Source organism: Acomys minous, assembly GCF_964271855.1.
Source record: "Acomys minous genome assembly, chromosome: 19".
NCBI classification, from domain to species: Eukaryota; Metazoa; Chordata; class Mammalia; order Rodentia; family Muridae; genus Acomys; species Acomys minous.
Window position 1 is genome coordinate 40,899,482 of NC_140499.1, and position 280,900 is coordinate 41,180,381.

Below are 280,900 nucleotides of genomic sequence, written 5' to 3' on the forward strand. Positions count from 1 at the left end.
TGCCTCCTAAGAAGAACTTCTAAACAGACGTTTTATAAACAGCTGCATGTTCTTTTAGAGAGAAAATCGGAGGGACGGCCTGGATGAAAGGAAGGGCAGCATGGAGTGTCTGAATGACTTTTCTTCTGCTAAATTGTGGGCAGAGTTGGAGGAGCAGGAGAGACAGTGATCCTTTTATTATCTGCAAACTGAGCCCAAGGCACGTGGGAAGACCCAGACTCAGCACCTGAAGTGAACATTTCTTAACTCTGGTTTAAACAACAAAATATATGAAAATTAAAACAGGCTTAATTCACTGTAAGAAGGCCAGTCATAAGCTGGGTGTGGTGGCGCACATGCCTGTAATCCCAACACTCTGGGAGGCAGAGGCAGGCAGATCTCTATGAGTTAAGGCCAGCCGGGTCTAAAAAGTGAGCTGAGGCTACACAGAGAAACCATGTCTACAAAAACAAAAACAAAAACAAAACAAAAAAACCCGAATAAATGACAAATATGGTTGAAAATGCCATAGAAAAATCATTACTTTAAATGCTAACTTAAAGCTATAGAAAAATGTTTTTTTTTATTATAGTTTGTTTCATTTGTTTTTGTTTTGTGACAGGTTCTTTTGTAACTTGGGCTAGCTTTGAACTCCTTATATGCCAAAGGAAGACCTTGAACTCCTTCCTGCTCCTGTCTCCCAAGTGCTGGGATTATAGGTGGGCAGCATCACTCTGAGTTACCGTTATTTTCACCATTGAAGGTGAAATGCAAAATGACTCATACCTCCAGAGGTAGTTAGGCTGTGCTGCTGGCTCTTGAACTCAGGAAAGCCAAAGGTCAACTTGAACTAAAATGTGTAAGGCTCTGGGAATTCAGGAAGGAATTTGGATGTCTTCTAATCAATTGATGGATGAGGACAGAGGGCCAGGAAGACTTCATTTGTCACCTCACAACATTCACCACCCCTCACCCCCTCATTTAGGTAGCCGGCAGTTCTATAGCTATTTGAAACTATGGAACTCAGAAAACACTACGGGAAATAAAACAGCCTGGACATCTCTAACTACAAAATAAAGGCCAATTAAGAAGACAACATGCAAGCCAGGTGTGGTGGCGCACACCTTTAGTCCCAGCACTCAAGAGGCAGAAGCAGGCAGATCACTGTGAGTTCAAGGTCAGCCTGGTCTACAAAGTGAGTTGAGGACAACCAGGGCTACACAGAGAAGCCCTGTCTTGAAAAACAAAACAAAACAACAACAACAACAAAAAGAAAAATTGTCACAAATATGTTTTGTTTGTTTGTTTGTTTTTGTTCCAAACACCAAGACATTCCTGTGCTTCTCAGAAGTTTCCAAATAAAAACACAGAAAAGAACTGGTTTGGTTCAATGAGTATGATTCAAGTTTTGATTTTTATCTCTCGGATCCTCTGTTCCTCAGCCTGATTATACACATTCCTAAGCCATGCTTCGTTCTGGCCTCTCTGTGTACTCAGAGAGAAGCTGGAGACAGTGACAGCTCGCTTTGGCATGTAGACCTGAGAGATATGGTCATTGGCACTGTGATTTTTTACGTTATTAAGGTAATAGTTCAGGTTATGTAATTGCCTTCTAAAAATATTATGACCCCACCCCCCAATAAATCATTCTGAGGACTTAGGTCCTCCATCACTGACAACAAACTAAGAAAAACAAATATTCTCTTTTTGTTTTTAATTTTACACTTAGTCATACTTAGCTTTTTTTGAAGAATAAGAAAAATAACTCCCTTTATAAGAAAATAAGCTATTTGAAAAACAAATGATCTCTTATATTAGTTAGAATAAGGAAAGCTAGAAGATATCTTAGTAGCCAATAAAAGTTATGGAAACCCAGGCTGAGCTGTAGTGGCACATGCCTTTAATCCCAGCACTTGGGAGGCAGAGGCAGGTGGATCTCCATGAGTTCGAGGCCAGCCTGGACTACAGAGCGAGTTCCAGGACAGCCAGAACTGTCTCAAAAAAACAAAACAAAACAAAAAAACAAAAAACAAACAAACAAACAAAAGTTATGGAAACCTACTATTTTGTAGACTAACTAAAAAATAGAATAGAAAAGATAGAGAAGTAGTAGTTTGAACTCAGATAACCTGCATGACTGAAAAATGCTTCTTCTTAAAGAAGACATGGGCTATTAAATTAAAATCTCACTATCAGGCATAGTCTACTTCCCCACATGTTAGTGGTCAGTGAGGCGCTAGACACCCCCAAAATAGCACACCATAACGAGGTGGGAAAACCCAGTTGCTGAAGGCAACACACTTTGGTTGCAGCACATAGAGAAAATCAAGCTGGAATTGACCTGGAAACTTCCTCCCTGTTGGGGTATGTAGGCCACTGGGGAAGAAAAGTTATTATTAGACTTGCCCAGTGGCAGACTATAAATTTTGCAATACCAATCTGCCAGGCAAAATCTGCCCAGGGGTACAGTAGTGGCATGACTGTTCTAGGGGGTCACCAACTGTCCCCTGCTGGGATGTGAGGCCTACTTGGAAGAAGGAATTCATGCCTGCTACTGTCAGTCTGACCAAAGGCTATGGCTTGGGAGGTCATAGGTCCTCAAGGAGAATCTGCTACTGCTGTTTTGCTGAACGGGCATGTTGTTAAAACTTGCTTCTACTCTCACACTGGATAAAAAGAAGTTTCTTTTTGTACGGGCAGCAGTCAGTATAGAGACTCACAGCTTGTCAAAGAACTGAAAATAAGTGACTGTTGAGTGTTCAGCCCTAAATGAGACATCTGTATTAATCTCCCTCAACCGGGCTCAGGACATACATTGGAAAAAAGGAGAGGAAAGAAAGTTAGGAGGGGAGGAGGGGTGGAGGACAGGAGGGGAGGAGGGGAGGAGGGAAGGAGGGAGGAGGGGTGGAGGGAGGAGGGGAGGAGGGAGGAGGGAGGAGGGGTGGAGGGAGGAGGGGTGGAGGGGAGGAGGGAGGGTGGAGGAGGGGTGGAGGACAGGAGGGGAGGAGGGGAGGAGGGGAGGAAGGAGGGGGGTGGAGGACAGGAGGGGTGGAGGACAGGAGGGGAGGAGGGGTGGAGGACAGGAGGGGAGGAGGGGTGGAGGACAGGAGGGGAGGAGGGGTGGAGGACAGGAGGGGAGGAGGGGAGGGGTGCTGTTTTCTAAACACAGCGTGGTGGTTGCACTGCTGGACTCCCTGTAGCCATGGTTGCTGGTTTGGAGACCAAGCCAGTCAATAATCCCAATCATGCAATTCCATCTTGAGCTAAAGAGATATTGACAGCTGATGGCTGCTGGGGGGTGGGGATGGGGGGGGTCACTTTTCTTTGTGGGTATGGCAGCTGGTAAGTTACCCATATTCACACAGGCTGCACAGACTGGACTCAGTGGCTTTATAAACAAAAGAATTATGAATGAGAAGTAAACAATTGCATGAATGAAGACGGAGGGAGGCACGTGCTGAGGGGGGATCTTAGGGGAGGAAGAAGGAGGATTCGGGTGGGGCATGATCAATTCCTGCTGCACATACTATGAAATTATCAAAGAACAAATAAAATTTTAAATCGTGGCATGCAAACCACATAAGGTGGCGTGCAAAGATCAACAGTGTAAAGTACAGAAGTAGTAGCAACCTGGAGGTGCTTGTTTAGTAAGTGTGCACTGGCATCCACTGTGCGTAGGATCCCTGTGGAGAATGGAAACGAAGGAGCAGCTACAGGCAGTGCAGAGCTCAGATAAGAGTAAATGGTTCATGAACAACAATGAGGAAGCTGGGGCGGTGGTGGCGCACACCTTTAATCCTAGCACTCTGGAGGCAGAGGCAGGTTGATTGCTATGAGTTCAAAGCCAGCCTGGTCTACAAAGCCCAGGACATCCTAGGCTCCACAGAGAAACCCAGTCTTGAAAAACCAAAATAATAATAATAATAATAATAATAATAATAATAATAATAATAAAGAAAAGAAAAGAAAGAAAGATGGGGAAAAATAAGTGTTTAGTAAGAGCTTTAAGCCACTGAAGGGAAATGGATGGATGCACAAAGGCATTCAGGGGCCACATTAACGGAGCCCTGGGGGTTCTTCCATAAGGAGGCGCCATCGTAAGCTTTAGAGACCAAAATATACAACCGTTACCGAATATATGCACAGTAAGGTTTTCCATAGCCGTGTATTACTCAGTCCATCTTAAAATCCAAGGGTCACTGGTGGAATGTGTACTGATCACTATGACTGTGACAGGTGCTATAAAGATAAATAAAGTACGAACTCCGCCTCTGAGAGGGTAACAGTATGGTCAAATACTCATCTCAGGAAATGATAGGTTGTGCTACACACTTCAAAGGAGCCCTGTACAAGGTGCTACTGAAGCTGGAAAACAAATGCTTTGGCTGACTGGGGAGAGGCCAGATAGTTTAAACAAAGGGCAGAGATCCGTCAGCAAAACAACACCACTTAAGAAAGAATTTCAACCAAGTTTAGTATAAGGCCCTGGTTAGCCAGGCGCCTTGGTAAGTCTGAGTTTCGGGAAGAGCCCAGGCCCGGGTAAACAAAGGGCAGAGAGTGAGGGGGTCAGAATTTAGCAATCTGAAAGGATACTGCAAAGAAACACAACTCAGACCTCAGAGGAGGACAGTTAGCCAGATGGCTCCCAAAGTTTCACAGTATGGTCGGAAATAGGCAGAAGGCAGACAGGAAGACAGACACATTTCAGACCGGAGGGACTGTAAGCGCACAGACATGATGCTCTTCAGCCAAGTGGCCGGTGCTCTTGGGAATTCTAAGCAGGGAGATCAATAGGAGCTAGAACTCAGAATGCAATTGGGAAACTGTGGAGAAAGGCAGCTGGGCTGTCAGGAAGCGCTTGATTCAGTGGTAAGCTATAGGGAAGCAGGGTTAAGGTTTTCAGATCTTTCCTTTTTAGGAATTCAGACTTTTTTTTTTTTCACTTTGTCAGCATTAGGCATAGACTGAACCTAAGGCGTTTGTCTTACAGAAGCAATGTCTGCTGCCCATAGAACAAAGAGGTCATTGCTTGGGTTTTTTGAATTTCAAAATAGTTGTTTAAATCCTTGGGAGGAACGAAGCAGCCTGAAGGCAAGCTCTCTCGGATTTTTCAAAAGCCTGGTTCTGTTTTTGTTTTTGTTTTTGTTTTGAGAAAGAAAAAGATTGACCCAAAGCTCCGAGAGCTGAGTGAGGAGACATTAAGAAGCCATGGAGTAGGAAAGTGGTGCAGGTTCCAGTCTCACGGGGACAGAGAAAAAAGCCTCAGCGGTTGACCGGGGTTCCGACCAGAACGGCAGACTCCATGGTTCCAAGCGGATGTACTTCTCCGTTCATCTCTGAATCCCATCTGGAGGTGGGGTGGGGTGTGGTGGGGTGTGGTGTGGTGGGGTGGGGTGGGGTGTGGTGGGGTGTGGTGTGGTGGGGTGGGGTGGGGTGGGGTGGGGTGGGGTGGGGTGGCATGGAGGGTTGTGTGTGCCTGTGAGGACTTTCTGAGAAGTTTGCCATGAAGTCTCCAAATGAAAAGCTCAGCTCCCCCAACTGCAGCACGTAGAAACTGTTCCCAAAAGGCTCCGCACGTCACGATGGTCCCTTAAGATGGGTCTGAGACAGTGTATTCCTAAATGACACGTTAAGCAGTTTCCTTGTTTGGGATGGGCATAAGTTTTGCTCTTGTGCCATGTGCATGGGCCTTGTTTTGCTTTGTTTGACTTGGGTTTTTTGTTTTGTTTGTTAACTATACTGTTGCACACAGCTGCATCTCATTCTTGTATGCTTAGTACATTGTAGAATATCATAATTTTTTTTCAAGGACTGATGATTTATTTGTTCCTCTTAAAGATTTAGAAGCAGACTGTCCCGGTGAGGACAGCCTACGTCTTGTAATCTGTTCCTGGTGTTTTTCTTTGGCTTCCTTTGGCTTCTCTTTACTAAAACTTAAGCATCTCCTACAGCCTCCTCCTTAAAAAAAAAAAAAAAATCTTAGTACGTTGTTTCTTCAGAGCAATATGTCAGCATTTGTGCTGCAGCAGATGCGGAGCAACAGACGCTGACTCGTGGGTGCTTTGGTCCCAGGCTTCTTACCTTCTTTGTTGAAGGGCTTTCTGACAACATGTTGAAAGACAGCATCTTCTTTAGAGAAACAGAAACACTTTCAGTTCCTTCTAGCTCTTTTGGGCCCTAACCTACAAGGCATAGTAGTATCTGTCAGTCTAGGAATATCTTTCTCTCCTTTGTTTGTTTGTGTATTGTTTTTGTTTTCTTACAATAACCAACTTTGGAAGCCTCAGATTGGCATTCGCAGCGCATTCGCGAACAGACTTGCACCTCCTCTGTCCTGTTCTCTTCAGGAGAGAGAACTCCCCTTACTCAAGAGCACTCTGCCATGGGGCAAGGCATCTCGCTTCATGAGCCCACTACTTGAGAGGCAGATTCCTGTGCGTTTCAGGCCAGTTTGGTTCATATTAGCAAATTCCAGACCATCCAGGCCTACATAGTGAGATGTTTTCTCAGAACGAGGGAAAGTGTAACAACTGGCCCTACCCTTTTACATTCTCAGTCCTTGTGGGACTGGTATTTATGAATGCTGAGGAGTGCAAGGTGTATTGGGGCACACGTTTGATCCCCAGCACTGGGGAGGCAGAGGCAGGTGGATCTCTGTGAGTTCAAGGCCAGCCTATTCTACAGAGTGAGTCCAGGACAGCCAGGGCTACATAGAGAAACCCTGTCTCAAAAAACAAAAACAAACAAACAAACAAACGAAAAGAATGCAACTTAGGCTTTCCATGTCAAAACCAATCACGCCATCTAGATTTGTTCTCTGGCCACACACCCACATCTCATTACTACTGTAGCTTATTATAGCTTGATATTGGAAATGAAATACTGTTTGGCCATTTCTTTTCTTTTTTTAATCTTTTGATCTTCAATGCATATTTAAGAGTCATCTTATAAAGGAATAACTTATTTGTATTTTTACTGGAGTTACAACAAATCCATTGAGTTTCAACCAACTCTATTCTGCCTTCAACTGCCAGAATACCACTGCAATCAATCATGCTTAAGTCACCAAAACCTAGATGTTATCAAACCCGTTGGCTTTCCCTTTGTTCTCTGTCCTCACTGACCTGATAACAGTGTGCAGCTCAGAAGAGAGCACTGGCCTTCCTTACTCAGCCTGTGCTCTGTGCTTCGGTGACATCATGCTGTTCTTGTTTCCCTCCTAACCTAGGAAGAGAACCCCTTGGTTTTTACAGGTGCCATTTCACCTCTCATTGACTTCTGAAAACAGGGGTGCCTATGACCAGCTACTCTTTTCTCTCCTCCAGTTCACTCTCCGGGTTGGGGTTTTCTAGCCCATGGCTTCCAATATTACTGTGCGTTATTGAGCTCCTAAATTTAGAGATACATTTATACAGCTGCTCTGACCTTCAGACTGAAATATCCAATGGTATCCCTGAAGTACTCAACTTCAAGCAAACATGAACAAAATTAATATACATTGAAAAGAGTTCTACCCTAGATATGATCCTTTATGTGGTAGATTGAATGATAATGCCCCTCATAGGCTCATATATTTGACTGTTTGGTCCCTACTTGGTAGAACTCTTTTGGGAAGGATTAAGAGGTATAGCCTTCTTGGAGAAAAGTGTGTCATAGTGGGTGGGCTAAAGGTTTCACAAACCCGTGAGAAGCCCAGTCTCTCTGCCTACTGCTTGTGGACCAGAGGAAAGCTTGCCACTGCTTCTCTAGCACCATGGTATCCTGCCTGCTGCCACGCTTCCTGCCATGATGCTCATGAACTCACCCTCTGAAACTGTAAACAACGCTCCAATTAAGTGCTTTCTTTTATAAGTTGCCTTGGTCATGGTGTCTCTTCACAGCAACAGAACAGTAACTGAGACACTTTCTCAAACTAAATAAATAACACCATCATCTACCTACCTTCCTAACCAAAAGAATGAATGAACAACAGTAAAAAACAGACAATTACAACCTAAGTCATTCTTGTCTGTATTCTCTCATGCTGGGCACTTAATTCACTAACAGCTTGTAGATGCTCCTTCAAAACTTATCTTAAACCCTCTTATTTATGCCTGTTTCATCCAGCATTTTCCTCTTTGAAGCCATGACTCTTTTTTTATTTGATATCAGAAATATCTTCCTAAGCAGTGTCTCTCATGTGATTGTGCATCCCTGTGATTCACTCTTCCTTAGGTGATGAAAGCAACCTAAGAGTTAGGACAGAGCCTGGGCTATTTTCTCTTCCGAAGATCTCTCGCTGTAATTAGAATAAAACAAAGTCCAGGCAGGCCTACCAAGCTGACCCTTGCCTACTTCTTAGCCCTTTGCTCACCAAGTCCATCCCCAGCAGCCTTCCTTTGCTTCCTCAAACTAAGCTCCTTCCTACTTGGAGCCATTGTATACACTGACCCTGATGCCCTCAACTCCCTGCGTGGCTTTTGTTCCATAATCTGCTATCAGCTCAAATGTCCCTAGAGAAGGGACCTTCCCTGACCTTCTAGGAGTGCCACCCACCATAAAACGTCTGAAATTATTCCCACTTACTGGCTTAGATATTTATTCTTGACTAGAAAAAAAAAAGGTCTTTGAAGGCTGGGGCCTTGACTGTCTTGATAATCATTGTTCAAGCGCCCACAGTAGTGCCTGTCACCTAAGAATCCCTTGACAAACATTTACCAACTAGATGGAGCTTCTTTCAGAAGGATGTGTATGTAGTCTGGTAAGGAAGGAGTCAGATGGCGGTGCTCTAACAACATCTTAAACTTTTAGACTACAATTCAAATATGGTCATGCACGTAGCCTCGGTACAGAAGCAATGGGAAGAAATGGAGCTAGCGTGCGAGGCTATGAGCATTAGTGGCGTGGCCTCCCTTACACTGTTGTTGCTTTGCTACTGCTGTAGGAAGTCAAATGAAAGAAACCCGGAGCTCGTGCACGCTCAAAACGAAATACAGCACAGTCAACTTGTGAAAAGGGTTTGTACTTATGACTTGAAAGAAGAAATGAAACTTCACATGGGCGTGTTCTTTTCTCTCTTCCGTAACGACCCAATGCATGCTCCAAATACTCAACTCACGTTTGTTTTGTTATGTTCTTTTCATTGGGAGGTTGCTGAGGACTGAGCCCAGGGGCTTGTGTGTGCAGCCTACGCCAGCCAGAGCTGCATCTGCCCCTCCCTCCAGGTTTATTTTAAAGCTGAAAAGAATGTCTCATCTTTATCGCCATCACTATGTAGTTCACATATTGTATGCCTAGCCTGTTTTCAGTACCTATCTGATATTTGTCTTGGTTTTAAATACTATTTGTTTTTGGTTGGCTGTATAAATGAAAACCAATTGCAACCAATGCAATGTCCTGCATTACAGAGAATGTTGGAATGGTTAGTGAGTGACAAATAGGTGAGCATTGGGTAGCTTGCGTATCCATGCCCCTCCAGATTCAAACACTGAATCTGACTCTGTTAGCGTTTGCAGGCAAGGCCTCCCAGAGGTGACTGGGGTCATTCACAAGTGCCTGACCTCCATTTCTCTTAACAATGTATGTCAGTGATGTCTCCCTATGGACAGTGTCATTTTTCTAGTGTCGTACAACTTCATCTCATGGATGTATTAGATTTATTTGTAGATGTTAGGATTAATTATTTATAGATAATATATGTAGCCAGGTTCCTATTGATGAGTGAGGATTGTTTCTGCCATTACAGACAGATTGATATCTAATACAAGGGGTAATCTCATTCAAGCATCCCTTTGCACTTAGGCAAATGTATCCAATGCATACCTAAATGTGGTGTTACAGGGCCAAAGGTAAATATGTAGGTAATGCTTTACTCTCAAGTTCTCAGCCTTAACTTCAATTTAGGCAGGCACTGAATGAAGTTTTGCCCTCAGCTTTATTATATTCATGCCTTCAAACAATTCTTCCATCTCTTAAGTTACTCCTTTGTCTAAATCCAGACCGTTTCTATATTCTGGCAGCTTGCCAGATTCCAGCTTCGTTCAACTCTTAGCTGTGAATCACTATGAAAGTATAACACATCGAGATAAAGAAGGAGCTTTATTTAAATCTAGTGAGAAATTGGTAACTAACACTGGTTCTGGTTTCTGTGCTCTTCTGCTTCTGTCTGCAGGTCTGCTTAAAACACAGAGCCAACAGGCTGGAGAGGTGGCTCAGTGGTTAAGAACACTGGCAGCTCTCCCTGAGACCCAAGTTAAATTCCCAGCACCTACATAGTGACTCACAATTGTCTGTTACCCCAGTTCCAGGGGCTCTGACACCCTCACACATACATATATGCTAAACAAAATGAAACAAAAAACAAATAAATAAAAGTAAATAAATCATTAAACAATAACAACAAAACACCACAGTGCCAATGACAGAGTTAGCCATCAGTTTAATAACATACCTTCATGACTGAATTCAGGTAAACTTAATGATTGATCTTTAAGGAATACCACTCAAATATGAAGGGGACATAGTAGGAAAAAGCAAGAGCTTATCAAGTAACTCTGGGTTTGGATTTCTGAATACCAGTGCTAACAATATCTGCTTTCCCTGAAGGGAACTATTAGGTGCTAGTGTGTCTACTGCCCAACTAGTGTTCAGTAAATGCACGGAGCCTTTGAAAGGATTAGAGCTTCCTTTTCCTCTCAGTGGAAAGTTACAGAGGTGAGAAGGGTAAGTCTTGAAACTTCTACTTCCACTAAGAATGCTCATATGGTCCAGTGTGGTGGCACATGCACTTAATCCCAGCACACAGAAGGCAGAGGCAGAGGCAGGCAGATCTCTGGGTTCAAGCTGTCCTGGTCTATTTAGCAAGTGCCAAGCTAGCAAAGGCTACAGAGTGAGACCTTGCCTCAAAACAAAAACAAACCACAACTCACTTTGGGAAAAGGAACTTAATTTTATTCTTCTTGGCATAAATCAAAATACTGTGTGAAGTTTGATTGACCTTAACAGTTGAAGTGAGTTGTAGTCTTAATTGAGATTGAAGAAATTATCTGAATTGTGGCCTGTATAGATTTACAATCTCCATGCACTTCCCCACCCATTAGTCACTGAACTTTGAAAACTGGTGTTACAACATTACACCAATATTTTACACCAATTTTATAATCTTCTAAATTGTGATACATATTATTTTTCTGAGACAATGGAAAAGTGTATTTCTCATGGTTGTGGCTGCCTTCCTTAGCAGCAGCCAATGGAGAGAATCTTGTATGTATTTGTAACAGATAACAACTCTAGTTTGTGTGTCTGTGTGTGTGTGCAGGTGTGAGTGGTTGCGTGTGCAGATGTGTGGAGGACTGCAAACGACCTTGGCTGCTGTTTATCCAGACCTGCCCATTTTGGTTTTGGAGGCTGAGGTTCTCCCTGGGATGTGAGGCTTGCTAATCAAGTCAGGCTAGCTGTCTAGGGAGCTCCAGAGTTCCGCCTGGCACTTCATTCCCAGTGTTGGCTTTGCCAACACCCAATACCACCTCTAGGTCTTTCCTGTTTTGTTTTGTTTTTTAATGTGGGTTCTTGCAGTCAAACTCATGACAGAAGCATTTAGCAACTGAATTATCCTTCCACCTCAAGTCTCTTCCTCTCTTTTACAAAACATAAACTAGATGCTAAGTCTCTGATGAAAATTGCACTGGATAAGTTAATCTTATCACTTTCTATTAACCTGTAGAAGTATATTTCTTATGCACAGTAACATTGAAATCAAATTTTTAAGGGGCCCAGAGGTTAAGACACTGGCTGTTCTTCCAGAAGTCCTGGGTACATTTCTCAGCACCCACGTGGCAGTGCACAACCATCTGTAACTGTAATACTATGAGATCTAATGCCCTCTTTGGATGTGCATACTTATATGCAGACAAAACACCCATATACATACTAAATAAGTAAACGAATCTTTAGTGTTAAAGAGATAAAGTCTGTAAAAGAAACAAATAAGAATCTTTTCTTTTGTGGTCTATTTGTACAACTCCTAGGCATGTAACTGAAGCGGGGGAAATGTCTCATAATAGATGTACTTACACATTCATGTCCGGTAGTTACACTTGCATACTCCTATTTAATAGGCATATGTATATACCCATACTTCATAGATAAACTTACATATCCATGTTTGATAGACATTCTTATATATCTATGTTTAATAGATCTACTTATAAGGTACCAATGCCATAGCCTTAGTCCACGCCTGGAGGCATGGAAGCCCCTGAAGAGTCACTGGTGCAGTCAATAGTCAGGTACCATGGGTGACAAAAGCAGCAAATAAATGCAGCTGAGGTCAGCGATATTCCTAAGGCTGGGGAGGGCTTGCGTGTGCTCACAGGCCTCTGGCTGTCCAAGATGAGGAAGACAGGCAGGCCTTGATGCCATGCAGGACTCATACCTCCTCCCCCAGCACAACACAATATGAACCTGGTCCTAGGAGCTTCAGGCCATGATCATCATCGGGCTCCATTCCTTGACACGAGGCAGAATATTATGGTGGCAGAAACAAAGCAGAGTGTGGGCCATAAGCAGAGATAGTAATGGTTGTTATTTATAAGCCACTCAAAGTATAGTGTTTTGCTATAGTAACCTGAACTGACTGGGACAGCCTGCTTTATTTTAATATATTTTTTAAATTATTTATTTATTTATTTATTTATTTATTTATTTATTTATTATACATTGCTCTTCCTACATGTACACCTGCACAACAGAAGAAGGCACACAGATCTCATTATAGATGGTTGTGAGCCACATGTGGTTGCTGGGAATTGAACTCAGGGCCTTTGCAAGAACAGACAGTACTCTTAACCTCTGAGCCATCTCTGCACCCTATTTTAATATTTTTTAAAGATATTTATTTATTATGCATCCAATGCAGAAGAGGGCACCAGATCTCATGACAGACAGTCGTGAGCCACCATGTGGTTGCTGGGAATTGAACCCAGGACTTTTGGGAGAACAGTCAAGTGCTCTTAACCTCTGAGCCATCTCTCTAGCCTTATTTTAATTTTTTAATGTATTAACATAACAAATTTGATGTAAGTAGTACTTATGATGTGTCAGGTACTGCCTCTAGGCACTTTAAAGCACGACACATTTCATTAAATTGCTATCAGTACTCTTGGTGAGGTGCTATTGTCCTCATTTTTTTTTTTTGGATGCGGAAACTGTTACACACAGTGGGTCATAGCATTCTCAGTGTTCCCTTATCAAAGCTGACATTTAGATCCCAGATAGTTCTTGCTACAGATGTTGACTTTAACTGGATGTGATGGTAGTTGGAAACTAAGTAAACAAAAGCACTCTTTCTATATACATAGAGATAATACTTGTATCTGTTTCATATTGTAGCTAGTGCACTGTTCTGAAATATATAAGCTCCAGGACCATGGCAGCCTTCTGAGGCGGATGATGCTCTGAAGGACACTATTAATACTCTTTTGCTCAGAGCTACTGAGGAACAGTTGGCAGCTTGTGCACTCCACCCCTCCAGAGAGCCCTGCCTATGCAGACTCAGAATGGCATCCCATGAAGCTGTTAGAATCTCTCTATCTACAGTGGACTTTTGTGTGGCCTACGGGTTTGCTGGCTGTCTAAGAGCATGACTTTCAACTCAGACACCCTCCTCTGTATATATATATATATATAATAGTAGTCCCTTTTCAGTCACACTGCCATCAGAGTGTAAATCTAAGAGAACCTAATAAAAAGCCACTCAGTATACTTTTTGATTATTGTTGTTACCTTTTTGTTTTTGGCCCCATTTAAAAAAAAATGTTTGAATGTTTAGATGTCTCTATACACCATGGAGTTTTTTGTATTTTAATTTCTATGTGGGATATTATGGTTTTAAATGACTCTCTAGGGGCTTTGGGACAAATATCTGGCAACAAAAGGTAATGATAAAATGGGAAGAAATCTAATCCAAGACTCTGTGAATGACAAGATTCATTCCTTAATCTGTTTGCCTTTAGATAGGTTTGATAACAGTCTATTAAACTATTATGTGTGTTCTAGTATACATGTGTGCTTGTGCAATAGTGTGTCTGTGAGTGTGCAAGTCAGAGGACAAGCTTTACACCTTATTTTGAGACATATCTCCCATCGGCCCGGAGCTTGCTCATTAGCTCTGGAATTACAAACACACACCCCCACACCTGGCTGGGCTTTGTTGTTGTTGTTGTTGTTGTTGTTGTTGTTGTTTTGTATTGTTTTGTTTTACTCGAGAACCAATGTAGGTTCTCAGGCTTTCAAAGCAAGCATGTTAGTGATTGGGCCATTTTCCCAATGCTATTAATTCCTAATGCAGTTGAATAGTACTCAGCCAAGCTGGTCCTCACGGATTACTAAACTTGATCCTAAAAGACAATCCTAGAAAGACCAGGCTAGAAGAAAGAGCACACATGCGTGGGACCTACATAGCTCTCTGGTCTCTCTTTTTTTCAGATCGTTGAACGCCTGAAGCCAAGAGAGTTGATAAGCAGACACAGCTGGTTAGTGAGAAGGAGGCGATGGAATCTCAGACATGGTTTCCCGTTCTGTATCTTACTCCACCTCTATAGATCACACAAGGAGCTCTGTTTTGTGTGGCTACTCTGGTTTTTCTGTCCCAGTTTTGCGATGTTTTGTTTGACGGTGTTTACTGACAACCAGTAGAGTTCTCTAAGCAAGAATTCTGTCTCCAGCCCAGTGTGTGGGTGGTGCACGCCTTTAATCCCAGCACTTGGGAGGCAGAGGCTGGCGGATCGCTGTGAGTTCGAGGCCAGCCTGGTCTACAAAGTGAGTCCAGGACACCCAGGGCTACACAGAGAAACTCTGTCTTGAAAAAAACCAAATAAATATAAAAAGAATTCTGTCTCCTGTATCTTTAGGCATAAAAAAATAAATTATAAAATTATAAAAGTATGACTGGTGATATTTGTCATCACCTACAAGTCTGGCCTCTTTCACTACTTATGCAAACGAACTAATTGGTCAGTTCCGCTTGGTGGACCTTTTTTCAATATGAACTGAAAGCTGAGAATATGTGGCCCACTATGTACTTTCCAGCACTTGTGTTCATCCTTCTGTGAACCACCATTGTTTGCCAGATCATCTTATTCTTAAGTACACTTGGAGGACATGACAATCTTTCCAGTTCTTGATAAATGAGGTCATGTTTTCAGTGGCTTAGTCAGCTTTGCTGCCTTGTTTCTCTCGTGGGCTGTTGTTAGCACTTGGCGTTCCAACTCTCTCGTGCCCCGTTCTCTGTTTCTAAATCACACTGAGTGTACTGTATGCTGACCTGTCATTCTGTTCTGACTAGTCTGGGTTTACATTTGGTGTTTTGTTTTTCAGGGAGGAGACGTAGCTGCTGAAAAGGATAAGCTCCCAGGTGGAGTATTTGAAGTTTCAGGGGTCTTTCAAGGGTTACGCATCTATGGTTGTGGCTAAGCCAGGAATTAGCCTGATTCAAAGGTCCCATGAACAATCGCAGGTGATCTGGCTTGGGAACTTAGCCCCAGACAGATGCTCCCATCTGGGGAGGCTAAAATGCATCATCTTTCTTGGAGCTTTTAAATAGATTTACGAAAAAAAAAAAAAAGAGGGGGGCACTATAGGCAGAGAGCATCAGAGCCAGAGACATACTGTGCAAAACCTTAAGACAAAAGCAATGCTACCATGAATTCGGGGAATGTTGAAGAGGAAGGAAAATAAATGGAGCTCAAGAGCAGCTGGGCCGAAATAATAACAGAGTAGATTCATTGAAGCAAGGTTAAATCAACAAGTCTGAGGTGATGGCCAGATGACCAGACAAGCAGAGCTCCTGTCATCGGGGCTGCAGAAGCTGGTGCAGCCTCCTGCCTCTTCTAGCACTCTCTGACACTGAGCCAGCCACAAACAACGTCTCAGAGCCCCATAGCTTCCCATCATGCTTTCAAACTTTTCCATCCCCTACAGTAACCTATGTATCTGTGCCTTGCTGACTGAAAAAGCCAAAATAACACAGCATCTTGGTTGGATACATGCCCAACGCACTTGAAATGCTGAAATGTTTCATGGTGGCCAGGATTCAGCATTTGGTAAAGTTTGCTGAAAGTAAGGGGAATGGTTCAGGCTGTGTCAGGGCAATTAGAGAGTAGATTCTTTGTTTGTTTGTTTGTTTGTTTGTTTCTCAAGACAGGGTTCCTCTGTGCAGCCTTGACTGTTCTGGACTTGCTTTGTAGACCAGACTGGCCTCGAACTCACAGCGATCCGCCTGCCTCTGTCTCCCGAGTGCTGGGATTAAAGGCATGCGCCACCACCGCCTGGCTTCTTGTGTAGATGAAGGTGAAGCCAAAGTTTCCTGAAAACTTGAAGAATGGAGCTGGGTGAGGCCTAGACTTGAGCACATGCAGGCAGTCAGTCAGTCACTTGGCCTAAGCCACATCTACTGGCGGCTCTGGCAGCACAGCCAGTTTTCCATAACCTCATGGATCCCAAAGAAAGGATCTGGTAGGCTGGCAGGTAGAGAAAGGAGTTCTGAGAAATGGATGAGGAGGAGGCCACTAACCAAAGGCCACTGTCACTCATTACTGGCAGAGGCAAATGCGGGTAGACTTCGCCACTTGAAAACGAGAGGACATGCCGTTTAAACCCAGTCCCGTGTGTCTGTCTAATGTGACAGAAACGGACTTTTACCGATCGACATGAGGTGCAATGATTAGCCTGTGAATTGGGTGATTTTTCTGAGGCACTGCATTCTCTATCCCAGTGCTCTCATGAGGGGAGCTGCTTTGTTTATGAGTTGAGCCTTTTCAACATGCTCTAAATTGAAACAGAAAAATCTATTCTTTTTCTTTTTCTTTTCTTTTTTTTCTTTTTCTGCTTCTAGTGTAAAATCGAATAAGCAACAGCACGCTGCAGGAAGTCAGTCTAGCCACAGCGAATCTGTACTTGTGTTTGTGAGAGAGGAGGAAGAGAATGAATGTTTGCCCTGTGGCATCAATTTCCTGTGTAATGTTCTTCAAGAGGCATTTGGAAAATGCCCAGCCACACAGCTGTACAGAAATACCATGCATAACTTGTTTTTGTCCATGAAAAGAGGAGTCTGTAAAGTATGACAAAGCTGGTTTACCATCACCTCCTGGTAGCTGGTGAGTCACACCACATTTAGCAGTGACTTAGAAGGTGGATTATTTCAGAGCTTGACGCTGGAAGGACAAACAGGGAGAACAGTGTGACATTTGGCTTCTTTGCCCCTGTTATTCATTCAAGACTACTTTTATTTAAAAGCTTGCACGTTCCTTCCTCCTAGAGATTGCCAGAAACAGCATTTCCCCAATAAGAGCCAATCTATAGTACTTACAGATACAAACATTTGTTTTCATATGACAGAAAAAAAACGTATGTATACATTACATAGCATTTCTTCAAGAGCGGGCAGGTGTGTCTGCAGTTCTTAGAATCTTATTATTCCAGACGCTTCGAACATCATCATTGGCCATCTTGTTCGAAAGGTGATGGCTTGATTGAAGAACCAAACCGCTGTTTTTTTATTTAGCCAGCCACTGGTAGAGCTGGGACAGAGTTTAAGGACTTGACACACAAGGAGAAATTCAGCTGCTGTAGAGGCTCAGTCTTCCAGCTCAGCTTTGCTGTTTTCGCTTTTAATGCTTGGGATTTACCCCTGGGCTTTGTGCAACATGCACATCTATTCGGCAAGAACTCTAGCAACTGAGTGACAGCCCCAGCTCCAAGCTCACCTTCCTCCTAACAAAAGGCAAGAGAAGAAATGACATCTGGGACCTATTATTTATTGCGTATGAGGAGCCTCTCCATGTAAAAAATGGTATCCACATAACTTCTGTCTTTGTTCATATCGCCTTGTTTTATAGATGAGAAAAATGTGAACACAGAGAGTATAAACAACATCTCAGGTGACCACATAGCTGTTCGTACTAGAATACAAGCCCGTATCTGTCTGGTCTTAAAGCCTGAGGTCTTTTCTCGGATTGTTGACCTGAGATTGTTAATTGTTTGTCACTAATTTTTAATTGGTAATCTAGGGTCCCTCAGATGGCCTCAGAAGATGCTCAAAAGCGTGCATTTCCCTCTTTTCTTTTCAGACAGGGTCTCGGGTAGTCCAGGCTGGCTTTGAACTTGCTATGCAGAAGATTATCTTGCTCTTCCAATCCTTCTGCCTCCACTTCTGGAGTGCTGGGATTATTCCTGTCAGACCCTGCTTTACGTGCTGCTGAGGCTTAGTGTTCACTGGGTAACCTAACATTACAAATCTGCCATTGTGTGTACATATGCTGGGAAGAGACCAAAACGTCTCAGATTTCTCAACTGTATTCCTACAGCCTAGCGGACTTGTATTTTATTTTCTCTCTGCTGTTGCCATCCACACTGTTCCCCTGCCAGCCTCTGGTAATCAGCATTCGGTTCTCTATTACAACATATTCAACTCTTTAAGATTTCGTACCTAAAGTGAGCTCACACAGAACTTGTCTCTCTGTGCCTGGTTTATTTCACTTAACAGTATCCCTCCCATGCTGTTCCAAATAATAGAATTTCCTGTTTGTTAGTTTGTTTGTTTTTAGCAGCTTACTAGTATTCCACTGTGTATGTATACCATAGTGAAAAAGTATAAATTCATTTTGTTTCTGTGAACAAAGCTACCAAGAAGGAGTGCTGACATCTCTTAGGCATGCTGATTCCAGCTCCATGGGGTAGATGCCCCATGCTGGGATTGCTGACTCATGTGATTGCTCTACTTCTAGCATGTGCCTTTGAGAAAGCTTTGCAGTATTTTCCAGAATGCCCATGCTAATCTGCAATATGACCAGGGCGTTCCAGGTACTCTTTTTGCTCCAGCCTTGCCAACAGGTGTTATCTTTCATCTTTTTTTTATAACAGCCAGTCTAACATGTGATGTGCTGGCTCTTGGTGGCTTTGATTTGCATTTCTCTGAAAATTACTGATATGAGCGGTTTTCATATAGTTTTTGCTCATTTGTATGTCTTCTTTTGAGAAATGTCTGTTAAAGCTCTAATGCCCAGTTGTCAATAGGGTAATTTTCCTCATTACTGAGTCTTTTGAATATAATTCCTTATCTGATGTATGATTTGCAATTATTTTCTTACAGTTGTAGGTTCTCTCTTCACTGGATTGTTCCTTTTGCAGAGCAGGTGCCCATTAGTTTGACATAATCTCTTAGTCTACTTATTAAAATGTATCATCTCATCTTACTATCAATCTATTATTCATAGATATAAAAACTCATACAGTCCTTAAAAGTCAATCTGAAGATCAATAGACAGAAAAGATGAAGAAGAAGAAGAAGAAGAAGAAGAAGAAGAAGAAGAAGAAGAAGAAGAAGAAGAAGAAGGAGAAGAAAAGAGACAAAACAGCTATAGGTACAAATGCATGGTCAATAAAACTCAAAAGAGGGAGCCTAAGATAAGAGGCACACTCCCAAGTGGTAGGTCAGCCTGGCTATAGAGATTCAGCATTATAAAACAAAACAACAAAAGGATGCCTTCAATTACAGCATTCAGAAGGCAGAGGCAGGTAGATCTGGTCTAAAGAGCAACTTCTGAGACAGCCAGGGCTACACAGAGAAACCCTGTCTTGAAAAAAAGAAAGAAAGAAAAAGAAAGACAGGAAGGAAGGAAGAAAAACCAGTACAGTGGCTGTAATCAGCCTTTGGGAGGCAGATGCAGGAGGACAGGAGAAGTTGAAGGTCATTCTCTGCTATATAGTGAGTTGATGGTTAGCCTAAGCTACAGGTGACCTCACGAAGAAAAAATTTTAAAAACAATAAAAGAGAAGAAAACTTGCAACTACCCACCCCCAGCCCACTCAGGGTAAGCTCAAACAGAAAAAATTCACTGCAGGGATGTGGTCCTGAGGAGACCCTCCTCAAGGCCTGCTTTGTTGACTGCCACGCCATCTCCATCTTGGCATGCAGATGTTGACGCAAAGAGTGAGTCTCTGGAAGGCTTCCAGCCTTGTGGGGAAGTTGGCCTATCCAGGAAAGACCAAGGGGGCTCCAGGCCCAGGTCGTTGGGGGGGGGGGGTGGCTTATCAGGTCCAGTCCTCAGGGCTGCAGAATCAGCGCGTGTGCTCCTGGCTCCTGGAGGACTGTGGGGTTGGCGGAAAGGCACCTGGACCTCCAGTGCTGAGATTGCCAGCAGTGGGCCATGTGGTGAGCTGGGAGACCATGCTGCTGAGGAGAGAAAAACAGTGGATAACTGGAGGCTACTGCCCCGTTGCAGCACACATCTGCCGAAGCACATCACAACTTGTTCCTTTTTTTGGCATGACTCTGGACGCCAGCGCCTTTACAAACCTCCTAACCACAGTCGGGGTTCACCTTGAAAGGTTTCACTAGCTCCCCTCATTGCCTTCTACTGTACTCCTGGACACAGGGACTCAGGGTTCTTCCATCTTGGGTGAAGCTCCCATTGGGTTAAGATTTGGTTCCTGTTCACAAGCCTTGAGAAGACCTAGGCGCTGGGGTCCTTTGGAAGATCAGCAAGTGTTTTGAACTGTTCAGCTATCTGCCAGTCTTTTGTCTTTTGGGGTCCTAGGCAAGAATTGTTGCTCCAAACAACGTTGTTGTACAGCTTTCTCTCCTTTTTTAGCGGGATGGGCCAGGATGAGCTGTGGAGACAGGCCTCTCTACGTAACCTCAGCTGGCCCCACACTCAGAAATCCTCCTGCGTCAGCTTTCCAAATGCTGAGATAAACTGTCTGTGCCTTATGCCTAGCATCACGGTATTCAGTTTTAACGTTTTTATCATTTCAAGTCCAGTATGGTGGTGCCCAGTACTCAGAAGATAGAGGCAGGCAAACCTCTGTGTGTTCTAGGCCAGCCAGGGCTACAGAGTGAGACCTTGTTTCAAAAAAAAATAAAGTAAAAATAAAAATAAAAATAAAGAAAAAGAAAGAAAAAGAAAAAGAAGAAAGTTTTAAAATCAATTTTGAAATAAATGAAATGAAAAAAATAAAAATAAAAGTTTTGAAGTGTCAGGTTTCCATTGGACATATCTGTCCAATAACGGCTACAAACCCATGGTAAGGAGGAGTTCAGGACCCATTGCTTTTACTGTGTAGCTTTGTGTCACTCCATCTCTTCCCTTTATCTCTGTTGTGGTTTCACAGATACATTTCTAGCACAACTGGCTTTCCTTTGCATTCAGTCATTCTTTGAAGGGAAAAAAAAGTCTTTAAATGGCAGAAAATCTGATAGAACATGTGAAACCATTTGATATGCCTATGAAAAGGTGATATTACATAAGGTTACATAAGGATTTTTTTTCCAGCAAGCCACACTCCTTGGGCAAAAGAATGCAAACTATTTAGACCAGCACAAGAAGAGAAATACAATATGAATTTCAAATGTAAACCGTGTTTGTCATTTTTTTTTTTTTGAGACATGGTTTTTCTGTGTAGCCTTGGCTGTCCTGGACTCCCTATATAGACCAGGCTGGCCTCGAATTCACAGAGATCTGCCTGCCTCTGCCTCCCAGAGCGCTGGGATTTCAGGAGTGCCACCCAGCTCTTGTTTGTGACCTTAAGCTTTCAGATAGCCACACTATAAAAAGCAAAAACATATAGGTAAAGCTAATTTTAATATCTTTTAGTTAATTTATTACATCCAAAATATTACCAAAATATTTCTGGGTTGAGTTTTCAGATGATGGTATGGAAATGTGATGTGTATTTTTAGGGCAGGAAACGCAGCTCAGTGGTAGATAGAATGTTTGCATGCCCATGGGTCCTACATTTGATTCCCAATACTGGAAAAGGAAAACTCTACTGATGTATATTTAACGTTCAGTGCAGAATCCCCTCCCCCCTTTTTCATGTTCAGCTGCCACCATGGCTTATGGCTGTCGAGCTAGATGGTGCACGTGCAGATTTAAGAGTTTGGAACATATGGGCAAGTCTGACAAAGTCTGGAGGGAAGTAGAAAGAGAACGCAGCAGGTTTGGGCATGCCGGGAATTCTTTGATGATCCAGGAAGCAGTGATGTTAACAGGACACCAGCTCTCCATGCCAAATTTGCAGCCATGGGGGTGATTGTAAAGATGCAACCCCTCCCCCTCCCCCCTGCAAAAAAAAAAAAATAGGGGGAAAAAAAAGAAAGAAAAAGAAAGAAAGACCCAACCCAGCACTTCAGCCAGTGTGTCTTCTTATTCCTAGTCATGCTTTTTAAATCAGGGGGACAATCCAAGGTGCACAGGGAGGAAAGGCTGTGATGCAAGGTGAGTAAAGTTTATACCCAATCATTATAATCATCCCAGAGCAGAGGATCTGGGGATTTTGTGGTGCGGAACTGAAGCAGCCTCCGGCCCCTGGAGGGAGACACACAAATCAGAGGTTTCTGGGGTGCATTCCTCTCTTTTACAGATGGAGGAGGGGGCTGCCGAGAGAGCTGGAGGGCAGAAACCACCAGGACTGACCATGCTATACGCAAGAGCTCAGGAAGTACTGTTCGGACACTGCCCAGGGTCCCACACGGTCCCTGGATGTCCCTCTGAGACGCTCTGAGGGCTCTTCCACAGGGTTTGGTCCTACCTCTACCTGTAATCTGCCCCTCTAAGTCTTTTTTTGTTTTTCTTTTCTTTTCTTTAGTTTTTCAAGACTGCTTTTCTCTGTGTTATCTTGGCTGTCCTAGGCTCACTTTGAAGATCAGGCTGGCCTCTGACTCACAGTGATCCGCCTGACTCTGCCTCCCAAGAGCTGGGATCAAAGGCGTGTGCCACCACGTCTGGCCCCTCTAAGTCTTAGATCAAGCATATCTTTAACTAAATGAATCTGTTGGTTGGGTGTGTTGGTGCACATCTTTGATCCCAGCACTCAGGATTTAGAGGCAGGAGAATCCGGAGATAAAGCCTGATACTACTAATCCTTCCTCAAAAACAAACCTCAACCCAACTACCACCACCACCACCACCACCACCACCACCACAACTAAATGCCTTCAGCCACTGTCAAGGCCCATTTGTGATCCAGAAATGTGTACATGTAAAGGCTTTTTCAGAACAGCATCTTTGCTTCTGAAGTTTTTACTTAACAAAATAAGCCAAACATTGGCTTCCATACGATGCTTATAATCTCCTTGTAGACATGCAACTGGGTGAGCTCCAGTGCCCCGCATAGAACTCCCAAATGGAGGAAACATTATCCGATTCTGTAAGTTAAAAGCATTTGTTTGAGACCTAATGCTAAACGTTAAATAGGATAAAAAGTTAAAGAGACTTATGGTGATTGTTTTAAATTTTAAAGGAAAACAAAGCATATAAAGACCTCTGCCACCGGATGAAAAACAGAGATGCTGTTTATTTCAGAATCTCATAGTATCATAGTAGATTTTAAATCATTGAGAACATGAACTCCAATTGTTAGAGGTTAGAAGGAAATTCTACATGGCTGCAGTACAAGTCCACAACTTCTATGCCATCCACTTCACTAAAGTGTCACCACACTGCCACCGCAGCCATCACCTGCATGGCTGCTACCTTCACCACCTCCACTACCAGCATGCCTCTCCTGCCATTCATCTGCTCTGGGAAGAGAGCCAGGGAGAATAAATAACGCGTTCTGGGGCACTTCCTGTGCACTCGGGTTTCTGTCTTCCCAGCAGGTTGTAGAGTCCTGGGGTGGTATAAATTGGGAAACGCAGCGTTTGTAAACCGATCCACAATTTAAACAATTTCTCGCTCTTTTGAAATGATGCAGCATGACTTGCTGAGCTAGAATGGAAGAACCCGAGGAAGCAATTAACCTAGGAGGGCGAAAAATGCGAGTCAAAGACGACTGTAGCTGAAAGCCCCCAGGGAGTAACTCGATTAAGCCGCTTAGGACGTAATTCATAACGAGAGCAGCATCGGAGTGCGGAGGAGTGATGGGGCGGGCGATGACTCATGTTCCCTGCACAGGGTACAACCTCAAAATAGTGAGGCCGCTCCTGCAGGCTAACGGGAGCTGCAGCCACCAGCTAGGATGCTCTTCTACCCATGGGGAGCTGTCTGAGTCGACCACTGCTTCTTGTGATAGCTGAGCTCTGCTTGTGGCCGGTTTACACGTAGAAGTACACAAGGAGGAGTGTCCACCGACGTGTGTGTGATCCAGAGCAAGGTTTCTAACTCTCTGAGCCTGTGTTTACAGAGGGAAAAGACAGATCTCTGTGAGTTCGAGGCCAGCCTGGTCTACACAAAAGGAGTCCAGGACAGCCACGGTTACACAGAGAAACCCTGTCTCAAAAAGCAAACAAAAACAAACAAACAAACCAACAAAAAAGTGCATAATTCATGAGATCTTCAGTATATGTGAGGAAGGCAGGTTTTAAAAAATATTTATTTATTTATTATGTATACAGATCTCATTATAGATGGTTATGAGCCAACATGGGGTTGCTGGGAATTGAACTCATGACCTTGGGAACAGCAGTCATTAATTACTCTTTACCTCTGAGCCATCTCTCCAACCTGAGAAAGGCAAATGTTGAGGAGACTCTCATTTCCTGATAGAAAGCTGTTATCGCTATCCATCCTCTCTCCTTCTCTAGCAAATGCTCACAATTAGTTTCTCCAGGTTAGGAATGAAAACACGGAGGCTCATTGAGGTTAAAATCGCACAGCCTGTGGAGAATTTTCTAGTGTACAGCCAGACTTCTTTAATGTGTAAACTGTGGCTTGCAATAGCTTAACATCAATAGAAGATCAAAGCGGTTCAATCCAAACTACTAGCACATGGGTCAACTCACAAACCTGGAATAACTGGGCCATTTCAGGGCAATGTAGTCATATAAGGACGTACAGTAAGCAGAAAAATGAGTAACAAGGCCTGGCAGTTCAGGCCCAGATTTAGTCAACAGATAAAAAATGATTAATTAGCATATCTAAAAGGTTCTCGGCTTGCCTACACATTGAATAGATGTTTTATAAATAAAAGAAACCTCCAGTATTGAAAAACAAATTATTTTCTCTGCTGAGTAAATGCTCCCTTTCAAACATTATTTGTTATTCATCTACTTACTAAGCCATCTCCTTCGGAGAATGCCCATGAATGCACTTCAGCTCAGACTCGGTACAAATGATTTTTTTTTTTTTAAGTAGCGATTAAAACTGCCCAAATTAAAAGGTTTTGTTGTAAAGGTCGAAGTTTCTAATCAGCTTAATTTATTTATCTTTTAATTCTTCCGCATATAATGTTTTGAATAACTGTAAATTCCTAAATATTTTCCAAATTCTAGTCACCCAGCTTGACACAAAAGATCTATTCTGGTATTTACCAAGAGCTGCGAAGTGTCAGCTCCGTCCTTTGTTACTCTGCAGAGGCCTTGAGAAATGCAGGCCTTTTTAAATATTTACACCATTTGGGAGTAGTCTTTCGAATAGAGAGTGGCTGGCAGCAAATAGAGTGTTCAGGCTATAGGCTTTGACGGGCCTGGTGTGGAGTCAGCTCCCCTTGCGGACCTGTGGCTCCCGTTTACTTGGGTGGACCAGACTCAGCTCAGCTCAAGCGTGGAATCTTTTAGCTATTGCTGCTAAGCCTCGGAAAATACTTTAGCGTAATGGGTTCTCTTTTAAAGTTAATGAGTTATTGCCAAAAAAATAAAAAACAAAAAAGAACAATGGGATTTATTCAATATGGTGGCCCTGCACCATGCCAAATATTTTGTGGTTTTCTGGGAACACAACAAGGTAGTTATTGGTATCGTAATAAATGAGGGGCTTAGCGTTGCCCAGCTGCTGACCACATGATCAGTACTTGGGAGGACAAATAGCAGGATTTTCTGTCCCTGAAGTATTGTCTGCTCTAGATCTCCCTGCATAACTACAGTGGACAACTGATGGGGTTTGTTTAAAAAAAAAAACTATATTTCATTTCTCTTGCCCAAATCAACTCCGTTGAGCTAATGTCTGTTCAGAGTCAGACTCTCCATGGCCGGCAAGGTCTGCTGCAAGACTTCAGCTCCACTTCGGTAGCTGTCTTCCTTTATAGAAGTTAACTGAGCAGCTGACATCAAATTTTTATTGGGTAGTAGTTGGTTTTTACTGCAAGTTTATGGATATAACTAGATGTAATATTCAATAAACAAATTAATCACTTGCTCTATGCACAGTGAAGGAAGAACGCCAGATTATGTTTTTCCTAAAACTCTCAGTTGGAGTAGAATAAAGTGTTTATCCAGAAGCATAGATAAGAAGAGTTGGAAAGGCCAGGCGTGGTGGCGCACGCCTTTAATCCCAGCACTCAGGAGGCAGAGGCAGGCGGATCGCTGAGTTCGAGGCCAGCCTGGTCTACAAAGTGAGTCCAGGATGGCCAAGGCTACACAGAGAAACCCTGTCTCAAAAAACCAAAAAGAAAAAAAAAAAAAAAAGAGAGAGAATTGGAAGGAAATACAGAAGTTCCTGTCTTGGGTTCAATGTTTTACTCCGATAGAGGTAACACAACCACCATATAGTCAGTTGGCTAACGTATCTCGTAAATACCCATAGCCTATGCTAGAGCACAGCTGCTTTATTTCTCTGTGAAATACCTGCCACACGCGAAATGCAGGTCTTTTGTTGTGTAATATTCTGATTATTTTTCTCTCAGAGACATTAGGATTCCAATTTTTCCAAAATCTTCTAATATTTTTTTTTTCCGAGACAGGGTTTCTCTATGTAGCCTTGGCTGTCCTGGACTTGCTTTGTAAGCAGGCTGACCTCGAACTCACAGAGATCCGACTGGTCTACCTCCCAGAGGGCTGGGGTTATAGGCATGTGCCACCGTGCCCAGCTAAAATTTTCTGATTTTGAAACTATTGTTAGCTAATTTGAGTCTTACTAAGAACTACTGAGGTATATTAGTGGGCTTTACAATATAGACCACCCCACATCTGGGTCTGTTACCCAGGACTTTAAAGCTTCAGTATGTAACACTGTCTTTCCTTAATGAGAACAAGGACAGGTTTTCTGGTGAGGGGAGCCTTTGGACAGTCACTGCAGGGACAGTTCAAGGAAACTTCTGCAGAGAGCCTTTGAGTAGCCCTTGAAGGGAGAGCTTGGATCAAATCCACAAACGGTTGCATCAAAGAAAACTGGTTGCAAGGAAATAAAAAGAAGAAAACACGGGCCGGGCGTGGTGGCGCACGCCTTTAATCCCAGCACTCGGGAGGCAGAGGCAGGCGGATCGCTGTGAGTTCGAGGCCAGCCTGGTCTACAAAGTGAGTTCAGTAGCCAAGTCTACACAGAGAGACCCTGTCTTGAAAAACAGAAAAAGAAAAAAAAAAGAAGAAGAAGAAAACACGGGGCTAGGCGATATGCAAAACTGCATAGAGCAGTGGCTCTCAACCTTCCTGATGCTGCAACCTTTTAATATAGTTAGTTCCCCACATTGTGGTGACCCCCAACTATAAAATTATTTCGTTGCTAATTTCTGAACTTCACTTTTGCTGCTGTTACGAATCGTAGTCTACACATCTGATCTGTGGGCTATCTGCTTTGCGACTTCTGTTGGGGGTCGCAAGCCACAGGCTGAAAACCACTGGCGCAGAGACTGGCTTGGCTTGACTGGGGAGTGAAAACTATGTCATTGTGAAGCTAGCAAAGTGACTCAGCAGATAAAAGCAGGTGAGGGCCAGAGTTCACATCCCACACCACCACACCCGGGAACTCTGAGTCCTGGAGCAAGTTGGCTAACTACACTAGCCTTCTGGTTCCAGTCAGATGCCCTGCTTCAATATGTAAGGAAAAGCAATGGAAGAAGACCTGTTCGCCAGAGATATTTGCACAGTACTTGCATACATGTGTGCCCACATACATATATGCACAGACACACACACACACACACACACACACACACACACACACACATATACACAGCACAGAACAAATGTGAAAGAAAGGAAAAATAAAAATGTTTGGATTTGGTATAATTGCATGAGCCTTTAATTCCAGTACTCAGGAGGCAGAGGCAAGCAGCTTTCTATAAGTTCAAGGCCAGCCTGGTCTACATAGTGAGCTCTAGGCTAGCCAGAGCTATTAGGCATGCTAGGCTACAGGTATGCAGAAGCGAATAAGAACGCCAAGTTTCAGGTTTCTATGGGTTATTTATACAGGTGATACAGAGAGAGATAACAACCAAGCAAGACTTGACATACAGTACCATGATCTAGAATCAAACCAAGAAGAGTAACCACACAGCTGTGGTTATACAACATCAGGTGGCATGGTGACAGAACACATCTCTGAGGACATGGCATTTACACTGAATCCCAGCTGATGAGAGGGACCTGGTCCTGTAATGAACTGAGCAGCAAGCTTCCAAGACAGCAGGAAGGAAGAAAGGCTAGTCCAAGGACCTTTGGTGAGTAGGAACAGCAGAGCAAGCATGGCTTCCGTCCCAGTAAGCTGCTGCTACAAAGACAGGCGGATGCATCTCAGGTCTTGGTAAGAAGGAGGCTGGGTATGAATATGTGCAGAGCTCCCAACCAGGAGGCAGAGCCCTCAGGTGTTTGACAAGAAAAGGAGATGGGTTATGAAGGTTCTTGGGATTGAAGCTGATGAAAAACAGCTGATTTCTGATGACAGCATAGACTTTCATGGGCACAGGTGCGATTGATATGCTAAAGGCAAGTCACTTCAGGCCGAGTGCAGATCAGATAGGGCTGAGGATCTCTGCCTGATTGTGTGTGTGTGTGTGTGTGTGTGTGTGTGTGTGTGTGTGTGTGTGTGTGTGTGTTGGGTGAAATGACTATTGCTTTTGTAGAGTGTTCATTATCGATCGGCATTCACCAACAAGGAAGTGGTACAGGAAGGAATACAAGCACCTCACTTGACTCTCTGTGCATTGTCATGATTAGCAGTCGAAGAGCATCATCCAGACAGAACACGCAGGAAGAAGGGCTACAGCGCAGCAGAGAGGGCGAGAGATGCTGCTGTGCTGTTTTATTTTGTGCTGATGAAAATGGAACACAGTCTTGTGCATGCTAAGGCACGTGGACTAACATAGAGCCATCTCCCCATCCCCAAGCAAGTCTTTTAGTGCTGTTAATATTTTATATTGCATTTAAGACCTGAGTTTCAATAGAGAAGAAGGAAAAAGCAAACCCACAAAGTTCAGGTTAAAAAAAACAAACAACAAAAAACGATGGAAGCCATCGGGCTGCGGCTTCTATTGCTGTGACCTACATGTACTAATCTTTCTGATTTAGTAGACATTTATTGGCTTTTTGTATGTTATGTTAAAGTACGTGTTTAACACTTCATTTTGATGTATTACCTCATTAACCTTTCATGGGTGAATCAATTTGTTTATAATATACGAGACAGCTTTGTATGAGAGCAGTTTCCACTGACGCAGGCTAGATGCTATGAAAGGTACCATCATGTGATGGTTAGCATTAATTATCAACTCAACAGGGTCTAGGATCACTTAGAACATGAGCCAGCAAGGAAGGTTCTAGATTGGATCAGTCAGTGTGGAATGACCCACCCTAAGGGTGGGCAGGACCATTCTGGGAGCTGGGGTCCTGGGCTGCCTGAAAAGGAGAAAGTGAACAAGAGTACCAGCGTTCATCACTCTTGGCTTCCTGCAGATGCCATGTGACCAGCCGCTCCCAGAGCCCAAGTCCATGGCATCCCATCTGACGGGCTGTACCTTCCAACTGTGATCATTTCTCAAACTGCTTTTATCAGGTGTTTAGCCACAGCAGCTAAAAGAGTGACTAATACTTATGTTATGGGAAGCTCTCTCTGCAAGAGTCTGGGATGTGTGAATTTCAGTTCCACATTTCGTTTTCTATTTTTTGGTGTTTTTGTTTGCTTTTTTTTCTTTTTCTTTTTCTTTTTCTTTTGGGGCGGGGGTTTCTCTGTGTGGTCCTGGCTGTTCCAGAGCTCCATCTATAGACCAGGCTGGCCTCAAACTCAGAGCGCCTCCTGCCTCTGCTTTCAGAGTGATGGAATTAAAGGCAGTGCCCCACCACCGCCCCTCTTTATTTCCACGTTTTAACTAAATAGCCAATAACAGGGGTAAGGTTTCAGTTGCCATGGTTGTTGACTCTGAGTGCACTACAGACTACAACCTTCCCTGTGGAGTCTTCACCATGACTTACGCAAATAACAGGTGCACATGGGATCTAGGACCATCCTGGTTACTTGCGTTGGAGACAGTCAGTGGTTAGTCACCATGCGTCTGTCACTCAGCTGGCACTCAGGGAGCTGAGTGTACAGTTGTGTTACCTCCTGTCTCTCAGTGGTCAGCCCCTGTGGTGATTTAAAAGCAGAGCAATAAAAAAAAAATCAACCGACCTACAGTGGAATGCAGAAACAATGAAAAGAGATTGTGCTGGAGGGGGGAAATTATAAATGCAGTTACGGAACAGAGCTGAGTGTGGTCACGCTTGACGCGGCTGGGGCTTGGGAGACTATCTGGGTGTGCAGCCTGGGGAACTCATCCACACAGAAAGGAAAGGATGGAGATGTTCCCAAGGAAGTGACTTGGAGAAACATGTCACGTTAAAGAAACCCTTGGAGGTCACTCATGGCATTAGAAGTACAAAGGATAAAATGCTGGCAGTTTAATAAACTTAGAAAGGCTGTGACAAGCTGTCAAACCATGGAAAAGAGGCACAGTAAGATGCTGCCTGGGAAAAGGGTGACTCAGTAAGTTTTGTGGGGAGCAACAGGGAAGTTTTCAGTATTATTGGTATTTGACGTTGGAATGCATTAACTGAGTGTTAGTTTTCAGCATTTTCTTCACTTTCCTTAATTGACTCTAGTAGAGGTTTTAAGTCCATACCTCCCTCCACCCCACCCCACCCCCCACACCATCAGTACTCACCAGGCACAGTTCTGTTTGCATGGTCATTTATATTGTCCTCAACTCTTATCTCCTGTGCAAAGTGAGGCCTGCCTTTAATTAATTCTGTAGTGCAAACTAGCACATAAACACATCTTGTTCCCACTTCACATAATTTGAGTCCCTAGTTGGATTGAAAGTGTCTTAACTGCAGGAAGAAGGCACCTGCTAACTCCTTCTAGACGGCCACCCCACCTACCCTAGTACTGAGTGTTTGGTAAGTGCTTAACTTAATTAGTACTTTTGATGACTAGTTCTTATTTTGAGTGGAAGGGCATTGATAAAGGGTTATCATAATCAATATTGTTTTCTTTATTAGATGAGAAGCTTTACTAGTTTTAATTTTCTTGGTTAGGGCTATCAAGTATGGTCCTTAGATTGTGTCCCTCTCTCCCAAAGGAACACCTCTGGGAGGGTGGTACTTGCTACGTGTGCATTCTGTGTTTACTCAGAGTAGTCTCCAAAATGGCTTTGTTGTTGTTGTGTTTTCTTTTTTGTTTGTTTAATCAAAAGATGCAGTTAGAGGCAGTCAATGAAGAGACAGATAACTGGGTGCTCAACCCTAACGGAACATGAATATCACTCCTCCTACCTCGAGCCACCCTCCCTCAAGGCTCTGAGAGCATCTCAGAAGAGAAGGTAGGATGGATGTAAGGAGGCAGGATGGAGAGGAATTCTGTGAGGTGTCTTCTGAACAAGACATGGCTGTCACAAAATAAACTCATAGTAGCCAGGCATGGTGGCACATGCCTGTAATCTGAGTACTCAGGGAGGCAGAGGCAACTGGATCTCTGTGAGTTCAAGGCCAGCCTGCTCTACAAAGCGAGTCCGGGACAGCAAAACCCTGTCTTGGAGAGGGGAGGTCGTTCTAGCAATTGTGGTTTACACCACAAGAACCGCCCTGTCCCTTCCTGGGGCACTACTGTCAGCTGATAGTTTCTGGGGGAGGAGGATCATTCTTTTTTAGAATGTGGCCACGAAAAGGATTCCCACAATCCAGTGCGTGGCCCCACACCCTTGCACTTATGGGCAGCACTAAACTGGCTTAGTGGGTTACTAAAAATAAAAATTAAAAAGACATGAAGTTAGGAAGGGACATGTTGGGGAGACATGGGGGCAATTGGATGGGGAAAATGAGGAGTATGAATAAGCACCTATAAACCATCATACACATGTATGAAATTATCAGTGATGAAAAACATTTCTTAAATCAAAAACATATTTCTTTCAAAACTATCTTGAAAGAGAGTCATATTATCATTGTTTATGAGAGTTTGTTTCGGAACAGTCATAGGGGAGGGGAATAAGGGGAAAATGGGAGGGAGGGAAGAATGGGAGGATACAAGGGATGGGATAACCATTGAGATGTAATATGAATAAATTAATAAAGGAGGGGAAAAAATTTAAAAAAAGAGTTTGTTTCTTGTTCTTTCATGGGTTTGTTTGTTTTTATTTGACAAGGTCTCACTGTGTAACCCTGGCAGCCTTGAACCTGCTGGCTTCCAGCGTCAGCCTCTGCAATGCTGGGATTACACATGTTCGTTCCCCATCACACCTGGATCGGTCTCTGTATTAAAAGGCCACTTTTATAAAAACCCTTCTACTGTATAAAGGGGTGTATTTGTAATACTTCTTACAAACAAACTGTTCAGTCTTGAAAAAGTAATGTGTTACTCCACGTTGGTGTTTACCATATACAAATACTCTATAGGTGCTTCTGGCCTATGAGGCTTCTGATTGTAGGAAGCATTGCCATCATAGCACCATATAACTGATGCCTGTTTGTTTTCGTTTCCCTTCCTTCCTTCCTTCCTTTCTTTTGACAGGGTTTCTCTATGTAGCCCTGGTTGTCATAGAACTCACTATGTAGACCAGGTTGTACCTAAGACTCACAGAGATCCACCTGCCTCTGTTTCAGAGTGCTAGGATTAAAGGTTTGCACCACCACACCTGGCTTTGTTTTAATTTCTTACCTGCTAGCATGATAGCCCATCAGTTACAAAAGGCTTTTCAAGGAAATGTCCTATCACACGTGAAACCTAGCAAGGTCATCATTAGCCACTAGAGGCTATGATGGATAAGGCAAGCAGCCTATTTCCATGGAAGGGTTGTTGTCACTCTCAAGATAGCAAATGTCATTGCTTTATAATTGTTCTCTTTGTATATAATAAAATGTGCTTTTGAGAACTCATTTCCCCAACAAATATATGTATATGTGTTATTCAGTGGGAGATTTCATTTGAATGCACGGCTGACCAGAAGGTATCTTACTGTCTATTGTGTCTCTTTGTGCTTATTTGTCCCTCCCTCCCTCCTTATTTCTCTCCCTCCCTTTCCCTAGATATCCTGAGAATTATATATATATATATAATTATATATAATTATATATATAATTATATATAAAAACTGCATTTCAAAATGTCATAGCTGGATGATGAGGATAAGGGGTGTGAAACCCTGCCTTCAAGGCACAGCACAGCCACTGTAGCCCCGAACTCACAACAGCTACAGTTTTCTGCACTGGGCCTGCACCAGACTGAACCTGAGAACAGTCAGTCACGGGCAGGGCAGGGCAGGGCAGGGCAGGGCAGGGCAGGGGCGCATATGGCCCTACCCTTCCCTGGTGAACTATTGGCAACGGATGGATGCCTTAGAGGAGAGACAGTCATGTACTCACTGGTGAGGTCATCAGTGGATAACCCCTTACTTTCCTGTTGCTGTGATAAAATTCCACAGCCAAGGGAGCCTGCTAACAGTTGGCTACATGTCCACCACCATGGGGCGGGGCACGGCAGCACTTACAAAACAGGGAGTAGACTAGAAACGGAGGCAAGGCTGTACATTTCCAAAGCCACCCCTAGTGATGGATTTCCTTCAGCAAAGGCAAAACTCCTGAGCCTGTGGGGGTGGGGGGCATTGCTTATTCAAACCACAGTGACTCGCAGTCACACCAATGTCCTTGCGGGGAAACTTACTGAGTCACAAGCCAGAACAAAAGACATGAATAAATACCGGAAAAGGAGATGTAGGGAGGAGATGTTGAGGTCAATGGAGAGGGAAAGGAGATAGGAGTGATCAGAATGCATTATATAGAGATATGCATTTGTCTAAGAATAAATACTTTTAAAGATAAAAAGAAGGGAGGAGGTCCCCCTCGGTCTTAGACCTAGGAGAGGGTGAAAGCGGGAGGGAGGGAGGGAGGGAAGAACGGGAGGATACAAGTGATGCGATAACAATTCAGTTGTAATCTGAATAAATTGAAAAACTTAAAATTAAAAAAGAGTTTTTAAAAGCTTTTTTTTTTAAAAAAAAAAAAAAAGAAGAAGATAAAAAGGAGAAGAACTTTAAACATAAATAATGCCAGGCACAGATTTTAGTCCCAACACCAGGAGAAGGGGTGGGTAAATCTCGTGTGAGTTCGAGGCCACATTGGAATTTCAGGCTAGCCTTGCCTCAACCTCGCCTCAAAACCAAAAACTAACAAACAAACAAAAACCCCCGAAGAGGACAGCTCTGGTGGTGCACACCTTTATCTCAGCACTCGGGGGCGGCGAGGCAGTGTGATCTCTGTGAGTTCTGGGACATCACAGTCGACGGAATGAGTTCTAGGCTGCTTGGCCTATATAAGCAGACTCTGTCTCCAATACCAATCAGTCGTGCTACCTAATTTAAGTTTTTGATACGTGTTCTTATTTTAGATTTCTTTCTGTGTGCCAGTCACAATGCTCCGGTTCTTCACTCCGCCTTTTGTCAAATCTTTATACTTGTCCTCTTTCTCTTTAAAGTAAGATCAATTTATTTAGAAGAACAACTGTACCCTGTTACTCAGGTAACAGAGCACCTGAAACAAATGTGCGTGGGACCCGAGATGGACAGTTCTGTTCATAAATGGGCCTTTGTTGGTATTAGGTCTCCCAGAGATGTCCTTCTCCCGGGAGCTTAACCACACGGTGTGGGTTCAGTCATTTAACAAATATTTATCGAGTGAGTACCTGCTACGTGTGAGAGCTGTAGATATGGTGGCGAACAAGACAAATAATCCTCCTGTTTTCATTGAGGTTACATTTTACTTGGAACAATAAACAGAACAGTAAGCAAAGTTATAAGAAATATGAGCCAGGCATGATGGCTCACACGTGTAAGCCCAACATTCTGGAGACAAAGGCAGGGGAAGCGTGAGCTCCTGGCCAGCTCTTTGTTTAAAAAAAAAAAAAAAAGGAAAGAAAAAATCTAAATTCTGATGAGCATTATTTCAGAGCCTCAAAGAGAAGGCAAAGTCTTTCCCCACTATTCTTTTATATTCTACATGTTATACTTGAGAATTAACTTGACAAAAAAGAAGAGGAAGAGAGGAGGAGAAGGAAGAAGATGATTAACAGGAAAAAAAGCATATTATTTTATGTTAATATATTTACATGACATGTGGGGCTCTTGTTTGTTCATTTATTTATTATTTCTTTGTGTGTGTGTGTGTGTGTGTGTGTGTGTGTGTGTGTGTGTGTGTGTTGGGTAAGTTTCCTCTGAGATCAAAACATCTTACTGAGATAGCTCCTTACACAGGGAGGTAAACAACTAAAAAATAACTTCAGGAAGTCCCTGAAATTGACCAGATTCACTAGGCCCCTCCCTGCCAGAGTAAACAATAAAAGCTGAGAGTCCTGCTCAGTTAAAAAAAAAAAAGCTGATCTGAACTTTAGACTCAGAGACACCCTGAGCTACAAAGACTCTAAGATCAGACTTTCTTCCTGGAAGAAGCAGAAAGCAGTAGAGAACATTCTGGAAGGGGTGTAGACCAGCTGAGGCACCTGGGAGAAGACTCTCCAACCCACTGAGCAGCCTGCAGGCTGAGCAGTGGGCTCCAGGTGGCCAGCTTTGTGAGCCATTTATCTGTGCTGAGGTGGGCTTTGGTGTGCAGCAATCTTTGAGTCATTTCTGCTCCTGTGTGTAAACCCTCACCCAAATCCCTGTAGTCATTTCAGTAAAAGCCACTGGTCCCCTAAGTTGGACCTTGGTGTATCTATACTTTGGTCTGCTGCTGAACCCCTTTGTGAAATGAATAGATTTGTGTGTTGTGCCTCTCCAGGAAGTTCTCTCACACAACTGTGTGTGTGTGTGTGTGTGTGTGTGTGTGTGTGTGTGTGTGTGTGTGTGTCCACAGTTCACTTGTGGAGATCAAAGAACAACTTTTGGAAATGTGTTTCCTCCTTCCACGTGAGGAAGGAAGGAATCATCTATCCCCAGGGGTAGAACTCAGATCACCAGGCCAGTCTTGGCACCAGGCGCCTGGTATACCTGTCACATTATATCTGAGCGGAGATGTGGGGAGTAACAGATGCATGCATGCTAGTGCCCAGCTTGCTGCTTTGCCATTTTATACTGTCCTCAACCACCTGCCTAAGGAATGGTCCCATGATTAAGATGAGTGTCCCTTGTTAATTAACATAGTTAAGAGAATCCCCCACAGGGGTGCCCAAGGACCCTTTTCCTAGGAGATCCTAGGAGTTGACAGTTAACACTGTCAAACCCCGTAGTCAATATGCAAAACAACATGATTGAGGTACCAGCTTTTGAATCCTCTCACTATAAAGGCATCAGGGCCCTACAATGGGAAATGAAAGCACAGTGACTATGGAGGCTGTTTTCTTAGGGAATGACATTTGCTTTGAGAACAGAACCTAAATATCTTTGGCAGTAAGCGGACGTTCCCAAGGGGGAAAAAATGCAAACAGAGGAATAGTTGTTCTAAACCTTCCAGGCAGCAAGAACAGAAGGGCTGTAGAGGGCTATGTATGGGTGGACTTGGAAAAAAAAATTATGGTCGGGAAGAGCTGGGGCTGGATCAAACTTGGGTTTACACCAAATGTGGTGCTGACCCCTGGAAGACAAGAAGAAGAGTGACACAAGCCAATCTGTTTCATCCTAAGGTACCTTCTCATATGAGCAGAAAATGGATCTGAGAGGGTAAGATGATAAATATAAAAATGTGTTGGGAGGCAAGTGCCGGTTTTGAGTGTGATGGTGAGCATTATATTTAGAGGATGAAAAACTTGAGTCAGACTGGCGAATCACTGAAGGACCCCAGACCTGTAAACAGCAGCAAGTGACAGATGGAGGACAGTGGGTAGATACAAAATGTGTTGCCAGGCAGTAGCGGCGCACGCCTTTAATCCCAGCACTCGGGAGGCAGAGGGTGGAGGACCGCTGTGAGTTCGAGTCCAGCCTACAAAGCGAGTCCAGGACAGCCAAGGCTACACAGAGAAAGCCTGTGTTGAAAAACAAAAACAAAAACAAAAACCCAAAACAAAACTAATTAACTGGGCGCTGGAGATGTGACTTAATGCTTAAGGGCACTTCCTGCTCTTCTGGAGGACCCAGCACACATGGCTCACAATCATCTGTAACTCGAGCTTTAGGAGGCTCTGATGCCTTTGGCTTTCATAGGCACTGACAGTCGCATATACAAACTGACACACAGACATACACATAATGTGAAACTATAAATACATATGAATGACTATGTCTTGTTGGTGAGGTGGGTACAGAAGAAGAGAGAAGAAGAAAAATGCTTGTCAAGATTTTGGCTTGGCTGCTGGGGTCTGATCACTAAGATAGGGAGGATTAGGTGAGAACCAGGTCCAGGTCTGTCTGAACGCATTCCATGAGACACAATGGGTAGATGTCCTCAGGTGGTGGATAGACTAGAGCTTGGAGTTCTCAAGGTGTTGGTGGTTTTTTTTTTTTTTTTTTTTTTTTTTTGATTTCTAGTTTGGGGAGAAAGTTAAAATGTGATCAGACTAAGAGAACAAAATATCTTTATCTTGACACTAGAACTATACTTTCATTTGCTTATCTTTGGGTCAACTGTCTCATTTAGAAAAAACAATGTAACTGATGAGCAAAGGGTTATACATGGTGGCAATTAACAATCATGGTAGACAGTGCTTTTCAGAGCAGCACTTTAGAAGCATGGGCCCAGGAATGTAACAATTTCCTGTGGGTTCTGAAGCAGGCCTGATGGGATTTAATTAAAATCTCATCCCTGTAGGGCTTGGTGGCACAGGCTTTTAATTTCAGCAGAGGCAGGCAGATCTCTGTAAATTCGAGGCTAGCCTGGTCTACAAAAGTGAGTCCAGGACAGCCAAGGCTAAACAGGGAAACCCTATCTTGAACCCCCCCCCAAAAAAAAAAATAAAATAAAAAATAAAATCCCATCCTTTACTTTGTGATTATAGAAATTGTGGTTATTGATTCTACAAGTCTCGGTTTCCTTCTGGATAAAATGGAGGTAATCTTGATCTTGCAGTGTAGTTTTCATCATAGACCCCTTATATTCTGGAAGAGAATTACATGAAGGGAGAAGACCAGAGAGCTGAGAAGGGCACATTGTCTATGGTGTCTCGGTGGTCAGGACCCAGACCTAGCTTGACTGGCGGAGGAGGAGATAATTAGTGTTTTCAATCCAGCTCCATAGGAGAGGCTGAGCCCTTTCTGTGGCTCTTCTATCTGGAGGTGTTCTAAAAAGACAGTGAAGCCCAGCTAGCAGCCTGGGATGGGATGATTGAGCTCAGACGAGCATTTAGTGCCTTGAGCTACTGAGACCTGCCTTGCATGTTCCACTATGGCTGCCAATCCCTTGGTAACGGTGGTTTTTGACACTGAACTGGCCCATTGGCCTTCTATCTCATTGTGTCAAAATCCGCTTTACCCCTTCTCACTCTGAAATATGTTTATTATTATTTCCCTTCGCCTTTCTGGAATGTGTGGCTGTCAAACTATTTTGCAATAACAAGCAACTCTGATTGTAGGATAAAAGCTCGCTTCCAGCTTTGAAAATCCACCAAACCCCACCAAGCCCTGGGCTGGTCCCAAGTTCAGGAATTGAAATCCCACCAATCCCTACCCTGGAAAATCTCCACACCAGAAAATTCCTGCCCCAAAAAACCCTATCTAAACTTGTGTCCTGCTCAGTTCCCTACTGTTTCTCTCCCGAGGCGAGGTAGCCACCGCCTTGTATCTTTCTGAATAAATCTGTGTGAGGTTTGTTGCATGTGTGGTGTGACTTTGTGGTATTCCTTGACTCTGAATTGCCAGGATATTGTTCCCTTTGGGGCTGAACATGTGCACAAAGGGAGGTGTAACACGTGCATTGGAGGTATAATGCGTGCATTAAGGAAACCTTTTCCCTCAGAGCTTTAACATTCACACTGATAGTTCAGTGCTTTATGATATGTTATGCTTTCATTTATGTTAATTTCCCATTCATGATAATCGCGGGTCAGCTTCAGTTCTGTTCTAGTATACCCATTTCCCCCTTGGCATACAAGCCCGGAAACCATCCTACACTGAGAGATTGCCAAAGGAAAGAAAGAAGGAAGGGCCATTAAAACCAATGTCTTCACATAGATATCAACTAAACTATGTTTCTGAGGAAGGGTTCATCCATCCTGCCTGGCACAGACAAATATCATTACCAGTCATTGCTGGCCATTTCAGTCACTAGTCATGTTCACTATGACGGTGCATCGATTTGGAGACATATGGACATTTAGCTCCCTGTATGCAGAAAGCATTAAGGCGGTAAATAAGAGTTTTAGCAAGAGGATGCGTATGGCTGTGACGGAAACAAAAGTGGGGAGAGAACACCCATTTCAAAATGAAGAGGAAATGATGAGAGCTGCCTGTGTATACAGGATGAATTGTTTCGCCGAAGGAACAGTTTTCAGGGACAAAGAGAATCAGGCAGCAGTTGAAGAGCTGGGCTTTTGCAATCAAGAGCAATCAGCCAGCAATGATGAGACAAAGTGATTAGCAAAGTGGGAAGCCTGGCCCAGGGAGTGAGCTGATCAGAATCAACTCAGATGTCCTTTAGCCCACGTTAATGCAGGGGGGTTGGCCATGGAGAGTTTGTTTGTGGACTTAAAGGCTAAGTATGTTTGTGGTAGACCAAGGCCCGGCCTGTCTGCAAAATAAGAGGAAACCTCCTACATGATCTGCCCAGGTGTAGATAAGGAAGTGTTGCCGCAGCCTGGGCACTGAAGGCATTTCAAGGCCCAGAACCTGGATATTAGCCTGAATGAAGCTGCTGGCTGAGTAAATGTTTTGCCTTATATGGTATTGTAAATTGTTTCTAGCTGTTAACGTGGCCGGTGTGTGAGGAAAGGAGCCCACATTTCTGGACAACCCTGACCTCCCAAGATAGCTCACCCTTCAGGCTTCCAACGTGGCCCAATTTATGGTCACTCCATGGAAAACAGAGGGGGCAATGGGCAGCTGTAGCTCCCTTAATTCGTGACTCTTTTTTTGGCCTACTTTAGTGTGGCTTTGGAAGTAAAGCAAAGTAAAGCACCATGGAGCTGTGAACTCAAAAGCATCCCCCTTGCCCCTTCTCTCCTCTGGACTAGATTCTGTGGTCTCACCATGTTGGGTGAAAGTGCTGCCAGGGAGGCGCATCTGTTCAAAGCCATGAGTAGTCCATCAGTGACAGACCTGGCCTCATGTAACCTGCCAAATGCATAGCAGGGTGTCCTATCTGCTGAAGGCCAATGTAGGGTTTTCCGTGATCTATTAGGGAGGAGAAAAAGCTCACCTGCATATTTATCAGTATTTATATCTGCTTTGAAAGTTTTCAGAGCTATCTAATGCCTATTAGGCAAAAGTGAGTTCATTTAGTATAAATTTAAGCTTGTGTGTTTGTGTGTGTGTGTGTGTGTGTGTGTGTGTGTCACACTATACAATGAGGCCAAAATCCCATCTCCTTCTGCGTGTCTCTCCCTAGGCATGTTTATAAAAAGCCTAGGGTTCCTTACAGAACTGCTCCATCTATGAGATGTTAGTAAACTGCCATCTAACCAACCCACTTTTGAGTGTGAAAGGAAGTGCTACTTACTAGTAACGAAGCCACACACACAGTAGGGACCATCCAGAATGAAGTGGCTATCTTCATAGATACGCAAATCCAAGGATCTGCCTGACCTTGCCACCTTCCAGAGCAAGCCCGGTCGGCTGGAGCCTGCTAGAGAGGTTAGTTCATCAAGCTAAACCTGAGCCAGCAGTCTGTAATCTATCCAGCACGTGACTTACATGATAATAACCCTGGGGTAGTGACACTAGAGACCCTGAGGAAGCAGGACATGACCTGACAAGCCTGGCCAAACAGTTCTCTTTTTGCCAGAAATAAGAGAGTGGCAGTGGAGCTAGTGGCTCTTTTTTTTTCTTTCTTTCTTTTTTTTTCTTCCTGCCTGTATTCTTTACCTGTGTGAAACATGGTCCTATCACCAATGTCATATGCCATTACAATCTAATAGTTCTCTACCCCTAGAAAATGAGGCAGGAAAGCAGAAATTTGCAAATCTCCAGCCACGTCTACTAAGCCACAGACATACACACCCTCACCAAGTAGTTTGGAGTCTATTTTACAGATGTACTTGCACTCTTGTAAAGTGATGCGTGCAGATGTCATTGATTACAGTAATGTTTCATTCACAAGCGAGTCCACAAAGAGCAGCAGTAGCAGGAGGAGAGGAAAAAAAAAAATCTACATGTTGACCAACAAGGGGCCGAGTAAGTACATTACTTAATACGGCATGTCCGTGGAATGTAAAAAGTAGATGTAGTGGATGCTGTGACCATCAAGATAGAGTAGGTGACAAAAGCAAGACTCCAGAGAATGTGTATGGCGTGTGAAAGGTGGGGCCCAGGAGCTGGCCATTCTGTTTATACATGCCGGAAACATTCCTGGAAGCGAATCAAGTGTTTTCAACCTTTGAATTGTTTTACACTTGTGCACATTAAGCTGTGTTCCTTCAGAATCTATTTTGAAAATAAACAAATCAAATTAAAGCTATGAGACATATGACAGCCCTTAGGACATACCAAGATAAAGGGGCTAGGAGCTGAGACCTTTGGTAAAGTGTTAGTACAGGAGGACAGAGTCAACTGCCCCATCCTCCCCACTGGAGGAAGCAGCAACAGGAGGCTTCCTGTCTAAAAGCCAGAAAGGCAGCCACTGCTAGATGCCAAGCCTGCCGGAAACTTAAAGGACTCCCTGCCTCCAGAAATCTGAGAAATAAATATGTGTTTATAAGCTAGCCCCGTTTATGGTCTTTTGCTATAGTCATCTGATGGAATAAGACAGATGGTAAACTCCCCACCTGTCAGCAAACATCTGCTGGGTACTATGAGGATTCCAAATGTTAATGAAATAATTTACAGTTGCACAACAAAGTGGCTATACTTAACACCGCCAAGCTGTGCTCTTTTAAGGTGGTAAATTTTATGTCTTTTACCACAACTTTCCTTTGCTGTGGTTTGCTGAGGACCAAACATTGACCTACATCAGCCCTACCACAGTTTCATTTAAGCAATAAAACGAAGCAAAGAGGAAACAATTGCCGAGCCACTTACAGCCCCCCCCCAACACCTTACCTACAGGAAGTGCTAGCAGCCCACCTGTGAAAGGAAGACAGCCAGTGGAAGAGGAGAATGAAAAGAATACATTCAGGGGGTTGGGGATTTAGCTCAGTGGTAGAGTGCTTGCCTAGCAAGTGCAAGGCCCTGGGTTCGGTCCTTAGCTGTGGAGAAGAAAAAAAAAAAAGACAAACGAATACATTCAGAGTCAAAGGAAATCACTGCTGGTTTTTGTTTGTTTGTTTGTTTTTGTTGTTGTTGTTGTTTCTTTGTTTTTTAAGGGGGTGATGGGAGTACAGTACAATGTGAGCTCTGGCTTTCAGCCCTTACAAGTAATAAGCATGCATGGTCAGTAAAAAGCACACATGGTAAGCACATACACACTGTCTCTGTCTGTCTGTCTGTCTGTCTGTCTGTCTGTCTGTCTGTCTGTCTCTCTCTCTCTCTCTCTCTCTCTCACACACACACACACACACACACACTCATGTTGAGGCAAATGTTAAAAGACAAAGGATATCACAGTGATGTGTGTGCATCCTGTGTGATAGGAAGGAACAAATTTACTTCGGATCCTCAGTGCTGGGTTCCATTCCTGGCTTGACTCTTTTTCTAGTTATGTGATATGATTCTTTCTCGCATGATCATACAGAGGAGTTGACCATCTCCATTTTCCAGGGTTGATGACCATTGAAATAAAGGCAGTGCAGCAGAGCACTTAGTAAAATGGTGGGCTCGCATTGTTTTTACATGTGTTAGCTCAACAGGGGCATTTAAGTGGAACCTTGAAAAATGGGTAGAAAGTTGGTACCCTAGGAAAGAAAGCCTAAAATAGGGAATTTCAGTTTTAAAAAACTATTACAGTTGGGTGAGGTGTGCATAGGAAGCCTTGGGATTAGTTAGGCTTGTCATGGAAATGATTTGGGGGAATCTTTAACAAGCCCTTTAATATAGCTAAGGGGCAGTTTAAAGACCCAGGTTTCCTCTGTTTGATTCATCTCTTTTAACTTCTTATAGCTTTTGATAATAATCCTCCTCCTCCTCCTCCTCTCCCTCCTCCTCTCCTCCCTCCTCCCCTTTTATGGGACAGAGATCTAGCAGAGATCTAACAAGAGCCTCAGGCATAGTGGTAAGGGATCTACAGGTGACCTCTATCCCAGTCCCTTTTTTTTTTTTTTTTTTAGTATTTTAGTCTTAAAAGATAGATTCCACTATGAGGACCATGATTATTTTTCCAAGGTGGTCTTAGACTATAGATGGCTTAATGGATAAGAGCATTTGTAGCACAAGCATTAAGACCTGAATTTGGACCCTAGACCCCATGTTTTTTTAAAAAAAGCCTGGCATAGTCTTATCTGTAGCTATAACTCCAGTGCTGGGTGAGCAGATGGCAGAAGAGGATCAATGGGGTTTGGCGGCCACAGCCTAGCTCCAAGTTCTTTGAGATCCTATCTCAGAGGAGTAAGGCTGAGAATAGTAGAGTAGGGCACAAGATGACCTTTCCTAGCCTCATGAGCACATGTATGCAACATACATACATACACACACACACACACACACACACATACACATCCCAGAACAATTGCACATGTTTATTTTTACATGCGTATGTGATATACAAGACCGCCTGGCTGTTCACACACACGAAGTTGATATGTCTGTCTACCTGAGTTGCTCTCCACTTTGGTGTTTGAGGCAGTGACTCTTGCTAAATCCGGAGCTGTTTTGCTGCCTACTTTTATATCAACTTGGCACAAGCTAGGCTCATCTGAGAAGAGGGAGCCCCAACTGAGAAAATGCTTCCGTAAGATAGGGCTGCAGGCAAACCTGTAGAGCACTTTCCTAATTGGTGATTGATGTGAGAGGGCCCAGCCCACTGTGGGTGGTGCCATTCTCTGGGCACTTGGCCCCGAGTCTCTAAGATTGCAGGCTAAGCAAGTCCTGAGAAGCAAGCCATTAAGCAGCTCCCTTCATGGCTTCCGAATCAGCTCCAGCCAACAGATTCCCACCCGTTCTGACTTCCTTCAGTGAGAGATATGGATGTGGAAGCAGAAGCCAAATAAAACCTTTTCTTCCCAAAGTGCTTTTCTTCATGAAGTTTTATCAAACTAAGACCTCTGTGGGTTACCTTCTCTGCCAAAGTCGCTTGATTTTCTCTTTTCATCTTTAGTCTTATGGGCACTGTTGGCAGTGGTTCTGTTGAGGGAGCATGTCTTAGTCAGCGTTCTATGGCTGCGAAGAGACACCATAGCCATGGCAGCTCTTATGAAGAAAAGCATTCACTTGGGGCTGGCTTACAGTTTCAGAGGTTTAGTCTGTTATCAGTATGGCAGGAAGCACGGTGCTGGAAGAATTGAGAGGTCTATGTCTGGATCTACAGGCAACAGGAAGAGAGAGAGACACTGGTGGAAGATGTTTTTAGGTCTAGACAGATGATTTTAGGCTGACAGAGATGAGATGTGGCAGAGATTGATTTAGGTTCAGAATTTTAGACTCGCCAAGATAGAATAGAATAAACACTATTTTCTTCAAAGTTGCCAGATGCCTTCTGACTAGACATTATGTATGTAAATCTTGTCTGTTGGTTTTTATAATTTTTCATAATTGCTCTTACTGTGTATTACTTTAAAATGGCCTTATTATTTAGACAGAAAAGGGGAATTGTTGGGGATTGGTCTGGCTGCTGCCCAAGTGAGCATACTCCGTTTGACCAATAAAACGTGAACACATCCAGGCACGGCAAAGGGGATAGGCATGGCTAAGGTTCCCCAGGCTGGTGGGACAGAGAGGCTCTTGGGAAAAGAAGGAGTAAGAGACTGGAAGAGGGGGAGAGCGAGGAAGAGGAGAAGGAAGGTGGCCACCATGGGTTAGGTGGAGGAAGAAGCACATGGCCGGTGTGGATGGAGGATTTGGCCCAGATGAGGAAGATTAGCAAGCATTTGGGATTATGGATGGGAGGTAGCTTGGTAGAAGTTATGAGAAGCAGATGATATGGGATTAGAGCAGGGAAATACGGGAGGGGTTTAGGGGATTCATATCTGCCCTGGCCCAGGTGAACGAAGGCCATTTTAAAAATATAACAGGTGTCTGTGTTTTTATTGATTGATATAGCGGGTTAGAAAATACCGCCATAGTAATTATAGGGCTAATAATAAACAATCATTAGACTCAACCTTTACATTAACAGCAACACACTGGGCCTGGCTTGAGCATTTGAAACCAACACTCCCATTAACACACTTCCTCCAACAAGGCCAAGTCAAGTAGGACCACTCACTAATGACTAAGCATTCAAATGTGACAGTGTGAAATTTCTTATTGCTGTTCATTTTATGGAAATGTTCTCTCTGGTCTGTGATCTCTTGTTGCTGTTGTCCACACATACGTCCACCACTGCTGTTACTATTATTGCTGGTTCTAGGGCACTTAACCATGGGTATATATTTCAGTGGTTTGTAAAATTAGACGTGTTAGAAGAGAAAGACCCAAGCACCTCTGCTAGAGTTTTAGGATATTTATAGAAATAAATTTAGAGAGCATTTATCCAGACTTTGTTTTATAGCTAAAGAAACCAAGACCCAGAGAAACAGTTCAGTTGCCAAGGGCACACAGCTGGTGGCTGCAGAAGCAGCATTGAACTCACTTCTCTTAATCCTCAGGCTGAGTTGTAGTTAACTCATTAGAGCATGAAAGGCTTAAAATAAACCACAGAGGAGATGTCAGTTTAACAAGTTGCTCTTCACCTTCTGCCCCTCACTTTCTTGCTACTTTTTGTTGAAGCTTATAGCTTAGACTATAGCTTGCCTGCCTTTAGAGCAGTGGTTCTCAACGCTGCCGGCCTGTGATACACTTCCTCATGCTGTGGTGACCCCTAACCAGACAATTATTTTTCTTGCTACTTCATGACTAATTTTGCTACTGTTATGAACTATAATGTAAATGTCTGTGTTTTCCGATGGTCTGAGGTGGCTCCTGTGAAAGAATCATTCAACCCGTCTTATTTACGGTTTCTTTTATTTTGTTTCATTTTGTTTATTTTGAGACAGGGTTTCTCTATGTAGCCTTGGCTGTCCTAGACTTGCCCTGTAGACCAGGCTGGCCTCAAACTCACAGGGATCCACCTGCCTCTGCCTCCTGAGTGCTGGGATTAAAGGAGTGCGCTACCAGCCCGGCTTATTTAAGGTTTCTGTTGCTGCAACGAAACAGCATGACCAAAACACAAGTTGGAGAGGAAAGGGCTTATTAGACTTACATTTCTATAGCACTGTTCATCCCTGAAGGAAGTCAGGACAGGAACTCTTAACAGCACAGGATCCTGGAGGTAGGAACTGATGCAAAGGCCACAGAGTAGAGGCTGTTTACTGGCTTGCTTTCCATGGCTTGTGCAGCCCATTTTATTATAGAACCCAGGACCTGGTACCAGCCCAGGAAGAGCACAACCCACAATGCACTAAGCCCTCCATCACTGATCAATAAAAAGAAATACCTTACAGCTGGATCTCATAAAGGCATTTTTTTTCTTGTTTCCTTTTTTATTATTTATTTATTTATTTTTGTTTTTTGAGTAGGGTTTCTCTGTGTAGCCCTGGCTGTCCTAGAACTCACTCTGTAGACCAGACCGGCCATGAACTCACAGAGATCCACCTGCCTCTGCCTCCTAAGTGCTAGGATTAAAGGCCTGTGCCTGGTTTGGAGGCATTTTTTTCTACCGAGGCCCCTCCCTCTCCGATGACAATGACTAGCCTTGTCAAGTTAACACAAAGCTCAGACAGTACCACTCCCAAGTGGGTCGGAACTCACAGGTTGAGAATGTCTGCTTTAGCATTTCTTCATCCTTTCCCAGATCCAGATGTTCAACATCTTAATGCTGCTTCCTGGTAGCAAAGTATTTTATGAACCTGCTGAAAGGTAAAAGGAAGTTATCAGGAGAGGGATTCCTTAATGAAAAACATTGCCAACAACAATGGAAAAGAGGTTTTAAAAATATAAGTAGTGTTGGGGTCCCGGCAAGATGGCTTAGCTGGTAAAACCATTTCCTATGAAGCCTGAAAACCTGTGTTCAATTCTCTGATTCCACATAACAGGAGAGAACTTTATTCTGTAAGTTGACCTCTGACCTCCATATGTGTCATGTGTGCACCCACATCCACACATGCACATAAAATAAATGTAACCTTTTCTTTTTTTTAAAGTAATGTTGTCGGCAGGAGAGCTTAGTGGGCAGAGTGAGTCTCAGCCTTTAAGCAGGAAACATGTAGCCACTAACTCTTCAGCTATCCAGGCATAAAGTCAACCTGGAGAGTTCCAGTAAAACTGAGAACTATCCTTGGAGGATTTCCCTTTAACCTGTAAAGCAGGGGCTGAACAGATGGCTCAGCAGTTAAGGCTGATTGCTGCCTGTCTTAGATACTTTTCTATTACCCTGAAGAGACATAACAACCAAGGCAACTTATAAAGGAACTACTTCGATTGGGCTTACAGTTCCGGGGGTAGGGGGTTTGGGGGGCGGGGTGAGTTTGTGATCATCATCGTGGGGAGCATGGCAGCAGGCAGGCAAGCATGGAGTAGTAGCTGAGAGCTTACTTTGTATTTGCAAATTCAAGAGTTAAAATAAAGGTGTGGTAACGCAGGCCTTTAATCCCAGCACTGGGAGACAGAGGCAGATGGATTGTAGCGATTTTGAGGCCACCCTGGTCTACAAAGAGAGTTCCAGGACAGCCAGGGCTACACAGAGAAACCTTGTCTCAAACCCCTCGGAAAAAAACAAAACAAAACAAAACAAAAGGTAAGTTAGGATTAACTGGAATCCCCAAAGCCCACCCTCTGTGTCATACCTCCCCCAACAAGGCCACGCCTCCTACTTCTTTCCAACCTTTCTATAAACTGGGACCCATGCATTCAAGTACATGAGCCTAGGGGGCCGTTCTCATTCAAACCACCACACAGCTCTAGCAGAGGATCTGGGTTTGTTTCCTGGTTCCCACAAGGCAGTCCACAACCACCAATAACCTACAGTGTCCGGGACTCTCTTTTGACCTCAAGGACACCAGGCACACATGTGGTGTGCAGACAGACAAACAGACAAAAGAGTTATACATACACAAAACCAATTAAACCCATTAAAAAAGTTGTTATATTTGTCTGTCTGTGTGTGTGTGTGTGTGTGTGTGTGTAGACGTCAGAGGGCAACTTGTAGGTGTAAATTCTCTCCTTCTCCATGTAGGTCCACAGAATAAAATTTGGTCATCAGGTTTAGCTCCAGATGCCTTTATCCAGTGAGGTACCACACTGGGTCATGTAGTTGCATATAGTCACTAGTCCTCAGACAGCCACGTGATCTTAGTAAAGCAATGTAGAGTGCTGAGAAAAACAAACAAATAAACAAACAAACCAGAGGTTCAAATTTTTGAGGAGATGGTGTTGAGACAGGGTTTCTCTGTGTAGCCCTAGCTGTCTTGGACTAACTTTGTAGATCAGGCTGGCCTCGAATTCAGAGATCCACCTGCCTCCGCCTCCCTCTGGGAATAACTGAGGCTAAACATTTTAAAGACTTACTCAGAATGGACTCAAATCTAGGTTTCCCAATCCCATAAATTCAATGTGATTTTCATTTCACCACTTGTCTCCCCCAAAATCCCATTGGCTGGCTATTATAGTTTTATAAATTATGGGAACTGAGCCAAAGCTATAAAGGTTATGTCAATGTTATCATAAGACACTGTTTCCTAGGTGATATGACAGGTGGATCTACATGTGAGGCCCCGCCATGCATTCTGGAGAGAACGTGACTGGTTTGATAGTATACAATTGTTCCTTTTATTTTTATCAATAATTTCTCTCTTATGGGAGTACACACAGTCCCTGGTTGATTAATGAGAAAGCTGATATCCATGAGAAAATAGGCTTCCTAATTGTAAAGCCTAGTAGTATACTCAACTACCCAACCCACAATGCCTGAAGAGGCCTCCTCCTGCTCCTGGGGCCTGGAAGTGTAGAGCTGAGCAAAATGCCCTCTGCTAAAAGCTTAGGTCCATTCACACTGTTTTCCCCAAAACAAAAGAAGGGAGAAGGGAAGGGGCTGGATTACAAATACAATTCTTTCCAGACAGAGAAGTCACTTTCCCTTTGGGCAGAGAAAATGAGGCAGCTGAGAGAGCCAGGAGACTCCAGGAGAGGGAAAGCATGGCTAGCCAGTTATAACATAGGGCTGAGCATATGGCTTAATGCAGGTGAGACACTTAAAGCCTGATAGAGTTAGGTTTTGATAGATGGAAGCTGTTTTGATTAGAACTCTGCCGGCTCTTGTCTAGTTCCAGCTCCTCTGTTAATTGTGTGATTAGGGCAAGACAACACAGCTGTCTCGTTCATTGCTGAATCTTCAGACCAAGATTAGTGCCTTGCAAATTACCCGTGCTACGCTCTCGGAGGTAATGGTCTAATCCTAAACTTTCAGTGACCACTAAGTGTCTTCTGTGTTCCAGTGCTCCAAATCTACTACATCTCTGAGAGTTTGTTTTTGGTTCTAGAATAAGACCATTTGCAGCCATTTAGTGTTACATATTGAATTCCAATATTCATAAAGGTCAGATTACTTAGAACAGTAGCATGTGTGTAATTCTCCAATAATGTTTGTGCTAATTCATTTTTCACTTTCTTCACATATGCTGGTCAATTTTATTAAGAGTGGCAGTACTCTTTCCCTTCCTTGTATGTTGTTTTTTTAGAAGTTTCCTTTGAAGTGACAAAAAGCCTGTGTCTGTGGACTAAGTGTCCAAGCAACACTACACTCTTTTACTCTTTTACTTTTAGGGGAAAAGGTTAGTGTTGCCACACATCTCTGTTGTTTTGTAAAACAAGCTCTTTTTCACCTAAAAGTAAAAGTTTTCTTTTTTGCAGTTCTTACTACATCAGGGAAGAGAAAATAGTCTCAGATTGTCATATGGGCAGGACACAAAGCTAATAAGTTGCATATTTGATGGTGCCTTTGAACGGCACCTTGTAAGGCATCAATATATTAAGGAGTTGGTACAAATAACCCTAGCATCTACCATTCCATATACAGCCAGCAGGCTAATGCACTCCAGAAGACAGCCTGCACAGAACAGTAGACTGTAGAAGATTTTCAGTAGAAAACATAAAAAAAAAAAATTACATTGGATGAGAAGAAAAAATAGTATAAAGACACGCAAATATTTCTAAAACCAAGTAAGTAAAAAAAATAAAAAATTAAAAAAAATTTAAAAAATCCAAAGTTGCAAAGTCACAGTGAAAATTTCATTTGGGGAATGACTTCAGCAACTCTCAAAAGATTTCTTCGAGACTCAGAAGTTCATTGTGTCTCGCTGTTTCAGTCTGGAATCTAAAAGACTCTCTACTTAGTTTCTGACTTATTTTCCGGCTAAACAGGAACTGGAATTTGAACTTTGCTCTCCAAGAGCCAAAGGCCAACTAATTTAGGAGACCACTCTCAAAATCAATGATGGCTTCTTCTACTTTCATTAGCTCTTGTCTCCAGTGATTAAAGGATCTGATTTCCAGATAAGCACGGATCCTGATGGGTATTTTTACAAACCGCATTAATTTCAATACTCAGATCTGAGCCTGGCAGCATTCCTGAGGCAAGTCTGGATTCATGCAGCATTCCAACCTTGAATGCTTTTCAAGTTTCCAACAGAATCCTGTCCAGTTGAGTGATGATACCTTTATTGTAGTAGCCTCAAGGTGTGGAAGTTGCTTCCTATGGCTTAGGTACAGCCCAGCCCCTCCGCTTGTTGAAACATCTGCAAATACTTTGTTCATTTGGAAGACATCTGACCACAGAGAGGTTGCCATCTGGGCTACTTCCTTTTCCCTTATTGTTCACTTACAGCATGAATGATCTGGGCAGGCACTCAGCAAGAAAGAAACGGGGAAGGCCTGGAGAATATAGCCCAGGAGTTAGTTAGTTCCGAATGATTTTTCTCTCTCATTTATTAATTGAGTCACTGAAGCCATTATCACTCACTGGGTGGTGCTGGGAAAGCAAACATCAGTTACAGTCTCTGTCGTCAAACAAGGAACAATCTATTGCAGGTTGTATTTGTCTCAGTGTGATGAATTATGTTTATTTGCTCATGGTAATAAATCATATTTAGAAGCATTTTCATGCATGTAGTTCTACAATTGTTTCAATTCCTCCATATCTCTTATTTTTGGTAGCCACAGGGTTTATGGGATATTTCATTCAAACTCTTCTATTTCATATTTTTAAACTACATAACATTGAAAGAAACATTCTACAAAGGCTTTTGTATATAATAATCATTAACTTTTAAAGTTCCATAGGAAATGAGGAGTAGTGGCTTATACTTGTAATATCAACCCTGAGGAGGCTGAGGCAGAGGGATTGCCAAGAATTCAAGGCTTGAATTGTGTAGAAAGACCAAGTTCAAAAGGTAGGAGTGGGAGGAGAGTTCTGGAGAGACAGCTTAGTGGTTAGGTGCGTTTGTTGCGGAGGACCAGGGTTTGGTTCCTAGCACTGTCATTGTGGTCCAGATGGATCCGATGGCCTCTTCCGGTCTTTGTGGGTACCCCACATGCACATTGTACATATGCATACAAGCAGACACACTCATAATGCATATAAAATAAATCTTAAAAAATGAAAATAGACTTTTAAAAAGTCTCTTGGGAATCTTCGCTTGATAAGCAAATGGTGAGCTGTGCATTGCAGTAATCAGATCCCTTCATGTGCTTTATTTGCTCTAGGCCTAAATGTTAAATTACAAAACTGACTACTTAATTACCACTGGGAACCATTTTGTTAAAGATGTTAATTCAGTTGGATAATTTTATGCTCTTACGTGACATTAATTCCACATATTTTATATATTTATATTATGCACATAATTTAAGAAGATACATACAAACCTCCTTTTTTAAAAAATGATGATTAAATCATACAAAAATCAAATTAACTCTGTTCCTGGAGTTGCTAAGCAATACATTAACTTTCAAAGAAGTAGGAGATTTAAGGTGCATCCAGGGTGTGGCCTATTCAGGGAAGACTGTAATCCCACAAGGGGCTCATTTATTGGCATGCCTCTCCTGCAGAAGTTTAGACTAATCAGGTCACTGCATCCTGACACAATCGTCTCTGCCACTCATTGTTTGGGCTATGATGCAATGTCAATAGACTTCAGTGATGCTAGCAACAGGAAAAAGAAAACACTTTAAGCCCAAGGCTATCCCAAGGGTTCAGCAGGATGTGTATCATGTGTAGATAGACTCATCAGATAGTACGTCCTACCAAGTTTCTGCGGAGAGATTGAGCCACAGCGACTATACCACATTCCCCAGCAATGCAATGCAAGCCTGAGACAGTGGATTGGGAGCTAAGGACCTTCTAGTTTGCCCTGTCATCGCTTTCTTGTTGTTGAACGCTCTACACACATGGTCTTGCCTTGACCGCTCATCATAAGGAGACCTTGGAAGGTGAAACGGCTCGGCGCCCAGCTCCATCAGCCTGGGCCTCTGCACATTTCGAGCTCCACCGTCTTCGACACTCACTACAGAGCAATGCTATTAAATGCAATTGGGAACTAAATATTTGCTAACAGGCAGAAGCAGCAGATTCCTTCCTGAGGACACATAGTACTACTGTAGGCTGCGAGGTGCCTTTGTTCACATTAGAGGAGAGCATCTCTTTTGAAGGATGCAGAAGCACATGCCTTGTCAGATTAAGATAAGGTTGGAGTTCAGTGCCTACTTCCCCCCTCTCCAGGTGTCAGCATGCAATCAGTAAAGAGAGCAACAATGTAGGTTCCTTGCAAAAAGGGTCAATCAGCCTTAGTGATGTCCGAGGACATTAAGAAAAATGAGGGTGGCTGTGATGAGGAGAAAGACAGAGTATTGTGTGTGTCTCTGCCTTAAATATTTTAGATTTGAGGTTGCACTCAATTCCCAGCCCCCCACCCCCACCCGCCCCATACCAGGCAAGTATTCTACCAATGAGCCAAATCCTATCTCTGCCTTACTAGTCTCTACATGGAAGAGACTGATTAAAGCCTGGTATCTGCTCTCTGATTCCAGTTTAAATTGGCTGGCTGAATTATTTGGCGCTTCCGTTCCCTTTCAGAAAGCCCCTCTGTGTTGACCGTCATTTTCTTCTCAAGGGTCCGCTACCAAAAGCTTCAAACGAGACAAGGTTTTTACATTTACACAAAGATGTGTGCAAGGCATTAGCATTCCTAACGTGATTTGCATTTAAACAGAGACCATTTAAACATTAAGCCATCGGTTTTGTCTGTTGACTGCACTAGGCCCAACTTTAACAATGCCTCATGAACCAGTCAGTCTCAATGGGTCCCCTACATTTCTAATCCTAGATGTTCAGGCATCCAGCAGGAGAAAATTTTATAAAGAAGTTCTCTTGCCTTCAAGATTCTATGCATCAAGAAAAGACTGACCAAAAAATAGTTTCCTACTAGGTACTTCATAGGCCAAAAGTCTCAACTCTTTCAGAAAATAGAATAAATACTATTAAATATTAGTGCTCAAAGACATAATTACTAATCATATATAACTATGTTATTAATGTATAAGTATGGCAATACTGGTGATTTCAAACCTCCGTGGCACACAATGAAATCTTTGTTGAGTATTTATTATGAAGCTTCTAGAAGTCAAATATTTTATGTAATGATACGTACAGTTCCTTATACCATACGTCAGTGTTTGATGAACCCTATACAAATAAAATTGGGAACACGGTTTTAAACATTTTACTATCGTAGGTTTTTGTACATTTTGTACAAAATTGAATATATGCCCTCTTCCTACAAACACCTCAAAGCACCTGTGGTAAGAGTTGCCTGCCCCACAGGATGGAATGCTGGGAGACTTCTTTACACTTCAGCAGAGTCAGGGAAGGGGAGGCACCACTCACTTTAGTACATTGCTTGAAGCATCAGAGCGAAACAGCATCCCCTACAATTCATTCATTCATTCATTCATTCATTCAAAGTTTTCATTCAAGATTTTAGTTTGATCCTGTGTGCTAGGGACTTTAGTTCGTCCTTATTGAGCACTCATCAACGCGAACATTCCACCTGCAGAAGAGTCTTAGGAAATTCAAGGTCGCGATTTTTCATGGTGTTTAATCGTACTTCATAACCGACAGGCAGACGTTCCAGTGAACTGCTTGCATACTAAGAAAATTACTGAAAAACAGGACGTTCACAGACACACTGCTTACTCTCTTCTATGTGTAGAAGGTAGTCACATGTCTATAACATAAGGCATCCTTGACGTTTTCCTGGCGTAAATGCTAGCGTTTTTAAATGCCTAATTAGAAGTTTCCGCCTCGTATTATTGTTGAGCCCGCACAAGATGTTCAAGACCGTGAAAAGCTGAATGTAATGGCCTTGTTAGAAGCTGGAATTTTTTTTTCCAGTTCATTGTTCTTTAAAGTAATCCGTTTGTACCCATACTCTTAACTGAATTCATAATTATTTCCCTTGCTAAACCAGGACTCCAGACGAGTGCATAAATTAAATTTCACGCACACATACAAAGATTGCTAAGCAAAATAATATAAACAAATTAAAGGCTCCTTCTAATGACCTTTTATTTCCATGATAGTGGTCTTTGAGGTCTACTAGGCACAGTGGTTTTCATTGTGACTAGAAAGCTGCCTAATAGAATCCAGCCTGCTAACCCTGCAGGTTGCGTTTTATGTGGTTTGCTTCCCCACTGCCCCTCTACTCCCTTGAAACAGTTCAGACGCTCCAGCAGGCCCAGGCCTGGAAGGGCAGGGCAGGACCCACCCTCACCCCCCTCCACCCCCCAGCTCCTGCCACCCGAATCAGTGGGGCAGCCACTGCCACCCGGGCAGAGCCTGCGCCGGGTCGGGCGGCGGCTGCGTGACTGGCTGCACTCCCCACCCCGACGCTGTGGTTATGCAAACGGATCTCATTGCTGCTGCTCACGACACGCGCTTCCCGTCGCCTGCACGCGGCGTAACGAGGCGCCCGCCCCTAGGTTTCGGGGCAGCAAGCCAGAGATAAGCCTGACCCGGTTGCCACGACACCACTCGATTCCCTTTGTCATTCTTCAAGTTACCTCCATCCCGCCCAAACGTCACAGGGACAGAAACTTCTCCAGCCTGGTCATTGTGCACAGGAGTCCCCAGCCCATCTCCCCAAGCCCTCTCCCGCAGCCCCCTGCGCGCGCACAGCGGCCACTCTGTCCCAAGTCCCCAGGAGCTCCTCCGGGTTTCGTGATCAGTCCCCGACCCCAAGCCCACCCGGCCTGTCCTGCCCGCCCGGTCCTTGTCGCCGCCCAATGTGTGCCTTGCAACTTCCTAGCCGGAAACTTCCCGGCCGGCCGGCGTCAGGAGCAGGGCACCCCCTCCGGCTAGAGACGGCGTCGGGAATGGGATTCCTCAATGGATTACGCGGCGCCGTCGTCCGCACGCAAGGCCGGCCTGGGCGGCCAGGAAGCCCCGGGAGCGCACGCGAGCGGCGGCGGGAGGGCTGGGCTTGCGTGACCCGCAGGCTCCGGGCCGCACGCACTTCGTGCTGGGGGCACAGGTGCTGCAGGGCGGAGCCTACGGTCCACTTTACAACCCCCGGACCGCAGTCACGCTATGCTTTGTGGGTGGGGGAAGCCAGTTCACCGTGACCCGGTGTTATCGGAACACCGGTAACCTGGGCAGTAAAACCTGCTCCGACCGATTGCATTGAGCCAATCCGGAGCCGGAGCTGCTCTGTCAATAGCAATAAGCCGCAGAAACTTTCTAAGGAATGAGTTAGGCGCGGAGGCACAGCTTCACTGGTGCTGAGTTCTGAGCAGAACAAGGCAGAGGCGTCGGGACGCAAGTTTTGCTAGTGCTACTCAAAACCTCGTTTCAGAAAACAGTCGTGATCCTTGGCTCTCATCCCTCCCAGACGCATTTTTTTTCCAGTGCACTAACTAAAGAGACCTCTTTATTGTGATGACTCAAACGCTCAAAGAAATCAAAAAGGGAACACACAGGTTTTAAGACTACTCAAAGATTTCCCCCACCCCCACCCCTAAGGGTTTCTTTGCCTAGCCTTGGCTGTCCCAGACTCGCTTTGTAGACTAAATTCAGAGATCTGCCTGCCTCTGCCTCCGCCTCCCGAGTGCTGGGATTAAAGGCGTGGCCACCACTCCCGCCTGAACAAGCTTATTCTATAGTTCAGTATTTCCAGTTTTCTCCCTTGCTCTTACTGTTGTAAAAGGGTCTCATGCAGCTGAAGCAGCTTCTAATTTGCTATGCCCTTCAACTTCTCATCTTTCTGCGCTGACGTGGATGACTCAAATAACAGGCTTGTGCCGCCATGCCCAGTTTCATGTGTTGTTGGGGATCGCTCGATCCCGGTAGTATTCCCAGCTCTTAAACTTTGTAAGTAAGACTCTGATGGACACTGAATACATGTGCTAAGTACTTTCCCAACCCCTGCAAGAACCTCTTTCATCAGAATTGGGTCGTAGGTCCCTTGCTGATCTCATAGAAGGGGCTTCTAGAAAAGAGCTGATACGAACCCACTCCTGGACATGGGACAAGTGCTTGAGTCAGGGTAAAGAGGTCTCGGTTATGAAACAAAAGGAAGATGGCAGATCAAATGTCTACTTTGATAGTTTTGAACATTCAAGAATTTATATCCCTTATGCCTTTAGTCCCAGCACTCGGGAGGCAGAGGCAGACGGATCGCTGTGAGTTCGAGGCCAGCCTGCTCCATAGGGTCCAGGACAGCAAAGGCTACACATAGAAACTCTGTCTTGAAAAACAAAATAAAACAAAAACAACAACAATAAAAACAACAAAGTAATAAATGTGGTACATGCCTGTAATCCCAGCACTCAGGGAGGCAGAGACAGGCAGATCTCTGTGAGTTTGAACTCAGCCTGGTCTACAAAGGGAGTCCAAGATAGCTAAGGCTACACAGAAAAACTCTGTCTCAAAACAAACAAACATTATTAATTCTTTAACAGCAATGTTTAGAATGCTAGTTGCTCTATACCCTGATGAATCAGGCTACTACAACTATTTTAATATCATCTGTTTGATAGGCTGATAATAACGCTTGATATTTTCTATTAATAATTCCTTCCATATGCTTATGGTGATATAACCATTTTCCTTTATGAGTCAAGGTCTTATATAGCCCAGGCTGGCTTTGAACTAACAGTTTAGCTGAGAATGGTACTGAATCCTGATCCTCCTGCCCCTACTTTCCCAAGTGCTGCTATTACAGGTATGAGCTGCCGCACCGCTGTGTGTGATACTGGAAGTTGAACTCTGGGCCTCAGACATACTAGGCAAGGACTCTTATAACTGAGCTACAACCCTAGCCCACAACTTAGTTAATGGTATTAAGTCCTTAGCAGAGACATACGATGTTAGGAAAATGACTATACTTCATTTCCTACAAATTCAGTAGCTACCTAAAGTCAAATGTACAGACAAGCTTCACCATAACAAGGGAAAATAGAATCACTTCTGTCAGGTACTCAGCTCAAGAAAATATGAATGAAGGCACCTGTGGAAATCTCAGAACTGAAAGGTTTTTTGTTTGTTTGTTTGTTTTTTAGATGCATCTTACTATGTAGTCCAGGGTAGTTTACCATTCATGATCATCCTGCCTCATGATCCCAAGTGTCAGAACCGCAGGCTGTGCTACCACTGCCGACGACAGAAGCAGGCTGAAGGAGATACATGTATAATTACCAAACAGTTTGCTGTGGTATCTTCTTAAAAAATGATTTACTTATTTTTATTTTATATGCATTTGCGTTTGTCTATGTGAGAGTGTCAAATACCCTTGAGCTGTAGTTTACAAAAAGCTGAGAACTGTCTTGTGGGTTCTGGGTATTGAAACAGGCATCCTCTGGAAGAACAGACATTGCTCATAACGGCTGAGCCATCTCTCCGGCCCCTGTAGTGAGTGTCTTAATTTTCCTATTTGGGAGTAGATATTTATCATTTAAGGATCTAACTTGCCTCACTGGAAATTTGTTCAATAATTACAGTCTAAGGCTCAAACAAATTCAAATTAGTTACATACTTTCTCTTTGCACAAATGACAGAGCAATGGACATTCTAGAGAGATGCCATTTACACTCCATGACCTTTATTTTATCACATACTCAAGTTTATATCGCATCTATAGGATACAATGTAAGTAGTGTTTTGTGGCCTAACTCATTTCTAGACCACAGCATCTTGGGGTTCAGTATGCAAAGCAGCTTTATAAGGCCATCTACAGCTTTAAATATAATGGCACGGTAGAAGTCCAGAAAGGAACAATCCCCCCATCTTGGTGAGAAGAAAGTGTGCTGGGGCATGTAAAACAAAGCGAACTGTTCTTTGCAGCTAACCTCTTTTGAAAGGAAGAAGCTGTATGGGAAACGTCCCGAAGAAACTGACTTTAAGACATGTGTCTCTAATCCACAGTAGGCTAATGTCCCAGGAGGCCTGGCTGTCTGGCAGAGACAACTAAAGCAACATGTGAGGCCCAGGTGCTTCCACTTAAACTCCCACTGGATCCAGAGCACTTGTGTGTTCACATGACGGGCCATGCCCTTGGCCACTTCTATCATTTGAGTGAAAGTAAACAGTAAGTAGGACCTGACAGAGTTATGTTTGGAAGGATTCTCAACTAAACGAGGCATTGTGTACGAAGTGCCTGGCAAACAGAAAGAACCCAATACATGTTAGCTTTTTTTTAAAAAAAAATTCTGCACTTGCATTGGACAAAGCCCAGAAATAGCAATGAAAGCAGCAGTTGTTTCCAACCTGGGAGGCCTGATCGCACAGCCATCTTACTCAAACTTATAAGAGGACAGAGTCGTATTGTAGTGTTTTGCAGGATGAAATACTGTTGGACTTAACTGTAATTTTATAATGCTACCTTTGTACCACCCTTCATTGACTTTAAAATCAGCTCTCTTGGGTGGACTTCCTGTTGTTTTTAGAAGACTTATAAACAAAGTACCTATTTTCCTATACTGCTTTTCATAGGTGCACAGGAAAGGAGAGGAGAGTGTATGAAACAAGTGGCCAAAATGAATGGGACGAACGACTGTCCTGTGTGATAAGCATGTTAGGGAAATCCCTACCGTAACAAACACACGGGAGTTCTTAGAAATTATAAGAAGTCTGCAGGCCATGTGGAAAGCTGAATTCATTCATAGGCAGATGGTCTGTAAACTAAGAGGACATCTTTTTTTTTCTTCCAGGGGTCACTAACCCACAGGGAAAATAACAACGAAGGGTCACAAAGTAGTTAAAATAACAATTTTTTTTTAAATGGTGAATTATCTTTAAAAGACACAGTAAAAGTGAAATAGCTGACTTACAGTAAGCTGACTTACCAGCATAGCTCAAGAGTAAAGCACTTGCCTCACACACGTAGGCCTCTGGAAACACACACACACACACACACACACACACACACACACACACACACTCACCAAACAACAAAAGAATAGCACAAAATAGCATTCAATACACCCTACAATGGGAATATTTAAGCTGCATTTAATTATAGAATGGGCAGTGACAGAATGAGGAAAGAAGGAGAAAAGAGGGGGAGAACCTGAAATCAACAGATAACCAAGAAAAAATACCAACAGGGCAGTCTTTTTTTTTTTTTTTCTTAAACCTTTTGGAGTATTCACCAGTCATATTTTGACACGTGCTAACTTGCATTTTTAGAAACTACACTTATTTTTATTTTAAGGGCTTTAATTTTTTTTTTTGAGATTGCATTTTAATTACAACATATCTATGTTTGCACCTTCCTTCAAATTCATGGCCTTTCCCCCCTTTATTCTTCTCTCATACAATACATCCCGACTGAACCCTACCCTCCCTCCACTTCTCCCAGGCCCGCCCCCAACCCCCCCCCCCCCCCAGATCCACTGATTCTCCATTCCTCTTCAGGAAAGAGCAGCTTCCCAATGCTGTCCACCAAACAAGGCGTAACATGATGCAGTAAGACTAGGAACAAACCCTCTTTTAAAAATTGTTACTGCGTCCAGACATGTATTTATTTGTATATACACATGTATTTCTAAATACAACCTGTTGAGTCGACACACTGTTACTTGTATGTATGGCTTCAGGGCTGACCATGTGACATAGAGCAGCCAATTGCAAATTCGTATTCCTGTTCTTTCCCAAGTGCTACTCTTTATTCCTTCCTTTTGAAAGTCTTCCTGGGTCTACCACTGTCTGATTAGATTTTCTATGAGGCAGGACACATGGCACCCAGACAGATCGTTTGGCTTGTGGCTGGTTCATTCGAAGTGATTGCTAAATTTATTTCCTATCATCTAAGGCTAATGTATTGGACACTGAAGGGCCAAGGGGCATTGAGAGCAGCAAGGAAAATGGACTCAAGATGATGTGGAGAGGAAAGCGAGTTATAGCCTTTCCAAAGGATTTCACCCCCGCCCCCTTCAGAGGGCTGCCTTCTGTTTTAGATACAAGGGTTCAGTAAATAATATCATTGCGAAAACAGTAGCTATCTGCCCTATAGCAACACTCTGGTCAACAATTAAGCAGTATAGTGGTGAAAGTGCTTGAATGTTATAAGGAACTGAACATTTCTATCACCCAGTAATGTTAGTTATGATAACGTTTTGTGCAATGCATAACTCAAGTGTCTGTGGGGATGCTGGTGGAAACCGTCTGTTCTTAGCCCTCTAAATCACATACAGTACATAATTCTGGTTAACTCAGTAATAAATAGCTGTTGCAGGCTTGTGTATTAACTATATCCTTCATGACTTAGGGAAGTCTTCACTGCTCTCATGCTGTCCTTTTCACACTAGATAGCTATCAACCAGTACCTCGAAGCGTTCTGGCACTATTTCAAGTCATATGTTTACCTTTCTCTCTTAAGTGTTATTTTTCCTTATACTCAAGCAAACTATTCTTCAACAGCAATTACTGTCTTTACTGGTAGGGAACCGGTGTTTCTTTAGTTCCTGGAGGGTCCGCACTTTGGGCCTCAGATAATCCTGAAAAAGGGGACATCTGGACAACGAAGGAGACACTAATCATACTAGTGGCCTGGGTTAGTTACAAAGCATCATCTCATCCTGCTTGCTTGTCGCATAGAGGTCACCAACATTTGTTCTATGAATGAAATAATAAACTAAGGGATGTCGTCTGTGTGTAAAAACCAGAGACCTTCCATAACTTGAGTGTGGAGCAGCACGTCTCAATATACATCATGAACTAAAGCCCTTCATCATGATTACTTCTGGAACAAGATGGAATTCAAAACAAGCTTTTTCCTAGTCAGTCTGCACTGGCTGAGAACGTGCTTCCCTGCATACCAAGCCATCTAAGAGCAACTCTTTCCTCTGTTCGAGAGCAATGATTGTCCTTGTTGTGCACCCCTCCCCCTCCTTCCTGCCTCATCAGCCTCGGCTGTCTGCGGTCCCCGAGTCTTCCAGAGCCCCATCCACGCCCCGTCACAGAACTGCGCGTAAGTACGCCCTCTCCACGACCCCCGCCACCCGCGCCAGCTTCCGCCTAGCCCGCCTTTGGGACAAGTGATGCAAAGGAGCTCCGCTTCCGCGTCGGCGACGGCGTGGGCAGTGACGTCACCGCGCCCTGACGTCAGGCCAACGTGCAGCGCGGTCGCCCGGGAGACCGGGGAAGCCGTTTCGCACCCTGCGGGGTCCCGGGCTAGGTGAGGGTCACGGACTTTCTCAGCACTCTGAGGACTGGCTGGCAGGGACGCAGTTCCGGTGCGGAGGCTCCGGCCGGGGCAAGGGGGGGGGGGGGCGGCGGCGGGGGCGATGGGGTTGGGGGAGGAAGGCGGGGCAGCCTCTCGGGCGCCCCGGGCGAGGCCTGGGCAAACCGGGTGACCTCCTGCTCTGCTGCCCCTGAGCTGCCCTCATGTGATTCACGCCCCCGGAATGGTGCTTGAGGAAGGGCCAGGAAGCAGAACCCGACTTAATGACCGGGCGTGACACCGGTGTAAGAATCGGAAGTGAACCACCAAGGACGTTTTCTGCACTTAAAAACACATGTCTTTCTCGTGACCTGTGTCGCAGAGGAGGTTCAAAAACGTGTAGCTGCAGCCAAGTACCATCCATTGTACTTTTGTCAAGGGCAGTTTACACATGTATAGTGGGGCCGACCAAAAGGAACTTGTTTGTTAAAACAGGAAAAATAATGGATGGGTAAATTGAAAACTACAAGTTTCTCCTGCTCAAAAAAGCAAAAAGAGCTCCACACTTACTGGAAAACTAAATGATCTCTGAATTCTTCTATTCTTTTCATGGGTACTCAAATCTTTATAAAGTCCCAGTGGGCTTTTCTTAAAGGCATAGAAGCTATTTCCTTAAAATATAAGCATAACAAAAATATTAAAGAAAGTACTGCCCTTGCCCTCACCTTGTGAATTTAGGTGGCTACCTGTTAGTTGTAAGCATCTGCATGCCCTGCTTAGCAGAAAAGCAACTAGCTATCCCAGATTGCGATCACAGTTTACATGGGTTCACAATAAAATAATGTATAAACAATGTTAGAGACCTCTCTATATGAGGACAAGATATTAATGTTCTTGGGACGAATACAATGAATGTATCTCGACTGTATGAAAGGAATTGAGACTCCTTATCTTGTTACGACGTTTTCTGTGATGTGCATCGAAGTCAATAGAAAGGCTTTTTCAGCTTCTCCCCCTATGTTTTGGAGGGCTCTCTAATACCAGGGCGCTACTTTGGATTTTTCTTTCACAGTCAGGAGCTTGCCACCTTTGTTGGTATAGTAATATGTTGCAGTGCAGTCAAGTGACAGCGCTAAATTATAAAATGCCCTACTTTGAGTTTACACTGTTATGTAGACCCATGCTCGCTAATTCTTTTGTGGGTGGTACTTTAAGAGGAGATTTAGTTGGCAATTTTAGGGGGGAAATATTCCTGGTGGAGCTGAAGAGATATTATCATTTCCATAGACTAATGATGGCTTAACTGAGGATAACGAGCCTTCTGGTTTCTTGGCATGTGACTGTGACAGTATGCCAAATATTAGATTATGGACTTGGTCACTTTGGACCCATGTCGACATAATTAACTTCACCCCCATGCTTGACCTCAGTTAACTTTTACCAACCACACACATTGTCTTGTGTTACATGTGGGAAGATAGCTCATTAGTTATTTGTTTTAAATAGCAGCTTATTGAAATGAAGGATTAGGCTAACATGGGGTTGAGGAATCTCCCTTCTACCAATGGTCTTTACAAAAATATTCTTGTCCTGACCTAGCACAAATAATTTTAGGAAGTCTTTGCTAGCTTCCCATCATCACTACCCGTAAGATAGGTCATTATGTTTTCTGGACTCTTGCATTACCCTTGCTTGTCAGTCATGGGCCAAACCTTGAATCACTTGAGTCTACGGTACCACCATTCTGGCCTTGGCATCTTTCTTCTACTCTGTGTGTGTGTGTGTGTGTGTGTGTGTGTGTGTGTGTGTGTGTGTATTCAGGCTCATGGGCACACCTGTGTATGCATGTTTATGTATGTCTGGAGGCCTGAGGTTGATGCCAAGTGTCTTCAACACTCTTTACTGGGTCTCTCACTTGAATTCTGAACTGCTCAGTTCGGGGAGTCTAGCCACCCAGCTTGCCTCCCTCCCAAGGCTGGGGTTTCAGGTGGCCTTCCATACCAGCCCTGCATTCATGGGTGCTGGGCTCACACTGTGGCAAGGCCTTTGTTCAGTAAGCCATGTTTTTGGTCCTCTACTCTCTCCATGGCTAGATTGACCCTTCACTGATAAGACTGGATTGGATGTTCTTTGTCCAGTTTGGGGAAAACTTGAAGGAAAATGTGTCTCTGTTGTCTGTGATTTCATGAAAGTAATAAAAAAGAGTTCTATACTGAATTGTTGGTATTAGGAAATGAAAATCTGTTAAAAGTAAAATCTAGATAAAGTTACGTAGATATCCATCTCAGGTACAGTTGGCATGTGGTCTTTGATGCTTTGGTGGCTCTTCTCGGTGCCTGTACCATAACTTAGTGACTCAGTATTCTTTTCTACTCCCTAGTTTACACAAGCCTTGATGGCACAAGTGTATTTTTTTTTATGATTTACAATACAATATTATTGCTTTCTATAGCTTTTCAGAAAAATGTTATTTTAGAACACTGAAATAAGTCTAAAATCCTTTAATCCCAGCACTTGGGAGACAGAGGCAGGCAGATCTCTATAAGTTCGAGGCCAGCCTGGTCTACAAAGTGAGTCCAGGACAGCCAAGGCTACACAGAGAAACCCTGTCTTGAAAAACAAAAAGAAACAACAACAACAAAAAAGTCTAAAATCTTGCAGTTACTCTTTTGCAAAACACTTAATAAATCACTATTATTAGTAGTAGTTTATAACTTTCTGAACAATAGAAAAGATGTATATAAGTCAGTAATGGCTATAGCTTTCTGTGTGAGTGGCTTGAAACCTGAGGAAACGTAAATTGTACCTTCCAACATGGAGCTAACGAAACAAACATCTGTTAAAGTACTTACTGCCCGCTCATCCCCAGACACTAAGAATTTTTAAATCATTTGAATTTCCTTGTCATTATGTGAATTCTGATTGTTGCCGTCCCTGTTTTCAGACTGTTTTTCTGCAGTGCTCTCAGTGCATTTGGGGGGGATTATGGATCGCCACGTACCCACACATGCATTACCTGAAGAAATCCAAAAGGTAAGATGTTGTATTGTAAGAGTTGAACATTCAGAGTGTTTGGTAGTTACATCATTCTAAAATACAGGAGAGTGAATTTAGAAAACCTCAACAGAATTGGTGATGAATTGGTGGTGGGAGGAGAAATAATCACACTTTAGACTTTCACTGCCAAGAATAAGTAAGAAGACAGACATATAATTCTACTATAATATTTAACTGGCTAGTTTTAGAGTCGTAGTGGAAGCAGATCCTAGAAATGTTCATGTTCGTAACTTTTTGTGATATTTTTTTACGTAGTGCATTTTTTACATACTTTAGCTCTCATCATGCACTGTGCACCAGGTGCTGTTTTCTTTTAGACAGAAGCTAATTGTGTAGCCTTGGCTGGCTTAGACTTCCCTGCAAAGGCCGTGCAGGCTCTGCTTCCCTTTGCCTCCTGAGTGCTGGGATCAGGAGTGAGCACTGTGGCTGATGTTTGGATAGGATTTTAATCAGTTACCAACCCTTTGGTCCTTTGCTCTACCTGATGGACACTGTCGGTGGCAGGGAAGGAGAAGCTGTCGCAGGATTTATCCCTTAGGCGTTTTGAGTGTTGGGAGCAGGCAGGCTGGAACAGAAGCAGGCCTCAGCCAGCAGGAGCCTTAGCTTTGGAAGTGTGAGAGCTCCTGCCCAAGCTCAGAGAACTTGGATGCTTTAGCTTCCCGAGGATTTCAGCTCTCGTGTGGACCTAGGAAGTTGGGATTCCTAAGCCCTTGGTGGTGACCAGTTTTAAAACACCTAGGCCTGGGGGACTGTCTGAACTTTCATACACTTTCGGAAACCCTTGAAGTGAGTGGGGCCTGCACTTCCTTCTTCTCTGGTCCCTCCCAGGTTTCCATTCTCCAGCTTCCTGTCCCCTCACGCCCCTGTGTTCCTACTCTTCCTCTTGTTATTGCCTTGGTCACTCTCTTGGATTATTCAGTTGCCTCTTGTTGCTGTGGCCACTGTCTTAGTGGCCACTGTGTTAGTCGCCACTGTCCATTTGGGAGGCGGTTACTACCACTCTTTTGACATTCAGCGGTTCCATGTCTTTTGGAGCTGCTGCTCTGCTGCTTTTACAGCTTGGAGTTTTGACCATCTAGCTCGGCTTTTACTTCAGCCATCAAGTGGCTGACTGCTCTGGGGCTTCTGGGGCTCAGTGTGCTGGCCTCTCGGCCATGCCGGCTGCTGCGGCTGATCCACCGTCTCCGTTGTTGATAACAGCTCAGCCTGTGCTACCAAATGTAGGCAAGAAGTCAGCATGAGGAGGAGGCCTTCTCCTGAGCCCAGTGTTAGAAAATGAGGGAGGGAAGGCAGAAGGGTGTCTCTCATCCAGCTCCTCAAGTGAGCACACTGCTAGTTTACAGAGCCAGAGAAATGGTGTTTACAGGAACCACGGCCAACCTCCCGCGCAAACGGTTTTGCCTTGTCACCAAACAAGACAATGTCCCCTTTGTACCTGTCCCTAATAGTCCCTTTGCTAGGCCACCATGGAAAATGCTCCCCTCTCTGGCCTAGGGTCGTCTGGAGTTTACTTAGGCTCCTGATAGCAGAAACTCTGATACAAATGGTTTGAAAGTGTTCTGGCTGTGGCTGCATCTTCAAGAGCCAGAGCAGGCAGCTGTGATCACTGTGCCATTTGTTCAGGGCCTCTCACCAGTGATCAAAATGGCAGATGCTGGCCTGGAATAGTCCAGCTGGCTGTCAGAGAAAGCCCAACAGCTGCAACCGGAGAATCAAATGCACACACCCCAACAACTTTGCTTATAAAGAAAGCATAAAGGTTTTTTTTTTTTTTTTTTGGTTTTTGTTTTGGTTTTTTGAGACAGGGTTTCTCTGTATAATATCCCTGGCTGTCCTAGAACTCTATCTCTTTATAGATCAGGCTGTCCTTGAACTCACAGAGACCCACCTGCCTCTGCCTCCTGAATGCTGGAATTAAAGATGTGCACCACCATGCCCAGCTGAAAGCATAAGATTTAAAATAAGAACTCACCATTAACACTGGTAGTGATTCTAATAGTACTTCAATAATACTTAGTGCCTGGATAACATTCCAAGAGGCAGTAAATCCCCCCCATTTATCTCAATTTTACATGAAAAAAACTGTGTGTCTGTGTGTGTGTATGTATGTATTGTATATGTGTGTGTATGAGAGAGAGAGAGAGAGAGAGAGAGAGAGAGAGAGAGAGAGAGAGAGAGAGAGAGAACAGACCACAGCATGTGGGGGTCAGAGGATGACTTGTAAGAGTTAGTTTTCCTCTTCTGCTGTGTGGTTTGTAGAACTCAAACTCAGATTGTCAGGCTCGGCAGTGAGTATCTTTATTTACTGAGCCCCAGCATTGATTTCATACTTATAATTAATTTAGCCTTCCTTCGTATTAATTTACATTTGTTTTCAGGCAAAGACATTTCTTTTGTATTTAATTTTATTTCCCTTTTTGTTTTTCTAGGCAGGGTTTCTCCTTGTAGCCTTGGCTGTCCTGGACTCGCTTTGTAGACCAGGCTGGCTGCCAACTCACAGAGACCCTCCTGCCTCTGGCTCCCTGAGTGCTGGGATTACAGGAGTGCTCCACCATGCTCAGCTCTGTATTTAGTTTGTCAATCCATACATTGTTAATATAACAATTAAAAAAAAATATCTCTTCAAAAGTTATTGCCGTAAATTGTGGCTTCCAACCTTTTGTGTTAGCTGTCACTGTTCATGCAGCTCATGTAGCGAGTCTATCATCAACTTTGCCTCTGCTTATCCTGCTAAGAATTGAATGTAGGACCTCCAGTGTGTCTGTAATTGAGCTGCACCCCCAGCCTACAGTCAGCTCTTCGTTAATAATTCACCACTTTCCACTGAAAACCATGGTTCTGAGCTGTGCTTTGACAATCTGCGTGCGGCTGTGGCTGGCTGGTTAACATTAGTCACAGCATTGATTTGACATGGTGCTGTTCTTGCTGCCTACCTTCCAGACTTATGGGAACCTTGAAGGAAGCGTAGTTACCAGAAGATAGCCTTTCAATCACGGCATGTAATTCTCTTTACCTCTGAAGTTTGCTGTAAAATGCTAAGATCTTAGCTTGGCTGTGTTGCTACTTCAGAAATGGTGCTTCAATGGGTTTGGAAAAAAAAAAAGCAACATCTTCTTCTCACCTGAATGTGTTCCTTTCATAAAATAGCCCCAGTGTGATAGAGATTAAAAGAAGCTGTAAAACAGAACAAAATCCTAAAAGCGAAAGTCCATGTTTCAGATCCTAATCAGTTTGTCAGGAAGAAAATGAAATAACAGTAAAAGTCTACAAGACAGTATTATGATTTAAGTTCCATGTTAGACAGGAGGCCAGAGAGATGGATCAGCTAGCACCCAGGCCTTGGGCTCTCAGCTGGACCCCCGGGCTCCATGATGGAAAGCAGCGATAACTGGCCCCGCCCAGTTGTCCTTTTGAGAATGGCATCCCTGGGTGCTGGGGATCATTAAAGGCAGAGTTTTGTGCAGAATGTGTGGTCCTAGAGTTGGTTCCTGAGAGCTGAGTATTTCAACAGTCTTGGAGTGGTTGAGTGCTTTTGGTCATGTTTGAGGTAGTTAGAAGGAAGGATGGCACGTATTATCCTGCAGTGCAGAGAAGTGGGACAGCAGGAGAGGTTTGGCTGTCTAAGCCCGGGGACAAGTGTACTAGTTACAGCCTTTCCCGCTCAGTGCTTAGAAGACAGTGTGTAGCTTGGTGCTTTTTTCAGACCTAAGTTAGATACACTTATACAAAAATACTTTCATGCTCATTAATGTCATGTGCACAACCAAAATGTATATATATGGACATCCCCCAGCTTAGAAAGTCTTTAAAAGGCAGTTCTTTCCCGAAACTTTTGACGTATGGGTTGTCTGCATTGTCCACATTAACTTACTTAATTACCTAATGATCAGGCAATATTCAGTATTATCAGCTTGCATATGTCATTCTATACAGAATCATATTAAATATATAAATGTACGTATTATCCCAGCACTCAGGGAGGCAGAGCAGGCAGGCTGCTAGGAGTTGGAGGCCAGCCTGCTCTACGAAGTGAGTCCAGGGCAGCCAGGACTACACAGAAAAACCCTGTCTCAAAAAACCAACCAACCGCCGGGTGGTGGTGGCGCACGCCTTTAATCCCAGCACTTGGGAGGCAGAGGCAGGCGGATCGCTGTGAGTTCGAGGCCAGCCTGGTCTACAAAGTGAGTCCAGGACTGCCAAGGCTACACAGAGAAACCCTGTCTCGAAAAACCAAAAAACAAAACAAAACAAAACAAAACAAAAAACCAACCAACCAACAAATGTTGAGAATTCCTGACTAATCTGAAATGCAAAATGTTTCAAAAGCTGGAAGTAGTCAAGTGTTTATATTATACCACAAATGTAAATTTTACGTTATGAATCTGTTTCATGCACACATTTATTAAGATATTATATAGGGCCATATTTAGGCTAGGTGTTTAACATAGGTAAAACATGAATGGATGTTGTATTTAGACTGGGGTCTTAGCTCAGAGATCTCATTTTATATATGCATACATTCAGAAGTCTGAGAAAATCTAAAGTCTGAACTGCTTGTGATTGTAAGCACTTTAAGGATAATTATCCTGAATAATTTGTAATGAAATAGTACTTCAGATTAGAATCAGTTAATTTTTAAGATGGAGAAAAAGGGACATTTGTCATAATGACTTAGAAAATGTGCTCCACTTTTTTGGGAAGAAAAAAAGACTTGAGGTGGATGAATCCGTGCCAGTGTGCAGTGACTAAGATGTCTTTCAAAGCCTTTTTTTTTTTTTTTTCATTCTTTCTTGTCTCTTAACTTTCTGTATTACTGTATAGGCTGGTTCTTCTTCCTAAAGACGCCCCTGCTGTGTTTCTTTATTTTCTTTTTCTGTGTATAGGCAAGGAGGGCTTCTGCAGAAATCAGAGAGGAGAGGCGAGGGAGCCTTTCTTCTTCTCTCTGTACTTGTGCTGTGTGATATGGTAATGGATGTTCAGTGCATTACAATGTGGGCATGGCTATGCTTCACTGTACCATTAAAGGCCAAATGAGCAACACTGGGGAAATGACACATGGAGGAAAATAAAAAGGAGGTGAGCGAGCAGGCCATCAAAGGAAAGGAAGAAGAATGATGGGTAATAAGCTGGAGTCAGAGTCTGTCGCCTGCTCAGAGGCAAAGATTAAGTCTCCTTTCTTTGGTCTCATCTCCTCAGGGAATCTCAGGGAAGAAGGAACAAGATAATGTTTGACTTTCATTTCCTGGATCTTTTTGCTTTTTATCATAGTCTCTGGCTGTGCACAGAGCACTCTCAGACTTCCATCTCCATAAGTACAAGAGGCCCATGGGGCATATATGTCCCCTTTGTTTTTTGCTGGACTCCGCAGTTTACTTCATTTTACTTAACACTACATCCGAATCTGTTCTCTCTCTAGGCTGAGCAGATGGCAGCCTGTCTCTGGCCTCAGAGACCCAGCAGCATGGCTGGAAGCTTCGCCCACTGTTCTGCAAGGAGAGTGCATTTCAGTTCTGCCTCCTTTCACAGTGTAAATGGAAAGCCGCACTCAGAGATGAGCACAGTACTAAGTGTGTATCACCTCTTTTCCAAAGTGTCGGCTCATGCTCTCTTGTTAGAAAACAGCAGCAACAACAAAGTTCCTTTGCTGTTTTTGCTAGGGGTGTGTGTAAAGTCAGAACAGCAACAAAGTAGTGGGAAATCAATTCATACAGGCTGAGTTAATCCCTTGTTTTAAAAATGGTGACAAATTGAAGACCTTACAAGGTTTTAGTTTCAGGAGATCTTTATTACCACTGGACACAAAGTGAAGAGAGCAACGTTTGTTTATTTTGCACAACAGGAGTGTCAGTGGAGAGAGGCTGGAGAGAGGGCGCGCTGTTCCAGGATAGCAAGCCTTCCCAGCACTAACAGCTCATTTTGTCCTGTTTCAGCAAAGTAATTTTAGTACTTGGGAACTTTGAAATTTATTCAGAATAACAGTTTTATATTTCCAAGCACAGGTTGTCACTGCCAGAGAAAATAAACTTAATTTTTCAGGTCATTTTGGGCCACGGTGGCTAGGTTCAAATTTTGTGTTGAGTTAGAGCAGAGAAAAAAAGAAAGTGGTGTTAGAAGTGTTAGATCTAGCATCCTGGAAAGGTGTGTGTGTGTGTGTGTGTGTGTGTGTGTGTGTGTGTGTTTTGTGTGTTGTGTGTGTGTGTGTTTAAAGCACTTGTAGTTTTGACACCTTATGAGGAAAACTGGGTAATTTATGGGAACACTATTACTTAGTGCTGTGATCCAAAGTATTCCATTAGTGTGTGTGTGGTTTTTCAAGACAGGGTTTCTCTGTGTAGCCCTAGCTGTGCTGGAACTTGCTGGCCTTGAACTCAGAGATCCGCCGGCCTCTGCTTCCCAAGGGCTGGAATTAAAGGCATGTGCCACCACTGTCCACCTTAGTGAAAATATTTTTAAAACATACTATCTAGAAAAGTCCTCATTTTTCTATTAGCGGTTAAATAAATCCTCTTGCTGACTGGTTATTGAATATTATAGAGGTTCCTGGGGTTCCTAGTAGAAGAGAGCTATCAAGAAACAGATCTTGCCACCGTGTGTGTGTGTGTTAGAATTTTATAGCATGAATCCAGCATACATTATTTATTTATTTATTGCTCAATAAAATGTCTTTGTTAACCTGATGTTTTAATTTAAATAAGATTTATTTGTTTTTATGGTTTTAAAATTAAACTTACATGCAATTTTTAAGCATAAGATGGAAAGGTTTTTTGGGGGTAAGATTTGGCAGGCTAAAGTATGTTATCCTAACCAGAAGATTGACGGTTGATGCATTTAAAATTTAGAGCAGTGATTCCTCACATTGTTTTTTAAAAACTATACTCACCTTAACTTTCCCATTTTTCTCTCCTCCATTAATGCCATGTTATTTCAAGAATGTTATATAAATGGAAGCCATATACACTATTTCAAAGTTTATTTCAGGCTGTTGTTTATTTCAAGAGTTTCCTCATTTCTAATTAATTAATTTACTTATTTTGTTTGTTTGTTTTTCAAGGCAGGGTTTCTCTGTGTAGCCCTAGCTGTCCTGGACTTGCTTTGTAGACAGGGCTGTGCTTGAACTCACAGAGATCTGCCTACCTCTGCTTCTGAGAGCTAGGATTAAAAGCACGCGCCACCCAGTGAGCTTCCTCACTTTTATTACTGGATCTATGCTTTGAACGTACCAGTTCATTTAAACATTCACCTGTTGGATTGTATATGTATTGTTCCCAGTGTCTGGCTAGGTATTTACATGAACATACAAGGTATATACATGAATACGTGTTTTTGTACTATAAATACCCAGCGATATATGGGAGGTTTAATTTTTAAAAGACAATAAATTGTTTCTCAGAGTGGACATACCATTTTATACTCGTACCTGCAGTATATGAGTAATGGACCTTTTCCTCATCTTTACCAGCATTTGAAGATGTCAGTAGCTATAATGCTCCCTCTGGGGTTTTGATTTGTATTTTCCTAAAATCTAGTTCTAAAAATATAGAACACCTTTTCAGGTGCTCATTTGGTATTGGGTTAGTGTTAATTGTCAGTTTATTAAAATGTAGAACCACATGGGAGATGTACTTCTGGGCATGCATGAAGGGCATTCTTTTCCATTTGAGGTGGGAAGACCTGCCCACTTCAATGGCACCATTCTCGGACTGTCTGGAGCAGGAGAGCTGAGAGCAGCGTGCATTCAGTGCTCTCTGCCCGATGACTGGTGAGTAGTGATCAGCAGCTTCAGGCCTCCCTAACGCCATGATGTGAACATCCTCCTTCAAGTTGCTTTTCTCAGAGAATTTTATCATGGCAACAGAAAGAGAAATTCTTCTTATCTGTCTGTCCTTTGAGGTCAAGTGCGTCTTTGTGTTCTCTTTCATTTTCTAATTGTTTGTAAATTGTTGAGTTTTCAGAATTCTTTATATACTTTAGCTACTGGCCATGTGTATGGTCTGAAAGTATTTTCTCCCGATGTGTAGCTTATATTTTTATTTTCATAGGTTTGGATTTTTTTTTTTAAGCAAAGATGCTTAATTTACAGAAGCCTAGGTTGTCAAGATTTCCATTTACAAATTATGCTTTTTGTATCAAGTTTGCTGGTAGCTTTTATTGTCAACCTGACACACACTAGAGTCACCTGAGAGCATGGGACCTAAATTGAGGAGCCCCCTACCTAGGAGTGACCTAGAAGAGATGGACTTCATTGATGATTCATGTCAGAGGGCCCAGCTTGCTCTGGGCAGCACCACCACTAGGCAGGTGGGTCTGGGATACATAAAAATCAAGATGAAGCTGGCGGTGGTGGCGCACGCCTTTAATCCCAGCGCTCAGGAGGCAGAGCAGGCGGATCTCTGAATTGGAGGCCAGCCTGGTCTACACAGCTAGTTCTAGGACAACTAAGGCTACACAGAGAAACCCTGTCTCAAAACAACCAGACAACCAAAAAGAAGCAAGCTAAGCATGAGATGACCAAGGGAATGTGCCAATAAGCAGCGTTTGTCCATGGCTTCTGCCCTGATGTTCCTTCATGATGCACTGGGACAGGGAAGTGTAAACCTACAATAAACCCTTCCTTCCCAAGTTGCCTCTGGTCAATGTGTTTTATCACAGCAACAGAAAGCCAACTAGAACAAGCCACAGGAACTCTTGTACCAGGTTACATACTGAAGATTTTCGCCTACTTAAAATCACACTTTTATATTTTACGTTTAAGCCTATGATTCATTTTGAATATACTTTTGTATAACAGGAGGTTTAGGTGGAGGTGTGTGTTTTCTTTTAACCCAAGACTAGCCAGTTTACCTGTAGCATTTGTTGAAAAGGCGACCTTGCCTTCACTGAATTGCTTTCCTGCTAATAAGTTGGCATGTTTATATGGGCCTGTTTCTGGCTCTCAGTCTATCCCATCCACCTTTATGTTTTTCCATTGCATCTACAGTGTTTTGCTGATTAGTAGCACACTGTTTCTTAAATCAGGTGCAGTCATCTCTTCCATTTTATTCTTTTTAAGGATTATTTTAGCCATTCTATTTCTTTGGCTTTCCTTATAAATTGATAATCATCTCTACATTTGCAAAGCATCTTATTGGGCTATTGCTAGGGATTGAATTATACTTACATATCAATACAAAGAACTGGTTTTTTTTTTTTTTTACTATTTTTGTTTATCGGAAAGAAAGTTTCCCCCCGTACAGTATATTCTGATCACAGTTTCCTTTTGCTCATCTCAGATCCTTCCCACCCTTTCCTAGTCCATGCCTTTTTTTCTCTTTCTTAAGAAGACAAGCAAATAAAAAAAGGCAAATAAGAATAAAACAAAATGAACATGCCAACAAAGAGCACATGAAATGCATACACATGTACACACACACACACACGTCATAAAAACACAAACTCAGAAACCATAATATACAAACAAAAGATCAGTAAGTTTTTTTAAAAAAGTCTAAACAAAGCAATATGAGACAAAATAAATCTCCCCAAATACGTGTGAGTTCATTTTGTGTTGGTCATCTAATGCTGGGCATAGGACCTGCCCTTACATGTGGTTTGTGTATCCTGTGAGACTCCCTTACAGAAGCTAATTTTTCTTTGTAAACAGTTGTCAATTCGAGATAGTTTCATGGTTAAGGATGGGAATTTGTATCTACTTCACCTCTCAGTGCTGGGCCCTGTCTGCCTTGCACCTGTGCAGGCTCTGTGCATGCTGCCGCAGTCTCTGTAAATTCGTATGTGCCTGTCAGTCCTGTTGTGCCTGGGAAACACTGTTTTTTGGTTTTTTGTTTTTGTTTTTGTTTTGCTTGTTGTTGTTATCATCCACACACTCTGGCTGTTAAAATCTGTCTGCCTCATCTTCTGCATAGTTCCCTGATCTTTGAGGGGAGGGACTTGATGAGGACATTCCATTTAGGACTGAGTAAGGCTTCTCACTCTGCACATTACCTAGTTGTGGGTGTCTATATCAATTCCCATCTACTGTAAGAGGAAACTTCTCTGATGAAGGCTGAGTGAGACACTGATGTATGGGTATAGCAGAATACTGTTAGGAGTAACGTCACTGCTGTGTTCTTATAGCTGAACAGTAATATTTGGTTTTCCCCTAGGTCCATGGCCTATCATGGCTCAGGTTCTTGGTGACCCAAGCAGTGCTAGGTATGGCTTCTATCTCATGTAGTGGGGCTTAGATCCAATCAGGTAGTGGTTAGTTACTTCTACAATGTTCTGTATACTTCTTGTACTTTTGTTGTTGTTTTTGTTTTCTTTTGTTTTCGGAGATGGGGTTTCTCTGTGTAGCCTTAGTTGTCCTGGAATTCACACCGTAGAGCAGGCTGGCCTCCAACTCAGAGATCCACCTGCCTCTGCTTCCCAAGTGCTGGACTTAAAGGCTGCACCACCACGCCTGGGTTCTCATTTTTATACTTTTATATCAGAGAAATTTTCTTTTCTGATTTTGTTAAAATAAATTTTCTGTGCCTTTGACCTGGATTTCTACTCTTTCCTATAGTCCTTTTATTTATAGATTTGCTCTTTTTATATGTCCTAGATTTCCTAGATGTTTTGTGCTGGGATTTTTTTTTCTGGTACCTTGTTTTTAATGCCTCAGATTCGCTCTTCCATATCTTGTACTCTGTTGATGAGGCTTACCTGTGAGGTTTTTGTTTGACTTCCTAAATTGTTCATTTCCAGTTTCATCTCAGGTTTACTTTTCTTTACTGATTCTATTTCTTTGTTAAATTTTACTTTCATGTCTTAAATAGTTCTTATCATTGCATTCCACTGTTTGTGTTTTCAAAGACTTCATTAAGGGATTTATTCATCCCTCCTGCGCCCCCCCCCTTTTTTTTTCTGAGACAGGTTTCTTTCTCTGTGTAGCCTTGGCTGTCCTGGACTCGCTTTGTAGACCAGGCTGGTCTCAAATTCACAGTGATCTGCCTGTCTCTGCCTCCCAAGTGCTGGGATTAAAGGCATGTGCCACCACGCCCGGCCTATTCATCTCCCTTTTAAGGTCCTTGAACATATTCATAATTGCTATTTTGAAATCCTTGTTTTGGGCTTCAACTGCATCGCATTTCCAAGGGCTTACTGGAATAGGGTTACTGGAATCTAGTGGAGACATACTGTCCTGGCTGTTATTGTGGTTTTGCCCTGGTGTCTAGGCATCTGAGGTTGGGATGATGAAGATAATTTTAGGTGCTGGTATCTGGTCTTGTCTTTGTTAGGTGGTGTTCTGTTCCTTGCTCTCTTTGCCCTCTCTGGATCTTAGGAAAGTGTGATGGCTGTCAGTGCCTGCTAGAGAGTGCTCCTCAGGTGCACTCAGATCCATAGGTGACAGAGAGGAAGGACGATGGGCTGGGAGGAAAGGCTGAAAGAAACTTCAGAAAAGAGCTAAGGGGATCTTATTCACATCTAGAGGCAGCATGCCCTGGGAGTTGGAGGTGCGGTGCGAAAAGAGGATACTGCACGTGAGGCTGTAGTAAGGTGAAGAATTGTCTGGAGAGACAGGGATGAAAGGGCTAGGGGAACCCTGCATCTGAACCGAGAGTTGGAGTCTCCAGAGGGGGGAGGAGGAGCATCTGTAAGTATGTTATTATTATCAGGCTGAGGCTGAGAATGGCTGGAAAGGTGGCAAAGAAGGAGAGCGTGATGCACCTTCCGCAGGTCCTGCTGGGTGTGGCCACTGCTGGTCCTGGCTAGAGAGTGTATGTGGTATCAGTGACTGATGAAAGGGGTATAGGAAGGGAGGAAAGCCGAGTCATCTGTGGAGTCCCCAGGGAATGGAGGGAGGAGAGGCCTCAGCAAACTGCTACAGGGCTGGGAATGAGGCTGGAGAGGTGATAGTGGAGGGCAGGAAGGAGATTGGAGGTTGCCTCCCCAACTCCAGGCCCAGGGTGGCAACTGGAGAGCCTGGGCAGAAGGCATTTCTAGGTATATTCTATTTTAACTACTTTGGGTCATTTGCCTAAGCCCATGAGCAGAGCGTGTATTTCCCATACAGCCCAACATGAAACTGTAAACCTACTTAAGTTATAAAAAATATTCTAGCTTCTTCTTTGTAACTCAGTTTATTTCTCAAACATGAACTTTGTAGAAGACCACTTTGTGTCGCAGTGTCAAAAGATTGGATATTCCTGATAGTTCTTCATTGTATTTAATCAGCATTTTGTGTTTTTTGTCGTGTAAATCCTATCCACATTTTGAACAATATTTGATGTGTGTGGATCCACCTTGCTGCTCTGCTAGTCCTTCCAGCACTGTATTGAATAAGGCACTGAGTACGGACTTCTTTGTCTTCTCCCAGGCAATGGACAAGCACTCAGGCTATTTGTATTGAATGTAATGTAGTTGTAAATTCCTTTAAAACTATGTTATGAAATTAATGATAAAGTTGACTTAATAAAGAGGAATGAGCCTGGTGGACTTAGGAAATGGCAAGTTGGTATGTCTGGCTAATGGTTGCAAAAGTCTCCTGTCTTATCTCAAAAAAGATTCTGCCATTTTGGCTGAAATTTACTAAACACTCGTTATTTTGGATAAAGTTATTAATGTTTTTATTACATGTAGTTTATTTATTGTTCATGGCAGGTGTGCATGGCCCATGGGATATGTTGGAGTCAGAGGACAGCTTTCAGGAGTTGGTTCTCTCCTTCTACCATGTGGGTCCTGGGAATTGAACTCAGATCTTCAGGCTCTCCAAAAGGCACCTGGAAAGGCATTTTACTGTGCAAAATATCTGAAAAATGCTAGCACTTTGTATTGTTGTCACTCTTACCTTTGACTAAAGTTTGTTGCTTTTCTCTTATACAAAGGTCAGTAAATGTGTGGTAGATTTAACACAAAGGAAAAAGAAAAACGAGCCAACTTTTGGATTAGGGAATGCCTCAGTTAGGCAGCAGGAGGCCTTTAGGTGCTTTTTGTAGTTACCTGCAGTCAGGAATGCTGACGAAAGTTTAAGCTTATCTTACTTTTTACAAGTTACCATTTTAAGTCCAGCATGGTGGCGCAGGCCTTTAATCCCAGCATTCAGGAGGCAGAGGCAGGCAGATATCTGTGAGTTCGAGGCCGGCGTGGTCTACAAAGTGAGTCCAGGACAGCCAAGGCTACGCAGAGAAACCCTGTCTTGAAAAACAGAAACCAAAAGTTATGATTTTATACCAATAACTATAATTTTAAGAGCACAAACACTGTATTTAAGAAGTTTGTTTATAATTTATTTTTAAGTGGTTCTCCATTTGTGTAGTGTATTCCACTTGTTAATGCTTTCCCAAGTAGAACAGGCAGAAACTTCCTGTTAATGATGGCGTTCTTGTCAGCGATGACAGCATGCTATTATTTTGCTTTGAAACTAAAATGACAAAACACTGAGTTAGAAGGAAGCACAAGTTAAAATTCACAACAAATACCTTTTACTTGCTTCATTTGGATCCCTAATTACAGTATCTCATAACTTCACAAGCTTCCGAGAAGTGTCCCAGTTAGTCTCCACAGACACTAAGAATTTGAAAGGGTTATATCCTTTCTGCTACAGTTTTGCTTATAGAAAACTATAATTGAACAGTACTGAAACTCTTTGAGCTGCGTAGTTATTTAATAGATAATTCAGAGATCCAGGTTATACTTGGCCAAGCCTGGAGAACATTCTTTTGGACTATTATTATTTTATTGTTTTGTTTCCAGATCACAATGACTATTGTGTTTTTCTTTGATGAACATTTAGAAAACCTTTAAAGTGCATTGTTTTATTTACTTTAGCTTTTCATCTCTTGTTTTTTTAAAATTATGAATGCTTTTGTAATACCTTTCACAATATGAAGTTTATGATTTCTGTTTCATACCTCCAGCTGTAAATCTACTTTTTCAAGAATTTTCTTAAGATAATGATAGGGCACTTTGCGGAAGTAGGAAAGGAACTATGACAAATGGACAAAGGTTAGGAATAAATTGCCTTAGAGTAAGCAATAGAATGCTCTAGTTAATGAGAAGGAATCAAAACTCAAGATGAACAAAAGGACTTCAAGGAAATACCCATCTCTTCTGAATGAGTGCAGGTCTCTCTCCATCTGGATAGGTGAGTTTCCCTAGGGCTGATGGGATTCTGAATGGGATTGCTGAGTCACTGAAGACTGCTGTAGAGGACAATATGCAAATGTTGTTCCATATGTGTGTGAATGACAGGTGAGCCTTATCTTAACTCCAGACAAGACTTTAGAGTACATTATTAAAACATGGCTTGCAAGAGTTAGTTTGTTTTTTCCCAGATGGAGTTGTAGTATATAGCCATGGCTAACCTGGGAACTCACTATGTAGGTCAGAATGGCTTGAACTCATGGAGAGCCACCACTTGTGCCTCCTGAGTGTTGGGATTAAAGGCCTGTACTGCCATTCCTACTAAAGGAACATTAGTGAAGGCTGTACCCCTTGGGCCAGTTTTACATTCATTAACATAGCATATGAGCCTTGCTATTTCACTTAAAATTTTTCTTTATCTTACTTGCTTTATGTGTGTTTCCACATGGCATAACACATGTAAAAATGTCAGAGAACGACTTACAGGAGCTGGTTCTTGCCTTCTCATGTGAATCCCAGGGACTGACTTCAGCTTGTGAGCCTTGGCAGTAAGCATCTTTACCTGTTGTGCTATCTTGCTCATATCTATTTCCATTTCATAAATAATGCACTGTATTTGTTCCTGATTCCCATGGGGATGAGAAGAGGGCGCTGGATCCCCTAGAACTATACATACACATGGTTGTGAGCCACCGTTTAGATGCTTGTAACTGAACCCAGGTTCTCGCAAGAGGAAGAAGTGCTTTTAGCTTCTGAACCATCTCTCCAGGCCTTGTTTCATTGTTGTGTCTGTGATTACTAGCTCTAAGAGCTATATTAGGCATCAGCTACATGAACTTTGTGGCTATGTCTGATAAAATTTGTCTTAAAGTAGATATGAATAACTTTAGGCTATTTGCAGAAGTAATTAATAGTTTATAATGAGGTATATGGGAACAGTATGTAGTAGAAGGACTAGTCCCAGCTATGGTGGTATGTGAAGTTCCAGCCTCAACACATACTGAACATATATTTTAAATGTGTGTGTATATATGTATATAGTATATATACATATGTGTGAATATACTGTTTTATATGCAAATATTTGAGTGTAAAGGATATAAGATATATACTTACATTGACATTTGTAGTTCTGTACTTGTATCTTAAAGCACACAGAAGAAAATGGAAATATGGGCTTCAAGGGATAAATAGTATAAGGGAAAGAAAGTATAAAAAGTCTGGGCAAAGATCCCTAAATGCGAGTAGGACATTCGGCTGTCAAGAGGGACTGAAGTGAGGAACTGCAAGGCTAGTATGGATTTTTCCCACTATTTCTCTCTCTCTTCAGAGCTATAGTGTCTTGCTCTCAGCTTCTCTGTGTGTGTTTCAGCCCAGTATTTTGGCTAATTCTATACAAAGTTGCTAGGAACTTACTGCCTAACTCTTCAATACTTTCAGAACTAGTTGGCTTATTCCTGCCCAGAGGTTGATTCTTCTGCGTCCAGTCTCTAATTTGGGGCTGTCAGTCAACTGTGGGGAGGGTGGATGGGTAGAAAAAGTCAGTCATATTACTAAACACAGCAGTATGAATATAGATAGTTAAATAGGTATTAATTAATATGATAGTATAACATGAGATTGCTAAAATATGAGGGAGTGATGCAGACTCTATTAGAAAGTGTTGCTAATAATGCAGCTAGTGGGATGCTTGAGTTCTTACTCGTTCTGTTCTCTGTGGTCAGCCACATTGAGCCCTTCAGTCCTAGATGTCATGCTGGGAAAGCATAGGACAAGTTTAGAGAGAACTAGGATGGGGTGAAGAGTAGAAAGCTTGTTATTTGTGAAGGACCTGGAGGTGGTTATGTGGGGAAGAGAAAACATGGGTGTTCCTGGTAGCTGTCCTGCGCTGTTAGAAGGAACAGGCTGTCTTCAGATCTTACAGTGAGCTCTGTGTGGGGGAGCAGGTTGTTCTGCATAGTTACTGGGGATTGTTGATGTTCTAGGGAGTGATGGGGTGAACGTGAGAAAGGTTTTCCTGGGAAACAAAACTGGAATAGGCTGTGTTGGAAAGGAGTTTCTCAGACCTTTGGGATGTCAGAATAGAGCTGAAAAATACGTTTCAGTCAGAGTAGCACCAAAGAACATATAGAAAGCTTAAACCAGGTCACTTATGATTTCTTTGAAACATTAAAAAAAAATAAATCTATACAATTGGAATCAGTGACAGGGGGCTGACATAGTCATTCACACATTCCATTCTGGCATTTGATTTGAGATTATTAACATTTAAGTGAGACTATTTTATAACATTTGTTACTATGTTGTTCCAAGTGATACTTATGCAGTGGGGTTGATAGGTAGATGTGCTGAAACATAGTTACAGGGACACTTTCTACCTCCTAGTGCTGTAACACAGTTACAGGGACACTCTCTACCTCCTAGTGCTGTAACACAGTTACAGGGACACTTTCTACCTCCTTGTGCTGTAACACAGTTACAGAGACACTTTCTACCTCCTTGTGCTGTAACAGTTACAGGGACAAACTCTACCACATCAAGGTAGGCTGTATTAAGAGGAAACACTTTGACCAGAGGTGATGTGTGCCTTCAATCTAGTATTGGAGACAATAAGGTAGGAGACTAGTCACCAGATTCCAAGCCACGATGAGACATGTTTTTTTTAAAGTACTTACTGAGTAATCTAGGAATTGATTTTACTTTGGTACCTTGAAGCTCTATTACCTTTATAAAAAGTCAATCAAACATAGGTTACCAAGGACTATTTATTCTTTTTTTAAAAAGATTTATTTTTTATGTATACAACATCTGCCTACATGTGTGCCTACCCGTCAGAAGAGGGCATTAGATCATGTTATAGATGGTTGTGAGCCACCATGTAGATGCTGGGAATTGAACTGAGGACCTCTGGAAGAACAGACAGTGCTCTTAACCTCTGAGCCATCTCTCCAGCCCCTATTTATTCTTTTAAAAAATTATTTGTTTATGTTACATCCTGGCTATAGCCCCATCTCTCCTCATCTCCCAGTCTCACCCTCCATCCCTCTCCTCCATCCTTATTCCTCAGAAAAGTAGAGCCCCCTTCCCATCTGCCCCAGCTTATCACGTTGTATCAGGACTGAGCATGTCCTATTCCCCTGTGGCCCAGCAAGGCAGTCTTATCAAAGGTAATTGAATGCCTGACAAGAGAGACCATGTCAGAGAGAGTCCCCACCCCCTTTACAGGGGACCAAATGAAGCCTGAGGTGCCCATCAGCTACTTCTTTGTTAAGGGGGCCTGAGTTCAGTCCATGCAAGGTCCTTAGTTGATGCTTCAGTCTCTGCAGGCTCCTCTTGGCCCTGGACATTAGGCTTCTTTGGTCTTCTTGTGAAGCTCCTGTTGCTTCTAGGTCCTTTTCTCCTTTCCCCAACTTTTCTACAAGGTTCCCTATGCATTACCCAATGTTTGGCTGTGAGTCTCAGCATCTGTTTTGAGGCACTGCTGGGTGGAGCGCCTCAGAGGACAACTCTGCTTGACTCCTGTCTGCAAGCATAGCAGAGTATCCTTAATAGTGTCAGGAGCTGGCTCTCTCCCATGGGGTGGGTCTTGGGTTGGATCAGGCATTGGTTGGACCTTCCCTCAATCTCTGCTCTATCTTTATCCCAGTACATTTTGTAGGCAAGGTAAATTTTGAATAGAAGGTTTTGTGGATGGGTTGGCATTTCCCTCCCTCTACTAGACTTGTCTAGTTAGAGGGTGTTCTCTTCAGTCTCTGTGGGCCCTGCTTGTAGAAGGTTCTCCTTATATCCCCCACTGGAGCCTATCCTGACTTAGGTCTTCAGCTTGTCACAGAGATGCCCCTACCCATAGTTTCTTTTCTCTACAGGTCTATTGTCCTCCCATTCCTGCTCTCCCCAGGTCTGATCTCCGCCCTCACATCTCTTTTTGTTTTCTCTCCTACTTGTTCCCTGCCTTCAACCACTACCTCTGTCTGTTCTGTTTCCCCTTCTGAGTGAGATTTAAGCATCCTCCCTTGGGTCCTCCTTGTTACTTATCTTCTTTGGGTCTGTGCATTGTATGTTTATTCTGTACTATGTGACTAAAATCTACTTATAAGTGAGTATATACAATGTGTATCTTTCTAGGTCTGGGTTACCTCACTCGGGATGATCTTTTCTAGTTGCATCCATTTGCCTGCAAATTTCATGCTTACTTTGTTTTTACTATTTATTCTTAAGACATAATAAAGGAAGGGTCCTTTTCCAGGTTTGCTTTTTCAATGTCCTTGTGTTGGCCAGAGCCACATAACACACTTCATCTGAAGGACATGAGAACCCACATACCTGTGGTAGGTAAGTACAGTGTGCTACATAAATACATCAGGGTTTTTTTTTAAAGTCTTGAGTTTAGTTTTAACATTCTTACCTTTCAGCTGGCTATGTAACTTAAGGAGTCTCAGTTTTAATCTATAAAATGAGTAAAGAAGTGCATAAGTTAAAAAATGTTTTCCCTGTTGTAGGTTTGGACAGAATATTAAATTTTGTAAAACATCATAAAATACTGAAGCTGAGTAAGAGCATAGAGTTCCTTTGGTTCAGAGCCATAATTTTATAAGTGAGTAAAATGAGATCTAAAAAAAGTCCTAAGTATCTAAAACAGTGGTTCTCAAGCTTCCTAATGCTGCGACTCTTTCACACAGTTTCTCATGCTGTGCTGACCTCTAACCATAAAATTATTCTCATTGCTACTCATAACTGCAGCTTTGCCACTGTTATGAATTGTAATGTAAATATTTGATATGTAGCCCCTGTGAAAGAGTCATTCGGTCCCAAGGGGATCACGACCCACAGGCTGGGAACCGCAGAGCTAGAGGGTCATAGTGTGCTCGGCAGCAGAAGCCATGGGGTCCTTCGGATGCTATGGACAGTGCATCTCAGAACTGAAGTTGTAGGGATGTTTTTGGCATCTTTAGTTTTATTTCGTGAAAGATATTTCAAGAGTAAATATTTCTTAGCTATACCATGGTGAAATAACTTTGAAAAACTCTTTTCTCTTTCTAATATTTGTACTGGTTTTAAACATTTCATGCAGATGTATGCAGTGTGTGTCATAGTGGCTGTCCCTGTAATGAACAGACTATGTGTTTACTTTGTCTCCACAGTACAGCTGCATAGCAACCTTGGTTGAACTTTATTTTTCACAATTAAAAACATAAAATTTCAATAAATATATGTTCTGTTTCCTAGATGTCTCCTGAAGAAACAGTTTGTAAATACTGTGGCATCAGCTATCTAATTCTTCATGAATTTAAGGCCATGGAAGAAAAACTGAAAGCAATGGAAGAAGAGATGAAATTTTATCAGGGAAGTGTAGATCGAGAAAAGAGACTTCAAGAAAAGCTGCAGTCTCTTAGCCAGGAGTTTGAACAGTACAAAACTGACAGCGAGTCCAAGAATAAAAGGTTGGAGTATGTTTTCTCTCTCTCATTTAGTTTGAATGAAAACAGTAGATTTGGGTGGCCGTGTGGTACATGCCTGTAATTCCAGCAGTTAGGAGGAGGAGGAGGCAGAAATGTTGAGAATTCCAAGCCATCTGTTTATTTTTCTCTTTCTTTCACTGTGCCTTTCTTTACTTTTATTAAATACATTTCTGTTATATTTGTAGCTTAGTATCTCTTAATAGATATTTAACAATAATAAAATATGAAGTGTGACTTTGCCACTTAAATGCATGTACTGGAAATTGTTGTACATTAATGTATACGGATCCACTTTGCTCTTTTCTGTGGCAGTGCTTTTCTTATATATATATATATAATTTATTTATCATTTCTCTTGTCAATATTGATACTATTTCCATTTATTATTATAGGTACTATTTATATTTATGTGCCTTTGAACATGTTTCTCCATAAGATAAATTTTCAGAAACAAAAATACTGAAAGCAAATTCCAATTTACAATTTTGATAATTATTAAACCAAAATGTCCTTTGAGAAGACAGAATTAATTAAATTTGACCCAATATTTAAGAATTGGCTACCCTTTATACTTTTTTAATATTGACATCTGTTTTTAGTCTCATGCATGAAAAATGTTACTTCCTGCATATTTAGTTTATATTTCCTTTTTATAAATGAAGGACAGCCTTTTCTCTTTTTAACATGGAGATTGATGTATCTCTGATGATTACCTGCACACATAAATTGTCCAATTTTCTATTGTGGTATGTTTTTACAGAAATTGTGTTTGCTTTGAGGCAAGGTCTCAAGTAGCAAAGGATGATATTGAAGTTCTGGTTCTCCTGCCCCTCCTTCCCAGTGCTGGCAGCCTCACCACACCAGGTTCACATGGTGCTGGCATGCCTCACCACACCAGGTTCACATGGTGCTGGCATGCCTCACCACACCAGGTTCACATGGTGCTGGCATGCCTCACCACACCGGGTTCACATGGTGCTGGCATGCCTCACCACACCGGGTTCACATGGTGCTGGCATGCCTCACCACACCGGGTTCACATGGTGCTGGCATGCCTCACCACACCGGGTTCACATGGTGCTGGCATGCCTCACCACACCGGGTTCACATGGTGCTGGCATGCCTCACCATACCGGGTTCATATGGTGCTGGCATGCCTCACCACACCGGGTTCACATGGTGCTGGCATGCCTCACTACACCAGGTTCACATGGTGCTGGCATGCCTCACCACACCAGGTTCACATGGTGCTGGCATGCCTCACTACACCAGGTTCACATGGTGCTGGCATGCCTCACCACACCAGGTTCACATGGTGCTGGCATGCCTCACCACACCGGGTTCACATGGTGCTGGCATGCCTCACCACACCGGGTTCACATGGTGCTGGCATGCCTCACTACACCGGGTTCACATGGTGCTGGCATGCCTCACTACACCAGGTTCACATGGTGCTGGCATGCCTCACCACACCGGGTTCATATGGTGCTGGCATGCCTCACTACACCAGGTTCACATGGTGCTGGGGATCAGACGCTGGGCTAGGCAAGGGCTCTACCAACCAGCTATACCCATGTTCTATGGAGTTTCTAATATAATATTGTTCTTATACCATATATGTATTAATGTTTTCTTATGGTTGGTTATCTTTTTGCCTGTCTATTAAAACTTTTGTTGTATGTTTCTTTTTAAAAACTCTATACTGTGCCACATTCTGCCAAGGTTCTGTGAGATGAGACTTCAATCCTAGCCTCAACACAAGAGGAATGTATTGGAAGAACATGTACTGGTAGCCTGTGGGAATAACGAAAACATTCAGGCCCTCTCACTGTGTAAGGATGGCAACAGATCCTGTTTAAGTCTTTATGCTGTAAATATGCCCACCCCTCTTTCCCTCCTTGTGTCATCCTCTTCAGGTCTGAGCGCCTGTAAGAAAGAGCCTCCCCGCTTTCCGTTGAGTTCTGTGACCATCTTGATCCCCACCTCAGGAGCTTGAGAAAGGAAAGAGCCTGGATCAGCAGTTTTATGAGACTTTGTGTAATAAGGAAAATATGTCACTAAGAGAAATTTGATTTTTGTTATCAGAAAGGAATATGTAAATCTGGCAAGTAAAAAATCCAGTACTGGGAAGAAAAATGACAATAACAATCCCAATTTAAAACTACCAGGGAAAGAAGGAATGGTATTATTTTATAGTATTGCTTTAGAATTAGCCTTTTAGTATATTTGCAGTGGCCTTGAACTCACAGAGATCCACCTGCCTCTGCTTTCCTGGCTGCTAGGATTAAAGGTGTGTGCCACCATGGCCAGGTCAATATCTGTTTATTGATCAGAATATTTTTGTTTAGGATTTCTTTGGCTTTTAAGACTTACTTTATAATTTTGGCATAGTTGTATATTCACAAATACTTGTAAGAAAGAGAGAGCCTGTATACTCTTTATCCAAATTTCCATGGTAATCACTTATATGACTAGCGCTTTCACTTAGAGAGCCTAATCATATGACTAGCTCTTTTGTTATTGTTTCAGAAATCTCTAAAGTGTCCCTCTCCTTTATCACTTATTCACATTTGGCAAATTCTTTTTTTGTTTTGTTTTGATTTTTGAGACAGGGTTCTCTTGTGTAGCCATGGCTGTCCTGGACTCACTTTGTAGACCAGGCTGGCCTCGAACTCACAGAGATCCACCTGCCTCTGCCTCCCGAGTACAAAGATTAAAGGCCTGCGCCACCACGCCCGGCCCATTTGGCAAATTCTTAAAGTTGTGCTGATACCGTTCATTGTCCTTCCACCTGTGCTGGTGTGGACGTGTAGGTGCAAGCACAGCTCGTCCTGTCGCTTCCAGCAACCTGACAGTCCTCTTCGGAGGCCTTTCTTCAGGGTGAGCCAGACTTGGAAGTTTTGAAGCATATTTTAAACATAGGTCTTGAGCACAGGGCCTAGTGCAAAGAGGAGTGCAGGGAGGCGTGGTGCACCAGGAGAGCGTCAGGAGAGCCATACTTCTCTCTTTGGTGAGTTCTGAAGTTTTCTCAAAAGAGCCGCTAAGAAATGCAAATGATATCACAGGTAGTTCCTGACTTGTGAATAAAAAGAGGAACCAAAAAGGAAGGACAGGACTGCTTCTATGGTGGAGGAGAACATTTATTGAGGATAAAAGGGAGAGCATAGCCAGAGGCAGGGGCATCTGGGAGAGTCCAGAGTGGACATGACCCTGAGCCATGTGAGGAGAGTGGGGGCAGGCGAAGGGGGGAGGAGGGAGAGAAACAAGTTTCAGCAGCCAGGAGAGCAAAAGGTAAGAAAGGGGTAGGTAACTAAAATGGTTGGATTATATAGGGAAGAGACACCGGGCTAGAGGGTTGGGGGTGGGGTAAGAGGGCTGGGGTGTGGCAGCCATGCCTGTAACAGGTAGGGCCTGAGGGATGCTGCTGGGAGAACCTGGTGGCCAGTCTGCTTTGATATTAAATTAGGCACCTCAGCCGTTTTCTCAGAGTTTGAGACTTAACAACATGCTGACAGGATTCCAGTTGATAAGATGGAACTCTTGACGGCAAGGTGCAAGAAGATAAAGTATCTTTACTGTAAAGAAAACTTAATCATGTGGGAGATTCCCAGAAAATGTCTGAGAGAGGAGTGACACACTGCTCAAGGTCATACAATCAGGCTTTAAGATAGGTTTATTGCTATTTTAACATTTTAATCTTGAAATAAAAACAATTATCTATATTTTTGTAACTTAGGGAACAAATGTTAATTGTGCTGAGATTCTTGATTTTTAACTGGTTTGGAGCTTCAACCCAGCTTTAGGCTGGTGGCTTCCCCTCCCCTCATGTCTTCGTAATATCCCATTTTCCTATCCTACCTTTATTCTATTCTTTTATACTATAAATTTATTTTAATTATAATAATTTTTAGTTTTATAACTTCTATTGGGTTCTTGTAATTTCTATTTCAAGATTTTCCATTTTGCTTCAAGAGATTTTTGATTTTTTTAAAAAAGTGTTTTTGTATTGGCTACTTTTTGTTTGTTTGTTTTGTTTTGTTTTTGGCTTTTTACTTTTTCAGACAGTGTTTTTCTGTGTAGCCTTGGCTGTCCTGGACTTGCCTTGTAGACCAGGCTGGCCTCGAACTCACAACAATCTGCCTGCCTCTGCCTCCCTGAGTGCTGGGACTACAGGTGTGTGCCACCACACCAGGCTTTTTGTAATTCTCATCAGATAACCCTAACCCTAACCTCAGAATCTTTTCTATTAATGCTGTGGGTTTCCTGACTGTGGTTTGATGGTGGGTGTCTTTGTAGTTAATTTTTATGTCAAGTTGACTAATATAAAGGATACCAGATATCTGGCAAAATATTTTTTTGGTGTGTCTGTGTGCTTCTCCAAGAGATTAGTACTTGAGTTAGTAAACATGAGTCTTACTCAGTGTCATTGGGCCATCTGTTTAGGGGTCACAAAGAATAAAGTGAGGGAAAGTGCCTTCTCTTCCATGTTTGAACTATGTAACATTTATTCTCTGGCCTTAGACCAGTGCCTCTGCTGCTCAAGTGTGTGCAGATGTGAGAGTAAAGGGGGTGGGGTGCAGTGGGGGTGGGGTGCAGTGGGGGTGGGGTGCAGTGGGGGTGGGGCTGGCTCCGCCTTTTAGCTTGGGCTAGAAGTAAATATGCTGCCATTTTCCTGGGTCCACAACTTACATTAGGCATCACGGACTTATATTAGCTTCTGTTATCGCATGGCCTAATTCCTCATAATCCGTCTCTTTCTCTGTCTTTCTCCATTTAGCCTGTTGCTTCTGTTTATCCGAGGAACCCTGCCTATTACAGCAGGGCCTGCTGATACTGTTTCTAGGAAAATGAGGCCCTGGCTTACTTTGCCTTGTATCAGATTGGTGGAGAGGGACTTCATCTGTCCCTTTCTTTTCTGGGAAAAGAAGGTCACCATCTTATACTTAGTCTGTATTTACATTGTGATATAAAATCACGTCCCAGCTACTAAACTTGAGAGGGTTGGGTTACATTGTTTGCTGCAGATTCAAGCCAGGAGCTTGTCTCTTCTACTTCCTCTTTCCAGGGAGGGGTAGAAGTGGAGTACTAGTTAACCTTGCCTCTAGCCACTTACTGCCCCTTGGTGGGAGCTGGGACTGGAGATTCAGCTTCTTGCGAGCTGCACTGGCCCCAGAGGGCATGGAAGCAGGCTCTGATGGCCTTGTTGCACAGCATCTTATCCCACCTCCATGATCCCGTGTGGAGCTGGAGGCTCTCCACCAAGACCTGCCGACAGGCTGGAGGAACGAGGCAACGGGGAAGTGTTCACTAGTGCTGTCTTCCATGCCCCTCAGTGTCTCTTTGTAGGTGAGTACGCAGATGCCATTCCCCATGGGCCTCAGATAGGCTAGGTGTGGAAAGAAAACGGCATGCTTACTACTATCAGCTCGTGTTACCCTGTTCCTTCTTGGACAGCGTTGGGGAGAGTGTCTCACTTCCCCATCGACCTTGCTGATACTGCTCCGTTAGTGACACTAGAACCTTGTTTGTTTCTGGAATTAAGGATTAATATCAGTTTGCTGCTCAGCTCCCTGCCTCTCCATTGAGTGTGCACCCTCCCTGTGCAGTGTGGGTAGTGTGGAAGGTAACTCGCCCAGCCATTCCTACTGAAACCATAGGGTGGAGAGGTACAGTTTTTCAGTTGTACTTGGCCAGAGTAAGGCAGGTAGTGCTAAAAATGTCTTGTGTGGTCAGCCACCCTTTTCTTAGTTAGCTAGGTGGGTCAGAGTTTTCCTGTCTGTGGCCATGGGCAGTTCTGGGCTGGCAACTTCTAAGGTACTGTGTGGAACAAAGGGAAGTCAGGAACTTCATCACTCGGTGTTTCTCAGGTTCTGTCTGCTTCCTCTCCTTCCCTTTCCTGCCTTGCTGTGCTTGAATGTTTAGATGCAAAGGAGAAAACAGCTCCTCCTTCTCAATAAGAACCCTGAGTTGGTTTTTCAGTCAAACTAAGCTTTGCTTTGAGAACCTTCGAAAGTTAAAATTATAATAGTTATTATTACTGGAGTGTATGGGAACTCAGACTAACCCAAAGTGCAGTCAGATACTAGTGTTGCTGCCAGTGTGGGTCAGAGACGCATCTCTTTTTCCAGAGGGCAACTGTTACTGCAGACACTCACAACTGGCCAAAATGATAAGAGGAAGTGACTACTGAGTGTTCAGGCCTTAGTGAGAAGTCACTGCAGGCTCAGGGACCATCGAGGAAGAGGGGTCAGAAATGCTGAGAGAGCCAGAGCACGGGGAAGAACACTGAGATGCCGTCTTCTTCATAGGAGATGGCTGTTACAGTCACAGAGGCAGAGCAGCTGGGCCTCTTACACAAGTGTTCACACACACACACACACACACACACACACACACACACACACACACACACACACACACCATCCATGGGGGAAAGAAGGGAGCTCACTGGGAAGAAGGAGCCAGCAAGAGGATACGGTCGCCTTAGCTTCTGTTCTGTTGCTGAGCAGATTACAAGGTACTGTGCATCATGGAGGGAAAATGAAGGCAGCAGGAGCTTGAAGCAGTTGATCACATTATATCTACAATCAGAAACAGACGAATGAATGCCAGCTAGTGCTCAGCAGTATTCTCCATTTATACAGTCCAGGCCTCTTGCTAGAGAAATGGCCCTACTGGTAGTCAAGATGAGTCTTCTTACATGGATTATCTTGTCAAAACCAAGATAATTCCTGACAAGCATGCCCAGTGACCCATCTCCCAGAAAAATTTAAATTTAGACAAGGTGTAAATATGGTCACAGTATAGTCTATGTAATTATTAAACACAATTGTATTAGAAAAAAACCCCAACTTTTAAATAAATAAAAAAGCTTAAAATAACAAAAATCTTTTAATCATAGTTGGCAGTTTTCATGTTAGGCAAACTATAAATGAAATCTAAAGTAGTTTGTTGTTGTTTGCATAGGTGGCCAGCGTTCTGGTACTCAGGTGTCCACTCCGAGGGCTGGGAAGGTATCACCACACAGCTCTGAGAGGAGGCTTCCTCAACAGAGGCGATACTGCTCCCAGGGAGGGTTGCCCCAAACACCTGAGGAGCTGAGGAGCCTGAGCTCTGCACCTTCTTTGTTTCTTCTTGTCCTCCTCTTCATTGCTTCTTCTGAGGAGTGAGTCACAGCAGGCAGTGAGTCTCTTACAAAAAAAGTTTATTGGAGAGAGAAATGCAGGAGTGGCCGCCTCTGCTCCCAGAGAAGACTGCAGGGAGCTGGGCAGACACAGCTTTTATATAGAGTTTCTTAGGGGGTGGAGCTTTCTGGGGGCAGGGTGGATTTCCAGAGTGTGAATTGGTAGGATTTCAAGCCTGAGCTGGGGGGAAGCTCAGTGATAGGTGGACTTTTGTCAAGATTTTTCACCCCCTTTGAGATGAGTTCTACCAAGGGGCTGGAGACAGCAATTATGTGGGGAGGGGCTGCCGGAGCTTTTTCAGGCAGAAGTCTGGCCACTTTTCTGCCTTGAGCGGTCATAAAGTTTACAGGGTGTCCAAAATTTACTAGTCCATTATGAAGGCAGTAGGCTGAAGCAGGAAAGGTTACCCTCATCCTGGACAGCTCCCACGGAGGCAGCAGGAAAGGTGTCCTTTTCCATAGCTGTCAGCTGAGGCAGGAATAGTTACCGTGGACAGCTCCTGATGAACCACTGAAAAAGCCATCTTGTCTCCAGTCTCCAGAGCCCGTAGGAGGAGCTGACTGCCCTCGAGTCAGGAAGGAGGACGGGCAGTGAGGCACTTGAAATTTTAGTGGCCTGTTGCTCAAGTGCTAGACATAGCTCTTGGGGAGGCGGGGCGGGTTGCAGTTGGTCGAAGAGCTGGGGGGCAGTGGGCTCCCTGAAGTTTGGGGTAGGTAGCATGTCACAGGGTGGGGAGGAGGGTGCACAGTGCATAACTGAAGCTTAGGGGAAGCAGCAGGCCACCACAACTTGGGGATGGGCCTTTGCGGCTGGGGATGGACCGCCAAGGCTTTGGGGCTGACTATTATTACTGTCCCAAGCTGAGGCTTGAGGCAGGGCATTGCCTTGACAGGAGAGGGTGGTGGTGGTGGTTGTGGTGGTGTCAGGCTCAGTGCTGCCCCCAGGGCCCTCTCTTTGGCCAAGCGAGGCAATGGGCTGCCCTGGCTCTGGTCTCTTTCTGGTGCAGCAGAGAGGACTTTGGTTGTTGCCACTGCAGTGATGAAAGCCCTACACTGTTAGCCCAAGAAAAGTACACAGGTGTATTAGCTGTCCATAACCAGACCAAACCCACAGTTTGGGAACACATTAACACAGAGCGTTCTAAGGTTATGGGTGGAAAGAACTGGAAGAGGTATGCACACATGGTGTTGTAGTGTGGAACTGAAGTGACTGCAGCCACCATGTGAATGCTAAGCCCAGTTCTCTGCTGCTGAGCCACCTCTTAGTCCCTTAACTCAGGCTTCTGCTGTTAGTGCTTCTGAGGCACTTTTTGGCATTCATGAATGTAGCTTAAGGGACATACATGTTACAGTTATTGGACAGCTCATTTGGGATAATCAGGGGTGTATAGAACATGGAGCTGGTACAGAAGTGTGGTTCTCACAGGTGGCCTTCTAAGAGAACCATTTAAAATCTCTGCTCAATCTTGTGTAGTGCAAGGTGAGGAAAAGACAAACTAGCACTGGCCATGCTTATACGGTTCGGAACCATCTAGAAAAGCATTCATTCTTTTCATGTTGCTCAAAAATTATTCTGGTGGACACAGGACTATGAGAACATAATTTAAACCTAGACATTTATATCACATTTATATTTTAGAGATATAAATGGGAATCTACTGTATTTATATTAGTATTATGCATCTCTTGGGCTTGAGGAAACTAGATATGTTTTATTCATATGCAGTTCCAAGGTCAGGTAACCCTTTATTACTTCCTAGTCTCCATCCCACGCCATCCTGAGGCAGAGCGTATACTGTCTTCCTTTATTCCTTCTCTTGGGGGGCACATGCAAAAATAAGCAGAAATTGACAGGTGTTTTTATGATCAGTGTAAATAAACTTTACACAGGCTTCCCATTACCAGATATAGCAAGATTATGGAGGCTGAAACATTCAGTGATATTGCTATACCTATGTATACATGTATATATTTTATTACTGGTGTAACTGTGAAAACTCTTCTGAGGATGGCTATGATGTTGCTATAGTAACATAGTTACCACAATAAACATTTCCCTCTGTACTTTTGTCTTTTTAAAGGTATTCTTTTATCCCTCAAGCATTTTAATCAACAGTGTAGAGTTTCAGGCCATCATTACTCTTTGTATTTATATATATATATATATTCTTTTACCTTGGATTCCACTTATTTAACCTTAGTTATTATAACATTTGGGGGCAGGGATTAGGCTGAATCCTACAATGTTTATTAGGCTGAATCTAACTCATTCTGAGAACAAAGTAGATGGAAATCAATGTATGACAGGAGGTCATTAGTATGGCTCTGTGTTTACCTAGTCTCAAGATTTGCTTCTTAATTTTTCTGGGTCTTGATTTCTTTATCTGCAAAGTGGCCAAAGAACAGACTATTTCATAGGAATGGAAGGCAGCTTGCGTAATGCTTGGGGAACATACGGTGCTATCACAAGGAAAGTTCCTGAGCCTAGGAAATACATAGTCCTTGGTAGACTCTGCCAGGATTAGTACATTTCTCACATTGTGATGTTGACACTTACCTAATCAGTGCTGTGTGTATCTATGTATATATATGTGTGTATATGTTTGTGTGTGTATAATATTGTTATATATATTATATACATCCACACACATGTGTGTGTATATGTGTGTTATATATATGATGTTAGATACCCTAGAACTGGAGTTACCGCAGCCACCATGTGTATAGCCACCACCTCTGTTGCTGAGCCGCCTCTCAGCCCTGTATATAGCCTTCTCTCTCAATGTGTGTGCATATATTTATATATAAATATAATATAGAAATATATAAAAACGTAATATATACACATAATACACACACACACACACACACACACACACACACACACACACTCCTCATCCTAGTCACTCTAGGAAAGTTGTACAATGTCTCAGCTTCAGTCAGGCCTGAAGCACACTGCGGTTGCATCTTCAGAGCCTGCTCTGCTGTAGCACATGTTATATGTAGCCTCATGTCGCATCTCTATAACCTGGTTAGTCTCTCTCCAGCTCACACTTCTTGTGGCAACTATGTCTAGAAGGGGACGGCATCTCCCTAGCAGCTACTGATGACTCCAGCCTGGCAAGCAGCATTGTGTGGTTGGGCTTGAGTCAGTGGCCATTACTGGCTGTATTTCCACAGAGAAATTTGTAGGACTGCATTTTTCTCTGTGTCATCTATCTCTAACTTTATCTTCCCACACTTTTTTCCCCGCCATCCTAATGTTCCTGATAGTTTTCTGCTTTTCCTGTCACAGGACTAGAGTCTGTTCTTTTTTACCCTCACTTTTCATTTGCTGGTGTCCTAGTTAGTTTTTCTGTGGCCCTGGTAAAAATACCACAAAAAAGCAACTTTAGGGAAGAGGATTTATTTTGGCTCACAGTTTGCGGGTGAAGGAGCTTAAAGCAGCTGCTCACTGTACCTACAGTCAGCAAGCAGAGGATGATGAATTCCATGTTCCTCCTTTGTGTTCAGTCCAGGAGCCAAGCTCAGTGCATGTGTTACCCACAATGAGGTGCGTCTTCCCACCTCAACTAACAGAACTCAGATGTTTTTCTCCAGGGTGACAGGAAAAGCTGGAGAGAAACCAAACTATCAAAGGTGGGTCACATGGAGGCAGCTTCTAACCTGCCATCATGCAGAAGTGGTTTTTCCTATTTCTTTTTTATCCCTCTTCTTAATGTATTGAATCAACCTAGATGATTGAGTAAATGTATCTGCTCACTGCACTTTGCTGTTGTACCTGTTTCATGTTCACATTTTCTTTAGACCAAACACAACTATTCTCCCTTCTCTCTGCCTCCACTTCCAGGCGTTGGCTGAGGTGACAGATCCTCAGGAAGACCTTTGTCAATCCTGGTGACCTCTTTTATTGTCCATTTTAGGGTGGTCTTTATCTACACTTGTTCAGTGCTTACATTGCTGGTTGCAATGTAAACTCCAGGAAAGCAGTTTTATTTTTAATCTCTAGCATAGTACCTAACATCTAGAAGTGTTCAAGAGATACTTAATTAATTCACTTATGAACAGGTATGAAAACATGTGATGGCTTCCTGTGGGATTCTGTCATCTGTTTTTTGTGGGCAGCACAATTGAACTTTTCTTGTGCACGGGGAAAAGCCTACATTCTTCCCTTCTTCCTTTGAGACTAAGCGTGCCTTTCTGTAGAGATCTGAAATGTTGGAGTTCCACAACAGTTTTTACCGTCCTTCTCCTACCTGCCACACTGTCATACTTCCAGATGAGGGTGGTCAACCTTCTTGCAGTGGTAAGTCACTGTAACAATGACAATGACGTTCTAATACAAGAACCTTCGCCTCTCACAACATCCTAGCTCTCTGCAACCAGTCCTTAAATGCCTCCCTCGCTAGGCGTAATACTATAAGTAATATAATATAGTTACTTTTTATGTAATCAAACTATTTCCAGATATACACACTTAATACCTATATGACTTTTTTTATCTATCATGTGCTATTTTGTGATCATAGATTGGAAGTTCATGGATTAATGGATGGTTAGGTGGATAGATTAAGAGGAGAGTAGATAGATAGAACGTAGACATTGGTAGATATCCAACAGCCAGGGTGTTGTAAGCTTTTGGAGAACAGAGATTGCACATTGCATGTGGTTGTGTCCTCCTTCCTCAGACCTAACTTGATCTGCTAGAGCATTATCCTTTGTAGGGTAGCCACCTAGTACATGTTTGCTTATTCACCCTTTCTTTTCTGTTTTTGGAGACATGATCTTACTCTTTAACCCAGACTGCCCTTGAATTTGCACTGGTCCTCCTACCTCCGTCTTCTCAGTACTGGAATTAAAAGAATGAGCCACTGTCCCCAAGAATTGATGATTATTGGCGAAGATGTTAATTGAGGGTTGAAAAAATATATATATATAATAAAAAAATATATAAAAAGTATAATTCTGACATATTTTACTTAATATGAAGAGGGCATTCTTGTTCATTGTGTTTACAGAGCATTTTTGTTATTTGTTTTTTTTTCTCTCCTAGCCAAAATAAACTAGCCATTTCATTCTTTCCTCGTGGATATTTATATGCTTTCAGAACTGTCTCATACATGATGTTATGTCTGGTTTTTGCGACACATAGTGATGTTTTTGATCTCCTATAGCACATAACAATTGAAAACAGCTGAGCTGCTGAGAGAGCTTTGTCTTGTCTTTCTGTTTGTGTTAGTTGGGGTTTCTAGTGCTGTGATAAAACCCATGACCAAAGCAAGTTGGGGAGAAAAGGGTTTATGGTGCTTACATATCCTGGGTCACAGACCATTGAAAGAATCCAAGACAGAAGCTCAAGGAGGAACCTGGCTGGAGTTGGGAGCTGAGGTGGAAGCTGTGGAGGAACATTGCTCACTCACTTGCTCCCTGTTGTTTGCTCAGCTGTGTTCTTACACTGTTGAGGACATTCTGCTCAGCGAGGGCTCCACCCACAGTGGGCTGGGCCCTCACACATCAATCATTAATCAAGAAAAGTCCCTAACAGACCTGCCTGCTTGTGGAGGCATTTTTCTCAATTAAGTTTTCCTCTTCCCAGATATGTCTAGGTTTGTTTCAAGTTCATGAAAACTGACCAGCACAGTTTGCATTTGATAAATATTTTTTAAAAATATGTCCAAATTTTTAAAGAATGAAACCGAGGCTTTATTTTTTCCTTGTATTATCTACAGGACCTAGCCCAGTGGTGTGTTCATGTTATTTACCAGTGTCTAATGCTTTGTATCATATTATAGCCATATGATTAAAACACAAAATGAATCATGAAGCCAAGATTTTCATATTGCATTTCACTTTCATTTTACCATTATACATAACTTAGAAATGTTCATACACCCGCTGGAAGGCACTCGTTTATGCATTATAGTCTGTGCTTTAAATGATTTCTATGTCAAGAAAGAAAAAATGAAAGCAATATGTCTCTTCCTGTCACCCCTGTTTTCTATTAACACTAAATGCATGTATGCCTACAGATGGCTTTCTGCTGTGAATCGCATCATTTGCACTGGTTTTAATATGCCTCCTGGATCTTCAGGTTCTGTTCTCAGCATGCAGCCTTACAATGAATCCTGAAATATTTGAATTTAGTAAATGTTTGGAGAGCTGTCTGAGGTGTTTGTAAAAGGTGTTTCTTGCTTTGCTTTTTTGTGGATCCAGGTGAATGCCAGTGACATTGGAAAATGTCGCTCAACTATAATTCAAGATTGAATCATAATAATTTCCTGGAATTTGTATTCCATTTTTCTGTTAATGTGCATGCTTTTCTGTTAATGTTTTTGTTACCTGTATGTGATTGCTCCTTAGTTTTGTCCTCTGAAGAGGAGGCATGTATATTACCCACTGCCAGCCAGGAGGCACCTTGTAGAATGACTGTTCTACTTTGGAAAGGATCAAAGAAGCACAGAGAGTAGAAACATAGAAACTTTATTGTCAGTAAGATATGACAAGGAGGGAAGAAGAAGAAGAAGAAGAAGAAGAAGAAGAAGAAGAAGAAGAAGAAGAAGAAGAAGAAGAAGAAGAAGAAGAAGAAGAAGAAGAAGAAGAAGAATGCTTATTTAAATACAGGATTAGCTCTTACTTAGTCAAAAAGAAAAAGGGAAACAAATTTCTTCTTTTGCATGGATCCCTGAGCCTTGAAGGGAGGGGTTTGATATTCTGCACATGATCCAGTGTGGGTCTCTGTATTAATTCCTACTTACTGCAAGAAGGAGCTTCTCTGATGAGAGCCAAGCAAGGCACTGATCTGTGGGTACAGCAGTATTTCATTTGTCATTTTATTGCTATGTTCCTTTAGCAGAATGATTGTACTGATTTTTTTTCCTAGGCCCATGACCTATCTAGTCTCAGGTGCTTGGCTCCTTTAGCAGTGTCAGGTATGGGTTCCATCTCATGGAGTGGGCCTTAAATCCAATTAGACAGTGGTTGGTTACACCATAACACTAGTGCACTACTGTACCAGTTGTACCCTGCAGGCAGTTCACTGTTGTAGCTTGTAGAGTTTGTAGATGGGAGATCCTGATACTTCCTTTCTGCTTCTGGTAGTGTGCAGAGTACCTTCCAGTACCATGACTGCTAGTCAGTAGAGGTAAAGCTTCTAGTTAGAAAACAGCTCTATTTCTCTGTGTCTAATAAAATATGTAAGCCTTGTCTTTTGGAATAGGGCCGTAGTAGCATGCCGTGGAGAGTAATCAATAGCCTTAGCAGTAGCCCTTAATGTGTGGGGAGGTTCCACAGAACAAGATTGTGTAACTCTTTCCTTTACTGGAGCTTTTACTTAGTGGCATAAGATATTTGGTTGGGGCATTGTTAATTGTATTATTTGAACTCCATTTCGGTTCTTCTTGTATATGTTTATATTTTAGGGAGTTTCTACAGTGGTAGGTTTCCATATGTTCACTCAAAAGCCCCTTAGTGTTAGTTGTCCCTTCCCATGTTGCCTTCATTACTACCTTTCTCCCAACCTGATCCCCACTTGATCCTCCCACTCCAGTCTCCCCACTGTCTTGTCATATCGATGTATTATATTTCCCCTTCCACTGGAGATCCTCTCCTTCCATCCAGCTACCAACGGAAAGTCCATGAGTCCAGCAGCTGTTCAGTCCACGAGACTGCATGTCTCAGCTGCTCTTCAGTATTTACTGGAATCCTGAAGAAGTGAACTCTAATGCCAGTGAAGGAATGGGCTTAACAGCGAGGACAAGGGCAAGCAGGCAAAGAGCAAGAGCTGCCTTCTACCGTGCCCTTTATGTAGGCTGCCAGCAGAGGTGTGGTCCAGACGAAAGGTGGGCCTTCCCACCTCAAAAGACTTAATTAAGATGTTTTTTATTTTTGCTGTTATGGTGTAAATCCCCCCCCCCCCCGCCTTGATTTGATGGTCTGAGATTATTTTTCCATTGTGTGTTCCATTGTGTGGTTAACCTCTTCAGATGCAAGTTTTCTTCTAATGCCTTCTGTAGAACTGGTTTGGAAGATAGAAATTGTTTAAATTTGATTTATTATAGAATGGTTTTCTTTCTCTGTTGATTATGATTGACAGTTTTTCTGGACATAGTAGTCTGAGCTGGTATCTGTGTTTGTAGAACATCCATCCAGACCTTTTTGGCTTTCAAAGCCTCTGGTGAGAAGTCAGGTTTTATTCTAATGCAATGGTTCTTAATCTTCCTAATGCTGTGGCTGCCTAATACAGTTCCTCATGTTGTTGTGATCCCCAATTCTAAAATTATTTTCAATGATATTTTATAACTGTAACTTTGCTACTGTTATGAACATCTGTGTTTTCTGATGGTCTTTCATGGGTTGCAACCCAGAGGTTGAGAACTGTAGTTCCCAGTGGATGGCCTTTATGTTAGTTGGTTTTTTTCTCTTGTGGCTTTTAATATTCTTTCTTTGTTCTATAGATTTAGTGTTTTGATTATTATGAGTCATAGGGAATATATTTTCTGGTCCACTATAATACAATTTGAAGTTATTTATGCTGCTTGTAGTTGATAGGCACCTCCTTTTTTAGATTGGGGAAATTTTCTTCAGTGGTTTTATAAAAATAATTTCTGTGCCTTTGACTCATGTCTTCTCTTTCCTCTATTCCCATTATTTGCAAATTTAGTCTTTTTGTTTGTTTGTTTTTTGAGACAAGGTTTCTCTGTATGTAGCCCTGGCTATCCTATGACTTACTTTGTAGACCAGACTGACCTTGAACTCACAGAGATCTGCCTGCCTCTGCCTCCAAAGTGCTAGGATTAAAGGTGTGCAGCACCATTCCCGGTTTTTTTTTTAGATTTAACATTTTTAATATATACTATATTAGCATAATAGATTTTTTGTTTTTAATGCAACCTGCCAACCTTTTTTAGATGTTTTGAATTCTTAGTCCTCCACTGAAAAATATTTGAATGATTTGTACATTCTAAATTATAGATAAAAGTCCTCTTATATTTGGGAGTGAGCAAATAGTAATGTATACAATTATTTGCCTTAATCCCACAATTGATCTAATTTCAAATCATTTTTATCAGTTAAAACTTGAATGCATTTAAACTATGATACAATTATTGTGTTGAGATCCTGGCACTCATGAGATCTTTCTGTACCTGCCCATGCTATTTGAGCAGAATTCCAAAAAAATGTAAGTTAACTCATCTGAAAATGACTAGTCATTTTTCTAAAATTTCCAGATGATGTAGAAACCTTTGAACAACTCTAGGAAGTTGTTTAGTCCATAATCTGTCATTAGTGTGTGCTTAAAATCATGATACAGGTGCTGGGTGTTGTGGTGCAAGCCTTTGATCCCAGTCCTTGACCAGCAGAGGCAGACAGATCTCTGTGAGCCTGAGGCCAGCCAAGGCTCCATGGTGAGATCATGGCTCAGAAAGGAAAAGGGAAGCACCGTGCCATAAGGAACACTATGACACACATCAAGGACTACAAAGAATGAATGTCTTTTTTCTCAGTTTAGAATTCTGTTTAATTTGTGGTTTCAGGTTTTGTGGTTCTTTGCCATGCTTAAGGAAGCTATGTGAACGAACATGACTGATTATTTGGGAGGCGTTTGAAGAGGGCAGGCGTGGGGAAATTTGGAGGGATGGATAGGACAATACCACAAGGAAGTTGGTTAACATTTAAATCTTTTTTAAAAATGTGTAATTGGAAGATCATTAGTGTAAGACCAGTTTTATCAACAAACTCACTTCAGCTGTAAGTTCAGCCTCTCCTGGAATACTGCTCAGTAGACGGTCTGATGCTGTGCATACTGAGCCACATGTGTCTGTCAGTAAGGTTTTCCTCAGGAAGTTTGCTTTTACAAAATAAATAATTTTATGAAATGAAGTTAGTGGCTTTATTTATTTATTTATTTATTTATTTATTTATTTATTTATTTATACAGTGCTTTGCCTCCATGTAACACCTACATGCCAGAAGAAGGTACCAGATCCCATTATAGATGGTTGTCAGCCACCATGCGGTTTCTGGGAACTGAACACAGGACCTTTGGAAAAGCAGCCAGTGCTCTTAACCTCTGAGCCGTCTCTCCAGCCCCTAGGCGGCTTTCTTTTTATGATAGGCTCTGAAGAGGTACAGATGGAGAGCAGAAATGCGTATACTGAAATGCCTGGTTAGAAGTGGCCAACAAGTGGGGAGGGCTGCTGGCTACAAGCGAGAGCTAACTAGAAATGTGTCTGCTGCTAATTGTTTGGTTTTTATTTCTCTGCCCCTCCCCGCTTTTGGTTTTTCAAGACAAGTTTTCTTTGTGTAGCCTTGGCTGTCCTAGGCTCACTTTGTAGACCAGGCTGGCTTTGAACTTGCAGAGATCTGTCTGCCTCTGCCTCCCAGCGTGCTGGGATTACAGGCATGCACCATTGTGTCTGGCTTCCCTGGCCTTTTGCGTTTAGACCATCTTTATTTTTCAAGTTACCTGTGAAAGGCAGCGTTTTGTGGGACATTTACCAATATTATTCTTGCAGTATTCTCAGTTTTCTGTAGCATCACATTTAAAACATGAGCTTGTGTTAGTATATGATGAAAGAGAGGGAGGGAGAGAGAGGAGAGAGAGAGAGAGAAAGCACATAGTGTTCATAACTTCAGGCAATATGTTCTAATGCCTTTACTTTCTAAGAAAGAAAGTTTACTTTCTTGCAAATGTGGACTCATAGAGTTCATCTTTGTTAATAATCTTGCTCTCTTTGGCTGGATATTTTATTTCTCACCTGCTTATAGCTAGGAGAAATTGTTAGAGTTTTGTCCATTTCAGGCCAGAGAGATGGTTCAGTGATTAAGAACATCTACTGCTTTTTCAAAGGATCTGAGTTAGATTCCTAACATTCACTGTCTTAGATACTGTTCTGTTGCTGTGGAGAAACACCACGACCAAGGCAACTGTTATAAAAGAAAGCATTTAATTGGGACTGGCTTACAGTTTCAGAGGGCCAGTCCATGATCATCACGGTGGGATGCAGACAGGCATGGTGCTGAAGCAGTAGCTGAGAGCTCCACAGGGAGAAGGGAGGGAAAGAGGGAAGGAGACAGACGGACAGACAGACAGACAGACACACACACACACACACACACACACATATACACACACTTACACACACAGAGAGAGACAGAGACAGAGAGACGAAGACACTGAGACAGATAGACAGACTGGGCCTGGTGTGGGATTTTGAAATGTCAAACTCACTCCCAACAATACACCTCCTTCAACAAGGACATACTCCAACAAGACCATACCTCCTAATCTTTTCAAGCAAGCAGTTCATCAACTGGGGACTAGACTATATGAGCCTATGGATGGCATTCTTATTCTAGCCCCCACAAACACTAAGGGACTCACAACTGACTGTAACTCCGGTTCCAGGGGACCTAATGCTCTCTCTCCTCCCAGGGTGCTGATGCATATAGATTCACAGACACAGACATGTATACACTTAAGTAAATCAATCAATGCTGTAAAACTTGTCTACACCTCTCTTCCTTTAAACTTTTCATTTTCTTTAAAATTTAAAGGAATGGAAATTAGCTTTTGGGTCAAAACTCAGATTGTCACTGAATTAGAAAGCAGTCACTTGGCCCTAGGTGGCACAAGCCTTTATAATCCCATCACTTGGGAGACAGAGGCTGGTAGATTGCCGAGAGTTCCAGGCTGGCCCGATATACATAGCAGTTCCAAGCCAGCTACACCATGAGACACTGCTTAAAAGGTTAAAAAACAAAATAAAACAAAACCAGGGGGTAGAGAGATGGCTCCGTGGTTCAGAGCACCCCCTGCTCTTCCACAGGATCCTTGTTTGTTTCCTAGCATCCACATGGCAGCTCCCAGCTGTCTGCAATTCCAGCTCCAGAGGATTTGATCCCTTCTTCTGACCTCACTGGGCACCAGTCAAGCACATGGTGCGTGTATAAACACCAAGCAAAGCACTCATACACAAAAAATTAAAGTAAATTGTTTTTGTAAAAAGCGGTCACTTTCTGTGGCACCTAAGTCTCCTGTTGGCCTGGCATTTCATGCTAGTGTGGAGTGCAGACTAGAAGAAGGAAGATTTCAGGATCTGTAGCAAACACTATCCTTAAAAACCTGTGTTCTCTCACATAATTGTATTCATGTCTTGTTTGTTGTAGTGATAAAACAAAACAAAAAAGAGCTAAACCAAGCCTTTTCACCTTGACCTAAAACCCAGCTGTACCCCCGCCGCCAGGCCTCTTGCCTCAGTTTCAGTTCCTTCCTTTCTCTCCTGCTCAGATCTGATGTCAGACTGGAAGCAAAGCGGGTGAGAGTGATCATGTGTGGAAGCTCTAAGTGGTCTGGCAGGCGTTTGGGTCCTAGGAGAGAAAAGCTGAAGACAAATTCACAGGGTTGATTCCAAAACCATGCAAGGCCCCTGGAAACAATGGTTCCCAAGAATCACCACAGAGATCTTTCCTTTTGTAAACCTCTTGGCTTTGCAGTGGGATTTCAAACTATATTTTTGGAATTTGCTTAACTTCCCTCTATGACCATAGCATGGATGGCAGTTAGCTGCTGCTCACTTCTTTTTGTCTTGATACTGGCCCTTCCTCCTCAGTTTCTGTCAGTTCCCTTTGCCATTAATTAATCAACCCAGAAGTCAAAATACAGGCTAGAAAATGATACACAGGGCAATAACCCAAGGCTCAAAATGAGAGCAAAGCACAGCCCATCCACACATAGGAGCAGGTAAAGTCAGGTTGGCTGTACTCAAATCCCACTTGGTCATTGGCTGACCGGGTAGCCTTGTTCCTTTATCTCACTAGCTTAATTATCTGCATCCCACCGTGCATCTGTCAGATGGGCCTGGTAATGATAGCTAGTAGGAATATTGCAGTATGGCAGTTTACATAGTTTATTGAGCACAATGCCTGGCACTTAGAAATATTCAATAGTTGTGTTTTTACTATTTAATATTATTATTAGAGGTGTCTTCTTAGTTGTAGAAAATTGATTTGGAAAGATCTTGTTTTAAAGGCCAGGGATGTAGCTCAGATGATAGTGGGGCTTTGCTGACTCGCACGAAGCTCTAGTGCTACATGAAAGTGGGCATGTGTTACTATCCCTTCTTCTAAGATCCCAGCAAACAACTGAGGCATGGTCCTGCCCAAGTTCATTCTGGGGAACCAGTGAGGAGTTGTTTGTTTGGCTTCCTTACCTCTTGGGGAGGTGTTACTTACAGGAGTGTGGGTGCCCCTCTCTGCAGCAGGTGACATCTGAGAAGACTTTACCCAGCAGGGATGAGGGCTTCCCCATAGCTACATAGATGGGGACTCCTCCCCTAGCCTTCCCTGGCTTATATACTTATAGCTCCTCCCCCAGGCCATGTGCAATTCAGAAAGCGTTGGGTCCATCAGGTGCTAGGGAGTAGCCTCCTGCTCAGGTGACAGTCTGTGATCCTTCTCACGCCTCTGTCAGGGTTTTTACAGTCAACACACAGCTGTGACAATGCTTTATAGGGGCCCAGCTGAACTTCCCAAGATGGAGGCTGCTTTGCTGGGAGAACAGTCACAACAGCACGGAAGCACACACCTATTTCCTGACACTTGGGCAATGGGATAAGGAAGATCAAACAGTTCAAGGTCATCTTCACCTACATAGTAGGTTCTGTCTGGGCTACATGAAACCCTATCTCAAATAAAATAAAAGGATACAAAGAAAACAGAAATAGTCACTTCTACACACGTCTGTTATCAGGGAAGAAGTATTATCAAGCATGTCGAGCACATGCTGAGCTGACTTCTTTATTTAAATGCCAAAATAAAAGGCAGTGATATTTGAGAAGTCAGCACAATTGACTCCTTCAGTACTGCATAACCTTTCAACTCTGTGGTTTCCCCAAATCCTTTTAGATCAGTATTTGACCAAATGACAGGGTATTGTATAAATCAAATTTAATTCAAGTCCATATAATTCATGAAATCCAGACAACTAAAGTGCTATTGATTTAATATTTCATGGACTTGCTTTAATAAGCCCCCTAAATCTAGTGTTGTCCTTTTCGTTCCTTCTACTATAATTCACATTGTTTTTCTGAAGTTGATAAGCAGGCATGGTTTTAATATTTCTGCCACAAACCATGCACACAAGAGTCAGCCTGGCTTTGGTTCTGTTGTCTGTAGTTTCCCATCGGTGCATTTGCAATCAAACACGTGGTGAGGTGGCACTGTATGTATCAGGTAGCTCTGAGGTCTCTGTGCGGATGGCTGAGAATGGTCCGATCTGTCTTTCATTTAGCAGAAGGTAGAAGATAAAAGAGCCAGCAGCCATGGATGCAGGCAGTTGTTTTCCAAAGCCATGTTTCTTTATAATAAATCAGACTAAAGGATTTATGGGAAAGTAGTTGAGCATCTTCATGTGTTTGTGTGTACAATGGTATTTCAGCCAAATTGTAATTTTGGAAGATAGAACCCAGGATTACTTAAGGGTAAGGACAAGTATGTATGCTTGTGTGTGGGGCAACATGATTCCATAGTCAACAAATTAATACTGTAGTACAGGCCTAGTGCTGTCTAGTTTATCAGAGTAGAAAAACTGGAAGATTTATTAATACTCTTTATAATCTGGTCAAGAAAAGGAAAGACTTAAAGGGCATTTAAGGGAGAGTCATGGAGGATTGTTCAGGTATTAGCCGGTCTCATTCCTGAGGGTCCTGGCCCTCAATCTAGGAAAACAGTTTCAGGGATTAAGCCAAGGGTTTGATACATACTGGGCAAGAGCTCTACCACTGAGCTACACTGCCATGCCAAAAGATTTTTAACAAGAAGATTCACCAGGGAATAAGTTGACGAATGGGAGATACTGTATATGACACAGATATTCCTGGGGTTAAATATAAGTGGGAGTTTATTTCTTGTAGAAAGAGCTTTCAAAAATTAAGAGCTGTTTTCTCTTTTAGTCATCCAGGAGTCTCAGGGGAAAAATGCAAGTCATAGCTGACAAATGGCCTCATTTTCACCAGCTTCTTGTCTCTGTCCCTGACCCACTCAACACTCCATGCTTCGGCCACTGCCTTTCTGGATTTCCTCACTTGTTACGGTGCATTTTCCTTCACACTAACTCTTAACTCATCCTTTACAATTCTGAGTCCTTGACTGAGTCCTCTGTACTCAAATAGGACTCTGTTTACACTCGACATTGGTACTCACCTTTAGTTAGTCAAGCAGCAGTCTTCTCTCTGAAGTTCTGTGATGGATGGACAGGTGCATAACCCACTTGAGACTGAGAAGAAAATATTATGGGTAAGATTTAGTGCAGTTTGATGGTCAGACTTATTACTGATGACTTCCTGTTTGAATGAAGAAGCTATCCAGAAACGTCCAAGCAACCTTCCTTAGCTGGCTTTTCTTTCTCAATAGAGCTCTTTGTGGATAATGCAGCCTTGTGAGGCCCAGATATGTAGGAGACTCTACTCTTTTTTTTTTTTTTTCCTTTTTTGAGATAGGATTTCTCTGTGTAGCCTTGGCTGTCCTAGACTCACTTTGTAGACCAGGCTGGCCTCATTCAAGACTCTATTTATGAGAGGCTCTGGAATTCTATTTATACCTTGGGCTGTCAAAAGAGCTTTCACTTTTATATTCTCAAAAGAAGAAAAATATAAAAGTAATGACATAGTATCTGTCTTTAACCTGAGGAGACCTTCCTAGGTGCGATTCTTTATTAATGGCTCTTGAAGTGCATGGCCTGGGCTGTGCTTCTGCTTTCTGAAGATGAGATGAATCACACTCTGCAAAGTTGACAGTTATGGTTAAGGGTCTGAGGAAATGCCGCCCTTTAGCTCTCCTCACGTTTCTTCTGACTTCATATTACTGCTCTCTTTCCCAAAAAATAATACTATGACACTTCAACATGATGGCGACAACAGTTTTTGGCAGAGGTTTGTCAGTTTCCTCTCAGAGAGAGAAAAACCATACTTGGTTTGGGGGTAGTGAACATACCCCAGATCTTCCAAGTTGGGGTATGTTTGCTTTCTCAAGGAGTCTTCCACATCCATAGCACCGGGCTAAGAGTGCCCTTTGAGGTAGAGGTGAAGGCCTGGGAGCCAGAGATCAAGAAGGCTTGAAAGGCAGTGCCCAAGTTAGTCTCCTGAAACTGTAGAGGAGTCTTGGAGGGATCAGACTCCTGGGCTAAAGTCTCCAGTGGAGTCTGCAGCTCATGGACACAGGCAAGGGCCTCTGCAGGGCTTGCTGGGAGTCATCCCGGCTCCTCTCAGGAATACTAGGATCCATTTGTCTTTTCTCCTTTTTTTTTTAAAATACTATCTTGATGGAATTAACATTTTAAGTGAAAACCAGTCACAATAGAGTTGTTATAAAAATAATGATAGAAAAAAGCATTTCAAAGTGTTTCCCAAAAGATTCCCAAAATTGTTATTAATAAAAATGTTCTCTGGTTAAATTTTTATGGAAAATACTCTACATCTTTGCCCTCATCAAAAGTGGCAATATTAAGAGTAGGGCCTGTAGGCCATTAAGGCTTTGCCTCATTAATGGATTAGTGCATAGAGACTCCTGGTGGGCTCTTTGCCTAATCTTCCATGTAAGAACGAGGTCGTTTATGGAACAGGAGGCAGGTTTTCACTAGACAGCAATTCTGCTGGCACCTTTTCTTGGACTTTTCATCATCAAAGCTGCAAGCGGCAAGTTGTTCCATAAGCCACCCAGTCTGTAGTATTCTGCCATAGCCCCCAGGCAGATTAAGGCACACTATTAATAGATTAAAAGTTCTTGGAAACACTTTAGTAAAGCAACCTGCTATCTCCAATTTTACTGAGTTGAGAAGCCATTTCTGGCCAGTTGGGCAACACTAGGCTAAGGGTTAAAATGGTAATGAGGTATTTTTTAATGTCCAAGCCTAGCAGAGCCCTCTTATATAAAGAGAACAAAGGTAACTGGGGGGCTGGGGCTTTAGTGAGAGAGCATCAGGAAAGCCTTTGTATGGGATTTTCACACAGCTAAGGTAGCAGCTATAGCTGCTGTTGTTTCTGCTTTTCTTGTGTTATGGGGAAGGAGACAAAAAAGGCCTCTTGTCAGTTGTGTGACAGAAGTTGCTGTCAGTAGGTTAGACATCAGCTAATCCAGGCAAGAGATGACTACCTGCAACTCATGGTTTCTTCTTGTAGTCAATGTTTTTTTTTTTTAATCTTTGTAACTGTTGCTATAAAGTGAATTTGTTTTTGTTTTTGTTTTTGTTTGTTTGTTTAGTTTCTTGAGACAGGGTTTTTCTGTGTAGTCTTGGCTGTCCTGGAACTCATTCTGTAGATCAGTCTGGTCTTGAACTCAAGAGATTTGCCTGCCTCTACCTTCCCAAGTGCTGGGGAAAAGGGCGTTTACCACCACCACTGCCCAGCTAGACCTGAATTTTCTTCTATATGATTTTTTTTCCAAGACAAGGTTTATCTGTGTATCCTTGGCTATCCTGGACTCACCTTGTAGACCAGGCTGGCCTTGAAATCACAGAGATCTGCCTGCCTCTGTCGCCCCAGCACTGGAATTACACACATGCACCATTGATTCACCACCTCTGACTTTTTGTGCCTTTCTATATATTTTTAATATGCAAAATGGAACAGAATTAATATTTTAAAGAACTCGAAGATAGGTAGGCTTACTTTTTTGATTTCCACAGAAACAATATTTTAGCCGGTTTTTATATGAATTATTAAAGCATGTAAAATCTGGCCAGTATGTTGTAGATGTGATGAGAAGCTATCACACAGAATTACGTATGCCCCTTAAATAAGGCAGCTGCTTCTTGAGCTCGAGGTTGTTGGGAGGGCTCATTGTTTATCAAGTTTATTTTTAAAAATTTGATTTTGATTTTATTATTGTGGCCATGGTGCATGCGTGGAAGACAAAGGACGAATCTGTGGAGTTGGGTCTCTCCTTCTCCCTTTCCGTGGGTTCCAGAGATTGAGCTCAGGTCATCAGGCTCATGGTTGAGGGTGGCAGGTACTGCTAAGCCATCTTGCTGACATAAATTATTTGAGTTTTAAAAATAGAGAATCTAGATTTTTTTTGTAAGAGTAATTTTTTGTAATTAATGAATATCAATCGTGCATATTTTTAAAAATTGTGTGTGTGTATGTGTTTTGCCTGTATGTATGCATGTAGCTCAAATGTATGTAGTGGCAGGGAAGTCAAAAGAGGGCATCAGCTCCCTTGGAGTTACAGCCAGTTGTGAGACACCAGGTGGATGCTGGGAATCGAACCCAGGTCCTCTGGAAGTGCAGCTAGTGCTCTCAACCACTAAACCATTTTCTCCAGCCCCTAATTGTGCCCATTAATGGGTTTAACTAGCATTTATAGTGCATATATTAGAGAACCTGGATTTTTATGCATAATATTTCAAAACTCAAATCTTAGTGTTCATTAAAAAAAACTACCTTGTAAATGGACATGTACAAGGACCAGTTTGTGACTGCTTGTGTAAGACTGCATGTTGCATGACTTAGTTAAGTTTCACAGTAGCCCATCTCTGGGTCCTGCCCATCACAGACAGTGAAGGTACTGATGTTGCTAATTGGCCACTCACCAGCAACTTTTCTGAAAATTCCTCAGATTCTACCTCATTTGAGATTATGATGCTATTATTTGATGATCTAGAAACAGGCATTGCCTTTCATAATGGCGTTGGCAGTAGGCATGAAACATTGCCGTAGGGTCTAAGTTAGACAATGTTTAGTTAACTCCTGATGGCAGGAAATCTGGCAGAGTAAAATGGCCTCTTGGCTGACTGCAGGAGCTCTCAATCTGAATATCATTGTGTGATTTCATAATTTACAGTGGAATGTTTTCCTCAGAGTTTGACAGGTGATAATTTGAACTTTGAATAAATATTTTCTCTTCCTTATTCTTATTTTTGAAGGTGAAATGAAGAACATGTAAATATCTCCTTGGATTATTCTTTGGATATTTGTTGGGTGGCATTTTAAAATGTCATTACAGTACTAATCAAACCCTGAATCATCTTTGATTTGGAAGCAAAAATACAAACTCAGAGGTTTCTTATTGTATTTTAAGAAGAAAATAAGTGTTTCTAGAAACATTTTTCTTTCCTGCTGTGCCTAAACTATGCCCTTTCTCCTTTTTCTCTCCAGTCTTCCTTGGCAGCTCAGATAGGCCATATGTTACAAGCAGACCCTTGTAACCAGGAAGGTTTTTATTTACATTTTCCCAGCAGTACAAAGGCATACATGCAGGTGCCTCTTTCTGCCTTCCTTTGCAGCATCATCACACTGTAAGGCAGATGTCTTCCTCTTTATTCTCTCTTGTACCTAGCCATAACTGCTTGGGGACAGATACCATCCTTTTGTTTTTGAAGCCATAATGTTCTTGGTGTGATATTGTACTTATAATGGCATGTCACACATATTACTTAAAAAGTTTACCCTTTTCTACCTACCCAAATTACAATTTTATCAGAAGGCAAAGATGCAGACTGGAAGCTTTCACAGAGTCTCTTTTCCTTTTACTGGGCCAGTTATTGCTACTTCCAATAAAAAGGCAAGGCAAGGAAATCACACATTTTAGCAGTTCTTTGACTATTGTACATTTAGTTGCCTGAATACTTCCAGAAACTCATGCATCGCTGTCTTGAGCCTTGCAAGGAAGAGCATATGTGTAGGCCAAGGCTTGAAAGTGCTGTTTGGATTCCTTAGCACTTAGCTGGTTTATCATATTGTGTCTCCTGTGTTCTCACTGGTTTTTCATAATTTGTGCTATGGTTTGAATGTACCCACCAGCATTCTCATTGGACGTAATTAACCCTCCCTCTGAGGCATTAGCAGGTGAGACCTGTTAGGAGGTAGCCCTAAGTCCTCTGCCCCTACGAAGAAAGGAGCCCCCAGCTGGATTATTTGGAGTTTGCCTTACAAAAGCCAGCTGTACCCTCACGTTCCAGGTGATGTCCTGTGCCGCCTCTGAGACTTTGTAGTGTTGCCACCTGCAGGAAGGCCCTCACCAGCTCTGATTTATTTACCTTGAAACTCTCACCCTTCAGAACCATGAGCTGAATAAATTTTTATTCTTTTCTAGTTCCATCAAGTGAGGTAACCCAGACCCAGAAAGACACGCATGCTATATACTCATTTATAAGTGGATATTAGCCCAACATGGATGTCCTCTGAGAGACTCCACCCAGCAGGGGATCAGGACAGATACTGGGACTTGCAGCTGGACTCTGGGCCAAGCTCTGAGAGTGGTATGGAAGAGTTGGGGGATGGAAGAACCCAGAGGGATCAGGAGCCCCACAAGGAAACCATCAAAGCCGGTGGATCTGGACCCAGGGGGTCCTGTACAAACTGACACATCAACCAAGGATGTTGCAAGCAGAGAACCTAGCCCCTCTGTTCAGATGTAGCTAATGGACAGCTCATTCTCCACATTGGCAGTGGGAGGAGAGCGGGGACTGCCTCTGACATGAACTTTGGTGCCCATGATTTGATCATTGCCCCTTGGCAGGGTGGCCTTGCGGGCACACAGAGGAAGGGGGTGCAGACTGTCCTGATAAGACCAAACAGGCTGAGGTCAGATGGTGTGGGAGGAGCCCCTATTTCCCTGTCGGTGGTCTAGGGGAGGGGAATAGGGCAGAAGAAGGAGGGAGGGTGGGAACAGAAAGATAAGGGGATAAGTCAAGGTGTAATATGAATAAAGCATAATAAAAATATTTTAATAAAATATTTATTTATAAATCACACAGTCCATGGTATTCTCAGAAAATGAGCTACGTTATGAAAATGTTTCCAAGAGCAAATGAGTAGAGAAATTTAGAAGCGTGAATGCCATGAACTCTGATGAGGAGTAAGGCGACATGAAAACTAGGGAAAACTTGGCCATTGTGGTCATCTCATCAGAATGCTGATAAATATGGAAATGAGGATGCCCCCGTATTGGAAGTTAGAGACAACGCTGTCCTGCATAAGCAAACTGTGGGTGTCTTAGGACAGTGTAGAAGGCTGGATTTGAGAGTGATTGGCTGCTGGAAGAGAGTTCTAACCCCCAAGCCTTTGGGCTGCTATGATTAATTCCACTGTGTGGTTATGTAAGATAAGATAAAGAATCATTTAAAGACAGCTTATAATTTAAGAAGGAAACGGTGTAAAAGTTAGGAAATGTAGTGAGGCCATGCATAGGATGAAGGAACACTTTCGGCAGAGAACCCCTGTGGCAAGGGACTGTTTATTAAAAAGATAAGCACCCAGCAGGAAGCCAGGTGTTTATTGTATTTACAGTGGTATAGAGGTCTTAATGGGATTCCAGAGATTCTCTGTGACCCCTCTGTGCTCACTGAATCTAAGCAAAGGAGGGAGCAGGCCCTAAGTGTCCTCTATAGACTTGCCATTGAGAACTGTCAGGGAACTCTGCTCAACATCCCTGTACTGTGTTCTCCTCCCTGCCTGTGGCGCAGACAGGCCCAGATATGGTTAGTGCTGCCTCTGTTAAAGGCCTGCGCCACCACACCTGGCAGAGCCCTAATCTTTAATTCATGGACTAGGTCCAAACTCTAGCATCATATGCTGCTAATTCCATAGCAGAATAGACTCTGGACTATGGGGTGGGGGGTGCCTATCAACATTTTAAATGTTTGCCAACTGCCTTGGGAGGCTAGGCCAATATTTAGTAAGAATCTTTGCAGAGATTCTCTACTAGGCTGTCAGGGGTTGCCCATGAAGAGTTCTCCATTGGCCCTTGTTTTAGGACATCTTGTGCCTAGTTGGTGGTACTATTTGGGGAAAGGTCTGGATCCTTCTGGACTGTGGCAGATGTAGGTTACTAGAAGGTGGTGGATGTCTGCTCTGGTCAAAACTCTCTGCTTCCTGATCTGCCTGGATGTGAGAGCCTCTGCCACATGCTTCTTCTGTTACAAATGCCACCGTGTTTTGCTCACATCCAGTTGTCTCTGCCAGGTATTTGGTCATACTGATGAGAACAGTAGCTAGCACTGGGGCAGTGCTGTGCAGCTGGAGCCCAGAAGCCCTAGCCGTGGCACTGGCTGGCAGCAGCCTAGAAAAGGCAGTCAGCAGTGGATAGCCGCTGTTTTCTAGCCCGGGAGGCTGACCCCAGGATAGCTGTGAGGGCAAGGTGCCCAAGACCTTGACGGTCCATCTAGCGTGTCATGAGACAGGATATGGAGTGAAAGATTATTCTGGAATTGTATGATTCATGGTCTACCCTGCTGAGGTTCAGGCTTGCTTTGAGCCAGTTCCTCCCTTGCTCTCTTCTGGAACAGGAATGTGTGTCTGTCCCCGGCCCACTGTTACACATTAGACGCTTTCATTGATTTCACGGGCTCAGGGCTGGAACGAGTCGCTCCTGACTCACAGAACAGACAGTAAACGAGCTCGTGCTGAACTCAGTTAAGCCCGAGGCTTGGGATGGAAAGAAATGGTTTGTACTTGAGGAGGACCTCAGTATTGTTGACATGGGGGGATTACCATGGTGTGGATATGGATAGCCTGTGCCAAAACTCAATATTCTTCATTGAGAAGTGTAGAAGATGAGTCTTTGGGACGTAATTAAGACTAAATTGGCCCCAAAGGTTGTGCTCCCGTTTCACTGGAGCTTGTATTTTGTCAGAGGCAGAAAAGAGTGCTGAGCTAGGATGTCCTGTCTCGATATGCCATCCTTTCTAGTGCCATGAGACCTGCTGAGACTCCCCATGAGCAAGAAAAGCATAGCCAGATTCAATATTACTTGACCTTGTATCATCAGTCTTCAGAATTCTTTGTGTGCATATGTATATGTAGTGTAGATTCATGTTCAGGTGGGTATATGCTCAGGCATGCACATGCCTGTTCACAATGTGTGTGCATGCCTGTGGAGGTCAGAGGTGGAGGTTGGGTGTTTCTGTGTCCTTTCACTTTACTTTTCTCTATATAAACCTGGAGCTCACCCGCTGACGTAGACTGGCTGTTCAGAGAGCTCCAGGGATGCCTGCATGTCTGTTCCTCCATCCCAGCTCCCTAGCACTGGGCTACAGATGTGCACCTCAGCTGTTATGTGGGGACTGAGCATCCTAACGCAGGAGCTCATGCTTGTACAGCTGCCAATTTACTGGCTCCTCTCCCAGCCCCAGGAATCGTCACTCTTTGTAAGTTACTTTGTAACTTACTTTGTAAGTTATATCTCTCTCTGTGTGTGTGTGTGTGTGTGTGTGTGTGTGTGTGTGTGTGTGTTTGTGTGTTACATAAGCAGTTGTATTGTTTAGGGAATAATAACAAGAGAATATATGTATAAAATTTCAGTACAGATACAGTTGCAATCCCCACAAAATATACAGACAGACAGAGGTACATACAGACATAGGTACTGACATTATGGGCTGGGCATGCCCAGGGCCTGGGTGGGGCAGGAAAGAACTTCATTGCTCAGCTGTATCCACAGCCCACACAAATAAAGGCTGATGTGAGATTGGCTGAATAGATTCCCTAGAATAATGGCAATATTTGAGGAAGTGTTTTATATGAACAATGTGATTTTTTTAAGAATACTTATTTAATAGGGATTTTACTTTCCCCTCAAGTTGTCTTCCATCTCCTTACCAATTCAATCGCAGCAAACTATTTTACCTTCAGTTTTTGTATGTGAAATTATCTCTCAGTCTCTTAATACCAAAATGATTATTTTAAAATTACAGTTAATATTATAAAACTTGTTTCCACACTGATAAGACTAGAGAAAATTATATTTAATTAGAGAAAATTAAATTATGTTAATAGCCTAATCACATATTAAAGACGGTATAGAAAAATAAGTGAATAATCAAAAACAGAATAATGCCTGGATAAGTTTATTTGGACAAGGTGTTCTTAAAAAGCAATGCGGATTTGGCCCAATGCAAGATTCCTTTCTTTGATCTTCTCTGATTGCTTACGTATGTTAGTAACAAGTGGGATAATGATTGTACTTTTAACGTTTAAATGACTTTAGCAAAGATACGTTTTGGTAAGTAAGAATTCTGTAAGAGAATATAAGTGAATTCCATGTTAATTTTTAAAACGAAAGCAGATAACATTCAAAAGGGGGACTAAATGTTTTCATTAACAATTTTGTTTTAAATATTGCTTCTGTTCTCTCTACTTTTGTGTTAGGGCCATTTGCAGCTCAGTGCATTCCTGTGCTGATGGGTTTGAAGTTGCATGGCTCCTGCTAATAGGTTAAGTGCTTTGGTTTCAGCTCCTTGAGTTCCTCCGCACAGTTCTGTGCGGTGTAAGACTTCTTGCTGGTTTTATTGAGTGCTTCGTGACCTATCTGTCTATCATGTCTGCAGTCCTCTCTGGGATCCTGCATTCAGAACGGTAATCTAATGTTATGAACATATTTAGGTGGGTCAATTCCAGAAGTTACATGAGGCCGTTTGTGGTGCCCGCGCTACCACGGTACCGAGTCAAGGGCGAGGGGCTGTGGATTTAACTCATGCACACACATGCACACACACACACACACACACACACACAATAACACAGAGGGGGTCCTTCATGCTAAGAGCAACAGGCGCAGCAGCAGCCGCGGCAGCAGTTTATTATTCTCCCAGAGTTCCAAAAACCTTCTTATAGGCAGCAAAACAGGAATCCTCCTCCCAGGTGAAATCCCTCAAGAGGTGATTGCACACAGGAGGAAAAGTCTTGAGGAAGGGAGGGGCGCATTCTCAGATCAGTAAACATGACTAGCTAACCAAGATAAACACAGACACGGAAGCTGCTAGAAACAGGACATGAAACAGCAAGACAGCGAGACAGCCCAGTCGGGCCTGGTTCCTACAGCCATTTTCATAACTGGCAGGTGTTTTCCACTTCAGAACTTTGTTTCCCAGGAGCTGAAGACCATCTTGCTTTGATGAATTTCCTTGCTGTTGTCCTAGTTTCCCCCTTGATATGCAGGAGCTTTTGCTGTTAAGACCTTGATGGCATGTGATCCTGACTGAAAATTCACCATTGTTTTCAGACCCCTAGCTTCCATTTGTCATCTTTGATTGCTGCAAAATCAGTTGGAGGGGAAGACTTTAAAATAAATTACTCTGTCGATAAAGTCCCCACAGCTTCCTTGTATTTCTTGCACATTTTAGTACAGAGTGGAGAAAAGTTAAAAAGGAATTTACAAGTATTTTACTTGAGATTATTTTCATTATGAGTGATATTAACAGGTAACTCAAATAAAAATAATTGGGAGGTTAGTCCCTTTCCTTATTTGCTTTATGACCCAGTGGATTAAATATAATCCATTTAATCACGATGATGAGGGAAAACTTGGAAATAGATAATGGTAACAAATGTGCTTCATAAGCAAGAGACGTAGAGTATCAGTCACCTGTCTCCCAGTACAGGGAACATGCTGCTAGTCTCCATTTTCAGGAACACTCTCTCACTAGACAACATCATGTCCTTACAACGACATCATGCAGAATTATGACTGCTGGAGAAAACTGTGTGCTGCACAGAACATCAGTACTGTTTCTTGTGAGTTACTTTGCAAAATGATATATGTGTATGGTAGAAGCGAGCAGCCCTGCTTGTCTAGGCACGTCATGTTTAAGCATGTAGGTTTCATTTGAAGTAAGTACCAAGCACAGTCAAAGTACCAGCCTTCTCAGGGGCGGTGGTCAGAGGGCTCCACATGCTTACATGTAACATCCATTTAGGAACTAGCCTGAGGGAAATGAGTTTGGAAAGTATTTTAGCATTTATATTTTTTAATGAAACACTAAAATATCTTATAAAAAGAGGCTGAGAATTACTTTCCAATTGAATTTTGGTAGTTGAAGTAGACTGTAAATCAAGGCATGTTTAAAACACATTAAACATCAACAACAACAACAAACAAACAAAACAAACAAACAACAAAAAACATAACTTGCCAGGTGTGATGGCCCATGCCTTTAATTCCAGGGGAGGCAGAGGCAGGTGGATCTCTGTGAGTTCGAGGGCAGCCTGGCCTACAAAGCATGTCTAGGACAGCCAGGGCTATACAGAGAAACCCTGTCTTTAAAAAACAATAAATAAATAATAAATAAATAAATAAATATAATTACCTTTTATAAATGATATCTAGTGGCAGATAACTTGAAACTGTACACATTCTGTTTTCTCTGACACCTTTCCTTATCTTTAACATAACTGTCAGTAGAATTGTCTGAATTAGGTTTTTTTATTGACTTTGTTGTAGATAGCTGTCCTTTCTTTATGCTTTCTGCATATGTTAATTATAGATCTTCTGTGAGGACGGTGTTTGTGCTCCCCCTTTTATTAATCTGTGAGACATACTTGGCTTTGTTTTCTGGGTTATAATCTCAGACATTCAGCATATCATATTTGCCTCTCAGTGTAGACAAAGCTGGAGCATTTATTCCACCGGAAGTAGTAAACCAGGAAGCAGGCGAGACATGAGCAGTTGTGGGTACATGTGCATGTTATGAGAATGGCATCAGGGCAGATTATAAAAGAAGAGGGAAATCTCAGATGATTGCCTTGTGGTCACAGGGGATGAGAAGCAGAGAGGGGACTGGACCAGAAAGCTCTAGGAAGCCCACTTATTGGCAAAAGGTCAGAAAAATTCATGAGAGGAATGCAGAACAGAGGGGAAAAAGGAGACCATTGTAATTCCAAAGGCAAATAATAAGTGCAGTCTGACAGCAGCGAGGATGATAGGAACACTGAATGGAGCTTAATAAGAAGTGCTACTTTAAGCCAGGTGTGGCTGCGCATGTCTTTGATCCCCTCAGGGACAGGGAGGCAGAGGCAGGTGGATCGCTGTGAGTTTGAGGCCACCTGGTCTAAAAAAAAAAAAAAGCGTCTAAGACAGCCCAGGCTACACAGAGAAGCCCTATCTCGAAAAACCAAAAAAGAAGAAGAAAAAGAAGAAGAAGAGGAGGAGGAGGAGGAGGAGGAGGAGGAGGAGGAAGAGGAGGAGGAGGAGCTGTTTTCACAGGACTAGGGAGCCGAGGGAAAGGGCTGGGCAGCAGGTGTGGTGTCTAGGAAGATCTGCTTCTGTTTGCTGCTCCTCTACAAGGTCTGTTTTCCTTTCCACTTTTGTAGCAGAACTGTTACTAACCCTGGAGCCCAGTGTCCCCAGTTCAAGGACTATGCCTCCCAGCTTTGCTTGAAGCTGTGTAACCACATACTTTAAATCCCTGAGAAGCATTCAGGGGTCCTTTGCGAAGATATATTTTAAAAACGTTTTTCCCTTGCTGCTGCTGTTCTGAAGTGGAGGTGTGCTGCTTGGAGCCTCCATCACTGTCATGGACCATGAGGATAGAGTGGACAGAGAGCAGGAAGACCATGGGGTCCTGAGAACTTTACAAACTATTGTATTAACACAGTCTGCTTGTTTGTTTTGAGAAAGTTCTTTCTCTGTAGCCCTGAGAGGCCTGAAACTCACTGTAAGTAACAACTCAGCCTCACGCTTGCTGTGGTCTTCCAGCCTCAGCTTCCTGAGTCCTGAGGTGTAGGTATGCACCACTATTCCCTGCATGTGCATTAGAAACTGTCTGTGAGAGATGATGTTCAAGTATTAGTTATATGTACCTAAACCATTTCTTAACTGATTTGTATTCAAGTTACAATTTATACTACCTGGGCGTGGTGGCACATACATTTAATCTCAGCACTCAGGGAGGCAGAGGCAGGCGGATCGCTGTGAGGCAGCCTGGTCTACAAAGAGTCTAGGACAGCCAGAGCTATAGAGACCCTCTCTCAAAATAATATATTACAAAATAGTATAAACATGATATTTAATAGCATAGAGACAAATGCTAGAGGAAACAAGAAAAAAGCAAAAGCAATTGCCTTTGGCAGTGGGAATTGGGGTAAAATCAAATGTTTACCCCAGATAAGCATTTCTGCAATACTTAACATTTTTAAGCTATATACATCATTAATAAAATTAAGTGAACTTTTTTCTTTTTTAATTAATAGTTATATATTTATTTCCCACTTACAAATACTTCTCTTTTCACCTGGAATAATAACTGTTTGTTATGGCTTTCTGCATATTTTTGTATATAGTAATTTTCTTAATATAGTATATATAAAGTAGTTTCCTTTATCTACTTATTTTTATTAAATTATATTCCATTTTAATTTGAAAATGCTATTTATTTGGAAATATTGAAGTGTACAGTGGTATTGTTTGTTTATATTTTTAGAGTTCAAGATTCAAGCATGCAGTTAAAAATGCAGCAAAATGAATTTCAGAAAGTACAGAGAGAATTAGGACATGTCCAACATGAGTTAAAAATTAAACAAAAACAATCCCAAGTCTTCAGGTAAGATTATCTTTAAGAATTGAAAGTTATAAGTAGTAAAAATATACAGTAAGTTCTTACTTTATGAATATTCAATTAAACATTTTGGCTTCTAGTCTTGAAAAAAATGGAAACAGCTTCTTTTTCTTACTGTCCTTATATCAACTGATTTTTTTTTTACTAATAAAGAGTAATTGAGCAGGCAGCTTGTTCTGTTAACATCCTGTTTTCTTTCTCTGTAGTGACATTTTAAATGAAAGCATAGGAGCTAATGCAGTGTGGTGTGTGTGTGTGTGTGTGTGTGTGTGTGTGTGTGTGCGCGCGCGCGCGCGTGCATCACATGCACATTTCCCCAAAGGTGTTGTATTCCCTTGGGACTGGGTTTATAGATGATGGTGAGCTACCATGTGGATGCTGGGGATTGAACCTGGGTCTTCTGAAGAGCAGCCAGTGCTACTAACCATGCCTCCATTGCTCCAGTCCCCAGGTGGACATTTTCACATTATAATTCTCCTTGGTCCATTTCAAGAAAGCCAACAGTGAGTCAGCAGGTTAATAGCACCAGGCAGCTCTGGTTGCCAGTTGCTTGACTCCTACAGTGTCTGGTTTACTGCATATGAAGATGTCTGTCCTCTTTGTAGTTAAAATAACAAAATAGAAGTATCTTGGCCTTGCTGTGTAATTCAGTGTACCTTCACTATTCTCAGATTATATCTATTGTCTCTGCATAATATGTTGAAGTCTTCCTTTCACTGTCAGAAGTATTTCCATTAAACAATGGATTATATGATCATGATAAACCACTTTTGAAGAAGTATGTGTTGTGCTTTCTGTGTTTAAAAAAAAATCCTAATTTTTTGTTTTGCTAATTGCAGTCAAAGATTGTCAGAATACAAATACTTCTGGAATAAGACTCTTTTATTACTTAATTTTACTAAAAGGGAACTAACCAGTATTAAATATGAAATATATGATAATTTTCAAAACTGGACTTCACTGAAAGGAGAAGTTTCTCTACAAGTTAAATCTATAAGTGATACAGCCTCGGCAGGTTTGTTACATATGTTTACGGCCTAATTGCTTTGTCTGTAACTGGTACATCATAGTTATACAATCACAGTGTTACCTTGTCTATTGGGGCCTAGGCTCCGCTTTTAATACTGATTATTAGCTGGTACTGTAAATAAACATTTAGGTCCACTCCATTCCTAGAATCCAGTAGGAATCTAACATAAGCTACAGTACCTCCATCTAAAGCTGTAGTCAAAAGTATGATTACTCTTGTTAAGCATATGGATTTGTTTAAATTTTTTTCTCTTTATCTCAATGGCTGAATAGTAATATTAGATCACCCCCAAATACTAAATATAAATACTGAACAAAATTACTCAACATTGCTGAGAGACTGAAACCACGCATATAAAAGCAGAAGTGTCAAAGATTGAAAGAAGATACTGACTCCATGAAAGAGGCCAGCCTGAAAGGGCAGCATGGAGAAGTACATCTTCATGACCTGTTGGAAAGGGAAAACCATAAAACCATGAACTTCAGTGACTGATGGGGGCTAGAGGCAAGGACCAGTACATACCAGAGAGGAATTTAATTAATTATTTACTTTACATTCCGATCGCGGCCCCTCTCTCTTCTCCTCCTGGTCCCACCTTCCTCTTTTCCCACCCCTCCCCTATTCCTCAGATTAGGGGGGAGCCCCCCAACCCACACCTGCACAAGTCCAATCAGGACTGAGCACATCTTCTGCCCCTGTGGCCTGGTGAGGCAGCTCCTCCAGGGAGAAGTGATCGAAAAGCAGGCAACAGAGTCCATGTCAGAGACAGCCCCATTCCCGTGCCTCCCCTTACTAGGGGGCCCCACCCGAAGGCCAAGCTGCCCATCGGCTATGTATTACACAGAGGAATTTTAAGTTGTGGAAATTATTCTCTAGGATACTGAAGCGGCACATTCACATCATTATGCATTTGCCGAAACTTCCAGAATATAAAACACCAAGTGTGACCCTTAGTGTAAATGACGAGCTCTGGATAATAAGATGTCGCTGTTGATTGTCTTAAACCAGAGTCACCACTGTCCTCCAGGATGTCACTCGGAGGGGAGGCTGGGGGCGGGGGGGTGCGGTGGGAGGTATCTAAGAACTCAGATTTTTTTCTCACTTTTACTGTGAACCTAAAACTGCCTCAAAGTATTTTAAAATTAGTTTAAATATTGAAAAAGGATATGGAACTTGGTGAATTCCTTTCCTTTTTTATTTTTTCAAAGGCCAGTAGACTGAGGTCAGGATACTGTTTATTCTGCACAGAAGCAAAAAGTATGAAAGGAAAGTGTGTTCTTTTAAACTTGAAGATGAGAGGACAGAGATCAAGGTAGCCCCAGCCTCTGGGAATAGCCAGGTGCAGAGACAGCGGGAGAGAGCAGATTTTGCATGGAACTCTTTCCAAACCTCTGGCTTCTCTCTGGAGTACATGTACATAGGGAGGACTGAGCAGCCCACCTAAGTAAGACTAAGAGGGTTGCTCCTGTAACAGATACCTTTCCTGGGAAACAGATTTTATAGTTTGACTTTAGCTAAATTAACTGCTCATTAAAACAAAGCAGAACCGAAGGTTAAAAAGTACTCCTTGATTTTTAAAAATTATGTGCATAAATGTTTTACTCTGTGTATATATGTACATCATTTGTGTGCCTGGGGCCCAAGGAATCCAGAGAGGATTTTGTATGCCCTGAAACTGTAGTTACAGACAGTTGTGAGCTACCACATGGGTGCTGGGAATCAAATTTGGCTCCCCTAAAAGAGTAGACAATGTTCCTAACTGCTAAGCTGTTTCTCTAGCCCACTTCATACTCTTCTGAGGAAACAAAATGGAACCCGTCTCCATACTGTACCACCCACAATGTTAGTACACAAACTAGAAATATGTAAAAATGTGGTCCACATATCCCCCCCTCACTGTGCTCTGCAGACATCGCATCTTTTTATGAATGGCAGGCTTCTGGCCATCCCTTGTGGGCCAGGCTCTCTGGGTCTTGTTTCCAGTGTCATGTGCTCACTGGTGAACACACATTCTGTCATATTGTGGTCATTCTTAAAATACTTTTGATTTCTATTTTATAATCTTCAGACAGTGACCTTTGGTGTTACTATTATAACTGCTTTAGGAAATTATGAACCACACCCGTGTAAGAGGTGCACTTAGGTTTAACATATTTTCTGTGTTCTGACTGCTCCCAAAACAGCCATTCCCATGTCTCCCACTCTCTTTTGGGCCTTCCTAAAACAGAAGTACCAACATTCGGCCAGTTAAAAACCCCATAGTGAATGTAAGTGCTGGAGAAAATGAAAGGTCAAGAGCTATGATGATTAGGCTTAGTGAGGAAGTCAAAAGTCAGTAGGTGAAAATGTAGGCCTCTGGAACCGGCACCATCTTCCAAGTTGTGAAAGCAAAGAAAATCTTGAGGGAAATGAGGAGTCCTACTTCATGAACATGCAGAAGATAAGAAGAGCAGCTTTATTACTAATTTATTACCGATAAAGATTTCACCCACAACACTCTCCGAAGTTAAAGCTTAATTTAGAGCATGTCCCTGACTGAATTCATGAAGGCTGAGAGAAATGAGAAACTACAGAAACTACCTTAAATTAGTTCAGGAGGTTTGAGGAAAAGAAATGCCTTAATAAGATAAGTGTGCAAGACAAAGCAACAAATTCTGAGTTAGAAGCAACATCAAATTATCCAGAACTTCTCATTAAGATAATTGATGAAGATGGCCTCATGAAACAACATTGGGGCATGGGGGGCGGGGACAGTTTCTAGTTCATCATCCCTTGAACTCGCTAATGGCGGCCTTGAGCTTATACGTCTTTCCTGGTGCACCGACCATCACACTTGGTCTTTCATATGGACGCCACTTAGGGCTTTTCATAGCCAGAGAAGTTATCACCCAGCCTCAGAGGACATGCTGGCTCTCTTGTTGGCACCGGGAAAGGCTGACTTGACATGGAAGCCCCTTTTCATCTGGCATTCTCAAATCCTGGGACTCTTTGAGACTCCTATGAGATTTACCCTGCCTGTTCAATATAAATGGAACAGCGAAGCCTGGACGACAGCACATCTGTTTACAGAAACGGTCCCCTGACCTCGTAAAGCCTCCTGTTGATAAGTGTTGTCAATACAGTGAGCTCGGCCTGGTGGGGCATACTTCCTCCTCCAACTTGCGGATAACTTTGTTCAAGGAATCCAAGGCTATCTTGGGTGGCATGCTGAGATCCAGTCTCAAAGAAAAGCAAATCCTTTCAAAATATAACTTCACCCAAGAACTCTGGAGTTTAATGAGATTAGTGATATTTTCATACTTGTTAACTGGTACCAGCCACTTGACAGTCCATGGATCAGGGATCTTTACTCAAGTCTTACTATCTGTACACTTTATGAATTTATCATGGTCAAGGACAGTGGTTTCTCTGACTTCTCTGGACATAGTAAATCGAAAACCTCTGGAAGTGATTCTCAACTGTAGATGTCATTAAGATTAAATGCTATTATTAGTGTTCACCACATAGACTGCATTAAGAACATTCATGATTCATGTCAAAATATCAATATTAACAAGAATTTAGAAGAAATTGATTGTAACCAGCACGGCTTTGATGGCTCAGTACATTGGTGGAAGAAACAGTGGTAGACAATGTAGAAATAGCAGTTGACTTAGTTTCCTTTCTGTTGCTGTTGCTGTAATAAACCCTGTGACCAAAGCAACTTGGAGAGGAAAGGCCTCGTTTCATTTGATGGCTTACAGCCTCTTATCAAGGGAAGGAACTCAAGGCAGGAACCCCATGCTGGGAGGGGCCTTGGTGCTGCTGCTGTAAGCAATCCCAATAAAACTCATAGTTCATCGGTTTGAACTTTGGTGGTATCCGTACTTTGGTCTGCTATAGGCTCCCTGTCTGGACTGAGAAGAGTGTGTGTAATATCTCCGCTTAAGTCTGGTCACACAACAACCACTGAAACTTGGTGAAAGAAAACGGCCGAGTTAAAAACACAGTCAGCTGCTTCCTTACAAGAGACAAGGTCAACAAATAAACTCATTAAGCCGGATCTCCTCTGGCCTCAGTGACCATCTACCTGAACAAGCTACCCTGGGGGGAGGAGTGAGACCTCAGTGGCTCCCTTCACACCCAGCAGACCTGCAGCGTCAGCAGTCAAGGTGGAGTGCAGCAGTGTGAGGAGGCCAGCAGAAAAGGAATCAGCCGCTTCTTCACCACATCCCAGAGCTTTGTGGGACACCAAGACTGCCTAGTGAACTGTTTCTGGTAGACACAGCTCCAAGAGGATCCTGTTTGAGAAAGAGCAATCTAGGAAAGTGACTTTTCAACTCAACACAGCTGTGTCAGTGATTGACTTCATAAGTATTCTTTTCATTTTTTGTTTTCTGTTTACGTCATCTCCAGTCTTGCACATATGTCTCATGGTAGGTTTGCTTTTGTTTGTTTATTGTTCAGTTAGTTTTGGGGATTATTCTGTATGTTTCCTTGAGGAAACCAAGAAATTAAAAATGTTCCTAGAGTTAAATAAAAACAACATAGCAAAACCTAAAGGACACAGTGAAAGCAGGTCTAAGAGGGAAGTTTATATGTATAATATATTTTAAAACCAAAGAGAGTTCAGGTAAGTAATGATCCATCTTAAGGCCTTGGACACAAACCAGAAGTACTAGGTGGGGAGAAATTATAAAGACAAGAGGAGAAATGAATGAAATAGAAGTAAAAAACAATGGAGGAATTGATGAATTAAGGAGTTGAGCTAGGTGTGGTGGGACATGGCACATCTCTATGAGTTTGAAGCCAACCTGGTCTATGTAGTGAGTTCCTGGCCAGCCAAGAACACATAGTGAGACCCTGTCTAATAAACAAACAACAACAACAAAAAAACCCCACAAAACAAAAGAAGATAAATAACATAGACAATTCTTTAGCTTAGTTAAGTAAGAGAAAGAGAGAAAAAAACCACCCAAATTAGTAAAACAATAAAATTAGAAGTGAAAAGTGAGACATTTGGACAAAAAGCAATGAAATTCAGGATCATAAGGACATACTTCAAAAACATATATTCCACTAAGTTGGAAAAATTGGAAAGAAATTAATGATTTTATAGGTGTGTCTGGGATATCAAAATTAAATCAAGAAGAAATCAGTTACTTAAATAGAACTATACAAAAACAATATTATTGAAGCAAATTTAAAAACATTTAAAAAGTCTTCCAACTTTTAAAAAATGCTTAGGTTCAGATGGATTCCCTATAGAATTCTACCAACCCCTTAAACAGGGCAAAAACCACCATGTCTCAAGTTCCATAAAATAGAAGAAACATTGAAAATAAGTCAGTGTTACTTAATACCAAAAGAAATAAAGATACATATACAACAAATCTCCTGATACTACAAAAACCAATCTCCCTCATGAACATAGACTTTTTAAAAATTCTCAACAAAATCTTGCAACCTAAACACAGCAGCACCTGAAAAAAAAGAGATCAAGGTGGCCTCCTTCCAGAAATGCAGGGACCGTCACTAAACACTAAACACAAACCAGTAAATGTAACCCAGGTAAACCCAAGGCAGAAACCACAGGGTCATTTCACTAGATGCAGAAACAGCCTCTGACAAAATCTTTTCACGACGAAAGTACTGGAGATAATAAGGATTGGGGAACACAGCAACATAACAGAGAACATACCTGAAAGGCTGCGTGTGTCAGTGCTATAGCCAACATTGTGCTTTAAGGGGGACAACTTGAAACATTCTCATTAAAACCAGGAACAAGAGAGTGCCGCCACTTTTCCCACTCCCACACCACGTAATGCTCAGTCCTAGAGCAATAAGATAAGTGAAGGAGGTGCAATAGATACAAATGGAAAAGCCACAGAACCCTTACTTTCAGATGACATAACTCTATCCAGAAGAGACTCTAAAGGTGTCTCCAGGAAACTCCTATAACTGAGCAACACTTCCAGCAAAGTGGCAGGATGCCAAATTGACATACAGAAATCAATAGCCTTTCTATAGACCAATTACAAACACACTGAAACAGAAAGGGTAAGGACCACATGCACAGTAGAGTAATAACACCTTGGATTAAATCTAAGCAAGGAAGACATTATTTCTGATGGAAAGAGAAAAAATAATTACTATAAAAGAGCAAAGATCGATAAAGTCCAGGATGAAGAACACCTGCTCATGAAAGGATGCCATTAAAAATAAGTACCATATCTGGGCATGATGGCGCACGCCTTTAATCCCAGCTCTCGGGAGGCAGAGGCAGGCGGATGGATGTGAGTTCAAGGGCAGCCTGGTCTGCAAAGCGAGTCCTGGACAGCCAAGACTACACAGAGAACCTTGTCTTGAAAAAACAAACAAACAGCAAACAAGCAAACAAACGAAAAGTCTGATAGAAGCTGTCCTAGAGGAAAGCATTTCAGGCTCATGAAGGGGCGCTGGCTACTGCCCTCCTAGTTCTAGAGATCGATGTTTCAGTTTGCGTGGACCTCCTCCAATAGACCTTTGCAGAGTGTCTTAAAGCCTTCCGCATCTAAACTTCTCTGTCCTTTGTTTCATACTAAGTAATATGTGTCACTACTGGGAGTATTCTTGTCCATTTATTGATTTCTGTTGTCTATGGTCTATCCTCTCTAGCTATAGTTTCTTTGAGAAAAAGAACGAGGCTTTCTTCCAAAGCTGGGGCATAGAAATGCACTCACAAGGACAGCATACTCAGTTCTCAAACAGGAGGGGAGTGCATACAACACATGGGTGTGTGCAGGAGAGAGCTTGCTCACTACTGTCAGCATGATCCCAGCCTCAGGGCACAGGTGTGTCAACTGGGACAAGCAGGTGCAAAACTTGAAAGGTGCTGACACTGGGCTTTGTACAGCTGCTCTCAGCGCACTCAAGTGCAGCAGAGGTGCCAGTGGATACAGGAACGTAGGGATTCCACAGATTTGGGCTTTAGAAAGTAAACTGAGTAGGATATCCTCAAAGCCAAGAGAAGTGAAGCAGGAAAAAAAAATGTCAGTCTACTGTGCTGTCCAGCACTGTAGCCGCCAGTCACATGGGGCTATAGAGCACTTGAAATGTGGCTCTAGCCTCTTACTGAAATGTGACACTTTAGGCAATCGGAGTTAAGTACACCATTAAAATTAATTCCAAATCTTCAATAAAAAAATTAAATTACATATATAGTTTTGTAGTATATATTGCTTCAGTGGATGTTGCTGTCGAATTAGTAGTGAGGCGAAGTTTTCCACACTTTAAAAACTAAAAATTCTAGTTGATATTTACAAAATGATAGAGGTAATGTGAGTAAACTGTCGTAGAGGTGCTTTCATCTGTCATGTTTGTCTTAGTCCTTCCCTCCCTCCCTCCCTCCCTCCCTCCCTCTGTCCTTCTCTCCCTCCTTCCCTCCTTTTGTCTCCCTCAGCCCGTAGCCCAGGCAGTATTAAACCATGCCACCTGTATTTAAATGTTCATTACATTTTTGCTCATAATAGTTCCATAGAGACCTTTCTGCAGGTGAAGGTCAAATAGTGCTATATCCATTCTCTATAATCCAAGTCAGTAACAAAAAGGAAAGAACTGTTAATATGAGCAATAATTTGAATGCACATCAAAGAAAAATTTCCAGGTTTAAAAAAAAAAAAAGAAGCCCATTTCAGAATCTTTTCACAGTTCTCCTTTTTCACTGTTTGGAAATTTCGTAACTCCTAGTGTGTTTTGGTCAAATGTGCTCTCCCGTCCAGTCCTTCCCTATCCTCCTAACCACTTTCCTTTTCCAAAATCAGGTACATTTTTTTAAAGGCTGCTAAGTCCACTTAGTGCTGCTGTGTATGCATCGGCATGAGACCGTCTCCTGGAACATGGATAGCCTCATAGGATTCAAATCCCTACATAAAACTGACTCTCCCTCCCGCAGTGACCAGCAGTTGCCAACAGTTCCCCAGCGAGCGCGGGAGCTCACGAGCCGCTCTCCCCTTCATGCTGAGGTTTTGCTTGGCTTGATGTTGCATTTGAAGTCACAGCCACCGTGAGTTCATGTGTGCCAAGGCCCTGTTGTGTCTGGCAAATAGCTCTATAGCTCTCACATATTTTCAGCCCCCCGCCTTCTGTTATATTCCTGAGATTTTGGGGAGAGGGGATATGACAGAGGCGTCCCCCTTTAGAGCTGACCTCCGCAGTTTCTTATTTTCTGCATAATTGTCCAGTTTTCGGTCTCTGTATAAATCATCATCTATTGAAAAAAGCTCCTCTGATGAGGGTTGAGAGATGGCACCTAGGCCTCAGGAAGCAGTTTACTACTACCTCAGTTCAGCAGAGGAGTTCTTGTGTGTTCTTCGTTAGCGTGTTTGACCTGTTTTGGCTCTGTTAATGGTATAAGGTATGAATTCTGTCTTGTTATTGGGCCTAAATCCAATCAGAAAGTGGTTCAATCTCAAAATCTTTATTTATTGTTCCATTCCTAGAGCAGTCTTGACATAATATCACTATAGGTATAAGCGAAGAGGAGCAGTTATTGAGGACTAGCACTGGTGGGCTGTGAAGAGCAGGGATGAGCTTGTGATATATGATCCTGTATTTTGATTGTGGTAGGAAGGATATGAGGCTACTTGTCTGGGTTAAGCTTTTTTGTTTGTTTGTTTGTTGTTGTTGTTTTGTTTTGTTGTTTTGTCAGTTTGACACAACTAGAGAGTCACCTGGAAAGAAACCTCAGCTATGCAATTGCTCTCATTAGATTGGCCTGAAGCCATGTCAGTGGGGCCATTTTCTTGGTGGTTGGTTGATGTGGGATGGCCCAGCCCACTGCCCCAGGAGTTGTATGAGAAGCAGGGTGAGCAAGCCAGCAAACAGCATCCCTCAGGGACCTCTGCTTCAGTGACTGTCTCCAGATCTGTGTCTCAGTCCCTGCCCTGATTTACCCTTATGATAGACTGTAAACTGTTATCTGACATACGCCTTTTCCTTTCCCAGCTGCTTTTTGTTAGGGTGTTTATCACAGCAATGGAAAGCCAAGCCAGAGTGCTGTGCTTGTACTAAAACTGCATAGAACAAGCTCACACACACGAGTTTGTGCACAGCTGGTCACATCTAACTTGCTTCTCTGGGGAGCAGAGTGAAGGGGAAACGGAACCTCTACACATCTATTTATGACTTTCTGTAAGCCATTTATTTCAAAATAAAAAGGGTTTTAAAAATCAGTGTAGTGCTTTTTTTTTATTCCTTCATTTAATATACATAGTTTTTCAAGGCCTTTCCTATTATTGTAATAAAGTTAGCCTTATGTGAATTAATGGTCACACAGTGAGTGTAACACTGGAATTCCCTGAAAATAAAGTTATATACTTCTTATAATCTCATAATGACCCAATATAATTGTACATTCACTTGCCTAAACTCAGGGCTACAAAGAACAGAAATAAATCTTAATAAAGTAAATTAATTAGTACTTGCTCTAGCTAACGAATTTTGTTGGTGTTTAGTGTTAAGAATCAGACCCAGGGCTCACACCATATGTGTAGGCATATCCTGCCACCAAGCTGCAACTCCCCCTCCCTTCTCAAGAGAGGGTTTCTCTATGTAGCACTGGCTGTCCTGAAACACTCTCTGGAGACCAGGTTAGTCTTGAACTCAGAAAGATCCACCTGCCTCTGCCTCCCAAGTGTTGGGATTGAAGGTGTGCGCCACCACTGGCAACTGACTCTCTTGTCCTTTTAGAAATCAAGTAAAAAATGTTAGAGTTTGCAATTTTAATATAAATAAATAAATGAATGATGAAATTAAGAATGAAATAAGTATATTTGTTTGTATTACTAAAATGTCTTTTCTGGGGTGTGTATGTTGTACTTGTTAAACCTAGTCTGACGTTAACAGCATATCCAGCTCAAAATGAAAGCGAAGCACACACTCACCCAGCGTGTTCAGTACTGCTCCATTAGGAACCGGCTAGAAGCTTGTATGCATAAAACAGCTCCTGTTATGTCTTAAAGCATGACAGTGGAAGCTATAGGGCAATAAATTAAGATGCTATCTCTGGCCTAAGCTAGCCTATATTCTAAACTAAGTCCCATGCATATATGTGATCAATACAAAGTAAGTGTGCACGTTGGTGTGCAACACATGGGTTCACTCAGAAAAGGCCTCCGTGATGGAGTAGCATATGTGCTATGGCAGGGCAAATGTGAGAGGGTGGGATTGCTTCTCTAGTCTGAGCTGAAACAGAGAGCTCTCAAGCTGGGTACAGTCGTCAGTATAGGATGACCTGGTAGGGGGCATAATTCTGAACCCTCAGATTGACACACATAGGTGACAAGTGTGAAAGTATGGAACGGCAGCATGTAGGACTGTATGTCAACACCATCAGCAACTGATAGAGGAGCATTTAGTTCACCGTGGTGAAGCCAATTTGCCTTCACGGAGTTTAATTTCCTGACACCATGTTGGAAATGTTTTAGTTCCTGTTAGTTTGGAAATTTTGCTGTACTTTTCCATGAAGACATGGAAATAGGCTACACTTCACAAATAAACTTGTCTTGCACACTCTGCTTCTGAATGTCAGATAGAAAGTCACACTGACATTAGTTATTTTAGAGACAATGGCGTTCACTAACAGACTCAGCCAGCTGAGCCTAAGCAGAGTCACTTTGGCAAATGATAAATAGGTGGCAGCGTGTGTGCTCCACTCTGCAGTGTCATTCTGACTTACACATGGGCAGAAGACAGTACAGTGTGGGACAGTGCATTCAGCCATAGGAGGCAGCCTTCGAGGCTGTCCAGACTGCCCAGGGAGCGCTTTCATTCGTCTCACTTTGTTCAGCTGCATTGCTTTTTAAAGCTTTATGTTACTAGTGTGCTGGTCATGGCTCTCACAGAAACAGGCTCATAGTACACATTTTTACAAGCAGATTAGCTGTTCTCGGTGGTTGAAGTACCATATAATGTAACCGTTGGACCATAGTAGAAACATGCAATTGATCCCTGCCATTTATTTCTTTGGGTTTCCCATTTGAAAAGTTGAAAAGGAACTGAAAGAAAAAAATTGTCAGGGCCCCTTCTCGAGCCCCAGGGCAGGGGTTAATGCCACTTTTTTTTTCCTCCCAGACTTCCTTTTTACCCATTTAAAGAGCCTTTTCCTTCCTTTCTTTGGACCATATTCTCCTGCTCTTTCTCACTCATATTTTCAAGCCCCCTCCCTTCCTCCCTCCCTCCTCCCCTCTCTCTTACACACACACACACACACACACACACACACACACACACACACACACACACACCTTGCTCTCTCATCTCACTAGATCTCTATGTCCCCTCTTGCTGGCCTGGAACTTGCTATGCACACCAGCTTGGCCTTGAATTCACAAATATCTGTCTACTCTGCCCTCTCAAGTGCTGGAATAGAAATGTGCACCATCAGCCTGGCTGGACCACATTCTTACCTGTGCTCTGCTGTCATCATCTGATGCCTGTATTGCCTCTGCTCCCAGGTCTGTCCTGTGGATTTCCACTTTGATCTTTCCTTTGTGTTAGATGTGGTAGCCCCCAAGAACAACAAAGCAAGCCAACATGTTGAGGGTACCCCTGAACTTACCATACAACCTAGGCTAGCCAAGGTAATCTTTCCTAGAAAACTGTCCAGGTGGTCACATAGGCTACATCCTCATCAATATAATCAGTTGCAGTGGTACAAATGATATTTTTTATTGTGTGTTTGCTACCTTAGTGATGGCTTATGTTGGAGTGCTGAAGACATTGGTGAAGGGAAAACTTGATCATTTTTCTTATGGATCATGTGCTTTGTGCATTTCTTCAGGAACTTATATGAAATTAGCCCATTGAAATATAAGTAGAACTGTAAACGGCCACTTAAAAATTAAATTAGATGGAAGGGAGTAATGGCATTGAATTAGTACAGTGCATTCTGCTTTCACTCTAGGGGACAGAGTAGCATTAGAGTCATTAAAATATATTTGTTAAACATTACATACTTTCGGCCCACAAGATTGCCAGTTTTAGGTGTCCCATCCTTCTGATCTTTTCCATGCTTACCACCTAGAGTTAGGCAGTTTGCCATCTTAGAAACCCTACCCAACCAACTTAGGCTGTGCATTTAAATTTACTTTGTCATACAACTTAAACAAAATCCAGAGTACTCCACAGGTGTTATACTTTTCACAGTTCTATGAAAAATGTAAAAATAGCCTGTATTACTGTGTAGTATAATTTAAGGCTAAAAAAGGGTGCACCATTTGTCAGTCCAGCCCTTTTCCTTGTTTCTTTACAGAATTGCTAGTGAATGTAAATCTAACTTTTGACCAGATGTCGTATTCTCAGAAATGTCATCTTATCTTCACATATTAATTTTCTAAAGGGAAATCAGTTTTTAGAGTCATGTGATTTAATGGCTCCTGTTTGTAAACTTTGAATTTTCTTTACAGAGATACAAATGTTAAATAAAAGTCTGACAGTGACCCAGAGAAATAAGGTATGCCTGGAAGAGGAAATGAAAAATCTCAAATTGTTGTCGGATGCAGCCATACTGAAGTCTCAGCAGATGCAGGCGTCCAAACAACACGAAGTGAACCTGCAAGCCAGGTGCTACGAGCTGCAGAAGGAAGCTTTAGGTAAAGAGCTCCTTCTTGACGCCAGCAGCCAGCCGCACAGGAGCTGCCCACCTTGTCCTTGGTCCTAACAGTCCTGCGTTAACTAACTTGTCTTGCAGATATTCCTAGAAGTAAAGGTGTTCACTGTGCTTTCTCAGTGTTTGTGCTTGCCTGTACAATTTTGCAATTCAAACAGGCAGGACCAAATGGGCATATGAGAGGCCTTTCAAGTGCAAAGTAAGACTTCATCAAAACAAAGTGGAAGGTGCTTTGCTGTCTCGTTATCCCCAGGGGATTGTTGGTTTAGGGTACCAAAGGAAAACAGAGCATGTGCTGCTGCTGCGTAAGATGCATCACATTTTATTTTCATTTTTAAATGTTTTACTTCTAAAACTTTAGCAGTTCATGGAGAAAAGTGGTAAGGTTTTCAAAACGTTGTGTTGAGTATGTAACTTAATTGTAATATTCTTTAAAATGTTGTTGTGATAAAACACATGACCTTAAGCCTGGCGTAGTGACGCACACCTTTAATTCCAGCACTAGGGACGCACAGTGAATCACTGTGAGTTCCGGTCTAGCCTGGTCTACAAAGGGAGTCTAGGACAGTCAAGGCTACACAGAGAAACTCTGTCTTAAAAAACCAAACCAAACCAAACCAACAACAACAACAACAAAAAAACCCCACATGACCTTAAATGTACCATTTCAAGAGTTCCTTGCTGGGCATGATAGCGCAGGCTTTTAATCCCAGCACTGGAGAGGCAGAGGCAGGCAGATCACTGCAAGTTTGAGGCCAGCTTGATCTACAAAGTGAGTCTAGGACAGCCAAGGCTATACTGAGAAACCCTTTCTCGAAAAACAAAAACAAAAAACAAAATAAAGCAAAACAAAAGAATTCCTAATTATTCTGTTTAAAACTATATTTACATTTTCTGCAGTAGATGTGTGGAACTTTTTCACATTGTAAAACTGAAACAGTACAGCCGCTGAGCCTCTGTCCCCTTGAGCTCTAGGCAGCCACCTGTGTGCTTTGTTTGTAGGAGTTGACTTTTCTAACACTGCAAACATGAGAGGACTGGTGTGTGTGTGTGTGTGTGTGTGTGTGTGTGTGTGTGTGTGTGTGTGTGTGTGTGTTTGTGTGTGTTGGAGATTACTTAGCATAATACCATCTGTGTTTTCACAGGTGTGAGAATTCCCTTCAGTCCTAACTGGCAACAGTCATCCATTGTGTTTGTAGGGACTCTGGTTCTTCCTTCCTTCATCATCCAGTGGAGACTTGGGTTCTACCTCTTGCATGTGGGCTGTGGGCTGTGGGCTGTGGGGAGGGTGGTATGCAATTGTCTCTTTGAGCCCATGTTCTGGGTTCTCTGATAGATACCCAGAGGCAGCATGGTCAGTTGAGCAATCATGCTTCCCTAGGGAGCATGTGACATTCCTACCATAATGGTGTCAGGTTCCCATCTCTGCACGTTTAACATCATTTAATGTTTTGGATATTTACAGTCATTTGCTATCTTCCATAAGGTCTTTCATGTCCTTTGCCCATTTTAAAAATGTAGCTATTTTGTTTTGTTATTGTTGAATTATAGAAGTTGTACATATTAACAGCTTATCATGTATGTGGCTTTCCCATGACATAAGCTGCCTTCTCAAACCCATTTATTGCTTTCTTTGAGACCCAGACTTTTTCCAGATCAACTGGGTCCCCTTTCTGTGTTTTGTTCTTATTGCCCATGTGCTGAAATCATCACCAAATCCAGTATTCTAAAGCATTTTCTTTCCTTTGCTTTTAAAACATGAATCTTGAATCTTAGACAGTTTGGGGAATAATTCTAACAAATACATATTTCGACCTGAAAGTATTAAGAATTGTTTATCAGGATAATGATAAAAGAAGGATTTTAGAAAGATTGAACGGTGAGACAGTATGTTAAGATGGAATGATCACATTCTTGTGGGAATCCAGAGAGAGAAAGAGATGAGTATTGGAGGAGAGAAAAAGGAGACATACATTCAGTATCACCATAAAGTCAGAAAGATGTAAAATTTGATAAAAAATATTGTGATTTCATGTGTGTGGGAGATCATCTGTGTGCCACAGTGTGGAGGTCCAAGGATGCCTGACTTACTGGAGTTGGTTCTTCCTTCTACTCTCCTGGGGCTCAAGCTCATGGAACCTGGCTTCATAGCAGCTGCCTTTATACTCCGAGCTATCGTGCTAGTCTGATAAAAACGGCACTGTGTAACAGTGATTCATTATTTTTATCTTGTCTTTGAGTTACTTATTTAAAGATTACTTATTGAAGGCTCTCTTGGTAAAATTTTGTTTTGGTTTGTTCTGAAGCTGTCTTTGCCTCAGGCTGCCCACCTCCCCCGAGTGCTAGGATTCCAGATGTATGTTCATGTCCCAGCTTCTCTGAATCATTGTTTTTCAGAGCTGAGATTAACAATGGGGACTAGCACTCCCAGCCTTCTCTCTTTAAGTTTACAACACAGTTGGTATAATGCAAGTGTTAACAGACCATGGTATCACCGTGTCAGAAATATGTGCTGTGGTGTAACCAAATGGTGATCTTTTATTGTTTCTGATGAGTCTTGATTAAAACCTACACACTTTTTTGAGTTGGCTTTGTATCCAGCCACTTTGCTGAACAGGTCTACCAGCTGTAGGAATTCCTGGATGGAATTTTTGGGGTCACTTAGGTATACTATCATATCATCCATGAATAGTGATAGTTTGACTTCCTGTACAATTTTGATCCCCTTGATCCTCTTTAGTTGTCTTATTGCTCTAGCTAGGACTTCAAGTACTATATTAAAGAGATATGGAGAGAGTGGACAGCCTTGTCTTGTCCCTGATTTCAGTGAAATTGATTTAAGTTTCTCTCCATTTAGTTTGATATTGGCTATTGGCTTGCTGTATATTGCCTTTACTATTTTTAGGTATGTGCCTTGTATCCCTACCCTTTCCAGGACTTTTAACATGAATGGGTGTTGGATTTGGTCCAGTGATTTTTTGGCATCTAAAGAGATGATCGTGTGATTTTTTTCTTTCGGTTTGTTTATATGATGAATTATATTGATGGATTTCCATATATTAAACCACCCCTACGTGCCTAGGATGAAGCCTGCTTGGTCATGGTGAATGATATTTTTGATGTAATCTTGGATTTGGTTTGTATTTTATTGAGTTTGTGTGTGGTTTTTTTTTTCCCCCCGTTTTGTTTTGTTTTTTGTTTTTTGAGACAGGATTTCTCTGTGTTAGCCTTGGCTGTCCTGGACTCACTTCGTAGACCAGGCTGGCCTCAAAATCACAGCAATCTGCCTGCCTCTGCCTCCCAAGTGCTGGGCCTAAAGGCATGTGCCACCGTGCCCAGCTTCATTTGCCTATAGCTTTGAACCTTTGTTTACCAAGATGTGTGGCCTCAGGCAGGTTACTTGATCTTTCTATGCTTCATCATAGGAGTGAGAATGGGAGCAAAGTGATTAAAAAACAAAACAAGCTGGGATCCCTAGAGGCCTCTTCAGGGTGGTGGACGGTGGATTTTGAAGCCTGCACCCAGCTCAGCTCTGCTGGGTTCCCTGTCTGTATCCTAGTTATGTCAGACAGGAGAGGAGCAGGCTGAGAGTTCCAAGCTTCTGAGGTGTCCTACAGTCCTTTTTGGGATGACAGTGCTCTGCCTTTCTGCTCTGTGTTCCAGATGGGCTAGGCTGGCAAGCAGCTGAGGGGCCGCAAGAGATCTGAGCCCAAAGCTGCTCTCAGGATGGAAGCTAATGTGACCAGGGACCCAACTCAGCTCTTCCTGTATGCTCTGTGTCCCAGATGGGCCAGGCTGGTAAGCAGCTTGGGGGCTGAGAGAGATTAGAGCCCAAAGCTGCTCTGGTTCTCCACAGGTCTTCTCAAGATGGCAGGGCTCGGCCTATCTGCTCTGTGTGATTTGACTGGCTGCTCCAACTTCCTGTTGACTTTCTCCGAGTCATGACTCGAACCTGGAATTGTGAACCAAACAGACCCTTCCTTATTTACATTGTTTTTGCCATGGAATTTTGTCAAAACAACAGGAAACAAAACTAAAGCCACTTTGATGGCTGAACTTGGAAGAACGCTTTATTGGGTCGTGTTTTTAAGCAAATGAATTTCCCTGTTACATGCTGATGGACTTGGTAGGTAGATATAAGGGCAGTGAACATAGCCTGGATATATTGTGTGACATTATCCCCTGGGAGAAATGAATAAACACTACTCATCCTGAACAGGGAATAATCTGATGGCAGACCTAAGTGTAATCCAACTTGGTGAACCACTTTATTGGAGCTACATAAAGGAGTATGTGTGAGAGGTTACTTACAGGAGCAGGGATAACTCAAGGAAAGCTGTGTCAACAAAAGTCCATCCTGACATAGCTTATGACTCACAACAGCTGGAACCCTGGAGCTTTCTACATGACTTGCATGTAGCAGAACAGGACAAATGCTGTCATTTCCCCAGCTTCCCAATATCAACCTTGGGCATCCACATGTACACACACATGCATACATACATTCACATGTGCCCCACACACATGCATGTGTTTGAATATTGTACACACATTAAAAAAGGAAATTTAGGAACAATATATCTTATGACTTATTCCACAAAGCTAAAAGTCTCATAATTTAAAAAGAGAAGCATTGTCTTCTCATACAGGACAGGCCAAAAGATTCTGTAAGCAAATTCCACCAAACTTTCAAACAGAAAACCCTAACTTTACAAAACCCTTTTTCTCATGTTAAGAACTGAATGTAGGGCCCTACATTCTTAGTAAGCAAGTGAGCTAGGACTGAGATGTTGTAGTATGGTCTAGTGATTTGTATTTGTTAATTGCTTGCCCCCTGAGATTCTTTCTGTAGACTCTCATGTACCCCAAATATTGTCATTTAACCTTGCCTCTCTGTTTGACTAAGAAGGAAGCCCAATACCTGGGCAGGACGAGAGGAAGGTAGATGTGGCGAAGGTTCTTGGGCTTTGGGGACAGAGAGGATCTTGGGAAAGAGAGAAGCAGATGTGTCTGGAGGAGGAAGGACGAGGAGGATTATTGTGGGATAGAAAAGAGCCTCCTGGGTCTAAAGGAGGAACTCTGAAGTTCCACATAAAAAAGGTGACCCAGATGAACAACCTTAGCCAGTATTTTGGGATTATGGGTTGGAGGTAGCCCAAATAAAAATTATTAGAAGCAGATGGCATGGGATAGAGATTGAGAGATATTGGAAGATAGTTTAGGGGATTAATATCTGTCTTGCCTCAGGTGAAAATAAGGCATATGCTAAAATACAACAGGTGTCTATGTCTTTTTGATTGTGATAGCAGGTTAGATATTACCCCTGTACTAATTATAAGCTTAATAATAAACATTTATTAGGCCATGCCATTAAACTAACAGCAACATGAACTAAGTCTCCAACACCTACATAATATCTTTAAAACTTGAGTACATTTCTCAGTTCATTGTGCAAGGCTAAAATAACTCTGTTCTCAAAACCAGACAAAGGGATTAGAAGAAAGGAACACAATAAGCTTCTTTAGATTAGGAATATTGATGTAACAATTTTCATAAAATAAGAGTAAATCAAAACAACATTGGTTTTGCTGAGCACACAATCAATTCTTATAAGTTCCTTTGAAATATAAAATGCAGTCTTTCCAGATTTCCCCAAGCAAATGTTGTTGAAGCCAGGCTTTGTCCCAGTGGCCCCTTGCAACTGCTTGTGCTCACTGTGCCACCTATCCTGATAGTTTCTGACATCTACTGAGCACTAGCTATTTGCCCATCATGCACTAAGCATTGTCTGTTACTTCGTTTCAATCTCAAGTAGCTCCAGAGGTTGATTATCATCATTATGCTCTTGTTACTAGTGAAGAAATTCAGCATTAGTCAAGTTAAGTAATTTGTATTAAGTTACAAAGCTAGTAAGTAACAAAGATAGCCTGCGGCTTAACTGTGACAGAGACCAGATTAAAGGAATTAAATGTAGCATTTCATTTGATAGTTGTTCTATAACTGAAGCTGTATGTACAGTGCTGAATCCTCTTCCCAATGGAAATTGCTGTTTTAGAGTCTGGACATCATTTATTTGAGGGCTTTGGAGGGACTAGAAATGTAGACTGCTTATAAGAAGAGGTGCCACCATCTCTTAATGGGTTTCCACACAGAAAAGGGAATAAATCTTGTTTCTTCCTAACTACCTCAACTGTGAGCAGATGTTTAAGATTTTGGCAAACAGATTTCAGAATGTTCTTTCTACAGCTTTTTAATATTACCTTAAAAGAAACAAGCTGTATCTGGATGTATAAGTTTTCTGGTATGTTATGAAAGGTTTGAGGGGAAATTAGGAAACATTTTAAGCTTCTTCTTCTTCTTCTTCTTCTTCTTCTTCTTCTTCTCCTCCTCCTCCTCCTCCTCCTCCTCCTCCTCCTCCTCCTCCTCCTCCTCCTCCTCCTCCTTCTCCTCCTCCATCTCCTTCTTCTTCTTCCCCCCCCACCCCACCGCTAGTGATTTGTTATAAGAATGGACAGGTCATTTCTGAACTGAGTGTTTGAAGTTGTATTCAAATGAAGCTTTTACTTGGGACCTGAAATATGCCACCCCAGCATACGGCATTTTGATTTTATGAACTAGAAAAAGCAGGACTGTGGCAGCAAGTCTACCTAAGAGCTGCTCTGACATTCCTTCCAACAATGAAATTCCTCTCTCTTATAACGGATTATCTCCCTGACCTTGAACTGCCGCACTGGACGGTGGCCAGGGTGTAGAAGCTTGGACACTGCTGGAAGCAGGGGCTGATTCTGGCTGAGAGAGGTACATTAAAAAACACAGGATAAGAAGTACAAGAATAATTCTTTGGAACTTATCACACCAAACGCTAGTAATGCTGAAAATATAAGTTGTTGTGAGACTTTTTAAATGTATGAATAATAGATACTATTAGAAACTTCGATGTTTTGGAGCTCAGTTGCAACATTCCTCTCTCAAGGAACTATATCAAAGTTAATATTGTAAATAAGATCAAAGAAAAGCAAAGCAGTTAACGGACCAGTTTTCCATGTAATTTACACAACCCCAAAATGCAACAGACATTAGCATGGTGAAGCATTTTCATATATTGCTAGGGACACTATAATTGATACAGCTCCCAAGAGTAGTTTGTATTTGTCTGAAGTACAAATGCACCCCCACTTTGATGTTGTAGTTTGATTCTGGGATTAACATTGCCATTCGGCAAATGGAATTAGAAGTGTACGTGTGCAGAGTTAGCCAGTGAAGCACAGTAACAGCCAACAGAGAGCAAACCACCTCACTGTCACACTAGGTTACTGCCTAGAGAGCTGGTGCAACAGTCAGTAGCTTCCATACAACTTTTGCGTGCACACAAAAAGCTTAGAACACTGTTTTCCTGCTTGAGAGTGATAGGAATTAGACTAGAGATATTAGGGAAGTCTTCTAAAACTAGGTTTTCCTCCACAGCAGGTTGAGATTTACAAAAAAAGAAACACAGGAATATAGGATTCTTGTTAGCATTGCTCTATTTTAACTTCACCATTGTTGCGTGCCTTTGCTATAACTGAGGAACTTATCTCAACAAGTTCACATCTCCAGGACTTTACCTATGTGCTTCTGGTACACACTGGATTCAGTTGTCATGACTTCTTAGACTTCCCTTGATTCTAAAATTTCTCAAACTTTATTGTTGGATGCCCCTCGGTTAGATTATCTGATGTTTACCTTACAGTTACACTGGGGTTATGTGGGCTGGGAGAAGGAGAAGCCCAGAGGTAAAGTACTGTTTTCATTATGTCTTGTCAAAAATAAACACTACCAGCACAGTGTGATTTATGGCTATTGATGCTGGTTGACCTTGGTCACCTGACTGCAGGCGGCATTACTTCTCTGGCTTCCCCATGGGAAAGCCGAGTTTTTCCCCTTTTCATACTGTCCTCTCTGAAAGGAGCCTTCTGCAGGCAGCTCAGGTTGAAGTGGAAACCTCAGCTCTCGCTCTGTTAGCTAAGAAAGAAATCTGCGTGATTTATTTGGAATTGTCCTGCAGGGGAGATTAACCTCTTCTCCCCATTTCTTAATTTATCATTTACATGAGCATTGACTTGTCGGTATTTATCTTTAAGTTATAACCCATAGCACCGCCAGACTATATAACTTTAGCTGCTGATTGGATTTTTCCAGTTGACTCCTATGTCTCTTTGACAGAGTCCCATCAATTTGGGATCTGTTCTTATTTTCTAGAACCATAAAGAAAGTTCATCGTGTCCATTCCATGCCTCAGTGTGGACCAGCCACTTCTCCAAGCAGCTCTGATTCCTTTCTTTACAAGATGGTTTTCCAAATCAGGAAGGTGGTTTGTCTCTTAATATGGATGTCATTTGCTTTATGTGTTCTCAGATGACAAAGCAAAGACACACGTAGCCTGTGCCAGAGTGTATCTGCACATGTCCATAAGTGCTTCTGTACGTACATCTGTAACTGTATTTAGCCCAATGTGGCTTCTCACTAATGTTGGAATTCCAGCTTATTGCTGCATGAATCATCCTAGTGGGGAAATTATTGTAATTTTCATATTTTGAAAGCTATTTCAAAATAGATACATTTTATATAAAATTAAATAAAATTTAAAATTAAATAGTAGGTCATGCTGTTTAAAACAGGCTTAGGCAATTAGGACAAACTTACTGAAATACATGCTGTATACTTAAAAACACTTTCTCAGAGTGCAGTTTTTCCCCTAAATCAAAGCATATTTTCAAATATCGTTCTTTGAATGCAGCTTATAAAATATGCAATTTATTTGAATATTTTAGTTTTCTAGAAGAAAACTAAGCCTGCTGAGAACATGTTATCCTATGTTCCTAAAATGTTAAAAGTCAAGAAATAACCTTTTCCTGAATAAAGGAAGTCCTGGTAAACACAGGGTTTGTGGATATAATGAAGGAAAGAAGAGGGAGACGGTTTCCCTTTTGGGACCCCTCTGCCCCTCATTCAACTACCTCTGTGATGCCAGCTCCACAGTCCATCTGCTCTCGTGTGGTCCTCATACTGCCACTCTGTGGACTCACTTGGACACTTTTGTGAAGTCCCTAATCCTGCAGCTGACATTCAAACCCAGATTTCTGTCAAGCCAAAGCCTATGCTTTCATTAATCATTATACTGAGTTCCAAGATGGCACTTGGGAGTACCCAACTCCTCCGCCTTAATTAAAAAGAAAAGGTTTCTCCCCTTACAAAAATAGGCCACTGACCTAGCAAGCCCCCTGAGAGTTCACCCTAGGTAGTGTCGCCCAGATGCCTGGCTACAGAAGCTGGCCCTGTATCACTGATACATGGGGTGGGGGTGGGGGGTGGGCTGCGTAAATAAAGGGATTTGCTTTAAAAGTACATTCTTGCATACCTTTCCTGTGTAGGAATTACAATCGCCAAGATGAGAAAGAAAACTCTGTGGCTTTGTAAACTGCTCCAGGTGCTTCTTATAACAAGGCCAGTTTGGTTTTAGCTTTAAAAAAAAAATGAGGAATGCAAGAAAAAGGATGTCTCCACTGGTACATGGTTGGTGAGTGGGGGCATTTCAACCGGAAATACAGTTGTGAAGTTTCTCAACAGTTGCCGTGTTCAATTCAAGCAACAAAGAGTTATTGAAAGAAAATTTTAGGTATTCAGAATCTCTGAGAAGGTTGAAGAACCGATTGGTGAAAGTAGCTAGGACTCCTGTAGCTCCTAGCTAAAACAATGCCACAGATATGCTTAGTGAGCACACAGTGGCTGTGCCCCAAAACAGGGAGCCCTCTGGCCTGCCACCACCTCTGGTCCTGCAGGCCACTGACCTGGAGTTCTGACGGGATCCTCTTGTTTGAGTGTTTTGGAAGCAGTAGCTGACAGAGGACGGTAACTTAGCCTGAACGAGGAGCCATTGCTTATGTGGCTACTTTACACTGTTGTGCTGCTGTAAATACGCCACAGGTTAGGCACATCAGCCCACCCAGAGGTGGAGTCAGAGCAAAGTGTTGTAAGCAGTGGCTTCGAGATAATAAAGACAAGTAAGTGACATGTGTGAAAACCAAGCTGAGAGAATGCACAAAAACAGGAAAGCTGCATCTAGGAGCTAGGTAAGATTGTTGTCGGGGCAAAGTGGTACTTTAAAGATCACAAAAGACAACAGTAGAGCATATCTGAGTTCAGAAAACTCCTCCAAGCCTAACAGCAGCAGGCCAGAAATAGCATTTATGTCATATATGATATGCAAAGGATTGAAAAGTTGCACATGAAGGTTTAACTCAGTTGTGTTAAGATCGCTAAGCACCCAAGCTAGGAGATGGCTGAACACTGAAACATAAGATAAATCCAAAGAGTCAGCTACTTGCAATGGACACGACACTATGTTTTAACTCAGTACACAAATTGAACAGTAAAGTTTTATTGGTTCCTATAAATTATTACGACATTTGTTTAATCTATTTGTGACGAAGTAATCTTGAGAATGTGTGCTTGGGGACCAATTCAGTGTGAAAAGAAATCTATCCATATTGAATGATCACAAAGCTCAAGGCATGGTATGCACACTTGTAATGCCAGCACTTGGGGACAGAGGCAGGGGAATCAGGAGTTATCCCTGTTACACAGAGAATGTGAGGCTATCCTGACTTAACACACTGACTCTTACACTAATGAGTGACTGTGTGGGCCTGCACCCTCGTTTTGACCAGTTATGTATATCTATTGCAGAAAGGTGCTTTTTTTTTTTAATGAGGCGTGAAGGCTACACTTATCTGTAAGTATAAGAATAATTATTTAGGAACAATTGAAATTTATTTTGGTTTAGGAAATGTCAATAGTGAGTCTCTTTTGGTACATATGGCCTCCCAGCTATGGAGTGGCTATGTTTATAGTATCAGACACCAAGACAGTTGGTGGGGCCTTAAATCCAATTAGACAGTCCATTTTTATCCTATTCTCAGGATAAAAATGTCACTATTGCACTAGCTGGGACCATGGCTGTGGCTTTCGGTCTGTAGGTTTTGCAGGTGGGTAGGACCTTCCTTTGCCTTCCTCTCCTGGCAGCTTATGGCACCATCTCGGGAAGAGGCTTCTGGGTCAGTTCCAGATTTCTCCAAGTCCTGTGTCCAGAATGTGTGTTGTTGTCAGCAAAAGAGTTTTGCCTTGAAGTTCTGGGAGGCAAGCAGAGGCCATACTAAGAGCCTCTATTGTCTGGGGACTCTCTTGGACTTTACTCTCCAATAATGTTTCAAGCAGGCTCCTCTGCCATTCATGTTAAACAGTTTGTGGCTCTTCATGAGAAATGTGGAGTAACTCTATGTATACTCTGTGTGTGTGTGTGTGTGTGTGTGTGTGTGTGTGTGTGTGTGTGTGTTTGAGAGAGAGAGAAGTGTGTACATTATAAAATAATATAATGTTTACCTATCGCTTTTCCAAACATCCTTCATGTTATTTATCTCGTGTGTCCCCCCACCACCACCTCTCTATTACCCTCCCTTCGCACTCCGCAATAAAACCCCCCATTTCCCCCATCTCTTGCTTTCAGAATTTACTCTGACTATGGGCTTCTCTCCATCTTAAACTGTAACCATTCACCCTGGTGTGTCCTCTGCCTCATTCTATAGTTCCAGGTTTCCCACCAATGGGAATCAATCACTGGCATCCTAGGCCAAGTGTAAGATGATGACCCTGCTACCATACATCGTGCAGGTGACGCTCTGAGATGCCATCTGTCACTGCTGACTAGGTGGGTTGGACTATGACCTGGTCAGCCCCTTTAGGCTCTGATTTGTTTCAAACTCTGATGCCATTTCTTTGTTTCCAATGTTAAACATTTATATTCATGTTCACTTTTTGTTTTAAAATGCCATTGAGCATTCTTGGCTTTGGTTCAAGTTTATAGTTTCTATAACTAACTTTTTACATAAAAAATGTTTAACATTATTTTCCAATCATTTCCTTTTGCTTATCATTTGAAAGATGCATGCCTGATATTTAAGTGCATATGTTAATTCTGCCCTATATAGTTGTAAGGCTGATAATGGACTGTCAATGGCAGCCTAATCTTTATGCTAAAGTTTAGTTTTTTCCAAAAAAAAACATGTAAAATGAAAACTTGAAGAATAAATTCTTAGCTCCCCTTTTTAAAAGATTTATTTACATGAGTGTTGTAATTTTATGTTTAGCGCACACTAATATTACTTCCAAAATGCACAATTTATCTCAATTGATTATAGTCCTCTCAGAGGTCATTGTGACCTACAAATCAGTCCACTTAAATGATTTTCCTTCTACCTGGTAGAATAAAGTGTCCTTTGCTTTTTGTCAGCAGTCACAAATACTGGAAGACACAGTTCAGATAAATCATCCCAGCATTGTTGCTTCTTCTTGAACCTATTTAACCAACTTTCAAATTTATCCCAAGTGAAAAAACTTGGAAACTTTTTTCTTTAGTAAGCTGTTTGGTATAATAAACAACACAGCCTTTTTAATGATGTTATTTTGCATAAAATATTTGAACATCCTAATTAAATGTTTTAAAAATAGCATTATTGAGGTATAATTTACATATTTCCAGAGTCACCCATTTTAGGTGTTCAATTTGTTGATGTTAGGCTATGCACAGAATTATGTGACCATTGCCATGAGCTCATTCTAGAGGAGTGTTCTCCCCGTTCCTAAGCTGTGACCTGTTAACACAGCTCCTCGTGTTGTGGTGACCCCAACCATAAGAGTATTTGTGTTACTACTTTATAACTGTGATTTGCTGCTGTTATGAATTATACTGTAAATCTCTTGTGTTTTCAAATGATTTTAGGAGACCCCTATGAAAAGGGGTTTGACCCCAAGAGGCTGTAACCCACAGGTTGAGAACCTCTGTTTTAGAGCATTTCTATCCATTTTTAAAAGGTTTTAGGGTCTGGAGAGATGGCTCAGTGGTTGAGAGCACTGGTTGCTCTTGAAGAAGACATGGGTTTGAGTCCCAGAGCCTACATGGCAACCCACAATTATCCAATTACTCCAGACCCTGAATTTGATGCTTTTCTTTCTTTCTTTCTTTCTTTCTTTCTTTCTTTCTTTCTTTCTTTCTTTCTTTTCTTTCTTTCCCCCACCCCTCTTCCTCCAGCCACTATAGACACCAAGTATGCATGTGGTGCAGATATATTCAGGTACACACACATACACACACACACACACACACACACACACACACACACACACATCCTTGGGACCATTAGCAGCCACTCCTTTTGTGTCCCTGTCACCACCCTAACTCCAATTACTATTGAATGCCTATTCTGGACATTTCTTAAAATAGAACCATGCAATTTGTGGTCTTTTTGTGTGTTAGCACAGTGTTTGTGTGTCTCATCCATGTAGAAATATGTGTAAATACCATGTTCCTTAATTCTCCAATAAAGTGGGAAATTCAGCTGAGGTGGGTGGGGGATAAGAGATAGCCCAAATCCAGGAGTCAGCATCTGCTTTCTGTGCCTGCATATTTCTGCTGCTGGCCATTTGTCCAAGCCGTTAATTTTTTTTACTAGACTGTACATTATAAATGGGAATCTGGTAGTTTTCATTACCTATTTCAAAGCATTAAGAGAAGAAAAGGATAGAGTATAGTGAGGCCAGGAGAACTGCAAAGATAAATAATACTAAAGTACATTAAAAGTAGATGTTTCTGCTGTAACAGCAAACTAGATGATCAGATTTAGGATTAATGTGTTAGAATGTTCTTAGACCTTATTTAGTTAATTGAGAGTCCTGCCTGCCCAGGTGGGCAGAAGATACCCAGACACTGCCTGCTACCACATAGCACGCGGGTGGCACTACAGATGAGCAAGTATGTGGTACAGCGATGGAAGAGAAGCAGAACAGTTTGTACACTAAGAAGAGAGGCAAAGCCAGAGATGCAAGGCTGCTGAGGTCAGCCTGATGTGAGTAGCCTGTGCTGCCACCTGAGGCCATGGCGAGGTCCAGCCTGTGATGCCACTGAGAGCCATGTAATTCTTTGTATATTTCAGACACTAACACCTATACATTAAGTGGTATACAGCCAACCAAGGTTCTAGCTCATTCATTGGGCTGTCTTGTCACTCTGCTGTTTGTTTCCTCTGCCGTGGAAAGGATTTGTTGTTGTTTGTTTGTTTTCGTTTTTCTAGACAGGGTTTTTCTGCATACCCTTGGCTGTCCTAGACTCAATTCACAGAGATCCACCTGCCTATGCCTTCCCAAGGACTAGGATTAAAGGCATGCACCACCACACCCTGCTTGTGGGAAGTTTTTTAAAATTTCATGTAATTTCATTTGTCAACTCTCAGAGGCTATTTCCTGCACTGCTGGAGTCATTTCTCAAGGCCCTTTTCCAGGTCCGTATCTAGTGTTACCCTCTAGCAGGTCTTAAAGTCTTTGATTCATTTTACATTGATTCTTTTGAGCAGAATGAAAGTTAGGCATCTAATTTCATTCTTCTACCTGTGGAGATCCAGTTCTCCCAGCACCGTTTGTTGAAGACTTTAGATGGCTGTAGCCTTGAGGGCTCATCTCTGGTCCTCTCTTGTATTCTTTCCACTGTCCGTGTACCACGTCCATCATTGTTTCCCTGTTTAGAATTGCTTTGACTCTTGTTCTCCTACAAGTAGTTTCTGTGGCTCTTTTTATAGCTGTTGTCAGGCTTTATTCTTCCATGATCTGGTAAGATAGAAGGAAATATGTTACTTCCTTTGTATTTGTGAAGGCTTCCTTAATGGCCTATTGAGTCATCAAGGGGAGCAGGGTAAGCCAGGGTTTTTCTCTGTGTGTAGCTCTGGCTGTCCCAGAACTCACTCTGTAGACCAGGCTCGCCTTGAACTCATGGAGACCTGCCTGCCTCTGCCTCCAAGTGCTGTAATTAAGGGTGTGCGCCTCCACCACCCATTCTGAGTAGTCAGTTTTAGAGAGGGTTCCATGGGCCACCTAGAAGAGTATGTACTCTTTATCTGTTAGCTGGGATTCTGTAGATCTCTAGGCTTTGGCGCTGAAGCTTCTCTGTCGACTTTTGGTTTGAAGGACTTATCTGAAGGTGAAGATGGTGTGCGTAGCTCTCATACTATCTCTGTGTGTAGACTTTCTCATCAAGTCTTTCATTAATCATTTTTTTTAAATTGTGGTTCCCCTACATTTGATGCACAGTTTCTTATACTTGTTACAGACAACTGTTAAATGCTCTCTTTAGTAATCTGTAGTTGCCTACTTTGTCTCTTCTGACTCATAGTGATTTGGAATCCACTTTTTCAGGCATCAGAACAGCTATATTAAGATAGTTGGATCTCCTGTTTGGTGGTTTTATTTCTGTCCTTTGACTTTTTTCTATTAATTGTAAATATTTTTATTACATAATATATTCTGATTATGATTTCTTCTCCTTCTGCTCCTCTAACTTTCCCCCATTCCATCTCCCACCCAGGTCCACCCCCTTTCTGTCTCCCACCAGAAAACAACAGCAACAACAACAACATAAGATAAGATAAAACAAAAACTAGCACGTCGGAATTAGACAAAACAAATGGAAGGAAAAGAGCCCATGAGATTGCACAAGAAACAGAGGTCCACTCATATGCACACTTGGGAATCCCATAAAGACATTAAATTGGAAGTTACATATGCAAAGGACCTATAGAGTAAAAAGAGAAAAGAAAAAATATATAAATAAAATAAAAATAAAAAATGAGATAAAAATTATAAAACAAAACAGGAAGAGTTCTGGCAGGACTTTATGAGACAGGAGTCTCCAGGGCTGCTGCTGAGCTCAGTCTGTGTTGGCCACCCCTGCTGGGCGTGCAGGCCACCTTTAAGAGCAGTTTGTGTCCCCAGTGTTTTATCTGCTGGAGTAAACTAAATTTTCATTTGTGTTCCTGGGTATTGGCAGCTGACACTTAGGAATGGGGATGGTCTAGGAGGGGGTGTGGAGGGGGTCCCCAGGAAGGAGGATCAGGCTAGTCCTGGGAATGGGGGCTTAGAGTGAGAGGGCACAGCAGGTGGTCCACTCCCTCGACTCTGCAGCTTACCTTCTGTTCTTTTTCAAAATCTCCATTTCCTTACCAAATTTTTCCTCCATGGTTTTTGTTTTAATTTCTCCTCCAAACTGTTGACTTTTTTTTATTTTCTTTGCTAACATTCTTATCTGAATTTCTTTTCTTTTTAAATTTTTTTTATTCATTTGCTAATCTGAGTTTTCTATGTGGTAATTGGGCCTTTTAGAAAATAGAGTCTTTTCCTTGCATTCACCAATCTTTCTTATGGTTAGCTTTGGTCTCTAGTATTGAGGAGCTGTGAGCATGTCTCAAGTGGCTTTTCTTTCACTGTCTCTGTTTTTTTACTTTTTTATTTTTTTATTTTTTGGTCTCTGTTTCTTTGTAGTGCTTTGTTATGTCTGTCAGGATGGGTGTATTCTCTAGTTTCTACTTTTATTTTTTCATTTTGTTTCATTTCACACAAGTCTTCCTGGTAAGTTATGTTCACTTGAATTTACAGTCCCCACTCCTATTTAAGGAGTAGCAACTGTGGCAACATGTAGGTGATTTGCCAGGAGTCCTGATGCTAGCTTCAGTAGAAGACACTTGTGCCCTCCTTTGTGTGCCCAGCAAGGTTCAGATATAGGAATATGAGATGCTGATTGGGGTAAATGTACTTTATAATAGTTAGAGCTGCCGGGCGGTGGTCGCACATGCCTTTAATCCCAGCACTTGGGAGGCAGAGGCAGGCAGATAACTGAGTTCGAGGCCAGCCTGGTCTACACAGTGAGTTCTAGGACAGCCAGAGCTGTAACACAGAGAAACCCTGTCTTGAAAAACCAAAAAAAAAAAAAAAAAAAAAGTTAGAGCTAAGTACATTAATAATTAAATCATAAAACAAGGGAGGAATGGGAAAGGAGCAAAACTGAATAAAGTACGAGTAAGAAGAAAAGTATGGGCTCGAAGTAAGGAAGTTAATTGAGAAAATATTATAGAGTGGGGAGAGAGAGGAGGGCCCTGAGTGCTGTTTAAGTTGAGGGATAGGCTAAAACAGCATCTACACAAAGGAGAAAAAAAGTGCAAATCAAAGCAAGAATTAAAACAAAGTAGGCGGCTGTTACAGACACTTTCTTGTTGGACTGACTGGGTTCTTAGTCTTCTGCAGCTGGGGGAAGGGCTGCTAGTCTCAGCCAGCAAGGCACTTAGTATGGCCTTCCTGCTAAGAGCTTTCTCTTGCCTGCTGCCAGTTACAACTTTATCTCTGGCGTTTTATACATTGTTCTCTCCGTGGGCCTTTCAGTGGCCACGCCCACTCAGCCCACTCAGCCCACTCAGCCCACTCAGCTCTCTCATAGTTGCTTTTGTCCCTTGATAGACTGTTCCCAGCCAGGCCTATCAGCAGGCCTCAGTACTGCAGCAAATTCAGCAGCGCACTGCTTCACTTCCATGTCGGCACTGGCCCAGGCAGTGTGGAGCCGGCTCCTCCCAGCTGTTCACTCCAGGGTACTAATGCAAATCCCGGTTTCACATCCACTTCACACTTCTGTCTCCACGGCCTGTGATGATGTGGCATTCTGGGTATCTAGGTCCTGGTCACATCTCAACAGCCTGCACAGCCTTTCTCCTCTTTGCTGTTCTTTATTCTGCATCTTCATTTTTGCCAGGCCAAATGGAATTATTTAAACCCAGGGAATTTGTGTAATTAAAAAAAAAAGCCTGTAATAAGTGTAATTTTTGTCATATGTAAGATACAGGTTATAAGTCATACATTAAACTCACAGCACAGATGCCTTCTCGAATGGTCTCAGTGTCACCTGTCTTCAAACCAAAACAAATACTCTTCCTTGTTAACATATTCCCCTCGAACTACAGTTAAATTCTTTATTTCTCATCTATAAGATCGAACAGTGGTTTTTATTCTGTCTCATCCTCATGTGGTCCCTCCCACAACAGGTTTTCTCCTTCATCCTTTGCTTTCTTTTGCGCCGGGGATACACAACAGAATTGATTAGTCCTGATGATATAGAAGATACTTGTGACTCAGCAAGCAAGGCCAAGCTCTAAGCCAATGGTTCTCAACCTGTGGGTCATGACCCCCTTGAGGTTACATATCAGATATGCTGCATATCAGATACTTATATTATGATTCATAACAGTAGCGAAATTACAGTTATGAAGTAGCAGCATAAACAGTTTTGTGGTTGGAGGAGTCACTACAACATGAGGAGCTGAATTAAAGGGTCACAGCATTAGAAAGGTTGAGAACACTGCTCTGAACACTATGTATCCATAAAAATGTCCAAACACAGAAAAAATAATGTCACAAATGTGTGTGATCCTATATTTACTTGTACCTAACAAATGATTTTATCTTAGTTTCCCAAGAAATTGTTAAGGAAAACAAACTAATTAGAGCCCCCAGCTTTACTGGTTTTGTAAGAAGTTGGTCACCAATGACCTCACACCTATGGACAAGAACAAGGTCCTTAAGGAGGGAGCGATGCCCTCCAGAGCAGAACTGAGGGCAGTGGCCTACCTCCAGCACAGCAATAGCTGGTACTTAGGTGACACTCAGTGTGCCTGTCACTGCTCTCCTCTGCACATATGAAGTCACTGAAGGCTGGCCACCCTGTGCAGGGTGCCTGAAGCCATACAGCCAGGAAGAAGTAGAGCCAGGGTTTGAAGCTAGGCAGTGTGACTTTAAAACTCATGCATAACATCCCATTATGTGATAAATTGTGTTAGAAGCATCAGCATTAGTTTAAGCTTTCTTATCTCTAACATTAAAAAAAATATGGAGCCATTGGGGTTTTTATGCTTGAAATTTATTTATTGTGTTGAGATGAATAATTTCTGTTACTCCGAATCATCAGCAAGGTCATCTTAACCCTTTGAAATCGCACCTGTTGTCCACGGCCATACCACCCTGAGCACCCCTGTCTCGTCTGATCTCAGAAATTGCAACTGTCAAATCAACCATTAGGAAGTAAAACTGTTTAACTCTATGTCTCTGAATTCCTTTGTGCCTGCTTATTCTTCCATCGTGCTACTTGACCCTTGAGTTATATATTTTCCTCCAAATATCACTTTGAACCAAAATATAAGATTGTGTATGTTTTCTTTATTATGAGTTTTTAAAATTGAAACTTCTTTCTAGCCTTTGAGGTGTATTTATTGTTTCCTCTGATACTGTCTCATGCCTATTATTATGCCTTCCCAGTGACTACTAAGGCTATCTTCATATAAAATAGTTAGCTGTGAATACCTTTTGTATATGCAGTTTCTCAAAGCCTTTCAGAATCACAGGATTCTTTCAAATGACTAATTACTGCAAATCTGGTTGCCTGTGTAACGCTATCCAGCACGCAGCTGCTTCGTATGAAGAGAAGCTAAGAGCTCCCTTCGGTTTTGTTCATTTAAAATCATTTGCTTCTTATTTAATATCTGCAAAGAACGCAGCCACATCATAGTAGAATGTGCTGTTGTGAATTTTGGATTGTTTCCATGGGTTCCGCCTTACATCTGCACGGTGGTTAAAGCCAGTGCTTCCTTTCTCTTGGTAGTCATTCAGGGCCTTTTGCCTCATAATCCAATGTCATGCTGAATGGGAGAAAATTGAAGTTGAATTTATTTGACTATAGAGAAGGACTGCACAGAACAATACACTTACTTAAGAACTCCTTGCCTCAGAAACTGAAGGAGCCGTTTTGTGCAGGTGGCTTAGACTCTGCTGCTAACCCTGACTGTGTTCCTTTATTTATTAAGGACAGGAACTGGGCATTCTGCTTCTGAAAACAAAGGGCCCTGCTAGTCGGCCCGAACCCTAGCCTGTGGGATGCTCACACATCCACCATTCAGAACCAGAGATGCGCCCTAGGTCTCCGTTTTTTGTTTTTAAATAACCCTTAGCACTTGCTGATTTAAAAAAAAAAATACAATCAATAAATAAAAAGCAGCCATGAAAATATATAAGTCATCTCCCAAGAACACACCAGAACACTCCAGGGTCCTTTTGACATTGTGAGTTATTCATAATGAAATGTGTTCCTTCAGCTCTATGTGATGTCTTTTCTGCTTAACTAAAATGCTTCCTTGGTTGGCACCGCTTATATTTCTGTTTCTCTTTACTGTGTGACAGCCTTCATTGGTTCTTGCCTTTCCATGTAAAACATTTGTTTCTTTCACCAATATTCAGAGCTTTTGTAAGACAGGTGGCTTACGTGTGTCTCCTCTGCTGGTTCTACACTGTGAAGACTAACCCGTGTTTATTCTGAAAGCAAGGAGACAAGAGAAACGTGGGGGTAAAGAGGATGACCTGAAGGTGTTGCTATTAATCCTGCACAGGGTTATGTGGTGTGGTTTGGTTTAGTTGGAACCTGGTAAATTCTGGAACCCTGATGCATCTATATTTTAAGTGTGAGCCTCAGAATACTTTTTAATGTTAGCAAAATGAGCCTGAATTAGTGGCTATTTTTAGTATATTCTATTGTCAGGTAATTGGGAATTAATTACATAAAATTTACATACCAAGTAATAGTTCTTTGAGGCTTTATTTTAAAACTAGTCAGTTTTAACTATAGCCACACTTAGAAATGATAACAGAATTCATCACATGGGCTCAGATCCATGTTTCATCTAGTTCAGGAGTCTATCCTGACAAAAGCACCAAGGAGCATTCAACAAGAAAGCAAAATTGCTCTCTGTGGTGTTTGTTCTGTAAAATCAGTCACAAGGAAACCACATTTGTCTTTTCACCTTTCACCAGTAAAACAATATTTCTCATTTTGCAAAGCATATCTCTTTGAAAGTTCAGAGACTGTAATTGTCCTAGAAAAATGCTCACCCTGCATCTTTGACATAGTATTCCTCTGTGCCCTTGATGTTTCAGGAGGCAATGTGAGAGAAAGACTTAGGGACCAGGCACAACTGTTTGAACCATTGGATCACTTCACAGCCTGCTGGGTGAACTTACTTTCATCTTTTCACTTTCCACTTGTAAAAATCAAAATACCTGCTTTCTCTTCCTGGTAACTATGACCACAAATGAACCAAAGCACGCAAAGCACCATGCTCAGCACGTGGACATAGTGTGCCATCAGTGAGCACAGCCCCTCCCTCCTTCCTCCTCCCTCCTCCGTCCTCCCTCCTCCCTCCTCCGAGTATGAGTCAAGTCTGCCAGCAGCATGTCTGAAGCTTAATAACACAATGACATGTACAGAGCACTCAAAATAAGGTTTCTGGATTTTGAAAGATTTTATATATGTTTTACTGATATATATATATATATATAATTTTATTTATCTCATATTACCATATTATTTTCTTTTTCATTAACAGGAAAACGTGTACCTTGATAATATCATTAGTAAGTGCGTAATTGATCTTGTTTTGAGGGTGTCTTCTGCTCAGCAGATTTAAACCTTTTTAGAAAGTTTGACTGCCATCTGATCAATCTGCTGATTGCAAGAATGGGACAATGGACTCAGAGAGGATCTCACTTTTTTTTTCTCTTTGTCTGAAAAATGAGACAATTACAACCTGTCTGGGATTTTGAAGTGATAAAGTTAGATAATGGATGTGAGGGGATGATGGTCAAAGAACACAAATATTTCATTTAGATAGGTGGGGAAGCTGAAGAACTCTGCTGTACAACATGGTGCTCGTTAGCCAACAGCGCATTAGTAAAGATGTTGAAAGAGTACATTTAAAGTGGGTTGGGGTAGTACATGTGCTAATAAGCTTGATTTACCCATTCCAAAATGGTTACATATTTCAAAATGTGATGTGTTAGTAGACATAAAATTTTACAGGTTCATTAAAATAATTAAAAATAATATATCTGAAAGCACTGGGCATATAAAAACAAGAGGTTTATGTAAATGCCTGGAAAATTGTGATGAGAACATTTGTTTAGAATGAATTTGCTTTCTGATTTGAGAAACTAGCTCACGATAAGAACACATGTTGAAGATTTACACAGAAGTTTGGTGTTCGTGTATGGTTGCATAAAAAGTTTCAAGCTTACTATTAAAAGGATATTAAAATGTGGCTAGGACATACATATTTGATGAGTCCCTTGTTTTGAATGACTTTTTACTGCATAAACTGGCTAGATCATTTGTATTGTCTCCTTCTATACTTAAACGATCGCAGAGAATTAGGTGCCCACAGCTTTCAGTGGAGTCAGAGATCAGGTCTCACAACAGCCGCCTGCAGGGCCCAGGCAAGCCAAGACTGCACACATGTCACCTGGCCTCTGGAATACTCCTTCTCAAACACTCCCTACACTTCCCAGCTGAAGACTCTGTGGAAACCAATTGCCCACAGTGTCCTCTTGCCTTTTAAAGTTATTAAAGTGCTTGTAGATGCTACTCGGAGCTAATAAACTGTCAGCCATGAGCCTGGCACATGATTTGTCTATTGCATTTCTATCCAGAAGCCTCATATGGTTTGTGAACAGAAGGGGATGCTCGGACAGCCAAATATTAAGAAGGGAGACACATGATTAAAAAAAAAATGTATGGAGAGTGCCAGCAACACAACTTTCCCTTGAAAACAGTAGAAAGGTTAGCCTGTTAGGTGCTTGCAAGTTAGCATGACAGTGAAGGGAGAAGGGGCCAAGATGCCAGGTGTGTGGGCTGTTGTGTGGACCGTGGGCATGTTGCATAGAACGATACAGGCAAAGCAGAAGAAACATGTGTTGCCCTTAGGAAACTAAAATGAATCTTCACAAGAGTTTGGTTTAGTTGACGAAACACCTAGACAGTGGTGCACTAATGGACATGCTGTGTCTTTTCAGATTTACAGTGTCAAGTAGAGGCGCTTGGGTTGAGACTGCAGAAGACAGCGATGGAGCTGGACAACTGTAAGGAGATGCTCATGTAAGGCACAGTGTTAAACACCGTCAGCGTGTAACTGTTTAGAGTCCTGTCAGTAGGCAGTTGTGAGAGCCTCAGTGTTTCTGTGATGAGATGGGAGCCAGATGCAAGAGAAGTTCTGGAAGCCATAGCCAGCCTGGCAAAACAACAGAGACCCTTTCTCAAACATAGTGAAAGAAAAGGACCTCTACATATGCACCACGACATATACACGTACACGCACACAAACACACACACTCACTCACAGAAGTATGCATCATACAGACAGACAGACAGAGATGTAACATACACACATAAAAAGTACCCAGGAAATATTTGTTTTAAAGTTAAAGTTAATTTATTTCGGGAATTTGAAAGTCTATATATAAACATGGTATATCTGTAATTATAATACTAAAATAAAATGCACATGATGTTTGAAAGTAAAGCACCCCATTTTACTTCTTGATGTATAATCTGGAAGCTCTGGTTTCAGTTCCCGTATTCACAAAGTTCAGCCTCATAAATATAAATATTTAGGATGCTTAGCGACCAAATGTTTGTGTTGACTGTGGCAGTTCCTAAGAACAATGTGTTTAATCAAATACTGAACAACATAAAAAGGAACAAATTCCAGAACTGCCTAATCCAATTAGTGTATAGTTAGATTATTTGTAGCAAATGCTTTGTTTTAGGAAAACAAGTGAATAGCACAGAAAGGTCAGAGGTGTGGCTGCCTATATCGGACGCCGGGGTGAAGCAAGGAGAGAGCAGGGAGCTCTTGGTGCCTTTCTTCCCCAGGCACAAGAAGTAAGTTTCTCTGAGATAAGAAACATGAAGAGACAAGATAGCAGTTGCAAAAATTAAAAATCCCTGTTCACTCTGTCTATAATGTGAGGAGGACTGCGTCCATATGGAAGTCTTGTGCGGAAAGCAGGCTCAGACCACAACTTTATTTTTATTTGCTTTATTTATTATTATAAGTGCTGTTACTTCGTGTGTGTGTGTGTGTGTGTGTGTGTGTGTGTGTGTGTGTGTGTGTGTGTGTTCTAAGGATGTGTATGCCATGGACGTGTATAGAGGTCAGAGACCAGCTTTTGTAAGTGAGCTAGTTTCCTCCTTCTGTCACACATGCCCCAGTGACTGAACTCAGGTCCTCAGTCTTGGAGACATGTGTCTTTCCCTCTGAGCCATCTCACTGGCCCAGTGCTTGCTCCATGGAGCTCAGGAAGTGGTGGGGGAGCAGGACTAGAGAGATACTGCTCTTTCAAAGGACCAGAATTTGGTTCCCAGGACTCACATTAAGCAGCTTAGAATATTCTGCACATGTAGCAGGCACCTGTATGCACACTCACACACACACACACAAAGTCCATTGTCATCGTGATGGGAAGCATGGCAGCGTGCAGACAGACATGGAGCTGGAGAAATAGCCTAGTGTTCTCTATCAAGATCAGCAGGCAGCAGGAACCCCCAAAGCCCATCCCTAGGGACACAGCGCCTCTAACAAGGCCACACCTTCTAATAGCGCCACTCCCCGTGAGCCTATGGGGCCTTTGTCATTCAAACCACCAGTCTTGTCTCCTTCCTGTTTCCTTCAGCACTGGCTTCAACTACATCAAGGTTCCTTTTGTCTGGAACATGGCTGTAGCTCTGAATACTGTTTGTAAAAGAGGCTCTCTAGCAGTAAAAGCATCTGTAGAAAAATCCCCCAAACCACCAAACAGCCTTCGTCCTCTCTGTGTGTCTGAAGCCCACTGTATCTTCTCTGTTAAATGAATTACTGGCGAGAGGAAATGGACTGCAAAAATGACCCAGCAGGATGTATCCCAGTGGGTGCTGAGATTCTGAGTCAGGGAAGAAAGCTGCAGTGGCTGTCACAAGGCAAGCAGTGCTTTGCTTGAACGGGTGGGCATTAATCATGCCCTGAAAGTCAGTTTTGGAACTTTCTACAAATTCATCTTTGTCACACTAACTATGCAATTAATGAAGGGACGACACCAAGACAATGAAAGATAAGAAGGCTGCAAAGTGCAGTCTTACAGCTATACCTGGAGGTGCAGGCCTAGAATCCAAGCTACTCAGGAGACTATGGCAGGACAAGTTAAGCTTCAGGCCTGCCTGGGCATTGTGTGACACTGTTTCTGGAGAGACATGAATAGACGGCTTCTCATTCCAGATAGGGAGCTTACTGTAGACCAAAGTATGGACGCCGTCAAAGTCTATTTGGCAAAACATTGAGCTTCTTGAGGGTTTCTTTCAGAAGCAGAAATGACTCAAAAACAGCTGCATCGCCAAAAGTCGACCTCAGCATGAGTGGCAGTTCACAAAAGCTGGAAGCCTAGAGTGCATAGTGTGGCCTGCAGGCAGCTCAACAGGTCGCAGAGTGTCCTTCCTGGGTAGCTTAGCCCTGTTCCAGTGGCCTAGTTGGACTCTGCCTCTTCCAGAAGCATCGTTAGTCTCTGCTTCTTACAGAAAGTATAGCTGACGTGTAGCTAGAGTAATAGAACTTATCGGATGAATTCCTCTTAATATATGTAAAGGGGATTTATTAGAATGACTTAGCAGCCAAGGTGCAGCTACTCCCAACACTGGCTGGCTATGAACAGAAAGTCCAAGAGTGCAGTAGTTGCTCAGTCCACAAGGCTCGATGTCTGAGCTGGTATATGCTGGCATCCTGAAGAAGTAAGCTCTAATGCCAGTGAAAGAATGGACATGCTAGCAAGGCAGGGCAAGCAAGCAAAGAGCAAAGGCTTCCTTCTTTCATGTCCTTACATAGGCTTCCAGTAGAGACGTGGTCCAGATTAGAGGTGTGTCTTCCCACCTCAAGATCCAGATTAAAGGCTTGCATCTTCCTACCTCAAATATCTGGATTGGAAATGAATCTTCCTATTTCAAATTAAACAAAAATACCTCACAGGTTTGCCCTCCATTTTTTTATTTTAGTTAATTCCTGATGCAGTCAAGTTGGCAACTAAGAATAGCCAACCTAGGTGATCTTCCTCTTCAGGTAGCTCAGTTTGTCTGAGAATGTCGTTCCATCTTTATGGTTATTTATACTTAGGGAAGGAAGCGCTAGTGGATTTGGTCAATTTCAGGGGCTTCATGAAGCTGAGTTGTTTGCTTCTGAGCCTAAGTACAGGATGAAATGCTTCACTTTCCTTTAGAACATTCTGTATCTTAAGGAACTTCCTGTTTCAAGATGGAATGTTTTATTTGGAAGAAAATTGCTATACAACAACAAAGGATACAAAGTAAGTTTATGACCAGCGTGAACAACTTAGCAACACTGTGTCTCAACATGTAAAATAGCAGAAGGGCTGAGGTTAATGCACAGTGGTAAAGAACTTGCCTGGTACACATAAGATCCTAGGTATTATTTTTGATATGTGTATATAAGGATGTGAAATGCATTACCATTATATATTATTAGCAATATTATCAAGGGTTTTGATGCTCCCGAAAATAGTGTGTGTGTGTGTGAGTGAGAGAGAGAGAGAGAGAGAGAGAGAGAGAGAGAGAGAGAGAGAGAGAGAGACAGAAAGAGAGAGAGAGAGAAAGAGAGAGAATATCAACATAAGGACAGGCAAAGACTACAAGAACAACTACCATAATATGAGAAATTTTCAGGAACTTTGAAAGTTGATGCATAGAAAGGACAGTCAAAGGATTGACTCTCTGGAGGTGTGAACAAGAAGAAACCCAGCTGTGTACTGGAAGAGGTTGAGATGCAATAGGCAGGAGCTTGCTCAAGTCATTAGCAAGTCAAGGCTGTGAGACCTAGTGAATCCTGTGGAGTTTGTGAAAACTCCTCCAGACTCTCTCATGCTAGGATCCATTTTGTATATTATTTGGGATTATCATATACTTTGTATATTTGATGTAGGTTATATGAGGAAAGGCCTTCTGAGACTTTGGAACACTTAAGCTAAATGGCCCGTCATCAAAAGCCTCCAATCAGTCAAGATAGCATTTACAGAGGCTTCCATAGGCACTCAGAATAAAGCAGTGCATGTAGGGACCCACAGGACAAAGCTCACCCCACACAGCAGGTAGCAAACTATGCCCCACCACACCAACAAAAACAGGCAGGAAAGCAGGCAAGGAATCAGAAAGCTCAGTATAAACCCAACAAAAACTTACTAAGTCTGATCCCGACCCCAGCCCTCAAAGTGACTTAGAATTCATGCCGTGAGATATAATAAATTCAAATTAGGAAACAAAAGACATTCAAGTTAGTATAACGTATATCCACTAAGTATATCCAAAATTGTATCTATAAAGGGAAAAACAACTTATGAAAAACAATCAGGAGTTGAGAGATTAAACATGTGACCATAAAAAACCATCCCTTTCATGTTAAATATGAATTCACACATTTGTCATGGGTTTAAATGAATGGAATGAATAATTGATATAATTATTAACAGTGACCTGCCAAGAATACACAGGAATGAGAGTGAGGTTTGTGCAGAATCTTACTTCACTCAGTATGCTTATGTATTTCCTGAAGATTGTGTTTATTTCCATGACTGCAGTAAAAGGAACAAATTCATTTAAAGTATTTTGGAATTTGTAAATTAGTAAGTAATATAGCATTTGTCCACCTCTTATCCACATGGGTTGTGCTTCAAGACGTAGTGCCAAGCGAGATACAGTAGCCTAGTGCTTTAATCACAGCACTTAGAAGGCAGAAACACATGGATCCCTGTGAGCTCCAGTCTGATCTGGTCTACATTGTGCATTCCAGGACAGCCAGAGCTACATAATGAGACCCTGTCTTAACAACAACAACAACAACAATAACAACAGCAACAACAAAGGCTTAGTCCTAAACCACCACCATTAGTATTAAACCCTACACAAACAAGAGTTTTTCCTGTGCTTTCTTCCATAGTTACCTTTTTATTGCTGTGATAAACCCCATGACCAAGGCAACTTATGAAAGCATTTAATTTGGCTTCCAATTTCAGAGGGTTGCAGTCCATGACAGCAGGAACAGCCGAGAGTTCACATCTTGATCCATAAGCAGGAGCAGAGAAAGGGCACATTGGGAATGGTACTAGCCTTTTGAAACTTCCAAGTCCACCCCACAGTGACACACCTTCTTCAACAAGACTATACCTCTTAATCCCTCCCTAACAGCCCACCAACTATATTCAGACCAAGTATTTAGACATTTAAGCCTATGGGGCCATTTTTATTTCACCACACCTGTATACTTATGATAAAGCTGAACTTGTATATCAGGCACAGAATAAGATAAATGGCTAAGAATAGAGTTACGGTGTAAGGAAAGTTGTAGGAATAGATCCTCTTCATATCCTATTACACTGTGTTCACTCTCTTATGAGATACTTACCTGATGAAGAGTGGTGAGTGCCACTGTGATACGGTCCTAGGCTGCCATACAAAGATTATATAAAAGCAGACACTATGATAAACAGCGGTGGTCCTGATACCTGAGCAGGACCAAGAGAGTTGAAGATGGATAGCATCAATAATGTGAGCATCCAGGTCAAAGTGATGACTACCCTTGGCAGGATGGGATGGGACAATAGATTTCAAAACAGTAGTCAGAACTGTGAACAATTTAAAACTTACTAATTAGGTCTGAAACATTCTGTTTGTATTTTTTAACTGTTGTAGAATAGCAGAAACTTCGGAAGGCAAAGCCACAGACGTGGAGAGGGGACCACTGAATGTCTAAAATAGTTACACACAGTACATTTTCTAATCTGTGGACCCTTGTGACATACCTATACTTTATTAGCAGCTGTCACCTCTCACTGAACAGTCTGTGCTACCGTAGGCTTCTGACGATCACGATGACTAGTTTGTGAAGGCCTAGCTTGCCATTCAAACCCAGCTAGACACTCTGGTATTGGAGCTTTTGCTCTTATTAGCATATAACTTCATTTTCTGATTTCCCCAGTACCTTTGTGATGATTTGAGAATTTTTGTCTGGCACGCACAATGTGACCTGTGACCTGGTAGTATTCTGCTGTCACTATGGACAGCTACTTGTTACATGGTCTCATCTCAAGTAGTGTCCTGGTTAGCTATGGCTGTGATAAGCACCATGACCAAAAGTGACTTACGAAGGAAAGAACTTATTTGATCTTATTGCTTACAGTCCATTCTAATGCAAGGGCAGGGCAGGAGTTCAAGGCAGGAACCTAGAAGCAGAGACTGCCCCAGAGACCTTGGAGGAATGCTGCTAATTGACTGGCTCCCTCTGGCCTGCTCAGCCCGCTTTCTTCTATGACTGAGGGGTGGCACCACCCACAGTGGTCTGGGTCTTCTCACATTAATCAAGAAATGCCACAGGTGAATCGGGTGGAAGCATCTTCTCAGTTGAAATTGCCTCTTCCCACATGACTCCAACTTGTGCCAAGTTGAAAAAACAAAAACAAAACAAAACTAATGGCAGGCGAGTAACCTGGCTGGTCTTACACTACAGATTATCTCCAGGGCACCAGCTCCATCACATTTCAGTTATTTTATTTTCACCTGGGCTGTGTGGAATCTGCCCTGTGCACTTGAAGTTTGGAAACCAGCAGAGCCCATAATCGAAGCTACCTCTCCTAACCTATCTTTTATTCAGGCTTAACACTTCACGTCACTTCCAGCAGTTGAGGCCCTGGTTCTTAGGGCCAGAAAGACTGGCATTTTCTGCCAGAGTTTTGGTTGCCCTGCATGGTTCGTACTGAGACTGAGCCCAGGCTTAAAATGCTGTACCATACAATCTGACTCTACAATGTCTCTTCAGTCCAAGAGTCACTTCCCTCCAGACTCTCCCCACTTTTATCAGTTCCCTGATACTGTAAGATGGGCTCTTGCTTGTTCCTTTGTGGGGTTTGTTTGATCATGTTCAGAGTGTACCCTTCTTAGTTAAACACAACGCAGCTGATAGGCGCTGATCTGGTTAAGTGTGTCTTTAGATAATAATATAACAATGTGAAAATTTTAAGATATACAAAAATTTTTATTGTGAAATAATTCATTTTAACTATTTCAAAATCCTTTTGCCTTAGGAAAAAATCTAATGATGCTGATAACTCTCAAAGAGAACTTAGAAAACTGAAGTTTGAGTCCGTTATTTCAGAATCAAGGTATATACTGAAATTTTTAAATAAACATTTTAATAACTGAATTTAAACAATATTTTGAAGATCCTCTTATTGAGAATATGCATGCCTGCTATTTTCTTGCTTACGTATGTAATGCCTAATTTGGACCTCTAGTATCTCACAGCCGTCCCTTGTCTCTGTCTCCACTTATACTGGTGTTACTGCTTTTTTCTTTGTGGTGACAAAAATAACTGGCAAAAGTGACTTAAGGGGAAAAGAGTTTATGTTTGACTCGTGGGTTCAGAAGGAACAGGGGTCACTCCATGGGGTGTGAGGTGTATGTAGTCAGGAAACAGAGATAAGTGCTGGCGCCCAACCTGCTTCTCCTTTTCTTTCAGCCTGTGAGATAATATCTCCCACATTCAGGGTAGGTCTTCTTTGTCTACTAGACCTTTCTCAGAGCAGCCTTACATATACCACCAGAATATTTCCATAATCATTCTACATCCTGCCACCTGACAGGAAGATGTACAGTTGCAGCTCTACCCTTGTTACCTTGGCTTCCAAACTTACTACTGTATATCTTATCCTTCCACTCTGGCTCCTGAAGTTTGTTTCTCATCTTGGAATGCATACCTATAGTCTTTAAAAATCCCAACACTTTCCCAAAATCCAAAGTCTATTCTATTCTGAGACCTAAGGCAATCTTTTAAATCAGCTACTGTAAAATAAGAATATTTATATAGCTTCACAGAGTAAGCATTCCCATTCCAAAGGGGAGGAACAGAATTTTAGCAAACTAAGATTTGACCAAAGCAACTCAAAACCCATCAAGACAAACACCAAATCCTACAGGTCCACACGGCACACCTGGGGCTTGTAATAGAATTATCTGGGCTCTAATGGCCTTCGACAGCACCTGTCCCTCCAAGTATGCCTCCCGCAGTACACATAGCCTTTCTCCTGAGCTTTCTCCTTGCCATGCCTGTAGCGTCCCTCAGCACATGCCCTGTCTATGATCCTGGCCTCTCCAATATCATGTGCTCTCCATTGCAGCTTTGGCTTCACCTTCACAGCTTTCCCCAGAGCCTGCGGGCCTGCCTTGTGGGGAATCCAACCTTCCCCTGCATTACCTAGCCTCAGCAGCTTTTTTTGTTTTTGTTTTTGTTTTTGTTTTTGAGACAGGGTTTCTCTGTGTAGCCCTGGCTGTCCTGGACTCACTTTGTAGACCAGGCTGGCCTCGAACTCACAGCGATCCACCTGCCTCTGCCTCCCAAGTGCTGGGATTAAAGCGTGCACCACCACTGTCCGACTAGCCTCAGCAGCTTAATGGACCATGTGGTGGAAGTTTCCACGCCTCCCTGAGAATCCCTGTATTTTCCATGCCTATATCTCGAGTACCAGGTAGATGGCACTACCTGGTTCTGTTCCTGTACCTAATGCCTATTCCGATGTCTTTTTATCTGAGACAATGCTTCTAAAGCTATTGTTTTCACACAAAGACTCCCTTGGGGCCTTTTCAGCTCAGTCTCTCTTTTAAGTGAATATGCATATTTTGATGTGGGAGGGGCCCCGTTCTCATTTTCTCATAGAGTTTGAGGCTTGTCTTGAGTGGCCTGAGACTTTAACAGCTACAACTGTTTTGTCTGCACCTGCTTTATCAGCAACTTTAAACGGACAGTCCTTTCTTCATCAAACTGCATGTTTCTCATATCACTCTGCTTTACTTGTCACTCCCTGTCACTGTAGATCTGAACAGAACAGTGAGCAGCAGCCATGACACAGCCTGACAGTTATCTGGTCTCACTTTTCCTCAACCAATTAGTCCTTTTGTTTTGAATTCCATCTCACTCAAGTTCTCAGGACATGAGGGAAGTCATGTGCATTTCCCTCAGCATTTTGAGAGGTTTGTTTTCTACTGGAGTGGCCCAGTACACTCTGCTCGCAGCAGTCCCAGGCTTCTCTGGCCCTAACTTCCAAACTGTTTCATATTCTTCCCACAGCCAGTTCCCAAGGCCTAAGAACTACATGGTTCGTTATCTCACTCTGTGGTGCCAACTTCCTTTTCTCATTTCATGAACACAGTACCTTTAAAAAAAGACAACTTAAGGATCACTTTGTTTGTTTTGGATCACTTTAAAGATAAGTACAGCCCATAATGACAGGGAAGGCATCGTAGCAGAAGCATGAGGCAACTAGTTACATCATCTACAGTCAAGAAATAGAGAGCAGTGAATTATGGGAATACATATTCCTCTTTCTTTTTATTCAGTATGGACCCTGGGCCATGAAATGGTGTTGCCTATATTCAAAGTGAGTCTTCCCTCCTTATTTAAACCTTTCAGAAACACGCTCATAGACATTTGCAGACACCATGGTGGTGCTCAGCTCAGCCAAATTGGCAATGAAGTTAGTTATCACAGTGGGAAAAGTTTAATACCATTGAACTGTTTGTAACATCTTTGTTTTTTAGTATAGTTATAATGAAAAGTATAGTATAAGACTTTGTCGTATAATTATAAAGTCATAGTATCTAGTGCGTGCTTGTGAGTTTTTTTTTTTTTTTAATTCCTTTTAGGCACAAAAGGCTACTTAAAGAAAAGGAAGACTCTTTAACTACTTGTCAACAACTTTACAAAACTTTACAGGAAGAGCTGACTACAAAAGAAAGACAAGAAGAAGATATAAAAAGAAGAATCAACCTCACAGAAAATGAACTAGAGCTGAGCAAAGCTCTCCTGCACCAGACACAGGAGGAAATTGTAACACTGAAAAATGAAAGGTGCAGTCAACAATAAGTCTTCTAAAATATTTTCTCTTAAATAAGCATTCAATATATATTTGAAACTTTAGTGTGGGTATAATAACAGTAAAGTCAGGAAGTAAGACACATTTCACATGTTAGTTCACTGAGCTCCATTACCTCACTTTCAAGTGATTCCTGTAGAGAGGCTCCCAGTTAGTCAAAGCAGAGATGGTGTTTAGGTTGCATTGTTCTCAGAATTTTATTCAACATTTGATCATCTGTGAATATTTGTAATCTCACCCCAAAATTGGTGGATGCTATTTTTAACATAAAAATGTTTGTTTTCTTTTTACTACTTTTCCTTTTTATTGGCTTCTTTTTATCCATCCTTCTGATATTCCCATAAAGGTGGCATCAATGGGACTAAAAGCATTCTAGCCCAGACTCTCAGGGTAGCTTTGTTCTGATCATTTGCCTTTGAATTAGCATTTTCTATAGTAACATTTCAACTCTGATTTCTTTCTTATTTTAATTTGCCTAGAATGTCTTCACTCATTCGCTCTGAACCCTTCTGTTTTAATTGTATATCTAACACTTAGCATAACATTTGGTTTTTCCCCTGTTGTTAATTTTTAAAATAAGGGCACAGAGGGTGTTCCTTTTACACATATTGATCTAATTTTACTTTTTATTATTCTCTGTACATAGGAAGCTGATTATTTGTTGGCTATTTGTTATTATATATATATATATTTTAATGTATGTATTGCTTTGTGTGTGTGTGTGTGTGTGTGTGTGTGTGTGTGTGTGTGTATGTGTGTGTGTGTGTACACAATACCACAGCATACAGTGGAACTCAGAGGACAACTTTGTACATCTGGTTCTCTCCTTCCGCGCTTATGCGTGTCCAGTGGTCAAATTGAGATCTATAGGCCGTGATCAACCACCATGCTGGCCCTCTTCTATCATCTTAATCTCATTAAAAGTTTTTGTTAACTTGATAAGTATCATTTATAGATCTTGAAAATTGTTTATTCTCCTTCATAAGTATAGCTATTTTCTGAGACTAAATCTGGGATAGGGCTACAGCAATAGATAGCAGGCATGTTATAACTAGGTAACTGGGTTTGTTGCCCAGAGCTCTTTCTCCCCCACATAGCGGTGGACCATTGGAGTCGCCTGTTTATACTGTAGGCTAAAAGGTCTTCACAGTTCTCTAAGAAACCAGGCTTGTCTCTGGTGCTATCTAGGCTAATTTTTATTTCTTCTTCTCTTTGATTAAGTAACAACTGCAGAACTAATGTCACCCACATTTCTTCTCCTTTTTGAGAGATCAGTTAACCTGATTCTTGCAATGATGTTGTCTTTGTACGTATCTGGCTCTTCATCAACCCTTTTCTTCTGAATTTCATTATTACATAGTATCCCCTCAAACAGCATAATAGAAGCTTCAATCTAATAAGCAAGACATTTAGAACAGTCAGGCTTATTAAAGGATTACCTGCTGGAAGACTGAGCATTCATAAGCATAAAGGAAACTTCTGTGTGGACACAGAAAATTCACGATCAGTATAATTTAGGCATACATTATAGTATATATCATAAACATATTAGAAATATATTCTGATGGCCCTAGGCACATCAATAATTTCAGACATATCCTCCCTGTCTTTTTAATATGGGTTAATAACCAATGGCCATAACGATTGCCTGTTGTCTAAAAACAATTATGTATTCTATAAAGAACACACATAATTAGAATCCTCAAAAAGATACACTGTAACAGAGAAAAGCCTCAGAAGTCTTAGGTTTAGAACATGAACATCTGAACGATTCTCACTCTCTGGGATTCCCTGATTTCAATGATGCTGGCTTAGCGAGGCTTATCTGTGTACTCGGGTGAGTGCTGCTTGTTGAGCTCCTCCTATCTCCTAAATGTTTCTGAAACTCTCCTCTGAGAATCAGTCTAAGTACACATGGTTGACATTGTCATCAGTGTGATGAACATTCTCCCTTTAGGAGCAAATCAATAAAACTTAGAAGCAGCAGGAAGTAATTAGACATATTTCATATTAGACACACAGAAAGACTTACAGCTGCCCATGGTGGTACACACCTGTAATCCCAGCATGGAGGAGGCTGAGGCAGGAGGATCACTGCAAGTTTGCAGCCAGGCCAGGCCAGCCAGGGCTACACAGTATGACCCTCAAACAACAACAAGGAATTCAGTGGTACTGCAAGGGCTCTGTACTTTGTGGGCTTTTAAGTTGAACAAACAGATTTACACTCCCAGCATGGCCACTGTCAAGCTTGGGCAACTCAGTTTAGTTAATCCATTTTCTTATGTGCAGACTGGGCATACTATTACCAGCTGTCCTTTGTGGGTGCTAAAGCATGTGGCAGTGTGCCTTGTAGGTTATAGACACTCTGAAGCATTGCTTCTTCTGCTTTCTTAGAACACTGGCTCCTTAAAGCATCATTTTTTATGCCTATTGTCACCATGATGATACTCAGCAAATATCTGTTGAATTCAGTATTATCTGCTTTATTCATGAGACGTAACAATTAATCCTTGGAGTGATTCCGCACTGACGTCATTATCAGAACATAGCATTACTAAAGGAAGGGCCTGATACTATCTTCAATAGTACAACCAGTGCTTCTCCCAGACCTGCCATTCTCTCTGGTTTCCTGTTCCCGAGCAGCTTACTTGCTATCTTCTTAGCTTCTTATGCTGTCACACACTTGCTGTTTCTAATGGAGGCAGGAGCTGTGACAAAATCAAAATTATCTCTTTGATTGACAATGTGAAGACATCTCTAAAAGAACAACTTGTGAAATAGGGCTTAAAGCTGTTGTTTTGGCATTCTGGTTTGACGTTTGTTTGCAGTTACATTTTTAACTATAATTAAGGGAATCTAAAATTTTGCATTTTTATATAAGAAATTAGTCTCATTTTTTCCTTAGGCCTGAGAATTTAAAAGTTAGCTTTTAAAATAAATACCCTTAATTGCAAGTACATCCTAATTTCCCTATTGTGTCAACTCTGAAAATGTTAATTTAAAAAATTCTGGTGAGATTGCAGGGTAGAGTGTTAGATATAGAAAGCCAGAGTTAGTTCCCTTTAAGAAGCTTGCAGAAGAAAGACAGCATGACACCCTTGCAGGAAGCCTTACATTGTCACAAGCTTGCACTAGCTTGGCCACTGGTGAGTCCTCCCTCCTCAGACTCTCTGGTCTTCATGCCTTTAACAATGGGAGAAATATATGCGCCTGTTTCTAGGGAATGATAAGAACCATCGCCCTCCCAGAACCAAGAGCAGCTCCTGGCACACAGCAGGCACTCGGTGTGTATCTGCTAGCTGGATGAGATGATTGCATCCTCATCAAACCGCTGATCACAGGGGTTGAAACTGAGACGCTCCTCCCAAACTTTCTCGGGCTTCTGACTTTGCCGAAAAATAAGAGCTGGGAGTTCAGTGGCTGTGCAAGACTCTGATGGAAATCTCCTTTATTTGATTCTTTTGTTGTTGTTGTTCAAATGAGCAAAAGTTTTATTTATTCATTTCTTGCATTTGAAGTACTCCTCGATGACATCCTTGGCCTGAGATTCTTTGCCAGAGCCCTTAGCCACTACACAACTGCAACCAACCACTTTCCGTGGCTTCCCCTCTTGATCAATTTTACAGAGGCCTGCCTATTCCCCCAGTTTCTTGCTGTCATCATTCTTAATCAGGTTGGTCTGGTGCTCAGCACACGGTGCCTCCACCAGTTTGACGTACACGGGCTCATCGCAGTTGGATGCAAGCCTGGCGCTTGTCTAAGGCTTTGGCAGCTTCTCATAGGCCGTGTGCCAGGCCATCGTGGAGGAGGGTGGTCTTCAGCACCTCTTGAAGAGCAGTGTTGATGTCCATTACACCTCCAGCAGCAATGCCTTACTCGGCCATGGCGGTGGATTACGGTTGAGGCGGAATTTTGAACACACCTGAGCCTCCACCTCTGCGCAACTCAGCGGTGGCAGGGGAAAAGCCTTTATTTGATTCTTAGTAAGACTCAGATTTAGGCATTTCCTATAATCCTAAGGTATCAACATCTCTGGAGCCAGTTCTGAAGAAGTCCAGTATCTTCATGGATGTAGCTTTAGCTTTTTGAGACATGGATAAACCTTTATAATTAGTGATTTTATCTTTTCTAATTCCTCTAGGATTATCCTCTTGTATATAACTCTTAAATTACATAGGAATGCTTGCTCTTATCACTGTGTTATAGTCTCAGTGTCCAAGTCTTTCCATTGGTATACTGCCTGAGTGTGGTTTTCAACTGGGGAATCAGGATTAATCATCACTATATACATTATTCATTGCAAACTTTATTCTAATCAAGGATAGTGAGTTCTTAGAACATCACATAGGCATTTGCTCTGCCTTGTTCCATTAAAGGCTTCTTAAAGCCAGGAACAGAAGCTCAGCAAGCAATCAAAGAGGTAGAAAGGTCTTCATTCTGATTACAGCAGGTTCAAACACAATTTCCCTCACAGTTATAAATCCATAGGATAATGGTTTACTTAACTCCTTGGACTCCATGGGGATGTCCTAACAATCCTTCACAATCCTTTGTAAATGTAGTGAATAATGTTCACTTTTTAAACCTTGTTGAACCTGGTCCACCTGTATTTCAGCTGCTATAGTCTATTGGAACAACGATTTGTGCATAGGAGACTGAGTATAGAATGTATTCTAAGTTTGTGGTATTAAAATTCAAACTGTCTTGAGGGAGACTAGAATTCAGACACCTCAAATATTCAGTATAAACTGATGACGTGACTGCTCTATGGTATGAGTAATGGAAAGGGTTTTGTTATAGATAGATAGATGGATAGATAGATACATAGATAGATACATAGATAGATACATAGATAGATACATAGATAGATAGATAGATCAGCCCGAGGCATCTGTAAGAAGTCAGAGCAGAGAGAGAAAGAAGTAGACTGAACATGGTCAGTAGAGTGGACTTAACCACGAGAGAAGCAGGAACAGAGAGAAACAGAGAAAGGGAGCTCAAGGGCAAGACGAAGAGAGAGGGAAGACGTGGGAGAGAGGCAGGAAACAGAGCATAGTCCAAGTAACTGGGTTCTGAGGAGAATGAGTTGCCTTGGGAAGGGAAACCTGTGAGCTAGAGGAGTGTAGGGTAGGAGAGGAGTGGGAAGAGCTAGGGTGCTAGTGCTCATGGACTCTGCAACGTATAGCAAGTACTTGTGATACTTGTGATGCTGAGGGGTCCTGGAGGCCAGCATGGGCTTTGGTATGCTAATAGGCACCCTAGGTAGCTATATGTCTCTTCTGCCTTTTGGAATTTGGGTAAGTGGAATTTCCTTTGGACCTGACAAGGACCATCTGCTTTGCAGCAAAGGTAACATCTAGTGTTACACATGGGCACCATCTAGAAATATTCATTGGAATTTGTTCAAAGAGAAAATGTTTAAGAAATAAAGTGAGGGGGCTGGAGAGATGGCTCAGCAGTTAAGAGCACTTCCTGCTCTTTCAGAGGACCATAGTTCAGCTCCCAGTACCCGTGTTGGGCAACTCACCACCCTCTGTAACTTCAGCTCTAGAGCATCCTGTGCCTTGTTTTGGCCTCTGCAGGCACTTGTACTCAGGTATACAAATCCACACAGGCACACATGTACACATGAATAAAAATAAAATAAATATTTTTAAAAAGTGAATCCAAAACAAGAAAGAAATTGTACCAGATTGTCAGAACCCTTCCATCTGTCCACTTTTATTGAATGCAGGGATGGCCATATCTAGTCCATGATCCTGTCCTTATTGATAATCAGTTCCATTTTAATTGAAGTGCTTCTTTATTTCTGTTGATAGCTGCTCATTATCTTGATCAAACTTACTATAATATTCTAGAGTTGTACCTAGTTGAATGATATTACTTAAAATTAGATGTATATTTATGTATCATTAATTTAGTAACAAATAACCATATATTTAGTGGCTAAGGAAACATAAACAGTATCTTACAGTACTTCTGTCTTGTTAGAAGTTCAAATAACTTCCTATTAATTAAAAACATGTTCATCAGAGAACTAGGAAGAGACTTAGAAGACAAGCAATAGCTAGGGGTAATATATTTACAAAAGATAGATCTATGAAAGTATTTGTTTGCAGAATATAAAAAGAATATTTGAAACTCAGTTTTATGAATGTAAGCAACCTACTAAAATGTGACAAAAAGATTTGTGCAGACATTTTACTAAACAAGGCCAGTCAGCACACAAAGACATGTGACATTCCATACCTACGTATTTATCAAAGGAAAATGAAGCATACAAGTGTGCGTAGGTTCAGTGGCTTCACTTGTAATGAAAGTCTATGGATCAATCTAACTATTCATCAGTAGATGAATAGAGAACAAATTGTGGTTGCCATTTGTACAACACAATGCTACTCAGAATAAAAATAAATGCACCAAGTATGCATAGTACAGCATAGATAAATATAGAAAGATTGTGCTGAATAAAAGATGCTAGAATAAAAAGAACACACTCTATGGTTAGTTCCATACATCTAAAAAGCATAAATATATCCTGAAAGTGAATGATAAACAGCAAGCAAACCATAGATTCGCTGTAGGTAACACAAGGAAGAGTAGAAGATTACAAGGGAGGAGGGATGGGGAGATGTCTCGGCAATTAAGAGAGTTACTGTTCTTGCAGAGAATCTAGGTTCAGTTTCCAGAATCCACAAGGTGACTCATGACCATGTATAGCTCCATTTCCAGGGGATCTGATGCGCAGTTGTCTGATCCACAGACACCAAGCACACACATAGTACTCAGACGTGCATGCAAACACTCACACACGTAACAGTAAAACAAATCAAAGAAAGAAGAGAAGTGGATTGCAAAGATGTACGACCTTCCCTGCCATCTTTGGATGCAAAGTTTCTTAGTGCTTTGAAAAGGAGATCCCCAACAGGACAAAGTCCTTAATGCCCTCTAACATGGCCAAGCTCAACAATGACAGAGAAGCTCATCCCATTCAGAGGGGGAAAGTAAAGCTATGAATAAAACTAGAGCTGAAATGTTGTTGCTAGTGTGATGTTGAATTTATTTATTAATTCTAGAAGGCTCCATTATGACTTGGCTAGCTCCCCAATAATTGAGATAGAGACCTATTGATTTATTAAACAGCTTTAAGTATAATAACTGGGCAGGTATGATTTAAACTAATTTTCTAAGCTAGTCTGGCTACCTCCCACCTGCATCCTCCAAGTTACTTGCCGATATTCATCCTGTCCGGCCTGGATCTGCTCAATCAGGCCACTTCCTCTCCATCTTTTACTTTTCTTCTCTTTTCTTCTTCTCTTCAGGCTTCGTAGTCCCTACCTCAGACCCCAAGCTTCGGAACCAAAGCTCTGCCTACTTCTCTTCTGCCCAGTTACAAGCTGTCCAACCTTCTTTATTAACCAATCAAAGATAATTGGGGAGCGGAGTTTACACAACAAAGTCTGGTGTAAGTGAGAGAATGCACTCGTCTGGGCTGCAGCCAGATCCACTTGTATCCGTAGCACCAGGCCAATCCCCAACACTAGTAGGAGAAGCCACCACAGTTGAACCAAAAAATGTTTCCCAGTCCAGAGTTCAGAGTTGGGCAGTGCTCTGCTGGCCTAGGTGAGCACTCCCGAGTGGCCAGTGTGCCTCCCATTATAGTAGAGGGCTGTGGGTCAGGTGGCTTACAGAGTGCCTCCCACTATAGTAACAGACTATGCTAAACACACCTAGTTCTTACCAGAGTCGGTCACTTGACATTGAAATGTCAACAGAAGTTTTCAAATATCTGTTTTGATTGTTTCTCTTTTCTGTCTGCTACAAAAGCCCACTCCTCAGATAAGACTTGCTCCTAGTTAGGATCTTAAGACAATACCTCTGGAGGTGAACAGCAGACAGCACATTCTGTGAGCAAAAAATAAATATTTGTGTTATATGACATGAAATTTCAGGTGTAAGGCTTGAGGTATTATTTCACTAAAACAGCAGTCAGGTGGAAAGCTGGGTACATGAGTCATACTTGAATTTATCTGAGCTGCAGATAAAATTTAGGAGTTGCCAGCACCTACATCAAATTAGAAGATGAGCCTGCAGCAGAGAAATGTCCCGGAGGAACACCATGACCTATGTGTTTACGGCTGCCTCACCTCGTCACCCAGAGCCTGGTCATTCTGCCTTACTTTCTCCGCTCCAGCCTAAAGAAGACAAGCAGAGCACGCGCCTGCCTCACAACCAAAGGCGACCTTCTTTCTTAGTTCTCTGGACTTTAAACAGCTGCAGGAACTAATAGATATGTAGAAGGCTCATTAAGTATTAAGAAGTCCGGCCCAGTGGACATCGTCACCAACCACTGAGCTCAGGACAGAGAACCTCCCGCCAGCCTTGAAGCCCCTGGGTTTCTCCCCAGCCCCATCTAGTTTTCCCTTCTGCTGTGGTAATCTTCAACCTGAAGTTTTGCTTCTCAACAAATTAGGATAAAAAGAAACACCCTCAAAAAATTGATAAAGAACATCTTCAAACCTAGAAGCCTGTTATACCCCAGATTCTCTGTAATTTTTTATCAGTTGTGTTTCTAGTCCTAAAAGTATTAGACTTTACACATGATTTATCTTCATAGAATTAGGTTCTGGAGCTAGGGATACTGCTGGGGGCTAGCACTTGCTGAGCATACGGGAAACCCTGGGTCTGATGCCAGGTGCACACCCCAAACTCATACTGTGTGCATCGTTCTGTGCTTTCTTCTTTGTGTTCAGTGTTCAGTCCCAGAGACTCATGGCCAGTATGTAAAGGACCATCGTTTGCCAGTCTGTATTGTAGCCTGAGGGACACCACCATTTATCCAGTCTGCATCAGCTTTCTCTCATAAGTTTTAATATGCAGAAGTTCCATTGTTGCTTAGTTCTAAGGATATCTAAATACTAATTATGATTTTTAGTTTGATCTATAGCTTATTCAGAAACATTTAAATTTTTGCAAGTACATGGTGATATCTTATTTATATTTTATAACTGGTATTTGCTTACAGAATATTTGATTACAGAATGTAGGCTGTATCTTATAAGGAATATAATTAAGATGTATACTTTTAAAAAGTTACAATGTTAATAGCATAAAATAATTGGATGAAATAAAATTTAATAACACACATCATCAATTAAATGTGCAATCTTTCGCACACAATGAACACAAGTTATGAAAGAGGATATAAAGCTAATTGTTTTTCTAGTTATAACTCTGTCATAGGTTTTTAACTTTTGATGGAAGGGAAGTACATAAAAATATGTTATTCAGTGACAGTATAAAATCCAATGTGACACTCACCTGCTTCTGTTCCCAACGGCAGCTCCAACAGTAAAAAAGCTAATTAAGGTGTATAGTCTTTGGGTAGGTCTGGTTAGTTTTAGTGTGTGTGTGTGTGTGTGTTTTTTAATTTTTCTATATTTTTTATAATGTTTAAAAGTTATTGTAGATACTTCAGATTATGGGTTTGAATCTTCAGTGTCACACAGCACATCTCCATTTGGACTAGCCATCTTTAAGTGCCTAATAGCCTATGATACTAGATAGTGCAGGTCATAGTAAAATGGTTGCTTACGATTTTTAAAAATATGATGACATTTATTTTCTGGCCTAATATGTACACAACTTCATATGAACTAGGAAATAATTATGTGTTTTTCCACAACTTGCATACAAGGGTTCTGCATACTAACCTCAAGTCAGCCTTCCTGTTTGCAGTCAGTCTTCTCTCCTTACCACATTCTCTCCATCGGCCCTCCCGTGTGCGTTACAATTCCTGCAGGGTCTACAATGTGCAGTGTGTGTTTCCATAGTACCTGTAGGGACGCTGGAATGAAGTTTTTGTAACTAAAGGAGCCACGTTAACTTTGACTACAGTAGTGTGGATTTGGCAGTTTCCTTTTACAGCGATGTCAATTTCTTTATTTTGGAGATATTTCAAGTTGCTGCATCTAAGTTTAAGACACTCATAGTAAAATTAGCCCATCAGCATTTCAGCCCCCCAAATAATGGCTTTAGCTCTAAAAGTCTATTCCTGGTAACCCTGGAATATGTAGCTATTAAGTGTTTTCCACACATTTCATCTCCATCTTTACCCGCCTTGTTTTAGGGCATTTTGTATGAAGAACACAGCACTACAGTTGCTTGTTAAGTTTATTTGTATTGCTTTCTCTCTCCTTTTGCCACTATTTGTTATTATTATTTTAATCTTTCTATTCACTCTCTCTTTTCTTTTTTTTCTTTTTTTTTTTTTTTTCTCTCATTATAGGCTTTTGGGGGAAGAATTATTAGAGTCTTATGTATTTTCTTGGCACTTTTTTTCACTAGCAATCTATTCCATTTTTATTATTTTAGTTGTTATTGTTGAGATTCTATCATACATATTTAATGAAGTCTAAAATTAATATCTTGAATTCATTTCAAACAATAAAAAGAGCAAAGCCCACAAGAGCTGATATCCTCTTGACACAGCCTGTATTTTTCCCAGTTTGCTGGAGTTTTTTGTTAGTCCCTCTAATTGCACATAATCAAAGTTACTTTATACAGGTAATATTAACCTATACATACTATTTTCCAGCCTGCTACATAACTTTCATGGTTTCATGGCATAGTACAAAATAAAAATGTAGACCCTTTCATTCATAAACTGCAAGGTTTTTCCTGTAACAGGCTGCTCTTCAACCTGTTATGGTGGCTTTGTTTTTATTTAATGTCACACTTGCTCAGACACAGCACTATCAGAGTATAAGAATAGGCTCGGACTGGTGTGGTATCTACATACAAGCCCTGCTCCCACCTGAAGCAGAGGATGGCAGCAGTGGGTGAAGATGCAGAGTGCAGGGAGCTGGCAGGGCCTGAGACTAAGTTGGAGTTGAGGCTCCAAGACACTAGCACATGTTTAGTTGACCTATTGTCTTGGTTAGGGTTTTAGATGCTGTGAAGAGACTCCATCACCATGACAACTCTTAAGAAAACATTTAATTGGTACCGCCTTACCGTTCAGAGGTTTAGTCCATTAACGTCATGGCGGGAAGCTTGGCGGCATGCGGGCAGACATGGTGCTGGAGAAGGAGCTGAGAGTTCTACATCTAGAGCAGCAGGAGGAAGAGAGTGAGAGTTGGCCACTGGCTCTCAGCTTCTGAGACCTCAAAGCTCACCCCTAGTGACACACTCCAACCAATCCAGAGCTACTTCAATAAGGCCATACCCCCTCTCCCTGGCACCCATAGACTTGTAGCCATATCACAATGCAAGATGCATTTAGCCCAACTTCAAAAGTCCCCATCGTCTACCACAGTATCAGCTCCCTTAAAGAGTCCAAAGCTCAAAGTCTCTTCTGAGACTCATGGCAGCCTCTTAACTGTAATCCCCTGTAAAATCAAAATGAAAAGCAAACCACATACTTCCAGCACAGGATATACATTACAGTTTCCAAAAAGGAACATACTAAGGAAATACTGGACCAAAGCAAGATCAAAAACCAGCTGGGCAAACTCCAAACTCTGCATCAAGAGTGTCTGATGTCAAAACACTCTTCAGATCTCCAACTTCTTTCATCCCTGTTGACTGCAGGACATAAGCTTGGCTGTCCTGGAACTTGGTATGTAGACCAAGTTCCACCTGTGACAAAGCTTAATCTTTCCCACAGCTGGGTGTGGTCTTGCCCTGATGTCACTACTCTCTTTATTCTATGTCACACCAGGCTTTTGTTTAATCTGTTTATCTCCTTGAACAAGGATTGAGCTACATTCCATTTCTTGGTTGCCCTATTTCTCCATTTTGTATTTTCCTTCTTCAGGTTTCTCCTTTTCTTTATAAATCATCATGAAAGTGAACACTAATAACCACATGACAAAGCCAATACTAGGCTGTTTTGAGATTTCCTCTGTCAACCGAGTTAGCCTCAGGCAGATTTTTTCAGAAGAGGGCAAAAAGCAGCCCCATTACTAGCCAAAATATTATCAGAATGGTCTCTGGGCCACATGCAAATATTCTTCTCTGAAACCTCTAGAGCCAGGCCCCCACAGTTCACATAACCCCCAGCACCATTGTCTTCCATGGTCCTGCCATTATGGGCTATTGGGCCACACTTAAAAGTGTTCAACTGCTTTTCTAATTCAAAGTCCCAGAGTCCACATTCCTCAAAATAGGTCAAGCCTATCACAGCAATACTCAACTCTTGGTACCAACTGCTGTCTTAGTGAGGGTTTCTATTGCTGTGAAGAGACACCACGACCACAGCCAATTCTATAAAAGAAAACATTTAATGACAGTTTCGGAGGTTTAGTCCATTATCATGATGGTGGGAGTCATGGTGGTGTGCAGGCAGATTATAGTTCTAGAGAAGGACATCTTAACCCCCGGGCAGCAGAAGGAGACTGCCACACTAGGCCTAGCTTAACCATATATAAGACCTCAAACTTGCTCCCCTCCCCAGTGACACACTTCCTCCAACAAGGCCACACCTCCCGGTAGTGCCACTCCCTATGGATCCATGGGGGCTATTTTTTCAAACCACCACTATCAATCTCATTTCCTTTTAAAAAGAAATTTAAAGATTTAAATTCTTACAAATTTCAGAATGTTGACCTAAAAGCATTTGAAAAAGAAACTGGGCCTTTGGCATTAGAAAGGAGGGGAAATGTGTGGTACACTGAGGAAATAGTCTATGGAGAACTTGCTGCTGAAGTCTGCAAAAATTTTAATTAAAATATAATCACATCATTCACCCTTTCTGTCTTCCTATCCCACCCTGTGTCCCCTCTCCCTCCCAAATTCCTAGCCTCCTTCTCTTTAACCATTCTTATCCCATATGCATATAAATATGTAAATAAAACTTGGGTCTGTTCAGCATTGCCTGGACAATGATTTAGAGGACTAGCCCTAGGGAAAGCTAACTCTCCCTCTCTCAGCAGTTGTTAAGTGCTTGTAGCTCTTCATGAAAGAGTGGGGCCTTTGGAGGTCGCTCCCATCTATAATGGGTTGTCAATGTATGCTGGACTTATTCAAATTCCATTTAGGCAGCCACACTGTTTAGATTTGTGGATATGGCGTCCCCGTGATAGCTAGAAGTTACTCCTTGGTCCACTGGCTCTTACAGTCTGTCTGCCTTCTGAGAGGTTCCCTGCACCTTTAGTGCTGGAGTTATGCTGTAGATGTATCTGTTATGGCTGGTTCACCCACAGTCAGTCATTTACTGCATGTCTGACCAGTTGTGGTTTTCTGTAATGAGCTCCTTCTGCTTCAGAAAGAAGCTTCTTTGACAAGGAGTAAGTAAGAGTCACATTTCCCTGTGGGCATTAGGATAAATGACACAAAGCTAGGAATTATACTGGTTTAATAGACTGGAAGCAGAAAGGGAGGCAAGAGGGATAAATAATGCTTTAAGGTGCTTGAAAAATATAAGGAATCATTGTTTTATATTTACCTAAAGTCACATAAGATACATATATGCAAATGCATATATATGTAGTTTAAGTAAAGGTAGCCCCCTTGGGTGATAATACTCCTCCCAAGAGCCATAGATTGTCAATATCTAACAACAACAACACCCTGCACCAGTAGCAGTCATGAGAAATCTTGTTCAAGATGTTGGCCGGGAGAGTCCAAGAGAGTCCCCAAATCAGTATAGGCTGTTGTTGTTGGGCCTGCTTGCCTCTTGAGAAGCTTGTTGAAGACACCATGCACTGTGGACATAGGCCTGGAACTGGCCCGAAAGCTTCCTCCCTGAGCAACAGTCTTACAGTACCAGAAGGTGAAGTGCGAGCTTCTAAGGGAGGAAAATGGTCATAGTCCCACCCAGCTATGGCCTTTCCGAACCATAGCAGACACCAGCACGGTGGTATTCCTAAAAGTACAGAAGTGATGCTTGTGTGTTGGCAGCACCTAACGGCTTCCTAACTGAACTTAAGGCCATGTTAGAGGAGCCCTACTTCCAGCCTCTCCCACCTCCGGTAACCACGATATTATCCCTAAACTTTGTGAGATCAACTCTTGGTAATGCACGTATGAGTGAGCCCGTGCAGCATTCGCTTGTCTTTCTGTTCCTGGCTTATTTCACTCAGCACAATGATCTCCAGTTCTAACCACGTGCTCACAAGTGGCAGGAGTTCATTCTTTGTAATTGCCACATAGTAAGTAGCCCGTTGTGTTTTACCAAACTGTCTCTGTTCACATTAAGGGTACTAGCCTCTTTCCATTTCTTGGCGATTGCGGCACTGCACGTAGGACTGCAGACATATTGATTCCTGCCCCCCACCCCCCAGCTTTGGATGTATACCCAGCAGTGAGATTGCTGGACCATATGGTAGTTCTACTTTTAGTTTTTTAAGGACATTCTATCTTGTTTTCCAAAATGGCTACGTTAATTTACATTCCCAACAACAGTAAAAAAGGGCTCCCTTTTCTCTTCATCACCAGCATTTCTCGCTTAGTAATAGCTGTTCTTACTGGGAGCTTTGATTCGCACTTCTTGGGGATTAGCACTTGCCTGCTGAGGCATTTGCTTGTCTTCTTTTCAGAAATGTTTGCTGCTATTTTGTATCAGGCTTTCGCTCCTAGTTGAAGAATTATCAGATGTGTGTCGTCCCAGTACGGCGTCCCAGGATGCAGGCAGCTTCTTCGGCCTGACGACGGCTGCTTCCTTTGCTCTGCACAAGTGTTTTGCTCTGTCATAATCCCATTTGTCAAGGTTTGCTTTGGTTTACTGTGATTTTTAGGTCATGTCCAAAAACCTTGCCTGTTCAGATGTCCTAGTTTCCTCTGTATTTTCTTTTAGTAGCTTCATTTTCCAGATCTTACCTTTGAGCCTTTAATTCATTTTTAGTTAGATTTTGCACTTGGTCAGTTAAGGGATCTACTGTCTACTCAACTTTCCAACCATTATTTTATTGAAGTGGCTGTCCTCTGTCCCTCGCATGTCACATTCCCTGTTCTGTTCCAGTGGTGGTTGTATTTGTCCCTGTCAATTTTATGCTGTTTGATTATTACAACTTTGCAGTTTATTTTAAAAATTTAACATAATTCCTTTACCTCTTTCCCTTTGCTAAACACCATTTTGTCTATTAATACTTTTGTAGGTGTGTGTGTGTGTGTGTGTGTGTGTGCGCGCGCACGCAAGTACACATGTATGTAGCCCTAGAGAACTTTTAGGACTGTTTTCCCTGGATCTCTGAAGAATGTCTTTGGTAGGTATTACAATGACTACAGACACTTCTGGCAATATGTACATTTCAACAGTATTGTTTCTCTATAAACATAGAGTATATGTATATTCTCTTTAAATTTTAAATTCCATTTTATATAATTTCATTGTAGAGATCGTTTACCCTTTTGGTTAGATGTACTACAGTGCATTTTATTTTTTATAGTTTCTGAAAAAGGGGATGACTTTCTTGGTTTCAATTTTACATAATTTGCCATTGGTATTTAACAACATTAATTTTTACATTTTATATCCTGAGACTTTGCTAAATTTGTAATGTTAACCTTTATTGGTGTTTGGTGGAGTCTGAGTTTTTCTCTAAATAAGACCATGTCATCTGCAAATAGCGACAATTCGTCATTCTCTTTTCCAGTTCAGATGCCTACATCTCTTTCCTTTGCTTGATTGCGCTGCCTGGGGCTTTCAGCACTGTGTTGAATACAGCTGATGGTCTTGCTCGGAATATTATGAGAGATTGCTTTCAGCTTTTCCTATGCAGCACAAGATCAGATATAGCTTCTTCTGTTTGCTTTTATTGTCTTGAAGACGTATGTTCCTTCTATACCCAGCTTGTTCTGTATTGAGTGTTGAATTTTGTCAAAGGCATTTTTAATGAATTGAGGTGATCAAATAGCTTTTGTCCTTCATTTTGATGGTTTGGCTTCTTTTGATTATTGATTTACATGTGTTTAACTATTATGGGTAATGATAATAATCTTTTTGATTTTTGCTAATATTTTGTTGAGGATTTTTTTTCATCTATGTTCATCAGGGATATTAAGCTATTAGAACTGAGATGTTGTTGTGTAGTTGGGGTAACAACAGGATAAGGCTGGCAACATTGCCTGTGTTTGGAGAGATTCTCTCATATTCAATTTTGTGGACTAGTTTAAGAAAAGCTGACACCAGTTCTTGTTTAAATGTTTGGTAGAATTCAGCATGCAGTTGTCTTGTGCTAGGCTTTTCTTTGATGGGAGATTCTTTTTTAAATCACAGATTCAGTTTTATTACTTGTTATTTTTCTCTTCGGTTTTCTTCTACTTTATGGTTCAGCTTTGGTAAAGTGTATGACTTCAGAAAAGTTTCCATTTCTGTGTTATCCACTGTAATGTGGCTTTTCATCTCTGGTTTGTTTTGTTTTTTTTTTAAGTTATGGACTCACTATGTAATGCTGGGTGTCCTGGAACTTGCTGTGTAAACAAGGCTGGCCTCAACCTCACAAAAAATCCATCTGCCTCTGCTGGGATTAAACAGGCACGCTGCCACATCTGGCCACATCTGAGTTTTAAACATCTTTCTTATATGTACATAGGTAGGGAGGGTGTGTGTACAGGCAACTTACAGGCACACTTGGGAGCAGAGACAGACAGTGGATGTCATGGAGCTGGAGCTAGGGGCAGTTGTGCACCACCAGATGTGTGTGTGTGTGTGTGTGTGTGTGTGTGTGTGTATAATATATATATCAATATAAATAAATATATACACACACACACACTAATCACTTTACAGCCTGATCCTTGCTCCCTCCCCCTCTCCTCCCAGTCCTCCTCCTCATGTTCTCCTCCCCCCTTCTCCCCTTTCCTTCTCCTCAGAGGGGGAGGATTGAGAGGAGAGAAGGAAGGGGGCAGGGATCAGGCTGTAAAATGATTAAATAAATTTAAAAAACAAAAGAAAGGGGTAGCAGCCCACAGCAGGACTAAGTGCATTCTCTCCCACCGAGGCCCCTCAAGGCAGCCCAGGTAGAGAGAAGGGACCTGAAGGCAGGCCACAGAGTCAGAGCTAGCTCTTATCTCCATTGTTAGGGGACCCACATGGTGACCATGCTGTGCGGCTGTTGCTTCTGTGTAGTAAGTGTCATGTGTAGGCCAATCTAGGTGCAACCCATGCAAGCTCTTTGGTTGGAGGTTCAGTCTCTGTGAGCCCCCAGGGGCCCAGGTTAGTTTACTCTCTATGGTCTTCTTGCGGTGTCCTTGACTCCTCTGGCTCCCTCAGTCTTTCCTCCCACTCTTCCACATCTCTTTCCATCAACTGCTGGATGAAGCCTCTCAGAAGACAGTTTTGTTAGGCTCTAGTCTGTGAGCACAACAGAGTATCATTAATAGGGTCAGCGGTTGGCTCTTTCCCATGGGGTGGGAAATAAATTAGACATTTAAAGTGGATGGAAGGAGGTAACTGTGTGGGGGAGGGGGTGGGGGGAGTGATGGGCGGCGGGTGAGGATCAGGGAGAATGGGGGAGGAGGGAAAGAGGAGAGGACCTGGAAAGAGAACAGAAATCGGTGGTGAGCATCTCTGGGACAGGGGAGCCTCCCCAGAGTATATGGGGTGACCCTAGCTGAGATTCCTAGCAGCCCAGGTGAGGGGTTGAGGGGCTGGGGGTGGGGGAATACAGAGTCTGAAGCTGCCACTCCTGTAGCCAGGTGAAGGGAGGGGGACACCAACCCTCACCTTCTACCTCGTTTGAGGCAGCACCTTCTGTTCACCACTGAGTACACCAGGCTAGCAGGGTCCAGAGCTTCTGGATTCTTGTGTTTCTGCTTCCCATCATGCTGTAGGAGCTCTGATGTTGCAGATGCAGGCCACCATGCCTGGCTCCATGTGGGCTCTGGGGCTCCGAACTCACAACCTCACGCTTGTATGGCAAGCACTTTACCCACAAAGCATCTCCTCAGTCCTCCAGGGTTTTTGTTTGTTTGTTTGTTTGTTTTATTTTGTTGATTTGATGGTTTCTTTCTTGTTTTTTGTTGTTGAGGCTTGTCTTCTAGCCGTGTGCTCTTGAACGGATAGAGCAAGGGAAGTTACAATGATGACTGGGGTTTCAATTCAAGCAGTGCCCATGGTATTAAAGAGAACACACATATTACACTGTGGAAGAACATCCCCCGAGACAGGAGTTGCAACTTTGGGGGGTCATGAGGGCTGAGTCCCGACTCATCTGTTGGGTTTGTGGTTTTCAGGGAGCTGATGCTGGTTTCTCATCAGAAAACCGTCGAGCAGTTGCAGGAAACCCTGAGGCAGAAGCTGCTGAGCGAGGATAGCTGGAGGGAGGAGGTAAGGCCAGCTCCCCGCAGCATGTGTCCTACCTGCTTTCCAGCACTGTACATTGTATCCGTCTGCCAGAAGACTACTCCACATAGATTTCTTTGTTTCTGTGAATACTTTTGATTCCACCTGGATTTTCCGACTCCAAATATCCTTAAAATAATATGTATTTTCCAAAAGATTAGACAATATGGTAGGAAGGAAAAGGAAAAAATAAAAACTAGATTTTGAAATCTGGTAATGTTAGGCTATTCCTTGGTTCGTATACACAAAAACATAATTTTAATCTCTAAATATTTACTTTTTTCCCAGAGAGTCTCAGAATCTGTATTTGATCACATTTGTTAAAGCATAGACATGCCAATAATTCTCACTTCTTCACTTTTAAGAGAAATGATTTTAAATGATTAATTATGAAATTTTGACCATTTTACTCTGGTAGGGTTAAATGAACAAATATTTCTCTTTCTACAACTAAGAACTATTCACTCTCAGAGTATGAAAAAGATATACTGTGGTCTTTGGACTTTGCTATATTTTTCAAGGTTTCAACAATGAATGACGTAAATACATCTAAATAACAAAGTCACGATTTTTACGCTTTTAGTCCCTACTTCCTCAGCATGCACAGCCCTACTCACAAGGGTCTGATGATTAGGCTCTCCCTAACACAAACTTCAGTACTCCTCACTGGCCCATGGGACCACCCTGCACACTGAGCCTAAGCCTTCCTCCCTGGCCTTCTCTCTCAGTCTTATCATTTGCTGGAACGAACTTGGGCTATTGCTGGGTTTGGAACCCAAGGCCATGAACATGGTAGTCAGAGCACGGCCTATGAACTACAGGCCCTAGCCCAGTGTTTTCCTACAGTTTACATTTTCTCCGTAACTGGAGCATCCTACTGAAACGCAGGTGGTGTGGCTCCTCATAATTTGTTCACCTACTATCAGATTCTTCTTGGGGATTCGATCCTATTGCCTGTAACCTCAGCCATCTTCAAGCTGCTGCCTCTGTTAATGGCTCTGCTAGAGTCTAAATTTGTCATTTCCATTTCTAGTTTAGACAGCTTCAACCAGTACTATCCTGTTACGAATATCTATACCTTCTCCCTTGTCCTTAGATAGTCAGTTTATGACTATAACGTGACCAAGTGGTTATGGTGTTACCACACCCAGCTAAGGCCGGGTCAGGAAAATACGACTTGAGGCCAGCCTGCATGGAAGAGACCCTGTGCGGAGAAGACAACCGCTGTTACATATAGTTGCACATAGGTGGGAATAAGATCTGAGACCCGAGGCTGAAGTTGCTGTGAATGCTCCAGACTTGCTTGGATAGTAGGTCTTTTCTTTCTTGTGTAAAGCTCCCACTTATAATTGCTGATGAATCTTGGTCTAGTTAATTGGATTGTCTGCTCTTTTCATTCCCCCCAATCCTTACCATGTGAATGTGTTACTACTCAAGAAGCTGATCTTCCCTGTGTGTGTAAGGCCCTGGCTTCCATCCCAGCACCCCCTGAACTGTCAATCAAACAGTCATAAGCAAGAGCCTTGTCCTTTAAAGCTCAGAGGGTAGAATAGTTTCGGTGCTGTGGTGAAGGCCTGGAAAAGTAATCTTTCATGGCCATGAGACTTGAGATGAAAGCAGCCTTTTGGAGAGCAGTTTGTGTGGATATTTATTATGAAATTCTCTAAATGTCCCATATTTTGACTCTACCATAGGTAGAGTTAATGAGGATAGAGTTATGCCAGTCATTTTTTCCAACCCCAAAGGTCTTCCACGTACATTAATGGATGGGCTGAATGCTTCTGCCTTCCCTGAGAAGCTCTCCACACTCACATTCCACTGGGGTCTTAGGTACATACCACTGGAAGAGGGTCTTTGTGGCTCATTCTAGTCCTGCTCAGAGATCAAGCTAGTGCTAGCATCTGACATTAAAAAATTCATGGCACATACCTGTAATCCCAGCACTCAGGGAGGCAGAGGCAGGCAGATCTCTATGAGTTTCCTAGTCTACAAAGTGAGTCCAGGACAGCCAAGGAAGGCTACACAGAGAAACCCTGTTTGGAAAAAAACAAGCAAACAAAAATATCCAATATTCTTGTTTCATACAAAGTTAGCCTGGTGGTGAAAAGGATCCTGGGTAATATTGTGAGAGTTCCTAAGTGCTACTTGCTATCTCTCTCATACTTTACACTGATCTTTCAGATGTCCTCTGGCATGTGTTTGATTTCCTATAGTATAAATAGATTTCTCATATGTTGAGAGGACATCCCTTCTTAATAAATGTTACTGTTTTACCAGCAGTTAATCATGATCAGACCTGTAAAGCCAGAAGATAATAAGAATGTCTTGACTGTGTTAGCTATTAAGACTATGAATAAAAAGTCCCCTGAAAGTCCTCTCCTGAGAAGGAGAATCACTAATGTGACATTGTCATCTTTTTCTTGGGTCACTGTGCCTTTGCGTAGGAATGAAATGTTCTCTTTACAAATATATAATGCACAAATTAGAATAAATTTAATAACTTAAATGCTTTTAACATTTTTTAAAAAGTAGATCGCAATTTGTGCCTGTGCTTAATTATTTTAGAGTATGTGAAAAACACATAATAGGATCAATAGTTGCTATGCAACAAAGAGGGCACATTTAAAAATAACTGTTTACTAATTGTCATGAATTTTTGTTTATTTTAAGTATTGCTTGGGTACAAAGAAAGCAAATTAATGGGCACGATGAACCTTTAAAATTGGTTCCAAATGCACAATATTGTTACTGTTCATTTAAAATTTTGTGATGAAAAAATCATCTTGCAGCCTGAATAATTATATAACCAATTTATATCACTTGTTGACACTTACTTTTTAGTATAGCAGACAAATTCCAACCAAATATTTTCTTAGATTATCATTAACATATTACAGTCTAGAAACATTTTGGAAGTGTACTAATGACCTCATTTTTAGAGCAGAGACCTTTTGAAAACAAACAACACCCTATTTCCTGCCTAGAATAACCAGATTGACAGTGAAATGCAGAGAAGTAAACTTCACGTCAAGAAATAGTAAATTCCAAATTTGCCAGGCTGGTGGCCCAAGTCATTAATCCCAACACTGGGGAGTCAAAAATAGGAGAATCTCTATGAATTTGAGGCCAGCATGGTCTACACAGAAGAGCTCCAGGCCAGCCAGTATTACATAGCGAGACCCTTCTCAACAAACAAACCAACAAAAAAGAAACAATAAATTCCAAATTAGAAGGAACACAGAAAACTCACTCTTTTCTTCAGCAGACAGTTCAAATGTCCTGATGGTTCCTAATGTGTTGTAATATGCTACCAATGAAGGAAGAAGACCAGCACACAAAATACATAGTTTGACAGGGATGAAGTGATAGGTAGATGAATCGATAGTCATTTTTAATTGCCATAAACATATGACTAAAATATTGAGGAAATATTTTAATTTTTTAAATTATTCTATGTAACTTTAATGATTAAATTCATAAAATCTAAACATTTTAGATCTAGAATCACCTGCAAGAAATGTCTGATACAAACCAGTAATCCAAATAATGAAACAGTCCACTGTATTAAAATCTTTACTGTATACTAGGCTTTGTGCTGAATACTTTTTATAAGTATAATTTGTATAAGTTTAAGTTTTATGACATCATTGTTCAAGTATATCAACATGGTAGAGCAAGGAAATGAGCTGACTGACATTACCTGCATTCTCCAGCATCAGAGTCCAAGACTTCTGTATTTCTCCAGGGTACAGTAGCAACCACCAGAGTTATCTTCCATCAGAACAAATAAAACCCTGGGAGGAAAACAAACAAATACTGAAAACAGTGGTTTCCAGACATCTGACTAACAGTGACAGACCTGTGGCTGTGGTAGCTTAGTCCCTTGACAATCTCTAAGTGGTGACACAGGCGAGTAGGAAACAGGCTGAGCTTGGCATCTTCTTTGAACTGAGAAGTCCATGAGGATCAAAGTAGCAACAGTTCTCAAGGCAGTATTTGCAGAAGAGTGGTCTAAAGAGGAGAAACGCGGGTGATCTAGGGAAGTACATGTTGGGAAACGCTAGCCAGCAAAGGGGAATCTTCGAGAAGTAAAGAGAAGATCCAACACTCACATACAGCCAGGTGTTAGCCTGTTTTCACCAGACTAGAAAACCTGCAATACACCCAGAGGCTGTCCATAGTTGGCATTCCATCATTGGGCATTGTTAGCCCTAGACTAAGTGATGCTTTGATCCTGACATGGCAAAAGGAAGATCTAAAGAAGCTGACATTCCACTGTATCCCGGAATAGATACCCCACACATTCACAGAAATATTAACATATCTAGACTCTGGAAGACAGACAGAAGTGAAGCACAAGCACCTGCCCAGGAAAAAACTCCCAGTGCCCAGTGTCTAACCCATAATGGCCATACACAAAAAGAACTAGAAGAATAGAACTCAATGACTGAAAACTGACCAGAGCAGCCTGAGAGTTGACCCAGTCTCCCAGAGGAGCCAGGTTCAGTTACCATCACCTGCATGGTAGCTCACAACTGTCTGTAACTCTAGTACTTTGGAATCTTGGTGCCCTGTCCTGGCCTCTATGGGCACTACAACATGCATGATGCACAGGCAGGCGTGCAGACCCAACACTCATACCCATAAAATAAAAATAAATACTTAAAATGACTCAGAAAGACACAGATGTTTAGCTTAGAAAATAAGAACATTAAGACAGTTGACATAAGTGCTTGCCATATGTCCAAGAGGCAAAGAAAATTTTCATCATGTTTAGTCAAGCAAGCTATAAACAAGATGTAAATTGAAAACTGCAGTTCAGACCAGAGTACATTGGACTAATAAAAAATTGGACATCCCACAAGAAAAGTCCAGTGTACCCAAAAACACAGTAAATAGAAAGAAAAGCTTTTCAAGTAAAACAAGATTTTCCTTTACAGTCTCAAAAAGTGAAAAGTAGACCATTAGTGAGGGAGCTGAGAGATAACCTCACGTGGCTCGATATATGCAGCTAGAATTCCTGAAGATCAGAGAAGAGAAGGGAGACAGAAGTATCTGGATAAACAATGGTGAAACATGATTAATTAAATCAAAATAGATTTACAAGGCTCAACAGATCCCAAGCACAAGGAAGCAAGCACACCAAAGGACATTGTGATCCAGTTCTCAAAAAAAAAGTGAAATTTTTAAAATTTTCTTTTTCTTCTTTCTTCCTTCTTTCCTTTTTTCTTCCTTTTCTCCTTCCTTTTCTTTGTTTCTTTCTTTGTTTGCTTATTTCTTTTTTGCTTTCTTTCTTTATTTCTTAAAGCAATCAGGAGGCTGAAGAAATGTAAAGAGGTTAAGAGTATATACCGCTCTGGTAGAGGACCCAAGTCCAGGTCCCAGCACCAATGATGGGGTGCTCACAACCATCTGTATCTCTAGCTCCAGGGTATCTGATATCTCTGGCCTCTGCAGACACCTGTGCTTACATATACAACCCTACACACAGACACATATACATAATTAAAAAATAAGAATTCCTTCCTTTTATACATTTTCTTACATAGTATATACTGTTTACAGTTTCCCTTCCTTATACTCCTCCCAGGTCTTCTCCACCTCCCTTTCAGATCCACTCCCTTTCTGTCTCTCATTTTAAAATATATATATATATATATATATATATATATATATATATATATATATATATATATATATAACAAAAACAAACACTTTGGAATCGGACAAAATAAACAGAAGGAAAGGAGTTCAAGAGAGACACAAAAATCAGAGACCCACTAGTTCGCATACTCAGGAATCCTATAAAAACACGAAGCTGGAAGCCATAACCTATGCAAAGGCCCTGGTGCAGGCCCTGTGCATGCTCTCTCAGTCTCTGTGAGTTCATATGTACTTTGATTAAATTGATTCAGGGGCCTTAATTTCCTGGTGTTCTCCATACCCTCTGGCTCTTACACTCTTCCTACCTCATCTTCCTCAAGGTTCCCTGAGCTCTGTGGGGAGGGGTTTGATAAATCCCATTAAGGCTCAGTGTCCCAAGGGCCTCTGTAAAATTTGTTCCCATATGCTACAGAAATAACTTCTCCGACGGCTGAGCAAGGCAATGATCTATGAATTTAGCATTAGGAGAAATTTTTATCACTACATTTTTTTTTTTCCTTTCAATTGATCAGCGTTGTTTGGTTTTGCCCCAGGTCCCTGGACTACCTAGTGTCAGTGTTGGATATGAGTTCTAACTCGTGGAATGGCCTTCAATCAGATCATTTATTAGTTGGTGGTTCGAATAAGAATGGCTCCCACAGGTTCTTATATTTGAATGCACGGTCAGCAGAGAGTTCGATTGCTTGAAAGAATGAAGAAGTGTGGCCTTATTAGAGTAGGTGTTGGAGGAAGGGAGTCAGTGAAGACGGGCTCTGGAGTTTCAAAGCCCAAACCAGACCCAGTGGCTCTCTTTCATCTTGCTGCCTGCCAATCCAGATGTCGAATTCTCAATCTACTTTTCCAGAGCCGTGCTTGCTTGCATGTTGCCTTCCTACCATGACAACAAAATAGACTAAGCCTCTGAAACTATAAGCAAGCTCCAATGAAATGTTTTCCTTTATAAGAGTTGCCATGGCCATGGTGTCTCTCACAGCAACAGAACACAAACTACAACAGTTGATTACTCCCACAAGCTTTGGCCATCGTTGTACTAGCATATCTTACAGGCAGGACATCATTGTCATTCTAAAGGTTTTATAGCAGGGTTCGTGTTCACATTTCTCTTTTGGTAGTGTGCAGAGTGCCTTCCTGTACCAAAGATGCTAGAATGTAGGAGTGACGGCTCTAGGTAGGCACCAGCTTGATTTCTCCAGGTTCAATGAGTTGTATAGCTGTTATCGTCAGCAGTAGGGCTTTGCTGAGGAGCAAAGTGAAAAGCAATCTGTAGGCTTTGGAATAGCCTGAGTTGTTTGGGGGTTCCCATTGGCCAACATAATTATATGTAACCCAATCATGGGATCTAAAGCTTCTTTTGGTAACTTAGCAGCTATTATCCATAAGTAAGTGAATACATAGCATATTGTTCTTTCTGGGTCTGGGATACCTCACTCAGGATAAGTATACTGCTAGAGAACTCCTACAGCTGGTAAATACCGTCAGCAAAGTGGCTGGATACAAAATTAATTCCAAAAAATCAGTAGCCCTTCTGTATACAAATGACAAGTAGGCTGAGAAAGAAATAATGGAAAGTGCACCCTTCACAATAGCTGCAAATAAGATAAAGTATCTTGGTGTACCTCTAACCAAGAAAATGAAAGACTTATATGAAAAAAAGCTTTATGTCTATGAAGAAAGAAATTGAAAAAGATATCAGAAGATGAAAAGATCTCCCTTGCTCATGGATCAGTATGATTAACATAATAAAAATGGCCATCTTACAAAAGCATTCTGCAGATTCAGTGCAGTTGCCATGAAAATACCAACACAATTCTTTATAAACCTTGAAAGAACAATTCTAAACTTCATATTTTAAAAAAAACCAGAATAGCTAAAATAATCCTACACACACAAAAAAAGAACTTGTGGAGGCTTCTTCATTTCTGATTTTAAGCTGTACTACAGAGCAATAATAACAAAACTGTATGGTATTAGCATAGAAACAGACTGGTTGATCAATGGAATAGAATTGAAGACCCAGAAATAAATCCACTAACCTACAGACACTTGATGTTTGACAAAGAAACCAAAACCATACAATGGAAAAAAGAAAGCATCTTAAACAAATGGTGCTGGTCTAACTGGATGTCTACTTGTAAAATACAATGCAAGTAAGTCCATATTTATCACCCTGCACAAAACTCAAGTCCAAGTGGATCAAAGACCTCAACATAAAGCCAGAAACACTAAATCTATTAGAAAAGAAAGTGGGAATCAGCCTTGGATTCATTAGCACAGCAGACAACTTCCTGAACAGAACACCAACAGCTCAGCTCTAAGATCAACAATTAATAAATGAGACCTCATGAAACTGAAAAGCTTCTGTAAGGCAGAGCACACTATCAACAGAAGAAACCAGCAGCCTCCACATTGGGAAAAGATCTTCATCAACCCTACATCTGACACAGGGCTAATATCTAAAATACATAAAGAACTCAAGAAGTTTTAAGCACCAACAAATCCAATTTTAAAAATGGGGGTACAGAGCTAACTAAGAATCTTGAATGACTGAGAAGCACTTAAAGAAATGCTAGATGTCACCAGTCACAGGAAATTCCTTTTTACATCTGTCAGTGTGGCTATGATAAAAAACTCAAGTGACAAGGATGTGGAGAAAGGGGAACACTCCTTCATTGCTGGTGGGAGTCCAAACTTGTACAACTACTTTGGAGATCAATTTAACAATTTCACCGAAAATTGGGAATACATATACCTCAAGACCCAGCTATACCACTTTTGGGCATATACCCAAAAGATGCTCCAGCATACAACAAGGTTATTCGTTCAACTATATTCATAACCGCTTTATTCATAATAACCAGAGACTGGAAACGACCCAGATGAATGGATAAAGAAACCATGGTACATTTACAGAATGGAATACTACTCAGCTATTGAAATCATGAAATTTGCAGGCCGATTGATGGTACTAGAGAAGGTCGCCTTGAATGAGGTAACCCAGATCCAGAAAGACACACATGGTGTATACTCACTCATAAGTGAGTATCAGCCATGTAGTACAGGATCACCACACTACAGTGCACAGACCCAAAGAAGGTAAGGAACAAGGAAGGCCCAAGGGAGGATGCTTGAATCTCATTCAATAGACAGCAGAAGTGGTTGAAGAGAGGGAACAGGATAGGAGAGGAGGTGCTGAGGGAAATGAGGGTGGGGATCAGACGTAGGAGAGCAGGGTGGGAGGACAGAGGGCTTACAGAGAGAAGAGAAACAGTGGGTGGTGGCATCTCTGATACAAGCCTCAGACCTGTAGGCTCCTGGAAGGATATGGAGGTGACTCTAGCTGAGACACCTAGTAGCAGGGATCACGGAGACTGAAGAGGCCACCCTCTAACTAGATAGGTCTCCTAGTGGAAGGAGGGGAGCACCAACCCACCCACAAAAACTTTGACCTAAAATTTACCTTGCCTACATGGTGTGCAGGGATAAAGATAGAGCAAAGATTGGAGGAATAGCCAACCAATGCCTGGCCTAACCTGAGACCCACACCAAGGGAGAGAGCAACTCCCTGACAGTATTAACAATGACACTCTGCTGTGCTTGCAGACAGGAGCCTAGCATATCTGTCCTCTGAGAGGCTACACCCAGCAGATGCTGAGACTGAAAGCCAAACATTGGACAGAGAACAGGGAGTCTTGTGGAAGAGTTGGGGTGTGGAGGAATGCTGAGTGGATGTATCAACCATCAATAAAGCGCTGTTTAGCCAATCAGCTGGGCAGGACAGGAAGTGGAAGGCGGGACTTCCTGGAAGGGAGGAGAAAGTTCGATGGACGGTGGAGACTTGACAAGGACCGGCCCATGGGTCATAGTGGCAAGTGCTTGGAATATATTTATGTTATAAGGTTTAGAGTAGTTTGTTTAGTTTACGAGTAGATTAGAATCAGTTTAGACTCTGCCCGGCAAAGTGCTGGCACTTTTAAAGTTTCAGTCTCCCTGTGTCAGTTATTTGCTTTGTAGGCCGACCGGATACGAATAACTGCAACATTGGGGGAAGGATAGGAGGACTGGAGGTGACAGGAGCTCCACAAGAAGCCTACCAGAGTCAACTAGCCAGGGCCCAGAGGTCCTGCATGCATGGACCTGCCCTAGGTCCTCTACATAGATATAGCCAACGAGCAGCTCAGGCTTCATGTGGGTCCCCTAGTAAGTTGAGCAGGGGACTCTGTTGCCTGCTTTTTGATCACTCCCCCTGGCTGGGCTCCCTAGCCAGACCACAAGGGAAGAGGATACACTCAGTCCTGATGGGACTTGAGGAGCTGGGGTGGGGGTTGGGCTACCTTTTCTGAGGAGTAGGGGAGGAGGAGTGAGGGAAGAGGGGGGGGCTATGATTAGGGTGTTAATTAATTAATTAAAAATCCAAGAAAGTTCATGTGAGGAGTTGATTTTTTTTTTTTTTTTGATACATTGAGAAACCACCAAGAGAATAAAATAGTCCATCCTTTGTGAAGAGCGCGGAGCCATGCACAGCATGGGCTGGGGAAAGGCCAAAATGGCCTTTGTTAGGAGAATCAGAGTAGTGGAAAGAGAGGCGCTGTGAAATGGGCTGAAGACATCTTTTGTTGCATGTGGAGAGTGGGGATTAGCTGGGGAGATGTGCAGCATCCAGACACAGGGAAAGGGGAGGGAGAAATGGGCTTCAGGGCCATCACGCCTCCCACACCACGCAGCTTACCTACGACTTGTCTACCTAGAGGCAGGAGGCAGGCATTCATGATCGTCTGATCTTGAGAAGGATGTTCTTTCCTCTGAACAGTTCTGGAGTGTCCCTTCAAGGTCACTAGTAACCTTTCCCCAATGTAGACATGTATTCTGACAGCCAGAATATCTCCTCTTGTTGTGTCTACACTTTGTCAATTCTGTCCTCCAGGCAATAAATCCTGCTGACCCTGGGGCTAGTCTCTTAACTCACATTATTTCATATAAAGGACTTCCCGTAAACTTTGTTAACAAACTTTCTGTGTCCTGGTATCTCAGCTTCAGGGGTCACTTGAGAAATCAGGTTGACCTCTTCCTTCCCTAACTAACCAGAATCACAGTCAGAAACAGTCAGGTGACAATCTCTGGCCAGTTTACCTGACCTTCACCATACCCCAAAGAATTTATGATCTGAGCATGTCACAGTGTAGACCTGGGGCTGATCTGCTGCTGGGATCTCATCTCTGATCTCAGAGGATGAAGTCTGCGCTGAGTGACTCTGTTACTCACAGGTTTCTTGTCTCTTGCTCTAGTAGGCAGAGCCAGAGCCAATAGTTAAAAAGCCACACTGAGGGAAATGTTGGCTCAACTACAGGAAAAACTGCTTAATGCTTAGAAATGGAAACTCCTGCCGGGGATGGAGTGAGTTATGGATTGGTGAGTGTGAGGCACCTCGGAGCGCCTTTCTGTGTCAGTTCTGTGGTAGAGACTGCAGGGCTGGCACATGGAGGTGATCTCCACCGGCTGTTGAGTTCTTGCCCATGCTACAGCCTTACACGGATGCTCTGCCTCATTTAATTCTCAGGAAGGCCCGCAGAGGAACTGATTATGACCCCACCCAGAGAGCTCATGGTCATAAACTTAAGATCACACAGCTAGCAAGTGTCGGTCCCATCTCAAGCTAAAGTCCTTATTTGTTTTTCCACAGTTCACAAAGGCATGAGTGTCTGAGCCAGGGGCTTCTAAAGTCCCTTGCAGCACTGTGATTCTGTCTACTTGTGGATGTGGGCAGCACTATCTGTTTTCCTGCCATTCTTGTGGCCTCACGAACATTTAAAATGTCAGCCTGTGCATGCCTGTGTGTGTGTGTGTGTGTGTGTGTGTGTGTGTGTGTGTGTGTGTGTGTGTGTGTGCCTCCATATCCCACTGTGACCGCCTGTGGAGACAGTCACTTCTAACTTGAGCATTTGTTCTTTTTTCAGCTGAACAGAGTCTAATCTAAATATGGGGGTGGAGGGTGTTTTGTTTTTGTTTGTTTTGGTTTTCCAGGCTCTTGATGAGGCCCAAGTTAGTTATGTAAATGAGTAAGCATTTAGTCATTTTAACTATAAATGACTCAACTCTTAGTAGTTCTAAAAACTGTCATCTTTACTAAATCTTCAGTTTTATTTACTAGAATATTTGGCCCAAGGTCAACTTTGAGGGGATAACTTCTAAGTTAACATTTTTAATAGTAGAAATTTTAAAATACTTTAATTGGAAACCTCATGTTGGGCAATTTTTAAAATTACAGTGGGAGAATATGCTGAATGTACTTATTTCCAGGTAAAATGGCTTTGTGTGATTTAACTTGCTGTTTTCCAGATTGAAGCTGAGTTGGCCAAGGAAAGAGCCCAGCACCTCATTGAGTTCCAGGAGCAAGCTCTGCTCTTTAAGGAAGAAGCTAAACTGGAACTTGACATTGAAAAAGAAAAACACCAGGAATTAATTCGGAAGTATCAGCAAGAACAAGAGGGCTTGCGGATGAAGGTCTGTCAGCCTGCTCTGTGCCATGTTTAATGAAACACACCGTGTGCTGCCCTCAGGCGTGCCTTCCTTTCTATAACTCAGGTCACCACACCTTTGCTCTGCTCACAGAGACTTGGTTTGCCTGTTTTTGAGAAAGGATGCTGGAGATAAATTACAAAAACACACTGCCAAGCTCTATATAGATTTGTTTTCTACTGATATCAACTTACCTTTAAAATTGACTACACCGCATGACTAATAACTACCATAGCTAAAGGGTCCAGTATGAAAGTTTAAAAAGTATTTTACACAATTAAAATTTTCCTTCCTAGAAATCTGGGCCCCCGGGCAGACGGCAGAGACTGATGCACCAAACAAGGACCATGAGTCAAGAGGGCCTAGCCTCCTTGCTCAGATGTAGCCAATAGGAAGCTCGGTTTTCATAGGGGTCCCCCAGTAAGGGGAGCAGGGGCTCTCCCTGCATGGGCTGTTGCCTGTTCTTTGATCATTTCCCCCTGGCAGGGTACCTTACCAGACCACAGAGGAAGAGGATGCAGGCAGTCCTGATGAGACTTGCTAGGCTGGGGTCAGTTGATAGAGGAGAAGGGATTGCCCTCTCTGCCAACTAAAGGAAGGACATAGGGAGGAAGAGGGAGGGAGGGTGGGACCAGGAGGAGAGGAGGGAGGGGGCTATGATTGGGATATAAAGTGAAGAAACTTTAGAAAATAAATTTAAATTTAAAAACTCCTTCCTAGAGTTTAACCTTCTTTAAATGAAGATATTTTTAATTCTAAGCATTTTCAGATAAAGAAAAATACTATAAGATACTATAAAAGCAAAGAATTTGCTGATGTACCCCTGCTTTGTTGGTTGGTTGGTGGGTTTACTCAGGAGACAGCCTCCTGCCTCAGTCTCCCAAGGGTTGGGATTATACATGTATACTACCAAGCCAGGCAAGTTATTCCTGCCTTTATAGGAGTTAAATGTAGAGTGGGAAGAAAGGAGAGGGGGGAAGGGAGGGAGGGAGAGGCAGCAGGCAAGAGAATGCCTCAAAATTCAGTCTGAAACATATTTTGAAAAAACTCACTAAGAATCCATGTTAGGGTTGCTGGATGGATCAGCAGGTAAGAGTGTTTGAAACTATTCAAAACATGAATTCAGTCCCTCGGGCCCACAGGTGGAAGTAGGGAACCAATTCCTATATGATATCTTCTGACCTCCACATATACACCATTACATACATGTACCTGGACACACATGCGTGCACACATGTGTGCACACACACACATGTACATAAGTGTCACTAAAATATAATTTTTAATTCTTTGAAATCTTTTTTTAAATCCATGTTAGGGGCTAGAGAGGTAGTTCTGCATTCAGCATGTTTATTCTAGCAGAGGACTGAGGTTCAAGTTCAAACACCTACATGGTGGCTCACAACCCCTGTAACTCCAGTGCCATAGGGACTGACCCGCTCTTCTTATCCTTAGGCATGCACATGGTGTACGGATATTATGCAGGCAAAACACCCAGACACCTAAGTGAATCTAAGGGGGAAAAAAAAATCTGTGTTAAGTACCAAACAGCCTGAGGGCCCCTGTGTTTGTGTGAAGACGGGCAGTTCCGCCTCTGCGGAGCTGACAGTGGACAGGAGGACCAGAATACATAACTCATGAAGCAGCACCCGGCCCTACTAGAATGTTTGCAGGTGCTTCTGCCTTTAAATTTTTAATGATTTTATCTTTGAATTTGGAGTTTTTAAAAGTGAATTCCTATTAAAAACAAGCAAGCATGTGCTGGGAGCTTGGTGCCTCCTCCTCTGATGGTCTGGCCTGGCGTGGCCGGGTTTCCTCACTGAGCTCCTGGCCCTTTCCTTCCTCCCTCCCCTCACGACTGCAGCTGCTCTGAGTAACTCAGAATTTCATGGGCAGAGGAATGCAAACAAATTAATACCGTTACTTGCGAGGTCTAAATTCAAATTTCATAGGTGAAATTTGATTTTTAACTGTGGACTCCCATTTTAAAACTCCAAATACATTTGCGGCTCTGTGAAGCTCTTGTCAACAGGGCAGCTTGCTATGTTTCCTTGTCATCTCTGCCTGGGGGAGGGAAGCCATTGCTCAGACCGACCAGTGACCCTCTTCTTTCTTCAGGATTATTTGAAAATAGCAAAATATTAATTTCTGAAATGACCCATAGTAAACAGATTTCTTCCAGAAGTTATTCTTTATGTAAATTGAACATTTGAAAAAATTTTAGCTGCATACTGTCTACAGTGCTCTGGGAACTAATGCCTGTGGCTTTTCCAGAGTCTCCACGCCTGTTTTCCCTCTGGAGCGGAAGTAGGGGACTTTAGAAGTGCTTCTGCACGCCTGCTCTTCTGTCCTTCTGCTATTTGCCTGCTGTTGTTTAGTTTGGTTTTGGTTTTGATCTTAAGACAGGAGTAGTTCCCACTGGTCCAGCACTCACCATGAAGCCATGGCTGGCCATAAGCTCACAGTGATTCTCTTGACCTGGCTGGAATTTCTGGCATGAGACACTAAGCTCAACTTTCTGTTTTTTAAGGAGAAAGATATCTTTCATCCTTCTGAAGACTGTGCACTTGGGCACAAGGTCCCCTGAGTTGTTGCCTCATGCTCTTGTATAAGGTGAAAAGTGGCACATTTGCACTGTGTTCTGGGGTTTCTCTATCTAGAACTGCCATGATGACATCCGTGGTGGCTGCTTATCACTCAGTGCAGGTCTCTCAAGTTGAATCCGTACTTTTTCAGTCACAGTGGTTGGATTGTCTGTCAGTGCTCTGTAGCCAAACCTGGCTTTCCAGAACCTACAATGCATGTCTCCTCCCAGCTCAGTCCTCAGTGGGGGCTGGTTAGCAGCAGTGACAAAGGTGTTCACTACTGAAACAAGTTTGACCTGAGAGACAGAGGGAAGGATAGAGGGAAAGAGGGAGGGAGGGAGAGAGAAGAGGAGAGGAGAGGAGAGGAAAGAGCAGGGAATAGTTTTAAACATTTACCAGCACTCCATTATCATTACATATAGAACAGTACACAATCTCTGTAATCACAAGAAGTGGAGGAATACTGCTTTAGAAGACAGAGCTAATGCCTGGGGGGTACATCTATAAAATATATAAGAAAGAAAAAAATATGTCATAGGCAAACTTGCTGTTTTGATGTGGAATACAACTGTGTCTCCAGACATCAGGCAGGCACTTGGAGGTCCTTGAGTTCATCCAAGCCCTCTCCCATCTGTTTGTGGAAACTTGAGTTACCTTTGTCAGCTCGATACATTCACAGAGATTTAAATATTTCTAAGGGTACCCAAGTAATTAATAGGATACCAGTTTAGGAAAATAAATAAATGAAAGTCTGTATTGACTTTAAAAATATCAGAAGGCCTCCATATGTCATAGTATTTGCTTTCACTTTGTAGAAAAACACACTGGTTTATCAGAAGACACTTCTTAACGACAGCAAGATCTCTGTGGTTCCCTAGAAACAGTTGCCTGTAAACTAATGTGAGATTTATCTTACAGATAGCTGAGTTAATCGCAGATGCTACAAAAGACCTGAGGCTGGAAGTGGCCTCTCTCCAGGAAAAACTCCATGAATCCCACGTGCGACACACTGAAGAGTCTGAGTCAAAGAAAAAAGAAATCGAAGACCTGAAGAATCTGGTTGCAGAATTTGAGTGTCGCCTGGAGAAGGAAACTGGCCGCGGTGACTCAGTTTCCGAAGACTTGAAGAAGGAAATGAAACAGAAGTCTGACGAACTGGAAAGAGTCATGCTGGCCCAAACACAGCTGCTGCAGCAGTTTAGCCAGTCACAGGAAGAGGTAGGAAGCAGATAAGCCACAGGGAAGAACGGTTATTTAAAAAGCAGACAGACAGACAGATATGTGACGGGCAGTTTTGAGGCCGAGGAGAGAGTCACAGCCTGGCTCCATGGCACCCCTGAGCTTCTGTGGGACCGTTCTCTTAGCGTTAAGTATCCTGTCGTCTTTGAGAATCTCATGCATGCATCAGTGTATTTCTGCTGGTCACACTCATACACAACCCTTCCCTTTCAATTCATGAACTGCCCCCATGTTCTCTTCGCAACTTGATGTCTGTTTGGTTTGGTTGTTGTTGTTTTTGTTTTAATAACAGTCCAATTAGTGCTGCCCTTCTATCCATGGGTGTGCAGCCATCCACCGGGGCATGGGCCATCTTCCAGGGCCCACACCCTCTAGCAGCCATCAGCTGTCACCATTGCTCCTCTGCTAGGGGTGGGAGGCTCCCGTGCCCCTCCCCACTCCACGCTGGAATGTCGACTGGCCTGATCCTGTGGGGCTCTTCTGTAAGCAGCCTCAGCCTCCACGGAGTTCAAAAGTACAAGGGTCTTGTCACATCCAGGAAAAAGCCCAACCCTATTTCTTAGATTCTCTCTGTTCCCTCTTCCACCAAGTTCTGTGAGCCACCAGGGCTGTGCTGTAAGATTGATGTCCCTTTTATGGCCAAACCCTTTCTAGGAACTAGTTCTGTGTTGCAAATGAGTGCTTAAAAGCTCCAAGACTAGAAATCTTACAGATTGGATCTTACTTGCTTTAACATTAGATCTTTGCCAAAGAAAATTTCAAAGCACATTCTGCTTATGTTAAAAAAAAAAAATGCAGCAATATAAAGTTACTTTCGACTTTCATGTTTTACAGCTCTGTCAGCCTGAACTTGTAAGGCAGCTTGCATGCTGCAGTCTTCTGTCTTGGGTATGCCCAATTACTCCAGCAGTGTCTTTTACACTGAAGTAGGCTCCTCCTTGTTGAGAATTTTTTTAAATCTCTGTCCTACTTATGAACTGCTAAACAGTTTATAAATGGTATAACAATTAATTAGAATACTTGATCCCACTTACGACAATATACCATATAAATACAGCTGGACGGTTTTGAATGCTAGTGAGAAGTAAAATTTCTGTCAGCCTTACTGGCATCTTAATAAAGAAGCACATGGAAAGTACTAGCAATGATATCAGTTATTAATAATCCGTACTATATCCTTGCTATCTTTAAATTGCCAGCCAAAACTGAAAGCTTACATCATCATAAGGTGAGGCACTGACTAACGGGCTCACATGATGGAGGCAAAAATTCAAATGTGAATCTCTGTGGGACAGAGTTCCCTCTTCCAGGAAGAATTTCTGATTCTAAATATCAGGGAGATCTCAGGTTTGGCCCATAATATATCCTAGTCTCACCTACTTACCTTTACTCTAAAATGAACAAGAACAAAGCAAATAAACACAAAATACCAAAACAGTAAATTGAACCAAGTTGGGGTTGGTGAGGAGGGGACTGATGTAGTGATTGTCTCCTGTAGGAGGACAGCAGCTCAGTGCGGGCAGGAGAGGCACAGGAGCACACCAGAGAAGCTGAAGGGAGAGGTGCTGCTTACTCGCCTCTGCTGGGTTCATATTAATTAACACTCCCATGGAGAAAATCAGGCTAAAGGAGAAAAGGCCAAGCCACTGGACTAGCAGGCCTGAGTGCCAAAACAAACGGCAATGTAAAAAATAAGAAGTGACTCATTCAGGGGAAAACAGAAAAAGAACAAGGTCAATATTTTATTAAAATGTAAATTATCATCTGTGTGGACGCTAGGCACTATGCTAGATAAGTAGTAGTGTCATTGTGAACAAAATGGCAACTATCTTCTGGGTAATGTTAAAGAAAGCTTTGAGTGAATAACTGAGTTAACATCCAGAACAAAGAATGATCCAAACAGAAATGTGTCATATAAATGCCTTAGACTGAAGGGTAGAGGCACTCTACCTTAGGAGCCTATAATTTATTACTAATTAACAAATTACCTCCAAAGCCACTGACTTTAAACTGTAAGAATTCACTGTCTCTTTTCTTTTTTTGAAAGATTTATTTACTTATATTTGTGTCTGCATATATATATGTGTGTGTGTGTTGGTGCACAGAGCTGTGCTTACCAGTAGAGGTCAGAGAGGGTGCCAGGTGTCTTTCTCTGGCACTCTTAGCCTATTTGAGACAGAATCTCTCCTTGAACCTGGGCTCTCCACTTCTCAGCTAGGCCAACAAGCCCTACCACCCACAATACTGGAGCTACAGGTGTGTACAAGACACCCAGCTTGTTACAGGGGTGCTATGGTACAAACTCGGTCCTCATGATTGCCCCAAAAGCACCTCTAGCCACTGAAACATCGCTGAAGCCCCTCAACATCTCATCACTGTGGATCAGGAAGCTGTGAAGAGTTTAGCCGGGTGTCTGTGGTTCTGAGTCTCTTAAGAACTTGGTTGAATAGTATCCTAGAGGCAACAGTCTGAGCTAGAGGCTCATCTTGGAGAGGCTAGGCTTCTGTCTCACTTGTATGAGTAAAGTTATAGTAACAGGTTAATATTCTCATGGGCTATTAATGGAGAACCTGTGGCTGTTGGCCAGAGGCATCCCTCAATTCCATGCTACACGGGCCTATCCATAAAAGAACTCACACTGTCCACTGGCTTTCAAGAGTAGAGAAAAGGTGCCAAGACAGAAGCCACAGTCCTTAGGTAATGCAGAAGTGACACAGCATACATATAAAGCAAATGAACCAATAAATCCAACCACAAGCAAGGTAAACAAGTACCCAAGATGTGACTATCAGGAGAGTGGGCCTGGGCTATCCAAAGCTTCTGTAGGTGTTCCTTTTGCTGTGATTTGTTATCTACCGCTGGGGTTAAGCATCATGATCAAACAATAGAAGAATAAGTTTAGTTTGGCTTATGCTTCCAGGAGGCTCGAGTTTATGATGGTAGAGCAAGGGCATGGATGTGGGCACCTGGCACAGTAGCTGAGGGCTCAGATCTTGATCCACAAGCAGGAGGCTGAAAGAGACATTGAGAATCAGGCCAGTCTTTTGAAACCTCAAAGACCAGTGGCACATCTTCTCCAACAAGGACACACCTCCTAATCCTTCTCAAACAGTTCCACCAACTAGGAACCAAGTATTCAAACATGAGTCTACACTACATCTTCTGACCACATCCTCTGGAGATGATGTTAGCCAAACTAAAAGTGAAGAGTGGACTTCTTTGCAGATAAGAGATCTAAGGAGAGCTCATCTCATCCTGTTCCTAGTTGTGAAAGGTTTTAAGACAGGTTACATTTTTTTTAAAATATGGACTTCTAGGACTAGAGAGATGGCTCAGCGGTGAAAAGCAGTGGTTGTTTTTCCCAATGACCTGGGTCAATTCACAGCACCCAGATGGCAGCTCACAACTGTCTGTAACTCAGTTCCAGGACATGTAATGCCTCTTTTGATCTCGGAGGAATCCTATACATACCCAGGGCACAGACACACAATAAAGACAAACAAAAAGTATGGACTTCTGAAAGATAGAAAGATATTAGGTTAGTATGTAAGTAGTCATGGCTCATTACTATAGTGGAGAAAGCATTGTTCATAAAATAAAGCTAATGGTTATTAGTGGGCAGTTTTATCTCATGGGAGGGATAAGTATACTAGATTTTCCATAACTTACCAAAATATCACTTCAAATTAAATAATGAGACCTGAAGCATAAGGAAAGAGCTAAGGCTATTTGTTTGGCTAAACATGCCAAAGTACATAATATGCTTATTAAATAGGAAATTAGCCAATGAATGTGCTAGGATTTATGGGCAGAAAGAATGAGAGCTGTAAATAAAGTCTTATAATATGAAAAGTTCTGTGTGTTTTTAACCATGTTCTTCAGATACTTTAAGTTCCTCAGATTCTGGAGAATTTAAAGCTGTAATTACTTAGAGAAAAAAAATCCCATTAGAACAAAGATAAATTAGCATTCTCCTAAGGAGGCTAATTAAGGTGAGGAAAGCCTTGTTCTCTTTCTAGAGGCCAAGGAGGATGGGGTGTTTTTAACTGTAGGAAAGAGTTAGAAGGAAGTTGAAGCCTCTGACAGGCAAACAGAGCCTTCCTCAGTGCAGTGCTTGGGAAGTGACAACAGTACGTAAGGCAGAACAGTGAGGAGGTGCAGTGACTCACAAGACAGGGAATAAAAAACAAAATTCCTGGAAATGTAAACTTGAGCAAGACTCCAAAAAGTTCACACTAAAACACTGGAACATCAAAAACAGAAAAGAGAACAGGAAGTTAATGTTAGCAAATAGCACATTGTCATTAAAGCCAAACTAAATCAGGTCATGTATTTTTGGTACCAGTGGTTCCCCTCCCTCATGTGAATGCTACAAGAGTTCTATTAAGACAGTGTGGGTAGTAAGAGGGGCAGAAATTACAAATTCTGCAGTTCTTGTAGCCCATATAATAGTAGTTTTTTAAAAAATTCAAAAATAGAAAACAGTGTTCCTAGTTAAACATGGAGAATGGAATGGGTGTGTTTATCTCTACTTCACTGCACTGCCATGAAAAAATAAATAAATAAATAAAGTGGATAAATCCATCAGGGCCAAGGAAACAAGGGAAGAGCTGACACCTGATGAAAAAGGCAAAAGCAAATGCCTTAGAGATAACGGATTTGGCAAAGTGTGGAACATCGAAATCCAGTAGCCATTGAGGGTGAGGGAAGCCCAAAGAAGAACCCTAATTACATGGCTCAGGAAAGGGAGTCACAAAACACCTCTGAAGATAGGATCAAAGAATGGAGCCAAAAACAGGATTGATTGGGAGTAAGAGGAACAAATAGATTCTCAGGGACCGACAGTCCCCTAGTATCGCTACCCATCTGCCTGGGACACTGGATGTGAAAATACATCAGAGCACGGACTAGAAAAAGAGCTGCAGTGAGTCTATATAGCAAACAGGAGACATCCTTTCCTGTCACAAACTCCTTTCCCACTGTGCAGACAACAAGGCTTCTATGTAAGTAACCAAGAAGTTAGACGATCCCTCTCTTATGAAATGACATGTATACTGGCCATTGGGGTGTCTAAGACAGTGGCTATGTCCATGTCCCGTCTGCCTGCTCAGAAGTGGGCTAGCCAATAGCCCTATCCAGACATTATCATTCTGAAAACTTGGTTTTTAATCATAAACAGCCAAAGACCACGTAATATTTTAGAACTTTAATATGAAGGACAGAAACCAAAAACAAATGAATACATAATTAGCCCAACCAGATTTGGTCACCAAATGTGTTGACTTGCAGTGTTTTCCTTTTCAAAGCATTTGAATGTCAAAATTGTGGCTTGAAGGATCGCCAATCTGTATTTGTGTCAACACACCTGTTTTTATTGTTGGGTTGCTTTGCTTGGCATCCTGCATTTGCTTTTGCTTAAGAAACAAGCAAAGAAAGTACAAGTCACTGCTGTGTGGTGCAAACTCAGGCAATGGCAGGGGAGGGGCGAAGAGAATTTGTCTCCAAACTGTTAGCACAGTGGAAACCTGTGCGGAGTAGGAAGAACTGTTTGGGGATCTTATGTGACCTTCTAAAATATTAGGATCATGGAGGGTCTTAAACCTTTTGATATCTAAAACTGTTTCTAAATATCAAATCTGCTTTTTAAAAAAAAAAACACTTACGTAGTAGGGCACAATCCAAGGGAAATCCTAAATAAGGTGTGTTTTAGGCTCTTCTCCCTCATCTTGAAAAACTGGCTCTTGAAGACCCTCACTCTGAGGGATTTAGTCATCTCAATGACTTTTATTCTGATAAGCTTACAATCGTTGCCTTTGTGTTTGCAAGCGAGGGTGTATAGTTTTAATAAAGTTGGCCTGGCATGCGTCGTTCCTAAAAGTTTAATTTCATTTCTCATTCCTATTTTCTGAAAAGTCATCTCCATCGTTTCCGTACAGTGTTTTGGGCTGAGCAGACCAGCTGAAGGGAAGTGGGTACATCTTCTGTTAACTCACTGTCACTTGCCTGTTTCCACACCTTCTCCACAGAACTCCCTTCACCTCCGTTGTCCCCTTCCTCCCCAACCCAGCTGCCTGGCCACCCACTCTCCTGAGTTCTATGTGGTTAGAGTTGGTAAAAACTGTGTTATCCATCATGTTGTGACTGGTCAGGACCTCATTAGTGTAAAATAGGGACAATGCCATCTGTGTCTATTCTTCAGTGAAGACTTCTTTCCTGGCATGCCCACCCCGCCTCCTGCCCATTATGCCAAATACATTGATTCTGAAACGCCACAAACAGGATTCCCACCTTCACAATAATCAGGCCACTCAGCAAAGCCTTCTGTTGCTTCTTCTCTGTGTTCACAACCGAAAACAATCAGGTTTCCCTAAGAGTAAAAAGGAAAACAAATATAAACCAATCACTCTCACATTTAAAACAGCAGGGAATTGGCCACTTTCACCATTAGAAAGTTTAAAGAGATGGCGAGCTAATTTACATTTTCACTTTTTTTTACTTACCTGCTCAGTGGGAGTTCAATTAAGCACTTAATTATCTTCAGTTCATTGGAAGCAGCCTTTGTCTGAGACTGTTCTGAGACAGCTGTAGACAGTGCTTAACAGCAGTGGGTGGGCAGAGCTGTACTTGTCCTTTCCCCAGGCCACACTAACCCAGCCCTCAGCATAGGCTCCTCCTCCATGATCACTTCGTCCCTGCCACCCCGTCTCCCACCTTGCCCCTTGCCCCACCCTGCAACCTCTTTCACAAAGCTGGCATAGAAAGCGTCTTTTCGTGCCAGTGTGATCGTGCCAGGGCCCTGCTTGAAATCTCTTCCCGTGATCCAGCTGGCCCTCTCAGAGCCAAGGAAAATCTCCAGCAATAACATGTTGCCAGAGTTTTCCGTATCCGACTTCCTCACCTCCTCCTACCTCACTGCTGGTCTCTTTGTCTACGGGCTGTCTTCTAGCAGCCCTGTCCTGTGCCTGGGGCATGGCTCTCTTGTGGGCCCCTCTGCTTGAGAACCCTAGTTTCCCTTCTTTTACCTGGTGCGTGCCTGCCATTTTGACTTTCAGTTCAGTTGCAATTTGGTAATATTACTTTGCCATTCTATGGTAAACTGTGGCCCCAGATGACTTTATCTAAGACATGTAGAGAGCGGTGGCTTCACTGACCGCTCTCACGTTGATGGGAGATTGTCAGCCTCGTCAGGCGTATTCCATCTTACACATTCTTTCGTGTCACTCAGTAAAATTGCATAATAAAAGTCTGCCCCAGCCAAGTGTAGTGACACACACCATTAGTCCCAGCACATGGGAGGCAGAGACAGGTCGATCTCTGTGAGATGGAGACTAGCCCAGTCTGCATAGTGAGTTTCAGGACAGCCAGAACTACATAGTGAGATTCTGTCTCAAAAACAAAACAAACGAACAAACGAAAGAAGTCTGAGTAGTTCTCCCTTCTTGCCTAATAGCTGAAAACAATATCACTTGAGGGCATGATTGTTTTCACATGTGATGGAACTTTCTACTCGTGTGTCTACTGACTCTAGTCACACCCACATGTTCCCTTATGGTGCTGGCTCCTGAAATAGCAACTTCCTAAATTTTCAGATGTTCTGTTTCCATATTTTACCCTATAACTGAATAAATTATAACACCTAAACTACTTGTGGGACAAAACTGTGCTGTAGTGTTAATGTAGGAGAAGAAGTTGTGATATCAGCAGAGAAAATGAAGATATTAAGATAACTACCTAAGAAATCATAGTGTTATGGCACAGGTAAAAGTCCCAATTTGTGGATTCTGTGTTCAGTTCAGAGGTCCTCCTGGTTTGGGAAATAATAGAAAGGAATTAACCCTTCGTGCTGAAAGCTAAAGCCTTGAAAGACGGGTTGCAGAGTGATTGACCTGTCACACTGAGGCAGTCAGCAGCCTTCTCCCTGCCCCCCTCCCCCCATCTTCCTCTCAGCTGGACTGTATCCAGTAGGAACTGGAGGGAGAACCGGATGGCTGGTTCATCCCACCCTGGCTAGAAAGCACAGGCTGGAGTCTGCTGGCACCGCGCTCCCGTTGCACCTGCAGCTGGGATGGCTTTCTGTTTGCTCTGCCTTTCCATTCCCCCTTGCTGCTTGCCTGAAGCCATTTTTAAGGGACTTGCCTTGGGTGTGTTTTCTGTAGAGTATTACTTTCTTTTGAGGCTCAAATTGAAGTTCAGTGAAGTGACTGGATTTTATTTTTCTCTGATGAGAGCGTCTGTCATCACCTCTGCCCTTAGCTTTTCATACTCTGCTCCTCCCATTCGCCCACTGATGCTTTACCTCGCTGTCCATTGCTGTCCATATCTGCTTTGATGTTTTAGGAAAACGGACTTCTTCTCAACATTTTCTTAAGCAGGCATTTTATACTAATTAACTTAAAACCATTTACATTTGAGCCGGGCAGTGGTGGCGCACACCTTTAATCCCAGCACTTGGGAGGCAGAGGCAGGTGGATCTCTGTAAGTTCGAGGCCAACCTAGTCTACAGAGCGAGTTCCAGGACAGTTAGAGCTCTTACACAGAGAACCCCTGTCTTGAAAAACCAAAAACCAAAAACCAAAAAAAAAAAAACCAACCAAAAAAAAAAACCCAAAACCCCAAAAAACAAAAACCATTTAAATTTGATTACTCCTACACAATTTGTCAGCTTACTTTATATATATATATATATATATATATATATATATATATATATATATATATATATATATAGAGAGAGAGAGAGAGAGAGAGAGAGAGAGAGAGAGATAGCACTGTAGATGTAGATAAATACTATTTATATATAAATAAAGCAGAAGGATCCTTCCTTTTAAAAGAAAGATTAAATTAATAGAGTTATAACTTCTGGGACAATCAGATGAAAATGTCTTACCAGTTTTCATCACCCTCATGTATGTCCTAGACATGTGTATGCCTCCCATATGACTGGTGTAGACTCCTCACACAGGCACAGGGCTAGGCAGTGGCAGGCCTCTACCACTTCAGGGCCGAGTTGCTCTCTGTAAGTTATGTAACCAACTCTGGCTTCTGGGTCTTAGTGGTGGATATGGCAGGAGCAGCAAATGTGATCGCTCTGACACAGTGCCTTATTAATCTTCCATGCTAGCAGCTTGGTACTCCTCACCCCTGATTTCCAACCGTATTCAGGTGGAGTTAATGAGAGCCAGATGACAAGGCCACAGATGCCAGTAGTTTCCAATTCCTCTAAAAACTAAAAACAAGCAGAAGAAGCAAATAATTGATCAATGGCTTAAAAATTTGGAAATGGGGATCATGTGTGTATGCAATATAAATATAAGGACCTTTGACGCAGATATTCTAATGGTTTTATTAAAAATTATTGTGTTAATCTGAAATGGTTCCATAACCTACCTTTCCTCTTTCCTTTCTTTCTTTCTATATTTTAGCATTTGTTTGTTGTTTGTTTCCTTGCTTGCTTGCTTGAGATAGAGTCTCTGTGTAGCCTTGGATGTCCTGGAACATGCTATGTAGACCAGGTTGGCCTCTAACTCAGAGATCTTCCTGCCTCTGCCTCCCTAGGACTGGGATTACAGCGCATATTATATTTTAATTACCAAATTTGTAAGTGAGTGAAATTGTGTCCCTAATCACAAGAAACTCAAATACAGGAAGCTGCAGCTCAGCCCATGGTTTCTTGTTTAGTTCCACGGGTGGCAGATTAGTCAGTATATCTTATGGAGGATGTTTTCCACTAAGAGTTAGACTTGGAAATGCCTTGGCTATTTTTACAAACTAACTTGATTGATAATACCTATAGCACTATCACTTCAAATGTCCTTGTTTTTTAGGACACTACTTTGAATGGCTGGCTTTCATCCTCGTGTGTGTGTGTGTGTGTGTGTGTGTGTGTGTGTGTGTGTGTGTGTGTATGTGTGTGCATGGAGGCCATGTGAAGTCCAGAAGTCAATGTTGGATGTCTTCCTCCATCACTCTAAAACTTTTTTTTTTTGAGACAGGTTCTCTCATTGAACTGGATGTCACCACTTCAGCCTGACCAGCTGCCCTCCAAATCCCTAGCAGTCTTCCTGTCTTTGCCTTCTCAGCACTAGGATTCCAGACATGCTTTGCCATCCCTGGCTTCTTCCATGGTTGCTCGGGAACTGAGTTCAAGTCCTTATGCTTGCACGGCAGCCACATTATTGACTGAACCATCTCCCCAGTCCCTCATCCCCCCCCCCCGCCCCCTCTATTTGCAGACTAATGTCGGGTGTTGTATTATTTTTCTTGGGGAGACATGAACAAACATCTCTTCACCTCAGATAGGTCCTTAGTGACAGATCAAATGAATAGTTCCATTCAAATTCAGCTTGCTGAACCAACTAATTTTATTGGGCTTACTTATAGATACATGGGTGTGGGGTTATATAACAGGAGCACAGGTAAGCCCAAATCAGCTGCATCTCCAAAAAGGTCCACTCCAGTATGGGTGACAACTTCTCAAAAGCTTCATACATGAAGTGTACACACACACACACACTAACTCAGAGCTAATGGGGTGAAGGAGAGGATGGAATGTCAGATGAGAGTCTAATGACCCTCTTTACTTCCTCCTATGAGGTAATGTCAGTTGGCCTACTCTTATGACAGTCTAGAGTGGGCAAGCACAGCTGCTCTGATTAAGATGGTTATATTATGCCTGAGGATGGCATTTTGTAATATCCAGATATTGGGAAGATCCAAGACCTGAGGTTTACTATGGCCTTTAAAAGAATTGTGAGGATCCATTTGTGAAAATGGGTCATTCTTCAGCTTAAAAAGAAATGCAGAACCTCAGACTTTGATGGAGCCTTAGTCCAATCATATTTTGTTTGTTTGTTTTGTTTTTCAAGACAGGGTTTCTCTGTGTAACAGTCCTAGACTCACTTTGTAGACCAGGCTGACTCTGAACTCACAGGGATCTACCTGTCTCTGCCTCCCAGAGTACTGGGATTACAGACGTGTGTACCACATGGCCAGCTCCAGTCACATTTAAAGCTCACATTTGTATCAATATATCTCTACTGAATGAGAGTCCACTTTCTCCAGATTATTCTATCAAAAATCCCCTCCTTTTAAAAGCACATAGCATCCACTCTTGGGTTCAGATTTGATTAGCTACATAAAACCCAGTTCTGTTCAGCGTCATGAGCTGCAGGCTTGCTCACTAAGAGGCTGGGCTAGACTTTGTATGTGGATGATCCTGCCAATCATGTGTTGCAGATTAGTCCCCAGGTGGTGCTTCTGGAAAGTGCTGGAGCCTTTGAGATGCTGGTCTGGTGGGAAGTCCTCCATCACTGGAGGTGTATGACCAAAGCAGGTGGTGGCATCCTGGCAGACTGCCACACTCTATGGACTGGCTTTACCACACACTCTTGCTGGGATATGCCACCTTCTCCAGGTCCCAACACAAAGGAGCTGTCTCATATTAGACTGTTACCTCCAGAATCAATGAGCCAAAATAAATGTATTCCCCTTCAAGTTAATTGCCTCAGGTAGTCTTCACAGTAATGAGGCATTGACTAATGCAGACACACATCCCCCACAGCCTGTAGCAGCTGGATGAGATTTCTGCTGGAAGGAAAAGGAAATGTTCTTTATGGGAGGATACTACCCTAAAGAACAGCACATGGTATATATTTAAGTTCTACTAAAAGTGCGTGATCACTAATATTACTGTTTAAATGCTGTGGCTGATATGTTGTTATTCTTTTCAGTCTCGTAATTTTACCAGTTGGCCTCATGTATTGGCCTATTCCTTCTTTATAAAATACCACAAGATGACATTTTACAGATATTAGTGGCTATCAGAACACACTGTCTAAAACATGAGGTAAGAAAATTGAAATCTGACTGATGTAGGCATTAGCAGGCCTAGAGTCTTATCCCAATCCTACTATAGCATCTGTGGAACCCTGGACAGGTCACTCCACCTCACTCACAAACGGCAAGGGTTGAACGAATCGTTGTGTTGGCATTCTTTCCAGCCTCACACACTATTTTTCACTTCTCTGTCTCATGTGGTAAAGTAGTAAAGAGACAGAGAATACAGCCTCTGACCTTCAGCTCAGTTCTGATGTAAATTGTCAGTAACTGTCCAGTTACATAAACTGTTTAAAGCCAGGGGTGCTTTTTCCTCATCTCTTTTCAGAACACTTTCCTCCAGGAAACAGTGCGTAGAGAGTGTGAAGAACGCTTTGAACTGACAGAGGCTTTGAGTCAAGCCAGAGAACAGCTCCGGGAGCTCAGGAGGGGCGGAGGAAGCTTGCCCTGTTCCCTTAACAAGGGCGCCCTAACCTACCCTGCCTCGGCAGTCAGTAATCACCAGGAGCAAAGCAGCATGAGACAGAACTGTGGACAAGGCACCAACATGCCCAGCCTGCGTGGACTGCCGAAACCCACGACTTCCCCAACCTCAGATAAGCTCAAGAAGGTTGGCAGTTCCGGACTTCCCTCCCTTCCCCGGCCGCATCCTCCCGGCCGAGCATCTTCTGTAACTGAGGCCAGGCAGAGGTTGACAGCCATCCTTCGCAGGAGGCTGAGTCAGCAATGAGGACCTGCTTCGGGGCTGTTCCACCCACGGTGCACACACCCTTCACAGCATAGCAGAGACTCTCTGTGATGGGGTGCCAGGAAACGAACGCATCTGTAGATACATTTAACAAGGGTAAAAGGCTAGGAGTGTGGAGCCACATTTTTCAAAGAGCCTTGGAAATGGTAACAGATAATGAAATTGGTACTCCAGAGAGCTGATCTCTGCGTTCATGTATGTGTTTTATGTCTAGAGACCACAGGTAAAGGCCTCCTAGAGTTTTTTCCTTTTCCTCCCTCATTTGCTACCTTCCGTTCTCCCTTCTACCTTCCTTCTTTCTTTCTTTCTTCCATTATTTCCACAGATATCTCCGCAGATTATCTCCACAAAAAGATTATATTGGTTTTATTGTCATTTTTTTCATTTGTTTATTGAACTAAATAGATGTGATAAATATTCCAAATAGAAAAAGAAAGTCCTTACCTAATTTCCAAAATATTTACTCCAAATATTTGCAGAGCTAATATCATGGAATTCTCCTTTCCCTCAGCCTACATGGTTATCAGAGTGCTTCGTAGGATGGGTCAGAAGTGACGGTAGACAGACAGCCTTTTAGAAGACTGTGCGGTGTGAGGCTGGGGACCTGCTACAAAATGATGGTGATTCCCATTCAGGGAAAAGTGGTTTGATTCTCAAATTATGAATATCATTTGAAAATAGAAAACAGAACACATGACCATGAAAATGTTTCTTGGTGGATATTGTCTACACTGAACACTTTCTGGCACATAGCTGAGTTCTACTGAGCTTGCATTCTCCAGCCACTGGGAAGAGAACTGACACAAGACTGCTTAGCAAAAAGAACATAAGGCTAATTTGGATTCATTGATTATCCCTGGAAATGGGTAACTGATTAACAGTTTCTATTCTTGGGGTGAGAATGGGAAATAAGATCTGCGATTTGAAGTTACTTTAGGGCTTCCCGCTCGTCCGGCTGTTTTTACCTCAGGCCAGCGCTCATCTGTTGGACTGTGTTTGTCTTTATATTTTTTTGAAGGAAAAAAAAAAAAAGACTTCATCCTCCGCCAAATGTATCATGACCATTCAACTTTCCCCTTCTCATATAGGAATACTAGTAACACGCATGATTATAGACTTGAAATTATCTCTTTTGCTGCAGTATTGATGAGAGAAACCAATGGTACCTGGCATCCTTACCACTGCATAAAAGAGTTAACATCACTAAACAAAGTCAAAGTTGTCTCCAGCCTTTCTAAGGCTTAGTGAGGGTGTTTTCACCTTAAAATAATTCCACACTGGGTCTCTGAGTTCTGGCTGCTTTAGGTAAGGCATCTCCCTGTTAAAGATTACGATGTTTTCCTTGTTTGCAGAGGTTGCTACTCTTCATAAGGGCATTGCAAAAGAGCACAGCACCACATAAGAGGAAAGGTCACTCTAGCCACCTCTGCAGATTAGAAGTAGATGAAGAGCTCGTGACTGGGCTGAAGGACTAAGTTTACTTAATGACAGAAGTTGGACTTAATTCCAGCCCTAAAACCCCCCGAAGCTTCCATGGTGGTGGCTGTCAGCAGCACCTACACTGTTGCTAATTAGCATTGTTCCTTCTTTAGTGCACCCCCTTTCCAAACTTGAGTTTGTCTACAAAGGAAGGTTTATTCAGGGAAGAATAACTATAAAGTAGCAAAGGTCCTTTGCTAATTACACTTTTTCTAGTTAACTCTAATATAAATGCATCTATTAAAATAAGCGTTCATCGGTGTTCCCGTTCCTTGGTGTCCTCTTGTATAACCCACCAGGGACCACTGCAGGAGATCTCCTTGTTCCGAACTCTTGTTTGCGTGTTGAATTATGAATGGCTGTGACATAAGGCGGATGGTGAAGTGAGCACAGGCACAGGCTATCTTAGACAGCGATCTCTGTTGTCAGGCTAGCCGTGCGTTCTCACTGTCTTGCAGTTGCAGCCCTCCTTGCAGGAGTCACGGGCACACAATGAGTTTCTTTATTTTTATTATGAATACAGGTCGATAAGGAAAGCCATATGTAAGGTTTTCTGAACTGATACAATGATGGCCACGGCAAAGCCTGGTTTCTTGGTTTGTCGATACGCCCTTGCTTTACAGTGAATAACTCTAACTCAGAATGGAAGCATAGTCTGTCATGAGATTGTGTTATATGCTACAAAAGTATCAGAGAAGCATGAACAGAAAAGTGGTATTTACATTTAGCTTAACCTACACCATCTGAATAGTTTAGATTAAGCTATAGGAATATGTATTTGAAGAAAGAAACCCTTAAAAGTAGCACAAGAACTTGTGACCTAGAGGTTAAAACACATCTCTTTGACTCTTTGATTATCCCAGTGGTGAACTCTTCATTTTTTTTGTTTTTGTTTTTGTTTGGTTTTGGTTTTGGTTTTTAGTTTTTGGTTTTTTGATTCCACCTGCTGGGATTAAAGGCATGCACCACTGCCTGGCTCCAGGGACAACTCAGCATGAAAGAGTGTCAGGAATGTTAAGAAAGCAGTGGAGAAGCTGGACATGGTGATGCATACCTTTATGGGAGGCAGAGACAGGTAGTTCTCTGTGAGTTCAAGGCCAGCCTGGTCTACAAATAGAGTCAAAGACAGCCAAGGCTATTACACAGAGAAGCCCTGTCTCAAAAAACTAATAATAATAATAATAATAATAATAATAATAATAATAATAATAATAATAATAATAATAGAAAGTAGTGAAGCAATAGAGACATGGCTCAGCAATTAAGAGCACTTGCTGTTCTTGCAGAGGACTCTGATTTGGTTCCTGTTGTCACATTGTACCTCACAATCATCTATAACTGCCTCAGGACCTGATGCTCTCTTCTTACCTCCAGGGGCACTCAACCTAGTTGATACACAGACATAGGCCTTTACAAAACACATACACACAAAAAATAATAAATAATTTTAAAATAATAATTAATTTTAGATTTCTGAAGTTTCTGAGCATCTTGAATGGCAGGATAATCCTAAAGCTATACAATGTTTCTTCACCAAATGTGTAAACTATGATGAAAAAGCATGGTTAGAACTAGGAAAAAGAAAAAGAAAAAAGGCATATTATAGATCCTCAAGAATTGTATAATAGAATAAAGCATATGCAGACATAATATAGATGGGAGGTGATGAGGAAAGACTCACTTCATTGAGTGGAGGTGTTGCTGAGTAAGGGCCAGAGCATGCTTTTAGCTGGAAGTGACATGTGCTTTGCTAAAACTTGGGAGCATCTCCCTGGCAAGGCTGTGCTGGGTATTGTGGAATGGGAAGGCTAAGGATGCAACAGCAGCTGGCCGACAATGAGAATTCCAGACGAGCTAATGAAGTTCTAATGAAGATCTTTGTGTCGGGAATAAATAATAGGCATCAGATTAAAAATCTATTCAGAGTAGGGAAAGGATTGTTTTTTCTCCTGCTAACTGCAATTTGAAACCATTGCCAGCCCTTGACGTGTTGGCAGGAGTGCATTTGGTAAGCATGGCTCTAATTATAGGATCATCGCTACTCAGGAATATTATAACCCCTCTGAATAATTTGAGATAGTAGGAGCTGCAGTTCATCTGGGAAATGCATGATCCTGTAGACGGCTATAGATAAGAACTCTCCTTATAGGAGCACAGATCTGAAAAGTGTTCTATGAATTATGGAGGAAGAGTGAGAAGTTATCATCCTGACTCAAAGAACGCAAGTACAGCTAAGCAGGGAGATCCTGGAGTGATGCTGTGCAATAAAACTTTATGGTCTTCGCTGTTTATGAAGGGAAATATAAAAGACAATGCTGAAGTTAAAGTAAGGGTTATCTTCAGATCTTTATATTTTATGGTGCTGAGGAGACCTGACACGTCACCTGGTCCAGATTTATATAGCTTATCTAAGTAGATAACAGCTGACTTGGTTAAATTTCTATTTGCATAACTGTGTAACATCAGACTGAATGAAAGAACCTGGGCTTCAACTTCTGGCTTACACAGTTCATTTCCAGACAGAGTGTGATCAGTGTGCCAGCCTTTTACTGCTCAAAGTCGGCTTCCAGGAAGATCAGCACCTGCTTGGCACGTTGTTAGAAATGCAGTGTCAGTCCTCACACCCAAGCCTACTGACTGAACTGTCCCCTCCTCTCACCTCCCTTGCTCTCCTCTTCCCTTTCCTCCTCTCCTCTGCTGTTCTTTTTCTCTTCTCCATTCTGCCTTTCCCCTTCCATCCTCTTCCCTCCTCTCCCCTCCCTTCTTCTCCCCTCCCCTCCTCTCCTCTCTGCTGTCCTCTCTCCTCCTCTCCCCCAGCCCTTGCACATGCTAAGCCATCACTCCTCACTGAGCTATATCCCCAGCCTGAAGTCTTAAAGAGACTCTCAGGGGATTTGTGTTTGCACTGCGTACATTGCTTGTGGCCCAGCATTTCACATCTACTTACCACAAGTTAAATAGAGTGGTCTTGCCATATTTAGTCCCTTGTGCCTAAGTGAAGACAGTAGACAATGAGACCTGCCCCCCACCTGCCACAGTGACCCATTTAACACCCACTCCCAGGGCATTAAGATCCTTCTAAGTGGTCATTGATTGGGAATCTACAACTCTCCAGAAAAAAAAACAGTGGTTAAGGCAAATCAATATTCATCCCTAAAACACCCACAGCTTTGAGCCTGAGAACAATGAGATTTTATTGTTTTAATTCAATAGTAGAATTTTGGTTTAAATAATTTTAATCATTGGCAGATCATTGAATTATCATAAACTTTAATCTCATAATAGCATGTATTTGAACGTCTGTTTATTTTTGTAATGGTGATGCTTATTGTCTTCTGAGACTTGTGAATACAGAATACTTGGGAAGTGTTCTAGGGTGATAAAAGAAATGCAATAAAATTATTCCTGCAGGGAGTCGTTCTGAAGCACCACCAGCCTGGGCATTACACCTGGATTAATATGTTTAAAGACTAAACGGAAGGCTAAATGGAAGTCAGTTCAGATATTCAGTTCCACAAATCTGGAAAGCACAACGCGGTGTTAAACACATTTACTTGCCCATGAGCATTGCTAGCTTGTCTCACAATACCCCAGGACAACCATCTTCTTTAAGTATGTGTCCTTTCTTCTTTCTTTCCAGCATTGTGCGTGTTGTGCAAGTGAGCCTGAGAACAATGGGGAGTTGTTCTTCTCCTGTGTTGTTGTTCCGCCGAGCCATGTCTCCAGTCTGTTCTTTGAATTGTTTTTAATTAAGAAAAGAATGAAAGAAGCCAGGCATGATAGCACACACCTGTGCTTACAATACCAGGAAAGTAGAGGCAGGAGGATCACTGCAAGTTCAAAGCCAACCTGGCCTACATGGCACATTTGAGGCTACATTTAGGGCTACATATAGAGACCCTCTCAGTCAATCAATGTAAAGATAATGATGAGACAGATTGACTTCATTTGCCATTTAAAATTTTAATACCTCATTACCATAGTTAGTGTTATAGTTAAAAATAGGTCTTGTAGTTTTAAGTAAGTCAAACTCAGCAATTAGACATGTTAACTTAGGATAGTGAAGCCTTTCCTCTTCTTTCCTCTCCCCTCCTCTCCGTGTGAGGAGGATTAATGCTGTCAGTAGATTTATTTGCTGACAATGTGAGCATCTGGCCCTGCCTCGCTGCCAGCACTGTCTCCATCTCCCAGGCGAGCTCGGTGCAGCCTAGCACATTAATCTAGAGAGATCTCTCTGTCCTCCATCTTCTTGAAGCAAAGGAGTTCTCCAGTCGTAAGTTTCTATCCAGAGCCTTACATTTCTAGGGAATTAAGATCACTGCCAAAATTCAAGTGACTCCTTTCTACTTATTGAAAGCAGGGTTTCTGAAAACCTTTCCACCCACTATTACCAGACTTTAAAATAATGTATTTGAGGATTAAGCTTCATTTGCAAGGACCTCAAAATTGAAATCATTTTCTTTTTCCATGTAGTATACAATACTTAATATAGAAACTGAGATGTGTATTCTGGTAAGCTAGAAAAAAAAATCTACTGCTTGAACAGCCCCAGGCACGGCCTAATCTATGTGTGCCCTCCAGATTCAATCAGAACATCTGCTAATGTTTCCTAAATTAAATAGGGGGAAAACTATGTATCTCTTGCACATATTTAGGTTAGAATCCTAAATAATTACAAATTTGAGTAGATGTTTTCGGTATTTGTAAAATAACCAGAATATTAAAAACATACGTTTAAAACATAATTTTAGGGTTATTATTTTTTATGACTACAAAATCTTTATTGACCTACCATTTTAAGTTACTATAAATACATACATAACCTTACGTAGTTTTTCTGGCTTGAGATGTTATAATAGTACATATCTATTGCTACATCACTTTTAGGATGACATAAGTAAATATTTTTAATGAATCATTATGAATCATAAAAATTAAACTTTAATAGTAGTGCCTTTCTTTTTTAATTTAGTGTGTGCAGCAGTATGATGAGGGTTCTTGAGTGTGCCTGTGCCGTGGTGTGAGTAGAGGTCAGAGGACAACTCTTGGGATTCAGTTCTCTGCTTCCGCTGTGGAATCTGGTCCTCAGGCTTGCACAGCCATTGTTCCCACCCACTGAGTCACATCACTGGCCTTGATAGTGCTTCTGTCATGGGTCAGATCATATCCTTGTCCTTCCATGTAATGGAAAATTAAAATATAACTAGGGATAGTGACATGTGCCTGTTATCCTGGTGGTTGAAGCTGAAGCAGGAGGATGGTGGTGAGTGCACGGCCATCTTGAGTTATTGGCCAGTCTGAACTATGAGGCCCTGTCTCACAAAGACTATAGTGACGTAACAACAGCAGGAAAACAGGGCAAAAATTAATAATTGACTGGTCCGTATGTAGGATATTAGTTCCTTTGAGACAAGTTCTGCTGTGTAGCCCAGGCTGGCCTTGAACTCATGATCTTCCTGCCTCAGCCTCCAAACTTCTGGAATTACAGGTATGTACCATCATGCTGAGAATTGTTTATGTCTTATTAATTGGTTAAAAATGCAATGTTTTTAAAAACTTTTCTCTGACGTCTATAATAAACTAAATAAAACTATGTCAATAAATGTTGATAATTTACAAAATTGAATTATACTTAAAAGAACTGGTGATACTAATGGCTACTACATCTCTTATTTAAAGATGCCTTATAGCTAGTTTGTTTCCTAGGCACAAGTACCAAGTAGAAATGAAGAGCCCTATATATGAGTATTATGGGAGGAGACAATTTCAACTTTTCTTACTCAGGTCACTTTTGCTTTGCTGTAATGAAACTGCCTCACATATACCCTTTGGCACAAGATAAAAGTGAAGATAATCAAGAGTGTCCAGAATTGTCCTGTTCCCATCACTGTACTTTCTTTACCTTGAAGCTGAACTCAGGAAAATTCCAACATAGACCTCAGCGGGAGCATTTGTGTCAGGGAAATACTGACTGCTGGCCAAGCCAGCACCCTATATGCACCCAACATTAGACCTGAGTAGGGCCCCCAGACCCACAATCCAGTAGGGAGGCTGTTCTGCCCTCTCTCGGGCTGCTAGCACTCGGGAGTATCAAAGGATGTTGAAATTTTCCCTGCCTCATCCGAAATGATTCCTAGAAAACCATCTCTGTGGAACCCCTGGTAATACTTTTAGCCAGAGAGACCCTGCAGCCAACCACACCCATCCACTTAGTGTGTTTAGACACGCCTACAATCCCCCATGAAGTTGTTTCCACCCAGGAAGAGAAGTATAGCCATGAACATTTGATTTGAGTCTTAAATTTTTTGTGGCCTACATAGTGTGAGTTCTAAGCCAATAATAGTTACTGTCATCGGATTCTTATTTTTACAAATCATCTTGGGGCAAAAGCAATTGTTTGTTTATTCCATCCATGGCCTGAATATAGTGCACAGAACAGAAATGTTACCACTTTCAGTGTTATACTTAAGAATTTACGTATAGTTTGAAAGCCTTTAAAAGTGGTTTTCTAACTACTCCTGTTTTGTTTTTTGTTTTTTTTCCTACCATCAGGGATTGGACCTCAGACCTGCTGGTCAAATGCTTTGCCACTGAACGGATCTCAGAGCAACCAACCATTTCTGATTTAATGCTCTAAACTGCACTTGTGTACAGCCTATGGTTCTCAGCTCTGATGCTCTAAATGCCCCAGCTTTAACTTCACAGTCATACTCTTAATTGTCCATGGTCCTTAGATACCTAGGGCTCCTGCAGCCATCCTTACCCTTCTAAGAACTAAGTCCACATGGTGTTGCTAGGGCACAGGATGAGGCATCTCACTGAGTCCGAGGGCATGTGCCCCAATTCAGTGTTCACACACTGACTGCATATCAACCCCAAATCTTTACAAACTCTTATTTTGTATTCTTCTGGCCTTAGTAGTATGAAAGTCGCCAGCTATTTGTTGAAGACAACTGAAAGTTCATGCACTGTCTGAGTACAGCCATTAAAGGTGTGCCAGAAACTTTGTCCAAGCTCAGTACCATGGCTTCACCATACAGTTCTCATTAGAGTTCTGAATTTTCTGGAACTGTGGTGAAGGTTTTGTCTCAGCCGTCTTCCTTGGTCTTTGGATATTTAGCCCTGGCACCCTCCAGGAGGTAATTCAGCCTCCAGTCTCCCACCTTATCTAAGTGTATCTAAAAGTGGGCGTATTACACTCCTCTAGACGACTCAGCCTAGGATCAGAGTGTCCTACAGGTCACAGAGGGATGTCCCTCCATTATCAGAAAGACATCAATGAAAAGGCCTGGGGCCCTCCCTGCCTGGTGGAAGAGCTGGGCCCCTGCTTTGTTCTTGAAGTTTAAAGGCAGACTTGGGTTTCCAGTGTAGATGGCATGACATCTGGCTAACAGGTCTAGGGGCAGCAGCTGCCTTCCGTACGCCATTACAAACCCGATAATGGGAAAGGAAAGGGTCAGGCATTCACAGCAGGCAAACAAGACAGCAGCAAGGATTTGGGCCGCTCTGTTGTATCTGCCCCCCACCCAAAGTCACGGCCACTTTGCTCAGAATATGTAGAGATGCCAGTTCTGTAAGATGGCTTATGTGAGTAGCAGTAGACAGAGAAAGAGGCCAAAGGTGTCACAAGGGGTCAGTGGGACTCTCCAGGGCAGCACAGAGATAGCACCAGAAGAATGAGTGGAACAAACAAACAAGCACAAAGAATGAAGCTTCCCATGGCAGGGTGGTACCACAGCACCATGGGCTAACGGAAACAGTGACAGCTAATATTCCTAGTTATAAGGGGCACAGTGCCTTGCCAAGGTCATGTCACTTACTCGTCACCAGAGCCCTAGGAACTAGCTGTATCAGTTTCCTTCTACAGATGAGAAGACAGAGGCACAGAGAGGCTGATCAACCCTTTATAACTAGCAACTCTTGGCCTAGGAGACTAGGCAGTACAGATAGGAATGGCAATATAGTCTCCATGTGTCACACGGTCTTCCAAGTGTCTGTCTGAAATTGACTGTGATCCTTATCCCAGAACTATCTGGACGTCATCTCTGTGCTCTGTCTGCTGACAAAAAAAAAAAAGGTCCATCCTCATCTGAGGACAAATATTCAACAAGGGGCAATAAAGCAGCTTGAAATGTATGGAGAATACATTATGGAATAAAAGAGAGTGTGTAGGCAGACCTGGAGAGGATCTTAAAATCCTTTAGGGGGTCCTATGGAAAGTTATTTATGTCTTATAAAAATGAAATATTGTAGTCTTTCTATTCCTTTTAAAAAATAATTTCCCATATTAAGTCTTAGGTCCTGCACTTTCATACTTATTTCTAAACAATGCCCCTACACAGGGGGTAATGCTTCTTCCAGAAGCCATAAGTTTTTGGGCAAAAGTCTCAGTGCCAGGTGTGTGATACTGCCCCTTGAGGTCCCAGGAGCCTCCGAAGTAATGCCAACAATTACCATTGTTCTTGGTTGCCTACCAAAAGTTGATGGTAAGAGTTTGTTGGTGAAGACACCACACACAGTCAAAGGATATGGAGAAAGCAAGCTAGCTCCCTTCTTAGATAGCTATCGTATTTATGGTAAGTGCATTGGAGGCTGCTACAGAAGAAGTCAGCAGGCTGACCTAGCTGGGAGCTGCAATGCTGAGCAGCCTGGAAAGGCACACCAATTGGTGCAATAGTGGCACAAATGTTCTAGAGTAACCAGTCACTTTCTAATTGGATCTAAGCCCCTCCACAAAAGGGAACCCATGTTTGGAGCTATAAGCCTGGTTTATAACCAGTTTGGAACTATAACCTGTGGTTGGGCTGGTCACAGGCTACAGAAAGGAGCCTACTGTTAGTGCTTTGCTAACTGGAAATCCCCTCTAAATACCCACCTTTCTGCAGATTAGTGAAAACTCTCAGCTTTCACCAAATAAGCTTCTTTTTGCAGTGCACTGTCTATAAAAATAATTGGTGAAAGTACAGAAAATGGAGTGCATGGCCCTAAATGGGACATCTATGATGCCACTACCACCCTCCGCCAAGGCTCAGGGGACACTGTGGAAAAGAAGGGTAGACAGATTATGAGTCAGAGGTTGAGAAGGACTGGTGTAAAACTGTCTTCCGGTCATGCCATGGCCATGGAGAACGCATTCATGAACCCAGCAAGCCTGTGCAAGATTAGATTCATCATTTCATCAGGGAAGAGGAAAGGGCTCATGAGGCCCCACCTCTTCCTGAGAGTTCACAGTTCATGGGGACTGGAAGGAGGGATGTCACTTGTTTCTTCAGTGCTGAAAACACTGGTAAGTTGCCCATACTCAAGCAAGACAAAACAAAAAAAAGACAAAACAAAAGCTCTCATCCATTCTCATTCAGGCAGCCCTACTTAAAGAAAGAAAGAAAAAAAAAAAAAACCCAAAGAAAACAAAACAAAACCAAACCAAAGCAGAAGGGGGACTTGTTGGGAAGAGTGGTTTCGGCGAGATAAAGAAGACAGGTAAGGTAGAGTACGGGGTGGGGGGAGCAAGACTGCGTGTGTGAAACCTGTCAAGGACTTCAACTCATTTCAGCTTTTTGCTGCTGCTTGGATCTTGGTCCTTCCTGCATCTGGTTTCATAATTTTTCTGCTTACACCGGCAACCTTTGTGATCCCTACATGTGTCTTTCCATAAGGCTGCCTTTGGTTTTCGTTTTGATTTGTCTTTTGGGAACGCAGTCTTATATCATCCAAGCTGACCTTCAAATTCTGGGTTCAAATAACCCTCCTGCCTCAGCCTTGGAGTAGCTGGGACTATAGGCAGGCACCTATAGTTTTTATTCAGTAGTTTTGACAATAAACAGGATTTCTCCTTTTTTCTCTGCTCACAAACTTTTCTGTAAAACACAGCAGACTGGAGCTGTAGTTCAGTTGATACGGTGTTTGCCTCACGTGCACAAAGCTCTGGCTTTAATACCTAGGTGTAAACTGGTATGGGATCACACCTATAATTTCAGGACTTGGGATATAGAGGCAGGAGGATCAGGATTTCAAGGTCATCCTTGGCTACCTAGTAAATCCAAGGCCAGGCCAGCCTGAGATACACTAACCCAGTCTCAAAAAAAAAAAAGAAAGAAAGAAAAGAAAAAAGAAAAAAATTGCTTATCTTATGTCCTATATCTAGGTCTAGTTTTGCAACCTGTTTTTATGGAGTCTCACTCTTGAGGCTTTACTTGCTTGACAGAAGGAGGGAGGTGTGGTTTTTTATTGTTTTGTTTTTCTAGACAGGTTCTCTTTGTGTAGCCTTGACTGTCCTGGAACCCACTCTGTAGACCAAGCTGGCCTTGAACTCAGAGATCTACCCACCTCTGCCTCCCTAGTGCTGGGATAAAGCCATGTGCCACCATTACCAGCTTCGGAATGTGTTTTTATGTGAGCATGTGTTCTTGGACTTTTATGGATAGAAGAAGCCAACTGAGATTGTATTTTTCCAGAAAAGATTTTCGTTCAATTCACCCAGTTGATTATTCAAACTTTTGTGGAAACCTTTAATTAAAATTCTCTTGATTTTTCAAATAAAGGCTATAGGAATTCATACAAAAAGCCAGTGTCGGCTAGGTTGTAATTGCCAGTTCTCAAATGGGATCGCACTGCTTTGAGGATGGTGCCACCTCTGCTTTGAGGGTGGTGTCACCTCCTAGTGCCATGACCAAGGTCATGCACAGCCCCCTTTTCTTTTTCCCTTCAAGGACCGCACCAAGTCCTGGGAACGGAACCAGAAAGCTGGGCAGCATATCAGTATGGCTGTTCCCTCGGGTACTGTGACATCTGTGTTTCCCATTTAAGGGAAATGGGACATTGGTCTTGTACAGAAACACACTTGAAGTTACAGTGTAGATACAGCAGAGTTCATTGAAAAGGTTAACACATCTTATGTTTGGCTTGAAGGCCAGGCAGTCTTTTGTCATCTGTAGGTCAATAGCATCTTGATCTCTATTACCTTATATGTCAACTAGGCAAGAAGCTTCATTGTCACACCCTACCTTTTCTCATGCTGGACATTATCGACTCATGACATGAGTTTTTCTTTTACGCTTAGGCCAGTGATATTGAACTTATTGATTCTCCTTTATTAGCACAGACCAGACTGAACTCCGTGCCCAACACTGAAGTGACTGTATCTTAAGAAAACAACTCAGAACTTCCTGCCTCTGTTACTTTGTTTTGCTGGAGACAAACATAATCCCCTTTATTAATCTCTGAGTTATCGAGTTCACGTTACTGTCTTCATGTGCTAGCATTTGGAAATGTCTTCAGCCATTGCTTTTCCTTATCCCTGGCCTTTACAGTCCTTTTGGCAAATGAGTGAGCATTGGCAACCGTATGCAGACATTGGGTGCCACTATGTAATGTGACATGGGGAAATATTGTTTTTATTTTCTAGCAGGTGCTCAGCTGTGAGTCTGACTCATGAAGATAGTTAGTATCCATCTTTCCTGAAGTGAAGCAGCAGAGAAGAGAGAGTGTAGTGAAACTTATGGCGAAAGCAAAATTTGTTCTCTGGTCCGGGGAGTTGTTTTCTCTTCTGTAAATGGATCGCTGCTTTGTGAAGAATAGCATCGGAGAGGGTATTGGTCTTCATGTCAAAACACAAGGACTGTTGGTGAAAATCTCTCCACCTTCGGGCAATTCAAGAAAGATAGCTTAAGGGCTTTATAGTGCCCAGTGTGTACCACACTTCTCACAGACCAAGAAGAGATTCTTAACAGTTGCAAGTAGCAGCAGAGATACCTTTCAGAAATGGTTCCAAGGGAGGGTGGTGACTGTGTAAATGTGCCATGTGACTGACTCCTGTACAGCATGTATTGGCGATACAATGCATTACACCCCAGAGTTGTGAAATTGAAGGGTAGGAGGGGTAGGGAGGAGCCTGGCCTGACAATGAGATCATGTGAAAAGACCAGCTGACAACAAGAAGCAAAAATTGCAAGATCGGTGTACTTGAAGTAGCAGAGGGCAGATATAGGACCAGAATATTTGCACTATGCCTGTCTTCCTTCAGCAACTGCAGGTCATAGGTATGGGCGTAAAAAAAAAAAAATAGTCCCAAATCAGTCTTCTCTCTCCCTTGCTCCCTCTCCTATTCATCCCCTCTTCCCTTTCACACTCTCTGGGGGAATATCATATAAAACAATAAAAGTGATGAAAAGCGCATTTCTATAATTAGAATAGGGGAATTTTGAAGAGTGCTCTTTATCACCCTAGCGCCATCATTTTCTTCAATCACCCTTTGATTGCTTGTAACAACTTCCTTCCCAGTCTGTTTTGACATCCTCCATCAGCCTCTGTAATGATGGTGTGTGACCAAAGAACACCTCTGAAGGTAAGTGACATGTGTGCATTGCTGTGCAATCAGCAGTGTTTTCTGAGCTGACAGTGATGCCAATGAAGATTTGCTTGAGGTTTTCTTGGGCACTAGAAATCTAATAAAAGCCATATACATGGAAATAGTGTCATTGGCTCTGGAGCGGGACAAGTTGTCACTGTCTTCTGTCACCTCTTTGAAGGGATATGAGAGTAAGGACAGCATAAGCCTGGAGCCAGTGGCAGGACAATGTTTATGAGTGGAATTAGGATTGTTGCTTGTTTCTTCTCTCTCTCTTTTTTTTTTAAAACAATCTCTGGTAAGTTTAATTTTTAAAATTCTGCAGGTTTTATGTTCTCCAGACTCTCTGACATGCTTCTGATAATACCAGAGTCACTCAGGTCGGTGTCAGGCAGTGAACAGCTTTCTTCAGCATTTTCCACAGTATGTCCGTTCATTACTGTAGTGATGGACAACAGCTTTATACAACATTGAACAGTTTTCTCTTTCAGATTTCCTCAAGCTGGGAAATTGCTAGTGAGGATGCCCAGTTTTGCTCACCCTGTCTGATCCTTAGAGTCTGCTCATGCCTTAGCATGTACTTTTCTACTTTTCATAACAAATTGCAGCCTAGAATTGGTTGGCCCCAGAGACATCTTGTCTTCTTTGTGGCCAACATCTTTCCATCTTAGGTGGAGGGTAACCCCTAAATCAAGTGGCCAATGTGAGTGGAGAGCAATAAATGAATCCCTAGTAAGCAGGACTCTAGACTATTGTTGGATTTTATCTGTAAGCACAGAGGACAAATGAGAACTTGCTGTGTCCCTTGATGTACGGACTGGATTATATGCCTGACCCACTTTAAACACATATGTTGGAACATTAACTTCCAATGTGACTATGTTTAAAAAGAAAACCTTTGAGGAGGTAAAGTTAAGTGAGGTCAAAGGGCAGAACCCTAGTCCAATATGGTTGAAGTCATTCATTACGCAACCAGGCAACACCAGGCATACACACATTCAAAGGAAAGGCCATATGAATGTGCAGCAAAGAGCATCCACAGGCCAAGCAAAGGGGGCTCAGGAAATATAATACCAACTGACCTCTCACTGTGGGACTTCTAACCCCCAGAACAATGAGAAAAACAATTTTGTTGTTTATGCCTCTCAGTCCATGGTATTTTGTTCTGGCAGCTTTAGCAAACTCAAACCACTGTGGTTACTTGACAGATATGCCTCACTGTCTGAGAGTTTTCTATTGCTGTGATAAAACACTAACTAAAAGCTACATGGGGAGAAAGGGCTTTATTTCATCCTACTCTTCCAGGTAGCAGTTCATCATGAAGGGAAGGCAGGGACTCAAACAGAAACCTTCAGACAGGAACTGAAGTGGGGGTCATGGAGGAGTACTGCTTCCTGCTTTACTCCTTATGGCTTGCTCATCCTGCTTTCTCACAGCGCCAAGGACCACTTACCCAGAGTGAGCTTATCCCTCACACATCAGTCATCAATCAAGAAGCTGCTCCACAGGCTTGCCCCCAAGCCTATTCTCAGGTAAGGCCCTGTCTTCCCAAATGACTCTGGCTCATGTCAGTTAACAAAAAGAAAAGCAAACAAAACCGTAGCCCAGGAGTGTGCAGGTAACCAGCACACCAGAAGGATACGACCTTAACCTGCACACCAAATTTGGCACTCTCTTCCCATCTCGCCTGTGCGTTATCTCAGAAGCACAGGGGTAGAGAGGCCACTGATTAGATTCATCGTAGCAGACACAGCTCAGGATGCTAGACACAAAATGACTCAGGGTTGCTTCCCTAAGGAACTCTTCATTTTGTGAAGGACAAGAAAAGGCAGTGTTCTGCCATAGGCAGAGGTGAGGCGTAGGGAGATTAGGATGAGTCATCTGAATTTGGGACTTGGAATTTTATATGAAGGAATGGAAGGATTAGTTGGGGGGGGGGCATTGTGAGAAAGAAGTAGGAAACCCACCCTAAACTTAGTGGCATACCACAACACTTTTATGACATTCAAGGGACCTGTGGGTAAAGAGATTGGATAGACCAAAGCATTAATGGCTCAGCCCTGACCTTTGCTGCTTGGAACCCGGCTGAGGTGGACTCATACGACAAGGAACTGATGCATCCACTTCTAAGATGGTTACTTAGCTCACGCGTGGCACCTGAGCTAAGGCACGCATTCACCTGGGACACTCAGCCAGGGCACCTGCGTGTTCCTCCCTACACACCAGCCTCCCACATAGAGAGCTTTAATATTGTTGCTATTGAAGCAGAAAGCTCCCATAACCCTTAATGAGCTATTACCCTCAGAAGTTATGCAACATGATTCCCACTATACTGGTTGCTTGAAACAGACTTAGTAATAAAAAAGCTGTGCTGAGAGCGGTGGTGACTCACACCTCAGCACTTGGGAGACAGAGGCAGATGGCCAGCCTGGTCTACATAGTGGGATCCAGGATAGCCAGGATTAGACAGAGAAACCCTGTCTTGAAAACCAAAATGAAATAAACAAAATTGTGTTGTATGAGGGCATATTCATATTAGATTAAAAGCCAAGCTTCTCAATGCCATCCTCTCTTCTCTCTGCTCAGCCCTCCTGACTCCCCTGACTCCTCTTTGTTCCCCGGACAGTTTGATTCTATTTTCAGGTTATGTATACATAAACATGAATTTATGGATATATATGGAATCTAGGAATCACAAAGTAGAAAATTTATATCTGAAGAGACCGCCCTTTCTTAGATGAGGACCTTGCTGATCTGGGGAGTGATAGCCTTGTCAATCAATGGAACCAGAGTCTCTGCAGAACCTCAGGGACTCTTCTCCACAGCCAGGGTTACTGTGGCCCTACCCATCTTGTCAGAGAAGAAGTGGTAAGGTGCTAGGAAAGTTCTCCTACAGTGAACACATTTCCCCCCATCTTTGTTTCTCACTTTCCACTGCTTTGCTTAGTCTTCTGTAACTAGGGTGTGGTCCCATGAGGCCCAACCTGAGGGACTTCAGTGATGGAAGTGGGGGAGGCTACCTATGAGTCTCAGGGCAAGAATGAAGAGCCTCCCGCCTAAAGATGTGAGTCACAGGAAGCCGTTCCCTTCTACCCACAGTGCTTCACTAGCTGAGCCCCTCAGCCCCGCCTGTGGAGCAGAGGCTGAAGGACCAGCACCAGTTAGTGCATTCAACATAGACTGTATGACTAGGGATCTGCTCCTGAGCTCAGCTTCCTCCACAGTCCTGAGGGAAGGGGTGGGGATAGGGGCAGGGGGAGCTTGGGAAAGCTCTTGAACCTGACCGTTCCTTCTCCATAATCGCCTCCCCTGCCATCATGAAGGCAGCGTGCAGGTCACTCACACACTGCACACAATTCCAACCTCACTGCAGCTGGTCATCCATTCCTAGCATCTACGTTTCCGGGGCATTTCAAGTCTTCTGACCATGTGCTGGCTATCTCTTTCATTTTCCCTGCTGATCTCATTCAGCATCATATCCAACACGCTGCTGTTGGCTGCAGAAAGCCAAGAGCCACGTTCTCTCTTTTCTTCTGCATGTCCCACACAGCCAGTGTTCCTCTGTGTTCCCTTTGGCTTCCAAAGTTCTTGATGGCCATAGCATAACTGCATGCTTGTAGTTCCAAATCACCTTCACACGGTCCCAAGAAGTGATCCTTAACCCTGTAAAAGTGCCAACATTCTTTGAAATTACAGCCGAGGGCAGGGCCTGGCTCTTCCTCGAGAGGACGCATGCAAATACATACAAATGCTTCATGAAAACTCCAGGCTTCGCAAACCCTCCTGAAGCCTGTTCCCACAGTGACTCCAGCCTAAGGGCCCCTGTTTAAACTCATTCTTCCAGCCAGTCTGTGAGGTCATTGTATTGTGACCCATGGGAAAAGCAAGGGCTGGAAAGAGGGGCTCAGGTGGCTGTCAGTGACTGCCTGAAGTGGCTTCTGGCAAGATTCCAAGTCTTCCTTGATGCCTGGTTTTTTGGCCTTGTGTTTAGGAGAACAAAGTCAGCATGGGAAGTAGTTCTTCCAAGGGAGCCTACGCATCCGAGCGGACACCAACACTCTTGGTACTCTTGCCCATGTGGTGGTAGCCCCTGTCTAATGAAACCAGCTCATAACATCCCACCTTCCCCTTTTGAAGCAAGCTACCTTTGCCAGTGTTAGAGAGACACGTGGAGGAACAACCTGCTTGCTGCTGCTAGTCTTTGCTTTTCTTATCAGTACACCCCAGCTGTCCCCCCAAATCTGAACATGCTGACTGACTGGTCCATGAGAGTGCAGCCATGTTGGGTTACTGCACTGGAGGTGAGCATGCGGTCTCAGCAGCCATGACAGTCATCCTCATATGATGTGTTGACCTGAAGGGCTCTACACAAGTCCCCCGAGCTCTTTACTCAACTTTCCCCCATGGATCTGAAGGCCTCTATGTTAATGATGCCATGAGAAAGAGTCCCATCAAGACATCGTGCTAATGATTTACATAACAGCTCCAGTTTCAACTGTCAGTACATGATATGTGAAATGAAAATCCCTATGTAGTCATTAATACATAAAGCCTCAGTCCCTGCCTCAGAAATCAATCTTTTATTGCCTTACTGGGGATAGGGTGGGTGACAACTAATCCCATGGCTCCCCCAGGCCCTGTACTGTGAATCTATCATCGCCTCTTGCCCATCACTTGGGCTCAGCTCCCTGACATGACAGAGTGTAATAGCTTCAAAGATAGCAAGGATGGTGAGTTTTCAAACAGCATTTTCCATGTTTGAACAAATGTGCTTCATCGCAGCTCTGTCTGCTAGTGGGATGTTCTGTGGCTGACGGATGGCCCCAGCCATGGGCTATGATATTGGGAACTACCTCCCTGCACACGAGAGAGACATTTGTATCAGGATGCCACGCCACTGGGGTTCACAGTATCCTAGGGATGCCCTTCCTGTGTGTTTTCCTGAGTGACTGGCTCAGGTACCACTCTCTTCCATACCCTACCTCCATTAAGCCTGGTACTGCTGCCTTCATGTATGACTTTCCTGGTGTGTAAATGTGTCATCACACTATTCAAATGAGTTTTTTCCAGTCATAAAAGTTAGTAAAGGCCCTGTGATTTGGAGGTAAATGCACCTACTTTTACGGCTCACCAGCAGTGAGGCTCAAGGAATAAGCCAGAGGAAAAGGCTTGGTGAGCTAAAGTTCCTGGTTTGAAGGGTGTGGAAAAGTTTCTCAAATGAGTCAAATGGTGTAGGAAAAGTTTTTCTGAAATTATAAATATGACTCAGATGTACACAGCACCATAGTTTATCTAAAATATGTGCCTTTCATGTCAGCTTCTTCATTTTCATCTTCTTCCTCTAGTTTTCCTGGTATGACCTCAGACACTTACTAGTGTTGTCCTCAAAATTATGTCCTCCCAAACAAGATATTCTTATTTGGAAAGGGTGAGACCTTACCCTGTTCCCTTTACCTCAAACCCCTTTCAGACTTACGGAGTTTGACAGGAGGTGAAATATTTGCCTGAAGATGTAAGTTACTACCTTACATCATATTAAAATGTGATGACTATAGAAGTAAGGGGAGATTTTATGGAACCTTCACTGGGCAAAGTCTCAGTTCTTCTTATGCTCCTACATCAGTGGTTCTCCACTGGGGCAGTTCTGTCCCTGAGGGACGTTGGCAATGTCTGGAGCTGTCGCTAGAGTCTTGGGAGGAGAAGGTGCTTCTGGCATGTACTGGGGAGAGGTCAGGGATGCTGATGAACTTCTTACAAAGCACAGAACAGCCAAGAATTACCTAGGCTAGCAGTCAGAGTGCCCAGGCTGAGAAACACTGACTGCACCACTTAAGATGCTCCAACTTTCACACAGCATCCAAGAACTCTGTGGGATTGATTGCTCTACATGTCCACATGGCGGGCTGTGGGGTGGGGTGGGGGAGGGACACTTGCCAACTTCTTCCAATTCTCTTAACTTTCATATAACTGTATTGACTATCCAACTATATGGGCTTATGGGGGATTGATGACCTTTAGTAATGACTCCATCTTCCAGAAGCTCGGGTCCAGCAGGGGAGAGACACAAGTGTGGACAAGCCTCATGTTGTAGTATAAGCCAGTGGGGGCAGGAGGGACAGTGCTCTCAAGACAAGAGGGCTGGGGAAGAGATCAGTGGGCACTCAGGCACCCAGTCTTCAAAAGGAAGTAGTGCTGTGATGGGAGAAATGGAGACAACATGCCAAGGATATGCTGAAGACCGAGGAAGGGCAGGAGTGAAGGAAAGATGCTGTCTAGTAGAGGGGAACCTTGGGCTGTCCTGGGCACTCACCCATAGCTGTGTGACACACCACGATGGAGGCTGAGGCTAGCCTTTTCCTTTTGCTGCATTTGCATTTTAGAGAGAATGGGCTGGGCCCCAAAGCCCCACAGTGGCCAGGCGAAAGACATCTGACTTAGTTGGGGTTTTTACTGCTGCAGTGAAGCACTGTGACCAAAAACCAAATTGGGGAGGAAAGGGCTGATTTGGCTTATACTTCCAGATCATACCCCATCATTGGAGGATGTTAGGACAGGAACTCAAACCAAGATGGAACCTGGAGGCAGGAGCCATGGAGGGGTGTTGCTACTGGCTTGTTAACCCTGGCTTGCTCAGCCTGTCTTCTTATAGAACACAGGACCACCAGCGCAGGGATGGCATCATCCTCAAGTGGCTGGGCCCTCCCCCATTGATCACTAATTGAGAAAATGCCCTATAGCTGGATCTCATGGAGGCATTTCCTCAACTGAGGCTCCTTCCTCTGTGATGACTCCAGCTTGTGTCAAGTTCACACACACACACACACACACACACACACACACACACACACACACACACAAACAAGTCAGTACAACTGACCTCTTGTCAACTTGAAACACAAACACAATACTAGTAAGCCAGAACCTTTTCTTTCTTATTCACCCCTAAGACCCAAATGACTTCAAAAGTCCCACAGTCTTTAAAAATTCAAACACATTATAATTTCAGTCCCTTTAAAGTGTCTAATCTCTTTTTAAAATCCAAAGTCTTTTACAATTCAAAGTCTCTTAACTGTGGGCTCCAGTAAAAATACCTTCTTACTTCAAGAGGGAAAACTCAGGGCACAGTGACAAATCAAATCAAATCAAATTCAAACTCCAACCGTACAATGTCTGGGACTCACTCACGACCTTCTGGGCTCCCCCAAAGCGCTTGGGTCACTTCTCCACCTCTTCCCTCTGCAGTACACACAGCTTGTCTCTAGGCTCCAGCTGTCTCCACTCGACTGCTGCTGCTGTCCTTGGAGGTCATCCCATGGTACTGGCACCTCCAAATGCTAGGGTCTTCTCCTGCACCTGGGCTGCACTTTCATCAGTAGCCTCTCATAAGCTCTCTTCATGGTGCCAAGCCTCAACTTCTCTGCACGACCCCCTTCAGTCATGGGCCTTCAATTGCCACTGAGGCTGCACCTTCACCATTGGCCTCTCCTGGCCTCTCCAAGCCTCAGCCACTCTCCATGACTCCTTAACGCCTTCAAAACCGGTACAACTTGGGTGACTCTTACACAGTGCCAAGCCTGTTTGCCAACATAAGGTACAGCCTTGGCCGCCTCTGAAACACAGCTTCTCTGTGCTCTCAGGAAACATTTCCCAGAAGGTTTCACCTTAGTGATGCTGGTCTCTTCTTAATCTCCACTAACTTCTCAGCTCCTGCTGACCAGCATTAACTGTCCCAGTGAGGCAAAGGTTTCACTTTAGTGGTTCTGGTATCTTGTTGGTCACAGCTGATTGTTCAGCCCCAGCTAAACAGAACCACAGAATCGTAAATCAAAATAGGAATGGCCCTGATAAGGTCTCTAATCTTCCCTCTGAAATTTCACAAGCCAGGTCTCCATCAGAAGATGGATGCTCTCAATATTCTTCCAAGCTCCTACGGCACATTCCACTAAGCTCTCAACACTCAATGGTTCTTTTAGCCCCAAATTCCCAAGTCCTTCCACAATTCTTCCCAAAACATGGTCAGCGTCCCTCACAGCAAGATTCCACTACTCTGGTACCAGTTTGTCTTAGTCAGGGTTTCTATTGCTGCACACCACAACCAAAAAAGCACATTGGGGAGGAAACGGTTTATTTGGCTTACACTTCCAGATCACAGTTATTGCTGGAGGAAGTCACAGGAGCTAAAACAGGCTAGAACCTGGAGGCAGACACTGTTGTGGAGCTGATGGAGGAGTGTTGCTTACTGACTTGCTTTCCCTGACTCACTAATTGAGAAAATGTCCCACGGCTGGAACTCATGGGCCATTTCCTCAACGGAGGTTCCTTTCTCTGTGATGGCTCTAGTGTCAAGTTGACACACAAAAATAGCAAGTACAACATCCAAGCACACCCCCCTCCCTGGACACCCGCCCTCCTGTGGCAGGCACCACTATGATGAGTGAATATGTGATGGAGAGATGGGAGAGAAAGTGAAGCCAAGAAGACAGTGCACTGAGGAGAGAGGTGGAACTAGAGAGGAACAGGCGGAGATCTGAGGGCCCTGCACAACCACCCGAGACCATGTGGATGCCTGAGAGCCATGCTGCCACTGGGGGGGCATACTGATCTGAGTGACCTGTGCTGCCACCTGAGGCCATCGTGCCATCCAGGCTCATGCTGCTGCTGGTGGCCTATAGCAGCCAAGGTCTGTGTTGATGTTTGAGGCCCGTGGTACCATCAAAGGCCAGGTAGATGTCCCTGATCTGGACTGTCACCTGAGACTCACCACAGGCCTGAGCACTGCGCTGAGCTGGCCCTGCCCCTCACCTGTGGTAGGAGAAATGCCCTGCCCCTCTCCAGCCGCAGCACTGAGGAGAGCAGCACCCTTCAGACCTTGCCTGGGCAGCCCAGTTGTGTGTGGTCCTGAGGAGGTAAGAGAGAGAAGCTATCTCTGCCCCTCTCCTGGGCAAATGGAGAGAGCTGACCCTGGTGGAGGGCCACAGGACCAACTCAGCTTACACCCAGATCCAGGGATCTGAGGTGGCCCGCCCCATCTACCCCATCTATGTACTGCTAGAGCATGTGAAGGAGCCAGTCCTGCTGATTCAAAGCTGCTGGATCTCCATGACACAGGACAGCAACAGGATATCAGACAGGAGTCCCAGTGAGGATCCAGTATTGATCAGAGGTCTCAAACCAGACCAATGGCTCATTGCAACGAACACTTGCAAGTAGAGTTGTTTGTGCAAAAGCATACACTGTGTGACACACTGTGACATATCTTAGCTTCCATGACCAGATGGGAGTTTGGGGTTTGTTTGTTTGGTTGGTTGGTTGGTTGGTTGATTGGATAGGTTTTTTTTCAAGGCAGGGTTTCTCTGCATAGCATTGACTGTCCTGCCTCGAACTCACAGTGGTCCACCTGCCTCTACCTCCCTGGCTGTTTTGTTTTTATTTTTAATTTTTAAATGTTTACTTTATTTTGCTTTGTTTTTTTGTTTTCTTTTGGCAGGGAAGTTGCAAGGGTGGCGGGCAGATATGGAGGACAGGCAAATGAGTGGGATTGAGGTGCAAGATGTGAAATTCACAAAGAAGCGATAACAAGTGAAAAAGAAAAGAAAGAATGGGCCATATATTTTTATTTACATTTATTTGCTTTGTCTAGAAACACTAACATTCAGTAGTAAGTCTTACCAGTTTTATTCAGTACTTAATAGAAAAGAAAGTTTTCAGTAATGGTAAATTATAAAATTCTTCCCAATGGCAGAACTAACTATGATCCTGTATCTGGCTCAGCTATTAGTAATTTTGTTGTTTCTCTTTTAAATTTTTCTTTATTCTTATTAATAGGGAAAGGAGGAGAAAGAATAAATGTGTGTTTTTGTGTGTGTGGCATGTGCCATGTGTATGTAGAGACCAGAGGACAACTTTTGGAGTAATTTCTCTCCTTTTTTTTGTTTTGTTTTGTTTTGTTTTGTTGTTTTTGTTTTGTTTTTTGAGACAGAGTTTCTCTGTGTACCCTTGGCTGTCCTGGACTCACTTTGTAGACCAGGCTGGCCTCGAACTCACAGTGATCCGCCTGCCTCTGCCTCCCAAGTTCTGGGATTAAAGGCATGTGTGCGCCACCGCTGCCTGGCTGTTTCTCTCCTTCTGCTGTGGGTTGGAGTTTTGAACTTGAGTTGTCAGCCTTGTTGCCAAACACCTTTATCTGTTGAGCCATCTCGCTGGCTCCCATTCGTAATTTTGTGAGCAAAATGTATTTTGATAAACACTAACTTGTAGTGCATGTATTTCGAAGTATCTAAAATTCAGAGATTGTAGAGATGGCAGAAAGTTCAAATTGAGCTGATCTAATGGATCCAGGTAGACTTTGGCGTTACTGTGCACGTGGGAGATATGTGCACAGACCCCATTAAATGGCAGCATTTGTTTTTCATCTCATGCATTTGCTGAAGGGCAGAGCTTTTCCTATTAGGGAATAGCAGGGCTATTGCCCAAGAGGTTCTGTCTAGATTTGATTGCTCATATTGGGGCAGGTGCATGATTTAAGCCCAAAAAACTTAAACATGATTAAGCAGTTGAAGGATCCAAGCCGGCAAGATCTAGAAGCATCTATGCAGACACACCAGGTCCTTCCCTGAGGTTGGAGCAGGAAGTGAATCTCCTCAGGGTTCCTGGCTGACACTGACCTCGAAAAAGCCCCCTCCTCTCAGATTTACCTCAATCTGGGGTCTCTGGTGACCTCCTCCGTCTCCCCCAGTTCAGAATCTCGACCTTGATTTTAGCTGGAACCTAGAGTAAGTACTTCCTTCTTGTCAAAAATAGACTCTTTCCTGCCCACATCCTTGTGTGCATGTGTCGGTTGGCCCGCCGTAGCACCAGATACACTCACGACGAAGCCTGGGTTTCTCCCTTGGGACCACCCTGATTTAGAAGAGGAACACGGACAACCCTCCACACAAGCCCCCCTGGTGTGCGACTCTGGTTTCCTTTCACAGGAATGTGAGATGGAGAAGGAAGCGGAATGTGGAAACCCCAAGGCCTCAGCTGCCCCGTTTCCTAAAGCAAGCCTGAGCCCTGGCATCACTAGAGACCCTGGCAGCTTTTTACCTGCAACGAAAGAACAGAGACGACAGCTGTGCTAAAGCCAGCTCCTTTTTGTGGGTTAACATAAATGCTCCGCGAGATCCTTTCACGGCTGCTAGCAGTCATCTGCTCATATTGTACTCAGCCTAGGGATCGTCCCTCTCTGCTCAGAAGAAAAGCGACTTCCTATAAAACAAGCATCAGTAGAATCGCTGGCAAGAGCTGTATGTAACACAGACAGACCATGGCTGAGCGCGGCTTCTGGGGACACACGGCGATATTCTAGGAGATAAACTGAAGACAGGCAGAGCCGTAGCGTAGCGAGCAGCTTCCCCTTCCACCTCAAACCCTGGGGCTTCCCTGAAGATTTTCAGGCCCCTGGCCATGGGCTTCCGGAAGGAATTTTGTTGTGTGCTTACACTTGAGGCAAATATATAACTATCACTGTATGGCTTGGTTAAAACAAGGAGACGTTTGTGCCGCCTTTTGAATTAGCTGTCATTACATTCCCCCTCCCCCCCCCCCCCACACTTCCTAGCCCAGTATATACCCACCAAACTCCCTAGCACTTCTGGGACTTTAGAATGACTTGCCAAAGGCTAAGAGCCTCTGCATTAGTCCCAAGGGTTTTGTTATCCCAGGAGCTTGTTTCCTTAGTCTCAGAAAAAGTGATCCCAAGAACGCCCCCTCCTCAGCCTGATCCTCCACTAGCCAACAGATGGGGCGTTTGCCTGCCCATCTCTGTCCGCTGTAGAGCATGGGTTTTTCACCGTGGTGCCTGCACAGCTCACTGGGAACTGGGATTCTCACGGTGCCTGGGAAAAGATCAAAGATCTTACTGTGTTTGGGAAGAGATCAAAATGTAAAATTCCTTATCATTCCGACACCACTGTAAAGTCAAATCATCAAAGAAAGCTCATCCATCACAGGACAGGGACCATTTGTAGTGATAACTGTTGGCAGCTGATTTAAAAGAAAAACGAACGTTTAGTGCGCTAAACTGAGCCTTCCTGAGCTTATTTGCAACTTCTAGTGCACACTATCTCTCTCGATAGAAAAACTAATACAGGATATAATAGGACCAAGGCTTTTGTTGTTTGTTTGCCCTAAAGGATTAGAACACAGTAAAATTCCCTCAAACTAAAAACAAGTACAGACGCTTAGGTGTTTTTGTCACTATGCTCAGTTTTCATATTAATGCCACCTTCTAGTCATATGGCAATTTGCATAGAGATTTGAATCCCCGAATATGAAACCACCCCCAGCTCCCCAGGCAGCTGTGGGTGGGAACTGTGACTCCCACCAGGACTCATGAGGAAACAGAGGCTGTGAAAAGATCAAAAACCACTTCAGATCCATGACAGACAAGACAGACCCAAACAGGCAGCAGGGGCCTCTGGAGTCTGGATGCTCTTACCATTCCTTTCTGTTCAACAAACTTCAATCTGTAGAGTTTCCTACCAGTCCCACGATGTCAACGGTTAATCTCTCTTTGCTTCATAACACTTCCTGTGTCAGCTAGAGTCATTAAATAGAAGGATTCGTAAATGGCACTTAAGTTGGAACTTAGTATTTCCTTCTTGTCTTGGAGGGAGTTACTGAGGTATCAAGGATGTTTTTTGGGTTTGTTTGTTTGTTTTGTTTTTTTTGATGGTTTTTGGTGTTGTTGTTTTTGGTGTTTTGAGACAGGGTTTCTCTGTGTAGCCTTGGCAGTCCTAGACTCACTTTGTAGACCAGGCTGGCTTCAAACTTACAAAGATCTGTCTGCCTGCCTCTGCCTCCCAAGTGCTGGGATTAAAGGCATGCACCACCACACTCAGCTCAAGGATGCTTCTTAACCCAGGGCTCAGGGGCTGTAGGCTGAAGTAGGGAAATCATGAACAACTTGCTTGCAATGTTTTGTAGAGAGGTGGATTTTGGTATGTGGCATGTGTTATGGGAAGAAACTGCAGCTTTCTCCACACAATTTCTGACCTTCCCAAGGATGGGAAGATGTGTATAGGCCGGAAGTCTAGTCCTTGAACTTTACTGATACTGAGTTGTAATTGAAGCAATATTCCTAATTCGGCAAAATGGTTTTAAAAATATCTATCTCTCCAGGCCATTTTGGCTATGTAATCAGTCACCACCAACTAATGTTCAACCCCCTTTTCTGTGACGTCATGTTACCATGGACATAGCCTGACTTCCTTCAGGACAGGCCCTCGTCAGCCTCTCCAACCACCACTCTCCTTTACAGCCCTCTGACTCTACTCGGTCTCTCTCTCCTTTTTAAAAAATATTTTATTTAATTGTAATTTATGCGCATTGGTGTGAGGGTGTCATATCTTGGAGTTACAGACAGTGGCGAGCTGCCATGTGGGTGCTGGGAATTGAACCCGGGGCCTTTGGAAGAGCAGGCAGTGCTCTTAGCCACTGAGCCATCTCTCCAGCCTCTACTTGGTCTCTTATTAGAAGGCCCTGTTGCTCCTGTAAGGAACATTGCAAATATAAAAGTCTGTGAGGCAACAGTTGCCTCATGCAACCAATTTCCTGTCAAAACCATGTAAAGTTGGTTGTTTCTCAGTAAGATGAAGAATAAAGGAAAACTGTTTCTTTTGTTACGAAAGACTTCTAGGTTGTGCAAGAATATGTGAAGAGCAAGGACTTCTTAGCAGATAATACAAAGGCTCACCCACTGTATTTCCTTTACTCTCACTCATGGGAAACAGCATGCAGAAAATTGTTACAATGTAGATGCAAGGACAATACCAAAGGGACCATATTGGAGGTATGGAGTCAGGTGGCCTGGACTGATAGCCAGCTTTACACTTAGCCTATTCTGAGACTGAAGTCAAGTCAGCTTACCTCTCCCTGCCCTGAACAACTTATCTCTCAGAGAAAACAAAACAAGACAAAACAAAAAACAAACGAACAACAACAACAAAACAAAAAACAAAAAAAAAAAACCACGTTCCAGAAGGGAAAAGATGGGCATAATATCCTTTGAGAACCTTCCATCTTGCCAGGTCCCATTCTTGGTATTACTGTATGGAGCCTCTCATTCACCCTCGCATGGGTGCATCTACGTGCATGTCCAAGGACACTTGACTCTGGAGGGAGGTAGTCTGACCACCGGACTCTAAAATCAAACACTTTCAAAATTCAGTGTTTCTCAAAATAGCAACAAAGTAGTCCTAGCAGAAGAGAAACTGGTAAGTCACAAACTGGGTGGCATCTAGCAATGGCGATTTACTGTGCCTGAGTCCTGGAGACCAAAGCTCCAAAATCAAGGTGTCAGCCGGGGGAAGAGAGGGGGAGGGCTTCCTCTGGATGGCCTTGGACGAAGGATTTGCTCCAGGCTTCTGAACTGAATCCCGGTGGTTTGACTAGAGTCTTGGACACCCTTTGGCTTACAGAACCATTTAGACTGGCCTTTGCCTCTGGCCTCACCTTATGTTCCTCCTGTGCCCATGTCTACTGCTAATTTCCCTTTGTGTAAAGACACCAGTCATATCAGATATTAGGGCCCCTCCCCATACCACAAATAAGTTGTCTAAGCTTAAATAATTGAATCTGCAAGGACCCTGTCTCGGAATAACTTCATGTTCTGAAAGGAGGGGGGGGGTGCCATGTAGCACTTCAGCACGTTTCAGGAGGACATGACTCAATCCAGAACACTATCCACCTATGAGTCTGAGGGAACTACCTTATGGCATTTGATGTAAGTATGACAATTTTCATGTTTTTAAGATTCCTGTAGGCCCGTTATCCCATCACTCTAATGTGATCAGCATATCGCTCTGAAGTCTGCGAGTAAGGTTAAGAATCCAGAAGGCTACTTCACGCTGGTTCTCAAGGTTCAGTATGCAAATGCTGAGTCCCTGGTCCTCATCTTTTCATGCTCCTGAGCGTGTTCCTGCCAAGTGGAAGGAAAGCAGTGAGATGAGAAGAAGGCACCTGATGCCACACAGTGAACCTGAGTGAGTGTGGAGGGTGTTGTTGCCTTGCGGGGGGGGGGGGGGGGCGGGAGGGGTCAACAGAGAACGAGGTGACATAAAATCAGAGAGAAAATGTGGATGGTCTCTGGCCAGTAACTCCCCACCCATGTCATGCCTCCTCCTCTCTCTCTCTCTCTCTCTCTCCTCTCCTCTCCTCTCCTCTCCTCTTCTCTTTCTCCTTTAAAGGAAAACCAGCACCACAGAGGCACTGTGCATCCTGTTTCCCCAACACAATAGCTTCCAAAGAACAAGTGTTTGAAGCGTAAGCAGCATGGTGTTTGGGGACAAAGAAGATGGTCCTGGTAGTAATAGGCTTCGTAACACACTGATCAGATTCATATTTTTCTATTACAGTAAATGTGCTTCAAGTAATAGAAGTTACCGGCAGCACTAACTATGGTCGTACTGTTCTTTTATTTCCTAAGAAATAACACTTTCAAAAGTGACAAAGGACTCTCTGACAAAGGCCCAGCAATGAGAGAGTACGAGTGACTCAGGTGGCAGAAAGGAACACTCAGCGTGGCTAGCTTATTGCCCCACTTGATTCGTGACACAAATGCGGGTCGAGCCAAGGCATTTCCTCATCCTGAATATCAGCTGCCAGCCCAGTAGAGAAGCCCTCAGAAATGGTCCGTAGGTTGGGCAGGAGTCACCAACAATGCCAGATTCCCTTAGCCACACAGTGAAAAGGTGGTTCTCCCGCTCCTCAGCTGCGAGCATGGTCTGGCACCACACTCCTCCTTCTCCTCTCTCACTCTCAGGAGAACGCTGAACTTTCCAGAGGCTGTTGCTATCTACAGAGGTATCAAAGAAAAATAGCTCTAAAGAAGTGGCCAGTGGAGAACTCCCCAGACCCATGGTCACCGCTCAAGGGCAGCAAGGAGCTAAAGAGCTGTAGCTCGTTGGGTTAGAACCCTGTGGGATCACCAGGCTTTTAAAGCTAAGTTTAGCAAACACTGAGGGGAAGGGCATTTGCGTGAGCGTGTGATGACACAGGAGCGGTCCACTGGGACAGCAACTCAAGGAGCTCAAGAAAAGGAGTCTGACCAGAGAGGCTCGGTCCTGTCCTGTCCACTGTGAAGAGGCTCTCACCTCTGGGGACATGTTATTTCAACAGGGGTTTCCACGTCTGGAGAAACTTATCTCCATCTCCAGAGACTACCCCATCCCCACTGTCCTGATTCCACCTCGGCCTGGACATGGCAGTCTCTTGTTGTCCCCTCCTGAGGATGGGAGGTGTCCACCGGGGAGGGACAAGGGCGCACTGCCTCTGAACACTGGCAGTTATCTAAATGATTTCTGAAGACTGGGCAAGCCTGTAACTCTCCGTCTTCCTCTCCCCACTCCCAGCCAGACCCAGCCCAGGCTGCAGGGTCATCTCTGTGGCAGCTGAGATAGACAGAAAGGGCCAGACACTGACCAGACCCTGGAGCCTGCTGGCCTGGGGGGCCCTGTGTGCACTCCGCACCACATTCCATGCCGCCTGCCAGAGCCCAGCAAGAGCTCTGGGGAGAATCAATACTGTAACATCTGGTTTGCAGCCAGGTGTCTGGTGAGTTCAGATTATGTGATTATTGTTCCCAAATGTTTATGAATCCTCAGGGAAGGGGGGTGCTCCAGTTTCTAGGTCAAGATAGCAGAGGAATGGAGCCCCAAATGTTGTCCTCAACACAGGAGTTACCCAGCTGGTTTCTCTCCCTGTAGTTCATCCTGCTATCAGTAGAGTTTTCAGAAAGCGGCTGGGTTCCTGAAACAAGATGAGTCCAAGCCCCAGACAGAAGGGTCCATCCGAAGAGTAGCAGCTTAAAGCACGGCCCCCAGAGGAAAACTGAAGCAGAGTGGTAAAAATACTATGTAAGTAAGTACATTTAGAGAGACTTTCTATGGTGCAGAGCACCATACTGATTATATTAAAAAAAAAAAAAATACAAGAGCCAGCTAGATGGCTCCAAAGGTAAGGGTGCTTGGTGCCAAGCCTGAAGACCCAAGTTCAATCCTGAGGACCCAGTGGTGGGAAAAGAAAACTGACTCTCTCAAGCTGTCTTCTAATCTCCACACACAAATGAATAAACACCTAAAAAGAAAATCCCCCAGAGAAGAAAGCCCTATGGTTCTGAGGGTCATCCTTGCTCCCTTTACTTCTGTGGCTTCCAACTGTATCTCAGGAGGCAGTTATTCTGTCCCCAGCTAGATGCTAGGGACATTTGCCAGTGACTAGAGCAGATTTCAGCTGCCGCAGGTGGGCATTGTTACTGGAGTTGGAAGGTAGAGACAAGGAGTGTTATGAACCTACAAGAGGCAGAGATGACTCCAAATGGCCAAGAGCTGCTGTTTAAGAAGCCTTGCCTAGAGCACGCCTTCTCCCCTCACCAGCCCAGCTGTAGCTGAACTAACGTAACTAGAGGAGAGCAAGAGTGAGTGAAACCCCCTGCACAAAGTCCTAGACCAGCAAAACTTAATTTATTAGCCAGGAATAATGGCAGAGCTTGTCTGTAACCCCAGCATGGGAAAGGCAGAAGCAGAAGCACCAGAGGTTCAAGACAATGCTGGGCTTACAGAGTAAGTTGAGGCCAGCCTGACGTTGTTGTTGTTGTTGTTATAGCTGACTTCCTTTGACTAGTCTGAAGTCTACTGGGTATCGAGCCCCTCTGTGTCATTTCCGGTGGCAAAAGGCATTAAGTGGAATCCCAGCCCCTTGAGAGTTGACCACCTGAGATGGGCAGAGCTAGAAAGGTGATATAGACACATAACCAGAGCAGTAGATGAAACGGAACCCTGTGCACGCCAGGAGCTGAGCATTACCAGGAAGAGTAAGTGAAGAGGGGTGGGGATGAAGTTATCACAGGGGAATAGGTGGCATTTAAGGAATGTAAGAGAAAGGCTGGGAGAGCTTCCATCTGCACCTCCATTATCCACTTACTCTCACTAAAATATGCAGCTCGTGCTTCCAGGCATCGGAAGATAAAGACAGCACATTCTCTCTCTGCGCGCTGGCAGCCAAGCCAGGGTGATGAAATTTATACACAAAGCAGTGGAGTACAAAAAATGCCTTTTTGGAGAGGTACAGCAGGTGTGGGTCACAGTGCTTAGAAAAAGAAAGGATCCCTAGATGTGCTGGAAACACATGGGGATTGGCCGTTAGCCAGCTGATGGCCCTGCTGGGACCCAAGCTTGCCCAGAAGCCCAGGGCAGGGTTACAGTAGGGGTCAGTCACCCTGCTGACAAGAATCTGCATGGATGGATAGGAGGGGGACTGAGGCAGGCAGGGAGTTCTGGCTCAAAGTGGCCTTCCTGGCTTGTCTTTGGCCACTCAACAAAACTCTGTGCTTTGTTTCCTTTTTCATTCCTCTTTGCAAGCAATGAAAGTCTAATGTACCCTTGTTCCGGACCTCACACAACAGGAAGCCATGAGGACATTAATGACAAGATGATCAGCATCAGGTCGGTTCCAGAAAGACACAACAACCCTAACTCACAAGCTACCTAATGTTTTTTTGTTATTGGGGTTTTTTTTTTTTTGGTTTTTGTTTTTTTTTTTCCTCTCATGTGCCTCTGGCTTCATCCAGGAACAGCAGTTCTGAGAGACTGCCCAGGTGAAAAGCCACTGGCTTTGAAGACGTGCTAATCATTTCAGTGGCCTCGCTGTTTTCCAGGGCTGCTAACAAGCGTTTGGACTCACTGCCTCGTGAGCTTTCTCCTCTGACAATGAAGCAACAGAAAGGTCAGCAGCCGGACACAGAAAGAGGAGAAGGGTCCTGAATAAACACAGACAGTTTAATCAACCATGAAGAAACCCAAGAGTTGACTGAAACTGCTTTGTCAGGGGCAGAAGGGAGGGCCTCTGCCCTCAGAGAAAGGCGAGGAAGGTTGGAGGTCACCTCGCTGACCACAGAGGCTGCTTGGTGCAAATGTCAGTTGGAAGACTGGGGGGGTGCGGGGGGAGGACACACACAGAAGGGCTTACAGGGAGGAAGGGAGGGAGAGAGAAAGGGAAAGAAAGGGGAAGCCAGCATTTGGGCATTTTCCAGAGGACCGGGCAAACTATGTTCCCTGGAAACAAGACAAAATATCTTACCTCAATAAGGAGGACTGTACATCCAGCGTGAGGACTGGAGACTTGCTTACCCCTTCAGGCATTGGTCCTTCCAGCCTGTCATCTCTGATTCCAGATTCCTTGGGGTACTAGAAAATTTGGTTGATTTGAATTACATCAGTGTCCTTTACTTACATCTAAAAAAATCAAGGTCAAACTATGTTGATATGTGGAAAAGAATTTAGATGAAGGAGGGCGAGTCCTCTTTCTGGCCCTGTAATTACTTTCTTTGTAAGCCTGAATAGCCAATCAGATGAATGCCTTCTCCACACATCTTGTCACAGGGAGAAAACACCTTTAAACAAAGGAAGCTGGAAACCACAGCAACATCTGTGTCCAAATATATCCAAGCCTGTTTATTTTTTTTTAATTGAAAATCAAATGACTTTAGATGAACAAATCTATGATATCATTTTTAAACTGCATATTTTTAGATAATTCTTAAGAGCATTTTGCAAAGCATTAAAGCAACTTGAAGTCAGGCTCTGTCTTTATAGAGTATTTCTGAGCTGTGTTACTATCAGAATGAAATCAGGGATCGCATTCAAAAAGAATCCGTGGCTTAAAAGGATTTGCATAAGAATTTTGATTCCACTAAAACCCATGTTTTAAGGACAGCCTGCTCCTTTCCTATTGGCTCCTGAAATCTGCTTACTTTTTCTCAGCACAATTAAAGACACAATTCATTAAAACTCATAAAGCATTGTTTTGACAGATATCTCTATTAATGCTAACAAACAGAGAGCAATTTCTAAGCCAACACCCTCAGCAAGCAGGGGAGCAACTTTTTAAAAATATATTTTATTAATTTATTCTTGTTACATCTCAATGGTTATCCCATCCCTTGTATCCTCCCATTCTTCCCTCCCTCCCATTTTCCCCTTATTCCCCTCCCCTATGACTGTTCTGAGGGGGATTACCTCCCCCTGTATATGCTCATAGGGTGTCAAGTCTCCTCTTGGTAGCCTGCTATCCTTCCTCTGAGGGCCACCAGGTCTCCCCATCCAGGGGACGTGGTTAAATACGGGGCAACTTTTAAATCCTAGCTGTGATTTTGTGTGAGTGAGTCACATCTACAGTGATCTTCGTTTCTGTGATCTGACAAATCATTTCTGTGGCCTGACAAATGTTTACTCCTTTAGGCCCACTATAGTTTATTTTTAGAGCCAAGTCTATGCGCCCAACAACTTATGAGAGGATAATAGGAACAGGAAGTCAGAGGGTTGCTTTCCCTCAACCCTTGAGGATTAGGAATAAAAATTAAGCCAATTAAGGGGCCCCGGTTGCCTAGAATGTTGTAGGAGGAGGAAATGGCTTTTTAAGGCATGTGGGGATTATTTAAAAATGAATTTCCCTAGAAATATTTTCCTCTGTGTGTTGATACACAGAGGCTTGTAGAATGGGGTCTCAGAAGGAAACAGTGACTTGTACAGAAACCCACATTGCTGTTGTCAAGGATGAAGACAAATGCGGTTTCCTGGTTATCGGTTCACTGAATTCAGATACAACATGGCTGCTCAGGATGGTGACAGACAGCAGGAGACATGGGTCCTCCAAGCCAAAGGTAGCAAGAAAAACATCAGAGACCTTTCTTTTTTTCCTTCTTTCTTTCTTTCTTTCTTCTTCTTCTTCTTCTTCTTCTTCTTCTTCTTCTTCTTCTTCTTCTTCTTCTTCTTTCATTCTGTTTATTAATATTCACCCTACCATATAGTTTGGTTACCAAACTTTGGGATGTCTGATGTCATAGGGAAACCATGCAATATCACCGAGGCTGTGACAGGCCTGCAGAGAGGCCTACTCCTGCCTTCTGCATAGCACAAGCAGCCTAGTGTGTTGATGTGGGGCTGGTTGAGCTGAGGGGGTTGGCCTCCTGCCTGGAATGTTCTCCGGCCTCCGTCTGCCCCCTAGTGGGAAAGCTGTGGAACGTGTGGAGTTCACCGAGGGTGTCTTTGTTGAAGCCTTCTGCAGCCCTTGTTTGCAAGCCTGGCCTCGGGATGCTCCCTCCTAGAATATTCTGCAGCCTCCCTGGGAGGAAGACCTCCATTTTGGTGTGTTTTTCTTAGGCCTGCAGTCTGCCTGTGACAACCCTGACTCCCATGTGAAGGCACTTTCTTGAGGGCAAATCGGCACCAGGCACCTTTCCCAGGAAATGAAAATGGTTCTTAGAGTCCCACACACTCAAGAACCAACACAGCACTGTGCTATTGAACATGCTGCCACCACAAAAGCCCCTGTGTTTCCCGGAATGTGTCTCTGTAATTTGTCATTTACTCACGCGAACCCGCTACTTGCCAGACGCTATACTTGGTTCTGGAGACACAAATACACTTGGCTTAAGTCTCCTTCCTAGGGAAGCCTGTGGCCCAGAGAAGGAACAGTGTATCCTTGATTGCCACGGCGCTCAGTCTGTGTCCCTACATACCCACGCTGTGCCGCAGAAGCAAAAACCATGGGGCAGAGCCAGGGGATTGGTTCCAAGTTCTCGTCACAACAAAGCTAAGGCAGCGAGTGCTTTGTTCAAATGACTCAGGTAGACAAATGAGGCCAGCACAGGCCGTCCTGACACCACACACCCCTAGAATGCCCTGGCTGTGCTAGGAGCCACTGATGTCACTGGGTATTTTCATCCCTTCCCAAGGCGAAGTGTTCTGTGTCAAGCTTTGCGGCGGTTGCAAAGGGGAAGCCAGTTTCGCCGTGAGCTCCCTCGGATGACAATCTGCATATTCTTCCTGCTCTGGTGGCCCTTGCCCCTTGCCTGCTCTCTTCGCTGCTTTGCTCACTTCAAGCCTGGCTTCATTTCTTGTTTTCTTCTTGACTCTCATTTTCCACAATATGGAGGGGCTGGTCTCAACGACTCCCGAAGCTTTGTGTCCAGGATACAGACTCCCACTTTAGAAGCTGGGGGCGGGGGTGGGGGGTGGACACAATGCTGGGGGGTGGTATTGGAAATGCTGAAAGAAAAGCCAGATTAATAATGTTCTTCTAGATTCCTGACTCTTGGCAAAAATTAATGCAGAGAGGGTGGAGTCAGCCCAGGCTTGCTAGCTAGATGTCTAACTCGACAGGGAAGATGTCTGCATAGAGACCCCGCAAGATGGCCTGCTTCCTGGGCGTGAGGTGTCTTGTTTATCTCTCACTAGCAGGCAGCCTTGGCTGTCCTGAACTCACTTTGTAGACCAGGCTGGCCTCGAACTCACAGCAATCTGCCTGCCTCTGCCTCCTGAGTGCTAGGATTAAAGGAGTGTGCCACCACCACCCGGCACACTAAACTCTTTGGTGTAAGATATTTTAACAGGTAAGAGAAAAAGTATTTGCCTTTACAAAACGGCTGAGAGAGAGAGAGAGAGAGAGAGAGAGAGAGAGAGAGAGAGAGAGAGAGATGGCAACTGAGGAGAGGTGGGACATAAAGCGAGAGGGGAGGTCAACTGAAAAATCTTCCATGCTTGAAGGAAATTAAATCTGCCTCTACTGGATGCCATGCCATACCAAAGCAGCGATGGCGGTCACCACGTGCCTCTCTCCAGAGAAAGGTTGTGCTGTAGGCAAGAATAGGTGCCATGTGGGATATAGGCTTCCAGGGCTGCACAGATGACACCAATGTGAAAGCATGGTGCCCTGAGAAAGGGGCCCTAGAAGACTTGCCCTCCCTCCCCTTCAGAGGACCACTGACACTGTCCACGTGTGGAGGGCTGGTGAGCTTGATCAGGAGGTGAAGGTCAGAAGCAGAGATGAGATTACTCCAGTGTTGGCCTGAAACCCTTGGTTCTCCCCGAGGCTCTCGTAGCCTTGGTCAGCTCTTCACATTTTGAATGTAACATCTGCTGACAGAAATCCCACTGCTATTTTAAGATCCTGTTCTTCAGATTAGCTGGATCTTAGTTACTCTTGATGGTTTGAAATACCATGAATGAAAAAATAATTAAATTAAATTAAATTTAAAAAGCAAAAAGAAATACCATGAATGAGGCAACTTACAAATGATAGCGTTTTTATTTGGGGCTTATAATTTCAGAGGGTTAGAGCAGAGTCCCTGAGTATCAAGGTAGAGAATGTGGCAGCAGGCAGGCAGGCAGGCAGCAGGCAGATAGGCAGGCAGCAGGCAGACAGGCAGGCAGGCAGGCAAGCAGGCAGCAGGCAGACAGGCAGACAGGCAGGCAGGCAGGCAAGCAGGCAGACAGGCAGACAGGCAGGCAGGCAGGCAAGCAGGCAGCAGGCAGACAGGCAGACAGGCAGACAGGCAGGCAGGCAGACAGCCAGACAGGCAGGCAGACAGGCAGGCAGGCAGGCAGGCAGGCAGACAGGCAGGCAGGCAGACAGGCAGACAGGCAGGCAGACAGGCAGGCAGGCAGGCAGACAGGCAGGCAGGCAGACAGGCAGGCAGGCAGACAGGCAGGCAGGCAGACAGGCAGGCAGACAGGCAGGCAGGCAGGCAGGCAGACAGGCAGGCAGGCAGGCAGACAGGCAGGCAGGCAGGCAGGCAGACAGGCAGGCAGGCAGGCAGGCAGGCAGACAGGCAGGCAGGCAGACAGGCAGACAGGCAGGCAGACAGGCAGGCAGGCAGGCAGACAGGCAGGCAGGCAGACAGGCAGGCAGGCAGACAGACAGGCAGGCAGACAGGCAGGCAGGCAGGCAGGCAGACAGGCAGGCAGGCAGGCAGACAGGCAGGCAGGCAGGCAGGCAGACAGGCAGGCAGGCAGGCAGGCAGGCAGACAGGCAGCAGGCAGGCAGGCAGACAGGCAGGCAGGCAGGCAGGCAGACAGGCAGGCAGGCAGACAGGCAGACAGGCAGGCAGACAGGCAGACAGGCAGACAGGCAGGCAGGCAGGCAGACAGGCAGCAGGCAGGCAGGCAGACAGGCAGGCAGGCAGGCAGACAGGCAGGCAGGCAGGCAGGCAGGCAGGCAGACAGGCAGACAGGCAGGCAGGCAGACAGGCAGGCAGGCAGACAGGCAGACAGGCAGACAGGCAGGCAGGCAGGCAGGCAGGCAGGCAGGCAGACAGGCAGGCAGGCAGGCAGCAGGCAGACAGGCAGGCAGGCCTGCTGCTGGAGCTGAGAGCTTACATCCTGACCCATAAGCAGGAGGCAAAAAAGAGACAGACTTAGAAGGGCCCTAATCTTTTGAAACCTCAAAGCCATGCCTAGCAACACACCTCCTTCATCAAGGCTGTACTTGCTAATTCCTCCCAAACAAGTCTACCAAATGGGGGTTCTAGATTCAAATAGATGCGCCCAGGGGGCCATTCTCCTTCAAATCGCTGTAGCCTTCCATGTCCCGGCTTTGGCTTCTGCTTCGGTAAGGTTTACTTTCAATTACTGTGATTTAAAAAGAAAATAGTAATAATAAAGTAAATAACTCCAGGAAGAAAGGATTTACTTGGCTTGCACTTCCATGGTACCAACCATCCTTGAGGTTTGTCTACTGGATGTAGTCAGGGCAGGAGCTCAAGGCAGGAAGTAAAGCTTTGAAAGAATGCTGCTGGCTGGCTTGCTCCTCCTGGCTTGCTTAGTCGGCTTTCTTATAAATCCCAGGATCACCTGCTTAAGGATGGCATTGCCACAATGAACTGGGTCCTTCCACGTCAATTACCAATCCAGAAACTACCTACACACTTGCCTACAGATGGAGGCGTTTTTCTCAACTGACGTTCCTCTCCCCCAAAATCTAACCCAGACGGTTCCATTAAATTTTTACTGATTCCCATTTTTCCTCTACGTGTCCTCAATAGCACCTGCGATTCATTCATTCAATAGCTATTAATAAAATATCTGCTCTTTACCAGGTCATACTACCTACAGAAAAATGCAGAGTCATCAAAAACACCTGTGGCTCATGCCTTTCTGGAACTTAACAGAATAGAGAAGACATCATTGGTCAAATACCCACACAGATTAACATAACATTGATAACATTGCAGTGTGTGTGTGTGTGTGTGTGTGTGTGTGTGTGTGTGTGTGTGTTATGGAGGGTGGGTTGATTTAATAGGGAAAGCCCGGAAAATCATCTGAGGAATGAGTGAGATGAAATCTGGAGGAACATTAGGATTAACTAGGCCCCCAAAGATCATGTTCATCCTCTGGGGTGGGACAGAACCTATGTCCTCAAGGCAGTGGAGGACAGCAAGTGTAACTAGAGGAAGGCAGCATCGATGGCAAGAGGAGGCGCCAGGCTAGACACAGGACAGGCCATAGTGAGTGCTGAACTAGATAGACAGGAAGAGGCAATGTGTGTTTCAGAAAGACTGCTCCCGCTGCTCTGTGGAGAAGAGCCCGGAAGGGGGGTCATAAGCAAGTGTAGTTAAGCCAGTTTGAAAGCCATTTGTTACAGGCGGATGTGCACTAGGAAAAGAACCATTGTTAGGGGATAGAACAGGTTGATTTGCAGCATTGTTCACATGTGTATATTCTATCGGTAGCCTGCCAGTGAGCCCTTCTCTTCGTATGCTAGATCATCACCATCTGAGACACAAGCGCAGCCTTCCTCCACACTCTGTTTGAACCTAAAGATGCCCACTGAGCTTATTCCTAAGGCTCTTCATATTGTCTTTCCAACTTTCTCCAAAAATGAAGAGCGGGGGTGTTTACGATCCATGTGCTATCTTAACTCCAAGGTTACAGACTGAAATGATGTCAAGTCAGATGATAGAAGTTGCCAACCTTTTAAACATGAGCTGATGGGCCAGCACCAGAGTAAGAGAGCTTCAGGCCACCTCTGTGTTGACTGCTCAAAATGATGACCTGCCCAGCTAACCAAAAAGGCTTCTACTGAACGCTTCAAGTACACCCAATGAGTGTGGAACTAGTTACCAGATGCTCCCACCCCCTTCTACCTAGCATCTTTGTTTTGGAAAAATAATCATTGGTCCATTCCAGGAATGGTGTGGTAGCATGGCACTATTCTAGACACCAGGTCTTGGGAGCTGATGCAATCTTTTGCCCTCTAGGAATTGCACACTGTCCGAACCAAAACTGTTGATGCAGTTTGCCATATGCTAATGTTGGCATTATGTTCTTGAACCTCTCAAACTATGAGAGAAATTGATTTATTTTCTTTATAAAGTTCCCAGACCCAGGCACTTTGTGGCAGTAACACAATACGGACTAAGGCGCCTACCAATAAAAACAGAACAGTGTGATGTGCTCAGTGTAGTCAGAGGCGAAGTGTCATTAAAGACCCCAAAGGGGACAGAGACAGGTTCTGAGTGGAAGGTTTTCTTCCAAGGGTACATCTGAGCCAGATGCCAAGCCAGAATCTATTCTCTATAGGGAAGAGAAAACTGATCATTTCAGGTAGAAGAAAAACTCCTCTAATGACATCTGAGGAAAAGGTGTGGCCAAAAGGAGTCATGGGAGCAATAGAGAAGCTGTGGCCAGTGAGATTAGCGTTCTGGTAGACACAATGAAGGACCACACTTACTTGCTTGGGGACTACATGTATTAACTGTCTATTGCTAGAAGTTGCCCCCAAACTGAGGCACTTAAGACCTTTATCTCACAACTTCTGTGTATTTGGAAGCCACCTGTTGATTAGTGACCATCTGGCTCAGGATGAAGTGTCCATCAGAGCAAAAGTCAACTTGCAGTTCTACTGAGTGAAGAACGTCTTCCAGGCCAACCACACATTCTGGTTATAAACATCAGTTCCTTATCACATAGGTCTATCCATATCATAACTCACATCACCCAGTGGAGCCATCCAATTCAAGAGGAGGCTGCACAAGAGTGACTAGTAGCAAGGGATGACTTCTGGGGCCAATTCAGAGGCTGTGTAGCACGTGTACCAAGGGCCATTTAAGGTCTCAGCCTAGCACCACCACATTCCATAAAATCACAGAGAGAAATGTAATATTTCACTGTGTATTTGATACTTTTTGTTGATGGGTACATGCTGGTCCCTGTGAGCCCTCAGGAGCAGTGTGCCTCATTTCCCATCTCTCGCTAAGGATTTTAGACAACCCACTTGGCACTCACGCTGTTATTATGAGATAGTCAGCCAAAAGCCGCCTGTGGGGGTCACGATAGGCAGGAAGGTGGGACAACAGAGAGAGAGGTAAGCAGGACCCCAACATGAATAAAGTAAAAAGGAGGTCACATGCCAAGAGCAACGAGAGGAGAATCTGAGCGGAATCTGGTTGACAGCTCACACACGATGCCAACTTGCCACGGTTTGGCATCGCCCATGGTTTTCCCACATGCGACTGAAAATAGCTAGCATTCATCCTGAGGGAGTGCTACTAAAATAAGCGACTACTGGGAGCCTCACCTCACAGCTCATTCAAGCTGGAAGCAGTCTGCAATTATTTTGCTGAAATTAGATACAAATTAAGTTGCCACTTCCGCAACTTTCTTTTTTACTATATTACCGAAAAGAAAAGAAAAGGCTCCCTCATATAGTTTAGATCTTGTTTCTTAAAACTAAAAATGAACACTGATAGAATACCATAGGGGGAGGAGACCTAATCCCCTCACAAGCCAGGTTTCCGGGGGTTTCTAGACCTGGATTCAGTTGCTATGGATGCAGAGTGGGTGGCCAGTGAAAAGGATTGGGCATGGGAATCACAAACCCTCATGTGAGATGTGCTGTGCATTCAGGTAGAAATGGGGTCACTTGTAGAATTGCCCCATCCCCCCCGCACCCCCACCCCCCCCCCCGCAGGTGGATGGCCCCGCCCCCACTCCTCTACTGTGGTCCTCAAGTGTTCTTGGGGCTTGCATCCATTTGAAAAGGAAGCCCTGAATTTGAAAAACAAAACAAGCATAATAACGGTAATTTGGGGAGTCTTCTCGCACATGACTAGAAATAACTGGGGTGCAGATAATACAGAGACTGTATTATGTGTCTATGCTGAGGAAGAGCCCCTGGCTAGTACTGTCACCCTAGCCGTCTTTTCCCTTGCCTCATGAACAGGCAGGTGATGTCTAAGGGCTGCGCCTTTGCCGCTGTGGTTTCTGGGGTAGGAAGCAGCCAGTTCCTGCTACCTTGGCAGAAGGCAGGGGCTACTGGTGCGGCAGTTAGTCACGAACAAGGCATACTAGAAGCTTCCAAAGCCTGCTTCTCACACACTCTACAGATCTCCATCCTAGTCCTTATTCTGAATTAGCAAATGGTAAACTTGATGTATTAAGTGGAGATTTTCCAGGATAACCTTCCTTTCTGGTGAAGTTAGAGCTGGGGGGTAGGGTGGGGGTGTTGTGGCAATTGTATGTGGATATCCCCATAATCGTTAGATTAAAAAGAAAAAGGAAAAAAACCCTGTTAATGCTAACCTAGGCAAACCTTCAAACGACAAATCCCTTGTACCTTGTACAACTTTTAAAATTACTTTCTGTCAGTGCCTCTTTTTCCAGGTCTTTTAGGATTTAGAAAGAAAACTAAATTAGTTAAACCAAATCAAAGTAAGCTGGGTGGTATGAAATGATGTCAGCGAAGATTCCCCCACACTGCTCACAATCTGTTTCTGGAATGCTCCTCCCCCCAGGGCTAGGGAGCCCTCCCTCCTTATCTGCTGACAGAAGAAAACACTGACTGGGACCTGTTCTGCCCAGAGCAACAACCTTCCCTGCACTTTCTCCCTTTTCAGGACTTACCCTTGAGGCGGAAAAAACTCTGTTTAAAGATGCAGGAACTGGCTTTAGGCAAGTGAGACATCTTCCAGTAACTCATCAAACTGACAAACACGAAGGGAAAGGGGATCTCGCTCGCTATATGTTCTCTACGCCACTTAGTTTTGCAGTTGTCCCTTCGGCCACACACATGCGATTCTACAAGAAGGATGATATTGTAGACATCAAAGGAATGGGTACCGTTCAAAAAAGAATGTCCCGTTAGTGTTACCACGACAAAGCAGGTCAAGATTCTCGCTAAGAGAATCGATGTGCGATGTGCGGACTGAGCACATCAAGCACTCTAAGAGCCCAGACAGCTTCCTGAAGCGCAGAAAAACGACCAGAAAAAGAAGGAAGTCAAAAAGAAGGGCACTCGGGTTCAGCTGAAGCGCCAGCCCGCGCCACCGAGAGAAGCGCACTTCGTGAGGACGGATGGGAAATAGTCTGAGCTGCTGGAGCTCATTTCAGACGAATTCACGGTCTGATGTACAAAAAGAAATAAAGGACCCAGTCTGTAAAAATAATAAAATTAAGATCCAGTAATTGAAGTCACAACAGGACACCTTTGACTATAAAGGGTGTCTGTATCTCTCTGGAAGAACTTCCCTTTGCTCTTTTCTCCAGTTCACTGCAGTTGCCAAGTTTTTCGGAGGCTGTTCCATGTTCCCAGAAACGGAACCGACCCATTATTTGGGAAGGGAGAACCCAACGGTACCAAGATGCACAAATTCAGAACATCGATGCCTCGCTTAGTTTCATCATTTAGGAAACTTTTCAGTTGTTTTTCCTTCCCCATCCTAACAACTGAAACACTTCCGTTCTGCTGAGGGACTGTGCAAGTGGCCCGGCAATAAACAGACAAGATGGGTGGAGGAAAGGCTACTCTCCCTTTTCTTGTCACCTGGCCTGTTTCAGACACTGAAAAGAAGGAAGGAAGGAAGGAAGGAAGGAAGGAAGGAAGGAAGGAAGGAAGGAAAGAAGGCAGGCAGGCGCCTTTGAAGGGCTTAGCATCCAGTTATGAGGACTCCGCGCCTCCACTAACAGCCCCCGCCCTGGATAAATGCCCTTGGTGAACTTAAAACTGTTCGTTTTAATCAGCAGTATTTTTTTTTTTTTAAGAGGAAACGCTTCCCAGCTTTCTGTGATAGCAGGGCTCTCTGGCTTCTGTTCCTTTCTCAGGCCATGCCTTGAGGCCTGCAGAGAGTTTCCCTCCATGACGGAGAGGCAGGACTAGCCTCTCCTGTGCTGCCCTGCACGTCCAGTGGGCCAGGGCACAGCTGCACGGAGGAGGGGAACAAGCTGCCTAGCACTGGAGCAGCTTTCCCAGAGGCCAGACAGAAGATCTGGCCTTACCCCGCCGCCCCCCCCCCCCCCCCCGCCCCAAAGCCTGAGAGTTCTTGGCAGGATGAATCCTATCCCTGCTGGGAGCGATGACTTTCTCAGACCATGCTGAGGCCAGATGGAAGACCACAGGGTGGGTGGCTTGCGCATGCGTGAGGAGAGGTCTACAGCTAGGACCGCAGAGAGAGGCTTCCAGGGCTAGCTAGGCCGCTAGGGGAGTAGAGGAAGAGAACAGAGCTTACTGTCAAGAAATCTGAGAGAATGCTGAGGACACTACCAGTGTTAAAGGCACAGCTTTTGAGAGGCTACCAGCATAATGCCTCTCTTTTACATCTTGGGAAACTGAGATTTAAAGCTATGGTTTAGGATTCTGCGAGCTGGAACCAGATGCTGATCTTACTAGCACATCTACGACTGTTTCCGGGTCGCTTATCACGCCTCTAGAGACCCAAAGCATATAGGTCTGCGAAAGAGAACTATGTATACGTTAATGTTTGTTCCCACAGCGGCTCTGGACTTGGGCAGAGAATAAAATGGTTTGACCCGATGACTAACAAAACAACACAGCGAGCTGAGTATCTGTGGTACAATCTAGTTCTCTGGTTTGTGAAAAGGAGATTAAAATGGGGCCTAGCATCTAGAGTCCTGGGATTCAAATGAAATGAGGTACCCATTGCTCAGCACAATGCCTGCTGACGAAAGGCACGCAAATGCCCTTGCAATGTTCCGAGAGGGAGACAGTCACAGCACTAGCAGAAAAAGGAAAGGTGCTCTCCTGTGGGAGGGCGCTTAGGGAAAGTGCACAGCCTTGCAGGATCTGCTAGGCAAAGGAGGAAACAGCCTCTTTCCCTTCCCTTCCCACCCCCTCCCCCTTCCCTTACCCACTCTCATTGTGACTCACACCTGGACACCTCTCAGCATGAACTGTGTTCAGCAAGGTGGCTCCAGCTCTAAGCCCCATTTTCTCCCTCTTGCTTCCCTGGGTGGGAAGGAGGAGGAACAACAGGAAGCCGATGCTCATGAAGTGTCAGAATGGAGCTTGTAAAATCGTAGATGACTGAAGATGAAACCATGCCTGTGGACTCCCTTCTGTAAACGGAAAAGGAGTGAGAAGCCTTGAAAGGTAAAATGATATCACGCTTCACACTTGAATTAAGAGGCCTGTAGTTAGGAATCCCAGAAGTTCATTCATGCATACTTCTTAGGGCAGACACCTTAGATACCAGCCACCAGCACAAGGCTTTACTGCAGAGGGCAAAGAAAAAGGGGAAATGGAAATAGGAAAGGATTCCCTTTTTCTACTTTATGAAAATATATTAATTATATAGAGATATACAAGTTACCCTGATCATTAGGTTAAAAACAAGCAACAAACATTTAAATTGACCTAAGAGGATGACAATGTGCTCTGTGTTTTGGATGTGCCTGGAAGAATATTCAGATGAAGCCAGGCAGTGGTGTCCCACAGCATTAATCCCAGCATCTGGAAGGCAGAGGCCTTCCTCGAACTCTCTATGAGTTCAAGGCCAGCCTGATCTACAGAGCAAGTTCCAGGACAGCCAAGGCTGCACAGAGAAAGCCTGTCTTTAAAAAACAAACAAACAAACAAGAAAGAAAGAAAAGAAAATCTAGATGACCACCTCCTGGAAGGGGTAGGATCATAGACACCAAGTATAAGAGTCTTAGAGTTGTCCAATAAGGAAAATTCAACACAAGGGGGTCACTGAAATAGGTGCAGGGCTCACACGGCCACGAAGTACAGGGGAGGAAAAATGTATTTCATGGAATCATGAGAACTGAGCTTTGACAGACCCCAGCTTCTAATGGTCAAAAAGACATTCTGAGAAGGAGGTGAAGTGGAATGAAAATCAGGGGAGGAAAGAGCATCACACGTTTCACACAGAGCATTCCCCAGGTTGAGGAAGTAGTCACGAGCGAGAAATGCCAGTGATGTCAAGCAAATGTGTGCTGGAAAATGTCCATTCAGTTTAACAATGAGGAAGTCACCGGTAAATTATGCAATACTGGTTTCATTCAGCAGAGCCGTGTGAGAGCAGAAACTAAATCCGAGTTGTGTTAGAAGCAAGTAGAGTTGAGAGAGGAGACATCTTATTAGGTTTCAGGGGAGATGAGGGGTGGGGGTTGGACAAGAAAGGGAAAGTTACGGGTGAAAGAAGTGGAGTTAGTTTTTTGTGTGTGGTTGTTTGATTACTGTTTCCTTCACAGTGGGAACCGGGGCAGATGCTTATAGAGAAGGAGAGCAATCCTAATGGAAAGGTAATGACTCATTACAAATGCAGAGTAAAACTTTATCCCCCTCCATCATTCCAGAGCGATGGGAGAAGAGCCCAGTGTTGGCCAGGCAGAGAGAAACCCTACTGTGGATATCACAAGCAATGCTAAGCCCATGGGTAGCCTAGCTTCTGTCCAAATATAAACACTAGTCTGTTCCGTATGTTGAAGGTGATCTTTGCAGCTAAGTAACCCTGTAATAAGGGCTTTCAATCTAAGCCCCTGAAACCAGCACTGCTAAGAGGTCAGAGCAAGAGGTTAGAGAGTCTATTGTACTCAGAACAGAGAAAAAGGCAAGCCAACCAGGGAGCACTACCTCGGACTAGAGGTTGGACCACAAGTTTGCCACCTTCAAACTTCCACATCAGGCATGGACCAGGAGGAACCCAAGACAATCAAAAAGCAGATGTTTCTGTGGAATATGCACATAGGGCAGCTACTGTGAAGATCAATACAGGCCACGTTCTTTCCTCTCAACCCCATGAAGACAAGGAGGCCATATACCATCTTACTATGTCTACCAGTACACATTCTTCAAGTAGTAAGATAAAAACACAAAGGAGGGTCAATAGAGGGCACTTGGGAACTCCAAGGAAGCATCTATTACCAAGAAGGCTGGGATACATTCAAGAGGCAAGACCTAGGGCTAATGAAAAGGCTCAGTGAATAAGAGCACTGTCTGCTCTTCCAGGGGTCCTGAGTTCAATTGCCAGCAACCACATGGTGGCTCACAACCATCTATACTGTAATCTGATGCCCTCATCTGGCCTACAAGTGTACATGCAGGTGGAACACTCATACATAAAATAAATAAATAAAATCTTAAAAAGGAAAATAGGCCAGACCTGAGAATTCCTTGTACAAAGGGAGAAGCAGAGGTAAAAATCAAATAGAATGAAAGACTATTTAATGAAACTATAGCAGAAAATTCCTTAAATCTAAAGAAAGAGGTGGGCATCCAAACACAAGAAGCCTATAAAACTCCAAACAAACTCTTTATAACATATTATAGCCAGGACATCAAAAATACAAAGTAAAGAAGTAATCCCAAAAGCAGAACAAGAAAAACACAAAGTCACATACAAAGCAGAAATAGGATTGCCACAAACTTTTCAGCAGTAAGCCCCAAGGTCATAAAAACACAGAATGATACATTTCAAGCTCTGAAAGTAAGTGACCGTGAGCCAGGAATGCTATACTCTGAAAAACAAACTTTCAAACACTGGTAGATAAATAAAGGTATTTTATTTCATGAGATGACCACATTACAGAAAGCTCTTAGTTATACTTTATAAGTGAATAGGTGAAAGTGTACACTCCATTAAACATAAACAAGCCAGATTTAGGAAAGAAATATGTCCAACATAGCAACTCAGGAAGCCTTAAGGAAAATAATGATCAACAATCAAATAAAATAAGACACCATCTAACAAACATATAGGACACAGCAAATTCTTTTTTATAATAACATTAAATGTAAATGGCCTCAATTCACCACAGAATAATATTCAGACTAATGGACTAGATTTAGAAAAACAAACAATACCAACAAAACAAGAATCAGAGCTGAAGAGATGTCTCAGTGGTTAAGAGAACTGGCTACTCTTCCAGAAGATTTGGGTTTGGTTCCATCACCCACATGAAGGCTCATAACTGTCTGTAATTGCAGTTGCAGAGGAGCCAAGAAACATAGTTATATATCAAAGATACCCAAAATTTTTGTACCAAAGGACGGAAAATAAACTAACCAAATAGAAAATATAAACAAGTAGGTGTGGCTATCCTTATATCAGACAAGACAAACTTCAAACCAAAATCAATTAAAAGATGTAAAAAGGCAGCCAGGTGGTGGTGGCACACACCTTTAATCCCAGCACTTGGGAGGCAGAAGCTGGTGGATCTTTGTGAGTTCAAGGCCGGCCTGGTCTACAAAGCAAGTCCAGGACAACCGAGGCTACACCAGAAACCCTATCTTGAAAAACTAAAGGGGGAAAAAAAGACCTAAAAAGGGATACCACAAGGGTCATAAACATATGTGAGCCAAGTGAGCCAGGCTCATTTCTGGGAATGAGGGAGAGAAGCCCTTGCATACAGCTCCACTCTGGGGTGGGAAGGCTTACTACACTCAGAGCTTTCAGGAGGAAATCAAGTATTCAAGAGAGAGGGGGAGGACCAAGAGACTGGCCCTGATAACAGACTGCTTGGGGCATTGCATTCCACACAGAATCCAGTGTGGTGCTGGGAACCAGGAGGGTGGAGGAAGTTTGGAAATCATCTTTGGCATCCTTGTGGCAGTTGCGATCTGTGACATCTGAGAAAGAGAAAGTACTGGTCTTCTCAACACCTTACTGTGTGGGTTCTGACACGGACTCCCACAGCAATGAACATCCTGTCGAGAAGAGGTACTTACTGAGTACCAATCATCAGCCACACACTGCTCAAGAAAGGCAGATTCCATTCTGAAAGTGGCTACTTTCGGTGAGAGGAAGAGAACTCATTATGGAGATGAGTGCCTCAGAGAAAAAGCAAGCAGAGAGTAAGGAGATAGACAGAGTGAGGTGGGGGTCCCATGATACAAAAAGGTCTTTAGGAAGTCCAGAGAGATGGCTCTACAGTTAAGAGACTTGCTGATGTTGCAGAGAACCAGAGTTTGGTTCCCAGGATCGATAGTGAGCAGTTTTCAACTAACTGTAACTCCAGCTCTTCTGGCCTATGCAGGTACACACACACACACATACACATACACACACACATACACATACACACATACACACACACACACACACACACACACACACACACACACACACACACACACATGCACATACACCTTTTAATAATATGAAGAAATATAGCCTGAATACTCAGATGCCTGAGCATTTGAAACCTGTAGTTAGTGTTGCATTAGCATCCCATGAAAGAATGTGGCCTGCCATCTGACTACAGAGTTCTTGGAAGTGGTCCCCTCTGGCAAGACAAGCTGGTATGCATTTTCCTCTAGTCCCAAAGAGGTTTGTTTTTTTGGTTTGGTTTGGTTTGATTTGGGTTTTTGTTTGTTTGTTTGATTGGTTGGTTGGTTGGTTTTGTTGTTGTTTGTTTGTTTGTTTGTTTTGGGGTTTTGTTTGTTTGTTTTTCTGTGTAGCCTTCTCTGTCCTGGAGTCACTTTGTAGACCAGGCTGGCCTAAAACTCACAGCAATTTACCTGCTTTTGCCTCCCAAGTGCTGGAATTAAAGGTGTGAGCACCATCGCCCAGCCCAAAGAGTTTTCTAATCTGATGTGTGAAATTGATTTAGTCAGGGTGGGGCTACCAATATTTCACTCCTAGAAAAGAACAGATCTCTTATCACTGGAATGGGATAGGGGGTAGACACCACTTCAGTGAGCAGTAGGCTACACATGGAGGACACCAAAGAGAATTCAAAGCTGCGTATTGACCTCTAGCTTGGAGCTGAGAATTGGCCTAAGATAGCCAGGTTACTGATGCTTTCAGGATCAGGTCAAGGAATCTGTGACTTTCCCAAATCCAGTACCATTGGCTGAGATTGGTCTTTGCTTTGCCCAGACATTTCTTTTTTGTCATCTAACATGGAAATAATAACAGATGAGCCGGGCGTGTGGCGCACACCTTTAATCGCAGCACTCGGGAGGCAGAGGCAGGTGGATCTCTCTGAGTTTGAGGTCATCCTGGTCTACAGAGTGAGTCCAGGACAGCCAAGGCTATGCAGAGAAACTGTGTCTTGGAAAAAAAGAAAGAAAAGGGGGAAATGCTGGTTGGTGGTAGCACGTGCCTTTAATCCCAGCACTCAGGAGGCAGAGACAAGCAGATCTCTGTGAGTTCTTAGTCCTGTAGACCAAGTTGGCCTCGAAATTGCAGAGATCTGCCTGCCTCTACCTCCCAAGTGCTGGGATTAAAGGTGTGCACCACCACCGCCCGGCCCCTTTTCTTAATTGACAAAAAAAAAAAAAAATTATACAATGCATTCTGATCAGTTTTTCCTCTCATTTCCTCTGAGATCCTTTCTGTCTCCTAGCCATTCCAACGCTATGCCTTCCTTCTCTAAAACAAGCAAATAAAAAAAGGAATAAAACAAAATGAACGAATAAAAAAAGAAACAAAGAAAGAGAATGAGAAACATATACATACACAGATATACAGAAAACCCATAAAAACAGAAAATCAGAAGCCAGAATATACAAGCAAAAGATCAGTAAGAAAAAACAAACAGACAAAGCAACTTGAGACAAGAAATCTCCTGGAACATTTTTGAGTTTGTTTCACGTTGACCATCTTCCCCTGGCCATGGGGCCTGCCCTTAAATGTGGTTTGTATACCCAGTGATCTCCCTTGGGGAAACTAATTTTTTTTTTCTTTGCAAACAGTTGTCAAATGGAAACACCTTCTTGGATAGGGGTGGGAGCTCACATCTACTTCCCCATCTTAGTGCAGGGACCTCATCTGCTTTGGACTTGCATAGGCTGTAAGCATGCTGCCACAGTATCTATGAGTTCATGTGTGTGTCTGTTCTATTGTGTCTGGAAATCACAGTTTACTTGGTATCATCCATCCTTGCTGGCTATTAGAGTCTTTATGTCTCCTCTTCTGCATAGTTTCCCAAGTCTTGATGGGAAGGGTTTGATAAAGACTCGGGTTTGTGGCCACTCAGTGTTAGGTATGGGTTCCATCTCGTGGAGTGAGCCTAGGGCCAATCATATACTTGGTTGGTTACGCCTATGACTTTTGTGCCACTGCTGCACCAGTGTATTATGCAGGAAGGTCACCATTGTAGACTACAGGGCTTGCCGATGGGTTGGTATTTATATCCCTCCTCTGGTATCATGCACAGTACCTTCCAGTACTGTGAATACTAGCCAGAAGAGATGAAGGCTCTAGTTAGAGACCAACTTGACTTCGCCATGTTTAATATACTATGTAAGTGCCATCTTTCATTCTCCATTCCTTATCTCTCTTGAACTGTATACCTTGTCTTCTTTGGGAGATCCTACCAGACCCTAGTTTGTTACTTTATACCTATAATATACTCTGTAAACTCTAAGGTTGTACTGATAGTAACAATACCTATTGATAAATGCTAACATCCATATGTAAGATATTTTCTTATACATACCATATTTGTCTTTTTTGGGTCTGTATTACCTCACTCAGAACAATTTTTTTTTTCTAGCTTCATCCATTGACTTGCAAATTTAATGATTTTGTATTTTTTTAACATCTGAATAATATTCTATTGTATAAATGTACCACATTTTAATTACCTATTCACCCATCAATACAGATCTAGGCTGTTTCTAATTTATTGCTAGTATGAATAGAGCATCACTAAACATGAATGAACAAGTGTCACTGCAGTAGAATGGAGAGCAAGTCCTTTGGGTACATGCCCAGGAGTGCTATAGCTGGATCTTCAGGTAGAACTATTCCCAGCTGCACAGATTTGCACTTCCACCAGCGATGTGCCCCACACCCTTGCCAGTATGAGTTGTAATTTGTTTCATTGATCTTGGCCAACCTGGTACAAGATAAAATCTCAAAGTAGTTAGTTTTGATTTGCATTTCCCTGATGACTAAGGATGTTGAACTTTTTTTTTTCTTTTTCTTATTGAGTCAGGGTTTCTCTTTGTAAAAGCCCTGGCTGTCCTGGACTCACTTTGTAGACCAGGCTGGCCTCGAACTCACAGAGATCCACATGCCTCTGCCTCTTAAGTGCTGGGATTAAAGGCGTGCTCCAAAACACCCAGCTGTGCTTTGTCTTTTGAGAGGTCTTTGTTTAGTTCCACACCCCATTTTTAAATTGGGTTATTTGTTCTCTTGGTATCTAGGGGTTGTTGTTGTTGTTTACATATTTAAGATATTAACCTTCTATCTGATGTGTAACTGGCAAATATCTATTCACATTCTGTGGCCTTCTGCTTTGTCTAGATGGTGACGTCACACTGATCCAGCTCTGTGCCTGCCTCCTGTCATCCCCGCCCCCCCCCACCCCCACTGTGATAGGCATGGACTCACTTTCTGAAACCTTAAGTCCCTATTACCACTTTCTTCTGTAAGTCTCCTTGGTCCTGGTGTCTTCACAACAATGGGAAAGCAACTAAGAAGATCCGTTTGAAAGCTCTAAAGTAGGGCCAGTGGCAGTGCCTCACACCTTTGATCTCAGCACTCAGGAGGCAGATGCAGAGGCAGGCAGATCTCTCTGTGTTCGAAGCCAGCCTGGTCTACAGAGCTAGTTCCAGCATAGCTAGGTCCACACCGAGAAACACTGTCTCAAAAACAAAACAAAACAAAACAAAAAAGTGGTGGAGGGTGGCGGGGGAGATATAAAGTAACCTATCCACAGTAACCCAGCAAGCAAATAGAGGATGTGACTGGACTCAAGCCCTGTTTTGTTCCTGTATCATCTGGTGGTCCACAAAGACCTAAACAGGAAGAATAACAGAAAACCAGCAAATACTGAAAGCTGAAGAAAAAGACAGATCTTGGTGCCAGACATCTAGAAGTCAGCCGACTTAAGTCAGATCTGAGGAAATAAGATGCTTCTGATGGAAGGGTCTTAGAAATAAGTCTTGCAGTAGATGGGTGAGTAGTTGTCAGTGTGCCATCAGCTGGTGCCCTGAAGTTAAAACATGGCTTTTTATGTCACAGAGACTTTCAATGGATATTCCAGAAGAAAACTACCCATAGGTTTCTGAAAGCCAGAGTCTTTGATCCTATAATATTAGGAAATCCATCTGTGCTGGCTAGTCTATGTCAACTTGACCCAAACAAGAGTCATCAGAGAGTGGGAAACATCAATTGAGAAAATGCCTCCATAGATCAGGCTAGAGGGAGGCCTAAAGGGCACTTTCATAATTACTGATTGGTGGGGTATGTCTAACTATTGCTGGTGGTGCCACCATTGGGCTGCTGGTCTTGCAGGGTAAGCAAGCCATGAGGAGCAAGCCAGTAAGCAGCACCCCTCCATGGCCTCTGCATCAGCTCCTGCCTCCAGGTTCCTCCCCAGTTTGAGATCTTGCCCTCACTGCTTTTGATAATGAATTGTTTTTTGGAACTCTCAGTGAAATTAAACACTTTCCTCACAAGTGGCTTTTGGTAGTGGTGTTTCATCACAGCAATGGCAACTCTTACTAAGACACCATCTAAATCACTCCTTGTGACTTTAGCCACCGCTGGTCTCAGGGTATGTGTCCTGATCATCTCTTTCTTGAATAATTATTTACTATGTTCTAAAGGTTTGTAAAGCCACTTATGGAAATGTGTAAATGTTAGAAATGGTGGTCATTTGGAATTATGAGAAAGACCCAAAAAGACAGGAAAAGGCATATATTGGCCTTGCTCTATACTGTCTTTCTTTCTCTTTTTTCCCCAGAAGATTTTTATACGATGTGTGTGTGTGTGTGTGTGTGTGTGTGTGTGTGTGTGTCTGTCTGTCTGTCTGTCTGTCTGTCTGTCTGTCTGTTTACAAAGGCCAGAAAAGGATGCCCAATATTCTGAAGCAGAAGTTACTGGTGATTGTGAGGCACCTGGCCTGGATCCTGGCTGGGAACCAAACTCAGGTTGTCTGGAAGAGCAGGCAGCGAGCACTATGCCATTTCTCCTTCCCTTGGACTTAGTGTACCTTTTATGAGCATGGGCTTTCATTTTATTTATGTAGTTTGGAGGACACTGTTGTGAAAAGTTTCGAAAATGAGCATTCCAAGAGACAAAGTTAACCGGCTAAAGTCACCCAGCTAATAATCAGTGCACAGGGGATTTGAATTTGACTCCAGGGTGTTTTCCAACAGACCACAATATACAGCCTGCAGAATGCAAGGAGATAAGCAGAAAGGACACAAACAAACACCTTAGTCAACAGTAAAATTCTTGACACTACTTTTTTTTTTTTTTTACCCTAATTTAAGCTTATAAACTGTGTGAGTTGCAACTTTGAGTCATTTAAGTACTTCAGAATTCATGAGATTCCAGGAAGAAAGCTGGCTCCGGGATGTCCCAGAGCACCGCAGGTGATGCCCTGTGAGCTTTCCATTTCTCACTTCCGGGTCCAAGCACCTCCTACAGGACTGCAGAGGAGGAGGAGCCGCCCAGGAAAACTTGCCTACTTTCCCCCAAACTCCGTGTAGTACAAGTGCCACAGCTTGACACCTCCGTGCCACTTTGCTTTCTTGGGCAAGTGCAGCACTGACAGGGAGCAAGAACAGCAGCCCTTGACGAGAATGGGGCCGTTGACAAGAATGACAGGCTTTCAGGTGCTGTGCTAGCTCCTGCCTCCTCTGCAGAAGGAAGTGCCTCCCACCTGCTCTGCGCAGCTCTGCTGCAGGTGAGTCACCGCCCTGCCAGCCTGGCAGGTATTTTAAGAAACATGAAGTGTAAGCAGGGCCCGACAGAGAAAAGATGAGGGCTGGAGTGTTGCCATTAGCTCTGAGGGTGTCTTGTTGTCATGGTGCTAGGAAAATCACTTCCATTTAGAGTCCCACTCACCAGCTGTTTTGCTGGAACTTTTGCATGGGAGGCGGGGAGCCACCCCAGCACAGGCGTAGGCCACGGCTCTGCGCACATGTCCACCTGTAGCAGGCACACCCACTCCAGAGGCCTCACGTTGGTTGTCTGACGCATGACCCCGATGCTTCCTCACCTCGTGTGCCGTAACCGGAAGCTTTGGAATGGAGTCGGCAACAGCAGGGCCCACCTCCACCTCTGTTTCCCATCCTGGCTGTGAGTTCCGGAATGCCTCTGTTGTTCTTTTTTTTTTTTTTTCTTTTCTTTTTTTTTTTCTTGAAACACTGTTTCAAGGCTCAGGCCTTAGACCAGTCGTTCTCGAGCTCCCTAATGCCGTGACCCTTTAATAAACGTCCGCATACTGTGGTGACCCCACAACCATAAAATTAGTTTTGTTGCTACTTCATAACTATCCTTTCGCGACTGTTATGAATCGAAACGGAAATAGCTGATATGCGGGTGATCCTAGGTGGCACCGAAAGAGTCAGAACCCACAAGTTGAGAACCGCTGCCTTCGACCGTCGTGAGGGTAGGTTACCTCAGGTCCAGCCAGGAGCAGGAGTTGAGGGTGGGATGAGGAAAAGCTCCCCCAAAATAACATTGGCGCCCCTTGTGGGCACGCATTTCACACCATGGCACTGCTAGAAAGATGCCCTCCCAGAGGTCTTTCTTGGTATCCAAATTGCAACCTAAGGGGAAGGCACTGGCCGCCACCCTGAGGCTGGCTCTGTGTGGGGGCACTGCTTCTGTGATAGCCTTCCTAGGTGAGAGGTACCCGAGGCTCCATGAGGATAACCGGGGATCCCCACTCAGACTTCGCAAGCTCTATTCCCGTTTGTCCCTCAGCTGCCCTTACTTGGGAGGCTCCAGTAGCTATCGGATAAAGGAGTATGGCTGCTATCTGGCAGCCTCATTAACACTTAATTAAAACCAAACCTGCATCTTGATGTAAAAATCGAGCAACCACCACAGCTGGGTCCTGCTGCCCTCTCTCCCAGATTATGACTTATATGTTCAGAGCAAGTGAATTTGGTTAAAGGCTCAAATAACTTGACTCTAAGTGGTCCTAGGCCTCATTTTCAAAAGCAGTGAGGCAGACCCACACTGGCAAGCATGTGACATTAATCCAGTGAAAATAGCAGTTAATTTCATTTCCAAAATCAGTGTTCTGGGCATCACTGCCAATCCGACTTATACACTGAAACCTTAACTTCTAGTACCTCTGAATGTGACAGTATTAGGAAGCAGGGACGTTAAAGGGGTAATTAAGTTAAAAATCATAAGAATAGGTCTGAATCCAACATGACTAGTGTCTTTTAAGAAGAAGAGATAGCAACAGAGGAAAAGGGTACAAGCCAAGGAGAGAAAGTTGAAAAAAAAATAAAGCACTGATCCTGCCAACTGCCAAGTCTTGGACCTCCACTCCCAGAACGGAAGGACAATACATTTCTCTGGTTCGGCCACTCAGTCTGTAGTAGTTGGTTGCAGCAGCCACTGTAGACTCCCACAAACTAGGAACACCTGTCATTCAACCATCGTCTCAGAAGGCAAAGGTTGCTTCGCTGTAGGGCATATATAAGGTTGGCTTGTAAACTGGGAGATGTGAGCCCCAGACCAAGAAGCAGAATAACACACATAACAGGCATTGGGGCATTCGCTTCAGAGCCGTCTTCACCAGTGGTCTTACAACCCCAGAGACCAGAGAGATGCTACTGTGATTTCAACAAATGCATACAGAGTACTTGTCTGCTGGGATGTACTCTGAGATGGCATGTATTCTTCCCCACGACACCGGGATTGTAGGGAGTGGAGAAAGCGCTGACAGAGTGGATGTGTAATTTGACATGAACATAGCCTGTTAAGGACTCCAAAACTAATTGGTCCACAGTAAATTGCCTAAAGCTATTAGCCATAAGGGTCAAGCACAAGAGGGAGGGCAAAGCTTTCCTTAAGAGTCTGAATGATAGTGGGGCACACCTGTAATCCCAGCACTCAGAGAGGCAGAGGCAGCTGGATCTCTGTGAGTTCGAGGTCAGCCTGGTCTACAAGCAAGTGCAGGACAGCCATAGCTACACAGAGAAACCCTGTCTCAAAAAAAAAAAAAAAAAAAAGAAAAGAAAAAGAAAAAGAAAAGAGTCTGAATGAGTATTTATGAATGATTGATCAGTGTGCGCAAGGACTAGCACTTGTGGCTTCCTCCTCCGAATGTTTATAGCCCGGAACTGCTCACCCTCGGCTTCATTGTCCATTTTTCTTTGTGTCTTTTCTTTCTTCATTTCCCTGTGATCCAGCCTGGATTCCAAGACTCAAACCACGCAGTTCATGATGGCGATACATGCGCTAAAAAACCCACAGTCCCTGATTTAAACCCTGGGGGCCAGTCAGGCATGCTAGAAATTGGGGATCTGAAAAAAAAGTCACAGGATGTGCTTATCATAGGCTATGTGACAGCCTATGGCATCTGCAGTCACGTCCTGCATTGAGACAGATGACTATTTCTCTAAATATATGTGTTGGGTAAATACAATGGAGGAAGCCTATGTCAAATCAAGACTGGTTTTTGTATCAGATGTGCTCATTTCAGGCCATATCTTGCTGCCAAATAAGTTATAAATATATATATGTTTGGTACTCAGCTCTCTTGATGTTTTGAAACTTGTAACCTGCTTCATCTTCATCTTAGAGATGAACAAACTGAGGGAAAAGCTTGCCACATGGATTAGCCTATAAGAGACAGGGCTGAGCTCCAGACCCACAGGGAGCTCTGGAGTCCGTGCCACCCCTGCTGCCCTGGCTGGCCTTGGTTGGCAGCATGACGCTATCTGGAAACTACAAGCCAGAAATGGAGGGCACAGCTGGGAGAGATTTTCTGCTTGGTTTGAAGTGAATGAGTCCACTTCTAGTCTGGACTTTTGAGGTAGGAAGCCACACACTTTTGATCTGGATCTTGAGGCTGGAAGACACCGGCCTTTAACTTGGATCTTGAGATGGAAAGACACCTTTGATACGGGTCACACCTTCTGCTGGAAGCCTATATAAGGACACAGAAGATGAAAGCTTTTGCTCTCTATCTGCTTGCCCTCACCTTGCTAACACACCCATCCCTTCACTGGCATTGGAGCCTACTTCTTTGGGATTCCAGAATATGCTGAAGACCAACTGAGACATCCAGCCTGCTGGGACCAAGAAACCTCTGGATTCTTAAACTTTGTATTTATGGCTAGCCATTATTGGATTTTCTGGACCACTGCCTGTAAGTCTTTCTTATATATATATATATATACACACACACACACACACACACATACATATATGTGCATATATAGGTATATATGTATATGTGTATATATGTGTGTGTGTGTGTAGAGAGAGAGAGAGAGAAGGAGGGAGAGGGGGGCAGTCATTCTGTAAGTTTTGTGGCTCTAGAGAACGCCAAATAATGCACGTGCTTCTGGTGGGATGTGTCATTCCAATAAATCCTCGTGTGTGTGTGTGTGTGTGTGTGTGTGTGTGTGTGTGTGTATGTGTGTGTGTATAAGAATGAATTAATATATATGAATGAATATAATCCCCATGTATATTCATTAATACACACACACACACACACACACACACACACACACACACATGTTCAGTGGCTCTAGAGAACCCTGACTAATACACATGGTTCTCGTGGGACCTGTCTCTGCTGCCTGCCTCACAGGGCCTGGCGCATCAATAGAACAGTCACAGCAAGCCCACAGCCCTCCTGTGAGGATCTAACACTGTATAGACAATTTCTGTTATAGATTGAATTGTGTCCTACCAAATCCATACTGTAGAGGAATTTTAATTCAGCACATGGCTGTTCTGGCAAGAGATTGCTTCCAAAGACCTTCTAGGGCTGTGTGATGCAGCTGGAATACAGACACACCTTTAATCCCAGGAAACAGAGGCAAGCCGATCTCGGAGTTCAAGGCCAGCCTGAGACAGAGGAATTTCCAGGTACAGAAAAGCTAAAGTCTGGACATGGTGATACAGGGCTTTAATCCCAGCACTCAAGAGATGGAGGTATGCAGCTCTCTGAGTTCCGGTCAGTTCTGGTCAGGTAGTTCAGTTGAGTCTGTGAGCTGAAAGGTGGTGTGGTGGAGTTGAGTTTGTGGAAGTTCAGTTCATGGAATTCAGAGGTAGTTTTATAGAGGAGAGTTTTACAGAGAGGTTGAAGAGAGAACAAACTAGACCCAGGTGAAGACAGAAGGAGCCAGAGAGTGAGAAGGAGCCAGAAGATTAGAACAGATTTCTAGAGTTAGATTGAGGCCAAACAGAGCAAGTCAGTCAGAGGCCTGAGCTGAATCAGCCATCAAGAGTTCAGAAAGAACAAGAATGTGTGGGCTTACTCAGCAGTAAGTCTAATAGGCTGAGAACATTCTAGGCCTAGATTAGATTGGACAGAGGCTAAAAACATCCAGGCCTAGGCCTAGGAGAGCCAAAGGAGGCAGTAGGCCTCAGCGATGACAATTACATCAGAGGAATAAAAGTTACTTTTGCACTGTGCATTGAAATCCTTGTCTCAGTACCTCAGGATACAACCTTCTACAGGAACAGAGTCACTGCAGACATGAGTCAAGATGAGGTCATAAGAGTGGGCTCTAATCCAGTATGAGTGGTGTCCTTAATCACAGGTGCTTTGGTCGTAGAAAAAGATGCACACAAGCCAGCAGCGGTGGCACATGCCTTTAATTCTAGCACTTGGGAGCAGAGTTGAGGCTAGCTGGGTCTACAGAGCAAGTTCCAGGACAGCCAGGGCTACAGTGAATCCCTGCCTCAGAACACAAACAAACAGCTCACACATGAGAAAGGAGAGATTAAAGCAGTGCTTCTACAAGGTAAGGAATGCTGGAGGCTTCTAGAAAACTTGTCAAGAGAGGCACGGGACAAAGCTTTCCCTTGTGCCTCAGGAAATAAGCCCGCCAGTGCCTTGATTTTGGACTCCAGAACTGAGAGACAATAAATACCATACAGTTTTGTGGAACGTTGTAGCAACAGCCCTTAGCTAATCAGAACATAGTCCTACCTCAGCTCCAAATTCTCTCATGGGTGAGTGTTAGCCAGCCATCTTTAGTGTCATCCAGACGTCTGTCTGCCTGTCTGTCTATTTTTTCATCTAGCTAACTTCTTATTACTCAATAACATTGCTGAACAATATTGAATTTGATGATTTCTAATCCACTCCCAAATTGTATCTATGCTCATAAGCGCTCAACTCAGAGCCTCTTGGACTAATGATGCGGCCTTATAGCATTTCTTTGTTGTTGTTTCAGAGATAAGCTAATGTGAAGGTGATCTTAAAAGACTAAACAACGTCATTTCTAGTGCTGTGTGCTGTGTTCCTAGGCATTGAAATAAAATTGACTTAAAGTGTGGGTCTTCACTTGCCTTCTGTCAAGTGAGCACCTATTGTGAAGTTCCCTTGGTCTTCTCTCTTTGTGTCTTCTGGTCTATGGAGCTATTTAAACCCACACCATGTGTTCATGTTATGAATTCTATAGAAAGAAGCAGAAATATAAATTGGAGGTCATTTTCTATAACTTAAAATTATGTCACCAGGGTCCTATGTAGGCCTGGAAAGTCTGGGCTCTTCATAAGAATACGAACCACCAGTATCATTTCACTGAGTAGATAAAAAGCTGATCTAAGAAACTCCCAAGTCAAGACAGGTATGGTAGCACAAGCCTTTAATCCCAGCACTTGGGAGGCAGAGGCAGGCGGATCTTTGTGAGTTCCAGGCCAACATGATCTACAAAGCGATGACAGCCAAAGCTACACAGAGAAACTCTGCCTCAAAACAAAACAAAACAAAAACAAGGAAACAAACAAACAAAGAAACCTCCAAGTCTGACTATTTTACTGAACATAAACCAAGATGGAACTAGGCCTAGTCCAGGGAAAGAAGTCAAAACCTTAGTGGCAGAAGTTCCTATTTCAGATCTTGTTTGGGGCTTTAAGCCTCTGCCCTTACAGTTTGACCTCACTGACACAGAAGTGGGTTGGTATGTGGGTGCTATAAGGGTCCCCAAAGCCCATCTGTGGAGCCTTAAAGGCTGATTGTTTACAGGACTGGCTCTGCTTTTTTCCAGGCCCGGCTGTGCCTGGCCGCCTGATGATACTCTCAGGCCTCTTTGGCTTCCTCTCAGCCCCTCAGCCTTTGCTTGGGAATTTGCTCCCAGCTCCCTTTCTGGGAGCTTTTCTTCACTAAGCCTGGAGCCGATAGCCTCACTACAGGCCAGGCACCATTACCTAATGTTTGTTTAGGGTTTTTACCCTTGTTCCTCGATCCTCACTACTCTCTCACAATTTTAGAAGCGTGCTTTCTCCTGCTAATGGATGCAGCCAGTAGAAGTCAGATGAGTATAAAACTCACTGAGGGGTGTCACTTAGGAAGTCTCACGGTTGATGATTCCTTACAACAACAACAACAACAACAACAACAACACACACACACACTGTAATGCCCAAGTTGTGAAATCCCCAATGACCACCAGGAATCAGTGGGATGTAAATCACACAGGGTCTCGTTTATTAATCAAGCTCAGAGCCTGGACCGTCAGCCCCCTTGTAAGGAGGGAAGACGTCAGGCCCCTAGTGCTAGGGGAACTGGGTTTTTAAAAGAAAAAACTGTAGGGTGTGGGTATGTGTTTCTAAGCCGTTTCTAAGCCTTGTTGTTACATGATAGGTCAGAGGAGTAGAGACCTTTAAGCTGATTGGTTGGAGAACCAGGGCTAAGCAGGGGACCAGGTCCAAACTGTAGGGGGGGATTTTTCCTTTGTTCTGGTCACTGTGACCTGTAACTCTGATTTGTTGGTCCCTGGCTCCTAGGAACAGTTGTTAGTTGTATGTTTGTGGCTCTCCCTGGAAACTCTGGAGGGGTAGGATGCTGAGGCCCTAAATACAAAATGGCATTGGTTTGGGTCTCTACAATACACACACACACACACACACACAGAGAGAGAGAGAGAGAGAGAGAGAGAGAGAGAGAGAGAGAGAGAGAGAGAGAGGAATGCTAATTCAGAACATGGCTGTTCTGGAAAAGGATGACATCCAATGATCTTCTAAGTCTATGTGATCCGGCTGGAATACAAACATACCTTTAATCCAGGAGACAGAGGCAAACAGATCTGAGTTCAAGGCCAGCCTGGTATAGAGCAAGCATCAGGTAAAGAAAAGCTTAGATCCATGCCTTTAATCCCAAACAAAAATAAAGTTAGTTTGTAGAAGGAAGCACCTGTGTCTGAAAGTGATATCTAATTGAGTGGCAGAAAAGGTGACAAATCAAAGAAGATTTGACAGAATAGGATACATTCAACTCTCAGGAGAAAAGAGTGGAAAGAGAAGGTACTTAAGAGACAGTTTTTCAGAGAGAGGAAGTAGTTTTGCCAGGACAGTAACAGACAGGTTACAGAGACAGAGAGAGAATTCAGGTGAAGACAGAACAAGCCAGAAAATGAGAAGAAGCCGGAAGGTTAGAGAAGATTGCTGAGTTAGTCTGAGGCCAAGAAGAGCAATTCCGGGCCAAGAGAGAAGTCAGATTAAATAAGTCAGCTGGGAGAAGAGTTTAAGACAGAACAGCTGAGTTGAACCATACAGTCCAGAGCTCAGTAAGAACAAGCACGGGTGAGCTTATATTAAGCTGTAAGTTTCAGAGGCTGAAAACATTCTAGGCCTAGGTTAGATTGTATGGAGGCTAGAAGCTTCCAGGACTAGGCCTAGGTTAGCAGAAGGAGGCAGAAGCCTCCCAGACAACAATAGAGCCAGGAGAATAAAAGTTACGTGTGTGTGTGTGTGTGTGTGTGTGCGCGCGCGCGCACGCGCGCGCAGGCACACGCTAAGGGAAATGTCCAAATAGAATGAATTGTTTGGGAATAGAGGGTACATTTCATTCCCTTTTGAATTCTTGGTGCTTAGCCTCACACTTGGCACAGGGTAGCACTCAATAAAATGCCTTGTTGAATGAGTGAACATTAGTTTTCTTCTTTCTTCAGAGGGGTGCTCTGTCAAGTGTCATGGCAAAGCACCATGGTCACACACGAGGCTAAAGGACACTTAGGCTTCCTATAGCTCTCATAAGATGTCCAGACTAGGGTCTCTGGATCTAGGATGCAGAGGACACAAACTCCAGGTCCTCTAGGATCCTTATCCAAGAGCCCAGGATCTTTAGCCTGTCCGTGTTCTCCAGAGCAACATAGAGGTGGTGTTGTCCGCTCTGCCTACCTCAGTGGATGGTTTTAAGATGGTGACAAGGATGTAGTTTAGTGGGATAGATTGTTTACCTAACAATCCTGAAGTCTAGGGTTTCACTCTCAGCACTCCAGAGAATTTTTAAGAGGGAAGACACGGCAGGCGAAGGTTTCAGAGACCACGCTGAAGCGGTTGCTTCTATTATTACTACTGTAACAGGTAATTGGGAGTTGAGATGTTCATAAGTCATATTGACTATCTCAATATCCTTTATTCTACATGAACTCAAAGAGCAAAACCAAGATTGCGTCCTACTACAGCTGAAGACATATGAAGCCTGCTGAAGTCCCGGCCTCTTTGGGACATAATCTTCTGCTTGGTTAGCAAACATATTCTGTGCCATAGGTGATGAGTAAAATGATGTCATAGAAGACTGGCTGTTTCTGGACATAGTTCTTGTGCCTAAATTATGCAAAGAAATGAGAGTTTTTTTCTTATTCAGAGGACATTACTCCTTAATAGTATGGTTAAACCAGTCAAAGAAACCTGAGCCCCAAGGATGGGCCTAGCTAGTGAGAGGACATGCTGGGGAAAGCCTGCCAGTGACCAGCAGAACTCACACTTCCTCCATTCCCCTTACCTCTCAATTGAGACATCAGCAGGTGGTGCTTTGCTTTCCCTTGTGTCCTGGTGCTGATGCTGTTGCTAAGGTAACTGGGTGAGCAGAAAGAGGCAGTCCGTGAATACTGCTCTTTCTACCTACATGTCTAGAGAGTACTTCATCTTTGCTAGAAAGTCATATTCAGACTTATTGATCTGGACTAAGTAGCATGCTAGGCCACAAGAGAGAAGGCTGGCCTGTGGGGCAGCCTGTATTCCCTGGACACTATTCCAGCACAGGTTTCTACACAAGGTGATAAAGAAGGAAGCAGAGAATGAGGAAGTGAAGTTATATAAAGATGCCAGTTGTCAGTGTGTGCTGTGGCTGAGGCGGCCTAAGGCCCAGGTTCTAGATACAAGCCCTTGGTTTAGCTGAAACATCAGAATGAGAGCGGTTGGTAGTGGCTCTCTACTCTGAGTCTGTCCTTTCTGCTGTTCCCCAAGATGGCCACTCTAAGATTTCAGCAAAGCTTTTCTAAGAAGCTATGTGATACTACGTATCTGCGTTCTTCTTGTTCCTGAGATACATTAGCCAGTGAGTGCATCGCCATCACCTTCCTTACTGTCTTTATTCTTGGCCTTCCCTTAGAAGATGCACAGAACTGGTCTCAAAGGAGAAAGGAAAGGTTGCACTTAGCGATCCAGTTTAGCTACACTGACAATCCAGAAGAGAGGGCAGGTCATGGAGAGGGGAGGAAATCCAGTGTAAGTTACAGAAAGGGAAGAAAGCAAACCCAGCAATGACACTTGAGGCCAAGCCTGACAGCTTGATTTCAATCCTTATGGTTTGAAGAGAGAACCAACCATTGCAAGCTGACCTTTGACCTCCATGTATGCACCATGCCTTACATTAATGTTTAGAAACACACACAAATAAACAAATGCCTAAATGTAAAGAAAGGGAAGGGACAGGGGTGCAATGTCTGCATTTCTGGCTCTTACTGTCTCCTAGAAGAAAAAGAGTATTTATAGCTAGATTTCCTATATGGACACACTGGCTCAGGATCTAGGTCAGTTACTTTCCAAATTGCTATGATAAAATACATGACAAAAACCACTTAAGAAATAGGGTTTTTTTTTTTAATCTACAATGGTGTCCTGCCTACAAGGATATGCTGGGGCAGTGGCAGTACAAAGTTGTGGGAGTAAACAAGCAATACTTGATTTGACATAAGGCCCACTCCACTGCTTGGGTGTCCAAGAACCTGACACTAGATATCCCAGGGGTAAAACTAAATACTACTGACCTAAAAAAAAAGAAAAGAAAAGAAAAAAAAAAAAAAAGAAAGAAAGAAAGTGATAAAATGGCTTCTAATGGTATTCTGCTATACTCATAGAGCAGTGCCTTGTTCATCCATTGTCAGAGAAGCTTCCTCTTGCAGCAAATGGAAGTAAATATAGAAACCCACTGCCAGATATTATACAGAAAGTGAGATCTTGAAACACTGTGGTGGTTTGAGTAAGAATGGGCCCCCATAGGCTCAAGCATTTGGATGCTTAGTCATCAGGGAGTGGCACGACTTGAGAAGGTCTGGAAGATGTGGCCTTGTTAGAGAGAGTGTGCCACTGGGGATGGGCTTTAAGGATTCAAAATCCCAAGGCAAGCCCAGTGTCCTCCTCTTTCTGCTGCCTGTAGCCCCAGATGCAGATCAGCAGCTACTTCTCTACCACCATGTCTGTGTGCATGTCACCACGCTCCCTGCCATGATGATAAAGGACTAAACCTTTGAAACTGGAAGACAGCCCCAATTAAATGCTTTCTTTTCTAAGAGTTGCTGTGGTAGGGGCTGGAGAGATGGCTCAGCAGTTAAGAACACTGACTGCTCTTCCAGAGGTCCCGAGTTCAATTCCCAGCAACCACATGGTGGCTCAAACCATCTACAATGTGATCTGATGCCCTCTTATGGCCTATAGGTGTACATGCAGGCAGAGCACAATATACATAACAAATAAATAAATCTTTAAAAAAAAGAAAGAAAGAACAGTTGCTGTGGTCATGGTTTTTCTTCATACAACAGGACACTGACTAAGATACTGACTAAATACTCAGACCTAAATGGGATGTCTCCATCAAATGCCTCCCCTCAAAGCTCAGGGAACTCTGTAGAAAAGGTGGCAGAGGACATAGAGAGCACCAAGAAAACAACGCCCTCTAAATCAACATAAACGAAGGAGTTGAGGGGATAAAAATGTTACTTAAAAAAGCCATCGAAGTACTCATTGCAGCTGTGGCCACCTGAATGGTCCCTCCTTACTTTCAATTGCAATCATTATATTTTTCTTCCAAAAAAGGTTGAAAAAGCAGCTGTACAACAAGAAAGTTAGCTATGATAATACAAAGGCTAGAGAGACAAAAGACAGGGGAAGTAAGAGAACAGGAAGTGCTTAATTGTGAACCTATAGTACCTAATGAGATTAAGGATCAAGATAGCCCAGTGACAGTGGGTAAGAAGCCAGCTCACTGGCATGAAGCCCTCCCAGCTTGCTGGCATGGAGCCAGGCATGACATGCTAGTGCCTAATTTCTAATTTATGTGTGGATTCATAAAGATCTAATTGTACCTTGATAAACAGAAAGGGAGAACAAGATTAGCTGAAAGATACTAGATTGTAGGAAAAAAAATTGCTGAGTTAGATCAACCTGTATAATTTAAAGATGTTTTAACATCAGAATGGAACTCAGGAATGTGTTATGTTGGGGGAGACATTTTGCCTATATTTCCACAGGTAATGAAAAACTATTGGTTCTATCAAAATTGATAAAGATTCAATCCGAATAAAAGAAGCTTCTAAAAAAAAAAAAACTTCCACATGAAAGGCAGGACTCAAGGAAGAATCGCAGAAAGACAGCTATGCAGACAACACAGAAAGATACTGCCTGCCCCCCCCAACTCCCCCCCCCCCCACGCCTGGCATGAAGACAGCTCCACAAACCAGCTAAAAAAAGGACAGATCATTCATGAGCCTGACTGATTGGAAAACCTTGATGCTGAAATGGACTGTTGCTGAAGACAGATGATCTACAGCTGGGAAGGATCATTACATCAATGGATCTTCATAAGGACATTTGGATTGTTTCTGGGACTGATAATTGTTTCTGGTATAATAGTTAAACACTACAATTCTTAGCTTAAACAGAAAGGAGGAAGATGTAGAGGGATTTTAATCCAGCAACATGGCTACTTTGGCTGTTATATAGACATGCCCTTAGCACACACCTTTAATCCCTCTGGCTAGAAAACACACACTCTGTTAGTACTCACCTTTAATTCCAAACAATGAAGGTAAAGTTAGTTTGTAGAAGGAAGCACCTATGTTTGAAAGTGATGTCTAATTGAAAGGCAGACAAAGTGACAAACTGTATAACAGTGCGGTCTGGTGCTTTCTATTTGATTGCCAATTATTTTGCTCCCTGAGGTCAGCTTGCTGTCATTTATGAGCAGGCACTCAAATACCCCAAAATGATGTTCGTAACATTGCCTAAGAAATTATCCCTAACCAGGCACTGTGGCACATGCCTGTAATCCCAGCACTCAGGGAGTCAGAGCCTCTGTGAGTTTGTGGCCAGCCTGGTCTACAGAGTGAGTCCAAGACAGCCAAGGCTACACAGAGAAACCCTGTGTTGAAAAACAAACAAACAAACAAACCAAAAAAGGAGAGAGAGAGAGAGAGAGAGAGAGAGAGAGAGAGAGAGAGAGAGAGAGATATTATTTCTGATTGGCTGAATAAAAAGCCTAAACCTGTCAGGACAGAAATGAGGGGATGGAGGACAGCAGCCCATGGATGGGAAGTAGCCCAGGTAGGAATGATTAGAGCATCTTGCATAGGATGTGGGATTGGAAGATGAAGAGTGGTTTAGGATTTTTCTTGCCCTAGGTACCATATAAGGCTTATCTAAAATCTATCGGGTGTCTTTTATGGTTTGATAGTGGATTTAATAATAACCGTCATAATAACTATAGGCCTTTAATAATAAATTTTTCTGCAACAGAATCAGAGACATATTTACAGAAGAGG

General features: G+C 43.0%; 1 protein-coding gene, 2 long non-coding RNA genes and 1 pseudogene across 13 annotated transcripts; 1 reads left to right on the forward strand and 3 right to left on the reverse strand.

Moving 5' to 3' along the window:
• Positions 1–61,835: 61,835 nt before the first annotated feature.
• On the forward strand, positions 61,836–220,377 carry LEKR1 (leucine, glutamate and lysine rich 1). Of its 6 annotated transcripts, none has more exons than XM_084768792.1 (13): positions 61,836–61,934; positions 64,864–64,952; positions 84,306–84,520; positions 119,914–120,033; positions 120,888–121,063; positions 133,504–133,689; positions 156,498–156,579; positions 163,593–163,670; positions 166,207–166,410; positions 184,614–184,707; positions 196,720–196,884; positions 200,403–200,702; positions 212,887–220,377. In XM_084768792.1, the coding sequence occupies exons 2-13, from the start codon at positions 64,905–64,907 to the stop codon at positions 213,286–213,288; spliced, it is 2,070 nt and encodes a 689-aa protein (XP_084624918.1). In that variant the 5' UTR covers positions 61,836–61,934; positions 64,864–64,904; the 3' UTR covers positions 213,289–220,377. The 6 variants fall into 6 exon arrangements, with proteins under 6 accessions (XP_084624918.1, XP_084624923.1, XP_084624919.1 ...); XM_084768793.1 differs by lacking the exon at positions 61,836–61,934 and adding an exon at positions 61,949–61,992; XM_084768794.1 differs by lacking the exon at positions 61,836–61,934 and adding an exon at positions 62,123–62,224.
• On the reverse strand, positions 80,367–83,527 carry LOC311590023. Its single transcript, XR_014776730.1, has 3 exons — positions 83,485–83,527; positions 81,908–81,986; positions 80,367–80,591 (listed from the first exon to the last, which is right to left on the reverse strand). It is a non-coding gene; the product is annotated as an uncharacterized lncRNA (long non-coding RNA).
• On the reverse strand, positions 147,902–178,163 carry LOC311590022. Of its 5 annotated transcripts, none has more exons than XR_014776727.1 (5): positions 177,904–178,163; positions 177,453–177,544; positions 176,150–176,283; positions 174,178–174,341; positions 168,916–169,144 (listed from the first exon to the last, which is right to left on the reverse strand). It is a non-coding gene; the product is annotated as an uncharacterized lncRNA (long non-coding RNA). The 5 variants fall into 5 exon arrangements; XR_014776729.1 differs by lacking the exon at positions 168,916–169,144 and adding an exon at positions 172,062–172,302; XR_014776725.1 differs by lacking the exons at positions 168,916–169,144; positions 174,178–174,341 and adding an exon at positions 147,902–148,397.
• LOC311590358 (small ribosomal subunit protein eS12-like) lies at positions 169,807–170,347 on the reverse strand (annotated as a pseudogene). Its single transcript has one exon. The product of its transcript is annotated as a small ribosomal subunit protein eS12-like (transcript).
• Positions 220,378–280,900: the final 60,523 nt, after the last annotated feature.

Coding starts and splice junctions, on each gene's coding strand:
- LEKR1 (XM_084768792.1), top strand. CDS start 64,905: ATGGATCGCCACGTACCCACACATGCATTACCTGAAGAAATCCAAAAG. Junction 156,580..163,592: donor AACTGTAAGGAGATGCTCAT/GTAAGGCACAGT, acceptor CTTTTGCCTTAG/GAAAAAATCTAATGATGCTG. Junction 163,671..166,206: donor TCCGTTATTTCAGAATCAAG/GTATATACTGAA, acceptor AATTCCTTTTAG/GCACAAAAGGCTACTTAAAG.